The 271,400-nt window shown below is 46.4% G+C and overlaps 75 protein-coding genes across 81 annotated transcripts; 44 read left to right on the forward strand and 31 right to left on the reverse strand.

Annotated features, from left to right (window-relative positions):
- Positions 1-3,817: 3,817 nt before the first annotated feature.
- Positions 3,818-5,158, forward strand: J3458_021031 (uncharacterized protein; the record flags this gene model as incomplete). The annotated part of the gene is made up of 2 exons (XM_066122360.1): positions 3,818-3,940; positions 4,016-5,158. 2 exons carry the CDS (start codon positions 3,818-3,820, stop codon positions 5,156-5,158), a joined length of 1,266 nt encoding a protein of 421 aa, XP_065972614.1.
- Positions 5,159-5,601: 443 nt separating this feature from the next.
- J3458_021032 (uncharacterized protein) lies at positions 5,602-5,907 on the forward strand (the record flags this gene model as incomplete). The annotated part of the gene is made up of 1 exon (XM_066122361.1): positions 5,602-5,907. One exon carries the CDS (start codon positions 5,602-5,604, stop codon positions 5,905-5,907), a length of 306 nt encoding a protein of 101 aa, XP_065972615.1.
- Positions 5,908-5,942: 35 nt separating this feature from the next.
- On the forward strand, positions 5,943-7,711 carry J3458_021033 (uncharacterized protein; the record flags this gene model as incomplete). Its single annotated transcript, XM_007812589.2, has 2 exons — positions 5,943-6,944; positions 7,005-7,711. 2 exons carry the CDS (start codon positions 5,943-5,945, stop codon positions 7,257-7,259), a joined length of 1,257 nt encoding a protein of 418 aa, XP_007810780.2. The 3' UTR covers positions 7,260-7,711.
- A 4,544-nt stretch (positions 7,712-12,255) lies between these two features.
- J3458_021034 (uncharacterized protein) lies at positions 12,256-14,400 on the reverse strand (the record flags this gene model as incomplete). The annotated part of the gene is made up of 1 exon (XM_007812591.2): positions 12,256-14,400. One exon carries the CDS (start codon positions 14,398-14,400, stop codon positions 12,256-12,258), a length of 2,145 nt encoding a protein of 714 aa, XP_007810782.2.
- Positions 14,401-15,738: 1,338 nt separating this feature from the next.
- Positions 15,739-16,266, reverse strand: J3458_021035 (uncharacterized protein; the record flags this gene model as incomplete). The annotated part of the gene is made up of 1 exon (XM_066122362.1): positions 15,739-16,266. The coding sequence occupies one exon, from the start codon at positions 16,264-16,266 to the stop codon at positions 15,739-15,741; it is 528 nt and encodes a 175-aa protein (XP_065972616.1).
- A 3,677-nt stretch (positions 16,267-19,943) lies between these two features.
- Positions 19,944-21,653, forward strand: J3458_021036 (uncharacterized protein). Its single transcript, XM_007808733.2, has 2 exons — positions 19,944-20,178; positions 20,269-21,653. Exons 1-2 carry the CDS (start codon positions 20,080-20,082, stop codon positions 21,577-21,579), a joined length of 1,410 nt encoding a protein of 469 aa, XP_007806924.2. The 5' UTR covers positions 19,944-20,079; the 3' UTR covers positions 21,580-21,653.
- Positions 21,654-24,224: 2,571 nt separating this feature from the next.
- Positions 24,225-25,779, reverse strand: J3458_021037 (uncharacterized protein; the record flags this gene model as incomplete). Its single annotated transcript, XM_066122363.1, has 2 exons — positions 24,225-25,142; positions 25,219-25,779. 2 exons carry the CDS (start codon positions 25,777-25,779, stop codon positions 24,225-24,227), a joined length of 1,479 nt encoding a protein of 492 aa, XP_065972617.1.
- A 424-nt stretch (positions 25,780-26,203) lies between these two features.
- Positions 26,204-27,004, reverse strand: J3458_021038 (uncharacterized protein; the record flags this gene model as incomplete). Its single annotated transcript, XM_066122364.1, has 1 exon — positions 26,204-27,004. The coding sequence occupies one exon, from the start codon at positions 27,002-27,004 to the stop codon at positions 26,204-26,206; it is 801 nt and encodes a 266-aa protein (XP_065972618.1).
- A 3,111-nt stretch (positions 27,005-30,115) lies between these two features.
- Positions 30,116-31,438, forward strand: J3458_021039 (uncharacterized protein). The gene is made up of 2 exons (XM_066122365.1): positions 30,116-30,653; positions 30,713-31,438. Exons 1-2 carry the CDS (start codon positions 30,153-30,155, stop codon positions 31,418-31,420), a joined length of 1,209 nt encoding a protein of 402 aa, XP_065972619.1. The 5' UTR covers positions 30,116-30,152; the 3' UTR covers positions 31,421-31,438.
- A 9,618-nt stretch (positions 31,439-41,056) lies between these two features.
- J3458_021040 (uncharacterized protein) lies at positions 41,057-43,396 on the forward strand. Its single transcript, XM_066122366.1, has 3 exons — positions 41,057-41,667; positions 41,751-42,288; positions 42,370-43,396. The coding sequence occupies exons 1-3, from the start codon at positions 41,455-41,457 to the stop codon at positions 43,356-43,358; spliced, it is 1,740 nt and encodes a 579-aa protein (XP_065972620.1). The 5' UTR covers positions 41,057-41,454; the 3' UTR covers positions 43,359-43,396.
- A 2,510-nt stretch (positions 43,397-45,906) lies between these two features.
- J3458_021041 (uncharacterized protein) lies at positions 45,907-46,737 on the reverse strand (the record flags this gene model as incomplete). Its single annotated transcript, XM_007808736.2, has 1 exon — positions 45,907-46,737. One exon carries the CDS (start codon positions 46,735-46,737, stop codon positions 45,907-45,909), a length of 831 nt encoding a protein of 276 aa, XP_007806927.2.
- A 1,852-nt stretch (positions 46,738-48,589) lies between these two features.
- On the forward strand, positions 48,590-49,363 carry J3458_021042 (uncharacterized protein; the record flags this gene model as incomplete). The annotated part of the gene is made up of 1 exon (XM_066122367.1): positions 48,590-49,363. One exon carries the CDS (start codon positions 48,590-48,592, stop codon positions 49,361-49,363), a length of 774 nt encoding a protein of 257 aa, XP_065972621.1.
- A 2,613-nt stretch (positions 49,364-51,976) lies between these two features.
- On the forward strand, positions 51,977-54,592 carry J3458_021043 (uncharacterized protein; the record flags this gene model as incomplete). Its single annotated transcript, XM_066122368.1, has 1 exon — positions 51,977-54,592. One exon carries the CDS (start codon positions 51,977-51,979, stop codon positions 54,590-54,592), a length of 2,616 nt encoding a protein of 871 aa, XP_065972622.1.
- A 700-nt stretch (positions 54,593-55,292) lies between these two features.
- J3458_021044 (uncharacterized protein) lies at positions 55,293-56,417 on the reverse strand (the record flags this gene model as incomplete). The annotated part of the gene is made up of 2 exons (XM_066122369.1): positions 55,293-55,474; positions 55,535-56,417. 2 exons carry the CDS (start codon positions 56,415-56,417, stop codon positions 55,293-55,295), a joined length of 1,065 nt encoding a protein of 354 aa, XP_065972623.1.
- A 1,580-nt stretch (positions 56,418-57,997) lies between these two features.
- J3458_021045 (uncharacterized protein) lies at positions 57,998-59,165 on the forward strand (the record flags this gene model as incomplete). The annotated part of the gene is made up of 3 exons (XM_007808739.2): positions 57,998-58,397; positions 58,458-58,958; positions 59,020-59,165. The coding sequence occupies 3 exons, from the start codon at positions 57,998-58,000 to the stop codon at positions 59,163-59,165; spliced, it is 1,047 nt and encodes a 348-aa protein (XP_007806930.2).
- Positions 59,166-61,550: 2,385 nt separating this feature from the next.
- J3458_021046 (uncharacterized protein) lies at positions 61,551-62,381 on the forward strand. Its single transcript, XM_066122370.1, has one exon. The coding sequence runs from the start codon at positions 61,838-61,840 to the stop codon at positions 62,294-62,296; it is 459 nt and encodes a 152-aa protein (XP_065972624.1). The 5' UTR covers positions 61,551-61,837; the 3' UTR covers positions 62,297-62,381.
- A 2,145-nt stretch (positions 62,382-64,526) lies between these two features.
- On the forward strand, positions 64,527-66,622 carry RIM2_4 (Pyrimidine nucleotide transporter, mitochondrial). The gene is made up of 5 exons (XM_007815047.2): positions 64,527-64,809; positions 64,863-65,006; positions 65,059-65,614; positions 65,687-65,852; positions 65,901-66,622. The coding sequence occupies exons 1-5, from the start codon at positions 64,745-64,747 to the stop codon at positions 65,999-66,001; spliced, it is 1,032 nt and encodes a 343-aa protein (XP_007813238.2). The 5' UTR covers positions 64,527-64,744; the 3' UTR covers positions 66,002-66,622.
- An 8,213-nt stretch (positions 66,623-74,835) lies between these two features.
- Positions 74,836-75,614, reverse strand: J3458_021048 (uncharacterized protein). The gene has a single exon (XM_066122371.1). It carries the CDS (start codon positions 75,366-75,368, stop codon positions 74,985-74,987), a length of 384 nt encoding a protein of 127 aa, XP_065972625.1. The 5' UTR covers positions 75,369-75,614; the 3' UTR covers positions 74,836-74,984.
- A 608-nt stretch (positions 75,615-76,222) lies between these two features.
- Positions 76,223-77,283, reverse strand: SAM4_2 (AdoMet-homocysteine methyltransferase; the record flags this gene model as incomplete). The annotated part of the gene is made up of 1 exon (XM_007815046.2): positions 76,223-77,283. Exon 1 carries the CDS (start codon positions 77,252-77,254, stop codon positions 76,223-76,225), a length of 1,032 nt encoding a protein of 343 aa, XP_007813237.1. The 5' UTR covers positions 77,255-77,283.
- Positions 77,284-77,669: 386 nt separating this feature from the next.
- On the reverse strand, positions 77,670-79,964 carry J3458_021050 (uncharacterized protein). Its single transcript, XM_007815045.2, has one exon. It carries the CDS (start codon positions 79,923-79,925, stop codon positions 78,045-78,047), a length of 1,881 nt encoding a protein of 626 aa, XP_007813236.1. The 5' UTR covers positions 79,926-79,964; the 3' UTR covers positions 77,670-78,044.
- Positions 79,965-80,439: 475 nt separating this feature from the next.
- On the forward strand, positions 80,440-81,850 carry J3458_021051 (uncharacterized protein; the record flags this gene model as incomplete). Its single annotated transcript, XM_066122372.1, has 2 exons — positions 80,440-80,460; positions 80,571-81,850. 2 exons carry the CDS (start codon positions 80,440-80,442, stop codon positions 81,123-81,125), a joined length of 576 nt encoding a protein of 191 aa, XP_065972626.1. The 3' UTR covers positions 81,126-81,850.
- A 187-nt stretch (positions 81,851-82,037) lies between these two features.
- J3458_021052 (uncharacterized protein) lies at positions 82,038-86,948 on the reverse strand (the record flags this gene model as incomplete). The annotated part of the gene is made up of 4 exons (XM_066122373.1): positions 82,038-86,161; positions 86,293-86,325; positions 86,379-86,776; positions 86,839-86,948. 4 exons carry the CDS (start codon positions 86,946-86,948, stop codon positions 82,038-82,040), a joined length of 4,665 nt encoding a protein of 1,554 aa, XP_065972627.1.
- A 3,431-nt stretch (positions 86,949-90,379) lies between these two features.
- LYS2_6 (large subunit of alpha-aminoadipate reductase) lies at positions 90,380-91,683 on the reverse strand. Its single transcript, XM_066122374.1, has 2 exons — positions 91,246-91,683; positions 90,380-91,190 (listed from the first exon to the last, which is right to left on the reverse strand). Exon 2 carries the CDS (start codon positions 91,066-91,068, stop codon positions 90,403-90,405), a length of 666 nt encoding a protein of 221 aa, XP_065972628.1. The 5' UTR covers positions 91,069-91,190; positions 91,246-91,683; the 3' UTR covers positions 90,380-90,402.
- On the reverse strand, positions 91,626-92,402 carry LYS2_7 (large subunit of alpha-aminoadipate reductase; the record flags this gene model as incomplete). Its single annotated transcript, XM_066122375.1, has 3 exons — positions 91,626-92,090; positions 92,126-92,199; positions 92,261-92,402. 3 exons carry the CDS (start codon positions 92,400-92,402, stop codon positions 91,626-91,628), a joined length of 681 nt encoding a protein of 226 aa, XP_065972629.1.
- A 2,620-nt stretch (positions 92,403-95,022) lies between these two features.
- On the forward strand, positions 95,023-96,228 carry J3458_021055 (uncharacterized protein). Of its 2 annotated transcripts, XM_066122376.1 has the most exons (4): positions 95,023-95,232; positions 95,358-95,516; positions 95,579-95,949; positions 96,002-96,228. In XM_066122376.1, exons 1-4 carry the CDS (start codon positions 95,044-95,046, stop codon positions 96,036-96,038), a joined length of 756 nt encoding a protein of 251 aa, XP_065972630.1. In that variant the 5' UTR covers positions 95,023-95,043; the 3' UTR covers positions 96,039-96,228. The 2 variants fall into 2 exon arrangements, with proteins under 2 accessions (XP_065972630.1, XP_065972631.1); XM_066122377.1 differs by having other exon boundaries at positions 95,023-95,516.
- Positions 96,229-97,210: 982 nt separating this feature from the next.
- Positions 97,211-98,869, forward strand: NCB2_2 (negative cofactor 2 transcription regulator complex subunit ncb2). 2 transcript variants are annotated; one of them, XM_066122378.1, is made up of 5 exons: positions 97,211-97,328; positions 97,403-97,493; positions 98,085-98,111; positions 98,177-98,436; positions 98,505-98,869. In XM_066122378.1, the coding sequence occupies exons 2-5, from the start codon at positions 97,472-97,474 to the stop codon at positions 98,610-98,612; spliced, it is 417 nt and encodes a 138-aa protein (XP_065972632.1). In that variant the 5' UTR covers positions 97,211-97,328; positions 97,403-97,471; the 3' UTR covers positions 98,613-98,869. The 2 variants fall into 2 exon arrangements, with proteins under 2 accessions (XP_065972632.1, XP_065972633.1); XM_066122379.1 differs by having other exon boundaries at positions 97,403-98,111.
- Positions 98,870-99,033: 164 nt separating this feature from the next.
- On the forward strand, positions 99,034-102,036 carry J3458_021057 (uncharacterized protein). Of its 2 annotated transcripts, XM_066122381.1 has the most exons (7): positions 99,034-99,512; positions 99,594-100,266; positions 100,348-100,471; positions 100,536-100,596; positions 100,656-100,698; positions 100,750-101,182; positions 101,255-102,036. In XM_066122381.1, the coding sequence occupies exons 1-7, from the start codon at positions 99,357-99,359 to the stop codon at positions 101,979-101,981; spliced, it is 2,217 nt and encodes a 738-aa protein (XP_065972635.1). In that variant the 5' UTR covers positions 99,034-99,356; the 3' UTR covers positions 101,982-102,036. The 2 variants fall into 2 exon arrangements, with proteins under 2 accessions (XP_065972635.1, XP_065972634.1); XM_066122380.1 differs by having other exon boundaries at positions 99,034-100,266.
- A 365-nt stretch (positions 102,037-102,401) lies between these two features.
- On the forward strand, positions 102,402-103,722 carry HST2_2 (Sir2 histone deacetylase Hst2; the record flags this gene model as incomplete). Its single annotated transcript, XM_007815040.2, has 2 exons — positions 102,402-102,558; positions 102,635-103,722. The coding sequence occupies 2 exons, from the start codon at positions 102,402-102,404 to the stop codon at positions 103,720-103,722; spliced, it is 1,245 nt and encodes a 414-aa protein (XP_007813231.2).
- Positions 103,723-103,950: 228 nt separating this feature from the next.
- J3458_021059 (uncharacterized protein) lies at positions 103,951-105,915 on the reverse strand (the record flags this gene model as incomplete). The annotated part of the gene is made up of 4 exons (XM_066122382.1): positions 103,951-104,138; positions 104,206-104,369; positions 104,423-105,763; positions 105,830-105,915. The coding sequence occupies 4 exons, from the start codon at positions 105,913-105,915 to the stop codon at positions 103,951-103,953; spliced, it is 1,779 nt and encodes a 592-aa protein (XP_065972636.1).
- Positions 105,916-107,435: 1,520 nt separating this feature from the next.
- On the reverse strand, positions 107,436-108,687 carry MGR2_2 (subunit of TIM23 translocase complex). Of its 2 annotated transcripts, XM_066122384.1 has the most exons (4): positions 108,423-108,687; positions 108,340-108,369; positions 108,189-108,279; positions 107,436-108,127 (listed from the first exon to the last, which is right to left on the reverse strand). In XM_066122384.1, exons 1-4 carry the CDS (start codon positions 108,442-108,444, stop codon positions 108,007-108,009), a joined length of 264 nt encoding a protein of 87 aa, XP_065972638.1. In that variant the 5' UTR covers positions 108,445-108,687; the 3' UTR covers positions 107,436-108,006. The 2 variants fall into 2 exon arrangements, with proteins under 2 accessions (XP_065972638.1, XP_065972637.1); XM_066122383.1 differs by having other exon boundaries at positions 108,340-108,687.
- Positions 108,688-108,911: 224 nt separating this feature from the next.
- Positions 108,912-113,145, forward strand: J3458_021061 (uncharacterized protein). The gene is made up of 2 exons (XM_007815037.2): positions 108,912-110,676; positions 110,740-113,145. The coding sequence occupies exons 1-2, from the start codon at positions 109,582-109,584 to the stop codon at positions 111,895-111,897; spliced, it is 2,253 nt and encodes a 750-aa protein (XP_007813228.2). The 5' UTR covers positions 108,912-109,581; the 3' UTR covers positions 111,898-113,145.
- A 303-nt stretch (positions 113,146-113,448) lies between these two features.
- On the forward strand, positions 113,449-113,947 carry COX16_2 (Cytochrome oxidase assembly; the record flags this gene model as incomplete). Its single annotated transcript, XM_007815036.2, has 2 exons — positions 113,449-113,715; positions 113,867-113,947. 2 exons carry the CDS (start codon positions 113,449-113,451, stop codon positions 113,945-113,947), a joined length of 348 nt encoding a protein of 115 aa, XP_007813227.1.
- Positions 113,948-118,102: 4,155 nt separating this feature from the next.
- J3458_021063 (uncharacterized protein) lies at positions 118,103-118,657 on the reverse strand (the record flags this gene model as incomplete). Its single annotated transcript, XM_066122385.1, has 1 exon — positions 118,103-118,657. The coding sequence occupies one exon, from the start codon at positions 118,655-118,657 to the stop codon at positions 118,103-118,105; it is 555 nt and encodes a 184-aa protein (XP_065972639.1).
- Positions 118,658-120,286: 1,629 nt separating this feature from the next.
- Positions 120,287-121,880, forward strand: J3458_021064 (uncharacterized protein). Its single transcript, XM_007815035.2, has one exon. It carries the CDS (start codon positions 120,582-120,584, stop codon positions 121,404-121,406), a length of 825 nt encoding a protein of 274 aa, XP_007813226.2. The 5' UTR covers positions 120,287-120,581; the 3' UTR covers positions 121,407-121,880.
- Positions 121,881-124,419: 2,539 nt separating this feature from the next.
- Positions 124,420-125,604, reverse strand: J3458_021065 (uncharacterized protein). The gene is made up of 2 exons (XM_007815034.2): positions 125,451-125,604; positions 124,420-125,353 (listed from the first exon to the last, which is right to left on the reverse strand). The coding sequence occupies exons 1-2, from the start codon at positions 125,506-125,508 to the stop codon at positions 124,809-124,811; spliced, it is 603 nt and encodes a 200-aa protein (XP_007813225.1). The 5' UTR covers positions 125,509-125,604; the 3' UTR covers positions 124,420-124,808.
- Positions 125,605-125,642: 38 nt separating this feature from the next.
- HER2_2 (Trimeric GatFAB AmidoTransferase(AdT) complex subunit) lies at positions 125,643-128,791 on the reverse strand. The gene is made up of 2 exons (XM_007815032.2): positions 128,516-128,791; positions 125,643-128,442 (listed from the first exon to the last, which is right to left on the reverse strand). Exons 1-2 carry the CDS (start codon positions 128,670-128,672, stop codon positions 127,049-127,051), a joined length of 1,551 nt encoding a protein of 516 aa, XP_007813223.1. The 5' UTR covers positions 128,673-128,791; the 3' UTR covers positions 125,643-127,048.
- On the forward strand, positions 125,753-126,568 carry J3458_021066 (uncharacterized protein; the record flags this gene model as incomplete). The annotated part of the gene is made up of 1 exon (XM_007815033.2): positions 125,753-126,568. Exon 1 carries the CDS (start codon positions 125,822-125,824, stop codon positions 126,566-126,568), a length of 747 nt encoding a protein of 248 aa, XP_007813224.1. The 5' UTR covers positions 125,753-125,821.
- A 171-nt stretch (positions 128,792-128,962) lies between the features above and the next one.
- On the forward strand, positions 128,963-132,220 carry J3458_021068 (uncharacterized protein). The gene is made up of 2 exons (XM_007815031.2): positions 128,963-129,386; positions 129,506-132,220. The coding sequence occupies exons 1-2, from the start codon at positions 129,145-129,147 to the stop codon at positions 130,710-130,712; spliced, it is 1,449 nt and encodes a 482-aa protein (XP_007813222.1). The 5' UTR covers positions 128,963-129,144; the 3' UTR covers positions 130,713-132,220.
- On the reverse strand, positions 130,980-131,720 carry J3458_021069 (uncharacterized protein; the record flags this gene model as incomplete). The annotated part of the gene is made up of 1 exon (XM_007815030.2): positions 130,980-131,720. The coding sequence occupies one exon, from the start codon at positions 131,718-131,720 to the stop codon at positions 130,980-130,982; it is 741 nt and encodes a 246-aa protein (XP_007813221.2).
- Positions 132,221-134,105: 1,885 nt separating the features above from the next.
- Positions 134,106-134,485, reverse strand: rps27_2 (40S ribosomal protein eS27; the record flags this gene model as incomplete). The annotated part of the gene is made up of 2 exons (XM_007815029.2): positions 134,106-134,288; positions 134,417-134,485. 2 exons carry the CDS (start codon positions 134,483-134,485, stop codon positions 134,106-134,108), a joined length of 252 nt encoding a protein of 83 aa, XP_007813220.2.
- Positions 134,486-135,198: 713 nt separating this feature from the next.
- On the forward strand, positions 135,199-136,042 carry PLP2_2 (phosducin; the record flags this gene model as incomplete). The annotated part of the gene is made up of 2 exons (XM_007815028.2): positions 135,199-135,263; positions 135,325-136,042. 2 exons carry the CDS (start codon positions 135,199-135,201, stop codon positions 136,040-136,042), a joined length of 783 nt encoding a protein of 260 aa, XP_007813219.2.
- A 550-nt stretch (positions 136,043-136,592) lies between these two features.
- J3458_021072 (uncharacterized protein) lies at positions 136,593-138,014 on the forward strand (the record flags this gene model as incomplete). Its single annotated transcript, XM_007815027.2, has 1 exon — positions 136,593-138,014. The coding sequence occupies one exon, from the start codon at positions 136,593-136,595 to the stop codon at positions 138,012-138,014; it is 1,422 nt and encodes a 473-aa protein (XP_007813218.2).
- A 1,142-nt stretch (positions 138,015-139,156) lies between these two features.
- Positions 139,157-141,761, forward strand: J3458_021073 (uncharacterized protein). The gene has a single exon (XM_066122386.1). It carries the CDS (start codon positions 139,401-139,403, stop codon positions 140,790-140,792), a length of 1,392 nt encoding a protein of 463 aa, XP_065972640.1. The 5' UTR covers positions 139,157-139,400; the 3' UTR covers positions 140,793-141,761.
- Positions 141,241-145,470, reverse strand: J3458_021074 (uncharacterized protein; the record flags this gene model as incomplete). 2 transcript variants are annotated; one of them, XM_007815025.2, is made up of 3 exons in its annotated part: positions 143,553-145,470; positions 142,610-143,460; positions 141,241-142,537 (listed from the first exon to the last, which is right to left on the reverse strand). In XM_007815025.2, exons 2-3 carry the CDS (start codon positions 142,699-142,701, stop codon positions 141,241-141,243), a joined length of 1,389 nt encoding a protein of 462 aa, XP_007813216.2. In that variant the 5' UTR covers positions 142,702-143,460; positions 143,553-145,470. The 2 variants fall into 2 exon arrangements, with proteins under 2 accessions (XP_007813216.2, XP_065972641.1); XM_066122387.1 differs by having other exon boundaries at positions 141,241-143,460.
- A 239-nt stretch (positions 145,471-145,709) lies between these two features.
- J3458_021075 (uncharacterized protein) lies at positions 145,710-146,422 on the forward strand (the record flags this gene model as incomplete). The annotated part of the gene is made up of 3 exons (XM_007815024.2): positions 145,710-145,901; positions 145,965-146,137; positions 146,197-146,422. 3 exons carry the CDS (start codon positions 145,710-145,712, stop codon positions 146,420-146,422), a joined length of 591 nt encoding a protein of 196 aa, XP_007813215.2.
- Positions 146,423-146,576: 154 nt separating this feature from the next.
- On the forward strand, positions 146,577-146,885 carry J3458_021076 (uncharacterized protein; the record flags this gene model as incomplete). The annotated part of the gene is made up of 1 exon (XM_066122388.1): positions 146,577-146,885. The coding sequence occupies one exon, from the start codon at positions 146,577-146,579 to the stop codon at positions 146,883-146,885; it is 309 nt and encodes a 102-aa protein (XP_065972642.1).
- An 810-nt stretch (positions 146,886-147,695) lies between these two features.
- Positions 147,696-147,923, reverse strand: J3458_021077 (uncharacterized protein; the record flags this gene model as incomplete). Its single annotated transcript, XM_066122389.1, has 1 exon — positions 147,696-147,923. One exon carries the CDS (start codon positions 147,921-147,923, stop codon positions 147,696-147,698), a length of 228 nt encoding a protein of 75 aa, XP_065972643.1.
- Positions 147,924-149,214: 1,291 nt separating this feature from the next.
- On the forward strand, positions 149,215-149,900 carry J3458_021078 (uncharacterized protein). The gene has a single exon (XM_066122390.1). It carries the CDS (start codon positions 149,456-149,458, stop codon positions 149,792-149,794), a length of 339 nt encoding a protein of 112 aa, XP_065972644.1. The 5' UTR covers positions 149,215-149,455; the 3' UTR covers positions 149,795-149,900.
- Positions 149,901-151,139: 1,239 nt separating this feature from the next.
- Positions 151,140-153,039, forward strand: J3458_021079 (uncharacterized protein; the record flags this gene model as incomplete). Its single annotated transcript, XM_007815023.2, has 2 exons — positions 151,140-151,570; positions 151,638-153,039. The coding sequence occupies 2 exons, from the start codon at positions 151,140-151,142 to the stop codon at positions 153,037-153,039; spliced, it is 1,833 nt and encodes a 610-aa protein (XP_007813214.2).
- A 42-nt stretch (positions 153,040-153,081) lies between these two features.
- Positions 153,082-153,660, forward strand: J3458_021080 (uncharacterized protein; the record flags this gene model as incomplete). The annotated part of the gene is made up of 1 exon (XM_066122391.1): positions 153,082-153,660. The coding sequence occupies one exon, from the start codon at positions 153,082-153,084 to the stop codon at positions 153,658-153,660; it is 579 nt and encodes a 192-aa protein (XP_065972645.1).
- Positions 153,661-157,270: 3,610 nt separating this feature from the next.
- J3458_021081 (uncharacterized protein) lies at positions 157,271-158,991 on the forward strand (the record flags this gene model as incomplete). The annotated part of the gene is made up of 3 exons (XM_007815022.2): positions 157,271-158,121; positions 158,190-158,303; positions 158,369-158,991. Exons 1-3 carry the CDS (start codon positions 157,740-157,742, stop codon positions 158,989-158,991), a joined length of 1,119 nt encoding a protein of 372 aa, XP_007813213.2. The 5' UTR covers positions 157,271-157,739.
- Positions 158,992-159,806: 815 nt separating this feature from the next.
- On the forward strand, positions 159,807-164,688 carry J3458_021082 (uncharacterized protein). The gene is made up of 2 exons (XM_007815021.2): positions 159,807-160,261; positions 160,320-164,688. The coding sequence occupies exons 1-2, from the start codon at positions 159,947-159,949 to the stop codon at positions 161,529-161,531; spliced, it is 1,527 nt and encodes a 508-aa protein (XP_007813212.1). The 5' UTR covers positions 159,807-159,946; the 3' UTR covers positions 161,532-164,688.
- Positions 164,689-166,167: 1,479 nt separating this feature from the next.
- J3458_021083 (uncharacterized protein) lies at positions 166,168-170,365 on the forward strand. Its single transcript, XM_066122392.1, has 4 exons — positions 166,168-167,754; positions 167,932-168,018; positions 168,108-168,171; positions 168,286-170,365. Exons 1-4 carry the CDS (start codon positions 167,347-167,349, stop codon positions 169,557-169,559), a joined length of 1,833 nt encoding a protein of 610 aa, XP_065972646.1. The 5' UTR covers positions 166,168-167,346; the 3' UTR covers positions 169,560-170,365.
- A 2,576-nt stretch (positions 170,366-172,941) lies between these two features.
- J3458_021084 (uncharacterized protein) lies at positions 172,942-174,876 on the reverse strand (the record flags this gene model as incomplete). Its single annotated transcript, XM_066122393.1, has 1 exon — positions 172,942-174,876. One exon carries the CDS (start codon positions 174,874-174,876, stop codon positions 172,942-172,944), a length of 1,935 nt encoding a protein of 644 aa, XP_065972647.1.
- Positions 174,877-180,969: 6,093 nt separating this feature from the next.
- J3458_021085 (uncharacterized protein) lies at positions 180,970-181,725 on the forward strand (the record flags this gene model as incomplete). Its single annotated transcript, XM_007815017.2, has 1 exon — positions 180,970-181,725. The coding sequence occupies one exon, from the start codon at positions 180,970-180,972 to the stop codon at positions 181,723-181,725; it is 756 nt and encodes a 251-aa protein (XP_007813208.2).
- Positions 181,726-183,786: 2,061 nt separating this feature from the next.
- On the reverse strand, positions 183,787-184,772 carry J3458_021086 (uncharacterized protein). Its single transcript, XM_007815016.2, has 2 exons — positions 184,423-184,772; positions 183,787-184,347 (listed from the first exon to the last, which is right to left on the reverse strand). The coding sequence occupies exons 1-2, from the start codon at positions 184,716-184,718 to the stop codon at positions 183,873-183,875; spliced, it is 771 nt and encodes a 256-aa protein (XP_007813207.2). The 5' UTR covers positions 184,719-184,772; the 3' UTR covers positions 183,787-183,872.
- Positions 184,773-185,249: 477 nt separating this feature from the next.
- Positions 185,250-187,292, forward strand: J3458_021087 (uncharacterized protein; the record flags this gene model as incomplete). The annotated part of the gene is made up of 1 exon (XM_007815015.2): positions 185,250-187,292. One exon carries the CDS (start codon positions 185,250-185,252, stop codon positions 187,290-187,292), a length of 2,043 nt encoding a protein of 680 aa, XP_007813206.2.
- On the reverse strand, positions 185,389-190,724 carry J3458_021088 (uncharacterized protein; the record flags this gene model as incomplete). Its single annotated transcript, XM_066122394.1, has 2 exons — positions 185,389-190,434; positions 190,508-190,724. 2 exons carry the CDS (start codon positions 190,722-190,724, stop codon positions 187,718-187,720), a joined length of 2,934 nt encoding a protein of 977 aa, XP_065972648.1. The 3' UTR covers positions 185,389-187,717.
- Positions 190,725-192,827: 2,103 nt separating this feature from the next.
- Positions 192,828-194,101, forward strand: J3458_021089 (uncharacterized protein; the record flags this gene model as incomplete). The annotated part of the gene is made up of 3 exons (XM_007815013.2): positions 192,828-192,950; positions 193,005-193,131; positions 193,182-194,101. The coding sequence occupies 3 exons, from the start codon at positions 192,828-192,830 to the stop codon at positions 194,099-194,101; spliced, it is 1,170 nt and encodes a 389-aa protein (XP_007813204.2).
- A 619-nt stretch (positions 194,102-194,720) lies between these two features.
- On the reverse strand, positions 194,721-196,043 carry J3458_021090 (uncharacterized protein; the record flags this gene model as incomplete). The annotated part of the gene is made up of 2 exons (XM_007815012.1): positions 194,721-195,710; positions 195,765-196,043. The coding sequence occupies 2 exons, from the start codon at positions 196,041-196,043 to the stop codon at positions 194,721-194,723; spliced, it is 1,269 nt and encodes a 422-aa protein (XP_007813203.1).
- A 486-nt stretch (positions 196,044-196,529) lies between these two features.
- On the forward strand, positions 196,530-198,075 carry J3458_021091 (putative secondary metabolism biosynthetic enzyme; the record flags this gene model as incomplete). Its single annotated transcript, XM_007815011.2, has 3 exons — positions 196,530-196,795; positions 196,846-196,979; positions 197,057-198,075. 3 exons carry the CDS (start codon positions 196,530-196,532, stop codon positions 198,073-198,075), a joined length of 1,419 nt encoding a protein of 472 aa, XP_007813202.1.
- Positions 198,076-198,356: 281 nt separating this feature from the next.
- ALD2_8 (mitochondrial aldehyde dehydrogenase) lies at positions 198,357-199,989 on the reverse strand (the record flags this gene model as incomplete). The annotated part of the gene is made up of 3 exons (XM_066122395.1): positions 198,357-199,531; positions 199,592-199,791; positions 199,844-199,989. The coding sequence occupies 3 exons, from the start codon at positions 199,987-199,989 to the stop codon at positions 198,357-198,359; spliced, it is 1,521 nt and encodes a 506-aa protein (XP_065972649.1).
- A 520-nt stretch (positions 199,990-200,509) lies between these two features.
- On the forward strand, positions 200,510-202,501 carry J3458_021093 (putative NRPS-like protein biosynthetic cluster; the record flags this gene model as incomplete). The annotated part of the gene is made up of 1 exon (XM_007815009.2): positions 200,510-202,501. The coding sequence occupies one exon, from the start codon at positions 200,510-200,512 to the stop codon at positions 202,499-202,501; it is 1,992 nt and encodes a 663-aa protein (XP_007813200.2).
- Positions 202,502-202,534: 33 nt separating this feature from the next.
- Positions 202,535-204,031, forward strand: J3458_021094 (putative secondary metabolism biosynthetic enzyme; the record flags this gene model as incomplete). The annotated part of the gene is made up of 1 exon (XM_066122396.1): positions 202,535-204,031. One exon carries the CDS (start codon positions 202,535-202,537, stop codon positions 204,029-204,031), a length of 1,497 nt encoding a protein of 498 aa, XP_065972650.1.
- Positions 204,032-204,903: 872 nt separating this feature from the next.
- J3458_021095 (uncharacterized protein) lies at positions 204,904-205,872 on the reverse strand (the record flags this gene model as incomplete). The annotated part of the gene is made up of 1 exon (XM_007815008.2): positions 204,904-205,872. The coding sequence occupies one exon, from the start codon at positions 205,870-205,872 to the stop codon at positions 204,904-204,906; it is 969 nt and encodes a 322-aa protein (XP_007813199.2).
- Positions 205,873-207,112: 1,240 nt separating this feature from the next.
- J3458_021096 (uncharacterized protein) lies at positions 207,113-209,787 on the reverse strand. The gene is made up of 3 exons (XM_066122397.1): positions 208,974-209,787; positions 207,930-208,911; positions 207,113-207,871 (listed from the first exon to the last, which is right to left on the reverse strand). The coding sequence occupies exons 1-3, from the start codon at positions 209,464-209,466 to the stop codon at positions 207,841-207,843; spliced, it is 1,506 nt and encodes a 501-aa protein (XP_065972651.1). The 5' UTR covers positions 209,467-209,787; the 3' UTR covers positions 207,113-207,840.
- An 878-nt stretch (positions 209,788-210,665) lies between these two features.
- J3458_021097 (putative secondary metabolism biosynthetic enzyme) lies at positions 210,666-212,236 on the forward strand. Its single transcript, XM_007815006.2, has 4 exons — positions 210,666-210,876; positions 211,032-211,107; positions 211,180-211,318; positions 211,409-212,236. Exons 2-4 carry the CDS (start codon positions 211,061-211,063, stop codon positions 212,060-212,062), a joined length of 840 nt encoding a protein of 279 aa, XP_007813197.1. The 5' UTR covers positions 210,666-210,876; positions 211,032-211,060; the 3' UTR covers positions 212,063-212,236.
- Positions 212,237-212,241: 5 nt separating this feature from the next.
- ICL2_3 (mitochondrial 2-methylisocitrate lyase) lies at positions 212,242-214,555 on the reverse strand. Its single transcript, XM_007815005.2, has 2 exons — positions 213,820-214,555; positions 212,242-213,758 (listed from the first exon to the last, which is right to left on the reverse strand). Exons 1-2 carry the CDS (start codon positions 214,229-214,231, stop codon positions 212,365-212,367), a joined length of 1,806 nt encoding a protein of 601 aa, XP_007813196.2. The 5' UTR covers positions 214,232-214,555; the 3' UTR covers positions 212,242-212,364.
- Positions 214,556-215,080: 525 nt separating this feature from the next.
- Positions 215,081-216,669, forward strand: CIT3_3 (citrate synthase; the record flags this gene model as incomplete). The annotated part of the gene is made up of 3 exons (XM_007815004.1): positions 215,081-215,128; positions 215,244-216,118; positions 216,174-216,669. 3 exons carry the CDS (start codon positions 215,081-215,083, stop codon positions 216,667-216,669), a joined length of 1,419 nt encoding a protein of 472 aa, XP_007813195.1.
- On the reverse strand, positions 216,560-219,274 carry J3458_021100 (uncharacterized protein). The gene has a single exon (XM_007815003.2). It carries the CDS (start codon positions 219,044-219,046, stop codon positions 217,283-217,285), a length of 1,764 nt encoding a protein of 587 aa, XP_007813194.2. The 5' UTR covers positions 219,047-219,274; the 3' UTR covers positions 216,560-217,282.
- A 3,175-nt stretch (positions 219,275-222,449) lies between these two features.
- Positions 222,450-224,138, forward strand: J3458_021101 (uncharacterized protein). The gene has a single exon (XM_007815002.2). It carries the CDS (start codon positions 222,777-222,779, stop codon positions 224,055-224,057), a length of 1,281 nt encoding a protein of 426 aa, XP_007813193.2. The 5' UTR covers positions 222,450-222,776; the 3' UTR covers positions 224,058-224,138.
- Positions 224,139-224,699: 561 nt separating this feature from the next.
- On the forward strand, positions 224,700-226,529 carry J3458_021102 (uncharacterized protein; the record flags this gene model as incomplete). Its single annotated transcript, XM_066122398.1, has 2 exons — positions 224,700-226,199; positions 226,263-226,529. 2 exons carry the CDS (start codon positions 224,700-224,702, stop codon positions 226,527-226,529), a joined length of 1,767 nt encoding a protein of 588 aa, XP_065972652.1.
- A 315-nt stretch (positions 226,530-226,844) lies between these two features.
- On the reverse strand, positions 226,845-227,201 carry J3458_021103 (uncharacterized protein; the record flags this gene model as incomplete). The annotated part of the gene is made up of 1 exon (XM_007815000.2): positions 226,845-227,201. The coding sequence occupies one exon, from the start codon at positions 227,199-227,201 to the stop codon at positions 226,845-226,847; it is 357 nt and encodes a 118-aa protein (XP_007813191.2).
- A 7,753-nt stretch (positions 227,202-234,954) lies between these two features.
- Positions 234,955-235,257, forward strand: J3458_021104 (uncharacterized protein; the record flags this gene model as incomplete). Its single annotated transcript, XM_066122399.1, has 1 exon — positions 234,955-235,257. One exon carries the CDS (start codon positions 234,955-234,957, stop codon positions 235,255-235,257), a length of 303 nt encoding a protein of 100 aa, XP_065972653.1.
- Positions 235,258-237,087: 1,830 nt separating this feature from the next.
- On the forward strand, positions 237,088-238,620 carry J3458_021105 (uncharacterized protein). Of its 2 annotated transcripts, XM_066122401.1 has the most exons (2): positions 237,123-237,367; positions 237,500-238,609. In XM_066122401.1, the coding sequence occupies exon 2, from the start codon at positions 237,527-237,529 to the stop codon at positions 238,286-238,288; it is 762 nt and encodes a 253-aa protein (XP_065972655.1). In that variant the 5' UTR covers positions 237,123-237,367; positions 237,500-237,526; the 3' UTR covers positions 238,289-238,609. The 2 variants fall into 2 exon arrangements, with proteins under 2 accessions (XP_065972654.1, XP_065972655.1); XM_066122400.1 differs by having other exon boundaries at positions 237,088-238,620.
- The last annotated feature ends 32,780 nt before the right edge of the window (positions 238,621-271,400 follow it).

Raw genomic sequence — 271,400 nt, forward strand, 5'->3', positions numbered from 1 at the left:
GGAAGATTACACCTAGTTACATTCTTCTTAAAGAAACTCTACGAACCTAAACTCAATTATAAAATCCATAATAAAGAACTTATAGCTATTATTAAGTGCTTTAAAGAATAAAGATACTATCTTATAGAAGTAAAGTATTAAATTAAGGTTTATACTAATTATAAGAATCTCATATTATTCTTAACTATAAAGGATCTAAATAAACGATAGATTAGATAGTATAAAACCCTTATAAATTATAACTTTAAAATTATATACCGTAAAGGATCTAAAAATAGAAGAGTAAACGCGCTTAGCTAAAGAGAGGACTTAAAATCAAATAAGCAAGTGAGTAATACACCCTTACTACACGCTACTAAGGATAGGAACCTTATGCTAGGTACCTAAGAAATTAATATAACCTAGTAAGTTAAGCTAAATGAAATATAGATACATTAAATCGTATTATACATTAATAATAATAGCTATCTGAATAATTAGGAAACGAAAACGCATTTATTTAAGAAAGGTAAGACCTTCTTATACAATAAACGGTAGTATATTTCTAGTACACTTTAAGAATAGCTTATTAAGGAAATATACGAGTACCTACTACACGAATATTAGGGTATAGGGAAAACGATTAGTAGGCTAAGAAGATTATATAACTTCTTAGAAAGTAGAAAAATAATATAAGAAGTTATTAAGAAATGCAATACGTGTAATAAAGTAAAATTAGCGTAACACGTACTATACGGAGAATTATAACTAATATTACCACTTAAAAGAGCATAGCAAACTATTATAATAGACTTTATCGTTAAACTATTAAAGTTAAAAGAACCTATAATAGGAGTAGCTTATAATAGCATCCTAGTTATTATGGATAAACTTATAAAATACGCCTACTATACTCTATATAAGGAATTAAGTAACACTAAGGACTTAGCGTATATATTCTTTAAAATAGTTATTATATAATATAAATTACTAATAAAGCTTATATTAGATCGCGATAAATTATTCACCTTAAACTTTTAGAAATGCCTTATAGAAACTATAAAGATTAAATAAAGCTTATTAATAGCATTCCACTTATAATTAAATAAATAAATAGAAATCTTAAACTAAATACTCGAATAATATCTACGAAGCTATGTTAACTACTAATAGAATAATTAGGTAAAATAGCTACCACTAGCATAATAGGCTTATAATAGCTCTAAGATTAATAATATAAAGATATTACCGTTTAGGGTAAACTATAGATTTAACCCTATTATTAAGATATACGCGGCACGAAATGTAAACGTATTAGTAGCTATAGCGTATATAGCAATAATAATAAAAATATAGAAACACTTATAATAGGAATAGATATTTTTATAGAATCAAATAAAACACTACGCGAATAAAAAGAGATTACTAGTGCTAATCCTAGAGGAGAGATATAAAGTATACCTTATTCGCAAAAATATTAAAACTAAGCGACCTAGTAATAAACTTAACTAAAAGAAGATTAAACTATTTCTTATTAAACGAAAAATCTTAAATACTAACTATAAACTATTATTATTAAATAAAATAAGAATTTATTCTATATTTCATATATTACTATTAAAGAAAGCACTAGATAAATCTATAATTACTATAAATATTATAACGGAAAATACTAACGAATATAAAGTTAAATGGATACTTAAAGTATAAGGAGATATAAAGAATTATTATTATCTTATTAAATAAAAGGGATATCTAAACTCTAAAAACACCTAGAAACTAGCTAAAAATCTTACGAATTACTTAACGTTACTTAAATAATTTCATTTCTAAGAAACGTATTCTAATTAATCTTCTAAGTACTATTTAATAACTTAATACTAAATTTAGTATTTAAGGAATAAACTAAAGTAAAATCTAGATCCTTAAAAGGAGTAGAAAGGACCCCTATAGCCTTTTAAAGCTATTCCGCTTCCTTACGCTTTACACGTTTTAACTCTTTAACGTTATTAATACTACGTGTAACCGCGCGTATTATTTTCTTAAACTATAATTTCTTTTATTTTCGTAAACGCAAGACCTTTTAATTCTCGGTTAGGGCACGCTTCTTAGCTTCTTTAAGCTCCCTTTTAAGCTTATAATATTAATTTATAATACTACAAAGCTATTAAGGGGTTACCCCCGTAATATTATAATTCCCTTACTTATCTACTACACACTTCATATAATAACTTAAATTGGAAATAGAGGCTTTATATTGGGAAAATTCTATATAAGCGTAGTAAGCGTAAGCCTTTATAAGGGATAAAGATAAATTATTAATTATCATAGAAAGAAGGTTATTCTAGTAAAGGGAAGAAGTAAATAAAGCTTTAAACCGCTATTTTAAGACACGATTAGTTAATATAATAGCATATAATAATAGAAGGAAGAAAACGCACGACACTTAAGCCGGCCTATTTTAATAGCCTTAAGGATAAGACTAATAAAGGAGAGGCATAATATTACGAACAACACTACGCAAGACACGAGACGGGACCGCACTAGCTAGGATAAGCACGACCTATAGGTATAAGAAGAAGGTAAAGGCACGTGACTAGCCACGTAACCTAAGAGGTAATTAAAGAGGTTAATATTTAAATATATTAATTAAAAAGGATTAAACTAATTAAACCTTAAGCTAATTAATTAAGATTTAAAGGGATTAATAGTTAAGCTAATTAATCTAGGGCTATAATAGAGAGATAAACGAGTACTTAAGGAGAAGGTATTTCTATAGCTAAATAGTCTAGTTCTCTATTAATTAATCTAAGTAATAGTTTTACTATTAAGAGTTATACTCTTAATAGCCTTATTATAATACTACTTAAAAGCTACTTTATAGTATTTAACCTAACTTACTTCCTAAGAAATAGACCTACTATGCCTTAGAACCTAAGCCACCGTTACACACCGTTACAAACTGCTTTTATTCTCTTTATATATTATTATAATAACTTTATTTTTTTCCATATAAATGGTGTTCCCACTCGAATAAATTATAAGGTATAGAAGTACTAGAATAGCTTACTATAGCTCTAGGGTATATAAGAAATAAATAACCTTATTTTCCCAACCGGTTAAACGCTACTTAAGGCCGCAGCGCTGCTTTTATAAGTAAGTTTATAAAACTCTTATAAATTTTAATAGATTTATATAAATTTAAAAAACTCAATTAGATTCTATTATAATTAATTTATTATAATAATTAAAGCTATATAAATACTTATAAAAAGCTTTATAATAAATAAAGTTTAAACGGTTTTAAATCTTTTAAAAGAGAGTTAATTAAGTTAGCTTTAAAAATAAGTATATAGTCGTATCCCTATAATAAAACTTTTCCCCAAGATAACGCCCGAGTTCTGAATCTGGCCCTAGGCGGTTTTTTGTTTGAAGATTACACCAGACATTTCCCCTTTTTTGTGTGTGGAACACACCAAGGGGTGTAAGTTATAGGGCACCCGACCAAATCAGGCTAGTCATGTGGGCTATAGGCTATAGTGCTCATGCATAAGGCTCCCAATAGATGTCTGGTGCTCCCCCTTCTTTAATATTTGAAATTTCAACCAAAAGTCAACCAACCTACGGCCTTTAAGCGTTGGGCGTGCTTCCATTTTTTGTTTTACGTCCAACAGAATGTTGCACTGGGTCCCCTTTACTAATTACCTAGCTGTTAGATCTGGTACAGTGAAGTTCTATCAACACTGTGTCTGACGAGAACATAAGTACCACAGCCGCAATACGAAACCCCAGGCCTCATTCATGACCGCAAGTAAATCCCGCCTCGATCAGTCCCGTCATGTTTAACACGTGGAAACAGAGCAGCGACTCATATGTCATTCTGCAAACAGGACCACCATTTCAACGGCCACGAAATGGCAAGCCTCGACGATCAGCCTGTAATGCTTGCCGCACTAGCAAGGTGAGTTCTGCATAAGCCCTAGGACCACACGTCCCAAGCCTTTCTAACCTCTACGCCAATGCTCGCTGCACCTAGATAAGATGTACCAGTGATCTCACTGGCTGCCGGAACTGTCAAAAAAGGGGCTTGGACTGCCAGTACGGGACCGAAGACGACACTGAGCTTAACATCGGAACTGTCCAAGGGCAACGTCAGCTGAGACACAGGTCCTCTGGACTAGGCATGCCTGCGTCTCCTTGTACGCGTGAAGCCATCCCCGAAGACAATGTTGTCAGTCCGCGGCCTTTGGATGTTGGCGATCTTTTATCAGATGCTCTGGATACGCCCCGGGTGGAGGACTGTGGCAAGGAAACAGATTGGTCAGATTTGGACTTTATGTTTGGTTCAGAAACCGGCATCTCACCTTCTCACAACTCGAGCAGCACTAGTCCTGGGTCCGACACCCTTCTGAAAACCGCTATTGGCATGCCTGACTTGATTGACTGTCCTGAACAGATACCGAGAGGTGAGGCTTTTCTGGCTCAACTCCCCTCGTGCCTCTCTATGCGCACCTCGGGTAGCAATCTTTGCCTACCTGAGTGTTCCCCTTCCTTCCATTTTCTGAGCACCTCAGATACCGTTACGCCCACGGAAATAAGCTTTACCAAAGACGACACATCTCAGAGCATCACGCCTGTCGTCAACAACAACAACAACAACAGCCCTTCATCCTGCCCATGTCCCACCACTGCTTTAAGCACATGGGAGATGCTCATCACCGGCATTTCCTCAAAAAAACCCGCCACAGATGAATTCGTGCGATGCCAAAAGGCGGCCATGTCAAGCTGCGAGGCACTGGTTCGGTGCCATGGGTGCTCTGCCCGGTCGCTGGACGTCATGCTGCTCATAGACATCTGCGCAAAACTCCTTGAAAGCCTAAAGACGCAAGATGAGGGACTTTTCACCTGCCACCACCGGCAAAGTAAGCGCCGGCCGGTAACGTGCGGGCATTCGACAGAGCGTAGGATGGCTGACGATGATGATGACGATGACGAAGATGAGAATCACGTCCTAAGAAGCTTATGGATGGCACGAATGCGAAGACTCGGGCGCTTGATAGCTGGAGTCAGGGCTTTACTAGATGGAGAACAGTGGTTGGCGCACAGAGGCATGCTTCAGGGCGTGCAGATGGCGTTTACAAGCGTCATGTTTGGCTGGCAACCTTGGGCGGTTATTTAGAAGACACAGTTTGAAGACCAAATAGACATGCCAGCCGAGATTCATGTCGCTCCATCCTAGACAGGGAAGATGCGTTTTTCCACGGTGGGGTTTCAAGCCCCCATATTCCGTATTGGTCACAACTTGCAGTGTCCATGGCCTGAACCGTCATTTCTAGACATTGACGGGACGGTGAGGACGGAAGTTGTCAGAAATAGGCAATCCCCGAAACTCAGCCGAGTACGGCCCCCTTTCCGTTGGCGCCACTCGCAGACACGGCAACCATGCTCTTTATCGCAACGTTGATATCTGGTGTTTAAATCAACTTGACCTTTGCTAGCGGAAAGACTGCTCCGAAATCTAACCCACAACAACTATACGACGACTCATTTAGCCTTGTTTTATTTGCACCTTGCCAAATCTCCTCACTAAGCCATTCGTTCCGCAGCTTCAATCGTGTCATAATGACCCAAACCTCCGCCGCAGTATCTGGGGCCCCATCTAGCCACAGCAAAGCAGATATTGGGCGTTTCTCCGATGGCGATAAGCCCATTGATGCAGCTGTAGATCCGGACGTAGTGGACTTCGATGGGCCCGACGATTCGGACAATCCTATGAACTGGTCGCCAGGCAAAAAGGCAGCTACAATCGGCATGGTGACGGCAATGACACTATTCTCGTACGTCCACTGCACCAATCTCTACCTGCGGCAAGCTTGGACGCGAATCGTACGTAATATCAATCCGGTTCTCATATACGCAGGCCAATAGGTTCTACAATATCTTCCGCCGCGGCAGAAGACATCATGTTGCACTTCAACTCAACCAACGACACACTCTCGGCTTTTGTGATGACAATTTATCTGTTGGGCTGGGTGTGCGGTCCCATTATCATCGCACCGCTCTCCGAGCTGTACGGGCGCGCCATTTTGTACAAGGTCTGCATCGTCCTATTTCTACTATTCAACGTGGCATGCGCCGTAGCTAATAGTCTCGGACTGCTGATTGCATTCCGACTCTTGGCCGGCATCGCCAGTTCATGCCCCGTCACACTCGGCACGGGCACCATTGCAGACATGGTGCCACATGAGAGGCGCGCAGGAGTCATGGGAGCATATGTTATCGGCGCCGTTCTGGGGCCGTCCATCGGACCTATCGTCGGCGGGTACCTGACTCCCGTATTGGGATGGCGATGGGCGTTCTGGTTGATAGCCATTGCGTCTTCTCCTCTTTCACTTGTCGTGGTCCTCCTTATGCGCGAGTCGTACCCATTCGTCTTGCTCCAACGCAAGACGGCGCGTCTGCGGAGAGAGACGCTGCGGAGAGAGACGGGAAACCTTGAGCTTCACTCTGCTCTCGACACTGGCAAAACGACACGCGAGCTATTTAGTTTCACCATCTTTCGTCCATTGAAAATGCTCCTACTACCTATTGTCTTTCTGGTATCGCTCTATACCGCAACCGTCTACAGCTACTTATACCTTTGCTTCACCACTTTCCCACGAGTCTTCGGTCTTCAATACGGTTTCGGGAGCGGTCCCTCTGGCTTGGCAACGCTTGGGCTGGGTTTGGGCTCCCTATTGGGAGTATTTTTCTGTGGCAGCGTGTCTGATAGGCTATCTGCGTCCCTAGCCAAGAAAAATGGTGGCGAGATCAAGCCAGAATATCGACTTCCCACTACTCTAATAGGTGGCATCTGCGTGCCTATCGGGCTTTTTTGGTACGGCTGGGCAGCTGAGAAAAGGTTGCACTGGATCTTACCTATTATTGGGACAGGTTTCCTTGGTGCGGGCATGATGATAACTTACGTACGTTGCTCCTCTAAGCCGATGCTTGCAAGTGTACCTCTATCGCTAACACTCGCCCAGATGGCCGCCACCCTGTATCTTGTCGATGCATATACCGCCTATGCTGCTTCGGTAACAGCGTCAAATACCATTTTCCGCTGTCTTTGTGCAGCATTTTTGCCGCTCGCTGGTTCTGCAATGTACGATAAGCTCGGCGTTGGCTGGGGAACTTCGCTTCTTGGCTTCATTGCTGTTATTTTTCTTCCGCTTCCTTTATTCTTTTTCAAGTACGGCCAAAGAATTAGGGAGTCGAAACGTTTTCGGATTGAGTTTTGAGCCAAAGTTTGTAGCTAACTAGAGTTTGCCACTATCACTACGAGCGATCAACAACTGCCGCGTTTATTACAAGAACCTCGATGTGGAAATGCCGCTCCCATAGTTGTGTGGATGGATTGATCCAAAGCTTCCTGCAAGCTATTTTTTTTAGAAGAGTGTGGTTGTGTGGGCAGAGCTCCAGTGCGGATGTATCCTAGAACCGAGCTAAAGCGGTGGCGCAACGTCCCTTCATCTGACATTTACTACTTCTGATCGAGTTCACCGATGAACAAACTTTCTGCGGCGTCTCGGAATGATGCAAAATAACTTTTCCGTTCTGTGGCAATGGATTTAACTTGATCTTAGGTGGTTTTGGTCACAACTAATGTTCAACTAGACCTTGGAAAGTATCTCTTCTATGCCGCTGTGATTTCCGGGAAATGGCCTATATGTGCTTGATCAGGATACTCGCCACAAGACTTGGCAACCCGAAAAACTAGCATACATAGATATTGTTTAGGGATTTAGCCATGGTAACAAAAAAACAGCACTTCCCACGGAGGCAGGAACTCTGGCAAGGTTGTCTGGCCTAGCGAGACAGACCTCGTTGAATACATAGTCCAATCGCCTACTCCCATCTTAATGAGCCATCTTCCGAGACTCAAGACTTTAGCTGTCTCCTTGTACTACAGATGGCGCTGGTAGAAATGTATTGGTTGCAGTCATGGTGTAGGAGATACAATATAATTCAACATCGCTTAGTCTAATGTACAATTCGTCATCTGGCTTCGCTTGTAATCTGCGTGCGCCCAATTCACCATCCAGTCAGATTGTAGAACTTGCTGTACGGTCGGTCGCTCTTCAGGCCTATATCTGAGCATTCGAATAATCATGTCCAAGATCGCCGCTGTCTCCTCCCCGCAAAACTCCCCCATATCGTCATCCCGTCGAAACCGTTGCACGCACTCTTCGAAGGCTTCTTGTATTTTTGGCCATACATGTCGGCCGGGTTTTGGTTTTCCTTTGGCGTCAAGAGGGTCCTCTCGATCTTCCCACTCCTTGAGGCAGTCGGCAGGCAATGGCCCCACGGTATCGACGACCTGACACATAACTTGCGCATCTGAATAGAAGGCGCTACTAAAAAAAGCTTGCATACCTATAATGTCCCAGATGGCAAGTGCGAGACTCCAAACATCTGCAGAGAAGGAAAGAGGGGTATTCGATTCAAAATAAGGTTCGGGGGGGCCGAAAATCCACTGGTATATGGCAGTCTTTCCCGAGAAGAGGCTCTTGTGCCGGAGAAAACGACTCTCCGAAATCGCTCAGAAGAATATGTGCGTCATGCAGCGTAATTTCAGGAGCCTTTTTTACTATGCAAAGTGGCACTGCCGCTCTTGAAGGCACGTTAGGGGTGAGAGGTTGTCCATCTCATCGTCTGATGGGGTATGAATCGGGTTCACCGTATTCCTCGCGAAATTGTGCCACGGATGGTTTATTAAACTCCTTTTGCGCACGAACCAGCACATTACGAAGATGAATATCTAATGCATAGCGTTAGTAGGAATACACCGATTTATAGTCATGTCACGCACCTCCGTGAACGTAGCCAACTGAATGCACGTAGGCAACGGCAAGAGTCAGCTCGTAAGCTAGTGCACGAGCAACGTCAAGGCGAAAAAAAACGGCTGAATGAGCTCTCCCGACGGCTACAGAGCGCAGGAGCTGTGGTGTAGCAAGGATGGGAGCCGTTAGGACCTTCGATCCGGAACTCATCCAGCACCCGCGGAGTAGCCGCGGAGCCTGAAACCGTTGTCTGCTTGAGCTCATCCAATTGTTTGAATTGAGGACCGTGCATCTCCATGTACAAGATGTATGCCTTACTGTGTATTCTGCCACAGACCTTTTTGCTAGAACTGAGCATCTGACAAGTCTAACCCAAGAGCCCGTCACCATAGGGTCTCGAGTCAACCGATCGCACACAACGAAACGTCGACCAATTTTACGAGCGCATGAAGGGGCTATACCCACAAAGTTACGATTTTCAGAGAAGGGCCGATTGTTCAACCATGGGTAAGGTGTAATAGGTCCACGGATACCCAGTATGGGTAGCTTATCCGTGGCTCTGGGTAGGTTTGGGTAGGAAAAGAAGACCTAAATTTATCCATGGGGGAAAATGGGTTGTCCATGACTATCTATTGGTAATTTGAGGTGATATCAAGTATCCATTTAAGACTTAACTTCTTATTTAGTATATACACCTTATAGGTATCCACGTATTTTTTAGGTTATTCGTGGGTTACCCATTTTCTCATACAGTAAAAATAGGTAGCCCACGGATAACCCAAGAAAAACATGGATATCCACGGGTGCCCAGGGGTACCCGTTTTTACACCCTAACCATGGGTATCAGATGCAAATACCGTCCGGGCCGAAAAGGAACATTCAACTAAGCATGAATGGATCCAGTGCATGAAGGAATTTCGCAAGCTGCTTTTTGACGCCGAGAGGTATCATAGCCAAAAGATTGAGGATGGCATCGAAGAGCCTGTCAAAGTTGCCCTCATTGATGATGGTGGGGATAAGACCTCGAGTACTCATTCATTGGTGGACTGACCTTCTGCACTCGTGATGAGGAACATAACCTCAACGACCCATATTATATGTCGACTACAGGTCATGGAACTATCATGGGGGACAAATTCATCTTTTACGTATTAAGGTTGGAAGACCACCATTCTGATGAAACTGGCCGTCAAATCACTGCCAGGAGCGCAGCTCAGGCACCTCTCCCACCGCTTTTCTTAGCAATCATGAAGGTCTAACGTGTTAAGTACAGGCTATCTTGGCGGCCGTGAGGAAGAATGTTCACATCATTTCCATTTCCTGGACGACCGACCCTCCGGAGGATGAGGATGAAAGGCGATGTCTCGAGGCTGCTATCATGAAGTCAGCCGATGAGAATGTGCTCATGTTTTTCTCAGCTAGCGATAAGGAGCTAAGCAGAATACAATCTACCCGGCTAAAGCAACGAGTAGGATCTATGCCACAGGTGCAGACACTGCATCCGGAGCTGCAGATGAGTGGGTTGGCAATCTTAGCAACATCAACTTTACCTTTCCAGGCAGCAAGGTCGAGCTGGACGATGGTCCCAACAGCTCTGGCACCACACCCAAGGAGGTCGCTGGCTTCTCCGTGGCAACAGCTCTAGCGGCCGATTTAGCAGCATTGATTCTCTACTGTGTCCAAGTCAGAGTTTTTCTGGCCAAGAATGAGGAGAAGCAGAAAGGCAGGCGGAATTTCCAGGCTCTCAAAAAGCACGAGAACATGATGAGGGCGTTTAAAGACATCGGGACTACCGAGCCAAGCAATCACCAGTTCATTGAAGTGGGGGAGGTGTTTGGGAAGATGGTACAAGACAATGAACGTGTCACACGGATTAGGTGAAGCAAGGATGAGAAGCCCTTTGTTACACAATAGGATCACGAGAACTATGAGGCGCACTAGGCACGGGCCGTTCCTTTCATGTATATAAGATGGTCTCCCCTCGCCTCAAGCCTTGAGGAAACCAAGGACCTTTGATATCCTACGAGATTACCATTGAATTGAGCCCCTTTCGCTTCAAGCCCTCTATCGAGCCCTTGTCACAGAACGGCATGACAAGTAGAAATGAATCGAGTTGATTGTCCAAAACGGGGGTACTCTGCGTAGAAAACTTTGACAGATACGCCATCTCCTCATCCAAGCTGAGTCTTCTATGGGAATTGCTTCCAGTCTCCCCCAGACGTCTGACCGTGTTTCATCGAAAGGACTAGCTGGGCGGAAGAAAAAAATAGTCAACTTTCCACAAACAAATTTCTACCGGTTCTATAATCTATATCACCTCTAGCTAGCCATCCGGCCCAAGTAGGCAACAGCGCCTCCTCCCAGAACTTGAAGTAGGTAATCAAATACTAAGTCGATCTCAGTGCTCAAAGTAGTTACGCAGATGAAAATTGAAGAAGTGGAGAACTCGGGCTGCAAGACCTTGTACTTGGTTACTGCCGGCGTTCGGTTCATCCCTATCGTACTGGCATCCATCCCTTTTAATGTGTTAAGGTGCCGCCTTTGTATCTACTCCAGAATACCCTTATCGAGTATTTTCACCTGTACTAGGCCTAATAAGCCTAATAATACTTCTTAAAGGTATGTGCTAGGGACGATTAAGAGTACTTTAATAATCATGAAAAAAACGTGAGCATACTTACCTAACACTTAATTCTCATTGGATATTATCCCGGCAAGGGACCTCGCTGGCACCTTAACACGGTTCAAAAAGATTGGCCGAGCCTATTTCGCTAGTGGCGCCGGGTTGGCCCGCTGACTCCACTCATTAGCGCCCCCAGACGGGATCAGCCGTGCATTGGGGATAGGACCAGTTAATGCGTCAGGCGCGATGCAGGGCTGTGCTGTTAGAGTCTGGTAGTCTATGGAGGTTCTCCTGGTAGTGTATGCCCGCTATCGTGCCTCATATCACAGTCTATTCGGCCATGCAATAGCCGGACTAACAAAGAGCGATTTTGGTACCATTGGTATCTCTAGCGCGGAGGACTAACGGTCATGGCACCACATCCGACCAATTTCAAGGCACCAGAGACCCCGAGACACTCACCAACACAGCTGGTAAACAGGGCAAATTAAAGGGTGGTCAGCTTACTTCGACGGAGATTTTCTGTCCCAAAGTCATGGTACTACATTCACGTTGCGCCGGTATCGCGGGATTAGAAACGGGGCTATCTACGGCCCCAAAGTATGGGGGAAATGCCAAACCCCTAAAACCACAATCTGTAATCTTAGTAGGCGCGCACAGCTAATAGGCCAACAAAAGCTAGGCCATTCAAACTTATTCACGGTAGAGAGTGCGTAATAATTCTTGCCCTTGAGCTGCGATTGAGCTCGAACGCTAAATGATGCTATTCGTGAGCGTGTCATAAACTCAACACTACCAGATTCCAGCACTTGTACACATGTCCCCGTTAGTTCAGATTTTGTTTACCAGTTTAAAGCTCACTTTTTTTGGAGATCTTGGTTTCTCGCGAACAGGAACAGTTGTCTCCCTAGCCACGCTCTTTAGTGGCGTCTTGGTTAAAAGTTGAACAATATCGTAATGTTGCCATTTCGCTGCCAGATCTGCCGGAGTCAGTCCTTCGTTGTCCAAGGCCTCGGGGTCCAAAGCCGGTTGCTCTTCTAGCAGCAGCCTTACAACTGCGATTTTACCATGCCGAGCTGCTAGATGTAGCGGGGTTCGTCCTTGGCTGTCCGTTGTCAAGGTGGCTCCCCATTTGAGCAACAATCTTACCACGTCATTGTGTCCTTTCTGTGCTGCTTGGTGAAGCGGCGTGCGACCAAGCTTACTTGTTACCGTGACCTGACCGCCTTTTCGGAGCAAAAACTCTACAAGTTCCTTTTCTCCCTCTTTGGCCGCCCAGCTAACGGCTGACCCTACAAAGGGATCAATTTGGTTGGGGTCAGCTTGGCCGGTTTCAAGCAGGATTTTGACAACATTTTGATTGCCTAGCTGGCAGGCGTAGTGCAATGCCGTGGCGCACTCATTTGGATCTGTCCCCTCGACGTCTGCGCCATTGTTGATGAGGCGTTGGACTGCTTTTTCGTCCCCTTTCATAGCCGCTAGGCTTAGAGAGGGAATGCCATAATCGTTGTCGCCTCCGTTGGGTCCTTCTTGTAATTGGTTCCCTGCTGTTGACCCATTCGAGGTTTCCTCCATGACTGTGGGCAGCGGCGCCTTCAAAGGCGCCAAGGTCGTGTGAGCTTTCAAGCAGTCGTCGCAAAAGTATTTGCCTTTGTTCTCGCAGTCCTCTATCATCCCGCTAATAAGATTGTGTATCATCGGACGATCGGTGAGATCCTCTTGGGTCATCTGCTTGCACCATTCAATGGGCAAGTCAAGCCCATCCTTTTTTGGACTTTCACGCTTAAGCTTATTCAACCATTCGTGCAGTTTTAGCACGTTCTCGCCGTACCTGATGCCGTTCTTGGTCATCACACACGTTCGAAGATCTTGGACCCCCTTTTCGGCAAGAAATGTTAGAACTTCTGCAAAAATGCAACCCAGCGAGAACAAGTCTGTCTTGATGTCTCTCAAACCCTTCTTCACAAGGGCCTCTGGAGCGGCATACTCCCAAGTCACGGCCCCAGGGTTTGTGTTGGAAGTAGCCGCCATTCCGGTCTTGCCGAAATTGTAGGCGCTACCGAAATCAGTGAAGAGAAACTCGTCTTTGTGGACCAAAATATTCTTTGGTTTAATGTCCTTGTGTCGTATTCCTTTCTTGTTGAGGAATGCGAGCCCCGCGCTGAGGCATCCAAAAATCTTTTTTATCCTTGGTTTCTTCCACACGTTAATATCAGTCTCCCGTAGGTACTGATCGAGGTTCATGTCAGCAACTGGGAGAAGCAGAATGCATATCTCATCGCCCTTACTGAAGGAACCCTCGAAGCTGACAACATGCTTGTGTCGCCCCAAGGATTTAAGATTCCTCAGCTCCTTTGACAACGCCGTGCTTGTTATATCCTTGGGGCTTTTGCATGCATAGACCTTGTTTGTGTGAACATCTTCAACCGCCTTGACGTTGGCGAATGTTCCGTCACCAAGGTGTTTGATGTCCTTGAATGGTAGCTCGCGAGGCTTGAAGCACGTGTGTGTGCCGGGATCAAAACGTCTAAAGAGCCGTTTCTGTATGTCACAAAACTTCGAACGCTGTTCTGGGTTTTGGATAATTTTTTTCAATGCCTCACCATGGGCTTGCAGTGGCAAGTCCTTATCAGTAGGCGTCTCCGTAGGATTCAGACGCAACAAGTGATTGATGGAGTCCTCTGCCTTGAGATGGTGCAAGAGAATGCATATTCGAAGGCGTTTGTCCACAAGTGCTTCAAAGACATAGCTTTCAGCTTCGTTCGGATATGAGTCAACATGTTCTTCAATCACCGCCTGGCATTTCTTGACATGGTCATTGCCAATTTCTTCTGGAAGGTCGGGGAACCCGGCCCAGGGTCTGGATTGAGGTCCCATATCCTTCTGCACGAAAATCTTGGCTGCCGAGTTTGTGGGGAAAGGCGTGTTTTCTGAGTCGGGCGGGACCTGAAAAACTATTGAAAGAAAGGATCCCATGAAGGTCTGCTTTTGGAAGATGTTAGATGTTGACTAGGTCTTTGATAATACTTTCTAACATGCCAGAACACATGGGCTATCGGAAGATAAAAGATGGAGCAATAACCCAGAGCGAAAGAGCAATAACGTCCTCAGCACATCGTTTTAGGAAGCCAGGCTTTGCCCATAGTGTATGGTCGCCATGCCTGGTGTTGGAGAAAAATTGAGAACCACCCATTACTTACCGAAATCGCCAGAGCGGCCATCAGGCTTCCTGGAAGTCTCTTCTTCACACCGACATGTGGAGATGCAGATGACAGATTAATGAGGCTACCTATAGAGCGCTGGATCTGGAGAGGCGCTGACCACCACTTCAGCACCGAATTGGCATCATTGCAGATCTTTAACGAGAATAGCAATGGGACTCCTTCAGCTTGGCAGCAGGACCCGGGAATACTTTGTAGAGATCGCAACCCGCGGGCCTCGTCATCAATAAGCCCCATTGTCGCACCACAGATATCAACTAATCTGGAAAAGAGCAATCTGCTATTTTAAATGGAGACCAAGAGCTCAAGGCAGCCGCGCTCAAGGATCTTGGGAAATTTCCCTGCCAACAAAACAGCCTCCATTTCTCGGGACCGGCCGGTTGCTTCGGCCACTCGGTGACCGACCCTGGAAGGCTGCCTGCGGCTGGTACGCAGCTATTCCTTGTAAAAAGACGACACTGTATAATTACATTAATCGTCTTGACAAACGCAAAGCTTTCCATATGGTTAGCATTCGTTGTGGATGCAGACCTGATTGGCGGCCGCGGCATTTTACCTGTTGTTAGCGCCGAACTAGACTACCCGCGCTTTCGACCACGCTAACTTGTTATAGAACATTGAAACTACACTTATACAGACAGAATCCTGGAGGCGCTATTCTCCCTGCCAAGTTTTGCGGGAACTGCCGCCACTTTAAGCGGCTTCAATAGTGAGGGGTGAAAACACAACGCAGGTACAGTGGGTTCGCAGTAATTCCGAAAAACGCCCACTTTTACACTAAAACTTATACTTTAAAAAGCTTATAGTTTCTTTAAATGATAGATTAAAAATATAATTTTTAAATATATAAATATTCAGCTACTTGATTAAATTATTATTAATGAAATATTAAGATAAAAAATAAAAAAGGGCCAAATAAAGGGTATCTAGTAACACTGTATTTTGGCCGTACCTAGGCCAGGGAATCGTAACTAACCACGCAAGACACCATGATACTCCTTGATTATGCTAGTATATCCGTGGCAAAGCATCATTTCGACTAAGTCAAGAGATGCTAAAACTGGGAAAGTAGTAGGTTACAAGCATCTCTGACTCAACAGAAACCGGTACCGGCCCTCGTGTAGCCATAGCTGGCCTTCCATTCATTCTTCTCATACCAGCCCGCATTTTCAGTCCCACAGGCATCATAGATCTTGTTGAAGAATGGAGAAATTTCCCAGCCATTGCACCACTGTCCGCCCCCGTAGTTGCATCCATAGGCGACGACGCCACCCTTTTGAAACGCAATGGCGTTGTCATAGTGAGTTTGGTGGCAGCCGTCGAGCAAGGCGCTGACTGCACTGAGGACATCCTCAGCCCTGCCGGCCCAATACTGGTTGCAATGGGGGCCGCTGCGTTTGGTGAGACTGTTCGCAAGACCAGCGGAACCAGGCGCGCGTGCCGATAAAGTAGTATGCTGAACGATCGTCTGGTGCTTCCAGGCAAACTTGCCAGCCTCGTCCACACTGCCGACGTAGAGCCCATCCCCTGCTGGGAGGGCGGGCAGGTTTTGGGACCTGGCAGTTGGAGAGGCCATGATGACGCTGAACATGGCAGGAATTGCGGCAATGGAAGGCTTCATTGTAAGTTGAAATAATCTGGTCCTCTCGCACGTAAAATATGTTTATTGTGATGACACTGAGATGGAATTTTCGGAAAATTCGAGCGGTACTGACCTGTTTGAGAAATATTCCGGCTGTTGATGTGTGCCAGAACAAGGGGACAAGATGCATGTTGGTCAGAGCCTTGTGCCTATAGAACATACCAGAGCCGTTACGGTCACTCCTGCATTCAAAGCCCGTATTGCCTGGGGTTCGAGCCCAGCTTGATCCCTTCTGGAGCTTGAGGGGAATCATTCGAGGTAGTAATATCTACAGCTTTACAATACAAGTATGTGGTAGGTAGTACAGCAGCTGTCTGCAAAGCCGCCTACAGGAGGTGTTCAATTGTTAACTTATTATGTACCATCGCAGCGGCCGAAAACTCCGACCTGTTGGGCCTGAATTGATCCACCTGCCCGCGAATACCAAGTCTAGCTCACCCGAGGGTACGTTTCTTTCAAAGCCGAAAAAATCGTTCAGGGGGTCTTGGTTTGATTCGTCTCAAGCGCCAAGCAGCCTGGATGCGCATGCGGGGGACTAGCCATTATTCCGTCAAGTCCCCGTCTCTTATCACGCGAACTATTGCATCTCGGCTTGAGAGACACACCAACGCCCAACAATTCCCTCAGTAATTTTACATGCCAAGAACAAAGCAGGTGGGATATCGGTCCTGAAGCGCCGTCGGGGTCAAGCTCAGGATACTGTTTAGATTGAAGCATATAAGGCCGGACGACTTGCCGATTCGCGGGGCATAGTAATCAAAGAGGACGGTCTCTAAACCGCAAACAGCAAACCAGCATTTCTCATTAAAAAACACCAAATTTTGCATCCTCGGCATCCTCTACTATACTGTCAGCTGCCGCTTCAGCCGGTTGCGGCGAGTAGAATGAAGCTCTGCAGCCCGCACACTAGAGTTTAAATTACCAGACACCAGTTGACATTACTAGTTCCCCGCAGTCAAATGGCCCGAGTCCAATGTAGAGACGCTGGGGCGCGTGAATAGTGGCCTGTCAAGGAAAATCAGCCACGAACACGCTGAGCTGTCGACGGTTATATTGCTACATCTCCACGATGCTCGTTGTTCGGTCCCGAGCTCCTGACTGTCAGTTAGGACCATTGCTGCGTGCTGCTGCCCGCCGTTTATGGAAAGCCACGTGTGTGTAGAGAACTTATTCCAACAAACTCGGCTGCAACTGGCATCCCCACATTTTGGAAATATGTAGTTACACGGTACGGTCTCCTTACGTGTGTCAAATCGCCGCCGCTCAAAGGCCCATTCAGGTGGCCAAATACATCTGCTGTAAGCGGGACTTACCGATTGGAAGGCCGGGTTACGTGGTCAAATGAACGGACACGAGGTGTGAGATTGGCCACCGAAAACCTCCGCTATTTTGCTCAGATTAGAAAGGCCTCATCTCGGAATGCTCAGCCATGTGCGATATCTTTTTGGGTCCAAAATGCAGCAGACCGGGGCGTAAGACACACCCCCGCTGACAAGGTTCACCAAAACACTATTCATGCCTTCTGCATTGTGAGTGCAGTAATGATGAGTCGCTTGCAGCAATACTTTTTGGCCATTCGCAACGCCTACATTAAATCAGGTGTGGAGGATGATGGCTGCAGAAAACAGCGAAAACTCCCCAGCTTCACGTAATTTTAAAATTGGCTTTTGCCACTGAATTTTAATCCGCAACCTCAGATAGCACCGTGCTCATCCCTGCGATCCCTGCTGCCTTACGCACTCACTTGCTTTTCCGGCCTGTTTCGTCAGAAATATGTTCCGACGTCACTCTCGCCTGTAATAGCTGTGGACGTACTCCGTAGATGGCCTTCATATTCGTCAAAGTCGAGCAGGACATTCTGCGGCTACCTGAGCTGGCCAACAGGAACAGCTGGAGATGAACACAAGCAGAAACAAAGCCTTGCTCGAGAATAAGCGGATCCCGGCAGTCGCGAACAGTGACCCCGATGCATCTCATCTTATATCTAAACGGAGCCAAATTCCAGGCTAGGCGTTCGAGCCGTCGTGAGGCTGCATGTGACGTATTTTCGGAATTTGGCCGAGCCGTTGCGGCTGCACGAATCTGGACCCTTGACGTGACAAGGAGCGGGCGGAGGAAGCAATCGAGCCGTGTGGATTGCGAGTGAATCCATGCCTTGCGACCAGTGAAACGGGAGAGATGCAGCCAGGGGACATGGTGGTGCGCAGCAAGATACTTGGAGCACGGCCGCTGAGTTTTACTCCCTTTGGAACTGTTTCAATCTGGATGGCTGCCGATGTCACAACTTGCATGAGACCACGGACCCATGGAAAGCGCCTCAGCTGCTAACCAAAGGTTCTGGTCGCTTTATAGATTTTAGATTATCTTCTTATATATTGATTCTATGTGATATTAATTATAAGAAATTTCATTCAGAAAATGCCTTTAATTTCGTACCTAAAGATAGATATTTACCTTCTTCAAGTTAATGCAAAATATATCATAACTATAATAAAAATCCGAAAAATTGGTGTTTTATACACTTCTTTTAACCGAAGTTTTTACTTCAACATATATATATAATAGTCGTGATGTTAATAAAAAGAAGTAATTAATTAATAGAGCCATAATTAATTAACTATTTGTCAGGAAAAGTTTCAATTTATTAATATCTAAGATCTCGACAGAGATCTTTAAGAGAATATATATTTGTCAATTATTAGGTATTAAACTTATTCATCTATTCATTGTATATCCTGATTACATTAAATATAAAAATTTTTTAATGAATCTCAATTAAACTGAGTTCTTTTAGTATTCATGCTATTTTTTATGGATAATAATTCAAATGTTCCTTTTTGAGTTGCAAACTTTTTAGTAATTTTCATGTGGTATGCCTTAGATCAATCTAAAAAGTCTTGATATTTAGAGCTAAATAGCGGATAAGTATTTAAATAGTTTCGACGTTATGGAACTGGCTTTGTTTGCCCGGCTTTTGCCTCACAAGCTGCACCAATGGTGCATGAAAAGAGAGACACATCAGATCCTCTAGATGTTGAGTGAGTAGATAGATAAACTCTGGTCTGTCACTCTCATTGTGGATCATCCTAAAACTGGAGCCTTGCCGCTCTACTTGGATTCAATCTTGCTTGACGTTTCTTGTATCGACCCGCATGTGTTGGGTCGGTGCCGCTATTGCAAGGATCAGCCGGGGCGTACTAATTTGGCAGATTTTCTCCTGAGAATGCAATCGGCCCTGCCGCAGCCATTGGGCCAACGAGACCGCCCGGTACAGCTCAAACGACGGCCATCTGGTAGTGGGGAAGGCGCTAAATTTTCATTGGTGCCCGTCAACCTTTTGCTCAGAAAGAAAGAGATAACCTGCGGAACTTTCAAGGTTAAAAAAAAAAACCTAAAGAAAAAGGGAAACTTGGTAAAAAAATTTAATCAAAGGGCTTCTTCATTTCAATTCTCTTTTCTGCTGTAAAATAAGAAAAAGAAGACAGAAGGAAGAACTTTTACCTACATAGATATACGGAGTAGCAGGGGGGGATATATTGACCGCTCAGATCGACAACGCGCTTGGGCCAACAAGCAAGCTCAGTTCAGTACATTTCGATCATGCCGAGTCAAGGGGTTCTTTTTTTCATCCTTATTTCCATTTATTGCAGGGTTTGCTTGTTTCCTTCTCTCTCTTAACAGACTCTTAGAGCATATTCTTGGTCCACTGCGGCCTCTGTCCGCCCCCAAAACAGTCAATGCAACGCAGATGCCATTGCACCATACATAGTGCATAGCATCATCACTGACACCATGAGAAGGATGGCCGCTCGGGGCCCGAGCCGCCTATCCATTGCTCTAACTCTAGTCTGTGTACTGGCTGGAATATTCACATTGAGGCACATTTGTAAGGTAATACGATGGACCGCGCTATACTCTCTCTGTTGAAGAAAATCGCAGCCAAAGTTTGTTTTGGCGCAAGTGTTGACTTTGTACCAACAGGACAGGCAGGATTCCGTGGTTGCACAACGCAAATCCGACTACAAACCGCCGACGAGTAAGCCCGACTACCTGGCGAAATATGACAGAGATCGCGTTCATTTACTTGTACCTGCGAATCGCGCCGACGCTCGAATGTGTCGAACACTGACGAGCGCTCTCATCAACGACTACCCATCTCCGACAATTATCAACTGGGAGACAAAGGAGGGTGACGATTCTATGAATGGGTACGATATGACGACCGGAAAGAACTGGGGCGTTCTAAAATATCTGCGAAATCTGCCTGCAGAAGCGGACCAAGACTTGGTCATCATGGTGGATGCATACGATGTCATCTTTCAGCTGCCGTTGGATATTGCACTGCAACGGTACGAAGCGGTAAATGTCGAGGCGAATTCTCGGCTGTCTCAACAACATGGAGAGAGCCAAGTGCTGCAATACGGACTGAGACAAAGCATCATTATGGGCGCCGAGAAATACTGCTGGCCGCTAGACCACAGGCACCCCGCCTGCTGGGCAGTGCCTCCATCGCCTATTCCGGCGAACGCATATGGGAGGCAAACAGACAAGGGAACAGCAACTAACCGACCTCGCTGGTTAAATTCAGGGACCGTCATGGGTCCCGTAGGGGATCTGCGCCGGTTGTACGAGTGGGCCCATGTACTCTGGATGGCCTACGACACCAAAGGCGGCGATCAGGATTACTTTAGCAATATATACGGCCGACAGGAGCTATCACGCCAAAGGTTGCGCGGCAGTAAAGAGTGGTTATTTGGCTTTGGTGAGTGGTTCAAGGAGAAGAACCTCATTTGGCCACACATGGAGAAGCAACATACCGACTACCACCTGGGCGTTGATTTGACCAGCACGGTATTCCAGCTACTTAACAAGGCAGTTGGTGACATGTCTCCGGTTGTCCACAGAGACAGCAACGATGTGGAAGCCAAGGGCCGCAAACATGGGACGTCGGCTGTTTATGGTTCCAAGTTCCCATTTCCTGACGACTTGCTAGCATCGCCAATGCCAAAGGGAACTCAAATCGAGGCATCAACAAATATTACCTGGCTTGACGTGACGCTACTCACCAATTTCCACGCGCGCTCCATTCCTGCAATCTTGCACTACAATGGCGATGTGAAATCCGGCGCCGACAAGGCGTGGCCGTCGCAGTGGTGGACAGGTCGTGGGCGAGATATTCTTCGCCTGAGGACGAGCAATCCCAACTTTGGCATTGCTACCGATGCTAACAAAACGCTGCAGTGGCAGGATATTTGCGGACAGTTTGAGAATAAGTTGATTGGGCCTTCTTGAGTTGGCTAACTAATAAATCTATATATTATAGTTAGGCTATATATAATAAACTACTTGATAAGGTTAAATATAATAGAAGCTATTAGTAGTAATTTATTATATTAGACTTGAAATTATATTAATTAATAACTCTTAAAGTAAATAAGTATAAGAGAAGTTTAATAATAGGTAATTATTTTATAAAGTTATATAACGTTATATTCTTTTCTTTAAATAAAATAATACTAACCCTTTTTACTAAGAATAAATTAGCTAGTAATATTTATTTTTTAGCTAGCTTTATAATAAGCTTTTATAATTACCTTAATTTTTCAAGCTTTTTAATTTTAATAATTATCAAGTTTTTTTTAAGTTATTTTTCTCTTTCATATTTTATTAGCTTAAAGATAATATACACGTATATACCTGTGCCTAGAGCTATAAGTCTATAGACTATAATAAGAAAACTATATTTCTAATTTCTAAAAAAGCTTAAATATTTAATAATAAATCTAATAAAATACTTAAATTATAATAATAAGTATATAAATTAACTTATATTATAACCACTTAACTTATATAAAAAAGTAGGTTTTATTAGGTTTTAATAAGCTAAAAAACTAAATTATTCAATTTTATAGAAAATTATTATATTATATTATATTATATTATAAAAACTATATTATATAGTTTTTAAAGTTTTAAGCTTACAAGAGTATATAGGAACCCACTTTATTATATTAGCTTATAATATAAAATTAGTATTAATTATTCGTAAAACTTATAATTATATAAGTATTTTATTAGATTTAATATTATTTATTATATTAGAAACTATAAAAACTATAAAACTATAAAACTATACTACTTTTATAGCTCTGCCTATTATATAGCCTAGCTAGTTAATAGCTGGCCTTATTACCTAGATTTCGGTTAACATATATTAGCTTTTAATAAATAAGCCTTTTTAATTATATTAAAAAAGAGGTATTTAATTTTATAAATAATCACAGTCACTTTAATTAAATTAATAGGTGAGGTCTAAATTAGGGCTCGTACGGTCGTACCACCTATAATATATACCGGTGTATTTTGTACTTTTTGTCCCACATAATAGGACAATACATGCAGTTGCAACAAGTAGCGCGTATTGTTGCATCCACGCGGATTCTAGCGTCAAAACTGGAGCTATCCAATACGAGCTCGGCGGTAGCGCAAATATGGCAAGTGGAACAACGCGATTTTCCCGGATCCCAGATCCCGAAATGCCAATGCTGTCTTGGGCCCGCTGTGCCAATGGTCTCTCTTCCCCACAACTCTACCGACAATCGATTTTGCTACAGTACCCATCTCGGTTTCCAGGCAAATATTAATAACGCTTCCCTCCGAATCATTTGCAGAACAGCGGTAGTCGACCGTTCCAGCATCGTCACCCTGGCCGACTCCCATAGGCGGGCCACGGGAATTGTCGAGAATGGAAGGCACCAAACACAAACAAGTGGCTGCGGACACCAGCAGCCAGCAGTTTGGTGGACCTGGTCGTGGAATGCCTGACGTGGACTCCGACCCCAGTTGCAGCTTCTGCGGCATTAGCTGTGATTAAGACGTGGCATGGCTAGCACTGGAACGCTGTGACGACGACGGGAGGAGATTTATGAACACGCTGGACTTTTACCACACTCCAATTCAGTCTACGGTGTATTGTAGCTAAACATAAACCCCCAGTGCCAATCGGCACGACAAGGCAGCATCGCAGCATCGCAGCATCAATGGTTTAGCTCTCGCAACTTGGCTAACATTGACGCTGACGCTGACACTGACAAGGCAGGGCAAGCCAAGGCAATGCGTGGCAGGCAGGTAGAAAGAGAATGGGAGGACGCAAAACTATCGCAAAAATATAAGGCCCTGATCCTATAAACCGCGGCGGCTAACGGTTAGCCGGCTAAAAACACTATATAACACGTATAAAATATAGCGCTTACTTATTTTTATAAGAGATTTACATATAAAGTTATAAATAAAACTTATATTATTTATAATCTCTTATTTATAATATATTATATTAATAAAAACCACGTAAATACTTATAAAAGAAAGTTTTTAATTAATTTTAAAAGCTAAAAGTAATTTATAAAACGTGTTAAATATATTATTATACTACTAATAAGCTAAATCTAGTGGAGCGGTACGAGGGAAAACCCCCACTATCGTAATGTATCTTCTCCAGCCGGCTGACGGTCAGTCGCGGTTTATAGGATCAGGGCCTAAACGGGCGAGGACTAGCAAACGCTGTTTGGAAGGCCAAGGCATTTGATTGGCCGCGCTGGCGGAACCTGGTGAGTCAAGCGTTGGGCTCCGTCTGGCCAGCTAAAGCCATATAGAATGACTTGTTAATGTCACGAAGGCACGAATGTACAGACTCTCATTTCCTTTGTTTAGCTTTTGCAGATAGACACATTATGTATGTAATGTATCTAGCTAGATTGGCGAAAGCCTGCTAGAATATACATGCACTCTTGTGAATTGAACTAGCAATGGAGGTGCCTGAATGCCCCCGGCTTTGTCACAGTCCCACCTCGCAAATACGAAGAATTCACGCTCGACAGAGTCCCATTATTCGACCAGATCGTATCGTCGTACTGCCTACCACCAGCAACCGAGACCTTTTATTCTCGCCAATCCTTCTCAAATTCCGACTCGCTACAGCTACTAGAGGCGTTCTCGTCTAGGTCATTCTCGCTCGCCTCGGAGAATTCATCATCCACACGAGGTGTCGTCGCAGCCGACGCCATCTCGGGCGATACAGATCTCACCGATAAAGTATCAGGCAGGCTTACGCCATCGCGAGAACGGTCCGCGGCGACACGACGGGTGGACAGTGATGGATTCGGGCTGCGCAGAGGTCTCTTAGAGCTCTCCATGTCGAGTTGCCTGGATGCCGGCCGCTTGCTGCTCGTCGTGTCCACCCTAATGGGACTATCCGGTTCCTGGTTACGTAGCCACTCTAGGCACTTTCCAGCACTCCATCTGTTCTCCGCACCCTTCCGTAAAAGGCCCTTTAACATGGCCTGGACGTTTTCCGGTGTATCCGCGATGCGCGGGGAAAGTTCCGTCCGCACCCATCGTCCAAAGTCGTTGGGATCCCATGTGTCGTCCGCTTGGGGCAGCCAAGTTGTGAACATCTCCAGCTGAATGAGGCCAAAAGCCCACATGTCCACTTTGTGTGTATATGATCGGGGGCGGACGAACAGTTCGGGGGCCATGTAGATCTCCGTGCCAGTAAAGGTCTCCATTTTTGATGAGAGGTTTTGCTTCGATGTACCAAAGTCAGCCAACTTCAAAATTACAGCACCCTCCTGCCAATGTACCAGCGCGTTTTCCGGCCGCAGATCCCGATGCGTAATGCCGCACTCGTGCATATAGTGCAGGGCGCTGATAAACTGAGTGCTGATTTCCAAACGCTGCAGTGGGTTCAACGTAGGGAGTGCGTCGCGGAGAGTAGAAGGGATGTATTCGACTATCATCCAAGGCGGCAGGCTCACGTCATCGGCCAGGACTAACTCGTACGCTTTCAATATGTGCGGCTGAAAAAGAACGTGTCACAAATCAACCTCAGATTCGGCTGCTTCCCGAGTGGAGAAGACCTTCGCTGCAACTTACATGTTCCAGGCGCCTGATGATCTTGTACTCAGCGTCCAACGCCTCAAGCCGTCTCCTCGCATAATCGGAGTTGTCGCTCGATTTATAGTAAGGTTCTTTGGCGCCAAATATCCCTCCTGTTGTCATGTTCTTCACCTTCATCACCGACGCATGCATCCCGCGACCGTGCGTCTTCTCAACGATATATGTGGCGTTATTTTGGCCATAGCGGATCGATTCAGCCGACGTCTTCTCCTGGATTTTCATCGAAGGGAGCCTTCTAGGACGTGCAGCCACAATATCCCAACCGTAAGATCGAACCAGTTGCTGATATCGTTGAGTTTCCGCCCGTGTTCGCATCGGGGACCAGACCCAGCAACTCACGGCTTCCCACTCAATCACGCAAGGGCGGCGCAGTTCGACAGGCTCGTCAAGTTTGCATTTCTTAACATCAGTAGGCTCAAGGATGCGAACTTTCTGATCGGATAGCAGTGTCACCCTGGGGTAGTACGTTATTGGACTGATATCTATCCTTATCGATCTCCTGCTCACACGACTTCGGTTATCCCCAGCAATCTGCATGTCGCACACGTCGGAATCACTGTGAGAGCCAAGAATCCAGCCCGTCGGATCGAAAAGGTGTTCCCCAATGGTCAGACAGAAAAAAGGTGGATTAAGAAAGATGTTTCTCCCGACTGCTCACCCATCCACGCCACATCATCACTGTTGTTGTTGGGGGGGGGGAAATAAGTATCGTTTGTTTTCGGATGACTCAAGAATGTTGTCAACACCCTTGAAAGAACCCATAATCAGCACAATTCTGCCAACGTCAAAAGTCTGCGGACTCGTCATATTGAAAACGCAAGCCAGTGCAGCTACACCTGACGCAGGAGAAAGTTGGAAAAGGATTGAAGAAGCAAGGCGGAGATGGAAATCCTGCGCAGTGAAAAAGTGGTGAATATCGAGCCAGAAAAGAGATTCCAATGTCAAGGTTCCGTCGTCGTGCCTATGCGGAGGGGTCTTGGGCCGTCTTTGGGCGTCTACTTGCAGCTCTAGCGCCAGTCACAGGGCGTTGCCACCTCTGTTTGGTTACACCAGCACCAATTGTTTTCTGTGCTCTCGCTCTACTCGCGACGCGGCGGCCCCGTTTGTTTTGTTGGCTCGGTGGCGGTGCGAGCGACGATTGTGATACCTCTCCGCTCTGAAGACACCGCCGCACCCTTTCTTGGCGCCGGCGCCGGATTTGATCCTGTTTCTCCTGAGCTGCTTCCCTCATCTTATGCTCTTCTAGGGCGGCACGTTGTCGAAGAACCTCTGCCTCAGGCTGCCAATATTTATTATCCGCAATCGAATACCGAAGTTTCGTAGTCTGCTCCGAGGATTGCCCGCTCTGTTGCAGGAAGCTTTTGCATAATGTAGCAACATCGCGCCAGTGCTGGACCGTGGCTTCGTCGCCCTTTGCACGGCCTTGTCCATATAGCCGCTTTATCAATGAACGTAGGTAGTGCTCGGATTCGGTTTTCCAGTAGTGCGGGTCAGAGATTTCTTCCCGACACTGGTCTATTTCGTGCTCGGCGAAATGATCGTGCCATAGCTCGCACCGCAACTTGTGGTTCTCGGCGGTATCGTCGTCGTCGTCGGATGAGGAACGTTCTGGGGTTGCTTGTTGCCTGTCTTCAATCACATTATTCAATCGCTGTTGAAGGTACTCTTGCCCAGCTTCCGACAAGAAAAGGGCTCTGGCGCAGTTGTTGGAACCCTGCATAGAAGAGCCGTGTCTTCCAGACCACTGGGGGCTTTGCGCCATGGAAAATGTGCTTGGGAAAGAAGGCAGCAGGTGGGAAGGGAGTCTGTAAAGAATCCAGAATCGGCTCTTCCAAAGTGGTGCTGAACATGATGGGGAGCTAAGATGACCCGCCCAAGGTCACGTTATGCTGCTCACCTCGTAGGCTGCGGCTACCCAATAGCGCTTTAGGCCCATAGCTGTGAGTGAAGGATGCCTGGCGAGAGAAGGCGGAAAGGATGAGGTCCTGAGCAACAGTCACACCAGGGCGCGCCACTATGTAGGATCGCTGTAATTCGCAATTCGCCGCCACGGTTTGGCAGTTTGCCTATACTGTTGCGTCGACTTCAGCTTCATGGAGGAGCTGTCGGAAGACCAGACGAACTGCTGGGGAGCGAGACGAGCGAACTCTATGAGCAGTTGAGCGACGAAATGCAGGCGGACATTGATGCACGATGTGGGCCCCCGCCCTCAACGCGCTGGTGCAAACAGTCCAGCCTACCACCGAAATACTGGAACGCACACTGGCTTCCACATCATGCATACAGCCGCATCATCGGAACTTTGTGGCGGCCCTGCCATCAGACGAGGCACGGGACGTCTCTTTGCCACCAAATTCAGCCCGCGGCGACTTCTGCCCCCAGAGCATTATTCCCAGCCAGAATTGGTCATCAAGCTATCCCGCGCGTTGCTAGATTCATCCGTCGTGATGATCTAAAACAAATATTGATCTATGCTAATAGTGCCTGTCTCAACAATAGACAGCCCAACCCAAGGGCAGGACGGGTATTCGCCTTCAAACCCGAGTCTTACTAACCTCCCGGCATTATGTCTGGCCGCCTTAAGAAGAGAGAACCCTTGGAGACGAAACAACCCAAACCAGTAACCGGGCTAAGCTGCGAGCTGTCCTTACTGCACTCCGCTTCCGGCATTAACGAGGCGGGGGGTTCATAACATTAGTTTCACTATTGACTCCGAATATACCGCTAAAGGCGCACGACGTGGGTTCATAGCTGGGTGCGTCATGTGTGGAAAACGAGCACAAGCGCTGAGGAACCTTGACGCGGAATGTCGAAGAGCCGATGGTGTCTAGCTTAGGAAGACGTCCACCTATAGGCGCGAAGGATTGGAAGGTTAATGGCTGTCAAATACTTTCTCCCAAGAAACGCTTGCTCGTCTTCATAGGATACCCTGTGCTCTTGTCCCAGCTTGCAGCGGTGTTGGAATAAACAAACAAACCGGATATTCCAAATTCCTAGATTCACTACGCACAAGTGACTGGGGCAAGAGAAGAACTTGGACGGCAACAGCTTTGTTCAAGCCTTTATTATCACCACACTAATTACTCCACGTGGTACAAAGCACGACTAAACCAGCAGCTGGGAGACCATGGCTTCTAGGGGCTCTTGGCCTAACCCGTAGGTTTATAACCCCCCATGTTGTCGCGGGCCAGGGGCTCCTCATTGCCCGGCTTAACCAAGCGCAATGGATAATTAGACACCCCCTATTCATATCTGCATTGATCCAGTTAACTGCTTGGCGAGCTGTGCTATATGCGCAGGCATTGATTGGAGGCTATCAATAGCAGAGGGAAGAACCCGGCAACAGATCATTTCTGCACGCGGAGTCTACATGCGGCACAGCCTGTGATGTGTAACCCAATCTGCAGGATCTGCACTCCGTACCGAGAGTGAGGCTGGCAGTTGCAGCTTTATTGATGACATGTTTGTCACTAGCGGCAACTTCACAACTTTACCTCGACTTACTGCACGACCAGAACCAGGATTGGCAGTCTGTATACTTGCGTCGTTAAAAGCTTAGAATCGGGTTTTACGACGTTTAGGGTGAAAGGGATAAAAAGCTGGGTTACGCTATATTCTTTTGTCGACTTCTCCTTTCCTTTAATCCAGATTTCGCGGACTATATAAGTGAAGTAAGTGTATTATACGAAATCAAGTACAGCGTCACGCTTTAACTAAATGGAAGAGCAGAAATCGTCTATTACCAAATCTGCCCCAAGTTTACCTGAAAAAAAAACTACAGTGATTCCGTAATGCACCTGGCCTTCTTCACCCCAGTTCATAAACTAATTCTTCAGCAGATTAAGATGGCGAGCGCTTATACTAAATGCGCAGCGTTCTCCCGCCAGGAACAGGTCAAGCGTGGTGAAAAATGTCCAAAATGTGGTACACAGAACTGATAAACACCTGTTACGCTCCCCGTGGTATGTTGAGGAAGATATTCTCTTCTAATTTGGAAAGGGAGCCCGAATGCGCAGTCTGTTTACATTCGTTATTGTGCCACCACTCATTCTAAATGCCATTCTTTATTGGGATCTAAATATATCATGGATGACCCAACGAAATTGTGCGCCAAGGAGAAAGCTTGTACTCTCATCACCTTGATCTTATACGTGCTATGATAGCTCCGACGAAAATTGATTCTGGGAGCTGATAAAGGAGCTAAAATCTATAACTCCTTAGAAATCTCCAGCCCCAGCACACTTCTAATCCCGTATTACGTTTATGATTCACAGTCAGGCATGCCATCTGTTTCGGGTCAGATAATCTTTTCAGTATGTACGCATCGATAGGGCCGTTAGTAGAGACCAAAATGTCATCGCATCAGTTAACGGAATTCAGCGCAATGATTTACTAGTACACATTCATATAACCAGCTAATATTGAAAATAGCTTTCACTTCACATATATAATACAACACTCTGCGCGGCGAATTCTCCGATCTTTATATCTACGCGAAAAATATACGACTAGATGCCTGCGTAGTCCGTGACGACAAATAATAAACGGACATGACTAACTGATAAAGAATCGCATAAATTAATTAATTAACTGTAGGCATGTTACAGTAACTTCGTAATAATAACCAGCGGAATTACTAGGTACATCAACGTGGTGATTGAGAATGCTCTTCAGGTTGCAGGGCCCAGAACCTCCACCTTTGTAGGCTGACGTCAGGCCAGATGGCAACTTTAGGGCTAGGGTAGGAAAAAGCAAGCAAGCGAGCTATTTTTGGTTGCATCTAGGAAGAGGGGTTGAATTTCCAGCCCTCAGAGGAGGAATCAGAACGCCACGCGAAACAACGTTGCCCGCAGCACTTTTAGGTACTTTCACAGTTAAGGACGCCTCAACGTGCGTTTAAATCTTTTAAAATGTCAACAAAACTGTCACAGATCGATTTTCTCAACTGGAATATTACGGAACACGATGGGGGCAATCGTGTGGCCGAAGCTATCCGAAGAACAAATTGGGACAAGCTCTGCCAGCGAGCCTCAAGGCTTAACGGCGGTTTAAGTTGCAATCTGCTTGATCAAAGTACTAATGGGCTATACAATCTTGTGCGCTTGCTTCAATTTTCAGATCAGAGTTTATGGATCGCCCGGATTAGTTTGCGCAAATCCACTGCAGGTTCAGCCATATTGCGCAGCGAGGCAGATGTGATGCAGTTCATCAAAGACAAATCCAGTCTTCCAGTGCCTCGGGTCTTTGCATATGAGGTTGACGAGAATAACGATATTGGCGTCCCTTATATCCTTATGGAGTTTATCCCGGGTAATACTGCAATGGATGCCGCAGGTGGGTATGAGAAACATAGGGGTCAGATTCCTCTAGCCTACCGCCTAAACTTCTACCGCTCGGTAGCCAAATGTCATGTAAGTTATCACTAACTTATATATTGCCTCCTATTTATACTTTGACTAAAATGAACTAGCTACAAATGACCGCTTTGCGCTTCTCTAAGATTGGAACTATTTTTAGGACCCAGAATGGCGAATATGATATTGGCCCTTTCCCCGACATTGGGGGACCCTTTAACACAGCAACACAATTTTTTAAGGCTTGGGCGGAAAACGCTAAATTCCCTCGTGAACAAGATGAAATTTTGCGTCTAATGGGACGTGGGCCAGCTCAACAAGTTCTTCAAGCCATTAACGAGTTCCCATCTCAGATAAAAGAAATGGCTAGTCAGTTATCGCAACATAATAATGGGCCATTTCCACTCTATCATGGAGATTTTCTCCATAGTAATATGATCGTTAATGAGTCTTTTGAGGTTATGGCCCTTATTGACTGGGAAGGTGCATGTACTCTTCCCCAGGAGCTTATAGGGTTTCCAGGATTTCTTGACACTATGCCCGTCCAGTTTGGCTCAAGCGAGAGTTACGATGCAGACGGAATGCCGATAGATAAGGAAGAAAGACAACGGCGGACATACCAACAAGCCTATGTGCAGATGGTAAGAGAGATTGAGTGTAATGACGATATACTCTCTACGTGTCTAAGCAATAAGAAAGGCTTGGCTTTGGCTTATTCTATAATGGCTTATAGAAATGGGAAGTTGGGGTTCTATAACAAGGTCTTGCATGAACACGTTAGAGCAGACTCGGGTGGTGTTTTAGGAGATAGTTCAATAACATAAGTTAGCCTTGTTACTGCCATACTCAACTATAGGCCGGTCACAAAATGTTTATGTTAATATGAAGCTGGCATACGCTAAGTTTAAAGTGTCAAGTGTGAATAGAAAGTGGTAATGCAGTTAGTATGCATATAGTGTGATAATCGAAATGTATAGTGTTAGCTATGCTATAATCTCATTTTATGCTGCCAGCCAGGAGCTCTCCGAGTTAGCAAGTCAGCTGGCCGAAGCCCAAGGCCGAGATGTCCAAGCACTAGTGCTTAGAATTAGGAATTTTATCAAGGGAGGCTAATAGACGCTAACCGCGAGGAAATCTAAAGTGACACTCTATTTCTTGGTACCCTTATTAGATCTGTGTACAATAGTTATTACAGCGATAACGTTGTACGCGGTTAACTACCATAAACTGTACAAGGCTAGTGCAAATGATTTATGGTCAGCGGGTTCCCTTCTCTAGGGGCTGCTCTAGGTTAACAGCATATACGTGATATTCCCAGATGCGAGCAAATCGCTCTCCAGACTAAGCATTGTCGGGATCTAAGTCTGCATAGCTATTCGACCAATACAGGCTATAGTGGTGACTGCATCCCCGTCTCTGCGACTCGTAGCGCCCACGGACTAAGAAATCACGTATAGTATGTGATAACACCGAACAGTAATCTCTGCACTTCGTTCACGGCGCTTAGTGGTACGCGGCCGAATTGCTTTATTACCTCATAAACCCATAGACTCCCGAGAATAAAGTACGCTCGCTAGTTTAGTTTAACGCTTAATAGAAGATATTTTTCACTTGCTTTATTAAGGTCTTAAAAGTCCCACGTATAACGCGTATTATTATCTATAAAAGATATAATTAGAACCTATAATAATCCCTTTATAACGTACTATTAATTATAGCTTCTTATACTACGTTAACGTGTATTTAAGTACCTAAGCCACCTATTACTTTACTCGCTTAGAGAGTATATTAATCCTATTATACTATTAAGCTATAAGTCGGTTAATATTCGTTGAAATAAGGTAGTTTTTTAGGGTAATTATATTAAACGTTAGATTTAAATTTATTTTACTTAATAGATTAACTATTCTTCTTTAAACGTGAAGTAAATAAGCTAGGAGTTAAGCTTATTAAACAGCGGTTAGTAGAGAAGGTAATAACATTGCCTACCCTACCCCTTCCCTAGGACCCTCCACAAAGTTTTCATGTATTTAGCGTTAAGGTTTATCCACATAAACCCGAGGCTTGCGGCTTATTGTTACGAACTAAGGGTACCTAAAGCAGTTAGCCGGCATTATAGGCCGCTAGCATGCAGATAAGAATAGGGCCTAACGGGATCGTAAGTTACGTGAGGGGATTAAATGGGATTAGTTTAATTTAACTTAATAGATTAAAGGGGATTAACCTAATCTAATATAAGAGATTAAATGGGATTTATTTAATCTAGGATTATAATAAAGAGATAAACGAGTACTTAAGGAGAAGGTATTCCTATAATTAAATAGTTTAAATCTCTATTAATTAATTTAAGTAATAGTTTTATTATTAAGAGTTATACTCTTAATAGCCTTATTATAATACTACTTAAAAGCTACTTTATAGCATTTAACTTAATTTACTTTCTAAGAAATAAACCTATTATACCTTAAAACCTAAGCTACTATTATATTTTAATTAATTCTATTTAATAAGTTACCTTAAAACTTTAAGTAGTAATAACTTTTAAGATATTTACTTTAAGTGGAAAGACTATTAACCTTAAGAAGATAATAAAGTACCTTTATAATAAGATTATTAAGCTTAAGAAGTAAAATTAATAGCTTTTTAACCGATAAAATAATCTCTACGAGAAACTTAAGGTATAAGAAGAGAAACTTATAGTAGTTTAAAATCTTATACTTATATTCTCTATTAATAATAATAATATACTAAAATTCCCTAAGCTTAAATTATATAATAGCTATAAGAGTAATATAAGAAACTTTCTTATATAAGCTTAAGCTTACCTATAAGTTAACGAAAAAATCTATATAATACTTAAGTTATAAATTCTTTATATTAGTAACCTTTTAACTAGGAAAGTAATAGAGTAATAAAAGCTAACCCTTTACGCGTATCTTAAGTATAGCGTTAAAGCTAAAGTGAAAGTTATTTATATCTTCTTTAATTATAAAACCTTTAAAGAATGACTTCTTATTACATTTAAAAACCCTAATAAGTATAAGAAAGCTATATAATAGCTTACTTAACTTAAGTAAACCGAATTTATAGCTTACTATACTAGGGAATTTAAACGTATTATAATAAAACTTAATTAAAATATTAAACCTAAAATAAAAGTTTTCTATTAAGAACTTAAAGAAGAAGTAAAGAATAATATTTATTAAGAAGATTATTCTAAGTTATTTAATAACTTTATTAAAATAGTTATTAAGGTAGATAATTGTTTATACGAGTAACGTTACGAAAAAAGTTATAAGAAATTTAAATTATATATTAGGTTTAATAAACCTAATAATAGTAAGCTACGCTAAATATTAATAATATACGAGTATTACGCTAGACTTATAGAACTTAATGCTATAAATAAGAAAAAGAGAAAAACTTATTATAATTATAGTAAGATTAAACACTTTATAAATAAATGTAAAGCTTTAAAGAAGCTATAAAAGCTAATTTCTAAAGGTAAAAAGCTTTATACCGTAAACTAAGAAAACTTACCCACGCGAAATCTTAGTATAATAAGTAATAAAGAAAACTCTATATTAGTAAATAATATTAGTTTAAATAAAGATTAGGAATTTAAAACCCAATTAATACCTAATAACTTTTAGGAATACTAGATACTCTTACTAAAAAGCGAATCTTTACTAGAGTTAATCTAGGAAGAGAAAAGTTATTTAATTAAGAAAAATAAACCTAAAATTAAATATAAACTTCTTAATTAAACCTTTTATTATAATAATAATTACTATACGTATCTTAGTAGTAAGTAAGGTAGCGAATAGTTTTTATAAGAATAAAAGGGAAGGAGAATAACCCTTATAATACAACTAAAATTATAATAAATTAATTTAAAGATATTAAATGAAAAGTTATATTATACTAAGAATAACGTATATATTACCTAAGCTATAACCTTATAATATAAGAAGAAAAGGAATTATATAATTATAAGTAACTTACTTAGCTTAAGTTTAATTAATATAAATAGTAGATTAAGCGATTACTAAGAAAGCTTTAATAATACGTTAAAAGATAACTACTAATAATAGCGCCTAAAATAACGCGCTAAAGAATAATATAAGAATAGGATTAATAAATTAAGAAATAATAGCTATTATTATAATTAAGACTAATTTCTTAACGGAGATCTAATAGGTCTTTATATACTATAAATATTAATAGTATAGTATACCTTATAATTAATATAATTATAATAGAATAAAGGATTTAGGTAATAATTAATAGCGGAGTATAAGGAAATTTTATCTCGCTAAATCTTATTAATAGATTACAATTACCTTAAACACTTAAAGATAAGCCTTATTAACTTATAATTATAGAAGGAACTATAATAAAGTATAGCTAAGAAGTAATTAATATAAAAGTTACGTAGCTTTTAATTAATATATAAGGTATAAAATACTAAGTTACACTAAATATTATAGTAATCTTAAAACACGATATTATATTAGGAATACCCTAGTTATAAGCAAGTAATTTACGAGTTAATTAAAGAACTAGTTAACTTTAATAGAATTTACTAGAATACAATTATAAAGCTAAGAGTAGCCTATAAAGAGTATCTTATTTAAACTATAATAGGCCTTTAAGAATATATGTAATTATTAAAGAGTTAAAAGCTAAGATAATAGAGATTTCTAAGAAATACTTAAAGTATAGTAAGCTATTTAATAGAAAGCTACAAATAAGACTATTAAAGTATTTACGCTAGAACTATAAGATTAAACTCTAGCTTAGTATTAAATTAACGTTTAATAAGATTTATTCTTAAAACCCTAAGTAAGATAAGGCGCTTAAGAAGTATTTAAAGAACATGTTATAAAAGAGATATATAAGACTATTAAAGTCCCTAATAGAATACCTAATCTTATAGGTATTAGAGAAGAATAGAAAACTATAATTATACATTAATTACTAATACTTAAATAAGATTATAATTAAGAATTAATACCTGTTATTACTTATAACGGAAATTAAAGATAAAGTTAAAAAAGCTAAATAGTTTACTATACTTAACTTAAAAGGAGCCTATAACCTTATATAAATAAAAGAAAGCTACGAGTAAATAATAGTATTTTAAACTAGTAAAGAATACTACGAATATTTAGTAATACCTTTTAGGCTTATTAATATACTAGTAATCTTTTAAAGAATAATTAATATAATCTTACGGAAATAACTAGAAGTATTTATAGTTATATACCTTAATAATATTCTTATTTACTTAAATACTCTTAAGAAATATAAACGATATATATATAAGATATTATAAACTTTATAGGATAATAAACTCTTAATTAAAGCCTTAAAATATTAGTTCTATTAGAACACTATACACTTTTTAGGGTACGTGCTTATATACAAAGAAATATAAATAAGCCTAAATAAGATTAAAACTATTAAGAAATAGCTTATATTAAAGAATTTAAAAGAAGTTAAAGGATTTATAGTATTCGTAAACTTTTACCGTAAGTTCTTAAGTAAATATAAAGATATTTTATAACCTCTTATAAACCTAATAAAGAAAGAAGTTAACTTTTAATAGAATAAACTAAAAGCTATAGCATTTTAAAAAATAAAAGATTTAATTACGTTAAAACCTATATTAAAAGCACTTAATTAAAATAAACCTTATAAGCTTAAAACAAACGCCTTAAACTTTATATTAGGCGAATAGCTTAAATAATAAGATAATTAAGAAAGATTACACCTAGTTATATTCTTCTTAAAGAAACTCTATAAACCTAAACTTAATTATAAGATCTATAATAAAGAACTTATAGCTATTATTAAGTGCTTTAAAGAATAAAGACACTATCTTATAAGAGTAAAGCATTAAATTAAGGTTTATATTAACTATAAGAATCTTATATTATTTTTAACTATAAAGGATTTAAATAAATAATAGATTAAATAGTATAAAACCCTTACGAATTATAACTTTAAGATTATATACTATAAAGGATTTAAAAATAAAAGAGTAAACGCGCTTAATTAAAGAGAGAACTTAAAATTAAATAAGTAAGTAAGTAATATACTCTTATTACGCGTTACTAAGAATAGAAATCTTATACTAGGCACTTAAGAAATTAATATAATATAGTAAGTTAAGCTAAATAAAATATAAATACATTAAATTATATTATATATTAATAATAATAGCTATTTAAATAATTAGAAAACGAAAACGCATTTATTTAAGAAAGGTAAAACCTTCTTATATAATAAATAATAGTATATTCCTAGTACACTTTAAGAATAGCTTATTAAGGAAATATACGAGCACTTATTACACGAATATTAGGGTGTAAGGAAAACGATTAATAGGCTAAGAAGATTATATAACTTTCTAGAAAGCAGAAAAATAATATAAGAAGTTATTAAGAAATATAACACGTGTAATAAAGTAAAATTAGCGTGACACGTATTATACGAAGAATTATAATTAATATTACCACCTAAAAGAGTATAGTAAACTATTATAATAGACTTTATTATTAAACTACTAAAGTTAAAAGAACCTATAATAAAAGTAGCCTATAATAGCATTTTAATTATTATAAATAAACTTATAAAATACGCCTACTATATTTTATATAAGAAATTAAGTAATACTAAGAACTTAGCGTATATATTCTTTAAAATAGTTATTATATAATATAGATTACTAATAAAGCTTATATTAAATTACGATAAATTGTTTACCTTAAACTTTTAGAAATGCCTTATCGAAACTATAAAGATTAAATAAAGCTTATTAACGGTATTTTACCTATAATTAAATAAATAAATAGAAATCTTAAACTAAATACTCGAATAATATCTGCGAAGCTATATTAACTACTAATAGAATAATTAGGTAAAATAGCTACTACTAGTATAATAAGCTTATAATAGCTCTAAGATTAATAATATAAAGATGTTACTATTTAAGGTAAATTACGAATTTAACCCTATTATTAAAATATATATAATATAAAATGTAAACGCGCTAGTAGCTATAACGTATATAGTAATTATAATAGAAATATAAAAACACTTATAATAGGAATAGATATTTTTATAGAACCAAATAAAATACTACGTGAATAAAAAGAGATTATTAGCGTTAATTCTAGAGAAGGGATATAAAGTATACCTTATTCGTAAAAATATTAAAATAAAATAACCTAGTAATAAACTTAATTAAAAGAAAATTAAACTATTTCTTATTAAACGAAAAATCTTAAATATTAACTATAAACTATTATTATTAAATAAAATAAGAATCTATCCTATATTTCATATATTATTATTAAAGAAAGCACTAGATAAATCTATAATTCCTATAAATATTATAATAAAAGATACTAACGAATATAAAGTTAAACGAATACTTAAAGTACGAGAAGATATAAAGAATCGTTATTATCTCGTTAAATAAAAGGGATATTTAAACTTTAAAAACACCTAGAAACTAGCTAAGAATCTTACGAATTACTTAACGTTACTTAAATAATTCTATTAAAGAATAAAAACTTATTAAAAATAGGGAAACCTAAGTCTACTAAAAACTTAGGTGTTTAATTAAGTATATTAAACTTTAACTCTAAACGCTTTTAGGCCTTTAACTTATTTAAACTCTTTATACTATAAGCGATTATCTTTATAGCCTTTTATCGTAAAAATTTCTCCTAATAATAAATCCTTTATAAATAAGCTATCGCTCGCTTTAAATTCTTCTTAGCTAAAGCACGTTCTCTATTAAGATAATTCTTTTTACGAAGAATATAATTATAAGTATTTAAAGACGTTTCGCTTAAATTATAGCTAATATAACCACGTAAAGCGTATTTACTACACTTATCTTTCCCTTTAATAATAATATACTCTTAATTGTTTTTTTAACACGAATCGTAGAAAGGTATAATAAAGCTAAAGGTAGATATAAACTCGGAAAGACGTTTATAATTAATCTTTTAGTTAAGGTAAGATTATTATTTTAAAATATAATTAAAAGATATTATAAAAAGAATAATAAAGAAAAAAAAAAGGGAAAAGAGAGAAAGAAAGAGAATACTTACTAAATAAAACGAAATAGCCTTAAGAATAAAACTAATAAGGGAGAAGTATTATATTATAAACTAAGGGTACTTAAAGCAGTTAGCTAGTATTATAAGCCGCTAACATATAAATAAGAATAAGGCCTAATAGAATTATAGGTTACGTAAGGGGATTTAATAGAATTAGTTTAATTTAACTTAATAGATTAAAGGGGATTAATTTAATCTAATATAAGGGATTAAATAGAATCTATTTAATCTAGAATTATAATAGAGAGATAAACGAGTACTTAAGGAGAAGGTATTCCTATAATTAAATAGTTTAAATCTCTATTAATTAATTTAAGTAATAGTTTTACTATTAAGAGTTATACTCTTAATAGCCTTATTATAATACTACTTAAAAGCTACTTTATAGCATTTAACCTAACTTACTTTCTAAGAAATAAACCTACTATGCCTTAGAACCTGAGCCACCGTTACACTTGTGGGCAGAGCATTAACAAAAAAACTACACTACATGTAGTTTTTTAGTGTAGTTTTTAGTGTAGTGTAGTTTTTGTAGTTTTAGTGTAGTTTAACTACACTACAACTACATTTATAGTGTAATGTGTAGTTATAGAGGGAAATTTTAATTATACATATAACGTTAATTATAAGACTTATAAGGTTATAATTAATATCTTTAAATAGAGCTAATTTAGCTCTTTATAATGCACTAATTTTTATATATATAGCTTATAAATTAAGTGAGTTATAATAGGTTAAATCTTAGCTAAAAATTAAGATTTACTTTTTTAAAATAAGAGATTTAAAGCTTAATAACTTACTTATTAATAACGCTATAAAGCTAATTTTATAAGATTAAAAATCACGTGATTTTTAGCTTTATTTTAATATATAATATGCTTATATAAGCTTTTTTTTAGTAAAACTTTTTTTATAATAAAATTTAAAAATAAAAAAGTTAAGTAAGAAATATAAAATCTATTATAATATAAGAAATAATATATATAAAAAGAAAGTATAAAATATTATTTTATATGAAAAATTTTAAGGTATTTAAATATATTATTTATAACTTTAATATATTTCTTATAACTTTAATATTTAATATTTTATATTTAAGTTATAGGGTAATATTATAAATATTACTATTTTATAAGATATTTATATATAAATAATAGAAATTTTTAAATTTATTATATTTAATATATTTTACTTATAATAATAATACAAAATAATACTTACTTACTTAATATAATTCCCTTATAATTCCCTTTTATTTTATTTTTATTTTATTTTTATTAGTTTTTTAATCCCTATTTTTAGCTTATTTAAGCTAATTAATCTCTACTTATTAATACTAATATTAATAAGTAAATTTAGCTTTATTTTAGCTTATTAATTATATTAGCTAATAATAGCTTATAAATTAATTAATATTATATATTACATTAATTTTTAAAATGTAATATAGTATTATAAAATTACACTATACTACACTACACTAAAATTCACTAAAAACTACAAAACTACACTACTTTTAATGCTCTGTAGTAGTAAGAGCTATACCATTCTAAGAGGCACGTTAATATAAAAGTATAAGCGTTTAAGTGAATATTTATAGGAGCGCTAAGTAAAGTTATATTTTAAGCTATAGTAGCATTTAAGCCTCCCTTTAAATAGTATATAATAGCACGTTTTTTTAAAGGTATTATCGTTTTAATTAGTATTATCTTTATAGAAAGAATTATTACCTTTATTAATAAATATTAAAAGCTAACTTTAGCTACTTTATCTACCGTTTATTAATTATTTTAATACCATTATAATCATAGGCTAGTTATTATTTAATATTCGTGTTATTAGGCTATTAATCCGCTTATAATAAACGATAATAGCTTATATTCTTATCGCGAAGATTCCCTAGTAAATAGGTCTTACTTGCACTGCCCGTGAACACCCCATGTTAGCCGTAGCGCTGCGACCATTAATCCGTCACCCTGCTGTGCCTGTGCCGTCTCGTGGCTTATGCATCCGGCCCAACCTGCGAGGCTGCGACCTCCGCTACAGCCTGTGACTGGGTCGTAACACATCATAGTGTCTCGCATAAAGGAGGGGTACATTGCTGAAGGGTACGTACGGAGTAACTACTTGGATCATAAATGCCGCATTCACTTTTCATAAGCCCATGCAGTAGTTTCCCAGAATGGATTAGTTAGTGGCTTTCAAACAAGACTACGTCTGGCAGGTTCGCCTTTTCTGCCCTGGGACGCCGCAAATGCGTATAAATGAGACATCCAAGATGCAGCCTTCAAGGCTTCGAGGTTTACTCATTCCTCCGAGGAAGCCAACCGGAACATCCATGATGCATTCCCGTCTGCGGTTGACAGCAGCTGACCTTCCCAAATAGGGCACATACATCTGGACACCGATGCCGAACCTGATGGAGGCTGTTTCTCTGTTTTTGAGGTGATGCTGCCGCCCTTGTCTTATCGTTTCGAAATCTCGATTGGCCATAACAAATATGAATCCGTGGAAAGTGGACTTCACACTGCCTTTTGATTTCTGATAATAGCCATGCGTCGCCAGCACTGCATAGGTACCCAAGATTCCTGACGTAAACAAGCAGCCCCTCTCACCGAGTCCACTCACACCCGGCCGATAATTTTCAATTCTCCCATGTAAGTTGCGTTGGTCCCTCCACGCGTCTCTCCCAGTATCTCTCCTCGCAACGCGCAATAGCAATGGATATTGGCGGTCTAGCCCTTGGCGTCTACAAGGACGCTTATTTTCTCAGCAAGAGCGTATATCGACTCATAACGTCTGCACAATACTACAAAGATGAACAAAAGGATGTGATTCAGGAGTTCTACCACGAGTTTCTCCGCCTAAGGGCTTTCCATCATGTTATATTCACTCTTCGTGGCAAAGAGATTGCAAAGGACAGCCATAACGTTGTACGTATCAATAATTGTGCTCATTTCTCCAATACACTGAATCCGTTTAGCTTCCAGCTAAACACTTGTTAACACGGTTGAAGGAAGTTCTAAAGGAAGTTTGTGACACTATCAAACGCCTTGGAGAAGCTCTTTCCGAGTACAAGAACCTTGCAATCAAGCATGATGAGCAGTACCGAAAATACAATATTGCCTCTCAGCCAGCTGCTGGACCGCTATTCCTCGAGTTTCCAATGGACCTCGACGATCTGCTGCCACCTTCCGATCTCGACACTCCTAGACTGAAGAGGTCCGGTTTCAAGCTATGCCTTGGAGGTCTGAAGGGGATCTTCAAAAGTCCCGTCTTCACGACCGAGGCCTGGGTGTGGGTGCTCTTCGAGCGAGATCGGCTGCAACAAGCAGTAGCAGATTTTCGACGGTGCAACCTTGATCTGGCTGATTTTGGCCCCATACTTCTTTGGAGTACAGCCTTGACACGCCAGGACGTTCAAGATATAGTAAGAGATGCCGCCCAAGAATCTGGTCTGGCTGGCCGGAATATTCAGTCTTTCCTGTCGCATATCCGACTCCGGGAAATCGCAGAGCACCCAGACCCGGCAGTATATGATGGTAACACCCTTGGTATGTTGAAATAATAGCATTTACAATATGTGTAGCTTTGACATAGTAAGGATTAGACGCTTTGCTGACTTTTCACTGCAGACCTCTCGCCGTTTCCTAATGCGAAGCAAATGGTAGCATCTACATCTATCTCAGCAGTAACAGGGGACAACCCAGGGACTCTGATAGAATACAAACGTTATTCCCCAGCTAGTTCATATGTCAGTAATCCATTTGAAGAATCCACCCAAGGCAGCGCGAGTGAGACTGGAGGGGAAACGCAGAGGGGAAATTCTCTTATAGCACAGGCACACCAATTAGCAAGACTCCTATTTGAGGCTGGCTCTCACGAATTCCACACACTGCCCTTTAGAGGCTATCTGAATGATACATCGAACTCGCGGTTTGCCTTCTACTTTGATTACCCCCAGGGCGCGTCTGAAAAACAACCCGCCACTCTCCGCCATTTAATAGGGGACAATAACGATGCCGCAAGGCTGCTTCTCCCGCAGCGATTCCAAATAGCGCTCACAGTCTCAAGAGCTCTGGGTGCTTTCCACGCGGACGGCTGGGTTCACAAATCTGTTCGCAGTCACTCAGTCATGTTCTTCTACAACCACGAGAGTCGGGGCATGTATGATCAACCCTATCTCGTGGATTTTGAGTTCTCAAGGCCCGAGATGGGCGGGACACAACTTTCTTTCGATGACGATCTTGAAAGGAACTTGTACCGGCATCCTGATCGGTTGGGATACCCGATGGTCGAGTTCAATAAGGTGCACGATGTTTATGGCCTCGGCGTTGTGTTGCTAGAGCTTGGCTTATGGCAGACTGCTAGGTCGATTTACGACATCACTCTAGAAAGATGGGGTCAGGATAGCGTTCGAAGCGCAACAAGGATGCAAGACATTTACCTAGCTCGTGCAAAGGGGGGTCTGGGACACGTTATGGGACCAGCCTACTCAGATGCTGTAGTGGCATGCTTATCTGGCGAGCTTGGTGAGTTCTTGGGGAAGGATGACTTTGCATTTATGTTTCGGAAAAAGGTGGTTGAAAAGGTTGATCCAAGACAACTGCTCGATTACCCTTAAGGTAGCTTTGTGTATAGCAGTAGAGAGATGCAACGAGACAATATTTTGAAGCAGATTATCGCAGAAACGGAGTAGTGTGCGATGATGAATCCGACCTTCAACCAACTCAGCGACCTGGTGGTACAACTACTTTCAACATCTTCTCGAGTCGTCTCCTGTTCCCGCGCCGTACCGGAGCGCCGTTCACTTCGCAGATGCTCGGGGGCTGTTCAAATAAGAATGGTCTTTCGAGGGTCCGTTTGGCACAACTATCATTGGTCCGGTTGCTTCTGTTCTTTTTACATCGAATAGCCTTGGTCCTGTGAACCCCGTTTTCTGGGGCAGTCAAAAACGGCGATGATATATCCACTGTCAGAGTGGCCATCGGATTTAACCACTAAGCCATGGAGAAAAAGGATCCAGAAATAGCGGCCTTTGACCAAGTGTCTCGGATTCCTAGCTATAAGTATGCACAGCTTGGCTCTCTTTCTCTCCGTGGCCTATGACAACCAGCGCCGGACTGTTAATGCAAGAGAGTATGAGACATTGTGCACTCATCACGATCGAGACGGAATACTTGAGAGGACATATCGCAAACCATTTTGAGACGGAATATGTGCCAATAAGTGGCACGAGGTGTGATGTCTTTTGCGGTCACTGGGATGATGGATGTGATGTTAAAGACTTGGATCTGAAAAAGCCAGCCTCGTGGTAAGTTGGGAGTATAGACTGCCATAATATGATATTCTTTTCTAATCTCATAGTAAACACGAATACGACGGGAGTCACAACGGACCAAGATTTCTGCTGAGAACAGTTTTTCAAGTGGGACCGAAATATTGACGGACAAACTGGGCCGAACTCTGGACCTTAAGATCGGGTGCTTTTGCTTAGGAACCACAGCCGGACTCCTCCAAGGCAATGAATACCCTTTGGACTCATTACGATTTCTGAAAGCACACATAGCAGGAATGGCGGATGAAATAGTCCCTGTCACTCGGGCTCTGAGTTCATCGGCGCCCGTGTAATCGTATGCGCACTAAGGAAGACTACCGCCTCCGAACCACTGTACCGCTTCTAGACCGCTCTAACTCCGTATGAGTCAAGTTTCTCAACGGCTATATATCACGAAAAAGAACGCGCTCTAATTTAATAGCAATTATACCCCCTTATATTCCGTTGACACCCCCCCGTAGTTTAGATTAAAGTTGTGGTATCGCAGCTACAATGTAAGCTGGATAGTGGTTAGTTGCTACTGGTAGCGTTGTTTTGTGTGCTTGTGGCTGGTTATGCTAGGCTTGGTAGTAGGCTTAATAGGGTTGTTCATGTTAGGCAGCTAAAAATCCCTTAAAATATGCGGCATGTAGGTCTTAAACTGGAAGGTAGTCGGATAAGAGGTGCGTGGAATTACGGTAAATTGTACCGTTACGCTAACCGGGCTCATAACTATCGCGAAAAAGAGCGCGCTCTGATTAAATAGCAATTATACCCCCTTATATTCCGTGGACACTGTATAGCAGCGGAAAGGCAAACGGTGTGGAATTCTACGAAGTTGATCTTCTCAGGGATCAAGGTTAGGACGATGCCTGTAAGGGCTGCGATTTTGTGCTTTATATTGCATCTCCTTATCCATTTAGCGTGTCCAAGAACGAGGACGAACCTGTTAAGACACCTTACAAGGGACGCTGAGAGCATTACGAGCTGCAACGAATTCTGGTACTGTCAAATGAGTCGTCATCACCTCTTCATTTACCGCCATTGGTTATGGCCATGAAACGAGGACCAAGGACAAACCATTCACTGAAAAGAACTGGACTGTGTTCAGAGACCCAAAAAGCCCAGTAGGCGCATACGAAAGAAGCAAGACTCTAGCGGAACAGGATGCGTGGCATTGGGTCAAGAGCGAAGAGGAGGGCATGGAGCTTGCGACCGTCAATCCAGTAAGCGCATGAGGTCCTTCACTCGGGAACGAAGCAAATACTTGTTAGAGCTTCCCACGCGTATGATCAATAGAGAGATTTTGAATTGCCTAACCTTTCGTTCTGTATTGTTGATGTTTAGGGATGTTGTCGACCTGCATATCAGGGCAATGGAGGCTTCGCAGGCCACTGGCCAGCGATACTTGGACATTTCGGACAAGCTCGGAGTTTGAAGAAGTCAGGAAGAGTTGAGGTATTGTGTTGCAGCGTTTAATCATGAAGGTAGTTTTTAGGAAGCCTACCGACTTTCAATAGCCATTAGTACTTCTTAAGGTAATCAATCTTTAATTCATGTATTTGTATATGCATGAGCTCTACTTGTCCATATTGTGCTTGGGCTTGAGACCCTTTCAGATACTGTGATTAGCATGGTAAACATTTACGAAAAAAAAAAAGAAAAAAAAAACAGCCACGATATTCTTCCTACAAACGGTACAACTCATCGGTTTACTTGTTGGGTTTTTTGGAAATCTTATACGGCACCTGGGAGCAAAATATCGCAGAACTGGTAGCGTACGAAATAACTTGGTTAAGCTGAAAGCAACTTATCTGTTTACCAGTATCCCAAGGTAAAATCCCATGGAGTCACACTAAGACTTGATAAAGTCCAACAAGTCCTCATTAACCTCGTCAACATTGAGATTGTGAATTGCATGCGATCCCCCAGGGTAGACCTTAAGCTTGCCTTGGGGCAACAGCTTCGCAGACTTCATCCCAGCAGCCTCAATTGGAACAATCTGGTCGTCGTCGCCGTGAAGCACCAAGACAGGAATATTAATCCTCTTCAAATCCTCCGTAAAGTCGTTTTCAGAAAAATCTTGAATGCAGTCGTAGGCTGTTTTGAAGCTGGTGTTCATGCCTTGCAGCCACCAGCTCCGGATCTGGCCCTCACTCTTGGGAGCGTCGGGTCGATTGAATCCAAAAAAGGGACCGCTGGCCACATCCAGGAAGAATTGGCTGCGGTCTTTATGCATGGCTTGACGAAACGAGTCGAAGACGGACTTGTCCGTCCCCTGCGCGTTGGCCTCGGTCTTGAGCATAAAGGGCGGAATGGCTCCAACAAGGACAGCTTTCTTGACGCGGCTGGTGCCATGCTTTCCGAGGAAATGGGTCACCTCTCCACCGCCGTGGGAGTGCCCAACCATGACGGCATCTTTGACGCCGAGGTGCTCAAAGAGTTCCAGGAGATCGTCGACAAATGTATCCATGTTATTTCCGTGCCATGTCTGTGTTGAGCGACCATGGCCGCGGCGGTCATGTCCGATGACGCGGAATCCATGGTCGGCCAGGAAGACCATTTGATTCTCCCAGTTATCGCTGCTCAACGGCCAGCCGTGCGAGAAGGTAACAATTGGGCCCTTGGGGTTACCCCAGTCCTTGTAGAAGAGCTCGGCTCCATCTCGCAGCTTGATATACGGCATGATGGCGTTGATATTGTAGGAAAGTAGCCAAATGAGTATCTCTGAATCGGCTGTTCCTCGTTGACCGGGGAAGGCTGGGAGACTATGCTGCGGCTTTACATATATTGGCTCTGCGTATTTGCCCCTAACTGCCATCTCAAATCGAGATACGTCTCCATGAATGCTGGACACACGGCTAGTGAACCCAAAATCAGGCCTTGTATGTTGTGGCGGCTCGATTGGTCAAGTCATGGGATTGAGGAAACGCCTCATTCTAGCCGCATTAACTCAACCGCCATGTTTCCAACTCAAGAGGTTCTGCTAGATAAATCTTCACAACCAGCCCGTCGCTCAGGCTGGTGAGACAAACTTTCACTCAACTCTGCTGCCATGCCCAATTGAATTCTCTGTTGAGATATTCCATGTTTCCAAACCTTTTGATTCCATAATTATTTTGCCACTTCCAATCCATCCGCAACCCCGCTGGCGTCTACAACCCGAACTGGCCGCTTGGTAGATGTCACACCGGTTCCATGAAGGCTACGATCACGAGACCTGGGGCGGGAGAATCTCACCGACTTCTTGTATAAATAAACAGAAGCTCCCTGGTCATCTAGGCCTTGAGGAAAACCAAGGACCTTTGATACTAAAGACTGTTATCAGCTGAATTAAGCTATTGCTCCAGGCCCTCATTTAGCCCTCGTCACAATTCACGAATGGAGAAACTAGAATTGATGGTATTGTGGGAAATACGCTGTATTTACAAGCATTCAATCTAGGTCTACAGCTATTCTCAAAATTCCAGGGGTTGCGTTCTAAGAAATGCATCCTGAACTTGACTAAGCCCAAGTACAAGGCCCATATATGGTGGGTTCCCCGGGTTGCCTCCTGCAGGAGGAATATCTGGGTGGGTTAGATATCGAATGGCCCCGGGGCTATTCTCATCAATGAAGAATGAGGCTGCGCCTGAAAATGCTGCCTTTGCCTCCCCTGTTTTCTACTCATCATATGGCCGTCCGTATTTTAAAGCAATAAGAGTCTAGAGTGGTCGGACACTCTTTATGTCTTCGGATATCCAGAGGTTGGAAAGGCGATCTTCAGTGAGTTTGCCTTGTAGTAGCCGTGCGACTTCTAATGTCTGATGCAGCGAGAGGGTGTTGAGATGATATTGTGACGGATCCGGTGCTTGGCCCTTCACAGAAGCCTGGGGCGATGGACTGATTGGATCGATTTCTCTAAGGTCCTTGGACTGCCCGACAATATAGGCAATGTATTCAGATCGATACTTGTTTGCAAAGGAGGTTTCCGGGACAAGTTGAACAGTTCTTTCGCTATTGAGGCCTTAGCTGTTCTGTCTGAAGACGCACAGAGTATTGCCGTCGCAAATGTCTCCGAAAAACCGCCCTAGAGGCTAGCACGTCTGATGAGGACAAGGCCAAAATCCAAACGAAACACTAGCAACGGCCGACGAGATCCGAGCAGGTATTTCAAATGAAATCATTCGCCGACAGCGCGACTTTCTTGCAGATAATGGAGCCGAGCAGAAGCAAAAATCTGGAGCCGGGATACCGGCTATCCACGCGGCGGCAAGCCTGCTAGAATTCCCGATCAAGATTGACTTGGACCAACTTGATAATGAGAGACCATCAGCTCTTCATCTCAGTATACCACTCAAAAACTTAAAACGTCTCGTCAATACTGGCGCCAAGTTGGAAATCCAGAACACCGTCGCTGGAGACACACCCTTGGCGAATGCGGCGTACAATAACAGTAAGAACACGCAGAGTACCTTTTGATGCGTGGTGTCAATATTAATCTAGGCTCACCATGCTATGGCGCGCCTCTTCATCAAGCATGTCTGACTAGCTTGAGTATGATGAAGTTGCTCATTAAGCACGGGGCCGATCCAAACTACCCTTGCGAGGAGGCTATTACCGGCACCCCTCTACAGGCTACACTTAAAGCATATGAAGCTGAAAATCCTCATGTTGAAGAGATGGTTGACTATCTGATGGCAAATGATGCAGACGTGACGGCCCAGGGTGTGTTGTTTGGTTTTCCAATAAACGCCGCGGCATTAAAGGGGACGCCGACCCTGATCAGTCGCCTTCTCGACAACGGAGCAAAGATAGAAGTTATGGACCACATGGGTCGTGCGCCGATACACGTCGCAGGATTTCATGGCATTGAAATCTTCCAGGCAGTCGTCGATTTGAGTGGTGAGATCGGCAGGCGGGACGAGATGGGTCGAACGGCGTTGCATTGGGCATCGCAACCAGGTCGTTCACAGGTTGTCAAAATGATCATGTCATCAACGGCGGGAAGGAAGTTCGTCGATGAACCAGATATAGATGGTTGGACACCATTGTGCTGGGTGGTGCGTGGAACTGACTCCCTACCGAACGAAGGTATGGCAGGTGAGCCGCAAGATCAGATCAAGGTCGTAAGACTCTTGCTTGAGAATGGCGCTGACCGCTGTATTCTGGTGTCAGCTGCTGGAGAGAGATGGTCTTCTCTCAAGATTGCGCATTTCTCGGGACAATCTGCAGATGTCATCCATCTCCTCAAGCATGGTCTCGCTTCTAGAAACGCATCCAAAGAACAGAGCGCGGCAACCCTTCAGAGGAACCTGATGAAAGAGATATAGACCAATCCAAAACAGCTAATACCCGGTCGTCTTACTGTGACGCTTGTCTATGTGTAAGTTTGAATCCCACTGTTACAGTCTCATGTTGTCTCTTCACATGCTTGCTTGATCTTTGGTAGCAAGGATGTTCTCTTGTCGGGATCCGAAATTTACTAACCCTAGTTCTGCAGGTTATTCGAGGCTTGACAAACCACTGCAAGACACGTTATAACTTCGAGTTCTGCTCAAATGCTACCCACACAGGGGCATCCTGCACTCATTCCCGGACCATAGTTTTGAGGAGATTGGCCCGGAATTCGAAGACATTTTTCGAAGACATTTCCAACGCTGACGACGGCGACACGTCGGATACTAGCACATCTTCAGACTCAGTTTCAGACTCAGACTATTAAAGCCACAAGACTCATTTGTACTATGTATCATCATCTGCCAACTGGCTTTGCAGAGCTTGCCTGCGTGCTCACCGAAGACTGGTCATTGGACTCTCCACGAAAGCACTGGTTCGTCTATCAGGTTATGCACTGCCATTTGCAAGGCTCGGCAAGCTGAGCGATGGATGTTATAGTGGCCCATGGGCTCACCCGTGCAAGACCATAACTGGCGCTCGTCTGACAGAGTCGAGTAATAAATGGTATGACAGACAGTGCGGGGTATTGGGTATTGAGGCTGCTCAGATAAGGTCGTGTGCTGAGAATGCATCCGGATGGACAGACCAGGATACTTTGTCGACACAAACGCAACCTACGGATTACATGAAAAGTCTCATGCTTGATGCCTAAGCCCCGCAAAGCATGTGGTGATACGTAGTGCTGCGGTCAATGTCTCGGTCAAATATGTGCTTCTGCGCGTGTGGATTCCTTCAAGCACCATACAAGGCTGCAATGGCAATCCGTGGGGATCTGACAACAAAGACAAGTGGTATTATACTACTCAATACGGAGTACTAGAGGCCGTGTTTTCTATAAACGAAATATATCAGAGTTTTCATTGCTAGCAATTTGAGCCTGTTCATCATGTGACAGTCTTTCTGCTAACTCAATCAATTAGATCGGCTATCTTAGTCTGGTTCGTCAGGTATGTCACGTAACTCAACGCCTCAATACTATTTTGAGGGTCGCACAATTGCTGTCAATATATTTGACACTTTGTACTGCGCGATTGGTCAAGACGCAATATGATGGAGTAGTAGCCATCACCGCCATCAGAGCTGCTCCTCCCAGTCTTGCGTAGTGACAGAACCCAATTGTTGCCTGATCATCTCTCATCTTATATTTCCGCCCTCCGTCTGGCATTTCCGCAGACTGAAAATTCTCTTCTAGTCACAACGGCTTTCAGCTTTTATCGATATATCCCCTGCAATGATGGAATCGCGTCCGGCAAACCGCGACGATTTCCGAGTTGCTATAATATGCGCATTGCTATGTGAATACAATGCAGTCAGCCTTCTATTCGACAAGTTCTATGATTTAGAAAGTGACCTGTACGGGAGGGCTATCGGCGATCAAAATGCATACATTACCGGACGAATAGGCCCGGTCGACGCTGTCCTTGTCCGTCTTTCGGGCATGGGGAAGGTAATCGCCGCTGGTACCGCAGCGAGTCTTCGGTCGAGCTTTCCAAGACTTGAGCTTGCTCTCCTAACTGGCATCTGTGGCGGGGTGCCCCATGGGAGTTCAAATGAAATTTTGCTTGGAGACGTGATACTCGCCAGGACAGTCGTCCAGTACGATTTCGGACGTGAGTATCACGATGGATTTGTGGCAAAAACTACTGTGGACGAGGGCCTTGGTAGGCCGACCAAGGCTATCAGCAACTACCTCTCTGCAATACAGTCGCGTCCTCTTATTAAAAATATCAAGGAACGCACAGTAGCTCATCTCCGAGAGCTACAAGAAACCGCTGTTGCCGAGTCATGGTCGGCCACATACCAATACCCTGGCATTGAGAAAGACAAATTATTTGAGCCAACCCATCTACACAAACACCAGTCTGGTTGCGAGGACTGCAAGAACCCAGATAAGTCTTGCCACAAGGCACGCCGCCAGAGTTGTAAAGATCTTGAATGTGATCTTCATTGTCAACTAGTGAAACGGCCTCGCCTCGACACCCATTGCAAAAAGCATGGCTCAGCGCCTATGGACCCTAGTGTATTCTTTGGTTGTATTGGCTCGGGTGATAAAGTGATGAGATCTGGTCATCTCCGAGACATTATAGCCGAGAAACACGAACTCCTCGCGTTTGAGATGGAAGGAGCCGGAGTGTGGGACGAAATCCCTTGTATCATAGTCAAGAGTGTTTGCGACTATGCAGACAGCCATAAGAACAACGAGTGGCAGGACTACGCGGCTGCAACGGCGGCGGCTGCTACCAGAGCCCTGCTCGAGCGTTACCCGAGAACGGACAGGACAAGATGTATGTAATTTGTCAATCGAACCATATCTTCCGAGTAGAAAGATGAAGCTGAAAGCAACACCGAAAGCTGACCCCATTGCGCGAGACGATACCCTACTTCTCAAGGGTGACAATTCTTTTTACGGTTTGTCATCGATTTTCTAAATTCCAGCACCTGATTGACTTAGTATTTTCTGTTCATGGATGCATTTTTCGCTGATAATGGCACAACCTGAAGACTACCAGAAGAAAGTTAACGCCTGCCGAGACGCATTGTCCCTCAGAGACCTAGCCGTTGATCTGGAAACCCTCAAAAGCACGAAAGGCAAAAGGACTAAAGGCACCTGCGAATGGATAAAAGACCATGAAAAATACCAATCTTGGGTTGGCGGCGACTCACCATTTCTTTGGATTTCCGGCGGCCCTGTGATGGGCAAAACAATGCTCTCAATATTTCTAACTAAGGAGCTTAAGAAGCATACTCAAAAAACAAAGGAAATGGAGCTTTTGTTCTACTTTTGCGATCATCAAGACGAAAACCGCAATAGTGCCGTGGCTGTTCTTAGGTCCCTAGTGCACCAATTGGTCACAAAGCGCCCACGTTTGATGAAGAATATCTCTGAATACTTTGAAAGCGAACAGAAAACACAGACGACAGTATCCTGTGCTGAAACTCTCTGGATGGTATTAAAAACGCTCTTACAGGCCGATCTCGGCACGGTCCTTTGCCTCATTGACGGGCTTGACGAATGTGATGATGACAGTATAAAACTACTAGTCGGCAAATTTCGGCACTTCTTTTCGTCAAAAAAGTCTATCAAAAGATTCAGACTAGCAATTATTAGCCGAAAGGTGGATGGGCTAGGGGCCTGTTGCCAGGTGAGACTAGATCTCGACAACAGTGAACATGTGAGCAACGACATTACAAAGTTCATATCCACCAGAGTCGAGGAACTCAACAAAGTGGACGACTTCGCTAGCATTCGCGAGCAAGTACAAACTACTCTTCTGAATGGAGCCAACGGCACCTTTCTCTGGGTGAGCTCCGTCATAACAGAGCTGTTGAAGGCAAATACTCGCATCGACATCTTGCAGACCTTGGAGAAAACTCCACCTGGATTGGACGCAGCTTATAGCGGGACGTTGAAAAAAATTAAAGTTAGCCAACGGTCCATGGTCTCCAAAATCTTGCGTTGGGTTGTCATGGCTGTCCGCCCTCTGACGTTGAAAGAATTAGCGGCGGCTGCTCAAGTCGAGTCCATCGCGAGTATGAGCATTGACGACGTCGTGCGTTATTACATAACTTTGTGTGAGCCGATGCTCAAGGTGCTCAAGGTGGACGAAGAGAAGGAGGTCGTCGACCTTGTCCACCAATCTGCAAGGGACTATTTATTAAGACCGATGTCTGGCAATGACAAACCACCTGAATTTCACATCAACATAGGTGAAGCACACTCTGAACTATTAGGAAGGTGTCACGATTACATTGAGAGGAGCGACTTGCGTCACGGGCCCCTGGATACGTTTAACTCATCGGTTTTGCAGAAGTCACCGCTTTTGGATTACGCAACCCTATTCTGGCCAGAACATGCAAAGCTCTCTTCTACATATGCGGATGAGCACTTGAGACTTTCACGACCTTTATTTCAAAAACGGTCGGCCTTGCGGGAGAACTGGTGTGAGGCGTATCTTGCGAACAAGGGTTGTTTTAATGCTAGTACTCCGTTGCAGCCTGCCCCCCTTCTTTTGCACTTAATTTGCCACTTCGGGATCGAACTGCTAGCTCGAAAGATATTGTCGAGGTATAAGATTGTTGCATTCGTAAGGGCAAACATGCTGGATCAAGTGGGTTTCGGCCCGCTCATCTACGCCGCCTGTGAAGGGCACGAGACGTTGGTGCGGCTATTACTCGAGAAGGGGGCATATGTCCATGCCAGGGACGATAATGAAGACATGATGCCGCTATCAGTTGCCGCCCGGCACGGTCACAAGGCAATTGTAGAACTACTTCTTGAGAAAAACGCAGATATAAATGCGGGGGAGAAGGATGGTAGCACAGCGCTGATGCTGGCTGCAATCCACGGGCACGACACAGTAATGGAGCTGCTGCTCGAGAATAAAGCCGATATGAATGCGAAGGATATACATGGGAGGACAGCATTGTTACATGCAGTCATTGCTGAGGAGGAGAACATGGTGGCGCTGCTGCTCGCGCATAACGCCGACCCAGATATGAGGGATAAGAATGGCAAGACAGCACTATTAATTGCTGCCGAGTCAGGTGAGGAGGCTCTTGTTAAACTGCTTCTTGATTACAACGCCGACGTGAGTGCCAAGGATGAGTATGGCAACATAGCACTATTGGTTGCTACTTTCGCTGCGAACTACAAGCTGGTGCAGCTATTGCTCGCCCATGGCGCCGACGCGAACGTCAAGGATAGGAACGGTAACACGGCGCTACTAATAGCCGCCGATAACGGTGACGTGGCGAGTATAAAGCTGCTTCTTGGGCATAACGCTTGCGTTCATGCGACGGATGGACATTACAGCACAGCGCTAATAAGGGCTGCTCGAGCTGGACACGACACGACTGTGGATTTGCTCCTCGAGAATGGCGCTTGTATCAACGCGATGGATGACTACGGCAGTACAGCGCTAATACAGGCTGCCTTGAAAGGTCACGATACGACTGTGAAGTTGCTGCTCGTGAAAGGCGCCGATGCAACTGCAAAGGATTGGATGGGGGGTTCGGCATTAGAACTAGCCGCTGAGCGTGGGCATGAGGACATCGTGAAGTTGCTGAGAGAGAGGTTATCGAAATCTACCACCGTAGCTTAGCAATTCAAGTTACCAAAGGGATTTATAATGCTTCATATCAGTGTTTCATATTTGAAATATATCTAGGATTATAAGAATGGGAAAATAGTCATAACATTAGGTTTACCATCTGTTCTTAAATACAGACGGAATACTGGAGGCGCTATTTTCCCCGCCGAATCAGGTGGGTATTTTTCTCAAGACGCAGACTTGCTGCAACTACGTTGAGTCATATGCAACTGGTATGGAGAGGAGTCGTTTAACTGTGATAAAAACGACAAAGAGGAACTATGTATAAAGTTGGTAAAGAAAAAGAAAATGAAAAAAAAGAAATAAGCCAGATGATCATATAAGACATTTAATAGCACTATATATATATATTTAGCCCTACCCACGCCAGGGAATCGTAGTCAACCACGCAATACAGTGACACCATGAACGCATCGCGATGCGTCAGTTAGAATGATTTATATTTATGAAGAGTTGACGCTCCTATCCAGCTAGTCGATGAAACTAACACAGCTAGCCAGCCTTTGAACCTGTAATATCTTTGATCCTATAGATTCTCGCATTTAGCAATTGCGTCCAAGTCTACTGGGTGTTCAATTGACAAAAAGGCAGCCTTGTCTACTAAAAGCCGTTATCCACAAGAGTACAGAGATTCCAAAGGCAGGCACACTCCCAACTCAAACCATCTACGCAACGAGATAGGAACCGTCTTCTACAACACCACGCCTCTCTTGCCCTTTGGACCCTTGTTGAGGGCGTCCCGAATTTGTCTCAAGGCAATGGCGCACTGGCCGACGTTGACGAGCCCCGATGCCAGTGCTAGCCGGATTTCCGGCGGAATCTGCACTTGCCCCCATGGAATCCGCGACAAGACTGCGGCTTGCAGCGTCGTGGCTGCGTCGGTGTATCAGTGTCAGCCTTCATACCACAACATAGAATGCAAAATATACGTACGCTGTCCATGTCGAAGGAGGGGGAAATCACGCCCAGGTTCGGCGTCAGTGTCCCAGTCTAGCAACTCTCGCAATTGCTGGCGTCTCTGTGCGTCAGGGACGACCCGGCTGCTAGTCACGAGTGCCATCAGGTCCCTAGCCAGCTCAAGGCGTGTCATTCCTTCAGGGTTATCGAAGACCCTGGGGGGTATTCCCCTGACAGCACCGTAATTCTCCCACGCCGCGTCGTAGTCTTGGTTGCTCATCCAGGAGAGCTGCATTGTGGCCACCTGGGGCGGAACAGCTGGATCCCTCTCAGTCAAGGTCTCGAATAAGTTTCTCACTTCCGCATTAGCCGATCCGCTTAGTTCGGTGAAGCTAATTATCTGCGACCAGGGTAAGCCTCCGAGGGCACGGGAGAGCGACATTGGGTTGCCAAGTGCGTCTTGCCACTCTGCGCGCCACACGTTGGGTCCCGTTGCGATGCGATATATCCAAACTCGCTGCGCACGAGCTGGCTGCCGCCGCGGATCGAGCATCATCCATGCCATGCGTCGTGCGGCTGCCTCGTCTTGCTCAAGGTCCATTAGGACCATGGACAAGTCGTCAAATTCGATTGACATCTCGCTGTCATCGGGCCTGATGTTTCGGAGGCGTTGCCACTCTGCCGCTGTTTCGGCATCGGGCGCAGGCAGCGAGCTTTCGCTGATGCCGCCTTGACTTCTGAAGTAGCCGGGTGTTCCTAGAGCCTTGGGCCCTTCTGGGATGACCAGGAATACCTCGCCATGCTCTGCCATGGAGGCTGGATATGTGGGAAGTGGTCTGGCCGTGGTGGTTGGAGTTGCCTCTACGGCTGTGTGCCATAGCCAGCAAGTGACGAGCCAGGCGGCCTTTGGCAGCATCATGACGACGTATGGAGCTTTCAGAAGGGGAGAAATAAAACAAATCTTGGTGGATGCTCAATCTGTAGTAGACTGGGGATAGCTAAGCATCAAGTAGTTGAGTAGATGCGTGACACCAAGATGTCTGACAAGTAGTGCAATGAGGAGTTCTTGAACTGGATATTTATATCTGTGGCCGAGACCTTTTTTCTTCGCGATTACTATAATTTCAATCGTTGCATGGCAGGTTCGGCATTATTGAACACATACCACACTCTTAATGCGTCCTGCACTTCTGTTCCCACTGGTGGGTTGGCGTGATTTGGTCTCATGATGATCCCAGAGTGGCTAACTAGCTGACGTCAAGGTCTTAGGCGAGTATCATCCAAGGATTGGACTTATAGGTAGTGCTGTCATGTTAGTATTTCTAACGATAATAAAATCCTCGGTATATCCCTCAAGCCATTGTGGCATTGACGCAATGCAAAATGTCATGTGGGTAACTCTCACATATATATCGAGATATTTGATAAGGCACTGGTGTGATACTGCGAGTTGATATACCGTAGATTATCCCATTTTTAAGCTTATAGTTTAGAGTCGCATATATTGGGTTCTATATCGTGGCGTAATATCGTTGCGTGCATGACTGCATAACACTATACCTAGTTAATAAAAGGCCATTGGCTGTAGCTGAACCTTGTTCTTGTCACTATTACTTGTCCTTACTATCCAGCTCCCTTCAACTGTCTTTTTCTTTTCGGCCAAATTCTCGTATTGACATCCTGATGATCTCATCTTATCTCGGCTGGATGTCGCGATCTCCCACAATATAGCTCCGCTCTCATATAGATAGACTGGTATAGGCTGCAAGGAGTCATTCGAAGGCCCCGAGTCCATAGGCTGAACAGCGAACTGCTCATGCCATTCCCCACCCTCATTGGGATTACTCGTGCCACATGCCATCCAAATTGGGCTCACAGTGAACCCGGCCTTGTCGGTCAGATGCCCGTCAGATGAAAACGGACAGAGCTTATACATAACTCGGTATTTCACATATTGTTCTTGATCCTGTCAAAAGTCTATGAAGTCACAGGGCCCCACATAACGCAATAACTTAATAATTAAGCATCTCTACAAAGAAGCGGGGCAAAGAAGCGAAGAACTAGGAATCAGGAGATACAAGTGTGGGGATAATGGCGTTTCTCTTTCCTATCGAGGCTCTTGTAAGTCTAGGTCCTATTGCAGGGTGCTACAATTAATGAATTGTACTAAGAATCTCCTCATGCGATTATGCTGATTGAGTGCGAGGTGCTCCAGACCTGCATGGTAATAGCAGCTGTCGCTGAAATTGCGCCACTTCATGCCTTGTGCTCCCACGTCTTGAAATATATAAACTGGGCTCCCATTCTTTCCTCAACAGTAACTTGAAATTCTTCTTCATTGGGATTTCTACTACTTTTACCCCATATCACCTTTTTTCCATCCGAAAAATCATGATCTACTTTAGTTGGGCTGTATGCCTATCCTCTGTGCTATGGTCCCAAGGCGCTACAGCACAGAATGATGCGCAAAACGGACAGTGCTCAGAGTTGATCAACACCATGGGTACCAAGCTAGGTGTAGATCCGTCGACATGGGGCTATTCAGGGACAAATACTTGCGAGAATACAGATGCGCAATCCTGCACACGCCCGGGGCAGGGCGGCTGGACCTCCGGCGCGGAGACATGCGACTACTTCAAGTCTCTTGAGGTTAAGCTGTTGCTCGGAAACGGCATCTCTGGCTTCGACGGTGCCGGCACATTTGACGATCTCATCGTCGAGTTCGGGAATAGCCACCAGACACTCTTGGTACATCCCTCCAGGGGAGAGGAGACCACAAAATCCATTGACCTCGAGAAGGCCTTTGGTTTGAAGAGAGTCAGGGTCGGTGATGTTAATTCGTTCAAAATATACTCAGTACGAGATCAGCGGACGAACCCAGATTCATGGGAGATTGGAGGTGTGTATTCTTACAAGCTGACGTTGGAGGAATATTTTGTTCTAATCTGGCATTGAATAGGCATTACCATCACCGCGACATGCGATGAGTCATCGAGAAAGGTCATCACAAACAAGTACGACGATATGTACGATTGGTTCAATCGATTTGGCGACATTACGGGAAATATGCCATCCCACTTCACCGGGAGCATTGCTGTAAGTGACTGGAAGTGGCTGCACCCAGATGAAAAGACGGACACAATCGCCGTCATGCCAGTCGGGCAGTCGAACGCCTGCACTAGATTCAAGTCAATGGAGGCTCACCTCGAGCTTGGATCGGGCATCTCTGCTCTGACCGCCGGAACGAATGACGAGTTGGTGCTCGACTTTAGCAATGAATTGTTCCCCAAACAGGTCATCCTGCTGGCATCGTCTCCCTCGCACGGCGATGTGATCGACAAGCCGATTGACCTACAGACCAACTTTGGAAGCTCTCCGGTTCCCGCTCAAGACGTTCGACAGGTCATGCTCTACTCTAGGGAGGGTACAAGCCACTGGGCTGATCCATGGCAGGTCGCAAGTATGTTTACGCCCAGTCCACTCCTATATAGCATGTGACGCTAATAATCCTGACTTTTTAGCTTTCGAACTGAGAGCCAAGTGTGAAGGGTCCTCCAGGACTGTAGTAGTTACCAAGTGGCGCAATATATACAAGTGGTTTGACCGATTTGAAGGGCCTACGTCGCTGAGCGGAGATTTGTCTCTCGAAGACTGGCACTGGGCATGAAGCTAGTCAATGAATGAGTCCCTAGCAGATAAGATTGATCTAAATCTATTTTCAATTGAACTAGTTGGCTTGATGACAAGTTCGAGTTGGAAAGCTGGCTTCATTTTGATGCGAGGTGCTACAAAGAGCAAGACCAGGCTACGTGAACGGCATATGGACGATGATATGAGGCATAACGGCAAGTAGGCGGCAGAAAAGACTGCTCAAACCCATCTTCTTTGCTTCCTTCCACTACAGCCTGGGCTCAGAACTCAGCTGCTTGGCGTCCGTAGCCTTATCACTCTGCTTGATGCAAGGTATCTGCGCTTGCAAAATGCTGAAAGATTTCTTTCCCGGCACGATAATGCAGCTCGTGCTCGCCCACGACGCCGATATAAATGCAAAAGGACAGGATGGGAGGTCGCTAATGGAACTGGTGGCCAGGCGTCCCCACGAGGACATGGTGAGCTTGCTGCAAACAAGCCGCAACCCAGGAGGGATCCTTCCGCCTATAATTCCGATGGCCCGCCTCATCAGGGGACGAGGACATAACATTGAACCGACAAGGGCCGCGCGGAGGAGCCTCTCATCGGCCCGTACTCGCTCGATGACTTCAGCCGGGCACTCATCATCTTATACCACTAGCTGTCTCGCCGTAATCGCGCGGGCTGGTACCAGGCAAGCCCCGATGCGTATCACTTGACCTGGATAAGTTTCCCGGCTTCTAAGACACCATAATTTACCCCGATACCGCGTCCGATGATCCCAAGCCCATGAAGCTCAGTGAGTATGGCGCCGCCACCGCCGCGCGTGCCCCCGGCCGTACCAGTCCTTGCAAAGCACCCGGGCCTCGGCAAGGCACTAGCAGGCTTAGCTCGACGCCGCCATGATGACGACCCATTCTAAACTAACGGCGCCGACCACAAGGGCTAAATATCGATGGCGAGCATTTGCATCGTTGGCCTCCAAAGACATGGACACGATAGCACGTTCCAAATGACTCGATTGGCCCAGGGTACTGGTGATGTAATTACTAATCAGTGCAAGTGGTTTATGCAGGTTTTTGGCAGGGTAGACTGAGGGTGGTCGACCGCCCTTGAAAGCAACCACGTCTGAAAAGAAAGCAACTGGAGCCCATCCCAAAACCTTTCTCTCCTATTTGAATTCAACACTCCCCTCTTCAAATGCATGCGGCTTTACTCATGGAATCGTACACGTGTCCACGGAACCACAGCCTATCGCTGATGGAAGCCACTCGCGTTCGTCTCTGCACCATCCGGAAGGTCGCCGTCCGCATCTCGTCCTGATAGCGTCTCTGCCAATCGGTAGCTCGCCGGCCTCTCCCAGTTCCAAAACGGCTCTCCCATTCTGACCAGATCTCTCCGGGGCAAGACAGCAGTAGGGCGCACCTCTTTCCCCGCCACTTCCCCGTTGGGCCCGTAGAGCGCCCTCGGCGCCGTTAATTGCTCGGGGCGCTCATTCATTTTACTCGGGGCGCTCACGCCTTAATTTTTCTGCGGTTAACTCTACTATTAAACTCTATAATATATTCTTAATATAAATGTATAATAGCTTTACTTAATATTAAAAAGCTTTATTAAAAATTAATGGATTTTTTAATAAAGCTATAATTATATGAATTTTTTAAAGGGTAATAGTATTTTTTCTTCTTTAATATTATAAAGAAAAAGTCTAGGTTAAAAGTATATAATAGCTTAAAAAAATCATATAAATTATATAAGTATCTTATTATTAATTAGAGGTATTTACTAGTTAACTACTCGAGACGCTTATTTATTTTACTTAAGGCGCTTAATATCTACTACGCTTTAATTTTAGTTTAATAGCTTTAATTTTAGACTCTATAGTATATTTTTAGTTTAAATATATAGTAGTAAATACTCTTAATTAAATAATAAGGTACTTATATAATTTACATAATTTTTTTAAGCTATTATACACTTTTAAGTTAAATTTTTACTTTATAATATTAAAGAAAAAAAAACGCTATTACTTATTAAAAAAATTTATATAATTATAGCTTTTTTAAAAAAAATCTATTAATTTTTAATAAAGCTTTTTAATATTAAGTAAAGCTATTATATATTTATATTAAAAATATATTATAAAGTTTAATAGTTAAGTTAATAATAGAAAAATTAAGGCGTAAGCGCCTTAAGTAAAATAAATAAGCGCCCCAAGCAATTAACATTTACTGCCATGCATTTAAACTGAAAATGTACTGTGGGGTCTAGAATTAGGGCCGCTAGACTAAAATTAAGGCGTGGTGGGGTATTAAGCGCCCCGAGTAAAATGGATGAGCGCCCCGAGCGATTGACTTTCACACCAATCCATTTCATACCGCCGGTTTCAATTCAACCAGTTGACCCATTTCAATCCAGCCAATTTTCACAACCACCCAATTTCACGCCAACCCTTTACACGCCAACCCTTTACACGCCAACCCTTTACACGCCAACCCTTTACACGCCAACCCTTTACACGCCAACCCTTTACACGCCAACCCTTTACACGCCAACCCTTTACACGCCAACCCTTTACACGCCAACCACGAAATACCACGCCGACTACTATTTAATACGACTATGGCCGTCTTGCCGAATGTTGACATCGATCTCTTCTGACAGCCCGATTGCCTTGCGAAAGTCCAGGCACAGATTGAGAGGCTACGAATGGAGGTAGAATTCGTCAAGCGGTATGAAAAAGCTAAGAAGTTCCTGAACTCTTACACTGAGCTAAACTCCAACACTCTTGATAAATGTCATGTGTTTATCGCTGAGGTGAACAAGGAAACCAGCTTTCATGCAGAAGTTTCCAAATTAACACTCGAGGAACTGGGATTTGCTTCTATTTGCTTCGAAGCAAGGGGTCTGAAAGTAATAAACGACTCGTTCCGAGCATCGAAACTTCGAGATTACATGTGCTCACAACATATTTCTTGCCTAAATCGAAAAGAAATATTCAGGCGCTTGGAGCATTATAATCGGAGCAGGGACAACACGTTTGGGTCAGTCTATTACACGGCAAAAGAGGAATATGAGCAGTCAAAAAACCAGAAGATTACACCTGCTTTCTCATCAAGAGGGATGAGCGGGACAGTCCAACAGGTGGCCACTTATACAACCGCATAGTTTCTCAAGGCGATGTTTCGAGAGTATTTCTCCGATGTCTTTATTGAACGGTTGGGACGTCTCCCAATATGGGGAAAAGCCGAATCAACGACTGCAATGCAGGCGCTCCATTTTCACGACGCAGTTGTGTTTCGCATAGATGTTGGGGCCGACTTCACGGATATGAATGAGAAAGATATATTTCGTAAAGATATTTGGGGGTCTGTCAAAAGGGAGACAGTGACACAGTTACTAATATATTGTCCAGAGGATCGTGGTCAACAGATAGTGAATCACATGTCGCCCTTCATTTAACAGGCCTAGACATGAACGCCATATCATACACAAACACCTTTTGCTTTGAAATGACAAGTTTGCCATCAATATTATCCTCGTTCAGTTCCTCATTGCTTATAGCCTCGTTATCGATAATAATGCGACCTAACGGTGGTTGTCGTCTCTTCCAATAAATATTTCTATCGTGGTCCCATGTGAACACAGTTGCGGCAAAGCGCACATATTCTCCAGATTCAGATCTCGCCTTTTTTTGTTTAAGGTCCGTCTTTTGCGACGTCTAGTTGGACATAAGCATAAGTAATAGTTCGAGTAGACGGGAGAAGGGAGAATCAGACCTCTTTGAGCATACCGAACAGCGCAAATACTTTTGCGCAAGATTTGGACCTTGTTCAACTCGACGCTCACGAGCAAACGAGTAAAACTGCTACACAAAGCACAGATTTTGAACTAGTGTAGTTGAGGGAATTATTTTAACGAACAAAGCGCAGGGTATAAGCAAATTGCTTTAGCAATCTCTAAAATTGATCGGAACATGATTCTAGAGTGGCAGTAGTAGGCCACTACGAGACCTTGGTACCGTGTAAAAAATCTAGTATAATGCCGGCACCATAAAAGCCTATGGCACGGTGCCATAATTTTACACGGTGGAGGTATGGTGCCGGCTAGGTGCTGGTAATATGCTGGCACGGTGCCGTAAGGTGCCACAAGGTGCTAAAAGCCGCCACACACATTAAAAAAAAATGCACACTTTACACCACATATCACTAATTTACATGATATTAATTAATAGCTTTTTATAGAGCTTTTTTTCACATAATATAAAAAGAGATTTACGGGGATTAAATTTACAACCTTAATTATAGAGTATTAATTACGCTAGCATTACATATAACTACTACGGTAATCACGATCAACTAACTAAGGTGCCTGTAATATCAATTGATATTATATGGAAGGTACCGGCCTCGAATTTCGGGCACCTTCTGGCACCTTTTGGCACCGTGCTGGCACCAGCTTTTAGCACCTTTTGGCACCTTAGGCCCCCCCCCCCCCCCCCCCCCCCCCCCCCCGGCACCTTTATTACAATGCCGGCACGGTGCCCGCACCGCTACAGGTCCCTATAGAGCCCCACCACTGGGGGGTTAAATCGGGGAGCCAATAGGCCCACGGGTACCCGTGGCTCTATTATTATACGGGTCCCCGTGCGTATGACTAAGTACAGTGCTATTCCTACGGCTGCCAAGGTCCAAGCTGGGAGAGATAAGGAACCAAATAAATTCTCATCCTTTTACGGTTACACTACAATACAATTCTCTGTCGTGTCCTCCATCAAGTAAATAGCTTCTTGAGCTCGGCTGTCCTCCTCTATTCCTTTCCATATGTCTTTCACACCTCTTCTCGTGCTACCCATGGGATTGCTTCCTATTTCTTCCAAGACCTTTGCCTCAACACGCTCGTCCTCTGCTTTACTCCAGTCCAAGTATGCCCATCTTTTCTGAACCTGGCATCTAGGCGATGTCGCAATGTCCAAGTGCTCTTGTCTCTTAACTTCTTAGCCAAAACTGAAAATTGGCAACCAGTCCCGCGAGTTGTAGTTTTGCGCTTCCAACTCTGAGTTGAGCTTGGCGGGTGACATGATCGAGACAACAGCTTCCATTAATTAGATCTCATATTACATATCCGTACTGTGCTATGGCCTGGCCCTGATCAATTAACGCGTCAAGACGCGGTTGCGCGTGTAAATCGTACAGTGTTAAAATTTGGCCTAACCAAACAAACCCGACGTAAACACTGTACTTAGTCATACGCACGGAGACCCGTATAATAAAAGAGCCACGGGTACCCGTGGGCCTATTAGCTCCCGTTAAATCGTACATACTGTTGGTTACGTAATCAGGCGCATAATCTGCCCGGCCGCTAAACAGAAAGTTGACGCTAAGCTTGTCACATGGTAAATGTCATTCAATCATCCCCAGGTCGCGAAACTGCATTGTGTAGCATAATGTCAGGTGCCTTTCTATAATTGATGGCAAGAGCCGCGGAGCTTCAGTCCTCCTTTTAAGCGGGGACAAGGTGTGAAGGGAGAATTTGAGCCGAAGACTAACCAAGCTTTTTTTTTGCACAGGGGGAGACCTCTACTCGACTCATCGCATTGTAGTAGAGTTGTTCCAAATGCAGGCCGAAAAACCTAACGTGTCTCTAGACAGGAGGCATTGGGTTCACTTCGTTGCCGGCGGGTAAGTGAGGGAAATCCGAGCTACGTGAAAGACTCTGACATCTAAACCTCCAGGACGGGCGCGGTCGTATCCACAACGGTTACTTTCCCTCTCGACGTCGTGAAGACGAGACTGCAAAGCGACTTGTATCATCAACTTATCGGAGGAGGCAGAATAGGTACGGTAACACCAAGTCTAGGGACCACTCAGTTGTTGAAGTGAGTATTTTACCACACTTAAAAATCACCACTCTCTTGCTCATCTATCCAGAAACATTTACAGGCGTGAGGGATGGCGAACTCTCTTTAGAGGTCTTGCCCCTAACTTATGGAGCTTTGTACCTGAGACCGCAATTGGGTTCTACGCTTATGGAAACACTAAACGTATCCTTGCCGAAATCTTCAACCACGGCCATGAGTCAGCAGCCATCCACATGTGTGCTGCAGCACTTTCTGGGATCGCTACAGAAACCTGCACGAATCCACTATGGGTTGTCAAGACTCGGCTCCAGCTTGATCGGGAGCGTTCAACTAGATCAGGACGAGTGTATAAGGGCTCGTGGGACTGTGCGAAACAGATCCTCAGGTCCGAGGGCGTTCCTGGCTTATACCGAGGGTTGACGTTGAGCTATTTGGGTGTATCGGAGTTTGTGTTGCAGTGGATGCTTTATGAGCGAATGAAACTGGCCTGCGATACATCTAAAGAGGCCGCATCTCCATCCAGAAGTTTGCAGAATGGACCGAGCTCCCCTTCAGAGTGTTTTGGAATCCTTGGCGCCGCTGGCTTGTCGAAGCTCATTGCCGCAACCATTGCCTATCCCCACGAAGTAAAATAACCCCCCCACCTCGTCGTCTTCTCCTTTCCCAGAAGTGATTGCAGACTAAGGCAGTATCTCTAGGTTGTGCGAACCCGCCTCAGACAACAGCCTCTGAGTGGCAAGCGTAGATATACGGGACCCATTCAAACATTCGAGCTCGTTCGGAAGCAAGAAGGCCTCATTGGTTTATATAGTGGGTTGCCTGCTCATCTATGGAGAGTCGTGCCAGGAGCAGCTATACTGTTTGGTTAGTTTTTATATTGAAGAAATGACACCATTCTAATCCTGAGTGTAGGAACTTATGAAATTATTCTCACACTCTTCGGAAATGGTGGCAGGGTCGATTGGCCTCGGTCGCAGGATAACCTCCAAGCACCCAGCGATTCTTGCCTCTGACAATGGGACCAACGAGTTTACGATGTCAGCAGGATCATTTTTTGGGAGCCTGCCCCAACCACACACCAGGACAATTATATTACGCCTCCCGCTCTTGGGCCGCTACATGCTTTTTGCATATGGACGAAAGTAGACGACATTGCTCTAAAGCGAACACTCCCACCACATCCTTGATACCCGCAGCAATGACCTACCTGATAATATTTACTGTGCTAGTGATAATGCTTGGTTGACTGCTTGCAGCTGCGATAATAATTGATCATCTAGTCGTCCTACTACCTGTGTAGTAGTCTGTGATGTCGTCATTATATCCGAGGCTGGCTTAACGACTGTTGGTTAAGAAAGCAGTCCTTGATAATGGTTAGGACATGAACCTGAGACTCGTGTATGCCCAACGCCTCCACACGATGAGCACTTTAGCGGTTGCCTTTGATGATTAACTGCCTTAAATGCGCTTGAACATCGCTGCGTGCTTGATTCAGTAACCCGGGGATTCTCTTTCCGCCTCTTAATGCGCTAAGGCTCAGTAAGATGGATTAGCTGACCGTCGCGTTTGTAGTGCTATTAGGTGTGGAATTCTCTAAGAGAAAGAGGCTGCTTTACGTCGAGTAGTTCCTTTATTCTATGAATACAAGGTAATTCGTATGATCGAGTGAATTTGCTAGTGCATGGACGTAATGCGGGGGAGTCATCCCTATGTAGTATTCTCGTTATTCGTTAACCTTTCTAAGTGCCTTAAATGAAACCTATCCTCGCATAACACTATATAGACTTCCCAATAGCCTAAGAGGCATTTAAGTCTATTAGTAAGATTGATAATAAGTGAGTCCATACAGCTGGTTGAGGATAGCGTGCCTGATCGCAAGCCAGGCTTCAAATAAATCCAGCTATGAGGTCTTGAGGTACATCACCAGAGAACCATCGATATTAATGATGAGTCACCTCACTTTGAAGAGGAGCATGACTTATCCGATCTTGCCATTTTCGGATGCGAATTGCGCCAGAAGAAGCCCCTTCGCAGAATCCCTTGGCTTGGCTTAATCTTGAATTCATTGGACTAACCTGTGTCCCTAAATGTTTGGTGAGTGTCTGCGATCTCCCCATATACTAGTCCTAATGGCAATATCCTGTAGAAATACCTGCTGCTTCCCTTCAAGTCAAAGACCTCCTTGAAGGTACTCCGCATCCGCCAGTCAGGTTCAGACCTTAAACACTACGCATCCTGGGCCGTGGAGGGGCAGGATCGTACCTCGAGACAAGGAACCGTGGCTTCGCATGATAGTATGGAGTCTTTGCCCTGGACTGACTCGAGCGTCACAAGTCTACCTACCGAGATGGAGGACGCGGACTGTAAAACACGAGGTATGGCTTCGGCATAGAATGCGGAATGAGTTTTGCCGCTTCGCATGGCATTCGGAGACTTTGCCTATGGAGGCGACTCAATCACGAACAACTTCCTTTTCGGCAGAAACACAGAGGGAAACAGCTATTTCCGCCTCCTCAGCGAATACGAACCAGAGTGGAAGAATATCCGAGACGAGTATCGCAATGTATTAGGTGCTTGTCCAGTTGAGCCACTTTTTGGAGATTGATGCGGCTAAGGTGCAAGGAATCTGGTCATTACATTCCAACCACACCTGCCAGAAGTTTACAGCCATAATCGGCTTGTTGCCTAGAAGGAAACATATCAACAAGTGTACGTGCACGACCAGCAGTCACGTACATTTGTCACGTTGGGCCGCAATTTTTTTTTTTTTTTTACGAAACTCAGCCAAATTTCTGTGTGTTTATTGATTACGCAGGCCGATAATCTAATTGTACTAACTTAACTCTGTCGTTAACGTGCCTTTGCATAATGGCTTGCAGATCTTTCCGTACGCTAGTGGATGCCGTAACTTGGTCTGTTAGTCATAATTCTAAAATAGGTGTTCTAATATTACTTGCCTGTAATAATCACGTCGCCTCGCGTAGAGGCTTCCTCCTACACCCGTTTAATGTATTTGCCCGCGACCTCTTCTCTTATTATAGAGTACCAATCGGGCAAGCCCTTAATGACTTCAGCCCTTAGCCTTACTTTTTTCTGCCTATCACGTTCTTGACATACACTAATATCTGTAGAATCTTTAGTGGAAGCGCTTTCGGACGATATTATAGCCCTCGTCGTTAATATAAATCAAGTAACAGGGTCCTTAAATTTTTTGCCGTCTCCGAGTCTAATAACGAATACAATAGAAATGGCTCAGATTCTCTCGCTTCACACGCTAACCATGATAGCACTTTGACATGATAAACCTCTGTAACTTTATTAAGGATATTTGTAAGATTTCTTAATAGGAATAGCGTGACTCGTTTAGTCTCCTCGCCCACTTAAATTTTTAGGCGTGCTATCTAGATACGGTTTAAGTTATATTAGCGTGTAATAGCTTCTTAGCGGCTTTAAGATCTAGATTTATTAAATAGACCTTACGCGCTAAGAATATAATATTAAAAATTATAATTATAATTTCTTTAATATAATAGATACATTTAATAAGATAAGAAGATTTAATAATCTCATAATTTTTCTTTACTTTATTAACTTAAATTAAGTTAATACTAAACGTAAAATAAGTATATCTCACTTCTTTTACTCCCTAATTATTAATTACTTAGTTAAGATTATACGCTAAATATTATAGTCGCTTATTATACCACGTTATCTCTAGGCTTTAGAGCCTTATCCCGTTGTGTGCGGTTAATTTTAACAGGCGTGATCTTTTATTCGAAATAAAAGGCCCCTTCTTTTATCGCTTAAGCGAGATAGCTGGTTCAATCGCATGGCGAACGGGAGCTGCTATGTTAAGCTGCCGTCTAACCTCTTTCTCGCTCTCAATTGCTAATGCCAGGTCTGCTTCTGCCTTTTCTGCCCGCGCCTCTACTTGCCTTATCGACGTAATTATCTATACTTGATTTCTTTCTCCTCTTTATGTTTTTCCGCTAATGCTTTAGCTTTCTCAGCTTTAAGCCTTGCTCGGTCTGCTTCTTTAGCGCGCCTCTCCTTTTCCTATCGGGCCTATTCTGCATCTTCAGCTCGCTTCTTAGCTTCCTATCGAGTCTGTTCTGCATTATCGGCTCGCTTCTCAGCTTCGTGTTGGGCCTGTTCTGCATCTTCAGCTCGCCCTTCTACTACTTCTCTGGCGTGGTATGGCTCCCTCTCCTTATTGACCGCTGAGCTCATTTCTTTCTCGGCTCTTTTGGCATGATTATGCGCCGTAACGCTTGACTGAAGCGCCCTTTTAACCTCGCCTTTAGCCCACGCAGAGCATTGACAAGAAAACTACATTTTTAATTTTTAAAAAAGCTTAAATATTTAATAATAAATTAAATAAAATACTTGAATTATAATAATAAATACATAAATTAGCTAATATTATAACTAATTAGCTTATATAAAAAAGTAGGTTCTTTTAACTCCTAATAAGCTATAAAATTAGATTATATAATTTTATGAAAAATCACTATATTATACTATACTATAAAAACTACATTTATAATTTTTTAAGTTCTAGGCTTATAAGAGCTTATAAGGACCCACTTTTTATATGAGCTTATAGTATAAAATTCATACTATTTATTCGTAAAACTTATAATCTTATAAGTATTTTATTAGATTTAATGTTATTTATTATATGAAAAACTATAAAAACTATAAAACTATAAAACTATACTACTGCTAATGCTCTAGGCCCACGTCTTATAAGCTTTCGCAGTCTGTTACGTCTCTTCTACTACCGTAATTACTAATTTAAGCTTAAGCTATTAACTTAAGCTTATAATATATTCTCTTACTCGCTTAAGCCCTTTAAGTACCTAGTTAATAGTTATATAAGGCGTATTATACTCTCTTTTTACCTTTTATATTATTTATTTTTATTACTTTATAAGAGTAATATAAGTTAACTATAAAATAATTTCTTTATATTATCTTCTTCTTATTATTTATAATTCTTATTTTTACTTCTTTCTTAAAATAATTTTAAATCTTATTACGCGCGTTTATTATTAATTTTATTTATTATACTTTATTATTATTATTAAAGAGCTAGGTAGAAAAGGCATATAATAAAGGATATATAAAAGAGTGTATTTAAGCTTATTCTTCTAAATAATTTACACAAGAATTTTACCTTTATATATAACTAGAATATTAAAAGATATTAGATATTTAGTTTTTAAATATTTAACTATATTTAGTTAGGCTAGTAAGGTTATTTTAGTTGTATTTTAGCTAGTATTAGCGTGTAACCCTTCTATAACACGAAAAATACCCTTTCGTAACCTCTATAACAGACCTGTATCAGGTGCTAGGCTGTAACAGAGCATTGAAAGTAGTGTAGTTTTGTAGTTTTTAGTGAATTTTAGTGTAGTGTAGTGTAGTGTAGTGTAGTGTAGTTTTACTACACTACATTACATTGTAAAAATTAGTGTAATATGTAGTATTAATTAATTTATAAGCTATTATTAGCTAATATAATTAGTAAGCTAAAATAGAGCTAAATTTGCTTACTAATATTAATATTAGTAAGTAGGGATTAGCTAGCTTAGATAAGCTAAAAATAGGGATTAAAAAACTAATAAAAATAAAATAAAAGGGAATTATAAGGGAATTATATTAAGTAAATTAGTATTATTTTTATATTATTATTATAAGTAAAATATATTAAATATAATAAAATTAAAAATTTCTATTATTTACATATAAATATCTTATAAAATAATAATATTTATAATATTACCCTATAACTTAAGTATAAAATATTAAATATTTAAGTTATAAGAAATATATTAAAGTTATAAATAATATATTTAAATACCTTAAAATTTTACATATAAAATAATATTTTATACTTTCTTTTTATATATATTATTTCTTATATTATAATAGATTTTATATTTCTTACTTAACTTTTTTATTTTTAAATTTTATTATAAAAAAAGTTTTACTAAAAAAAAGCTTATATAAGCATATTATATATTAAAATAAAGCTAAAAATCACGTGATTTTAAATCTTATAAAATTAGCTTTATAGCGCCATTAATAAGTAAGTTATTAAGCTTTAAATCTCTTATTTTAAAAAAGTGGATCTTAAATTTTAGCTAAGATTTAACCTATTATAACTCACTTAATTTATAAGCTATATATATAAAAACTAGTGCATTATAAAGAGCCAAATTAGCTCTATTTAAAGATATTAATTATAACCTTATAAGTCTTATAATTAACGTTATATATATAATTAAAATTTCCCTTTATAATTACATATTACACTACACTAAACTACAAAAACTACACTACACTATAAACTACACTAAAAAACTATATGTAGTGTAGTTTTTTTGTCAATGCTCTGGGCTGTAACGAGCGCTGTATTAAATTTAAAACCACCTGTAATTCGGGTTATAGGGTCCCCAGCCCACTATAAATACAGGGGTTTTTGGTGCTAGGCTTGTTAGAAGCTCGCTGTGTGGCCCAACTAGTTGATAGCTGGCCTTGTTATCTAGATTTCGGTTAACAAGATCTAATATTATTACTTATTTTAATAACTAGGTTTATAATTATTCTTACTTAAAGGTAAGTTAAGTTTAGCTTAGCTTTAACTTATAATCTTATTACTTTTATATATTAATTAATTACTTTATAAGTTTCTATTAACGCTAAAACCCGTTTAATTTTACCCTAGCTTTAAGCTCGCTATTATTCCTAAGCCTTAAGTGTATTCCCCTATCTATTCCCTATGATTCACAAACACCCCCCCCCCCCCCCCCCCCCCCCCCAACGGTATAGTAGTAAAATGAGGGGTAATATTACTGAGGACACTTTAGGTAGAAATGATAGAGAAGGAGACCAATCAATATAAGTTATAACTAATACCCCAAAATTATTATACAGGCCTCCTAACGGGGTTCGCATTCAGGCTGCCCCCTAGGCTTTTACCCGTTGGCAACTAAGTGGGCTAGCCACTTAGTTAGCCATAAAATTCCGGGACAGCCACAAAACACCGGGACAGTCCCCACCTAGACCTTTACATGTAAATTGCTTATACGGGTATAAAAGCACGATTCTTTTTATGTTACGCGGCTTTATAAAGGTAAATATATTTAATTCTAGCTATTAGAAGGCCTTTAAGTGTGTATATATTCAATAAAAATGTAAAAAACAGCGGATTTAAGCCCTTTTAAGCTATAAAGAGATCGGTTAAATTAGGCTCGGCTGTAAAAGCTATCTATAAGCGCCCGTAATATTTAATAAGCTTTTATAAAAATAACTAAAGATTCTATTTATTTATAGCTGCTTTATTAGCTTAATACTCTTTAATATACTACCGAATTTAATTATAAGGCCTTACACGAGCTTCTTTAATTAATACGTGCTATTAAGAGTATAATAAGCCTAATAGTAATAGTTATAGTAGCTAATTAGGCTTAATAAGAGTATTTTTAGTGTATTAAGTAGCTTCTTAAGTAATTTAAGTGTTAAATTTATTATAAATATTATTATTATTATTATTATTAAAGGCTTTAAGGTTAAATTAAATGGTATTATTACTATTAAGATATTCTAGAAAGATTTAATCTATTATTAATAAAATTAAGCGATCTTATTATTATTTAGCTTTTTAAATAGCTTCTTAGACCTTAAAAAGATATTATATATTAATTATAAAGCTATTATTCTTATAATTTAATAATTTAAGAAAGGTTTTATTTTAAGCCTTTAAAGACAGGTATTTAAGCTAATAGTTAATGTATTAAAGCTATTACTTAAAGGTTAAGGTCTTCTCGCGCCTATTAATAGTGTGTTTTTTATTAAGCTATTATTTATTTTTAACCTTTTTTATCTCTTATCTTAGTATAAATTAGGTAAGCTATAATTAACGCTAGCTTTTCTTCTTTATTTCTATTATAATAGTTTTAGCTTATTATTTTCAGATATCTTTAAGGCTAACGCTTGTAATAAATTAACCTAAAGGTTTAACCTATTTTCCATGATAGTAACGATTTACGAGGCGTTTAATACATTTATTTCTATTATAAATAAAGCTTTTCACTTATAATTCTAGTATATAAGCTTGAATTATAACCTAGCTAGCTTATTAAAGCCTCTTATAAGTTAGGGATAATAAAATATTAATATAATAGTTTTAAATTAATTATATAGTATTAATAGTTATTTAAAATTATTATTCGTTTAATAATAGGCTTAATAAGGTAGAATTTATTAAGTCTTAAAGTTTCTATTACTTTTAAAGAATTTTAATAATAGTAAGCTTAAAGTTTAGAGGAAAAATACCGCTTTTTATAAAGCCTAATATAATATTATACTTTAAGAAGCCTTTTATAAATATCTTATTAAAAGCTACGATAAATACCTAGTAAGAAAAGGCTAGATTTTCTTATAATAATAATAATTAAATTACTTTTTAATAGGTATCTTTTATAGGCTAAAAAACGCTTATATTTAATAGTTAAATAATATATGTTAAATGCGATAGAAATATAATAAAAATAATATTAAATAAGATATAATATTTAATAAAATTAAGCTAAATATACCCTATAAAGCTATTAATAACTAATAGTTAATATATCCTTTATTTACGAGCTTAAGGAGGCTTTTCGTAATAAATCTAAGGCCTTATAGGGTTATAAAGTTACTTATTATAACTAAACTATTATAATAGAGTTATTTCGCTTTATTAAACCTTTACTAAATACTTTTATAAGCTTCTATTAAATTCATGTATTTAATCGTATATAATATTACTATTATTAAAGCCTAATTTAAATTTCGTAAAGCGAATATTACTATTCCCTTTAATTTTAGCCTAAGACTTAGTTAGGAAGGTCTTAAATACTAGCTAAGAAGAAATTTAATTATTAATAGCGTTAGTAAAGCTTATAAGAGTAGCTAACTCTTTATTTACTAGATCTAGAACTTTCTTATAATATCTTTTAATTATAGTAATTATAATAATATAAATCTACTTATAAAGGCAGTTAATTTAAAGGCTACTTTTATTCTTATTTTAAATCTCTAATAGACTAATATTATATTTATTTATTATATTATAAAGGTAATAAAAGAAGCTATTAATAATTTTAATATTAGCTATTTTAAATAACCTTTTAGCTTTATTAATAGCTTTAATTAAGGTCTTTAAGAGCTTTAAATAGGTTATAATTTATTTAGAATATTATATCTTAAATAATAAAAGGCTTAAAGGGTCTTACTATCTTTATAAAGCATTTATAGTATCTTTAATTTATTATTTTATAGCTAAAAAACTACCTCTTTACATTTAAATAATATACGTAATAAGAGCTTTATCTTTATTATTATTAATAGCTTATAAATAGCTAAAAACCGCTTAAAAAGGTATAAAAAGAGTATTAATAGCTTATTAAATAAATAATTTATTAACTTTAAAGCGTTTAATAGCTTCTTATATAAATATTTAAGGTTATTATTATAGTATTATTATTATATAGTAAGGCTACTTAAGCGCTCTTAATTATATTATTAAATTAATAGCCTTTATTATTAAAGGCAAAAAGCTACTCTTAAATAGATTAAGTATAATAAAAAAGAGCGATTTTAAACGGTTATACACTAATTAATAATCGTATTTAATAGGTGAATTAATAGTGAAAAGAATAAAAGTAGGTGATAGCTATCCCGGTATTTTATGGCTGTCTCATATTTTTGTGGCTGACTAAGTGGATCGTCCACTTAGTCGCTGACGGGTATACGTGGAAACATACTGTTACTCCTGCCTGGTGTGTCAACAGACAGGGAGACGCTTACCAAGAGCTGATCCCAGAACAATTACCGCCTTGGAACCGTGGAATTTGGTGGCCATGGATTACGTGGGTCCGATCACTCTTGTGGCATAAAACGGAGATGCCTGCATACTAGTGATCGTGGATTACATGACTCGGTTCGCTATGGCACAGTCTCGTTATGAAGCAACGGGAGCGCAGTCACAGAAACTTGGGACAAATGTTGGGGTTCAATCATGGGATAAGTGGGAAAAGCGTCCTCCTCCAAGCTGGGCAAATGAGGCGGTGTCAGGTCGCATCTCAGCCATTGGTGAGCAGGCCAAGTCAAAACGCACACGACCCGAGGAGGCGGTTGCCTGGTCATCACGGTCCACATTAAAGTAAAGTCTTCATTTTGGCAAATGGGACATGTCCGATCTTTGCCAAGGACTGTAGCCTGGAATGCTGGATGGTGAGAGTAGCAAAACTGTTCGTTGGTCCGGCCAACACCAAGACCCAGCCAACTTGTTGAAACGGAATAAACCCGTTGGCCACTTTTTGAGGCCATACCACATGGCAGGAAAGAAACACGCCTGGTTAGGGTGTTGCCGGAGAGAGCCAGCAGCTATAAAGGAGAATCGTATTCCTGTATTCATCTAGTCTGCATCTTCACGTTCAACTCGACCTATTTGGTAAAATACGTCGACTGCTACTGCTTGCCACCGTCAAGGGATTCATCAGCCATGTCTACCATTACCTACGATTAAATATCGAGCAGTGTTAGTTGAAGTTTGCGAACACCAATAGGTTTACCACCCCGCGAACCCAAACAACTGCCCATTCGGATGGTATATTTATCATGTCTGCCACATGCGGTCACCAATACATAGAGCATCCTCATAGATGTGGCGCCGAGAAAACACGTTCCGGAGCGGGTTCTGCGGTAGTCCTGCGCCCAGGAATCTAGTCCTTGGCGTCACGGTCGACGCAAATTGTCCACACTGCCCTTGTGAGTCCCATTATATTTGATTCTTTTACCTCCATTTAGAAGATCTAGAACTGACCGGGCTTTTGCGTAGAGACCATGGCCTCTCATCATGTCTGTCAATGGACAAACTTGGTACAAGATTGCATGGTGTCAGAGGCCAGAGAGAGAGAGAGAGAGAGAGAGAGAGCCAAGATTTGCATACTTATGAGCTGGATATCGGGGGCATTTGTCCAGGGGCCGCTATTGCTGTTTACACTATAATATATTATAACATATTACCGTATACTTCTCGGTGGATAAATATATTCTGCTATAAATTGTCATTGTTCAGCAGAATAAGAGAAGCACGAGTAATGTGGGCGCTGGTACAATAATACTACTATTTCATGCCTGTGGCAATTCCTATTTCCACGTGGTGATGTACACAGCAAGTCTCAGGCCGTTGGCAGAGCCTGTCGGAGCCGTGCTATATCCTGCGAACTAGCCATACAGCACCCGCCCACCACAATCTGCTTCCATTTCCCTCTAGCCTCTGTTCCTCTCACAGCCTCGGCGAGCTGTTCCTCCCAGGGCACCCTGGTCACGTCCTCTGCATCATCGGCAACTTCCCATTCTTGCGTGACAGTGTTGTACGCCTCCCCATTTGTCCCGTCGGGATATAGAACCAGTGCCGGCCATTCAGGCAATGTCCCATCCTGTACCAACGCGTGGACTACTGATTCGTACTGTTTCAACAGCGGCGTCAATTTCCACACCTTGGCGCAGTTGATGCCCACGCCCCACGGAACCGATTTCGCCACTCGGGGGTCAAACATTGCTCGCAGGGCGGCTTCCGGAGACTCGCCACTAGGTAGACGTTGGTTGTCTCCCGGGTACAAGCACGACATCCAGAATGGTACGCCCGCCAGTTCCGGCACCTGGTCAAGCGCCCTGCGCATGGAAGCGATCTCGTCTGCTCGAGGAATCGTCTCCATGGATATGTATCCAATCCGAGAGGCCAAGCCCTGCACTCTGCTGAATAGTTGCATTCTCTCTCGGTGCCAGTCGTACAGCGCTTCTTGTGAATTGTGCGCGTCGTCATATTTCCCGCTGTACTCCTGGCTCGGGATCATGCACGCCCCGTAGGGACCAAGGCTTAGTGCCACGGTGCCATGATGCTCCCGCGTGGCGTTTTCCGCGACTTCCACGGCAGTTTCTAAGAACTGAGGAATGTCCAATGATGAGATCCCGTCGGGAAATCTGGGCGATTTGGTGCCGGCAAATCCCTCAATGGAGACTTGATAGGTTGCCGTGAGAAGAATGTCGACCGGGATGGCTCCGAAATCGCTTTGGCATTTGAGGAGTGTGTTGGGGTCGGAGACGAGGAGGTCGGACGACCAGAGAGGTTTGGATGAGTTGAATTTCAAGTTGTATTTTTGCTCGAGGGACGTGCCGAGGCCACCGTCCAAGAGGAGTATACGCTTCATGGTGCGCTGCGGAGGAAATGAGAAGTTGAGGTTTGTTTCGGCCTTGAAGGGGGAATATTGGACCCACTATTCACTTACTAGTTATTGTCGCTTCCGTTCTTTTACTCCCAGATGGTCAACTTACATCTTATAGATGGACAAGGCCAAGAAAAAGAATTCGTTTAGAGAATAGCAGCGCCAGGAAATATGACTAGATTGCGATAACCTCTTGCAAAAGGGTACTTAGCAACGCCAAGGGGTTTGTCCCGCAAAGCGAATACTTGGACAGCCAGAACCAATTATGCTGACATTGCTCTGCTTCACAACACAGAAGTGGCTTCGTTTACCAGTTGAGTCGGCCGCTGGTTGTCCTCTAGGGAAGACATGCACAAAGTCAGCTACTAAATGAATGAACAACTTGGCCAGCATATGAACCCGAGAGAATTGAAGCCTTCTTTGTTGTTGGACCTCGAAAGGCGTTGAAAAGGCCCTAATGCGAAGGTTTCAGCTAGCTAGCGTCTAATTTGAACCCTGCAAACTAATTCGAACCGTCTAGATGACGAGGCCCGGCTAGATGACTCATTTGATGACCTAGATTACCATTGACATATTCGTTGGCGCAAAGCAATCCCACGCGTCACATCAAGCCACCGGCATAGAATTCATCATTCATATCTATAAGCTGGCACGACAGATTCCCGCACAGAGTAACAAATTGGCCACCTCAAAGTCACACGCACCCCCCCGTTATCCAACAGAACTATACCAACAGAAGAAATAGACAAACGGGCATTCTGTACAGCAGGACAGGCTATTTCAACAAGTCCCCCACAAACGCTAGGCTATCCCTCCCGTCATCCACCACCCTCGCATACTCCAACAGCAGCCGCCACACGTACAACTTCATATCCTCCCTCCGAAGCACCCGCTCGGTCCAGTTCTTCCCCTGTCCCGCAATAGCTTCCGCCTCGTCGTCCCGGCTCAAGAAGTAATCCAAAACTCCATAGATGTCCTGGTACGTATTGTCAAACGGCACGAAATGCACCCACGGCACAAGCCTATCGTCATGCCACTCGGCGTAAATGGTCGCCTTGAGCGGCAAGCTGGTCGACTGTAAAAACGCCCTCCACCGGCCGCTGAACGAGTTGCCATCCACATCCGGCAGAAACTTGTACCTGTACTGCTCCTTCATGGGCAGGCTTGGCCGGACAGCCATAAACGGCGACGTGTACGCGCACGTCTTCCGGACTTCGTCGTGTTGAAACGGCCACGTGCCCACTCGGTCTTGCACGGCGGGGAAACACTCCAGGTGCACGAACGCGACGTCCGAGAAGGATGACAGCCATTCGCCTAGTCTGCCGTCTGCCCGTGCTTTGACCGAGTACCTCTCGCCGGGGGGGAGCTTGAACGTCTGCCCTTCGGCCCCCCGTTCCATGGCGGTGAGCACGGACGCGTTCATCATCTGCACCCATCTGTGCCTGTGGAAGTGCCACCAGTTGTCTTGCTTGTTGCGGCCGCCCGACGCCGTCCCGCGCCAGATGAGTCCGTTCTTCTTGTCGGCCCAGTCTGGTCCGTGGTCCTCTCCTCCGTTGTAAAACTCCATCGGGGAGAGGTACATGGCCCCCGGGATGAGCAGTTCGTTGTTCTGGGGCATTTTCGAGCCGCCAAAGAGCGGGAACAAGTTGTGAGTCGTGGACATGCTGATGCTCTCCACAAAAGCGCCGTGCATCCCGCGCAGGTGCGGCTGCGTACACGGGTTTTGCGCTTGGGTAAAGTTTTGGACGTAGCCGCGAAACATGTACGGCGGTGGCTCCTTTGGAAAATCAACAGGGCCGTTGAAGGAGTCCAAAGCAGACACGTTTCGGCTTGGGTCGTCGGGGGAGCAAGTCGCTCGCACATGGTCCCAGTACTTGGGTGCATCGTTGGTGATCCATCCCGGGTCGTGGAGATGCTCCTTCAACTCGGCATCTTTGACTCCGCCGTAGGCATTCGTAGTGTTTTGGGGGTCTGCAAGCTTTCTGTTGGCCCGCTCCGTGCTGGCGTACTGGTTGATCTGCTCCCATGGAACAAGCACGCGGGGCTCGTCCATGACGTTGATGGGCATGTCGAGGTCCGGAAGGTGAGGCATCATCTCCTCGACCAACTTGGCCCATAGATTGATCCAGGGCACGCGGTCTGGGTCATCCGTCTCAAATTTGACCCGACCGCTTCGCACTCGGATGACTTGCGGGTGTGCATTGGCCTGCGCTCGCAGTTCCCTCGGGTGCATGGCCCAGAATGGATTGATGTCATGGTGTATCCTGTCGAAAAACTCCTCCACGACGATGGCATCATCTTTGAGCGCTTGAGCAAACCACTGGTCAAACCCGGGAGGTGGATGGCGACCGCGGCGCTCTCGGTAGCGGGCGGCAGAGTCCTCGAGGGTAAATGAGCGTCTTGTCAATAGTTTCTCGAGGCGTGCATTCGCGTCTCGGATAAGATGGTCGATCGGGTGGTTTTTAGGGGCTGAGTTGTCCGGTTTCGGCCGCGGACGCGCATCGGCATGGTGGCGGATCCATTCTGTGGTGTTGAGTCTGTCGAGGCAGGGCAGCCAACACCAGAAGACTAGGTATAGCGAGATGGCAACAAGTATGACCCGTAGCAACTGGCGTCTGCGTAGAAAAGTTGCAATCGTACGCGATGCTCGGAACATGCTGTGCGGGAGCACACAGGCATGTTGGGCGTGGGAAACAGACCAGACAGGATGGAGTGCAGGTCCAAGTTGAAGAATGTTGCGTGTGATTTCAAGCAGAAAACGCAAAGACCAACAAAAGGGGCGCAGGCCCTTCCTTGCTCGTTTCAAACTACTACAGTAGTTGACCCCTGCTCATAACGGCCCAATTAACTTCCAAGGTTGTTACGGAGTAACTACATGTCAACCGGTATCTCGTTATCTTGGCGGACCGTGCCTCGATGTGGCCAAGACCAAAGATGACTTCAAGGACGGATACTGATCATTTCTATCAAGTTTCTTCCAACTCTGCCAGCGAGGAAATAAATCCAGGCCCTCTGTCAAAAGCTGCGTCGACTGATTGGCAACACGAGTTTTTACTGAACCAACATACACAGGACGATTGATGCATGAGAAGAGGGTCACTCCGCCGCATGCGGCCTGGTGCAATCCCGTCCCGTTGCATCAGACGACGCAACCACGTCCACATTTCGCCATGGCTTCAGACGAGGAACTTGTTTGTATTGTTACTACTAAACCTCTTGCTGCCATTGCGTCATAGTTGCAGCCCACCTTGAATCCATTCCTCTCACCCTTTCCTTTCCAAATCCCAAAGATGAGCGGCAGCGGGAAGAATACCGAAGCGCATTAAATCCCGGCGCGAGCGTCCCGACACGGATTGTTACCAATACCAACGGCCGGAAACTCTTATCCGCCAGTTTGTTGCCGTTCTGGAGTACTTTGAAGAGCGATTCTGGATCGCTACCCGCTGTTACCTCCTGTCAGCGAACCGGAGCAGCGGGCTTGGACATCATCACCAAAGATGTGCAGCCGCCGGTCGACTCTCGCGTTGCCCAACGTGTGAAAGAAATTCGGGGCGAGCTCGATGAGGTTGTCTTTGTGAAGGGCGTATTCCAGGATGGCCTTGGAGCCTATGAAGCCCTGTTCATGGGGACCAGGGAGACACGCACGGCTGGCTTCACGGTTGGGTCGCGAGTCACAATGGTAGATGCATGTCTCATTCCAGCAGTCGATCAAGCCTGTTTCTACAGATTCGGGCTCGAGTTTGCGCCAAACGTCATGGAAATATATGATACCCAGAAGCAGACGGGGGCTTTCCAGGCCGCAGACTGGCGAAACCAACCAGATGCTCCTGAAAAATATCGGCACAAATCAGCCTAGGAGCTAGAATATCAGTTCAGACTAGAGTGTGACGGGCATGTAGACTCCCTCGACAAAGAGTCACTCTTCTACTATACTGGCAAAAAATCGGCATCAAATCTCTATGATAAACTGTGAAGTTTGTACGGTTGCCTTTTCCCCAGTGCGGTCGTTCCACATCATGGAAGATAGAACCCTCTTCTGTTTCGAATGGGGCAATGACCGCTGAAAAGTCTCTTTTTGCAAACCGCCGAATCATATACACTACTGCATATGCTTTTCCAGAGTTGCGTCGTTGCATATGACAGAGCCTGTGATGTGAATAACCCTTTTTCAAGAGGACGGGGAGTTGTGATCCATCTTCTACTCAGCAATGATGCTCGTATTGCTGGTTTGGACAAATACAACTGTACAGCAACTATTTCTAGCCATTGGTTACCGACTTGAATCATCGAGACACGACTTAAGCGGGATTGGACTTTGGGAGAAGTCGGCAAGCAACTATATCTAGCCATGGACGCTGTGTGGTATTGGCAATGCTAGACAGTTTAGGAGCTGGCTTAGAACAAGATGGCGTCGTTGCCATGATTCTGCCCAAATTTTAAAGCCTCCATAGAGATGACAAGATGCTCAAAGTACATGGAGAGCGCCAAGGTATGAGCTCGAGATGATGACGGAATATCAAAGATATAGTCAGTCTTCATAAAAGTTCTGCAAGATCGAACTTAAATGGTCTAATACTGCTACAGTAAGAGGCAAAAACGTTTCACCAGATTATATACCTAGCTATCACGCTTCATATCATAATATGCTAGTGTATACTTCTTGATAGGTAAATGTATTCTGCTATAAGCTGTAGGTTCTTTCTAGTGTAAACAGAGAACTTCAATTACACGTCACGTATTAATCTGTTAATAAAGAACCATGAGCATGCTACATAAGTTCAGCCATTCCTCTGCTGCTATGAGCCCATCCGGACCCCCGGGCCCCGGCTCTCCAAAGCATCTGCGCTAACTCTACCTTTCCTTCCCGATTAGCCTCCTCGAAAGCATTTTCACCCTCCTCATTCACCGCGCCAAGGTCAGCACCGGCCTCTATAAGTGTTTTCAACAATTCTGCCTTTCCAATCCTGACAGCCAAGGGTAAAAGTGGTCGATCCCTCATAGCCAGCGCCTTAACATCAGCCCCGTGTTCCAGAAGCTCCTTGACTCTTTTCAACTCTTCTCTGTAAATAGCCTGATGCAAGGCGGTAATGTTGACCTCGTCGATGGTAGCCCCGGCGGCCAAGAGTAACTTGTTGATCTCCACTTTGCTAGCCAGGTGCAAAGGAGTTTTCTTGCTTTTATCCGTCGCCATGGTATTCGCCCCAGCCTCCAGGAGCATTTTCACCATCTTTTCCTTTCCACCCTTAACAGCCGCGTGTAAAGGCGTCTCATCCAACATTGTCTTCACCTCAACATTCGCCCCAGCCTCTAGGAGCAATTTCACCATCTTGGCGCTTCCACGCTCAACAGCTATATACAAGGGGGTCTCATTCCACGACGTCTTCGCCTCAATATCAGCGTCAATGTCCAAGAGCAATTTCACCATGTCTACATTTTCACCCTCAACAGCTGCATGTAAAGGGGTCTTGTTCGACATCGTCTTCGCCTCAAGATTGGCCCCAACGGCCAAGAGAAACTTCGCCACGCCTACCTCTCCGGAATAAACAGCTTGGTGTAAAGGGGTTCCTTTCCCCCAGTTCCCAGCCTCAATATCAGCCTTGCTGTTTATGAGTATTTTGGCAATATCCACCCTACCGCAAGCAGCAGCGATGTGAAGTGGCGTCATTCCTCTCTTGTCGCACAAGTCCTTGTCGTCCACCAATATTTCTACTGCCCTCTGCTTGCCTGCTAGGACGGCCAAGTGGATTGCGGCATCCCCATTATGGTCTAGAAGAGACTGTGGACGACTGTTGGTCCCACCATTCACTCCCGATTTCTGCCAGTGAAGGAGAGTTTCCAGAATCTCATTGCTGTTGTCATTGTTCTTGTCGTTTTCATCATATCGTATGGCGCAATGAAAGGGTGAGGCGCCGTCGAACCCTTGACAGGAAATGCTGGCGCCGATTTGGATCAGTTCACGCACCGCGTCACGACAGCTGTACCAACAAGCATAGTGCAAAGCTGTCCATCCTCGCAGATCCTTCTTGTCAATCTCTAACTGATATGATGGGATGCAACGGATTCGTCGCAACGTGTAGACAGCATCAGCTTCTCTTGTTGATACGAGGTAGTGAAGAGGCGTCCACCCAGTTGCATCTCTTAAGCGAAGAAAATCTCCAAAATGTTGGATACTCTCATAGTCCAGTTTCTTTGTGCGATCCAGCACCTTTTGATGCAATTCACTGATTTTGAGGGCTTTTTTCCAGCCTTCTCCTCGGATTGTGTCTCCTGGGCGAGTGAGAGCAATGGGTTGTAGATTCCGGGGCCATGGGTGTCGCCCAGGTGCGTAAAGGAGTGACAGCCGAGATAAGACTTGACGGTTCTTTGTGCTTTCGACATGAAGAATGCTCCAGATCCAGTCATGTATGATGCCTGTTGTATTTCTTGGTTTGTGCATGACAAATGCTATGTCTTCCTGGTGGTGAATATCCTTGAGGTGCTCTATCAAACATGCTATCGCGTGGGCGTAAATTGGTCGTTGGCTCGAACAGAAGCACTTGCACTGATACCACAGCCACAGATATGGGAGCCTCGCCATTTTCAAATCTCGCCACCTCCAGAATTCGCTTGCTTTTGACAAAGCAGAATCAAAGACAGGCTTTGGAAATGGTAGTCTTTCTTCAAGACTGAGAGACCACACGATGCCAAGGTGTGCTTCAAGGGAAGATCCCAGCCCATTCTGTTGGATCTGACTCGCCAGCTCGGCAATACTCTTGTGCCAAAGCTGCGCCTGGTTCCGTGTTTTTGTCTCAGCGGGTGGGAGCACCCGGGTCTGTACCTCTTCTTGTTCTTCCAAGGGTTCATCTAACGTTTTGGCAACGGACCGCAGAAACGAGCAAAGCAACGTCTTTGCATATAAGTCCTCAAGGTCGCCATAAGATTCGATAGCTAGCATTGTGCCGGGCTCTATGTACTCTACCTCGTCAATTTCAGGATAACGAGACTTTTCCCAAAGCTCATCAGAATCGCGTTCTTCGGACATTTCTGGTAATATTTCCAGTCGTCGCCGTCTTCGACTTTCCACATCAACTTTGGACAAGCGAAAAACCCGATCGTATTCGCGACATTGACGCCCGATTATGTGCTGGACGTGGAGCGAAGGGTAACCAACCACTTGGCTACTGCCCACTCGCATTGTTGATACACGACCTTCAGGGTCACCTCGTCCAATCTCCCGGACTCCAATGATTCCGTCTAGATTATCAGGAACCCACCACATGAGATCTTGGATAAGCTGCTCAATGGGAATAACGTTTCCCGGCCCCAGTGCTCTAAGACCCAAAGGTGACTTTGGCCCCGTCTTCCGAAACCATGTATCATCATTCCTATTCAGGTGATTGGAATTGACTTTTGTATCCGGCGTCCTGTTTTTGCGGGCACATTGTTGTGCAGAGTAAACCCAGAGGGACAACGCAGACGCCACCTCATCAACGGCGAGTCTCCACGGACTTGAGTCAGCGTCGCGGTTGATGTGAAAAGAAATCCATTGGGGTTGATCTCCAATACCATCTTGTGCCCGAATAAACCAAGAAAGAGCTGTCTCGCCCTTGAATTGAGATGCAGGCAGCAGCTTCATAGCTGCCTCCATGCAATTCGCAAGACGGATGGCCAGGTCGAAATATTGGCCCCGGCAATTAGAGAGCTTGCCAAGTTCTCGATGAATCTCCAAAACAGACTGGGCCCGCGACCTAGGTGTTTCATTTGCCATTCGGCTACCTGGTTTGCTTGCAACACTCAATGGATAAACATCCTGGTTTATGTCTGTATCAATGGTCCAAGACCTTGTATGTATGTCTGTTTGTGCCTGCTTCCCCGGTGTCTTTGACTTCTGTCCCCAGCTTGACATTGGTTTCAAAAACTCAAAACACGGGTCAGCATCGTGATTTATGCCGCCTAGAACCAAGGCCAGCCATTCCAACTCAGAATCCGGGGCCAGCTCCCGATGCACCAAAGGCTTTGATATGCCTCGCCGAATCCACGCCCTCACTCCAACCATGATGAGCACAGCAGCAAGTTGTGCCACAGACGCGGCCCAATTCATCTTTCGGAGCCCAACAAACTGCACGATGAAGCCAAGGAGACTCACGCCAGTGCCAGTAACCGTCTTTATCTCGTCCATATGCTCGACAACCCAGTTCCTCATTGGATTCCGCTTCCACTTCCCGCCTACTCGATCCAGAATGGATGCTTTCTCTTCCACATGAGCTGCAACACTGAAGTTCTCAGGCTGAGTCATTCCATCCTCGCAAGGAGCCTCAGTATCAGCATGACTAGCAGCAGATGTCTCCATCTGGTTTTCTCCAACCCTTCGCCGCGAAGTAGTAATGACGATTCGCTTTGATTTTGGCAGTGTTGCGTATGGTCTGAAGACTTGATCTCCAACTGTTTGACCCCGCTGAATCCACATAATCTGGGCTATCTCGCCATCAACGGATGGCCTATACCGATCCTCTGCTGTACTAGCTTCAATGACATGGCCGCAAATGAAGAGGCCCAGAACTAGTAGCGCCGTCCCACTTGCAACCAGAGGAAACGCTGAGTCCTCCACAGGTTGCTCATCTTTCAGATAGTTGCCCTTGAAGTCTGGATGATACGTTATGATACCGAAGAAGACAATTAAACCAGCCTGAAGTAGAGTAGCGAAAACAGCAGTGACATGGACTGGAACTCGGCTGACATTGTTGTGGCTATTTAGAGTTATATTTGGCGCAGAAGTCGTGATGTCTCGAATTACTTTGATATCCCATCGGGCGGGGGTCTTTGCTTTCTCTGATGAATTCGTGTTGCGTCCGGTCTCTGTATCGTGTCTTTTGCGGCCGGCATGCGTGTTTTTACATCGGAAAGGGACCAAAACTATAAGAATATCGGGTTAGGAGGAATCTCAGAAGGGCGTTGCTGCATGTCATGCCGCGTTATACTCATCTACATGCTCCACAGCGCATATATGGTGCGGCATTGACAATGTGATACAGTTGAGGACGTACTCTTCCACCAGAAGCGTCTCCAGCCTATCATGTCTACTGTCGCGTTAGTACCGTACGGGAATAAAATAGCTCAGCTCTCAACATACCCGTTCCGTCGACGATGTCCTTTCCCCAAGCCTGCCGAAGTGTTTTGAATTCAACGATTGGGGGCTCATCTGGTCGATCACCGTCTCTGCGCTTCGTAAAAAGCAGTATAAATTCCCATATGTTTGGCTTCCCTTGACACCTAACAATACTCTGGCCGTTGTAGAGCTCACAAACCTCTTCAGAGGTTGAAGACATCAACTCCATTTCAGCGGCCGCGACGCTCTCCCTGGCTCTCCCAACCACAGCCTTCAGCCATAAGGGACCGGCAACCCTAATGGCAGCAACAATAATGGTAAGAATACCAATTGGGGCCATGGCCAAGATGATGCTGTCCGCCCATCCTATAGCTTCACTCATGAATTGCATCGTCACCTTCTCGCCGAAAAGAGCCAGCACCCTATAATCGTCAGTCGCTGCGTTCGTGTAGATGGTTGGAGAATGTTATCTGCCAGAACATACGGTCCCAAGTCTGAAAACAAGTTGTTGGCAAAATCATCTTGGGAATCCGCATGAGCAGACTCTGGGAAGAAAGCGGCGAGGAATGCGGCGTGTACGATAAACCACATCATATACGTAGTCCAGAGTTGTTTTGGTGACAACAGGAACTTGAGCGGTTCTTCATGAGATATCGGTATATCATTGAGTGTGAATAGGTGAATCGTGCGTTCGTATCAGAAATTCTCCGAGTTTGATTCCACGAGAAAGGGGGCATATTCAGTCTGGGACTAGACAAACTCAACACTTGGTGGCCTAGCATGCGGGAGGGCCCGAAGCACGTCTGTGCACTTCATTTCTTTCAAACATGGGGAAATTTGCATGGACATGTCTCTAGTGTTTCCTCACATTCGATGTTGGCCAATCAGTAACAAGATCAACTCATCTTAACTCGTGCAACAAGAACTGCTGCGTAACAAGTCTGGGTTGAGGTTACTGCCTCGTGTGACTAAATGACGGGGAGTTTATGACCGATAGAGTACAATATAACTAAAAATAACAACATGGACAAGCTGTAAAAGTATGATAAGAGTTGGGCCATGCATTATCATGTGGGTAAAGGTGAATTTCGGACCGTTGCACTTTCCCAGCTGTTGTACGATGTTTTTGATAATTGCTCCATAATCAAGCAGCCCCCCTCTCATCTGGTCTAGCTTCAGCAATGTACTGCGGTACTCCCTCATTCTATATACCCTGTCAAGGACCGCCTCGCAGTGTTTCTTCATTAGTTGTGGCAAGAAGTAGTGTGTCAATAACCTTCACAAGCATCTCTTTGAAAAAATCCATTAGACGTTGCAACTTTAGTATTCACACGTGCTACGTTTTCTGCGACCCAGCTTTCGGGTGTACCAGTTTCGACCATTTCATCAAGTTGACCCCTGCTGTCAACGGTATTATTATGTGACTGGGGAGGCGGGGACATGTCGTGCGGGACGTCTCAAGGCCTACACAACATCCCAATTTGCTGCAAGACGAGCCCACAGCACAAAGAAGATGGCTCGTCTCACTGGTTAGCGGCAGATGTCTCGGGAAGGTATTCCCCGTGAAGCTAGCGACGAGAGGAATCTCCACCATTTGTGCTGAAAAGAGGGGATTTGATGGGGCAACGCTTTTTGTGTGACACAATCCAAGCCCGTAGCAGGGCGAGGCTGACCGAGGCCCCGGTCGTGCAGAAACACGCGCGTAATGGACTCTGACAGCTTTCGGGGAAGAAGCCTTCCAAGCCTATTGGATCAGCCTCGTTGCACACGGCCCACGGGGGCCAAAGACAAGACCCAAAACCTGTAACTCCGTACTCCGTACTCCTGTTAGTTGTCCAGACCCTTGCAGTCGAGTTGTCCGCATTCGCATTGGCTTGGGTGTCTTTGCTAGGATCATTGCCATCTAGCTCGCGCGTGTTTCTAGGAAGACTGCGTGGCCCCCCGACCCATCAGTATTTCTTTTATCCTCAAGCACATGCTCGGTTTGTCCCAGGGCTTCGTCCTTGACCATGGCCGCAACAGAACGGGACTTCTCCGCCACCTGCCGGCAGGAGGCCCACATCTGACCGGATCCGCATCGCCGAACCACCGGCGGCTCTTCACCTCTGTCCCCGACCGCACGGAATGGGAGTAGTTACACACTGACAAACTCGCCGCCGTCAATAAAATAGCAACCAAAGCATCCAACTCTTTACCCACTGTGCCCCTGCCATAGGCGGCTTCTCAGATAGTACCCTCTGGACGCCATCTTGTAGAGCAGTATAGACAGTGTCAGTCTTGCAACTTGTACGCATCAGCCACGGATGTGGATACAAACAAGCCAATCCCCGTACAAGCTCAAAAGTTCAGAGCTAGGGAACTGTAAACGAGCATGGCATTTTCATCCCGCGGCCCCAGTATACGATTACCATTCTCTCCCAGATATGGACCACGGCTTAATTGAGTAGCGCAACGTCATAGTGAACACGTCGGACAATCCGCCAACGAATGCCATGTTTCGGCGCCCACAGTCTTTCACTTGGATGAACCACCTAATAAGACCATTGGTCATTCTGCCTTGCTAAGCTTAACTGTCTATACTGGCGATACGATCGAGATTCAGATCGAGATTCCTCCTTCGGGTACAGGAATATGAAAGATGCTCGTCCCGCCAAAGCCTCCCGCAGCTTGTATTTCAAATACTACACATCGAACCGAATCTAAGGCCATACTCCTAAGAATGAGGACTATCAATATCGTTGCCGTCGCCGTTACTCTTTCCAGCACCGCGGTTGCTGGACCCGTCGCCTACGCCACCTGCCAAGCTGCTTGTGCGGCGAGTCTCGCCGCAGGACCTGCTGCTGTTGCAATCTATGCTGCTTGCCAATCGTCATGTGCCGCACTACTAGCTATGCCGTGTCCTTAGGCGTATCTACTGCACACTGTCGGTAAGGCCTCTCGGCTTGGCGTTGCATGTCCATTGGGCTGATGATGGTGATTGACTTGGTAAAGCAGGAAAGTGCATCTCGATTACGATGAACTGAGGTATCATAGGGAAATTCAACATGTCCCTCTGGCTAAAAAGTGGCTCTTTTGTGTTTGACAAAGGCTTGGATTCAACATGCAGACAGAATGGGACGCATTCCCAGAGCAACGAACACAGACTGGGGGTGCTAAGCCCACAGCTCAGGTTTCATGGTCAAGGGGAAGCAAAGTTCCCGAAAATGAAAGCCATCCTTTCTGGACTTCTAGTCATATTTACCTAGGCCTACTTTGAAAGCTTCCAGATTGTAGCAGTGATGATTGAGCTGCGCAACTTCACAGCCGAAGGGGCGCACCGATAAACTGGATGTGGGAGACGTTCGACAATGACCACAGCGCTGGATCGCTTTGTTCCATAGTTCAATTATCAAGCCCGATAACCACTGTCACACCAATCTTCAGGTATCCCAATTCACTTACTTGGTACATCGTGGGACGATTCCAACAACAGGCAAGTCACCATCTATCCAATCTGATCCATTTTTGCTCAATCTATAGAAGTATTGACCAGCATCTTATTCGGTCTGCATGCGATTGACGCATGTGGAATTGTACGTGGCGATACCAAATCCTTAATATCCTCGTAAAGGCTGCTCAAAGCCATCAGTATCAGTGCGACCTGGCCTTGAAAAGATTCATACTTTGTAACTCACGATAGCCGTCAAGTTTGACCGCCGGGGTAAGCTTGCAACCTGACGAGCTACGTGATTGGGCAGTCTTTATCGTGTGCTTCAGCAACATTTGTCAATACGGTCTGGAAATTGCAGCCTTGACGTTCCATCTTCAGTCCGTTTTAAAGGCAATCCTGTCAATCCCATCTGTTCCATGCAAGTAGAACATCGTCACACTCAGGAGTTGGCAAGGACAGCTTTCTTAGCGCTCTGGCCATCCAACGTACGAGTGTATTCTGACCGACACGGTAGCTTGAGGGCATGAAGAGCGGCATGCTTCGCGAGTCCCTTGGATAATAGAAGCTGGCTCGTATACTTCAAAGACTGATGATGCCCACTTTTTGTTTCCTCTAATTTTATGTATTTACATAGTGCGTGTCATTATCTGGATTTTCCTTTCTATACGCCGCACCACCACGGCCACCAACACCCCACTGCGCCTGTGCCTGCGCAATGTTGACCCCAATGGCCTGTAGCTCCCTGCCCTGACTGGTCGGCCAGGCCAGGAACTTAGTCTCAGCCAGGTGCCTCAGGAAGTGGCCGACGGTCTCCCGGCTGATACCCTCTTCGGCACTCTCGTCGATACCTGTCCACCGGTCTGTCTCGGCCTTGAGCACTGTAACGGCATTGCGGTCGTCAAGCTCTGGCGCACGAGTAGTCGACGGGAGGTCATTTGTCGCCATGTGGAGCAAGGGCATTAAGGCGCTCCGTTCCTCGTCCTTCTGGACGAAACCAGCTGAAACAAAGGTCTCGAGCTGTGCCTTCCAATCATTGTAATCCACTTCTGGCACATCATAACCGTAGTAGCTCAGCGTGGAGAGATACTCGTTCATGCGGAGGCGCGGATGGGCCGTGACGTGGACAACGTGGACACCGACGTCGCCGCCGTTGGTGCCAGTCCTAGCCGAGACAGGATTAAAGCTAGCTGCAACGACAACGCGGGCGACGTGGCCTAGATGCACGGCGTTGACGGTGTTGACGATGCGCGGGCGGCTCGACAGCTGAATGCAGCCCTTGAGCATGCGAATGGGGAAGTCGTCATTGTTACAAATACCAGTGGCGGTGTCCCGAGGATGTAGCCGGGTCGGACGACGGATCCGAGGAGACCTCGTCTGCGAGCCTCGCGGACGAGCTGCTCAGATACCTGTAGTCTATTAGAATCATTGTGACGTATGGAAAGGGGCTGGTAGTTAACTCACCCAATTGGTCTGGCCGTAACCAGTTTCAAGACCGACGCGGCTGCCCATCATGTCGGCTGCTTCCATGATGGCACTTCTTCCCGTGCTGGTCTGCTCTTGCGATAGCTTAGTGTAGTGATCTGTATCCAGGACGCTTGTTGAGCTGAGAAACGAGAAGAGCTAAGGCTTGCCATGACGTCCGCAGCGTCGGCAACCCGTTCCATGTCTTGTCATCAAGTCCAAGGCGCGGCTGCGAGAGGTCACCAATGACTGCGCTCAGCCTGTTTGCCCAAGAATCCTGCCAGACACCGTACCCGCGGAGATACCTATTCAGTCCCTCGAGGGCGGCCTGGACGTCTTATGTTCCGCGCACATGGTCAATCACCTCAACGTTCTTACGCTCAAGTAAGTCCTTGACTATGTGAGAGGCCCAGGAAACCTGCGGCGCCAGTCATGAAGACGGTAGTCTTGCGTTGCGGAGTGAGAGTTGCGGGGCCAGCCGTCTGATACTTGGCATCCAGGCTGCCGAGTAGCTTGTCGAGCGACTGGGCGTAGGCAGGCTCGCCTTCCCCCGTCGCGCCAGTGTCATCCTTTCCCTCACGCAGGCGGTCGAGCTGGGCGCTGAGCGCGTCAAGAGATGAGCTGGAGTAGAGCGAGTTGATGGAAAAGTTGGTGCTCATCTTCTGGCGAATATTAAGGAGAAGCTGCTGCGCCAGCAGACCGTGCCCACTGCCCTCGAAGAAATCCGACTCAGGTCGAGAATTCTTGGCATTCAGACCGCGGATAAGCGTCGCCCACTGCTCCGCCAGGTCTTTCTCCGTGCTGCTGAGGGCCTCCCAGCTCTTCAAATTTCCCTCCCAAGCCTCCTCCGAGATCAGGGCTGGTTGGCGAGGTCGGCAACCTCGTTGTCGGCCTCAACCCACTTGTTGTCGACGAACCAGTTACCCAGGAACTTCTCCTTATTCTTCTCCGGGTCTGCCAGATACTCGTAAGGCCAAATGTAAGTAGAGATCTTGAAAAGCCATGGCGGGGGTACTTATCTCTGCTAAACCCGCCGCTCTCATCACAATTCCACCAACTTCGCCGGCACCGCAAAGCTTGGTGGGATCATCCCGGTTTACTATGAGCAGCTGGACATTTTGTATGCCCTTTCCGGCAGGCACGATGTCGCCGATCATTTCCAACGCATTCGGGTCTTCGGCGTGGCTCTTGATCCGGTAGTAAGAAACACTGCGGCTCGTCTCGGTGGTGCCGTAGGCGGCGCAGATTTATGCGTTGATTGCCAACTTGCGGAGAGTAGCGCAGTCCTTCTTGGTCAGGATGTCGCCGACGTAGAGGACCCATTCAAGGAAGAGAATTGTGCAGTTGCGCCTCCCACCAGGATCTGACCCATAGCAGGCGTTAGATGGCAGGCATTGGGCTTGTAGTCACGAACCACTCGCTTAGCCTCTCATGTTGGATGTTCTCTCGAGCTGGGATTATTAACTCGGACCCGAGGAAAAGCGGAGTGAAGATATCGCGCTGAATCGGGTCGTGAGCAATGCCGGAGAGGCATGCGAACTTGGTCTCCGAGGATCACTTGAACTGCTCGGCCATCCAGGGAAAATACTTGGCTAAGCTGTGATGCCTGCCCAAAACGCCCTTTGGAGTAGTTGTTGGCTCATTAGACCCCTTATACTTTCAACTAGATAGATGACAGATTCTGGCAAGGTCGGCGCATCGCTTACTTTAGGCCGGCCCTCGGAACCGCTAGTAAAGAGAGGACTGGGTTATTTCAGGAACATTCGTCTTGAGTGATAGCTCCTCGTCTATGTACTTTTGTACTAGCGGCGCGAAGGGACCGTTCTCGTCCTTGGCTCTCACAGGAAATAAGTGCCTTTGGCTGGGAAACTTGGACGTAAATTTGTTGTCTTGCCGGAGGGCACGCAGGATCCAACACGGCTATGGTCGCGCCAGCTGCGAGAGTGCCCATCAAGGCAATCACGAGCTCGACGGAGCGGTAGGCGAAGATCATGACGACAACATCGCCATTGGTGATGCCGGCGTCGTGGAGCTGGTTGGCCAGTATGTTGGACGCCTCATAGATCTGTTTGTAGGTAAATCGCCTCTCAGGGGTGGTAGAGGAAGCCGTCTCCGTGACGCAAGGCCTATCGGGGTTCGCTCGAGCATTCTTGTGGAAGATCTCGTGAACCGCTCCAATCGAGTTGGGTGATTGGATCCGGCAGTACCAGGGCGGCGGTATATCAGCGGGCGGACCAAGATGCGTCACATTGACTTGAAAATTCAGGCCATCTCCGAAATTCGGGCCCCTAATTGTGGCAGGTGCTCAGCGTGCCCGAGCGTCAGCCTTCGCCGAGACTCGCACACCTGGGGACAGCTCTCATCTAATCTTGTGATCAAGGTTGAAGGAAGGGGACCTAAGATATGATATAAAGAGGCTCGTCCAAGCTAGAGCCAAGGTTGAGTACGCACGCAGCCCCAGCGTTCATGAACTACTTTAGGCTCAATCGTCAAACAATTCACAAGCGCTAAAGGGCTCGGCGGAATAGAACGGACACGGCTTCATTGGTAATATTGACGGCAAAAGTTATGCAACTATAATCTTATGGAAGCATAACCGGCAACTGGTGATCTTGGCGCGCAGTCATGATAGCAACTAACGGCCACGCCGCGGGAACGTCCGTCATATCGAATGGAGCCGATCTCGATTTATTTTGGTGTAGACAGATCCGCAAGACCGAATATCGCAGCTCGGTTACGCTGCAAGTGTTTGTGCGATTGCAGTAGCCCTGCAATGTTCAAACAACACGACCGAGCCTTTAAAACGCCACGTGCTTCAAGTTAAGGAGCCCTGCCTGGAATTAGCTACAAAGAAGTTCCGAAACTCCTTCCAAGAGACGAGGTGTGAATCTGACAAAATCCGAGGGCAAATAGTCGTTTTGTGATAAGACGCAGATGCCGCGCGGCCCATTTCTTTTATTATTTACAAAACTCAAACACAGACGGTGATTAGCATACCATGATTGACCGCCATCTCCATTGCCTTAGATACAATGCAAACACTGGTCAAAGTGCTCTTAAATGGTTGAACGTAATTTTGATACCCTAGTTACTACCTCGATTAGAATCACATTACGCACTTTATCTCAAAGACAAAGTGACCTAGTTCAATGCCATTTGCGGTGTACTCTTTCTCATACATGCTCATGCAGATTTCCATCATGACTCAAAGCGAGCAGCCCTTCCATATTAATACAACAACTCCAAATATACCACTTGGTGCATCATATCCCCAAGCTATACATTGTATTCTAACACAATATAGCCGACAGATGCAGTATCTGCCACTCGCGATAGTAGACCCAAACTATGTACCACATACGCATCGTCCAGGGCGAGCTGGTACCGTCTCCAAACAGCTCAACAAAGTTTCCTCGTGTCAATTCTCTATTCTATAAGCATGATACCGCACACAGACAAACGCGAAACGCGTACATTCTCACTCCACTGCAAAACTCCCGCGCAATCGTCCTGCATCTGCGACTTCTCGGACACGGCTGCCGCCTCCCCGACCACAACCGCACAGAACATACTTGACTCTGCATAAACAACTCAACACCACTGCAAGATCGATCAAGACGAATTCTGCTTCAGCACCTATTCCTACAGCTCTAACACGGACTCGTAATACCCACAGCCGGGACTAGAAACGAGCGTCTCCACATTCCCGGAGCCACCCGCAATGGTTATCAAAAAAATCACCGCACCGCGCAACTTCCCCCCATTCAAACCCCCCAACCCATAACAGCGCGTACAAGTATGACATATCCCAAGGTCTTTATTGTAACCGGCGCGAGCAAGGGCATCGGAGCAGCCGTCACGCGCCACTTGCTCGAGCAGTCGCACAAGGTCGTGGTCACGGCTCGTTCGGCGGAGCCGTTGGAAGGGATCAAAAAAGCGTACCCGGGTCAAGTTGAATATGTGGCCGGGGACATGACCAGTGCCGAGGTATGACTTATTCCCATCTTCCCGAGTGCTGGCCTTGGGAGCAAGTGGATGAAATGAATGTCGGCGTGTTTCTGTGAATGGTGGCGTTGGCATGCGGCACAACATGAGCTGATGATGCGTGGCAGATGCCCGAGAAATTGACCAGCCTTGCAGTCGCATCGTTTGGCAAACTGAATGGGCTGGTAATTAATCATGGACTTCTTGTGTCTTCGAGATTAGAGACTACGTCTATCGAAACTTTCAAGAATCTTTACAACGTCAATGTCTTTAGCTGTTTGACCATGGTAAACTTCTTTGTTGCGCTGTCTACACTAGTCAATCACCTCGTACTAATCTTTCTCATTAGGCTCAAGCAGCACTTGGTGAGCTACGAAAGACCAAGGGATGCGTTGTCTGGGTCTCTTCGGGTGCCGCTCTCAAGCCATACACGGGATGGAGCGCATACGGTTCATCCAAGGCAGCGCTCAACTCCCTCTCCTCGCATCTTGCTTTTGAAGAAAAGGACATTACGAGCATCACCGTCAGTCCGGGACGCGTGGATACAGACATGCAAGTGCAGATTCGATCATCAGGGCAGCAATCCATGGACAAGGCACAATACGACACTTTCATCGAAGCATTCGAGCAGGGCAAACTACTAAAACCCGAGCAACCTGGCAACGTGATTGCCAAATTTGTGGCATCCCCACAGAGGGAATTGAGTGGAAAAGACCTCGGGTAAGCGCGCAATCATATTTACGTCCTTGATACTCACTGACAACATGAACAGTTGGAATTCGGCAGAGTTGGCTTCATATCAAGAGTAGGCAACGGCCGCGTAGACTGTGAATGACTTCCAATCATGTTAGCTTGGACTCCATGGAAACATGAATCAGTTTATAGAAAGAGAAAAAAATTTGCAGTCAGTCGAAAGATGAAAAGCTCTTAATTTACTCCACATGCGTGATTCGGTATTAGCATGGAATGTAAGTTTCTTCATCATAGCAAATATTTAACAGCAATTCATATACATAACATTTTTTCTTACCTTATTGAAGGTTCGTGCTTGCGTGACAGTGGCTTCAGTCTAGGTGATGGCTGGGTCCATGCCTACTTCGAGGCTCGTTAGCATGCCTGGTTGCCTTGACTATTCCATTCAACACATTGTTGGGTGCTGCGCTCAGGCTATCGAATGTCTCCATCATGAATGATCGGTATTTGATAGTACCAGATAGCAAAAGGCATCACGGCAGTCGAAGGTCGAAGGTCGGCATGGCGCAGGTAGAAAATCTTACATTGTGCACGGGAAGCCTGGCCGGAACGCGAGTTAGCTTGATTTGGCCTTGAATAAAATGTGCGCAACGGAATGGGATTCAAGGCCAACAAGGGTTCAGCTGTGTCTATTTGGCATAAGACGTGTCTATCAGCAAAGAGGCTTGTCGGACCTCCTCAGACTGGGGCGACAACGTATCTCATCACTAGAAAGGCACGGAAAAAAGGACGTCAGTTGTGCAAATCTTACTTACCTCCAGGCGACCAATTTCAGTCACGCTAACACACGCAAGAGCAAAATCAACTCAATTGCGACTCGGACAGATGTGTTGTTGAGCTCGACACGAATGCTTGGTGAAGAGGAGGAAAACGAAAGAGGGTAGTTTTTTTTTTTTTCCTTTGCCGGTCGCTTTTTAGTTGAGGACCCGCTGGCACGTGCACGCTGACTGGAGAGCGGAATTGCCACAGTGCTGTTGCTGCCTGCGCCCTTGAGTGTGCGCCCGTGTAGTACTCAAGTGCTACCGAACACTGGCAGCAGTGGGGGAGGTTAAGGACCTGGAGTGGAGAGCCCGCCTAGCTTTGGCGAGCTGCTAGTGGCCACAGTCCCGGCGCCCCGCTAGACGCGGCACTGTGGCCTTCATAGCCACATGCAAGTTCAGGCATCTTGGGAGGTTATAATTCACCAGACAGCTTCGCCCCACCATCCGCCCTCATCCGTCATTCAATGCTCAACTGTTTCGTCCTTGAGCTGTGAACTGGCCTGACCGTGGCGCGTCGCTCACATCACATCTTCCTCTAGCTGCCTCACCATCCTCGCGTCCATCCGCAACTGAGCTTCCCAGTCCGTAAGTTTATCTATCCGGGCCCTCACTTGCATTTAATATTCTACTTTTGCACGCCGTATTGACGTTGCATTCAGGTGGCCTACCGCGCCGTATCCTGCCGCACCTCCTACCCACACAAATCATCACGACTTTCATCCGTCAACATGTCGGATCACGAGTTCGGCGGTACGTTCAGCTTTATTGTATTTTATTTCATTTTTTTCGTCGCATGTTCATCACTGCTTGCCTCCTTTCATGCATCCACTGTTGTACCACCATTTCGTCAATTCTTTCTTGTCTTGCTCTTGTCTTGCACCCGCCCCCTCCTTGTCATATCAAACTTGAAGACGGTAAATGTCGGTGCTGTTGCCATGACGGCCCTCCCGCGTTTGCTTCATTGAGTATTGAACTCGATATGAAGCAGAGGTATCGTTACGCGGTGCACGAGCCATTTCTGTGTCTTTCGTTTTTTTTTTGTGTCCACTGGTATATAAAGCTTCATGTGTCGTTGGTCGCAGCTGCAACGCAAGTGCTTGTTGTCACGTCTCTTCTCATGTCCTAGCCGCATCATCCCACATTCTATGTATCAGAGTGTGCCGTCATCTTTTGAAACAAACCCCGTTTGCCTTGTTGTCCTGCGCATTTTTACCATGCCCAGGAAGCCTTCGACGGACCGATATTGGGCCAGGGTGGATTCAGGCCTCAGTAAACGCTGCATTTCTTTGTTTTTCTTTGTTTCGCCGTCCGTGCCAGATTTCCTAACGAGAGGATGTACAGGCAACGATGACCTGTCTCTCCCCAAAGGTATGCTATACATAGCCGCCCATTCACTTCTACGGAAGGGTGCCGAAGCTAACCCCCGTTGATAGCCACCGTCCAGAAGATTGTAGGCGAAATCCTGCCACCACACGGTGGAGTAGCTTTCGCAAAAGAGGCCAGGGATCTCCTCATTGAATGCTGCGTGGAATTCATCACCCTCATTTCTTCCGAAGCCAACGAAATTTCTGAAAAGGAGGCCAAAAAGACCATTGCCTGTGATCACATCACAAAGGCCCTCGAGCAGCTTGGCTTTTCCGATTACGTGCCCGCTGTGCTTGAAGCCGCTGCCGAGCACAAGGAGGTTCAGAAGGTATGTCTTGGCTCGTCTTTCGTGTTTACATCTTCCCTAAGCGTTTTGCTAATGCACGTCTACCCCAGGGCCGAGAAAAGAAGGCAGACAAATTCGCCAACAGCGGCATGTCCATGGAAGAACTGGCGCGTTTGCAAGAAGAACAGTTCGCCCAGGCCAGACAGAGACATGGATAAGTCTTGTCATTTTCCCCCATGTGACAGGGGAGCTGCTTCGTTTTATTGGGCGTCGTAAAGGGCATTGCTTGGCGTTGACATATAGGACACAAATGATTGACGATGCGAAGATTGTTTGCTGGGGTCTTTTGAGTTTCTTTGATTAATCGTTGAATCTATCGCGAAAGGACGCACATCAAGTCCTAGGTTCGCAAAGATGTAACGATCGGGAAAAGGTTATGCAGTGCTTTGAATACATCATACATACGGGTTCCACGTCGCTCCGCTACTTTTCACGACTCGGTTGAGGAATATCCTTTGTCCTTTGCATTTTCGCCTTGCTGTAGTGATTCAAGCTCCATTTGGTCATTTAAAGTTACGGAGTACCCTCTCTCCTCATTTCACTAGTTCCAGCAAGCCACAAAAGTTGTGTGGCAAGGTACCCAAGTATTTCCAGTCATTGCTTCGATCTAGATCGGTCTGCAACACCATGTGCTGCCGTCTGATTGGTGCCGATTTCATGACGGCGACATCTCCGTTGGTGTTCAGCTGTTGATTCCCCCACCAGTCGCTCTTTGCCTGCGTCGCCGTTTTTTCTTTTTTTCCCATCGTTTTCTTAGGCTAGGGTTTGCGTATTATACGACCATCAGGTAGGTACAGCTGCACACATCATCTGCCCACATCATCGAATCTGCTCCCACAATCGTTTGCGTTTTGCATCCCAAAGCTAGAGTTTCATTTTGAGATGTCGAGTGAGGCGACAAGATGGCTTTCCGACCACTGAAACCCGCCACGTCGAGAACACGACCCTCCGCATCTCGTGCTACATCTTCTAGTGACGATGCCCGATCCCCTGGTGCTGGCCCGAGCCGGACGCCAGCTATACAAGCTTGCCTTGACTGTCGAAGATTAAAGATAAAGGTGGCCCCGACCTCTGTCACGCCGCGTGCTTGAATACGTTCAAAGCCCTGCTTACCGTTGCTAACACTGCCGCGCAACCAGTGCGATGGCAACTGGCCCAAATGCTCAACGTGTAGGACCAAGAAGCGAGCATGCGGCTACGTCGGCCGGGAGGGTCAGAGTCGAGCGACTGCTGTCAAGTCGCGGCTCGAGTCTTTGGAAGAGCTGGTGACTGCGTTGAAAACAAGTAGCCCGGAGCAGCTCGCCACGATCCTAAACAGCATACGGGATGCCGACGACGCCGTCGGAGCTATTGAGAGCCTTGCAAGTCAGACAGGCGGTTTGAATGGGCAGGATCAGCAATATGCTTTGTTGCTCCTGGCCAACAAGCTGACTTGCGATCTCCGCCTCCTGCTTCCGGAAGCACCGGTTGTGATGCGGGCGGTGAATTCATTCTTTAGCTGCAGCGGCAAGCTATTCCACGTCTTTTCGGAGCCTTATATCCTGCAGTGCTATCGCGCAATCTTCGACGAGTCTCAGCCCCCCTCGGAGCTTTTAAAGGCCAAGGTCTGCTGCCTGGCGGCGGTTGCTGCGGTAGGAGCACAGTACGCGCCCGATACAATCAGCAAGGAGGTAGAGGCGGCCTTGTATAATCTTGCTAGGCATTTCCTTGAGGTTGCGATAGAGCATGAACCTCTACACGCAATCAAGGCCTGCACGTTATTTGCCCAGTATAATATCATGAACAAGGAGATGGTGTCTCTGACGTATGTTGGTAAGTACCTAGCGTTGATTGTTGACCTGTGGTGTTTGATTGTTGTTTTGACGCCTCTAATGTGCCCTTTTTGATTTGCAGAAACTGGGCTGAGCATGTGTCACATCTACGGAATAAACAACAGGGCTTTGCGGCCTGATTCAATACCCAGCGTGGAATGGCGCGACCTTCGGAATACATGGAGAACATTGATATTCTTCTCGAGGTACGCGAATGAAGAAACATTCTCGGCGTAAAAGTCTGCTTCTGACAGCATGTGTGCCCTGCAGCTGGCTCTCATCGACACTTGGGTACATCTCCGGGAACACTTGGTCGGCCGAGAAAAGAGTGGTAAGTAGAGAGCATCGACCCTATTTTTTTAGCCCGACAGAATCTGACTACTCTCCAAGCTCGCTGACCTCAGGTTTGATGATGCGGACAATATCACCGAGGGTATGTCTCATCAAGGAGCCACCCCAGCGCTCGTTTTCTGACGTGGAGTAGTTGTGCAAACGGAAATGGCGAGAATATGCCTTCTCAAGGCGGAGATATTGCGTATGCATTTGGTCTTCAAGGATCTCACAATCCCAGCTGTTGAGACCATCCGAGGAGACCTGCAAAGCTGGTACGAAGAGCTACCAGAATCCATGCGACTTGGAGCGCCTGCGCATGAGAATCTCCCGGTGGGAACCAAACGGTCCATCTTGCATCTACACATGCTTTACCTAGGGGCCATCATGCTTCTCTATCGCAGAGTGGCAACTCAGTTCTTGCAGTCCTTTGCAGTCGGGGGCCTCAATGGCAGCCTACACCTACACCCGCGCGAGGCTTTCGTCCAGCAAAGCGCGGAAGCTGTTCTCGCAGCCAGCACATCATCCAGGATCGTCAAGCTACTTCTGGACGACGGTGGCGTCTTTAAACATTGCTGGCTTGTCATGTACGTAACCCCCCATGTCTCGCTTTACAAAATGAGGAGGTGAGTTTTATTTGTTAACAAGGACGAACATAGTTTCCAAACCTACACCGCTTGCACGATTCTTCTACATTCTGTGGTCCAGAAGCAACTACACAGCTTTGAGCCATCGCGGTGGCAGGATGATTTAGACAGAGCCGAAGACTGTCTCGCGGTACTTGGGTTCTGCGGCTCGCAGGATCGCATCGCCGAACAATTCCACGCGCAGCTCGAGGCCATCTTCCAAACAGCGTCGGCACATGTATACAGGGGCGAATCAGATGAGGCTTTCATGGAGACGGATGTCCGGCCAGACAACCCTTTTCCCGCAATGGACGATGTCGGGGAAGCAAATCATGCATACCTCCTAGACATTCCGCCCGGGGCAGATGACTCACTCGTAAAGCTCTCATTTATCCTTCTCATGATGCTGGGCCAGCCCTTTGGCGACCGTGACACAAAAGAGGCCGCCGAAGTCAACTTGAAGGAGCACTGGCTGACGGACCCCTCAAGGTATGAATTCCCGCAGATGGCAGAACGCGTGGACTGGAATATAGAAAACAGGCGCATGTTCCAGTGGGATCTGAGCAAGTTGAACATTCCCCCTTTCGAGGCGATGAAGATGGCGGGAGAGTCCAGTTCGTCAGAAGACGCATCAGATTTGGGTTTATCCGACAGCATGTCTGCAGGCACGTTTCTCGGCAGCTCTGAGCCAAGCGGGTGGACGTCGGCAGCGAACCTAACGAGCCAGGTGAGGAATAATGAGAACATGTTGGGGAAATAGAGCTCGATTATCCATGTTTAACATATCACGATTTTATGAACATATTTTGGTCAATTTGAAAAATAAAATAAAATAAAATAAAATAAAATAAAAGTAATGGCAGTAAAGTGAAGCGAAATTGCCCCGCAAGAAAGTAACCCATGTATTGACTCCTGTCGTACGAGCCCAGGCGCCGTTGAATCGTGGACACGATCAAAATGATGATGCAACGGCGGGACAAAACCCCACGTCCGTGGTTGGTGGCTGATCCAAGGCAAACAAATTTCCACAGCCATCAACCACAACAGATTTGCAGACAACTACATCATTCGCACACAACCCTGCAGGGGGACGCCCGTCACAACAGCCGCCACAATAGGTCGAAGCAGACGCCATCGCGACAAGCAAGGCTTCCGGCTCCCGCGCTGGCTCCGTCGCAGGATGGGCAACGAGGAGTCGACCCTCGTCGCCGAGTCGGTCAGGCCCCAGACGCTGACGGAGCGGTCGCTGGCAGCAGTGGCAGCCTACTTGAAGGACGAGTCGAAGAAGAGAAAAGTCGTCGTCCTCACGGGCGCGGGCATCTCCACCGCCGCCGGAAGTACGTAGCAGCCCAAACCTCTGTCTGCTCTGGCCGCAAAAAAGCAGCAAGACATCTAACCTTCCTCGCCTGCTAGTCCCTGATTTCCGGTCCCCCAAAACAGGACTCTACAACAACCTCGCGCGCCTCAATCTCCCCTACGCCGAGGCCGTCTTCGACATCTCCTACTTCCGCTCGCACCCCGAGCCGTTCTACGTCCTCGCGCAGGAGCTCTACCCGGGCAGGTTCCACCCCACCGTCTCCCATGCCTTCATCAAGCTCCTCGACACAAAGGGCATGCTGCAAATGCTCTTCACGCAAAACATCGACTGCCTCGAGCGGCGGGTCGGTGTCCCCGCGGACAAGATTGTCGAGGCGCACGGCAGTTTTGCCACGCAGCGGTGCATAGAGTGCAAGGTAGAGTTCCCCGACCACCTCATGAGGGCGCACGTAGCGAGGGGCGAGGTGCCACGGTGCCAGGAGGGGGGCTGCACGGGGACGGTGAAGCCGGACATCGTCTTCTTTGGCGAGATGCTGCCGTCTGCGTTTGGGGAGAATGCAGGGCAGGCGCGCACGGCGGATCTGGTCTTGATCCTGGGGACGAGCCTGACGGTGCATCCGTTTGCGGGGCTGCCCGAGCTGGTGGCCGAGGGGAAGCCGAGGGTGTTGTTCAATATGGAGAGGGTAGGGCGGCTGGGCACCAGGCCGGACGACGTCATGGAGCTGGGGTCGTGCGACGAGGGCATTCGCAAGTTGGCCGACGAGCTGGGGTGGAGGGACGAGCTGGAGGCGTGCTGGAGGGAGGTTGTTGGCCACGAGGAGGCGGACAGGCAGTTGGGGAGCGCGAGACGCGGGGAGCAGGAGGTCGAGGATGAGGTGCAGAAGTTGACCGAGGGGGTGCAGGAGGCGTTGAGGCTTTGTGAGAGCGAAGACGAGGCAGGGCCATTGACGCAACAGGGCGTTGAGAAGACGCAGACGATGGGCAATGAGGATCATGAGGCTGTGGTTTCTGGGGAGCCAACGGCTGCAAAGGGAGAGCATTCGATGGCTCGAGCGGAATCTTCCAAAGAGGCCCCCGGGTCTCCTGTTGAGCAAGATGTTGCTCAAGCAGCGGCTGAAGCAGCAGGTCCCGAAAGAGTCAACGAAAAGGAAAAGGAAAAGGAGGTTGGAAAACCGTCACTTTAAACCCCGTCACATTCACCCATTTTGGTTACGATTGAGTCATGTCAAGACACATAGAGGTGTTCGAGTTGTCTAATTAAAATACACAGGTGCTCTACATGGTACAAAGAGGAGTTCTAGAAAAGAGAAGGGAAAAAATGTACAAAGCCTCGGTGTTGTATATACTGCCCGCGCGCCTGGTTTGGCCCACCCCAACAAACACACGTACACACACAAGATGATTTTTCCGTTTCATAACCCGCTATCGATTTGATCCGGGATGTTGGTGTTTGTCCACTCCCCCCATTGCCGGCACGTCTCGGCAACCACCTGCGGCATCGTGTGCCGATACTGGGATACTTGGTCGGGGCTGGTGAGGAACTGTGCGAAGAAGCCAGCCGACACATGCCACGCAATATGGCAATGGAACGGCCAGACGCCTAGCATGGTATACATTAGCAAACTGGTCGTCGGTAGTAGTGACATGACATGGATGATGGGACATACCCGGATTGTCTGCGGCGTCAAACTGAATCACCAAGTGTCCATGCTTGCGGACCTGCACCACGTCTCGCCGCTGCGGATTGTCCCTGTTGACAATGGTGCCGTCCCATTTTCCCTCCCCCTCGTGGAGGACGTACATGTTGAACCCGTGCAGATGCATCGGGTGCCTGCGAGCCATCAGCAAAACTGCCCTCATGAGCGTATGAAAGCATGGACCTACGCAACGGGCGTGTTGTTGATGACGTGAACCCTCACGCTCTTGGCGCCGCGTGTGTTCTTCACATTCCACTGCTTCTCAAACGTGTGGTTGCCCAGGGCACTCAGCAGCAACGTCGGGCTGTTGTAGTTGCCCCTGAAGTCGACGCCGCCAAACGACCACAGGGTAATGTTGCTCGCGTTCTTGAACAGGCTGACTTCCATGTCGTACGCCAAATCGGGCTCAATGGGCCGGCGCTTCATCACGGGCTTCGTGAGCGCAAGGTCGTCGTTGGCACAGGTCTCGGGGTCGGGGACATGCCACGGCTGCGACTGCGGCTGCTTGGTCTCGTCGGCGCCGTCGTAGTATATCGCCGCGTAGGCGTGCCGCTCGTCGGCGAGGCTACACGGCTCGGATATGTTGCTGCGCATCCAGTAGGCGTCGAGCGGCCCGTCTGCCGTGACGAGGACGTCTGTCCGCTGGCCGATGCCGAGCGTCACCACCTTGGTGTCGTAGGGCTCCACGGGCACAAAGTCGTTGGCGACGACGGCCATGGTGTGCCCGTCGATGGTGAAGCGCTGCAGCGCCTCGCAGCCCGTGTTGATGAGGCGGAGGCGGTGGGTTTTGCCGCGCGTGAACTTGAAGGTCGCGATGCCGGCGTTGCTGTGGCACGGCGTCTTGTCGCCGGCCGGCAGTTTTGAGCAGTCAAAGTTTGCTTTCCCATTGATCATGTTGCTGTCCGACTTCAAGGGGCGGCCGTTGGGCTTCATCGTCTCCTCGACCAAGGTGTAGTAGTCCCGGTGGTACCAGTCCGAGACCATGACGGGACCGAGGTCGACGTCGTACCTCCTCGTCTGAGGTCCGTATATGACCATTGGTCCGACGATGCCGCCTACATACTGCGCCGAGTAGTGTGAGTGGTACCACGTCGTGCCGTACAACTCGGCCTCGAAGGAATACGTGTAGCTTTTACCGGGCGCAATGGGGCACTGGGTTACACCGGGGACGCCATCTTCCCAGGGCTTGCCGTGTTGCAGGAAGCCATGCCAGTGCAGGGCGACGCCCTCTTCGGCCCGCGAGATGTTGTTATGGACCGTCACTTGGATCGTGTCTCCCCAGTTGGCTTCTATCAGGGGGCCGGGGAATGCGCCGTTGACGAGCAGTACCTCGCGCTGGTACCCGTCTGGCGCGATGAGGCCGCGGCTAATGGTGAAATCGTACGATCGTATAACGCCAGTACGTGGGAAGTGTTCGTAGTAGTCTGTGGTGAGATTGAGCAGACTCCAGGGGTATCCGTTTGGCAGGGGGTTGTTATCTAGGAAGACGGGCAGCAGAGGCGCGAGAAGTGTCCCCAAAACTGATTTTCTGTGACATGGTTAGCGCATTGTCTTTTCCAGAAAGCATCAACTATTTGCGAGTGTTGCAATATACCCATTCGTTCTTGTTTGTAGCAGCTTTCCCCCAACTTTGGCTGCCGAGTACGTCGCTGCATCTCGTTTACTAAACGTGATGCCCATGGTTAAAGCGGTCAACTCTCCCCAAGTTTTGGCTCTGACATGAAGAGAATGAAAAAACGAGCGGAAGATTGAATGAGACAACGACGCCTCAGCGTTTACAACAATATACTTGCTCTGTATATTAATTAAGAGCATGGGCATATCTATAGTTGGTCCGGATCCGCGAGGCGGCGGAATGAAATCTTCACGACTCCATCTGAGCCGACTGCGGCGCAAAAGGATGGGTATTGTAACGGTGTGCAAAAGAAAACGAGAAACCGTTTGCATCCTCGTATTTTGACTTTCTTCCATCCTCTAAATTAGTGCCAGGTATTGTACGGATGGCTACTCCGTGGAGAGGGAGACGGGAGCATCCCGCCAGAAGCAGGCGTATGCAAGGTTCCCTGTCTTAGGCGGAAGTTGAGCTGGCATCTCCTGGACTGGTGGAACGACTTGAGAACGATATAGCCTAGGTCCTGATTGGCTTCGCAGATTCATCAGATTCATGTCCAAGATGGAGATACCCTTTATGCTTCTCGGAGCCTTGGAGCACCAGCCTCTAGGAGTAGCAACCACAGTCCCAGAGTCCAAGCAAGGAGTGCCTACAATATCGCCCAATTATGTAAGACTATTGACAACTTCGGGCCCTCGCTGCCGGCATCGTGTAGACGACGTGTACACAGCTTGATTAGTATTGCCTTGGGAGCGAAAAAAGCCATTCCAGATTTGCTTTTTCGGCTAGTCGTTTTGCGGAGGTTTGTTGATTGTAAGTTGACACATCACAATTTCGGTGTCTCGGTTTTCTGCAGCCCTTCAACGTCGACCCTTCAAGAAAGCGGTCAGTCACGTCGACTAGTATGCTTCTCTGCGCGGCTATTCCGTACCCGGTGCAGATTTCTGAGTGCATTCGGGATAGAAGAAGATTTCCAGCACGGATATCTGTGCCGGATGGCACGGTTCTTTTCTGCCCCGCGAGATCAACAACAGAAATGCTGTATCCTCACGTAAATGACATCAATTGATGTCGACTACTGCGCCGGAGCCACCGGCCGGCTTGGTGCGGACGGCATCTTAGACGCACAAGGGAGGCACGGGTCTGTTGGCAAATATTTTTTGCTTCTTTTCTGTACGTGCGTAAAAGGGGCTTTGGCGTAGCACCCAATTTCGGCCGTATCCCTTGGATTGTAGGATCTCGAGGTGTGCCGAGATATTGCTGAGGTCAATTCGACGCACAGGCTGCTATCATCGATAAAGACGGGACCTCGCCAATGACCGCTCCCTGGGTCCGGAGGCGAGTCGCTATTTTTTTTTCCGGTTTTTTTTCGGAATTACTATAGGGTAAATTGTTACTCTAAATATACATAAGTGCGTTTATTGTATTAAACTAAAATATAATTTAGTTAAATAAACTTATATTTCAATATATCAAAAAACTAATTTGTTATAAAAAACGTATTCTTAAGATACTGTAGAAAAATTAGACCGCTGCAATAAACGCATCCGCGCATATTTGAAGGGATAGCACGAGTTACACGTAGCGGTCGAGAGTGTAATGACAACGCAGGTGAAAATAGCGGCAACACGAAGTCAAGGTTGCGTATGGTTAGGCCGCATTCGATTCGATATGATAATCATCTGTTTCACCACTATTTCTATTCGGACACTGCAAATACAGCCGTAAACATGTCGTAAACAGGCCAATACCACCCCCAAGTTCTACACATTTGACCCAGTCATGATTCCACCATGTCACGGTGCTGGAGCATGGATAGAAGTACTTGAATCCGTTCAGGCCAAGTCGGAAACCAGGGAAATAATCCACCGACTGCGGTCATCAGCGCTGGTAGGACAGTCTTATATATGACTAGCGAGAACCGGTGTGAAACCCCTCCTGAACCATCTCATGGACCTTAATATTGCAATCGCTTGTAATAGGAGTTGTTTTTTTTTTCATATGCACAAGCAGTTTCCTATTCTAGATAGTACAGATATGAATCATGTTACACGTGTATATGTTACAATGAGGCGTTGTCAGAGGAGGATTCTATCCATACATCTCTAGTCATTCCAGCGGGTATATATTGTCTTTTCGACGCAGGGTTGAGATCAGTGTTATTTTCGCCACGCCGGGTTGGCCATGTTTACTATCGGTCGTCTTTGCGCCCGCATGTACAATTCGTGCAGTTTGGGGTCGGCATCTGATCGGATAACGGAACCAATCGACATGAAGAAGCTGCAGAGAGTGTCTGTTAGTTATTGTACAGAGACTGGCATCCAGGAAGAGCTAATCATACCCGAATGTAGTGCCAGAAACAAGCATATACTGTCCCAATGTTCTCATGATGCCCTGCGCACCAGCGCCGTATCGAAAGATGTTGACGGTTCCTGTGATGCTGTTAGATGTCGAGCAAACCACGGAATCGGCTTGTTGTTCTGATTTCATACCAAAGATAAAGCCCATAATGGTTCCGACAGCTATATCCTGGTCAGCGCAAGCGACAAGGCCAGAAGTTCTTCGCTTGACATACTACCGCCCATCATGGCACCCATTTTAACTAGACGTCCATTTTGTTAGCCGTTTTGTCGTCTCTCCACCGCACGTATTATTATGCAGTCCTACGCTTGTCAAAGTTCGACGGGCCATGCTGGCCGCCAGTGGGGACTGCTGCAACAGGAGGCATGTCGTTTCTTCGTGAGGTTGCTCTCTCGGCAGTGAGGTCGGTGCTCCCTTGGAACAAGATCGGATTGAGCAACACCAGTCCAGTCTTGTTCAACCACGACCATCTGAAATTCAGTGGACTTGGACCCTTGTTGAAGCTCTTGTCACCCACACACTTGATTGGATGTGGCCACCGGATTCGGGTAAATATTATTCCCCCAGTTGAGGCGCCCCTCACAGTCTCCTTTCCACTGTGGAGCGCCTATTTCTACTGTGCTCCCCGTCACGTGAACTGCGATCATGAGCGGGCGATGGGTCTAGCACAAGAGTCATGAGATAATTTATGCTCGTTGGACCTAGTCCCATTAAACCGAAAAGCAGCGCAGAAACCGTTTACAATATCCAGACCGCGTTCGTTGCGACTTCTACCGGTGGCTGGTGAAGCACCTCGAGTGCGCTCTGCACTGTATGTGGCTCCCATCACTCTCGCTCCCGCTTGAAAACAGCGAGCACAGCAAGAGACCCAGCAGCGCCTAGGAGGAACAGAACGGGGGTAACGCCAGATTGCCAAATCCCCCCTTTCATATCACTCCACACCAGCTTTCTCAGGACACACGCGCCCGATTCCATCGCCGGCACCCCCAACTTTTTCCTTTGGTAGGTCACGGCGGTCCAGTTCGGAAATTTGTTCCCTGACGTGGCCGACCGGCAGTCGCTCTTTCGCTTTATCTGGAGAGCCGCCAATGCTGGCACCCCTCGATCCGAGTCCGACGCTCATGCTGACGAATTTTTTGGCATCCAGAATCATCCACATCGGAGCTTCCATTGGCACACGAGGGAATCGACCATTGCTCCGAGCATCACTTCTTTTCTCGAGAGGTTCAAATCGTAGCCCGGTGTCGTCCGAAGAGCGGTGGAGAGGTGTAAAGTCGACCAAATACGCATCCGAGGCTCTATTCCGCAACGGCCATCACGGCATCTGCAGTGTGCCCGCCCCCTTCACCACAAGATACGCTTGAGCCTTCCTCATGACCGCAGTAGCCAGCCCTCCGACCTTCCCTCAGATTTCTCGACCAGCATGGGGCGCAATTAGCGGTAGCAACCCCATGGACCCCGACGAAGTGAGAGGCATGTTCGCACCGCGAAAGTCTCTCTTGAGAACAAACTCTGCTTCATCATTGTCCTCCAACGCATCAAACACGTCCGTTGCCACAAATGATTCACAGTCGAATGGCACTTCGTTATCTGCTGCGTCCGATTTAAGTCAGTGGTCTGCAACGGCTGGTCCTCGAAAGCGACCGCAACCAAAGACGCCTTGGCCACCTAGCAAGCCCGACGTGCAACCGGACTACTCGAGGCTCCCCGCCAACCGACCAAACGGCATGGCTGCACATCACAATGGACCTCAGCCGGGACCAGGCCAAAATCAAGTGATGCAGCAGCAACAGATGATGCGCGGCCCGATGGGTGCGGAGCAATTCCCTCCGGGCCAACCAGTCCTCTACCTACTGTCACTCAACGGCACGTTCGAAAGAAAAACTATTGCTGTTCCCTTCGCGCCTGACAGCTTAAGAATTGGCCGGCAGACAAATCAAAAGACTATTCCTACTGCTACCAATGGCTTTTTCGACAGCAAGGTTCTATCAAGACAGCATGCCGAAATATACGCTGAGCGAAATGGCAAGATATATATTCGAGATGTCAAATCTTCAAACGGCACATTTGTCAATGGCACACGCCTTTCACAGGAAAATCGTGAATCAGAGCCTCATGAACTGCAGACGGCCGATCATTTGGAACTCGGCATTGATATCGTGAGCGAGGATCAAAAGACTGTAGTACATCACAAAGTTGCAGCAAAGGTCGAGCATGCCGGATTTTTGTCCAATACCAACAATGTCTTGGACATGAACTTTGGCGACTTGGACCCGGCCAACGGCACAATGATGATTCCTAATGGGCCTCTTCAGATGCGTGGCCGGGCAAATGGCCACGCCCTGATGCCTGGCGCTGGTGGTCGAATGGTGAACGGTGGCATGAACAACCAAGGAAATGGGATGCCACAACAACGGTCCTTCTTCTTGGCACCAATTGCGACGGATCAAATATTAAAACGGTTAACGGTAAGTGGGGCGTGTCTTAAGAATATTAAAACTTCTTGTTATGCATCAGCTAACTCTTTTCAGTCGGAAATGAGGAATGCTCGGCTGCAGGCCCAGGATCTTAGTCGCACAAACCAGTTCGTGAATACTCTGCTCACGAAAGAAGATGTAAAGGATCTGGAGAAACCTGAAGTGCCCGAACCGACCAAGCAACAGCAGTCACAACCGTCGGTGAACGGTGGCATTCCCTTCCGGCCTGATCCCAAGACGCGCTTCTCGGAACCACCCGCACCGCCACCACAACAACCACTGCCTGAGAAGCCAGATGTGCCCTCACTAAAACGAGGCCCAACCGAGAGACCAAAGTCTGGTCCTCCCAATTCTGCGGCGGCGCGGCAGGAGAATATGAGTCAGATCATACAGCTTACAGAGGCGTTGAACAATGCGAAGCGAGACATTGATACCCAAACAGCACGGATGCGAGAACTAGAGGAGATGCTTCAGAAAGAACGAGAGGCTCGTGAGCTTGCGGAAGAACTTGCGAAACGGCTTGAGGCGTCTGCAAATCTCCAGATGAACGGATCCGTCATAGCCCCTGCTGATGTGACGATGACCGATATTTCCGAGTCGGCTCATGAACTGGAAGCCGAGGAATTAGGTGATTCAAGATCAGCTCCGGAAGAAACAGAGCCACAAAAGGACGACACGTCCGCCAAGGAGGTGGCAGCTTCTCTGCAGTCTCGAATTGACAACTTGGACGAGCAGATGAATGATATGCGAATGCAGATTGAGCACTGGAAGCACCGATGTGAGTCAGCAGAGTCTGAGAGGGATGAGAGCAGGAAATCGCTGGTCGAAATGGTTGCCCAGCTTCGTGCAGAGGAAGCCAAGCGAATTGCTGCCGAAGAGAGACGCCGCTTAAGATCAAGACCAAAGGCGACCGAGTCCAAAGCAGATGTGACCGAGCAGGAAGCTCCAGCCATGGCACCGCCGAAACCAGAAAAGCCCGACAAGGCAAGTTCTACTACCAATACATCCAACACAGACACGGAGGATGGACCAACCCTGTCAAGAGCAAACACAATCACGCCACTGTCTTCACAAAGAGGATTTGTATCACGGGACCAATCATTACAGGCCGGGTTGCCGTATGCGTCCATGCTAGGCGTGGTGCTCATTGGAATGGGTTTAATGGCATACATCAATGGCTGGCAGTCTCCGCCTCCTCGGATAGAGCAATGATGGCACACGAGATGCTTCAAGACGATGCTGAGATATACACTATATTCGGAACAATGACCTCTGCATATGCTGCATAAGACAGTGCTCGATATCACTTTTATTTTTTTGGGCATCGAAATCATTTCATTCTTGCTCCGCAAAGCATACAGCAAAACTGTCATAAAAGCCTTTTATTCAGATAACGACATGAGAAGATGACGATGATCATAACAGGATTGACCATACCATACCCTCTTTCCCTTTGTACATTTTATTATTGCGGGTGTTTTTTTTTTCTTGTACCAAATCGAATGCAAACGACAAGGCCAGGACTTCAGGTAAGGTGTCATATGATACATGTGGGTAGTCTTTGCTTGCGCAGGATGAACAGGACAGGCGTTGAACTTGTTATTCATGTTTTGCATCTGGGAAACTGTCAGGGACAACAGGAAAGCGTGCTGTGGACTGCCGCTCGTTGATGGGTGGACTGGTATTGAGTGTAGCACCCGTCCGATGTTATAATTCATTTTGCATAGTAAGCGTTAGGGTTAGCGTCCCGATCCTTATTACACCTGGTTACAAAGCAGCGGTCCTTGTTTTACGTCTTGTCCAGAGTGATTTCGTGGTGCTACAAAGAGCGTAGTAGCTGAGGAGGTAGGTTAACTTGTGTGCTAGTTAGTGCTCTGTACAAAGCCACTTATCACGTACAGTTGTCATGTTTTAGTATAGGCAAAACCGTGCCAATGGAATGCAAAGGAAAAGAGATGGCTGATGAGAAGAATCGACCTAATATGTACGATTATTGACTAGTTCCCATTCACTTCAAGGTCTGCTTCATAGGTCATCACGCAGGGAGGCATAGATGTAAAAGATTAACCTGGGAGTTGATGATGCCAACTGTGAACACAAATGGATCGCACTCGATGTCACACATTTCCTCCTCCTTGCCATCGGCTATCTTTAGACTCAAATCTTGACAATAGTAGTCTCTCATCATCTCGATGACTATTCTCGACGTCTACTAAGCGGCAACAATGAGATGCAGAAAACCACACTGCAATCAGCAACACGTGCAGAAATGGCTTGGCTTTGAAAGATATTCGGCGCGGGAAAATTTATACTTGGGAATAGGTGCCGGAAACAATGGCTGGCCAGATATACCCTGCAACCACAAGCGCATTATTCTTGCAAGTTTCTCTTCACACGTCATATTGGGCGGATTATAACGACCTTTACAGTCGTGTTTCGCGGCTCAGCAAAGTCGATTCACCATTCAAAGAATGAGGTGATTTTGCGAGCATTAATATCGGAACTGAACTGATGCATGTGCGTCGATGATTCGTAAAAGGAACGTCGTGCACGGACCATCAGATAGTGTGGGTACCTATCAACGGATCATGCGACTCAAACACGCGTCGGGAACTTTTCCTCCCCAGCACGAGTTTGACCGTCCGCAACAGCATCACCCAGCAGATGCAACTCCAATTCACTCGGTCCGAAGCATTCAGTAGAAACCGAGGCAGTCGAAGAATCGGTCGCCGAATTTGCCGCCAATCCCACCGAACAGCCACGATGCCAACCTTCCAGAGCAACAAGTTCCGAGGGGCCGGCGACGCCAGCAAGCTCGGCTCCCAATACCGGCGTCTCATGAACAAGCACCCCTTTGCGATGTTTGGGCTGCCGTTCCTTGCCGTCGTCGTCGCGGGCTCGTTTGTCTTGACCCCCGCGACGGCCATCCGGTACGAGCGACACGACCGCAAGGTCCGACAGATGACCAAGGAGGAGGAGTTTGGCGTGAGGCGGGCCGCTCGCAAGGTAGACATGAAGGAGGAATACTACGTAAGTCCGCTACTGGTCCGGGGCTGCTTCTAGTAGGCTTGACGGATGTTTTTTTTTTTTTTGCGATATCGCCACAAACTTCAAGGAAAGGGGGGGAAGCACTTGGCTGTAGAGGGAGACTGTTGGCTGACGCAAGTGTATGAAATTGCAGCGCCTCGCGGGACGAGACCTCGATAACTGGGAGCAGAAACGTGTCGAGCGACTGCCGGGCGAAAACGACGGCATTCTGTGATGTGCCCTGCTTCGGTTACGCGGCCCCAGTCTTGGGTTGCTATATCCCTCTACGGGACCGATGCAAGCTATGAAACGGAGATGACGACGGCTTTGGAGGGACGTCATTGTCCGGGACTATTACAGCAGTTTGTCTTGGGCGCACGCTGGACCCTGCGCGGTTTGGCCAACTGAGAAAGGGAAAACGTGATGGAAAACCATCGCGACGGCGCTTCCAAACGACGGGACCACTTTACGCAGCTGGGGACTGATTGTGGCACTGGAATGTGCATGGCACATCAATTCAGGGGCGCCGAAACAAAGATCTGCGGAATGCCATGACTGGCGCATCTGTGCGTGGTAATCACGGCATTCAAGACTAATGGGCACTCGGTATGGCGTAAGGCGTCTCCCTTTTTTTGCCTTTTTTGTCTTTTTCCGCTTTGGCCGTAGTTGCCACGAGGCTCCAGAAAGGCATCATCAATGAGGGACTTGGGGGTGGAGGTGCGACGGACGTGTGGAAACTTCGAAGAAGGTGTTGTTGTTGGAGATGGATACGGGGTAACTAGTCAGGCTGCTAGTGAGGTGTGGTGCATTGCTGGCAGAGATGCTTGGGAGGCTTGCAGTCCCGAGACAAGAAGGCTTTCCCCTTGCAGATAGGTGAAGCTGTGCCGGCGGTGAAGAAGCCATCATGATGGGGAAACCAGTCTACTGCAAGCATTCAACGGTGCGCTCGGAGGTTTAGTGACTGGAGGGCCTTGGCGTGCATTAGTTTGCGGTCTGGCTATTGGACATGAGTGATGAAGGTCGACCGCCCTTTTCACCACTTGGGCCACGTTCAAAACAAGTAGTGCCTGGTGTAGTAATACGAGATGATGGACTGTGAAAGCGAAATCGTCGCCTTGACACGAGTGATGCAATGCCGACGGCGATTCCACCGCTTAGCCATCAAATGGGCCACGTCCAGAGCAAAATGGTGCCTTCCTTGTACGGCAATACGAGAGATGATCTACTGCGACGGCGGATCGTCCAACACAGACGCCGGAATCAGCGGCAAGCCGATGATCGACCCGGTCCAGCAAAAGCTTAGCATTGAGCACCGACGACGGATGACGCAACTGACTGATGCTGTGATGCTGCTCTCGAGGTTTGGTGGAGAAGAGGCACACTGACATTCATACTGGCACCATTGCCGTTTTCCCGTGCCGACTACACGACGCGGCTAGAAGGCAATTGATACAACGCCCGCGCAACCGATGGTGTGCAGCAAGAAACAAGCGAGGCATGCCAGAGGGGGAAGCAAAGACGAGCACGAGTGATTTGACTCGGCCACTGGCGTGCTCGGGACCAAACGATGGGAAAACGGGTTCAGTGCGTATCAGATCACCAGCCATGATGTCGTCTGCCCGGGGTATGCCGGCCAGATGACGCTATTTGCAGATGCGGGAACAGGGGTGACTGGCCAATGGGACGCGAGAAATAGGGTAGGTGATTGTAGGTTTGGCGTGCAACGCAGCCGGGCCAGCTCGACAAGCAACGACTTTTTCCACGGCCATGAAATTGTTGAATTGATTTCTACCGAGAACGCGAGAGCTTTTTTTGCTGACCAGGTTGTGCCGAGAACCGTGGTTGCCGTGAAAAATGCCATTTATTGTGTATGTATAGCTAGAAGGGGGGGCGCACAACAGCGTTCATGTACGCCAAGGATGCGGTTCACGTTCACGAGGCCTGCGCAGGCCGGGGTACAGGCAGACGCAGACACACTCACACACACACACACATGACAAAGTGCGCAATAGCTGACGACGTTTATCAATCGCGCCGTCAGGTCCGTCGGACGCAGGGCTCACTCGGCACGGTTTCACCAATGCGGTCTTGTCTTGGCTCACCGCAAAACACAGCATCACGATTGCTGCAAGAGTAGCAAAGACACCAGACGTGTTCCCCGCACCTCCCGAGCGCATCGCAGCCCAATGGCCACATGCAAAGCACTTTGCGCCGTCGAGTCCTCTCGTTGGACGGGCGCTGGACGTGATCGCGATGGCCCTCATCGGGGCAAACGTGTTGGCCCGCCACCGCCCGCCGGCTGCGCCTTTTTCGTCTCGTCTCGTCTGAGTCGGTACTTGGCGACCAAGTATCGCAAAAAACCTTGGGCTCCAGCCAAAGGCAAAAACGTTGACAGAACTCAATCTCCCAAGGCGCACCCCCGTCGCCCGAATTCGCCTGTATCGGTAAGTAGTGAATGCCCGGGCGCCCTCCGCCGCAAGCCCTGTAGCGCGCAGGCTAGACGCCACAGGCACCGTTTTCCTACCAAGATCTTCAAAAACCCAGCGCACTTATCAGCAAGTCTGCTTGCGGTGTTTGATTAGATTGTGGCGTCTAGCTGCGGTGACGGGCAGCCTAGTCGCGAACCTGTGGCGCCGCGCTTGCCAGCCCCCCCCCCTGGTCGGCGAAGAGGCGCTGGCAGCTCAATCGAGCAAGAAAGTGAGAACATTTGAAGGCGGGGTGCACGACGCCCGCTGCAACGAATTTAGAGTTTTTCGTTTTGCCTCTTTACTTTTAATTGAACATGTGTAATTTGCGACGAATTGATACGTCAGCCACGGTGAGTGGTTTTTTTCTTTCGTTCTTTTCCCTTCGGCCAGATTCGCCCGGCAACGTCACGGTGATAATACAAGCGCAAATTGGCCGGCGGTTGCACGAGACGAAGCGAAGCGAAGCGAAATGGAAGCCATCCCCTGTTTCCCCTGCTTGGGCCGCTGTTTGTCGGGCGCACAACGTCCCGGCTCCGTGGCTCGCTCTGCCAGCTCTTGCATCTTTACATTTGATGTCACACAGGCCGCACAGACGAGGGGAGCCGCCCACGTGAGGAGAGCTCGACAAGATTGAACATTGAATGCTTTGAGCCGAAATGGGGGCTTGCCGCACAACCCTCGGGGCCACCACCTGATGTGACTGGTCGGGTTGGGCGGATGTGGTTTTGGGGAGACCAGTTGACGTCTGAAAAAGGTAAACCGTCTGATGTTGCATTCACTATTCACTGCATTGTGACGGAAACACGGAAAGGAAAATTTACCGGTATAAAAGTTGAGTTATAATACCCTTTTCCTGTCTCCCCTCTACGGCTGCAATACCACGGCGCTAGGTCGGCCTGCAGGAGGAGGGCTGCAAGGGACCGAAAGCCAAGGCTTGGATAGCATGAGGCATGATTGCCATGATGAAAGGGCCCCCCGGGAGCAATCAGTTGCAGAGTTGCGGGGAACAGCGACGGCGCGCGTGATTGGCTGCTGGATGCGGTGTAGAGGGCGTCATAGAGGGGCTTTTGCATCGTGACGAGGGAGGATGGGATGCATGCTGGTTGGTCATCTGACGGTAGTTCTTACCTGACCAACGTCGCCAAGGCGGTGTTTTGTTTCGTGACAATGGCGGAAAGACTCGGCTGCCTTGGCTGTCTTGCTTCACTTGCAAAGTACATGTAATTCAGCACGACAGCCTTCAACTGATTACACACGTCAGCTCGCGCGCATCGCAGCCTTTTCCTCCCCTCCTTCCGCAGCATCTGCTTCATTTCCCATCGACCCCTCTAGTGCGGCACTCTGCGGCCCGCAGCGCATCCATCCATCGACAGAACCCTTGCTACGCTGGAGAGCATGGATGCCGGCGTGTCGCGGGAAATTGCGTGTCTTTGATTCAGCCCCAAGCGCGGGTTGCGCAGCCAGCAGCATCAAGAAGAGAGGGAAGGTAAAGAAAAAGCAAGGTGGAAAAGTCCAGGGGTCGTAGATTCACCTCTAGGCAGACGCTATTCGCGGTGACGGTGGGAGAAAAAAGATGCACCATGATATTGCACCTCTTGAATGCCGCTATACTAGGGGTGTGCACAAGAGCGGCCTGGCAGTGCTAGCAACTACGTGCGATGCTTGGTATCCCTAGCCTATTTGTGCCCGCATTAGACTGATGAATTCATTTGATCGCTAGCATCCAAAGGTTGCGCGATGCCCATTTCCGTTGATTACACGCAGCGCGAACCCGCGTTAATTGACATGTGACTCATGAAACGCAGTCCTTGGTAACGGCAAGACACACTGGGCGGGGAAGTGCATTCCAGTCACGATGGCAGCGTTCAGCCGATCTCATGTCTCGACGCTAGACCAGGTCGTAGTACTCCAGACAGGAACCGTCACCATCTTGGAGACGGGGGGAGACTAGCACCAGGTACCAGAGTCACGTATCGGTGACATGGTCTGGTAAAATCAACCATCAAAGGTCCAGGCTCAGGCACCGCCAGCCACGAGAGTCGATCGCTGAAAGAAAAGTGAAATGCCACCGGGGACCACCTGTCTCGCTGCTCGCACACGGACCAATTGGCCTTTTTTTTCAATCTTTTAGGCTCTTCTTCCTGCTTGTCCGGGGCGAATCGCGGGCCCCGTCTGCCCACAAAGCCCACTCTCTGATCCGGCGCACACAACTCCTCCTCGCTCACACTTGCACGTCTCACGCTTACCACATCACACACGAAGCCGAATGGCGTATTCCCGACAGTCCATCTGCGGGCCGGCCTTGGGTAGCAGAATCCAGTCTTGGCCTTTTTCATCCATCCCCTCCCTTCCCCAAGGCGGTCAGCGTCAGCGCAGAGAAACCAAAAAAGCGGGGCACGCCCGAAGTGAAAAAGTTTCATGTTTTGCGACAAAAAGCTCTGTCTGGCAGCGAGATGCTCGGCGCCGACGACATGCATAACGTAGACTCGCTGCGCGCCCTGTGCCTCTGACGCAAATGCATGCTCTATAATGCTCAGTTGACGCTCTGCATCGAGGAAGACAAGACGTCAGCGATCGAATACCGAGTACCATTCTGGTGTAATAGACCAGCTGTGGCTTGTTTTTTTATTTCCCCGCTTGATGGTCGCATCGTCCCATGAGGCCATCTGTCGCACCGAGTATCTTTGTCCGGAAAGGTCAAAGAGCGAGTTGCTGCTCCGCCCAAGGCCGCGATGCTACCCATGGCCAAAACCATGTAAACTCAGACGTTTAATAATATTTAAAAAAAAAAAAAAAAAGGCAGTCCCGTTTTGCCCTTGCGACGTATTTCGGAAACAAACCCACCTCTGTACTTGCGTATTTTCGTCGTGCTCCGCCCCGAAACGAAAACATGTCAATCCATCCAACGATGGCTGCCGCATGCCCAGATCCGACATGGAACCATGGCGCAGGGTTCAAGCGAGCATCATCTAAACAGGTCGACAGGGGTGTTGAACAGCGTCCTCGGTACCTGGGATCGCTGGAGACGCCGGAGACACAAATTAAATAATGACTGGTAATTTTACTTTATCTTATTTTGCCTCTTTCTTCCTTTACATCATCCATTACGGCGGCGACGGGGCTCCGTCAGCCCAGCCGGGCCAAGGTTGTCGCCGGTGGCTCTCGTTGGTGGGAGCGCGACCATCATACGAGGCGGATGACCTCAATGGGACAGGGGTACGGGGTATAGCTCGTTCACGGGCCATTTGGAGCATACCGTGGCTTGGTGATTTGTGAGATTTTGGGTCCATGATGAGATAGATGGCTGCTTTTGGTTCCGGATAGTACGCGGCTGACAAAGGCTGAGCTTGATGACAAGTTGCTGCTGCCGAGTCCGGAACTTGGAACATGCTGTGATGATGGGGGAAAAAAAGAGAAGATTAAACTTGTGAATTGTGTCTTGCGGTAAAACTCGACGTCGTCGTCATGTTGCTGCCGGGCCTTGGCAGCTGGGCTCTGGACCACGCCTGGGCACGCCTCTCGCCGACTGCTCCGTTCACATGTAGATGCATTGCGTGAATCCCGGTGTGTGCCGTGGTGGTGAAGTTGTCATTTGTGTGAGTGGGCTTTCCATGTTGCCAATGCTGGAGTGAGAGCCAAGCCAGCGCAGCCCCCAGAGTCGTCCGTCGTGTCTCACCGCGCACCAGACTTGACAACATCACGGCGTTCAACCATTTTTTGCTGCCTCTTGTCGCCCTTTGAGCGAGCAGCTTGTGCTAGTGCGGACGAGGCGTCGCTGGCGTGCTGGTGGCGGAGCCGCGGCCTGCGATCAATTGATGAGCGACGAGCTCGACAAGGGTCTGTCCTGGGTACATGGGTGCGCGGTCACAGTCATCAGGTCCGCCAGGGAGGGGGGGGGGGGGGGGGGGGGGGGGGGCGCCCATCAGGTCCCGTTTTCGCAACATCCCTGTCGCCTCACGGCTGCACCCCCCCACCGTGTTGACGTCTGGTACTTTGTACGCCGTACGTTGACGTATGTACCTGCAGCACACCTCATGGCCAGCTCTGCATATATTGAGTGCCCTTCCCACATGCTGCTTCGTGCCATCTGTTCTCTGCCAGGACCAGGCGTCGTACATCTCGACATTGATGGTTCGGAGCAAACGCCCAGCCTGGACGTTAGCACTCAAACACATCTCCTAATTATAAGTTATATACATACACTTACCTGCCTGGCGTCTCACCACGTCCGCCCAACACGAGCTATCTGACATCATCCTCCCGTCGGCTTTACCTGCAATACCCCGAATCACCCGGCATCGACGGAAACCAACTCAGCCAACCTACTACATATATAATCTACAAACACACACCACCTCGCATCACCGACAACAACGTCATTATACACTCCATTGGCCCAACATGCACGTCCTCGGCAACATTGGCCACAGCTTCAGCCAGCGGCGAAAGACACACAAGCCCAAGGACCTGCACATCCGCAAGGTGTCCTTCTCCGGCTGCTCCCTCTCGTCCGGCTGCTCGCTCTCGTCGTCATCATCGTCCACATCGTCCACATCGTCCACATCGTCCACCTCCACGGCACGCGCACCCTCATCGGCCAGAACGCCCATCACCGGCTCCTCCTCGCCGGGCTGCTTCGGCCCCCTCAGCGCACACCCAACCTTCCACCCTCCGCCGCGGCTCCACGACCGGCCGCTCATCAGCCCCGAGCGGTGCCGCGACCCGCCGGCGTCGACCTTTTTCGACGACTCCACCGACGACGAGGACTTGGGCGAGGACCACCAGAGCATCGACGGCGGCGACTACACCGTCGTCGGCAGGGCGCAGGCGCTGCACTTTTCGCACCCGAGCGAGATGACGATGCCGCCGCCGGAGCAGCAGGCCGTCGACACCCCCGGCGCCGCCCAGGACTACTTCATGCTGCAGCTGGCCACGAGGCGCCCGCCCATGCCGCGCTCGCGCTGGTCCGAGTCGACCGTCCAGACGCTGGACCAGGACCTCTCGTCGGCAGACGACCTCGACCTCGACGAGACGCCGGGCTCCGACGCCCCCGGCCCGCTGGACGTTCCCAACTTTAGCCACAAGCGCAGCGTGTCCACGCCCAAGAGGCCGCCTATGCGGTCGCTCGACAGCCTCGAGGACCTGATTAAGCGGAGCGGCTGGAAGCGGCGCGGCGTCGTGTTCAACGGGAGCGAGAGCGAGAGCGACGCGGGGGCTGACTTGTAACTACTACGCATGCGCTGGCTGCATGTCCTTTTCCATCTTCTCTTCATCCGTCATCACTTGGATGTCTGACTCTATTTTCTTGTGTCTTTTACTGCAAGCATGTCTGCATTTTTCTTTGGGTCTTTTTTTTAGCATGGCGCTCTGGAAGGGATACCACGGGATGGATGGGGGCTTGTATGACTTGGCTTATCTATTCTTTCATTATAATACTTGTCCATCAGGGCGTATACCACTCTTGGTCTCTTGTGTGTCTTATTGGTGACTTTTGGTGATGCGTATGGGTGATTACGCGTGCTACCAGACACTTGGTTGTCTTTTTGGTGACGATTTATCTTGTGATTGCACTGATGGGTGACGATATCTGTGCTACACTACACTTGCATGTCTGTAAGCATGTGTGTCTTTTGATTGGTCATGTTTTACTTGTGTTTGTATAGATGGGTGATTACGTCTGCTAAGCTTCCTTGTGTATGCATGTGCGGTTGCGTTTGTTTGTCATTTTTTTTTTATTATACTAATGGACACTTGCACCCGTGCTATCCTTACTTGTCTGTAGGCATGTGTCTATGCGTTCATTTCTTATAATTATATGAATGGATACTTGTACCCTGCTATGCTTCCTTGTCTGCATGCAAGTGCTGCTGCCTGTCTGTTCCAATCGTATCCACATCCATCATGACTGGCGTCCTGCACCTCGTCTTGCGTCAACGTGTCCGTAATTGGCGCCTCCATCTTTTTTTGTTTTTCCTAATACGGTATATGTATACCGAGCACACTTAGCGTGTTGCTGCCTCTTGCATCTTTCATCACCACTCACACCCGTGGATGCTTCCAACGCATTTGCCGGCTTCAGGTGCCCTTCTCCACGGTCCACGGTCCCTGACTCGCCGCCGTCTCGGAGCCCCGGCATCGAGAAAAACGCAACGCTCAGGCATTTTTTTTTTTTTTTCGTTGCCCAATGTTTTGCGCCTTGGCGGCGCGCCCTGCTAGCTCGAGGTCCACCGATGATTCCTCACATATCCTCGCCCCGGACAGGGCTCACAACTTGATACAATCCCGGCACCCATGGCCGTTTTCGGACTCTTGCCCCACCCTGTATGGGATCCAAATGCCGAACATTCCTCAATTTATCCATGATGAAATTAGTTTTTTGCAAAAAAAAAAAAAAACTTGAAACTTGAACTGTCCGATCCTCCCGGCCCATACTTTACAGCACATCATTTCCGAAAGCACTTTTTCCTCCTCCACTGCCTTCTGTGCCCTACGGTCCACTTTTGTGTTTATCCGGCTCCCACGGCTCGCAATCCCACTCTTGGCAGGGACGGGAGGCAGAAAACAAGAGTGTAAATTAAATTACGTCACTTGGTTTTCGGGTTTGTCCAGCACCCCAGCCAGGCTAAGCCGGACCCTTGGAAATTTGCCCAACGCCATTCTCTGTCGGCGGGTCTGCGGAAAATGCCAGATGCAGCAGGTTTTTGTCTTTTTCAGCCTTCACTGCTCAAAGCGACGGCGCCACGATTTGGATTCCAGAGCACTGGGACGGGATGACGGGCGGGTAAGCCAGTTTCTGCCAAAGGCTGAGACGTAAGACGCCGATGGTCTGTTTTTTTCTCTTTTTTTTTCTTTTTTTTTTCCCGGCTAATTTGCGACGGGGGCCATGTTTCCGATAAGCCAAAAAAAAAAACGTGGCAATTTGTTTTGGGGTCCGGACCTGGCGTGTGCTTGGCGGCTGGCAGGCCCGGGATTGGCTGGGCTGCCGGCGAGCGTCGCCCGTCGGCAGGGGACGCTGCACGTGGACGCGTCCCGGCCGTAAGGCTGAGTCCCTCTTCTGTTTCCGTCTTGTTGGGCACGTGCATGGAAGCGCTTTGTGTGGAATTTTAATTAAATTCCTTGCGAGTGGCCTGATGGCTGCTATTTTGGGCTGCGCGGCTGACTTGGGACGGGCTGCACACGGTGCTTTGCATGGGTCGAGGCCGTGGTCCATCCGACCAAGGTTAGGGCTGTGGGCTGGGCTGGAATTTGCTGGCTGCTTTATGTTGCTCTAGTGTTGATTGATTTTATATTATTTTTTCAAAGGCTATTCAAGACACGGAGAAGAAAGAGCAAAAAGAGGGAAAGCTGAAAAAATCTACCAAGGAGCTAGTAAAAATATAAACACGATAAGCTAGTTTATTCTTATTACGGAGGGTTATTTTATCTTTATTCAGACATAGTTTTCAGCCTCTATAATGAGGACAATTTAGCTGATAGTTTTATGTTCTTGATAGTTCTTTGGTAGATTTTTTCAGCTTCCCCTTTTTTCCCTCTTTTTTTCTCTGATGAGAAGAGACAGAGAACCAACTCGCGGAATACCGACGAGACCTCGTTAATATATGTAGTGCGTCCATGTTTAAGTCTACGGTATGAGTCACCGGCATAAACTTTAGTGTGTCTGACGCATCGCGATGCGAAAACAAACGCCTAGCAGTAGGAACTGGAGGGCATGGAGCCATCACCACGCCTACGAGAAACATTCAGGACGCCGCCGGGTGCGACCGTCAGCTCTGAAGCCACGTCGACTTTCGTTGGCCGAGGAGAGTCGGAAACGTAGTGTTGACACCAAAGGCGCACAACAGCATGGCGCCTCGTGCCAAGACAACACGGCTCGTCATCAACTCATATTGTCTTGGCTGCAACTACACAGAAGTTGCCAACTCAGCTGGTCGAGTCTACCAGGGTTTTGACGCGTGTGCCATCCACGCCAGCTTCGCACCCAGAGCGCAAAGCACTGCTGTGACACGGCAAAGAAACTACATGGTCCATGTCGCCAACTGACCACGTTACCTTGCTCCAGATTGCCAATGCAACTCTTATCCCCTAAATGCAGCGAAGGCGGCAGTGAGGTCACGGGCTCCATAACGCCCCTGCCACCGGCCGTAAACCTTAAGTGACATCACCAATAACTGTCTTAGGCCTAATAATAGTGGGGTGATGATATGTGTGATGTAGTCTCTTGTAATACGAAAGTTTATGGGGACTTTCCTTATCATATAAATTAAGGATAAAATGAAGTACCTTTTAAATACTAGCTTTTAATTGGTTTAAAATCCCTGTCGTGACCTCGCTGCCGCCTTCGCTGCATTTAGGGGATACGGAGTACAACCTCCGCCACCCGCTTACGGTGGTTGTCAAGGATCAGCTGCGAGCCGGCCCGAGTACGCCGACTCCCGCTGTCTTTACACAGAGAACTGACACCAGGTTGATGTGTTGTACTGCAAAAGATGGAGGAGTCCCTACTAGCAAAGATTGTCATCTCTCTTTGTCCTCCCTCTACAATACAAATCATATTCATTCCATTTACACATGACGGCGTATTCCTGACAATCTGACAAACACACAAAAGAAACCCATACATTGACACAATCACCACAGCCGCCGCTGATAATACACCGGCTTCTCCGCCTGCGCCAGCCTCTGAATCTCATCCTTGATGAGCTTCCTACGCTCCGCCCTCGTGACGGGAAGAGGATTCTTGGCCAGCGGATCAGGATGGTCCACCCCCCACGCCTGCCCAGCAGCCCGCTCCTTGATCGTCTCCAGCATCGCCAACTGCTCCTCTGTCGCCCGTCTCCTGGTCCCTCCGTCGGCCTGCGCCTCGTCATGTGCTCGCTGTTCCGGCGCCAGTCTCGCGTCATCCCCCTGCTTCTGCTCCGTCTTGGCCCTGTCCTCGTCCCCGTGGAGCTCATACTTCTTAGCTATGCGCGCCTTCTCGTCCTTGTCCGCCAGGCTCTCCCGCACCACCACCGTCCCGTCCTGCAGCCGCACCGTCTCCCGCTTGAAGTAGTCTGGCAGGTGCGCCTTGGGCGACGGCTTCGTGTGTCCCGGCCGAATGGCAACCCGGAGGTCCTGCAGCGTGCGCTGCTGGAGGGCGTAGCCGCTGAGGAAGAGGGCGAGCGTGAATAGGATAACTGCGTCCCCGTTAGAATGGCATTTATTAAATTTTGAGCCCTTGGAATGCGGGACATGTGCCGTCGCGCAGGAATGTCTCTGGAAATATGCCCATACCGACGATGATGGACACGAGGGCCGATACCTCGGACGAAGAGAGGAGCGCCTTGCGCATGTTGGATATCGACGTAGATCAATCAATCGTATACTTGAAGAAGATGAAAATACCAGTAATCAGTTCCTTTTTTTTTTCTTGATTCTTCTGTTCATTTGCAAAGTGCAGTTTTGCCAGTCGGCACGTCACCTCCCAAGCCGTTTATGCAACTTCACTCCACTGTTGGCACGGCAACTATCTTATCGCACCAATCCGTGGTTTAGAAACCCCCCCTCCCCGTTGCAGAAACACCCCAAAACCACCACTCGTCGTCAACCACAAGCCGTCTCTTCGCACAGTCCAAAGCCTTCTCAAAGCCGTACTCGTCGCCGTCATGTCAAAAAGCGACACGGTCCAAGCCGACGCGCGCCGATTCCTCGACGAGCGCGGGTCGACCGCGGCCCTCGCCCCAAACGGCCTCAACCCGGCGACCATAATGGAAAAGGCCGTCAAGGACCGCATCGTCGAGTCCTACTTCTACAAGGAGCAGTGCTTCGCCCTCAACGAGGCCGACATTGTCGACCGCGTCGTCGAGCACGTCAGCTTCGTGGGCGGCACGCACGGCGACGCCCAGAAGCCCAGCCCGTTCCTGTGCCTCGCCTTCAAGCTCCTCGAGCTGGGGCCCTCCGAGGACGTCGTGCGCGAGTACCTCTCCTACGGCGGCGAGCACTTCAAGTACCTGCGCGCGCTGGCCTGCTTCTACTACCGCCTGACGCGCAAGGCGGCCGACGTGTACCGCACGCTGGAGCCCTTCCTCGACGACCGGCGCAAGCTGCGGAGGAAGGGGAGGCGCGGCACCAGCCTGACGTACGTGGACGATTTTGTCGACGACCTGCTGACCCGCGAGAGGGTCTGCGCCACGAGCCTGTGGAAGATGCCGCCGCGCGAGATTCTGGAGGACTTGGACGAGCTGGAGCCCAGGGTCAGCGCGTTGGGCGACTTGGAGGATATTCTGGACGAGGAGGACGAGGCCGAGGGGGGCTTGCGGGACGAGGACGCTGAGGAGGGCGAGGTTGGGGGCGATGTGGATGTGGATAGGGAGGAAGGGGGGTTGAGTAGATCCGGGTCGAGGTCGCCTTGAGCTCATGTTGACGGTGGGATTTTACGAACAAGACGGATGCGACATTCTTCCTGTGGCTGTATGGACGGTCTCGCCGAGTCGGGTTCCCACGGCAATGATGGTGTGGCCTGACTACGGCGATGGCGAGGCTCTTTGCCCGTCTAATGCCATGACGAATGACTACAGAGGAAAACGGCAATTTGCTGGCTGCTAGACGGCTCACATGGGCGCTTGGGGGGGTCAATCAGTGTCAAGTCTGGGGATATATTGCGCAGATGCGCAATGCCGGGATACAACAACACGCAGATTGGTGCCAATTCTCAGTCAACTAGAAGGGGTCGCGGGAAACGGCCACTCTGCCTTTGGTCCGTGGTGCTGACCCGCGTGGGCAGCGCACCATGATATCCTTGTGTATTAATATAATGAACTGCAAATGCTTTGACGCCCACTCATTCTGCCATCCGTGATTGCACCAAAAAAAAAGAAAAAAAAGATCACCATCTATGCCGCCAGCGTCTTTAATCTCTCAGCCATGGCCAACACCCGCTTATCATCCCAATACTGCCCAATCAACTGCAGTCCCAACGGCAATCTACCCTCCCCGACCCTCCCTGACGGCACGCTGACGGCAGGTAAGCCAGCCAGACTTGCGGGCACGGTGAAAACATCCCCCATGTACGCCTCCAAACTGCTCTTTGTAAGCACGTCATTCAGCGTCGGCGCGAATGACGTTGCAGTCGGCGACAGGAGAAAGTCTACCTGCGGAGGACCCTGCCTGTCCTGCAGAGCCGTCTCGGCATCCATGTCGCTGAGGTCGAACTGCGCCGCTTCATGGAGCGGGTTGTCCCGCCTGAACACCTTGTCAAAGTCCTGTCGGATCAGCCGGCGGACCTTTTGCGCCTGGACAAAGTAATTGTCCATTGCTTCGGAGCTGAGGCTGTAGGTGCCCAGCAAGATGCGACGCCTGACCTCGGGACCAAAGCCGGCTCCCCGGGTCTCCGAGTACAACGTGTCCCCCCGGGCGTCTCCGTGCTCCCCTCGCGCGCCGTATCGAACGCCGTCGTACTTGGCGAGGTTGGAGGACGCCTCGGCGGGGGCAAGGACGTAGTACGCGCATAGTGCTTCCTTGGTTGACGGCAGAGACACCGGCACGATGTTCACGCCGGCGGATTCCAGCGCTGTGGCAGCTTCCGCCCAAGCCTGTCGCATGAGGGGGTCCAGCTCGGCAACATTGTATTCTAGGGGAATGCCAACAGTGAGCTTGGGCATGTCTTCCAGCACCGGCGGGCATGCTTTGGCGCATCGTCGCCTCGAGGCTGGAGACAATGACGTCGGGTCGTTGGGGTCGTGCTCCTCGTCCAGCTTGGTTTCCACCAGAAGATCGAGAATTGGCTTCACCTCTCTGGCCAGCAGTCCCACCGTGTCCAATGAATTGGCGTAGGGAAACACGCCGTAGCGCGAAATCATGCCATAGCTCGGGCGGTACCCTACAGCTCCCGTGTACGACGCAGGCAGACGAATTGAACCGCCCGTGTCAGTTCCCAGGGCAATATCCGCTTCCCCCAGCATGACAGCAACAGCACTGCCGCCAGAGCTGCCTCCTGCGGAGATTGGCTCATCCGTAGAAAGGTGGTTGCTCACCGCGCCATGCATGGAGTTTGTCGTGTGGGAGCCCATGCCGAACTCGTCCATGTTGGTCTTTCCCACGACGATGCCGCCTCGCGCACGCAGCTGTGTGACGATTGTAGCTTCGTATGGTGATTTATAGCCGCGGAGGATACGAGAGGCGCATTGTGTCGGAAACTCGGCTGTTGCGATGTTGTCCTTGACGGCGAGCTTGAAGGGCTTCGCGCAGGGGAGCAGCTGCGGCGGAGGAGAGGCTGGCTGTATTCTTTCTGTTGTTTCAACGGGTCAAGTTAGCACCGTACACGAGCAGATGACGGGTCTCAATGCTGTCCAAGCACATACCACTGTTCACAAAGTGATTGCAGCTTGTACTCTGGGAGCGGCACTGCGACATGGACTGCCATGATGAATCAAGGCACGCAGCTCGAGCAACTCTGCTTCGTGCTCGTATGTGAATGTGCGGATGAAAAGCCGAGCAGCGCACGCAAGCTGCTCTCATGATGAGCTTCGCAAGACCATTAATATGGTGACGGTTGGAAAGACTGCCTTGAAATCAATCATTGAATGAATGTCAGGGTCCGAAAAGTCGAGGTCTAGCTGTTCGGCGTTTTGCTCACATGCAACATTGATTCTTGGCGTGCGGCTAGTCAGTTAGCGGTTAGTGCTACTGCTAGCGTCCAAGCAGATCAGGCCTGGCGCTGGCTGGGCAGCATTTGATCAGCCCCAGGCAGCCGGTCGGTGCACAGGTCCAACGTCCAGGGGACCTGCATCAATTGACATTGGGGACCACAGATTTGATAGCTTCAACTCGACATTTATTCACGACCGACATTCGACCTCGAGTCCGCCGACCTTTGCGCCAACACAACCCCGCCACCATCTCTTCCTTGCATACTTTCTTCCATGCAGTCAATAACCATTTCACCGTCATAGCCCCAATATCAAAGGGCGCTGCATTGCCCCGCGGCAGCATGTCCTCTAAACGCGAGCTGTCGGATGTCGACGAAGGCGAAATCTCAGAACCGGACCCCAAACGGACAAAGAAACAAACCGGCGCCATGCCCCGACACCAACACCAAAACTCGTCCATAGATCCAACATGGGGGCAAAAATACGTTTTTTCAAGTCTAGAAGATGCGACAACCATCCCCTACGGCGAGGAGTCGGACTTTGAGGACGACTCTGACGCCATGGCCTATCTCTTATCTGTCAGGTATGCTCATAAACGGCCCTACATAATCCTATGCTTGTCTATCGGAAACGTGTGTTTGCTGAATATATCTTTTTTGTATTCTCATCGTTTAGATGATGCTGATACGGTGAGTATTACAGAAAAGAGGCGTATGATATTCCGCATTTGCTCGTCGCGCCAAAAGTTCAAATCGGGCCTCAGTTCCCACCCGAGCTACAACAAGACGATGAAGGCCAGGTCGATCGAAACATCTATAATACTGGGGCAGGCGATGATCCCAGAGGATACTACGACGACGGAGCATACATTGCGATGCCAGAGGATGACGAAGACGAGCAAACGGGCCAAGCGGTCCATGGCTATCGCAATGATGAAAGAGAGCTTCACGAAGCATACTTCTCCTCAGTAGTGGCCCGATATAATCATCTTCGCCAGATGTTACACTCAACTCCACCCCCGGACGCCGCCAAGAGACTATCCTCGACACAAGAAACGTACGCCGCACCATTTGGCCGCGATTCCACCACCAACAAAACATGGGCAAATATCATGCGCAACACTGACCCCCACCCGCTGCAGCTAGCACTCATGTCGAAAGAAACCGTAATCCGCATCCTACGCGTACTTATAGGTGGCACATTCTTACGGAGGGGCCACACTCTGTCCGAACGAACGAGCCAGTGGCTCTGGGGGTTGCTTGCACGACTACCAGATCGAGGGGAACTCAACCACACCGAGATAGGCTGGGTGCGGGACCTCGGTAGGCGCGCAGTCCTCCTCAGCAGGAGTTTGGCCGAGATGGCAGCACTGCGGGATGAGCTCGCAGACGGAGAGCTAGGCGTGAACGAGGGCGTTGATGCGAGTAGCAGCGATGAGGATGTGGTGGGAACTGATGCCGACGATGTAGAGAGCACAGATAGCCCGGGTGAGAATGATGGCCCCGCGGAAGACTTGAACCAGGAAAGTGTTGCCGGAGACGAGGCAGATAAAGGGGATCCAGGGGTAAACTCAACTCTGGAAGGCAGTGCGACAGGCAACAGAGACGAGGACGAAGAGGGCGAGATCCAGGAGTCTGAGACCGGGGACGTAGCCATGGACTTGGACTCGGACTCGGACAGCGACCAAGGCGGCGCCGTCGATGAAAGTCTCGAAGCTGCCAAACGAGAGTTGCTAGCGCGCCTGGATGCGTCGGATGCGGAGCAGGAACTCGATACCCAGGAAGACAACGCTACGCTGCGACTACGCATGAACATGCGCGCGACGCTGAACATGATATTGACTGTTGCGGGAGAATTCTACGGCCAGCGAGATTTGCTGGAGTTTCGGGAGCCATTTGTAGGTATGTAGCTTGATGTGTCGGGGTTTTCTATGCCTAGTTATGCTTTCAGCCACCCGTGGTAGCTCAATGTCTCCATAGTCGAGACGTGTAATGTAAAATACATGACAATTCATTATGGCCCAAGTGGGCATTTTCTGCCGTCCCGTTCCATGCGCCCTAAACTCCTATACTTGAATCCAAAGCCGCAGCTGCCTCCTACTAGATACAATACAACGGGGTAATTATGCTCGTGACAGGGAAAGGAAACAAAAAAAATCATTCAACTCTTTGACTGTTCAAGACAGATCCATGTCGCGTGTGCCACCAAAAACGAGAAAATCAGCCTCCCCAAAGTCCCCGTCCACCGCTGCATTCTCCTGATCGACGTCCTTGAATGACGAGCGCTTCTTCACACGAGTCCTCGGGACGGCCATGACCCTCATGTTCCCCCACTGAGACGGAGCAAAGCTCCGCGGGCTGACTTGGTCGTCCCACCCCTTGGACGGCAGCGCCAACAGGGTTGGGCAATCTGCCCGCTCGTCGTCGCTGTGGCATCGCTTCCGCGACAGTTCGGAGGCGTTGCTGTCCACGCTCTCTTGCGACATGGTCAGCTCCGGCACGTCGTCCGGCCCGGGCACAGAGTCGTCCTCGTCGTCACTGGCGAACGCGGGCTGCGAATCGAGGCCGCCGACCTTGTTGATGCCGCAGAAGGGGAGGAGTTCTCTGGACGCGGCCCGCAGCGTGGTTTGCGTCGCGGTACGGGAGGCCGCCGCTGGGACGGTGTTGTCCGTCCACAGCTTGAATGCGCTCGTGCCGCTGGTCTTGTACCCCTCTGGGACGGATTTGCGCACTCGCATGCCCACGCTGAGCAGGTTGGCCTGGACGCTGCTTTGGAGCAGAGGCTGGCGGGGGTGTTGCGGCTGTGGTTCGTCGGCTGCGTCGCCGGGCGCCCTGCTTGCGAAGAAGGATGTGATTTGGCGCTGCGAAGCGTCTGCCGAAGAGCCTGCGAATTGCCGCTTGATTCGTGGAGTCGACATGGTGATGGGATAGGTCGGAGGGGGGGGCCGTTTAGCGAAATGAGAGTCTTTATACGGAGGACGAGGTGGCGAGCAAAGGAACTTTTTGCGACACGGGCCAGTTACGAGTTTTGCAACAGATGATGGGATCTGACTCCGGATGGCGGATGTGGTTTTTAACGGTTCCCCCTTGTGGGATTGAAATGCCTTCTATTGCTGTTTGTTTCGGCAGTGTGTTTCAGTGAAGATGCCAAAGCGGTTTGTTGCCTGGTCCACAGCAAAGTAGAATGAATAACAGGGGGGTTTTTATTAATGGACAAAAGGGAATAAAGCGCGGTAGAGTGGAGAGTTTTGTCAATGACTTGCAGTTCGCGTAACAAAGAAGACAGGGGAGGGATCGGACTAAGCGAGCTGTGGGCGATTGACAAAGGCCAATTGCTGAAGAGGTTGGTGTTGAAGATGGCAATGTGAGTGCAGGAGGTTGGTCTCATTGCTATGTTCAGTCTGTGACAGACGACCTGATTTACCCACCGAGAAGTACATACTAACATACTGTATGACGTTATAGTATGAAACGCGATAGCCAAGTACCTGCCGCCCACTGCAGGAAAAAATGCCCTTGAAACCGCCCCTGTTGGTCCGAGCGGAAGTGGAGAGTGCAGCGCGTGGCAGTCGCGACCATTTCGTGTAAATTAAGCTCTCTCAACCCAGTTGGCTTCGTGCGGGGGAAATGATGTGACGGGATTGGTCGAACTCAATTGGCGCATTTATCATGTTCAGGGTAGCCATAGCAAGGCTATCTTCCGTACGGAGTAGATTGAAGAAATTTTGGCCCGGGTGGCATACGCTGCTTGTAATATTTTTTTCGCATGGACCTCTTCTGTAGAACATTGCAGGCTTAATGGTTTGGTGTCGTTTGATGCGCGTCTCAATGAGCTGACTCTGCCTTCTCCCCTGACATAACCCACATCCACGGAGTACCGGCCGACAAAACACACGCGGCATGATACAATCCTCCGGCAACAGCAACAGCTATGAAGCACACCACAGACCAACACTTCCGGGACAAAATATGCCAGACACAATCAGACCCAGAGCTTCGGCCCTATGAACCTATGCCTATTCCATCTATAATTATTTCCCTGGGGTGATTGCCTCCCAACACGGTGAGCTCCACATACATCAAACAACACAGGAGGTACGGAGTACCATGAAGGCAGAAAGGCCCGAAGCATGTTTTGCCTGAGCATATCTGGTTAGCAAGCCCAGATTCGATGCCGGGTAGGTGTAGCTACGTGATGCTCAACAGAACATGCGTGACAAAAGAAGTCAAAAAAACTTCAATGGATGTTACTGCCAGTGTTAAAACAGTGAAACTAATGAACTCCGTGAGGAACCAACATTTACAGCACATGTGTTGAACATGTGCCATAATTTGGAGACAAAAGCGCCAAACACAAGGCGACTACGCTTTCTTGGGCTGTCCGCCTGTTTCCTCGACCGACAAGGCACGCGACAAGGCACACGACCACCCCGACGGCGAGCGAGAGAGTCTAGCTAAACAAGGTTGCCACATGGCGTGAAACGGGAACGGCCTGATACTGACAGGTAGCATATCTGGAATTTCTCCCGAGATGCTCATACATCCCTCATGTTGTCAGGGCTAGAGTCCCCCAAGGCAAGTAAATTGCCCGGCTCAAGCTTTATCAAGGCCGATAGTCGCTTCAATATGCCAACGGCGCCCATGTCCAAGATCACGGCCAATTTCAAGGCCTGTTCCGCTGGGCTTTCACATGGGATAACCATCCATGGGATGGTGATGAGTGTTCGGTGTGACTCATGTCACCAGTCACGAGACTCGGAATTCTTCTGTCTACGCACACATTCACATCTATCACAACATGGGAAGAATTCGTGGAAACCATTTGAATTTTCGCAAGCACAGTGCCTAACCTCCACTATCCAGAGCACTCGGGTATGAAGCGATCCTCAAACCAGCGGTTCCACGTCCTCATATCCAGTTGGCCATCCAGACCACCCTAGACACTAGTGGAAAGCCCTTCTCCAGCTATCCACCCCCAATGCAGTGCTTTTTGATTCCTGGTTCAAAGACGACTCTTTGGTACAAGGCGCGCGTAACGGAAAAAAACGTGATGAATGACATGCCATGCAAGATATCCGGAGACCCCAAACGCCCCTGTTCGTGGGTGGCTTCCATCTTCTATCTGCAAAGAAAAGAGAGTTGTTGATTATTTTGTTCGCAAAGGTGAGAGAGAACATTTTCGTCTATGCACCCATTTGTCGAGAATTGGTTTGCTTTTATTTTGCAGATCCGGAGATGTGATCACCATGGATGAACCGTAAGAGTCATGAGTACCCAAGGAAAGAAAACCGCCAGCGAGCAGTTTACTTTCTTCGGAAAGAGCAACCCTCAGTTAATCTGGCCTTGCCACCAGTAGGCTGGCACAGAACGGTGGTGCATCCCTGGCAGATGACGACAGTCTGGGCGTGTGAGAAGACGGTCGTGATGGTGAAGCAACCGGGGCACTTGACGTCCATGAAGAAGGAGCGGGGAGCTGGGACCAGGGTCTGAAAGGAAAAAAAAAAAAACTTGTTAGAATCAACGATCGTAGCTGGTGATTGTGTATGGCGTCGTCATGTTGGGAATTGGGGTGGTTGTTTGATATCATATTTTTTTTTTTTGGTTGTCATCGTACCTTGAGCTTGTGCTTCTTGGCCTCGGCGGCCGGCGAAGGGTTCAGAAGATCAACAGCGAGAACCTGCATCAATTCCCGTTAGCCTAACTTGCTTGCCATCAAATTTCATCTGTGCTGCACCAAGTCCTGGACATCCGCCGACAGCATTTCCCCCTGGCGGTGATGAGGATTTGTCCATCAACCGTGTTTTTCGCCTCCCTTTTCGAGGTCTATTCTCATCGACTCCTGGTATCGTAGGGGAAAAATTCGTCGCTCACCATCTTGACTGATTGACTCGAAAGAGATTTGCCGTCGAGGTCTTGCGAGGTTCGGAATACTTGACGAAATCTGGCGGCAGATTTGAGGCTCGCAAGATGCGTGAGAGGTGTTAAGCGAGGAAAAGTTCGGTGGACTTGAGGAGGAGAATCTCGTTTGCCACTAGCTCAGAAATTGCTCCCAAACGGATTAGTGTAATAGGGTTTCCTGGCCCAGCACCACGTGATGAAAATTTTAGGTGCTCTGATTGGAGCAAGCTGGGCACATCGTAAAATTACAACAAAGGACCCACAGAACCTGGGATTTTATGCAACCTGGAGAGTTCCTTTATACAACTTATGCCATTACTGGCTGAGAGCTGTGGGACAGCCCGTCGTCTTGCTGTTTCCAGAAAGCTCGTCGTCATTCTACACCAGGCTGTCGCAAAAAGAGCCTCGAGGCGTTATCGTCTCTTCTGCTACTAATATCATGGTAAAGGACCATTGGATGTTTTACCTGGTTCTCGAACTCCGCGGCTCAGCAACATAATGGCGGCTCCTGGTGATCAACGGATCGCTGTTCCTATTGACGATCCCAACGCAGACACAGAGTGGTGATTACTCAGTACCCCGCGGTGGTAATGGCCTTCATAGCAGAGCTCTGACAACATCTAGGAACGACATCCTGCGAAAACATAGAGTCATTCCCGAAAAGCCACCGAGTCCTACTCCCATGATCGAGGAAGCTATTCTCGAAGGGAGAAGGCTGGCACATGAGAATCGGCTTGAGGGTAAAGATCTCGACGAGCTGGACGAGCTGGAGGATTTCGAAGACGATGAATTTCTGGACCAATATCGCCAAAAACGAATGGCGGAGCTCAACAACCTGCAAAAGAAGTCTATCCACGGCAGCGTATATCCAATATCGAAGCCAGATTACCAGCGCGAAGTTACAGAGGCATCCCAGAATGGGCCTGTATTCGTCAATTTGACGTCGGGTACAGGGACTAATGTGGAATCGCGAGTCCTATCAGATCTCTGGAGGCAGGCTGCCAAGGAATATGGAGACATTAAGTTTTGCGAAATCAGAGCAAACCAAGCGATTGAGAACTACCCAGATCGAAATTGCCCCACGATTCTGGTCTACAACAACGGGGACATTGTTAAGCAGGTTGTAACACTCGTGACCCTTGGAGGCGTCCGAACGAATATGCGCCATATAGACAACATCCTTGTGGAAGTCGGTGCGGTTTCCGAGTCGGATATGCGCATCATAAAGAGACGGCAAGCTGCTGAGGATGCAGAGGAAGAACGGCTTGCCGGCAAGAGCATTAAGACTGGCACGGCGGGACGATCAAGAAATAATGATGATGATGATGACGACTGGGACTAAGAGATGGAGAATGCTAGAAGATACCATCCTATTTATGATGCGAGACCATATTCGTGCACAGAGAGTTCTGATGAAATTCAAGCCACCTAGGCAAAGGCGGCTGGAACCGGACTTGAAAATCTTCAACATGGCCCGTTGTCGGGAGGGGTGAATAAAAATGACAGAGCGCGAAACGTATCGTACGGCGCAGGGTGATGAGACAATAAGAAACCGATCAACCGTAGGGTGTCCGCATACAGATGTATGCAATTTGTTCGTCAACGTTTATGTAATCTGGTGTATTAGATGGGCCTACCATCTGTCTTGGGACTGCACGCGACTTCAAGACAAAGAGGCGGGGGCTTCGGCAAAGTGGATATAGGACCCTGGAGGCCTGGTTATTTACTGCCGAGCTCCGAAGTCTACTCATCATCGCGTTCCTGGCGCGTCTCCAGCCATCGGAGGTTTAGACCATATCAAAAGGCGTCGGAATTCTTCCATTGAGCTGTCTCCTCCCCAGTCGGTCTGACAATAGTGTTTCTTACCTCAATTACTGCGCTGCCCCTAATCAATGGCAGAAGAGCCATCTCTCCCCTGCCTTCCGGCAGTCTCGTGGGATGAGAGCTCTCAAAGCTTTAGCAACAATTCCCGAAAGCGTGTCCGCCACCCACGCTCGGGCGGTCTTTACAACTCCAGCGACCCGGCTGTCTTCTCCAGCGACGACGATCCTAGCCTAGACAATTATGTGGAAGGCCGGAAGAAGAAGCGATATGTAGGCTCGTGGTTTCAGCAACAGCCCACGTCGTCCGACTCGACCTTTAGTGAGCACATGATTCTACCGAAGCCAAAGCGCAAACTGGCACGCCAGTTTGACAGCGGTGTCTACCTGGGGAGTGATGGCACTGAGGGGGATGACTTGGCCTCTGAGGTCTTGGAGATGCCTCTGCAATCCAAGTTGCCTCAATTAACTGAGCGACCACAGCCGCTGATTCCCGCCGTCTCCAAAGCGGAGCTGCTGGCCAGGGAAAAGATTCAGTCTTGTCTCGAGCAAGGAGATGAAACTATTGACCTCTGGTCCATGGGATTGGAGGAGATGTCCAAGGAGACTTTTCATCCCCTCGAGAACTTTTCGTGCATTCCCGTGGTGGCCAAGGACGTTGCGTTTGAGCAAAAGGATCCAGAACTGAAGATTTACTTGACCATGAACCGGCTACGACTTATCCCGGGAACATTGTTTGATCTCCAGTACCTCACGATTCTAAGCTTGCGAGGCAATAAATTGACTGAGATTCCGCCGGCGATAGCAAAGTTGCGGAATCTAAAACAGCTCAATGTTTCCCAGAATCGCCTTCGGTCCCTTCCAGCCGAGCTTCTAGACCTCTTTGGCAAGAACTTGGGAGATCTGGTCCTGCATCCGAACCCATTCTTTGAACCCGAGAGGCAGTTACACGCCGAGGGAGACGAATCTTCCGAGCAGTCGGCGCAGCCCCTGCTAACACGGCATCTTGGCCGATCACCTCTGCAGATTTCCGACTCAATGGGACAAGTCTTGTCGGAATTCAAGATTCCATCTTACGAGGAATCAAACAAACTGGCCGTGGCATCTGGAATTCATCTCGACACCGACACAACCGGCCAAAGTCAATCCATCAAGGCAGGCTGTGTGCCATCATTGGTGGAGATTGCACTCCGCAGCTGCTATTCCACCTCGCAGCTGTCCGAGCTCCAGTACTTCATCCCCGAGGGCTTGCCCCATCTCCGCGAGCTTCTGGAAAGAGCAACGAAGCAAAAGGACATGGGTGGCGTTGCGTGCTCCCACTGCCGCAAGTTGATCATCGTGCCGTCTCTCGAGTGGGTAGAGTGGCGCGAAATCAGGACACGCGAGGTCAACGGCAACGCCGTGTCAGAGCGGCCTTTGAGTTTGGCGGAGGGCGAGCAGGCGGTTCCGTTTTTGCACAGGGCTTGCTCGTGGAAGTGCGGGCCCGGTGCTTGAAGGGAGGGTGGTTGGAGGAATCTTTGAAGCATAGCGATCTGTGTTTTGAGCGAGCATCTACAGTACTATTAAGTTTTAAATTTTATTTCTTATTTTTAAGGGAACCATCAGACCATCATAGACACGTAATACACTACAAGTACACGCGTCGTAAGACGTTGAACACTAACAAGATTGCTGATTCATCACGGCACGCCGTCCAAGGTCATCTCGTAGCAGCCTTGACCACTGATTACGTGCGAGTAAAATATAATTTATACCAGTAATTTTAAAAACTTGACATTTAAGCGTAATATATAGTAACGCCGCGATGAATCACCAGTCTTGCTAGCGTGTCTGATGCATCGCGATGCGTATGTGGTGTATTTTGAGGTATTTTACGGTTTTCCGGCTTGGTACAGCTATACTGATGTTTCCGGATATAATGCTTGCACGATGCTTGCATCATGCTTGTATCATTGTTTGTATTAAAAAAATAAACTTAATAGTAATGTATATATTCATAAGGTCTACGCTTGTCCTTGCCACTTTAAAGCTCACTGAAGCACTATAATCTCTCACGCACCAACATTGTTTAAGCAGTCAAATTCAACAGAAACCTGAACACAAGACCAACCGGCTGTAAAGACGCTCACGATGGTCAAAGCAAGCAAGTTACCCGTTACAACTTTTTCGAGAGGCTTAAAGCTAACAGGAGGTCATAGTGAGTGTCGGGCGGCTGGTGACCCGAGCCCTTGACCGTGGAGGCATTGAACACGCCAGGCTGCATATTACAGCTCACTCAATTGACACTTGACTATACAGGCTCCGCATCGGCTCCGTAACGGCTCCAGTTCCGCATCAACAACTGGCTGGGTCGCGCTCTAGCCGGACCATAACACGGTAGGGGCTAATACGGTTATGATGGCGAGCTTTGGATTCAATTGTGTAATCGCGGGTAGAACCTGCAGAGGGTTGAAGAGTGCTTGCAGTACCTGAGGGAGGTGCTTGTGGAGCAGGAGCAGATGTTGGCAGAGGCCTCGCCGGAGGAGTCGGAGTTGCTGTCTGCGGAGGTTGGAAGCGGCAGTCTTGTTCTGCAGCCAAAGGCATGGAATATGTAGGTGCCGCGGCCGCGGGCACTTGTAAAAACATGAATGTGACATGCAAGCACTTTGGCAGTGGCTCAGACAACCTATACCTATAGTCAAGTTGATCTGCTCATCTCGAACCCTCATCCTCGATCCCATGTCCTCGCCGGGGGGGCCGTTGTCCACAGTCGCCCCGCCCTCGATACCGCAACCTCGACCACATCCACGTGCGAAGCCTTGTTGAACCATCGGCGGCATCCAAACATTCGAAACCTGCATCACCAAACGCAACGCCGCAAGGCACACGACGCAGCCGGCGATGCCCTCTCCCAACCCCTCGCGTCCGCCCTCGCCGACGCCCTCACAGCTGCCCCCCGTGCCCAGCTCGCCCGTCTACTCCATCGCATCGACGGCCAACCCGCTCTCCAGCTTCAACCTCCCGCTCCCGCCAGCACCGCGGCCCTCGCACGCCGTCCTCACCAAGAAGGACCTCGAATCCTCCCACCTCGCCTACTCGGACCTCGTCGCCTCGGCCAAGTCGTACCGCCTCGCGCTCGCCACCCTATCCACGGCCGCGTCGTCCTTTGCCTCGGCCCTCGAGTCGTGCGCCCGCCTGAAGGAATCGCGCGCCGAGCCCATCGGCCACCACGCCGCCGGCGCCGGCATGACGGCCAGCTTCACCACAAAGGGCGCCTGCACCGCCGACACGCTCCTCTCGGCCTCGGGCGTGCACCACCTCATCGCCAACCACCACCAGATCCTGTCCGAGACCGTCTACCGCTCCTTCGAGGTGCCCCTCCTCCACGACCTCGACAAGTGGCAGACCGTCATCGACGACGAGGAGGAGACGTACCAGGCCAGGATCAAGGCCCAGAGCAGGGAGGTCAAGCGCCTGGAAAAGGAGGGCCTGAAGCTGCACAGGCAGCGCCGCCGCGACGTGGCCCGCTTCCGCGCGCACCTCGTCGAGCTCACGCGCAAGCTGGACGGCCTGACCACCCTCCACGCCGACCACTCGCGGGCCCTGCTCCGCGAGAGCCAGGAGACGAGCGCCCGCATCGTCGACGCGAGCTGCAGCCTGGTGCGCGCCGAGGTCGACATCTTCGAGAGCCTGGCGCGCAAGGGCTGGACCGGCGGCGGCCTCGACGACCTGCTGGACAAGGGCACCGACCTGTTCGCCGCCGAGGACGCCGGCGGCCACGCCACCGCCTCGTCGGGCGGCGCAGACGCCGCCAAGCTCTTCTCCATACTGCCCCCCAGGAGCATCCTCGCCGACTCGGCCTCCGAGGTGACGCGCCCGGGGCACGGGAGGGGGGACAGCCTGCTCATGGAGTCGGAGCGCTACCAGTCCCTCGCGGCGCTGGCGGCGGAGCAGAAGCAGAACGGCGTCGGGGCGGGAGACGCCGACAGCGTCTTCTCAGCCGACTTCAACAAGCCGCGGGGCGCGAGGCCCTTCTCGCCGCAGCCGATACGGCGGGTTCCGGCCGACGTGACGTTTGAGTCGCTGGGCGCCATGGGGGAGCCGTCTGCGGATGCGCCCAAGGACGCCGAGCATGAGCGGCGGCCGCCCGACGAGGAAAGGGACGAGGGCGAGGATGATGAGGATGATGAGGAGGCGGCGGCCAGGGGGCGGACGAGGTCGACTTCAGATTTGAGAGGGGAGAGGGATCGCGGCCAAGACGAGACTGCCGCGGACACGTGGGAGGATTCGTGAGTTGGTTTTCTTCTTTTATGGGGTTTCCGGGCTTGTACGACTACTACTACTACTACTACAAATTGTCTTCATTGCTTATCACTGAGCGGTATAATAGTATTGCATGGCGGCATTGTTTGCCTGATTGGAAGGACGTAATTGACATGTGAAAATACGGTTGCGCGCGCAAATCCCCGGCATGACGATACGTGGCTCTGATGTTGCGCGGCGCTTTTTACAACGTGGGCTTTATTCGTTTGTTCTAGATATACACGTTTCGCTGGTGTAGCATTTTGAGCAACTTTATGCCCCCCTCCCTATGATTGGTCCTGCGCCATCAACACCGACAAAGATGCAAATTCATACCGCCAACTCCAATAGCATTTCGTTAAAAAAAAAAAAAAAAAACTCATAAACGCAATTGCCGCCAGATGCAAAGCTATTGTCCCGGCTGACAAGAAAGAAGCTTCTAGTCGTCCTTATCAACGCTGTAGACGTCGCCCTTGAACAGGCCAAATGTTGCATCTAGCCACCAGATAATCTTCCAATACAGACTGGCGCGTCCCCAGTCGAACTCGCCTGTTTCCGTTCGAGGGACCTCGTTGCCAATCATGCTGCCGCTAAACCATTTAATAAATGGGACGGCATTTACAAAGCGCTGCATGACAGATTGCTGCGGTAGAAGAGCCTGTTCGGCAGGGAGCAGGCGGGCTCGGCGGGCGGTGGGGATGCGGCGGCAAAATATGCTGTCTTCTTGCAGCTCCATGGGTTCTACACCTGAGTTTGCACCGGTTGCTTCCTGCAGGGTGGCCGAGGACGTGTGCGATGGCGTCAGTGTAGCCGTGTCGAGGGTTTGGCTGGACGATTTTGATTCCGACGGCGACATGTCTATGAGTCGGCTGCGCAGCATGCGAGGCAGGTTGTTGTTGTTGTTGTTGTTGTTGTTGTTGTTGTTGTTGTTGTTGTTGTTGTTGTTGTTGTTGTTGTTGTTGTTGTTGTTGTTGTTGTTGTTGTTGTTGTTGTTGTTGTTGTTGTTGTTGTTGTTGTTGTTGTTGTTGTCGGTGCTCTTCCGACGTGGCGTGTCCATAGTGGTGGGCATGCTTTGGGCTCGCTCAAACTCGTTGTCCATGATGCTGTCGATATCCGGGCACGCCTCATCCTTGGCAGGCGGAATGCCTCTGTACTGCTCGGCAAAGACGAGGTAGCCCAGAATCCGCTGGGGACTGGCGTAGATGGCTTCGTTGGCAGCCTCGGCGCTCTCAAATGTGACCTTGACCCAGTGTTCGCCGCCATCAGCACGGTTGACGAGAGCGCGTTCTTCGGGGCTGAGCTTTCGTCGGCGCGTGAAGGCAGGATCGCGCAGTTCGGACTTGTATCGCCTTTGCGAAGCGGGAGGGTCCCGAGGGTAGTCTTCGAGGATGGCACCGGCGAGTTCCTCATAGTGGGAAATGGCGGCGTATTGCTGGACTGACGAGCGGTAACCGCGAAGAATGACCTCGACTGGAGCCGACTTGACGACGCGCTTGGGAGGAGCATCGTCCTGCATCAGACCGCTGCTCTTGCGCTGGTTGTTGGATGGCGCAGCAGCGGCCGCTTGGTTGGACACCCAATCGCCGAAGAGCTTGTCCGCGGCAGCGAGGGTCGGGTTCTCGCGACTTCGAGCTGGCGTGCCAGTTCTTGATCGAGACCGTCGGGTGGATTTGCCAAACGAGCCGGTTTCTGCGACGGTGCGCCGTGATCTGGAGGTACCCGTGTGTGCGTCGTTCCTTTGGAGATGGAGTCAGTAAAAAGGGAGGGATTTGATGGGGATTTGATGACGGAGCATGGCGAGCACGAACTGGTTGAAGTACATGGCGTAGGGCCGCTTAATGCCGTCGTCGCCGACGTAGCACTCCTCATCGGGGACATTATGGAGGATGAGAGGAGCCATGGCTGGGAGTTGGTGTCTGATGAGTCCGAAGACCAATGGCTGACGGGAGAGGAATTGATGAGGGGCGCACAAATCGCGGTCGCTGCGGATGCGCGTGGATGCAGAGAGAGGAGGTCAAGGTCAAGGTCGAGCTCTCATGGGGATGGAGTTGGAAATGGAAATGGAAATTTGAAGGCCAGCCACGAGTCCACGACCAAATTTCCTGGGAGCTGCGCGAAAGTGGGTCATGGACGAGCACCATCGGAGCCAGTGATTTGCTGTGCGGGTCTCGGATGCTCTGGCAGGGCAACACGGTATTGATATTCGGGCAAATTAATTTTATTACTCCGTACTTGGTAGAAATAAAATCCAGGATTCCTCCTATTGACATTTAAACCTCTTTGACGTCATTGGCCGTGTTGCTGTTGAGTCGCCCCTGAACTACTAGGTACTAACCACAACGTAGGCAACTTATAACCCTCCAGTTCAAACTCAAACAGAATCTAGTGTTCTTGTGATTCTTTGGGCCCTCAGTTGCCTCCGTTAACCGAGCAAGATCTAGGTGTTTGTTGTTGCCACGTGTGCAAAACACTAAGCAAGACACAACTGCCTGTCCGGAACATGATTGTCCTTGCCGCAAAACATCTGCCACTGGTCCTCAGGACATGCCTTGAGGATGCAGCAGGCAATGCCGTTTGGGAAGGGACCCCTACATGCTCCAACATACGGGTCCTGGTGCTGGCTTGTGAACTCGCCTTTGAACGCGTTGAGGCAGCCGATCTGGTCCCAGAGGCGTCTGGTCAGCAACTTGACTAGAAAATGCTCTGCATGTCCCACGCCGGTTCACAACATTGAGGTGGACGGAGACTTACAGCGCAGGCAATTGGATTGTTGTGGATTTGGGTAGCTTGTATACCAGAGGACCACCAGAGAGCGAGACAGAAGGCGGCCCCGAACTGTAAGCGTGCCATTGACGTAGTCAGTCGTGTGCACAAAGTCTGGTGTTTTATCTGGATGCTTGTCGCTCCGCCAAATAAGTTATGTCGACTGTATTGAAGATACAATTCTTTGCTGGACCTCAAGGCTCGTTTTCCAAAATAGCTTGAGGATTGGGCCTGATGGGAGCAATGTATAGAAAACAGAACCAAAAGAAGAAGTGGGAAGATTAATGTGAAGCACGTTGTCATCTGCTGTCTTATGGGCCGAAAAGAGTACCGGACATGTAGAGTGCCACACATAACCCAGAGGTAAAGCCGGGCGTCTAGGCCGATTATCCAAACCTTTGGGGTGGAATAAGCAACTCGTAAATGCTTGACCATGAGTCGCCCGTGCGACACCCTGCTTTTGCCCGGACCATGCCAATGGCTTACCACATCATACGAGACAACCCAACGTATTATCAGTTGTACATGCCCAGAGCCGGACACAGAACTTGACGACTAGATAGTCAGGCGTCTTGGCGGTTGTGTACGCATGCATGAACCAGGTGTCGATACGAAAAGCTTAGCATCAAGCTTCCTCATACGAGGGCCAAAAAGGGCACTCGGTACCACCATTCTCCAAAGCTATGGTTGGCGGCCGAGGCGGGGTAAGCTGCATGTCGTCCAGCATGGAATGCATCGGAACGAATTCTGTGCTGTGTGACCATGTCTGTGTTTGCGTTTTCGGCCGGAGAACTTCTGGTGAGCTTCAGATGCTTGCCACTGACGGGACCTTTTGGCTAGCCAAGTTTTATCGACGGGGCCGGATTCCCCCATCAGTCGACGGGCATGGAATCTCAAGGTGATTTCAATTACTGGTCAGATCTGTGCCATGGAAGCGGAATGCCTCGTTGCTCGGAGAGGTCTCGAGGAGGTATTTGACGAAACGCCATATACACCATGGGCAACGATTGTGGGTACAGGTTCTGATGTAGACGAAATGGCTAGATTGATGAAACAGTTGAAGAAGTGTAGGCGAACGAGTAATCGGCACGAGAAAGATATACAGAGCCTGCTTTTCCCCCCCCAGGTGGAACGACGTGTGGCTCGCACAGGCTGAGTCGAACCCTTATCCCAACAGACTCGGGTGGCAAATGGGATGATTCGTTCATATTGTTTCCGTGGAATAGGTTGCTTCTGTAAATGGGACGAGAGAAGGAAGAGACTGCACCGATGATGATGAACGCAGCATCTTGGTAAAGCTCTCTCCTGTCACAGCAACTAACGGTCTGGAAACTTGGGTATATCTCGGCAGAAACGCAGCAAGTCCAGTGCCGAATGAGAGCCAAGGAGCAGAGAATCTCTTACTGAAGGGTCTAGCTGAGCTTTTCTGATAAATTGTGCAATGAAACCGCTCCCTTGTTAGAGGTGTGCTTTTTAACGTGACTGATTTTGCCACGTGGCCGCTATATTCCTGGTCTCATATAAAATTCGGTTTCTTATGCAGCCAGATTCCACGGCGTGCCTCGGGGAGGATACCTCTGACGATGTCTTGACATGGTAGTCATGCGCCCTGTAGGGTGTTGGTAGGAGTGAAGACGATAGCCAAGTCGTGTAAATAACGAGGCATATCAGGCCCTCCCTTTGTGGAATCCATCAATGAAATATTCCTCCTAGACATCCGTTTCGACAAGTTCTCTTGGTCCAACAGCGTCACCTAGCCGGCAACACAGCGTGCTTCGACTCAGCATGGTCAGGACACCTTTTTCCGGTTGCCTGTACCTTGACACTCCTCCCGGCATGGTGAAGCCAATGCTGCGACTTGGAAGATGGTGAGCGGCTGCCTCGGGCTTTGTCAATTCATTTTTTTTTTCATGTCTGGGGAATGAGGTGAGCTGGAACCCAACTCCCGCCGAAATTGAAACCAGGGGACCACCGCCAAGCCTGGCGCTGAGTAATGAAACATTCGACGTGGTGCCTTTGGCTCATACGACCAGTTGCCGCGCGCTAATTGATAATCCATCCGACTCGCGCACAAAGGTCAACGTCTATAAGACGGCGGGCATCGCAGCCAGGGCACCCAAGAACCAAGTCTCAAGTGAGCAGACAATGTCGTGGCTGTCCAGCCGATCCTTGGCCCTCGCTTCCGTAGCCGTTGTGCTTGCTCTTCTCCTGTCGCCCATCTCCCTCACAGACATTGCCGCCAAAACAGCACCATTCCTGCAGCCGAGTTGCTCAAATACGTCCTCGTCTGCCGCCCCAATGGCCAAACCACCCGTGTACTTCTTCAGCCACGGAGGCGTAAGTCGCCTCGCCTGTCCACGAAGTCACGCCCTGCCTCGAGACTAACTGACTGCCCGGCAGCCCACTGTCCAGTATGACACAAAGCACGCGGCGTACCCGGTCCTGCAGCAGATTGGCAGAGAAATCACGCAAAAGGTCAAGCCCAAGGCCGTCGTGGTGTTTTCCGCGCACTGGCAGGGCGCAAGGGACGAGATTTACGTCAACAAGGATGAGCAGGCTGATTTGATATACGAGTTTGTAACCCCCAAAATCCGAAATGTTGGCTTTTTGCCTGACGGAGAGTTGCCAATAGCTTCTACGGATTCCCCGACCACTACTACCAGGCCAAGTATCCCAACAAGGGCGACGCCCAACTCGCCAGCCGCATCATGGTGATGCTGTCCGAGGCCGGCATCGCAAGCAGAGGCGTGAGCCGCGGCCTGGACCACGGCGTGTGGTCGGGCTTCTCTGTCGGTACGTCAGAAAGCACTCGACGTTTTCGCGCGTTTGCATCTTGGGCCATGTCTGACAAGGAATGACAAACCGGCAGCATTCGACCCCGAGACCAACCCGCTCAACGTGCCCCTGGTGCAAGTGTCGCTGTTCAAGTCGGAATCGCCGTCGGCGCACTACGCCCTCGGGCGGGCGGTGTCGGCCCTGAGAGACGAGGGCATCGTCATCATCGGCGCGGGCATGTCGGTCCACAACCTGCGCGACCTGCACTCCCTCTTTGACGGCGACGGCGCGCCGCTCCCGTACACGGTCAGCTTTGACAATGCGCTGCGGGAGGCCGTCGAGGCGGACCCGGAGGAGAGGGAGGACAAGATGGCGGCCGTGTGCAAGCGGCCGGACGCGCGGCAGGCCCATCCCTACATGGACCATCTGATGCCCGTGTTTGTGGCGGCGGGTGCGGCCTACGAGGACAGGGGGAAGCAGACGTGGACTTTTCACGAGGGGAGCATGGGATGGGCGCAGTATCGCTTCGGCGAGTTGCCTCAATGACATGGGCGCGGAGGGTGACGCGGAATGTAGGTGTGCTATGTACGCCACAGTTCTAGAATGCTTTGTTTCTATGATGACCCCCATAGAGAGAAGCCAACGCCCTTGACCACGTCTCCCTTGTTGTAGAATTCAGCCTCGGGGAGCAGCTCGCTCATCACCCACCTTGCGGTCGTGGTGTGCGTTGAGCCGTGTCCAAACGGCTCGTGCGTCTTTTCTCTTCTCATCCTCGTCTCATCGACTGGCCCGTTCGTGCAAGACCCGGCCGGGTCCTCGCCCCTGACAAAGGACGAGTACCCCTCGGCAAGAGCCTGAACGGGAGAAGCTGGTCCTGAAGACACTCATCGACCGTTCCGCCAAGGCTCGTCTCCTCGTAGAGCTCCTTGCACAGACTCGGCGCACGCGGCCTGGATGACCTTGTCCCGCGGCGGCTTGGGCTTCTTGGGCAGAAGAGCGAGTCGCGCGCCCAGCGAATCCCGCCCTCTGAATGTGCAACCAGCAGGATGCTCCATCGCGCGTCGCTCCTCGAGTCCTCCACAACCTTGACTCGACGTCGGCGTCGGGGTACAGATGGCCCAGCGCGGCAACAAGTTCCTCCTGAACGCGCTCGTGAGATGCCCCCGGCACGACGGCGCTCGCGGCTACTCTGCGGACTCGGTATGATTCCGGAAAGGTGTATTTCGGAGGAGCCGATAACTTGACCGTCGCCCCCCTGGTCACCAGGTGAATCGTCAGCATGATATGCCCGCCCGATCGGGGTCCAAGATTCCACCCGCGCGCCTTGAGCTCCCTCTCCACCCTGATGCCGGACCTCTACTCCAGCGCCGGCGCGAGAAACTGGTCAAGGTACTCGTGGCTAAGCGACCAGTGGACGTTGGTGCCGCCCCAGATGTCGAGCACCACCGGCTCACGGGCGTCGTTGCCCGCGAACAAGACGGGATCGAGCGAGCTGGTAGACGGAGACGGATGGGACGGGACGGACCGCCGCCTCGGCCCCCTTGGCGGTTGCCACGGACGTTTTCGATGGTGACGGCCTGCCATGTGAGTGCTGCGAGGCCGCCGCCTTCGCCGGGGCGCCCGTCCAGCACGATGGGCTTCATGAGTGGTTGTATCGTGGCTTTTTGGTGGTGTTGGGCGTGGCTATTCTTTTCCCAAGGGCCGTTGGGCGGTTTCTTAGCATGCACTACTGCAGAATGTGGCGAGTTCATGTTGACAAAGAGGAGAATTTTAAAAAGATGAAAAACATTAAAAAATAATCAAAATAAAAATCGAATAACAGAGCTTGCTTCTTGAGTATGGTGGACAATTCAGGCTTACCTGTGCAGACGGCTGTGGAGATGGCGAGCTGGAGATGGACAACCTGCAGTTGAATACAGATTACTCTGGCTCATTTAAGTGGCTATCGGAACACCTATATATATATTTTTCATACATTGGTCCTTTTTTATATACACATTGGTATTCTGCCTCGTTTGCGTAGCGCCCATGACTCACTCGGCATCCCAACGTATTTCCGCCGGCCTCCGTTTAGAAACCGACCGTCTCGACGCTTCAATGTCGCTACTTGCACGGACTCGGGATCCGATGCTGGCCAGCTTAGCGGTTTCACGGCTCCGAGAGCGGCAAATACAAGTGTTTGTGACTGGACCATGCATCGTCGCTGCGAGGTCGTGCAAGTGGCCGTTCGCAGCAGCATGGTCCAAATCACAAGCCGACTGGACGATCCGCGTCACCCAAACAACTTTCTCCAAATATACTACCGTCGGCCCCGACGGACCATCCAGGCCTCACCATACAGACGTCGCTGAAACTGGATAAATCCAGCCTGTCGGAAGAACAGCCGCGGACTCGCAGTCTGCCAACGGGGCTGTAGGTGTGGCCGTGGCATAGTGCCATGTCAGCTCTGGTGTCTACTTGGTAGCTGATCTCATCTTTCCCGCGAGTGTGACTATCATTCTTTGCTAAATACGTTCATCTGTTAGCCAACACCAGCAAAGTCACCAAGCCATGCTCGTGGTCCTCGTCATTACAATCTTACAATGGGCCTGCCATGTACCCTTCTTCATGACAGCTTCGGCCAAGGGGTACTACAAGGCTGCGGCGACCCTGGGGAGCTTTCATGACTCTCTCCCACATGGGCGCGTGTTTCTGCACGGGCTAGCAATTCCCGGGTACGTGGTGAGTACAACACGCGTGTATCCCATGGAAGCGTACGCCAACCCGTCTCAAGTCCTATATAGTTTTGCTGGGGGACGACTTCATGTTTGTTCTGACGGGATTCGCATCCGTCGGCGAACGCTTCTCCATCTTGACCGCCGTCGGAATCGTCGATCTGGTCCTGGCGGTAGTGGTACTGGCTGCTGTTATAATGGAGTCGCGATACCTGCCTACGAGTTTCGCAAGCTGCCAAGGTGCGACGAGCTGGAGACCGAATGCTAGCGGGGAGAGCTTTTTCAAAGCAGCCATATTCTTGAGCGAGTTTGAGGATTATCCTGACCCCGAGGCTGTTTGCCGCGGTATGCTCGGGACATGGGCATTACTGGTTACTGTGGTGTACGCCCACGTCCTGCGTCATGGGTTTCGTATGCGGCATGATGGAGGAGATGCTAATAATTGGTAGTGCTATGCTTTTCATCATTGCTGTTCTGAATATTCGTGTTGGAATCCGCGACACGCGAATCGACTGGAGTTATTTTGGGCCGTCCAAAGCCACCATCATGAGCTATTGGCCAAAATGTGTCGAGTGGTTGCAATATCCTTTCGGATGGGACAAGCTGCGCCAGTGCATTTCACAAAGGCGGAATGGCTTGCGTCGGCTATATGACTCCATCGACTCAGAAGAGACTTTGGTCAAAGAGGAAGATTCCAAGCGAGGCCATGGAGACGAAGAAAGAATTGAGGACAAAGTGTAAGCTAGAAGGGGGTGTACAAGTGCCCGGCAATGACAATGTATGTGGTGGAATACAGAGAATGATGAATGGGTGCGTAGAAAATCGAAACCCATGTCTGAGCTGCAGACTCTGTATTTGTTCATGTGTTTGGTCGCACATTGACAGGTTGTCGTTTCGTTCTCATCATCGTGTCTCGTAATGTTGCGGAGTCAGTATCAGTAGGCTTCTGACATTGCTATCAGCTCGCAAATATGATTATACAAATACACCCACTAACATGTGGTTGGCTATTGACGAGACTCTTTGAACTGTCATGTCGAAATCTTTGTCTCTATCAACTAGGGTACCGGATCCGAGCAAGACGAATATGGAGCAGACGGTCGTTACTACACAACAACACCAAATCTGGGCCAGCATCTTACTACAAAGAAAAGACCAAGCCTTCAAACAACCACATAGTGATCCCTTCAACGAATTTACCAGACAATCCATGGATGATTGCCAACTAGCACCAGGCTGTCAAAGAGCATGGCCAACTTGCCTTTACCTACATACTGGTGTTCCGGCTTGCCCCAACTCGAGTGTAACCAACACGGCAACCTTGCCATTGGTCAGAGACATTACGCCAAGAGCCCTGCATCGGAGTAGACTAACCATGGTCACCAAGGGGGACTTTTGACGGCAACCCCACGACGCCATCGGAACCCCCCACGCGGGCTGATAAGTAACAAGGCTGCGAATCAGACCGATTCGAGCGTCTCGCGGCTTCGTTCTCCGGCGTGGAGGTAAGTGCGAACAAAGGGAGACGACACAGACCACGGGTTGGCCTAAAGACACAAGTAGCCCGGCTTACTTGTCCGTTCTATACAGGACCGTCGAAAAGGCATGGCAATCCATCCCATCCCAAGTCATGTTTCGTTTCGTACCTCGCTCTTGAATGTGGCACGCCCGCCGGGAACAGTTGACGAGGCTGGCTGGCAGATTGACCAATGCCGTGTTACACTTTGATGCCGAGCAACGCCGACGGCAAATCCACAGCCAAGATTGTCTTCTTTCTGTTTCGTGTCCGCTCACCCTGAGACGTGCCAGTCGCGAGCCCATCGATCAAGCAACCACACTCCCGTCTTGGAACATAACAGGTACGGGATCACGGCAATAACGCCTGCTGCAGACACCCTCACTCCACTCGTCATCATCCCGAATCCAAGCCATTCGGATACGTGTGGAGGTGGCCCCATCTCCATCATGCTTCATCCGGGAGAGTGCCAAACTAGGGTGTAAATGCGGATTGTAACCATGCAGTCGGGCCTACGGCGGTTACTCCTCGCTCTGCATGCAGCATTTTCCCTGCACGCTGCTAGCCGTTATGGATCAGCACAGCAAAAAGTTTCCTTTTATTCAATCCGCCGGTCCCCCGTCTTGCTGTTCGTGCAACAAAGGACGACACACCAAGGAACGACAAGAGCAAAACATGATGAAGAACCCCTTGAAAGTGTCCAGTCCAAGAGCCGACGAAACATCACCCAGCGAAAAGTCCGCCGCCGTGGCAAAGGCAGGCCTGGACGAGTCCATAAGCGCCCACCAGCAAAAGGAAACCGATGTCATTGCCAAACGTGGGGATGCCCAAGAACTTGCCCACGCAGACCATGTCCTCGGCGAAGATTCTCCGTATGAAGAAGTGCGGGCTGCCGTTCGCAACACCGACCATGAAGAGGTGGCGAGTACCGTGAGAGCGTGGATCCTCGGCATCATCTTTGTGACGGTGGGAAGTGGCCTCAACATGTTTTTGAGCATGCGGTATACCATCCTTCCTTTGCAAAAAATGCGAGAAAACCATATGTCAAGATGCTGACCAGAAACACAGGAGTCCTGCCATCAACTTTCCCGCCATCGTCGTCCAGCTGCTCGTCTACCCCATCGGGTGCCTCTGGGCCAGACTCGTGTCAACAAGAGTATTCAACTCCCTTGGAGTGCGGTGGACATTCAACCCAGGCCCATTCACCATTAAAGAGCACGTTGTTGTTACCCTCATGGCCAATGTCTCGCTGGGATATGCCTACAGCACAGATGCGCTGCTGGCGCTGCAGGGAAAGCCATTCTACAACTTGAATCTCGGCTGGGGCTTCTCGCTGCTCTTCACCCTCAGCTCCCAGCTAATTGGCATTTCCCTTGCCGGGCTCTTTCGCCGGTTCCTCGTCTGGCCTGCTGCCATGATGTGGCCCAACCAGTTTGCAAGCACCTCCCTCTTTTACGCCCTGCACCACAAGGCCAAGGGCGACGGCCTTCGCTCCAACGGCTGGCTGATTAGTCGGTACCGGTGGTTTGCCATTGTTGCCACGTCCATGTTTTGCTACTACTGGATCCCCGGCGTACTGTGGCAGGGCTTGTCCGTGTTTGCTTTTGCCACCTGGATCCGGCCCAAGAACGTCATCGTCAACCAGCTCTTCGGAGGGACTACCGGGCTGTCGCTCATCCCTCTCACCTTTGACTGGACCTATGTCACGGCGTATCTAGGAGACCCGTTGCTAGCCCCTACCCACTCCCATGTGAACACCTTGGTTGGCCCGTTCGTCTTTGTGCTCGTTCCGACTATTGGCATGGTGTATAGCGGCACGCTGTTTGCGGACCATCTCCCCATGGTCACCGCACAAACCTACGACAATACCCAAAACAACTACAATGTCAGCAGAGTTCTCGGGAGTGGCTTCACCTTTGACGAAGCCAAATACAGGGAATACTCGCCACTCTTCTTGGCGCCAACATTTGCACTCAACTACGGTCTCTCCTTTGCGGCCTTGACCGCCGCCATTGTCCACATCGCCTTGTACCACAGCAAAGAAGTCTGGCACCGTTTCCGCGCAGCACGAAGCCAGGAGCCCGACGTTCATTTGAGCATGATGCAAAAATATGTCGAGGCGCCCGAATGGTGGTACGGCGCGCTGTTCCTCCTCGCCATTGCCTTTGGCCTCGTCACTGCCGAAGCATACGACTCTCAACTTCCGTGGTGGGCATTCTTTGTCTCTGTCATCATCGCTCTCGTCTTTATTATTCCGACGACCATGATCCTTGCCGTGTCCAACATTTTGCTCAGCCTCAACGTAATCTCACCCTTTCTCGCCGGCTTCATGATTCCGGGGCGGCCGATTGGCGTCATGCTCTTCAAGGTGTTCAGCACAATCACCCTGGGGCAAGCCCAGACCTATAGCGGCGACTTGAAGCTCGCGCACTACATGAAGATTCCGCCCAAAATCACCTTTTGGTGTTAGGTAGTACCTACCATCTGGGCAGTCTTTGTCCAGATTGCCGTCATGAACTGGACTCTCGGGAACATCCCCGACGTATGCACCAACCTGCAAAGAAACCACTTCACATGTCCCAACGGACGGGCCTTCTTCTCATCCAGCATTGTATGGGGCGTCATTGGACCTCGACGCATGTTTGGCGTGGGAAGCATGTACGCCCGTTTCAATTGGTTCTGGCTCGTGGGCGCGGCGTTGCCTGTATTGCTGTACGCCCTGACCAGGACTCTCAAGATGAACTTCTTCAGACACTTTCAGGCGCCCATCATGCTGGGAGCCATGGCCTGGCTCCCACCGGCCACACCCCTGAGCTTTTCTTCGTGGGGTATCGTCGGGCTCATCTTCAATAAGTGGATTCGAAATAGGTGGAATGGTTGGTGGACGACGTACAACTACACGACGGCTGCGGCGCTGGATGCCGGCCTGATTCTGAGCACCATCATCATCTTCTTTGCCATTACCTTTCCCAACGTAACAGTGCCACAGTGGTGGGGGAATGTAGCTGTTTTTGAAACGCTAGACGCGACGTACGCTGCTGTTTTGAAGACTGTGCCTGAAAATGGAACATTTGGCCCGGCGACGTGGTGATGGGCGGGATTATGACAGTCTGCGTTTCTTTGTGTGCAAAGTTAGTTGTGAAAATGTGTGCCTGATTAATCTCGGCCAGTTTGACTGCGTATTCAAGTATGTCCCATGACCCTAACAGGATTCTCAGTAAGCCGGCAAACCTCGACGCAGTTGTTCTACCTACACCAGCAGAGACTCCCCAATTTTTTGCGGCTTGTCAACTTGGCTAGCCGCAAGGTGAGATAAGTCAGAAGTAGACGGTCTCGTGATACAATACGAGAAACCCGACTGCAAACCTATTCCGGCCTGATACAAAGTGTAAAAACTTCAAATACGGACTGTAGAGCTGAGCGGCGAATCATACATAGTTATCATCTTGCTGCATTGGCGCCACGTTGCGCCGGGATCAACGGAGCACACAGAACAGGCTCCTAGGGTGGTGGCAATTGTTCCTTTCGGAACAGATATTGACGGTTCAGCTCCCAATTATTCAACTCAACAGTCTCCGTGTGAGTTTGGTCTCATTGACTATAAAAAGCCCTGAGCCTCACAAGGGGCATTCCCTTTCAAAAATTGCCGGCCAAGACAGCCAATAATCTGCATTTCTTGGTGGTAGCCCACAGGAGGCTTGTACGGGCTGAAAATGTATAAGCGACATGCATAACCAAGGCATGGCTCCAAATTGCGCCACCATCTGCCCATCGGGAAGTTGCCGACGTCGGTGAAGAGACCCCCATTGGCGTCTGACAATTCCCGGATGAGATTCCTCTTATCGTACCTGGTGGCAAAGTCCATCTTAGACATCCTTCGTTTACTCAAACTTCCATGATGGAACTTCAAGCTCCGATGCTAAAATCGGGCTGGTGAATTCATCCTTTTCATCCTCAACTCCGACACGGATCTGTAGCTGCCGACCTCGGTGAACTTCTTGCTTTCTTTGGCCACGCCACTTAGAAGGCGGAGATTCTCGTGTTGCATTGAAAACAACCAAACAGCCTCACTCCTCTAGTCTGCCTCATATGACGACTCTGATGCAGCTGTGTGGGGTATTGAGGCCTTTACTTTTTCCTCAGGTCGGATGATGTGAGCGGTTGCGCCCAAACCTGTCGCAAGAATTGGCAGTTGGTTGCGAATGACTCGATTCGATTTTAGATTTTGACGACAATCGTTAGTTCAGTTGAGGAGCCTCAAGCTACAAGGAATGGGCGTCAGATTTGAATCGGCCCCCGAGAACTGGTAGAAGGCTCTGTGAAGAGTCTGGTGTGTTCACCTCTGATAGGTGAGGGGGATCCCACGTAGTGTGTATGCGCTTCTCCGTTGTCACTGCACGAGAAGCTTGCATATGTTTTCTAATGGTTGAGCGCTGTATATAACGTCTTCCGGGCGCTGTTGTCGATTGGGTTTCTGTACCTGGCATCCCCTTTGATCCCAATCGTCGTTGGCAAACAGTATCGTGTTACTCGAAAACTGGGTATGGATGTCTCCAAGAATATCTCAAATTCCCAGCTAACAAGGCACAGTATTCTACGTATGGCCTCTCTACGAACGAGTGACTCAACGTAAGCAAAAATGCCACCGTTACAGAAACCAGCCTGGGAGTGTCCCAACGTGGGTTGTGCTCCAAGACGCATCACCCTTAAACGAGGGTCTGCATGTCCAACGTGTCAGCGTCCAAGGACATTCTCGCTGGCGAACCATCCAAAAGTTGGACCGCCTACAGATGTACCAGTTGTCCAGATCAAGAACAGAAAGTAGGAAGTGGAAATCCATCAGATTGCAGGGGAGAAGGGACGTTGGGGTGGTGGAAGGCGGCATGAAGCAAACCATGGAGACACTCTCCGATCAGGCGTCATCTACATGTCGGGTCTCTTCGGTACCATGTCTAGGATCACAGTAATTCCACTTCCCTTGTGGCCAGATTCACCCGGGTTCCCCTCATCTGGTTTGTCGATGTCCCGTGTGTTGCAGCCTCACTCTAATCCTGAATGCTGTTGGGTTACCTCTCTGACGTTCTGAGTCAGCGACGGCACGCTTGGGGCTGAATTTTCCAGCCTAGCCTCAATATTTGCCTTTCGACAGAACGAGCAGCCTCAGAAGTGTAAAAAATCCGCCATTCAACAATTGAGTGTCACCCGTGCGTCAACTTTATTGCCATCACATCTCCGCGACACGAGTAATCAGCTGACTCGCGTGTTGTAATTGCTGTCTTCCGTCTGCCATCAAATGGAGTCGAGAACCAGAGTCCTCACGCACGAATGAGGTAATACCGTCATTCTCTTGCTTTGCCTGTTGCGCTTTAGTTGCTCCTGATTTTCTTGCGCTTGGGGTTTTGGGTGGATCAGCAAGGTATTCTTCAAAGATCTACCCAAGATCCTGAGAAAAACCACTGGCGACTAAAGCGCAAAAGGCACAACAAGAGAATGACGCTAGTATCCCATCGAGATGCAAGTCGAAGATAAATGCTATTTAGTACAAGCAGTCACCTGATACAGGGCATTGTTAGTCTTATGCGACAGAAAGACAACGCTGCTTCGAACTGGGTTTCTCCAAAGTTCTCCTGGAGCGAGCCGCTAGATCTACCACAGTAACGAATTGATTGAAAGTTGAGCCTGAGCTATCGTATCAAATCTGGAGGCATCCCTTCACCCAGGGATTCGAGAAATTCGCCACGGAGTAGATGAAAACTTGGGCAACAGGGCCGGCGACGATAGTGGCAATGTCGCTATGGGACGAGCTCCGGGTTCATAGAGGCTCTCTTCATGCTGTATCTAGATGACTGGGCTCTATTTTTCATAGCCATTCCCATGTTTTCGGAGGATAATCGGACCACCTAGAGCGCCCGGGAAGCAAATCTATTATCTGTTGTAAGACAAATCGTTAAGAGCGCTCCGTGTTGCAGAAATGGTTGTTTCAAAATGGGCGAGAGCAGCGGGAAGCAGACGGAGGCAGTCTCTGCTCAAGAGCTGCTTTGATACTAGTACTTTATTTGAAGACAGCCTTGTGGAGTGTTTTGCTTGTCACGAAAAAAAGAGAACGGGGTTTAAAAAAGAAAGTAATGAAATGGTGTGCACCAGCTCATGAGAGTCAAAGAGCCAATCATATATGAGAAGGGCCCATATGTGGCTTTTAACGCCTGGTCTTACACCTCTGATGTTATCAAGCCAAAGGTGCAGGCAGTCTTTTGTCGAAAGGACGAGTGTTACTGGGACCTGGAAAGTCGCAGAGACTTCCCAAGCACGGGGACATGACAATTGTTTGATATGTGGCCAGGGCAGAGTTCTGCCAGTTGATTCGAGGCGTATCATAATCGTAGCTTCGGTTTGAGTAGTCTCTATCGAGACACGCCGCGATTCCCGAAGCCTAACACAACGAAGACCAGGGCAGAAGCAGACTTGGTATTTGGCACAGTTGGCAAATCACCCCTCTGGTCAACTGAGCAGTGAGGACGACGCAATTGGCCAGACCACGAGGCCCACTCAGGCGACGCCATCGGCAACTGGGGGGTGGTAAGGTGGGCTTGAATGATTCTCAAGCTGACCAACCTGCGTACCCATTCGCTACAAAAACGATGAATTGCGTGGCACTGCGACGCAGGGCTGAGAGCAGTTCCACCACCAGCAAGCCACGGCTATCATTGTTGGCTACTCCGTACTTCCAGATCAATTGTTATATGCAGGTCTGATGGAATGCCTTGTTATTGGTGTGATAAACCGGCAGAGGCGCCATTGATGTAGTACCATGGAAACAATCAAGAAAATCGTTCGTCATTGATCGCATAGTTAGTTTGGCACCGACTAACTATTCGTAGATGTCCGGCGCTAAGCAATCCGTTTTCGGGTTCGGATCCCGTGTAACAGTTCACATTTGAGTTCCGCGCTATTTGGCGAAGTGTTCTTCGATTTTTGTTGCATTTGTCTCTTGTTCTTCAATTTCGACTATTCCTCATTGCTTTCCATCAGGCTTAGTTGACTGCAACCCTTGTCTGTTGCAACGGTGCGAGACACAATTGAAAACCGAACCGCACTCTCCAGAGCGTGTCTTGCTTTACCAACGGTAACGCCCAGAAGCTTTGCTGACAACAGACCTCGGAATATTCGACCATGGCCTTTGAAGATGAGGAGAGACGTCGCGGAGCCCCCAGTGGTGGCGCGGAAAGGGAGGCAGAGGATTATTTCGGACATGTTTCAACTGAAGAATCGCCTCTTCTTAACACAGATCTGCCGCCACATGTCGTACCGGACAAGTCCTTTCAGCACTTGGTTCTAAGCATGTGCGTGCTCTTCCTGTTCATCGTCGAAGTCAGCATATTCATCATGCAGCCGCCGTTGCAGCAAGTGATGGAAGACCGTATCTGTGGCGAAATCTACCCAGATCATCCGCTTGGCTTCATGTCAGAAACCGATGGCCGTTGCAAAGACAACAGAGTCCAGACAGAATTGGCCATGCTGCGATCATGGGAAGTATCAGCCGAGATGTTTGTCCGTAAGTTCTCACCATGTGCTATGAACCAAGCCTCATAGAAGGAAGTCTAACATACCGTTCCCATGTAGCCTTCTTTGTGCAGATTCCTTACGGCATCATTGCCGACAAGTATGGCCGGCGACCTGTCCTGTTCTTGGCCTTATTTGGAGCCGCCATCCAAACAGCCTGGGTCCTCTTAGTTTGTAAGCAAAACAAACTGGAGTTGGTATACATGATCGGGCTGCATCATGACTAACAATGATGCTAGTGGGCATGCCGAACTCCTTTCCTGTCTGGTCAATATTGTATGGCAACATCGCGTATCTCATTGGGGGAGGCGGGCAAATGGCCGCAGCCATGGTATGGACGCTCCTCGCGGATGCCATCCCCGTGGCCAAGCGCACAAGCGTCTTTTACCTTCTATACGCCATGATTCTCATCCTAGGGGTTGTCGTAAACCCTATTGCCGCACTGCTACTCAAAATCAATCCTTGGATTGCACTTTGGTTAGGGTTTGCCATGCTCATGGTTGGAGTTTTCGCATCGCTGTTAGTGCCAGAAACGCTGGCGCTCCGTCAACAGGCCGATAGAGAGCGACCTCGAGGTGCCAGTGTCGATGGTGCGATGCATCTCAGCAATTACCCTCGAAAATCCTGGTTCCAGCATGCCGTGTTTTCAATGAAAAACGGCATGGGCCACATCTGGCGCTTTATTTTTGCTTCGAAAAGCGTCATGATTCTTATATTTGCTTACGCGATTAACTTCCCAATCAAGTTAAACCAAACATTTAATTTGCTGCAGTACATGACCAGGAGATTTAACTGGGAATGGTCAACGGTACGTCGCTTCTTTGCATCTGAAAAGCATCTTTTGAAATGGTCAGTCGAGTAACACATGGCCTAGGCAACGTACTTTTCCACGGTTAGCAACATCACAGCAGCGGTTATGCTTCTCGTAATATTGCCAGCGGGCTCTTGGGTGCTCGTGAACAAGCGTAGGGTCGGACCTTTGAACAGAGATTTAATCCTGGCTCGCATATCGTTAACATTCGTCATCGCCGGGAGCTTTCTCACAGCAGCCGCCCCTACAGTGTGGCTGTTCATCACTGCTCTTATCGTCACGAGCCTCGGTACCGGATTCTTAACCCTTTGCAGAGCCTTGCTGAATGCTGTTGTCGAACCTCATACCGTTGCCACTCTGAACACAACTGTGTCGATGATGGAGACTGTCATGGGCCTGGTCAGCTCTCCAGTTCTAGGGTGGCTCCTCGGCAAAGGCATGGAGCTTGACGGAGTATGGATGGGACTATCATATCTGGTTTGCGCAGGGCTTGCAGTACTCACAGGGGCAATGATGCTGACATTTAGACTGCCGACAGGGTTCGCCCAGTCATCTTCATGAGAGCAGTGCAGTGTGCTGAGATGGTTGAATCTGTGAAAAGGCGTACAGCGTTCGGTATTTAGCGAAGACAGTCGGCCCTGGATTTCCATCTTTCCAAAAAAAACATTTTTTTTTAATATTTCGGAGAACTTGAAACGTGCAAACACTTCCGGAACAAATGCCTTGAGGGGTGAATGTCCAGGGTAAACATTAAGCTCAATTAATAACGTGCGAGGTGTAGGCAATTGCGTCTTATCGATAAGAGCAGTTGCTTGGAAGACACGCATCGACCAGCCCCGCGCCTGCCTGCTAGTTGCAACTCCCCCAACAGCTTCAAGCACCAACACTGAATTCCATCAAGCCCTGCAGCGGACCGTTTTTATTTACTAAATCGTGCTTGGTATTGATCGTGACGTGCCGCTTCTTTATTTTCTGCTTTAGAGGAAGAAACAGCGAAGAAGTCAAGATGTCGGACGACGAGGATTTCATGCAGGAATCTGACGAGGAGCAGTATGGCAGAGTCACACCTGCCCAAAATATTCGAGCTAACCCAGTCTGTAGATACGACTTTGAATACGAAGAAGACGAAGACGACGAGTCTGGAGATGTTGATATCGAGAACAAATACTATAATGCGAAACAACTAAAGCTTACTGACCCTTCCGACGCGATTGGCGAATTCCTAGGCATTCCGCCACTTGAGGAAGAGAAAGGCGAGTGGGGATTCAAAGGGTTGAAGCAAGCAATCAAACTAGAATTCAAGTTGGGAAAATACGATGAGGTGAGATGGTTTCCATCGAATATGCTCTACTTTTTTGATGTTGCTAACGTTCCTCTAGGCAGCCAACCATTTTGCAGAGCTCCTCACCTACGTAAAATCAGCCGTCACGAGGAATTATTCCGAAAAATCCATTAATAACATGCTCGACTACATAGAAAAAGGCGCCGATGGCAAAGAAGCCGCGAAGAGCATGGAAAAATTCTATTCTCTTACCTTGCAGAGCTTTCAAAGCACCAACAATGAGCGGCTGTGGCTAAAGACGAATATCAAGCTTGCCAAGCTGCTCCTTGATAGGAAAGAATACAGCTCAGTCTCTAAGAAGCTTCGGGAGCTTCACAAGGCTTGCCAGCGACCTGACGGTACAGACGACCCGGGTAAAGGTACCTACTCGCTGGAAATTTACGCCCTCGAGATTCAGATGTTGGCAGAGACCAAGAACAACAAACAGCTCAAGGCTCTGTATCAACGAGCACTGAAAGTCAAGTCTGCTGTTCCGCACCCTCGCATCATGGGAATAATCAGAGAATGCGGCGGCAAAATGCACATGAGTGAAGAGAACTGGAAGGAGGCACAAAGCGACTTTTTTGAATCGTTCCGCAACTACGACGAGGCAGGGTCTCTACAACGCATCCAAGTGCTCAAGTATTTACTTTTATCTACGATGCTGATGAAATCCAACATCAATCCGTTCGACTCGCAGGAGACCAAACCATACAAATCTGATCCTAGAATATCAGCCATGACGGAGCTTGTCGACGCTTACCAAAGGGACGACGTCCATGCATACGAAAAAGTATTGCAAGGCCATCAGGACATCTTGGATGATCCTTTTATCGCCGAGAACATCGACGAAGTCACCCGTAATATGCGAACCAAGGGCGTTTTGAAGCTGATAGCTCCATACACCCGCATGAAACTCGGGTGGATTGGGAAGCAACTCAAGATCTCGCAGCCTGAGGTACAAGACATACTTGGATTCTTAATTGTAGACGGCAAGATCAACGGAACAGTCAACCAACAGGATGGAATCCTCGAAATTACATCCGACGCTGATCTTGAGCGAATCCAGGCCATGAGCAGCCTCTCCGCATCGATATCGGAACTGTTTGGTGCCGTATTTAATGAAGGTGATGGTTTCCGAAGCAAAGAGCGTGATGCTTCCCTTGATCAGTCAATGGACTTCCAAGGCCTGTCCATGGGAAAAGCACTGCGTGCGGCAGTGCAGCAACGAGCAAAGAAGGGCAAGGTCCCAAGCACAATGTGGGCATGAGACAAGGCCTGTCTAGTTGTTCATAAGACGTAAAAAAATTCGTAAATTATTTCTCTCACCTCCCCCTTGTTGTAATCCAACTTGAGCATTATAAAACTTTTGTAGAGTAGGTCAACCAAAAGCTCCCCGTTGGTGGTGGTTCTCTGTTTTTTCCCTCGCCGGCTTTGTCTCTTTTAGCCTCACGATTGAGCCAAAGAAAAGAAAAGACTTCGTTGAACACTAGAAACTTTCAAGGGGCTGTAGAACGTGTAGAACAGCTAGTCTGCCAGGTAAGAGACGTTGAGGCTGCATATACAACCATATTTGGGCAAGTCGGTGACCATTGGTGTGTAGTACGAAAGGCGTGGAAGAACGAGGAATTCGGCGCTAGACTTGCCCCAAGAAAGTCCCAAGGTAGCAAGAGCAGACTCAAATCGATCATAAATCGAAACCGAAAATTTGAGGCAAGAAAACCGTGGTACCAATCGTGAAGCTACGTGTGATACCTGGTGCTGAGATACGACATTACTCGTCGACTACAGCTTGGGACACAAATGCACAAAGAAGGGAAGGAGACTTTTCCGGACGGAGGCGACGACCGCCACAAGTATTGGCCATTCCGCACACGAGGTACATAATTAATCTATCAGATCCATCAGAAATGACGGATTGCGCTGTCTGTTTTTTTGCTGCCCCCCACTCGGGCCTTGGTCGTCCGCGTGGAGGAACTCTTGCGAGCAGCCATCCGAACCACAAAACAGCTCTTTCAGGGACAATCGCATGTCGTCTGCAGACGACGGGCACATCTTCTGGCCGGGCACGAGCTCTTGCCACAAGCTGGACACAATTCGTAACACAACATGAGTCTTTTCTGCGGAATAGGCACAGAGTGGATTTTGGTTTAAGGAGGTCACGCAAAGTTATCTGTTCAAGACCCGTGTGTACTCCATTGCATGTGGGTCGAAGGGTAGGACTTGGCCGGCTTGTTAAGCTCGTCATAATATCTCATGATCCTTTCGTTAGCGGATATGATAATATTTGCCTCCGCTATGGCCACATAGAATGACATGGGGTACGGAATAGACGACGAAGAGGCATATGAAGTACCATGCCGAGCCGCACTACCAATCCGGGTGAAACAGACAGAGACGGGACAGACTGAACAGCATGAAATCTGTACCTTTCCGAAGGATGCTGTACGACAAAGGTGAAAGAAAAACAAGTGCGAAGCCGAAAAAGTCACACATACGTGATGCTAGTGTTGCAATGTGGTGCTCATCCGGCAACGGGTAGTTCCGTAGAGACGGATTTGTCAATGCAAGAAATTCCAATTCCACTCGCAGTTTCTGTTGTTTTGGGTCAAGATAACAACGGCATTGTTTTCAACAGTTTCACACGTTGAGGGGCCTACATGCGTGCAAGAGACTGAGCAACTAAGTAAAACGGGTTTCTGGTGACCGTGGGTTCCTGCATCTGAAACAGCAAGCAACGGTCTGTGAGAGACATTGTTGTGCAACGCTCTCACGCCTGGGAGGTAGGTATTGCTGTACTCCGTACCAAAGGCGACTTCACAAGGCAAAAAATAAGTAGCAGGATCTGTTACCCCTCTTTGCCGGCTCATCTGAAGGCTAGTTTGATCTTGCTGCGAGAATTCCCCCTACTTTTCGGAGACTTGCAACACAGAAAGAGAAGTCAAAGATATGGTTTGCTTCATAGCATGTGAAATAAACGACCCAAGTGACGGAACACGACCTAGATCGAGACTCTGAGGAGACCATCGACCCTTGAGGGCCCAACAACAAGAGATTCAAAAGTGGGAACTAGAGCTTTCATCGAGAGGGGCGTCTGCGTAGAGGATCGGTGATATCGAGACAAAGTTTGTTATCGACGTGCTGCGATCCGTTGTGGAGTCGTTCACAGGCATGGCATCTGCGTAGGAAATTTCCTACTGGATCAGCCGATTTGGGCAGAGCGCGGTAGGGTTACAGCCCGGTACAGAGCCATACCCATGTGCATCTCGGCATCATGCCAGGGTTCTGCTGGATGCGAGTGGCGACGGCCGCCGAGGAAGTTCAGGGCAGATGAGCATTGTTGTGTCGTCGTTGCGTGGTTCAGGTTTGCTTCGGACTGGATGATGTGTGCGGGTTGCATGCGAACCAACATGCGGCGGATGCAACCATTTCGTCCATTTTTTCTGTTGTGAAAAATGATGGCTCGGATGGTGTCCAAGGGCACACACCATACTGCGTCATTTGCCAGAAATCATTCTCAAGCTATATCAAAGCAAGACTGCCCATGGTGGAAAGTCTCGGGAAAATCTCTGAGACTGATATCGGACCGCGTGCGCCCCATCTCGGAAGGGTTGACGTCGGATGCTAATAGCCAAGGCTTGTCAAGCGCCTTCTGAGTTGCGAATACTGTTACTCGAGACTCAGAGCGCCGGGGACCAAGCCACTTCCCGGACTGGAAGCTGAGTCTCTGACAATGTTCCGCCAAGAAATGTGGACAAGGCCCAATCTTCCTTCTCTGCTACTGCACTTTGAAGGATCATTAGCAAAAAGGTGTCACGGCAATTGGTAAAATGAGACCGGCCATGTCTAGCTTGCACGAACCGTAGGGGTTTGGGGTCGAGGCAAAGGCCAAACCAATGACTCGCGCCAGAGCTGGAGCTGGCTGTGGTTGCGTCCCGTGCCGTTGGTCCACTTATGAAATCTGGACCAGCTATGAAAAAATAACGGCGCTGCATAACGTCAAAAGCTCACTATGTATGGGGTAGAGAGTCTTGATAACGCTAGCCGATGTGGGTTGTGCTCGCCGGTGCCAGGCCGTGAGGCCCGTGGCCATCTGTCCAATTTCCAGCCAACATGGTAGAAACAAGAGGCATGCTGTTATCAGACCGGTCTGGTATGAGTCTCCTTCACCTTACCCAGAACCATGGATGCTTGAGGAGCAGCCGGTGCCGAGTTTCAATTTCACATAATGGCCTGTGAGCTAATAGGGCTCACCAGGAGAACATTGGATTGGCCACAAAGCAAATGCTATGCACTATGGGTCGCAACAGAACTTTAGCCCCCAGACCCTGCGCAGGATTGCTTGTGAAGTGGTGTGTCCTTGTTCTCGAGTCTAAAATGCGCTTGCCGGCGACGTGCACACCTTCGATGGGACGTGGGCTGGTTTGTGGTGCCACGAACTGGACATGGAGTCGACGTGAGGGCCAAGCGTTAGTGGATGTGGTGAAGCCGACTGGACTGGACGTGCATTGCAGATACTCACTGACACATTGATCGACGTATAAGCTCTTTGCGACGCGTGCAATGAGCGTGCAATGACGACGGCCAGACAATGGGCCATTCTTGCTGCCTCGAGCAGTTGCGATTGTTTTGCCCTCTGGTGCGGTGTTGGCCGGGATATCGTTTATAACAGCGGGAGATATAGCCATATTGACAAGGACCAGGGTTTTGACAGGGACCGCTTCCTCCGTCCCCCGAGAAGTCCATACTCCGTACCGGTCTGGACAGTGATCAAGCAAACAAGCAAGAAGACCTTGAGAGCGAGCAAACAAACAAGCAAACAGAGACAAGCAGCAGCTCGTGCGCTCCTAGTGCTTGGTAGGGGGCTTGACAGCGCATGTGAGGTCGACAATCGACAAATCGTCTCGGTACCATGTCTTCTTCAGCAGCACAGCTATGCCCTGGAAACAACGAATGGCGTCAATGCTGGAAATCTCCCTTCAGGCCCCAGTCCTGACACTTTTATCGGGGGCTCACCCTTGTCCACCCCCATCTTCCATCTTCCGCGAGCCCGTGTTGGTCCGCCTCCTCAAATAACATCTGACCAGGTCCCTTTGCCCGCAAAAAGCTCACGCCTTTGACCCTCACATGGTCCAATAAAGCTTCTTACCAACACGGCCCCTGTCGTACTTGCGGGCTTCAATTCTCCGCTTTTCGACAGCTCTCCGCCCCATCGGCGTCTGCCTGTGGGATTGTTGCGGCACGGAGAAGTGCTGTGATCTGGGACATGCTCGGCTCCCCCGCCATGTCATCATCTTGGCCAGTGCAGAAATCGGCCCTGGACTGGGCCACCGTCTGAAATTTCTGTTCATACGAGGTTCCGTGGCAGCAAGAGGTGTGCCAGAACAACCGTGCTCATGAAGACGGGCCGTCCGGGAGACGGCGTGGCAGCCGAAGGAGGGTGAAGAGGGGAGGCTGCATCTGCATGCGACGGCCTTGCTGTGCCATTTTGCGATGCCTCGAGGCGGACGACGGAGTCGACGTCGCGGGTCGCCCATGTTGCTCATGATGCCCATGTCGGCCGGGTCGCCAGGACAAGGACCGGTCGACCACCTAGGACGTTGACATCTCGGTAATATGTGGTGGATGTAAGTGAGTAACATGTTGTAGTATGTATGTCTGGATGTGTCGCAGTTGCGTCGCCAGACCCTCTCTGCCCATCCAATTGTTTTGGCCTGTCGACATTGCATCGACCCAGGCCTGGCGTGCTCGAGTGCTTCGACCATTCGACCAGACCTTGTCTGCTGTTGCCGACATGCATCTGGGACCCCGAGCTGCTGTCCATGTAGGTCATCGCAGCTCGTCTATATTATTCTCCACCTCCTCTTAATATTTCTGTCATCTTTCATCTTTGTCGACCTGCTCCGTACTTACCTCGGCATTCGTCAGCCTGGGCATTCGGCTCCGCGCCTCTTCAAGATCAACGTATGTTTGGTGAATTGTGCTTTGCACACCGAGAAGGCCGCCAGCCAGTCCTGCCGCGCTGAGAGACGGCGATTAATTAGCTACCCCGCCGGTGCCTTGTTCCTTCCTTCCAGTGACGTCTCCAACAGCTGGGCCAAGACAATTCGACGACACACTGAGATTGGCAAGAGCAATTGCTTTGCGACGGCTCCTTCCTCACAAAATCGTCACTCTCAACTCCAGAAATCTGTTTCCTCTTCCTCTCCCCTCGTCTTGCCTCCCCCTCGCATTCAGCAAACAACACACGATCTGCGGTAGGCTTGCCGCCGACCCTCTACTTCTTTCCTTCGTCTCGGCTGCCCGGTTTTAGCTGGATGTGACTCCTCACCAGCCGTGATTTTTTTCTTCTTGTTTATGCTGGTGTCGATCTCCCGAACCCAGACTTCTACGTCTTTGATATTACAGAGCAAGGCCCACGTCTGCACACGGATCACTACTCACTTTCCTTGGGCCCACGAAGTCTTGCATCGCCCGTCGTTGACTAGTGCGCTGCGCACACAGACCTAATCGAGGACAAAGCAACCACGGAGGACCACCAACGCTTCGACAGCCGAGGGCTCGCTAACCTGCCGTCTTCCAATCCTAGCTCGCCAACCACGCCCCAACAACAAGCTTCACATCGCCAACATTTCCGCTAACGCACGCGCTCCTGCCTCTCAGCGCTCACACCATCGAGACTTGTCGAGCCGGCTGTTCCTAGTCTGCGGCTACTACCGCACCCAACCCTCCGCTGCCCTGCTCCAGGCTCGGCAGTTCCCCCCACCCACACAGAAACGGTAACGCAGGTTAGTAGTTGTCCTGCAACAGGCGAGTCGAGTTTACCCGATACAAGAGGAGGACTGATGTTGGACTGAACAGGCTGTTGACATCACACAATCTTTGAGCAAGCGACGGACTCAAGTGACGCTCACGCTGCTCAACCCGAACGCCAGGGCTGCTGGTACCCGATCACAAACGTCGGAACACACGCCCACTACCGGCTAGCGACAACAATCCACGCGACAAACAAATCGTCTCTTCCCCCGATCTGCGTCTTGAACCCATTTCGTTTTCCCCCCTCTCATTCTTTCCGAAGTGGCGGCATGTTCCAGCCCCAGTCTACACCGTTTTCCTCTTCGTCTTTCTTTTCCTCCTTGCCATCATCCCATGGCATAGATTTTGCACCACTTTTTGGTTTACCACAACCCGCACATGCGGGAGAGAGAGAGTTTAGCCCCACACATGCAGGACACCAGCAGCAATATCTTGCCCATACGGGTGTCGCCACTGGCTCTTTGTCATCCTCGTGTGCCACTGACGCGCTCCACCCACAGCAACAATACCACCCGGGCCAACAGCTTCCACCACGGCCACCCTCGGAGCTCTCGCTTGTTGCCAACCGTCAACAGCAGCATTCGCCGAGCAGATCAGCACCAAGTATGGAGGAGTCAAACAGCCATGATATGGCTGCGCAGCAAGAGGCAGCAAAGGACTATCGGCCGAAGCTTCAGGTGGGCTCTTCTTCAGTTTGCTCTGCATGCGGGTTGTGTGTGTGTGTGTGTGTGTGTGTGTGTGTGTGCTGCGCTCCCGGCGCAGCACCCCCGGTACATGCACTAGAATCTCCTTTAGGGGAGTTGAAATCTCTTTGGTGGTCTTGTATCAATTTCTAACTAGGCAAATATCAACAGGGGCCTTTAGTAGGAGAAAAAACTCCGAGTGAAGTCATCACAAACGAATACGCGAAAGCAGATCAAGTCTACGTTGAGAAGACAATTGTAAGCCCTTCACCGACATGATCAATCACTAGCTATATGTTGCAACTGCATTTGGACTGCCAAGTTGACCTTTCTGTACTATTTCATAGGCACTACCCCAAACATACTCACACTATCGTCCTATAAGAGGCGATGGCAACTGCGGTTGGAGAGGTAAGCTTGTTCCTCATTTCGTTCAACAATAACCTCGTTTTCCATATGCAATCATGTGCCGGCAATTTCCACAAAATTTGCTTCTTGAGGTAGACTATATTGACAACCTTTAAGCAATCGGGTTTTCCTACTTTGAGAGTCTCATTGAGCGTGGCGACCAAGCTCAGATTGAAGGAGAGTTTGCGCGCTTGAAGAGTTTGAACCATTTGCTGGCAACAGTTGGCGAGTACAACTACTTCGAAGACTTTGCCGATGAAGCCTTTGATCTGCTTCGCGAAATTGCAAGAATCATCGACAAGCCAGCCGCTGCCCACGCTTTACTCCATCAGAAGTGGAATGACGCTGCTGTGGAAGGCAGCCTCATATTTTATCTCCGGTTGTTGGCGGCAACTTTTTTAAAGGCAAATGCAGAGACATACGCGCCTTTCATTCCCGGAGGACAGGGTGTTGATGAATACTGCAGCCATAATATTGAGACAGTTAATCGCGAGATTGAGCAGCTAGGCATTGTGGCATTGGTCAACATACTCCTGAAACCTGTCAACTTCGTACTGGAAATTGCATATCTGGATCGAAGTACAGGAAGCCAAGTCAACCAGTATCGTTTTCCCGAGGAGGCAAATGGCAAGGATGCCTCATCATTGGGTACAATCATATATCTCCTTTATCGACCTGATCATTATGACATCTTGTACCGAACGCCGACGGTAACGACCTCTCCGCCACCTGTGTCGTTGCAAGTAAATCGGGTCACGGGGTTTACACACAACACTGCATTTAACACCACAGGTGCTTCAATGGGCGCTTTCTCCACCGTGGACTTTGGTGCTCTGAGCATGATACCTGGCTTGAGCACTGGGTCTTCAGATGGACTAGCGGGTTTGATGTCCATGCCAGCGGTGACGGCACCAACTAACCCTATTATTGGAGATGCCTTTTCTTCGAGCCAACAGGCAGTGTGGATGCCACAATATGGGACGGACATACAGTCGACCAAAGGAGAGTCCCCCGCACAGCCACCGCCAGCAGTTGCGACGGTCCAGCATCCTTCACCATCTCCCCTTCTAACACCAACCACACCAATGAGCTCCAATGCCCCAATGATGCCTCCCTCTACAAACATGGGCCCTCAACAACTCCCTCCACACATGGCGACTCCCGGAGCCACAGGATATCCGATACGTTTCAGCACCCATCAGCTCGAGTATGAAAATAACAGCTTCCCCGAGCCCACCTTCCAGGTAACAACGAACACTTTCAAGAATAGTGTGTGGAACAGGGCTCACTATGGGAATCCTGACTTCCAGCCGGAGGAGTGGAACCCTGAAGAGGATGGCGCCGAGAACCGACTGGCTGGAAAGCGAAAAGTTAGAAAGGACTCGTCTTGAGGGTTAGGCGACGGTGCATGTGTCTTGGAAGAATATTCTACAGGCATGCACAATCTTCCCAATATGAAGTCAACATCTACAACCACTACGGAATAGAGAAAAAAAAGAAAAAACAGCATTTATCTCGCGTGGATGGCTGATACCAGTCAATATGAAAAAAATGGGTTTCACTGATCATTAATATGCAGTAAGCACAGCAGCATCCTGTTGGTGGCGCCTTGTATTTGGCAAGCAAGCATGGGGTGGATGTAGCTTGGGAGGATGTCGACAATGGCAGTGAGTAGTGTTAATCGAGGAAGTTGTCTAGCTAGATCAACTAAGGGGGTTTGAGAGCTGTGACAAGGAGCTGGCGTTGAGGCGATGTATCAAATATGAATCCATTACTTCTCAAGTTTCAAAAATCTCCCTCTTGCGGAAGCTCAGGGATCCTCATGCGTGTTCATCGCATTCCTCATGGATGTCACTCTTCCATTATCAAATACGTAGGTGCAGTCAGCGTGGGCAACGGGGATAGTTGTCCGCTCAAGGGCGGGCGTTGGCTGCTGCACTACAGCCTCGGAATGATGGTCAGGTGTTGAGGTTGCTTCACTCAAGAGGCTTGATGCGCAAAGAATCGTAGAAAACTCCTCTTTGGCGTGTATGGACGAGACTCGAGATTCTTTGGGGTTGCATAGTACAGCTCGCGCTATGGATAGGCGAGCCTTGAGCCCAGAGGGTAGGGTTCCTGATGCCATGTTCAAGGTTCCACGACAAACTAAGCCCTTCTTTAGAGTCAATGCTCATGTCAATAGGAGGGGGGAAAACAGGCCATCCACTCCCAGGTGATTGCATCTCGACAGGCCTGCTCAATAGCACCATCCGTCTGTCTTGTCACCATGGGCGATGATGTTATCACGTATTGTTCCGCTGTACAGCACGGCATCTTTACATCACAACTCCGAGCCGGCTCCGAAAGACCTGCAGATTGCCATGTCGAATATCCCTTTCATTATTGGATCGAACGGCCCCTCGAGCAGCTTCACCACGGAACTTTTTCCCGCTGCGCCCCGTGCCGACCAGGGCGAAGAAGCGACCTGTTGACGCTGTCAATGTGATATTATGCAGAACCGATGCCGCTTTGCCGTCCGGCGACGGATATGCAACGCCCAACAAGTTGCGCAGTGCTACCTCCCCTTTGAGGTTGTCTGTTTGAGCGTCAGCATATCCATCTGCGGCTGCGTCTGACACAGCGTCTCAAGAAGCAGCGCTGCATTCTTCGCACAGGCCACGTCTGGAGCATACGAGAAGATATCACCTGCAGACGCTATGCTGCGTGGCCACAAAGCAAATCGGGAAGTTTGAACACTGTACTCCCCAGTAGGGAGGAGCTTTGCGCCCCCCGGGACCAGAATATGAGGCACATGGGAGGAAACAGACTCGTACCGATTGGCCCATTCCAAAGAGGGAAAAAGAAAAGTACTTGACGTTTTTTGATGAGCGCTGCGCGTCCCTCTTGGTAACTTGCTGGCGGTACCACTGGGCCACTCTATCTTCAAGACGGAGCGTCGCAGTGGTTCGTATTCCGCGAATGGCTTTGGACACAAGACTTGCTGCGTGTGTGTCTTGCAGATTCTCTTTTGAAGATTCGACGGGGTTCTATATCGGGCCGTATCTTGTCGTGAAGATGAGCGTCATGGTGGCGAGGCCGACGAGTCCGAGTGTCCCAGCCAAATGAGGTGGCGACTATGAAACCTGCCACCACGGTCAACGATGCCATTGCATACTGCGCCGAGAATGATTCCACCGAGGCCGCTGGGTTGGTTTGCTTGATGAGCCGAGAACGCCGTCAACGCACCGGCTGTTTCCCGGGTTGGCGAAGAGGGCGGCGTCTTGTCGCAGAATCGCACGAAATGCCATGCTGCGCGCTATATCAGCCTCGACGAAGCATATGCGAACGGCACGCTTTGGAGGATGCGACCTGCGGGTATGATCCACGCCGTGAACCACTGCATGCCGGCTCAGGGGTGGTGGAGGGTTCGCGGAGAGCGAGCATCATGTAGCCGAATATGCCGCTTGGCGGGTATGCCATACCCGACGAGATTTTGCCGACCAGATCGAGTGCTAGGACGGGCAAACAAACGGCGGCAATTCCAGCGGTTGGTAATGTTCCCAAGAGTTCCATGAATTGAGGTTCAGCCCAGTAAGTGAGTGCGAAGGCGTTCAATGCGAGACCCATGATGCCGCTATAAGGAGGCCCGTGAAACTCTTTGCATTGGAAGGGGAGATGAAAGACCCAAGACCGCCAAGAATAAGCTGCTCAAGACGAATATTCCCACTGCTGCAAGGTCTGTCAGATCATTCAAGATTGCAGCTTGGGCAAACATGGTAGGGTTGAAAGAAGTACCAATGTATACAAAGTAACGGATCAAAAAACATTATTACTTAAGAAACTGGGTTTGACTGGTTGAATAAACCTGAAAACTTATCCACTAGAGATTCCAACGCGATCTGGCTGAGTTGGTACGACCTTTAGTATGCTCGACGACTGGGACTAATGACGAGCCGTCATCAGCGGCAGTGTAGCTCTGGTTACAGCACTAATGAGCAAGGCTTATGTCTACTGGCTTGGCGTATCTATATATGGCGAAACATTCGGCATTGCTCTGTGGCGTCTCTACTTGCGGATTCAAGAGGCTGGCGTGGTCCTCGGCACACTCGGGGGGGCTGGTTCTGAGAGCTTTTTGACTTTGTCCGTCGTCATTATGAGGCTATATCTTTATTGTTGTCTATATGGTCGAGTGATGGATAGTTGAGTTACGTATAGGTGGTATACGTATCTCGACCTGCTGGTGCTTGAAGGCCTTGTATATATAAAGTAAAAATACAATTAACTGTGAGGGTCGCGAGATTTCGTAAGCTCCGAGGTGTCATTTCGCTACGCATGTCTGACAAAAGTATTTGTCTCTAAACGAATCGTTCACCTACAATCTGTACGTGACAGGCTGGTGTCTCGACTGCGCGGTGGTATCCTTCTGAAAATAGATCTCTTCCCTGTACCGGCGCCATCGTTGGGTTCATTGTCAATAGCGCCAAACAGAAGTTACCAAGCATGCGAGGCATCCTTGACGACGGGGCATATTCTGCAAGTCAAAACGCCGCAAACACGGTGAAATTGAGACATTGATTCATACTCGCTACTCAGACTGGTGCATACTCACCATACGCTTCAATTAGACGGCGGAAAATTGAAATAATTCTACAATACAAGAGAATCTAAAGCTACGTCTAGTTAGACATGTGTGACTTGTACCCCAAAAGTTATAAATCGTCTTGCTGTATGTTTGCCGAATGCTTCACAAGTCCCTCCGACTCGTCACCAACTGCAGTGCCATCCTTCCGCCCTCTAGAGAGGAAGCCTCATGGGTACGTTGCCAATCATGGGCAAGGATCGCTTCTGGTTTGTACTATTAGAGTAGCGGTACGGCTTGCCATTGGCGTAGCACTCGGTCTCTCTCGTCTCTGGAATAGTGCCATTCAGCAGGTATCCACGAACAAGAGCCTTAGTACAGTCTGATGGATCGTTTAATGAAGCATGCCCATACCCATGGTGTACGACCAGCCTGGCATTTCTCACGGCCATTTCCTCGTGAAGCTCGCGAGCATTTTGGAGGGGCGTAACAGGATCGTGTGTTTCCGCGACAAGCAAGATTGGGTGCTTGAGGGTGTTATTCAAGTCGCCTTGATACAACGCTGCGCCCTTTGGCCAGTACTTGTTGTAGTTTTGGCACGGGAACACGGTTCCAAAATTTCCCCCTCCGGTCAGGAAGCTCTTTTCAGTCAGGTTGCGCCAGAGAAATTCCCAAAAGTCGAGGCCGCTGGCAGGAGGGCCGTCGCCGCTCGCGTCTCCGCATACCACCATGTACAGGAGCTCATTCGCGAAACCCAGAGGCTTTTGAGGCTCGTGTGGTTTGTACTGGAATTGTCCATGTGCCACAGAGGCAGCCGCTGTAGTGTTGCCAGATTCCAAATCCGCGAGCATTTGAGCCAGCTCTGGCCAGAAACGCGGATTATAGAGCGCACCTCCAATCACCCCCATCATGGTGCCGTATGTAATAATCACCGGCCCGGCCTCCTCGTGGTATGCTGGTATCGGACGCCTGGCCAATCCGTCAAGGAGCCTAGCCATCCTTGCCTTTAAGCTGTCCAAGGTCGCCTCGGAGCCATTAGCTGCCTTGGCAAGGGCGCATTTGCCGGGGCCGGCGGCGACACATTCTCCCAGGAAGCCTTCGTTCCAAGCAGCCGTTGTGCCGTGGACCGCAGTGGCTGCGTACCCTCCCGTGAATCTGTGCTTTCTGGAGTAGTCGACGCCGTCCAGGACAAGGCGTCCCACTTTGTCGGGGAACATGTTGGCGTAGATTTGACCAAGCGTGGTGCCGTAGCTTATCATGAGTCCCGTTAGCTCTGGCTCTCCAAGGGCAACGCGAATCGCCTCGACGTCGCGGGCGACGGACGCCGTCGAGACAAATCGGGGGACGTCGTCGAGTTGCTCAAAGCAGGCCTTGAACCTGGCGTCATTCACGGCGTTGACCACCTCCAATTGCTGGCGAGGGGACGGGGACTCTTTGAGATCTTTGCCAACCGCCAGGCTCCAACGATCCTGGAGCGCAGCAGGATAGCAATCTAGGGCGGGCTGCGACAGTCCCACGCCGCGAGGGTCAAAGCCGAGCACGTCGAACAATCCATTGCTCATTTCTTCCGAAAGTGTGCTCCCGCCACCAAAAACCATTCCCACACCACTTCCCCCGGGGCCCCCGGGGTTCACCACGATGGTTCTCGCGCTCTTGGCTCCAAGACCGGACACTTGATATTTGTTGACGGCCAGGCGCTGGATTCGCGTATCCGACTTGTTGAGGTAGTCCATGGGGACGTCCATGTATCCACAAAGGTAGAGGCCCCTTTCTTTATACCGGTCGGTGGAATTCGAGGAACCAGGTGTTGTCGAATTGTCAGGCGCTTCACCCCAAACCCACTTGTCCGGGTTGGGGTCAAACGCCTTTTCCCACGTCTCCTTGGGATTTGTATCGTTCAGCAGCGGGATGCCTTCGATAGTGGTGTTTGAGAGGCAAGGTATAAAGTTGAAGGGATCATCCGGCTTGGGGAACTGTCCTGTTGCGTTGGCGGGCTTGGCCTCACGACGGTGATGGGGACCTGCAGGCGAGGCTGCCACGGACGGCACCAAAGTCGGCTCAATACAAATGCCCAGAATGGCCAGTTTGGTCAGGAGTCCCAGGGAATTGCCTTCCAGCATGCGAGACATGGAGCCATCCGCAGGCTTCATCTTGTACGACTTGTATATAAAGATTGTGTATAAAGAGAGAATGAGCGGGCTTCAAGAGAGAATGAGTAAAGCCTTGACTGTGCAGAAATTCAATCCAGAGGCTGGGAAGCTCAAGGTCTTAAATACTCTGTTTGGGGCTTGTTTTTCACCGAGATGCGGACGTCATATTTCAAACATTGTTCATTTTCGGTACTTGGGAGCTGATGTGTCACAGAAACACAGCCGGCTCCGACCCACGCTCGACGTTGATATCCGCCGGTGCTCAATGCAGTAAAGCCGCATGAACGTCCAGATATCCTGGTCCGGTCTGGTCTGAATTGACGGCTATGCGGAGGACGGCATGTGGTAAGGCTGTGCCTCCCCAAGTGCGTAGGGCCGCCGCCATTTTTGCCTCCACAGAAAGCCCAGGCCCGGGGCCACCATGTGGCGTGAATGCCGTCATGGGAGTTGTTTAATATTGATACCTTATTCTTCTTTGTTTGACTTTAGCAGCGATAGTAGTAGTGTGGCTAATAGTGCTCCAAGCCACGTAGATTTAAATAGCTTGATCGTCATCATCCCGCTTACGGGCTGCTCTTCTTTTGGGTCTCGCCCAATTTAACTGCGCTATTATGCTTATTTCCACGAGACATGACCGCCGCCACCGCAGTTAGTCTGCGAATGAGCTACCAAGCCACCCATGCGTTGCAACATTGGCGAGTCTGCAGTGTATGAAAACATGGCAGCACGAGTCAGCATCAAGGTTCTATCAGCCTTGTGGAGAGAGCACGCAGGCAGTGTCGATCGTTGGCACTTTGGTTGCCAAGAGTTTATGGGACATTTGGAACCAGGCGCAGCAGAGACAGGGTTGCAAAGCTTCTCGAATGTAGCGTCCAGATGCCGATCCCCGGTCAAAGCGTCCATGAGAGTTCCCTCATGTCCATGCCGCATGTTATCGACGCACGCGTTCTCGGTCCATGCGACTGGCTCTACCAACGCCCGGTTTGTATGCTGTACTGCACGGACATGGTGGCACGTCTATTGGTGACCAAGTTTGCTAAATCACTGGGCGACTATGCCTTTATTTCATCGTCTGCTGAAAAGGAGACATGAGAGGCATTTCACGAATATCCCTAGCTCAGTGGAAACAGAAAAGAGCAAAAGGGAATCAAGACAGACTAATAAATAGCTAACTAGCGTAAATAAATAAATAAATAAATGAATGAATGAATGAATAAATCAAGACAGACTCAGTTTCCTGTTCCTTAGCTGTAACCTCACTTTACCTGACCAGAGTCTAAGCTTCAATGAGAAGCTTTGGCATGGATTTCGTTATGTCTAGGCTATCCCGAACAATCGTGCCATGTGGTAGATGCTTTACTGGCATACAAGTCATTTAATTGGACACTTTGTCGTCCTTCTGCTGTATTCTGCCTTGAGAGAATCATGTCATCTATTTCCCTGTTAGAATAGGTTTATCCTAGCCTTTTCGACCTTTTCCCAAGTCTCATTGTATAATGTCCCTAGTATATACCCTCCGGGATGACTGGCAAGTACCGCTCCAGCGGCATAATTAAAGTCAACAGTTACTTCGCCTCACCACGTGCCACCTGCACTACGCTACTTGCTACATTGATTCATACAACGGGTGGCCAACTGGCGCCAGGGGATCCTGGACTGGTTCTTGATCAATCAGATGCGTTCGTTCGGAAATCGGGACAAGACCGCATTGTCTTGGCGCGCTCTTGGGGAAAGAAGTGACGATGCCCATTTCCTAATTAGGTTAACGTGGCCGCAATAATTGTCCGCCCCCGGCCCACGTACGGGGAGAGACATGTACCTGGACCTTTAATCAACCTATGTTTGCTTGGTAGGCGTTCTGTAGCCTCAGGGAATTGGGCTCCAATGAACTTGTAGCCCTGCAATTCATGCGCTGAAATGTTGCGGCGTCGTATGTCAACCTCGGGAGATTCCATCGACTAAACAAGATTAAGGGTCTACATGAGTAAACATGAGGCAATAGCCATCTCAAGTACGACTAATGCTAAGGCCATCGCAAAGAAAACATGCTCAGCTTGTGTAGGAATCAGACCACATTATTCTATTGACAGAGGCACTCTTCGAACGCTCGTGATATCTTGGGATAATGGTTACGTACCTCTTTCGGGCGTTCAACTGTTGAAACTAGCCTTCTGCTTCACCCAGATTTATTCGTTGGCAAAAAAATCACAAACCGTGGCTACATGCGGGTATTTGTTACCCATGCAAGGTCTGCTTACTTACGGACTGAGTGAACTGTTTTTTAACATGTTCCTAACCACTTGGCCGTATTTGCGACTCCGGTCGCCCACATGAACCTTTTCATGCTACATTAAATGCCCTCTCCCATCGCTACCATGAATGTTATGAATTGCATAAGTCTCTTCAAAGCTGACCCTTGGAGTTTTTAATACTTGGTGCTCGTAGATTTCGTCATCAAGAAACTCGCCAAAAAGTATTTCACCAAATTAGGTTACTAGCTATCGCTCTCTACACTATCATTTATTATGGTAGATTTGTGTATACTTGTTGATAAGGACACATGTCCTGCTACTTATATTGCTGCTGCCCACCGGTTCTAGCCTGTTCAGCCTAGCAACTACCACTTTATGACCCCTTTATACCCTCATCATCTAACCTGTGCGAGGGGTTAGCCCGTACCCCTTCCGGCGGCGCCTTGTCTAGCAACTCTGTATTAGTACATGTGACACGGTTTCTCTGTATTTTGCTCTGTGAAATGCTCTTATTCTGATGACAAAGTTCCCACCTAGCCATTTTGAAACTTGCGGCGTTGAATCGCAAAAGTAGGCAAGGGTAGGAAAAAGTTGATTGAAGGTCTAAATAGTCCCTGTATTAGCTAGCAACGTTGAACCGTTGACACAAGATTACATGAGCTTTTACGGCCACCTTCCCCCAAATTAGGCAAGTGCCCCTTGGCAGAAACTATCGCTGATTTTTGAACATGTAACAGCCGCTAGTCTAAATCAAGCTATATGTTCCACTCAATAAACCCTTTACTTCTTTTTACGGTGCGCATTTCCTTACTAGATTCCACAATCTTTTATAAGCTTCTCTCGCCAGCTTTTCTTATAAGCGGGCGTAAAGGGTGTATCTTTTTTTTTCATCACATAAAATAATCTTAATGAGAGAAAAATAAAGGAAGAAAAAAATAGAAGGGGCGTGTTATGGCGTTGTAAAAGGATGCTGTGCAGCGACTCTTGCATGTTTAGTTGCCCCTATCGCACCGTGTGCAGCCACCTGGTATCTAGTATGCAGAATCATAAACCATCATCTATAATGAACTTGTTCTAGTTTATAGAGAAGAAGAACAACCAACTTGATTTGACTTTCTAAGCAAAGTACACGTTTCGCTGCGATATTGTGCCACCGTAGTTCTGGCAGAATGACGGCGTCTTTATCAAGAGCTTGGAGATTGTCGTGTCACGCACAAAATGCCAAAAAGCGGATGTGGGCACGCCAGGGTATTTTATGTTTCCCTATACTGTGTGACATGTTTTCAGGCTCGCATCGTCCGTCGTTGACACAAACCCCACGATTGGTAGTACCTTGTCCTTATGGCGGCGGTGTGAGTAGATGATTAGCTATTTCAGTGACCTACATGTGTCTAGTTACTTCTCTAATACGCCGTTAAGACGGTACAAATTCTAATCACGCCCGACACTGATATGTGGCTGTGGTAACCGCCACGGCGTCTAGTCTATTTTTTGAATCATGACTGCCCGTCCACCTGGTCAAAGCCAACCAACGACCAGCAGCCAACACAATTCTTTGAAACAATGCGAAAACGCGCAAAGAGACGGCGAGTGAGAAACATCACTTGGAAAGACCTCTGTATACTTGCTACCTGGTCTGATCAGAGACGGGACACGGGAAAAATTGACCGGCCACACCTTTTGGCTCCTCGCTTTTCGAAGTCATTCCGCCCATGTCTTGCACATTCTATTCTCGGTGTACAAGTTCAGCAAGGCAGGGACATGTCTGGGCGAATGTCGAGGAATTCACTTACTTCTCACCGTTGCAGTTCCGCCAGTGTACAATAAATTGGCCATGCAGGGACATGATCAATTTGTTACCCTTGCCCCTTTTCGGCGTCCTCAAGAGCCGGGCTGATCTTGCCGACAATGTCATCAGCATGCTCAAGGCCCACACCAATCCCGATTATATGACGCCATGTTGATGGAACTTTGTTTGAGCACTGCCACATCACCAGGGAAACAATACACGCTCTCGTACTGAATGGCCAACTGGCTGTGGATCATCGTACCATGCCGCGAGTTGGGGTTCACCACAACGCTTGGATGATGTAGACTCCTTGGCATTTTTCATACCACGTTGTTGACGGAAAGGGCGTGTCAAACCTGCCGCCCGTTACATCTGTAGCCCCGCTGAGCATCTCGGACAAGATGATCAAGTCTACGTCCACGAAGGGCAGCTTGTCAAGATTGACAAAGTTACCCGGAGTCTCGTGGCAAACAACGATGAAGTTGTACTCGTCAGCTAGTAGCCGGATTTGCCCGAGATTCGGTGAGATGAAGTTGATATTGCTTGGAATCTCGTAGAAGAGCGCGGTGATATGGTGGCCGGGATTCTTCAGCATATGCTCAAGCTCATCCAACTCCCTGTCGGTGCCCCATTTCAACGAGATTGCTCTGTTCCAAGGAGACCTTGGTAGCACATGTACCGTTTCGGCATAGAACCTGACCTTCACAAGACATGTTAGTGAGTAGGTTGTACCGGGCAATTCTCTTGTCCCTGGGGAGAGCAAAGATTTCTACCCGTAGACAACGGCGTCCGATTTGGGAGCAAGAGCCGCTAGTGGTTCAAATGAGGAGAAGATGGCATTCATACCGGTCGAGAAAAAGCAGAACGTCCTCTGCGCTCACCCGCTTGAGCTCGGTGTGCCCTGAAGTAACAAGACGCGTAATGTAACCCCGTACTTGCAACAGATCGTCCGGCGCAGATGGAGGCCACTGATTCAACGTTGGACTTTCATGATGCCTCTGAAGTGGGGGCAACTCTTTGAAGTATTTTACAAAGACAACCCTGATATTCAACCTATGGTTCTATATTTCATCGCGACGGTTTTCAACTCTTCCCCGGCCCATTGCCTTTTTCCTTTCAAACCAATCATCGCATTTTATCGAATCCATATTTGTTCGTTGTCCGAATGCGACGCCTTTGGCAGCCGCGTACGTTGGATCTTCAGCGATGTGCAGCTCAATCCTCGGAGCCATTCCAGTCTCGGTAACCCTACAAGCTGGGTCTTTTTGCATGTCTGTAATTATTCTCCTGATCGCTTCTACAGCTTTTGGGTGATCCGCAGCCTCGCCTGACCCGACGACAAGGAAGCTTTCTCGGTAATTGTAAGGTTGCTTGACATATTCTGTGACTCGGGACTCGAGATAGTCCTGAAGCTCACGCCAAAACATCTCTTGGTCACTTGCCTGCTCCAGTTGGTTCAAACCGAGACGGGGCTCAATAGTTACGCGTTTCGATGTGGATAGTAGGTTCCCCATCTAATAATGAGGGGAACACTCACCTGACCAGATACACACATCATATTTGTGAAATTTCTCGCCCATTTAGAGGAACGAGGGAGAATAATACCAGGGAATGGGTCTTGGAACGAGGCATTGTTGGCGCTGGACCCTAGCAAATACCAGGGCAAGAGAAGGACGAAGTGAGGCCAAATCAAGCAAGGTGGCTAGCCAAGGAAAGAGACTTGAACGTTCCGACTTTGTCTCTTTTATCACACAGGCATAGCAACTGAAAGGCATCTATCCGGGACGCACATCCAAAAGATCATGGAGGGTATTGATGGAATTTGATGCTACCAGACTAGCCCGTGCAATTATTGGGCTCCATAGCGACTCGATCGCGCGAGAGTTAGGGTTAGGGTTAAGAGCAGGGCGCGGACGCACCCCGACCGAGCCTAACCTTGAAAATTCCATCGCCTCGACTCCTCCAGACATTAATACGACGGCCTATGAGAGAGTGAAGAGTACATGGGTAAGAAGAGGAATATGGAATAAGAATTGGGGTATACTGCCCGGCATGTCGTGGAAGCATGGACAGTCCATCGAGGACATGCTACGCGAGGAAATGGGTCATGATTCTGTCCCTCGTCAAGTTGGTGCGGTTGAGGACAGGCACGGACCTAGCGAAGCACCTCCCTTATTTGGGGCACATCCGAACGAACAGATAACATCCTCGTTCCCATCTTCACTCTACAACAACAGCCATGAACCGCTGAGAGTGCATGCGGAACTGAATCGAGTCGCGTCTCCATTACCGGTTGCAGCAAATCGTGACCACGTCCTGGGCCACATGGACGAGCCTCCTCAAGAAGCATGTCCGGGCGGCGATCCTGTGGTATTACCGAATGGAAATAGCAGTCAGCCTTCCGCTGCATCAAGTCCAGAACGCTACCACGCAAAGAATAGAGAGACTAAACGCGGACACTCTACGTTGCCGTCGAGGGCGCGACGAGGCGAGAGAGAGCTATCCGTCGAAGCTGGGCCTGCTCCAGAAATATCACGTACCGATCTTGGTCCAGTTCGTCCGTCCAAGTTTCCAGACCCCGCAGAAGGAACGGGGCTTCCACCAGACGACGACCAGACGGCTCTGGAGAGACTGAGGTACAAAAGGCGTTTTCTGTACCAGATATCGCTTCCTCCCCCCTTGTGGATTCTTCTGTACAGCCTCGAAGGAGTAGATGTTTGCAGGAGGCCAAGCGCGAAACGGACGCAGACTCCTCCGTCGGAGGAATCAGTAGTAGCAGTTCAAAGTCTGCGAAGCCTCATGGAATAGTTAAAAGACGTTCGCGAACAATTCGGCATAGGACGAGTTAGGCCTGACGAATATTTCAAGTGGCTGGTCCGCATCCTACGGGGGAGGTCCGGTGTTCGTGACCTGAAACGAACTCCCTCCGGCTCAGATGAATGTCTCCGAGCTCCGATGGAATGATACAAGTAACGAGATCGAAGAGTGAGCACTGACTTCTAATCCAGTCACGGACTCCTGCGGCCATGGGTACTGACCGAAGAAGGCTGGCCCCTTCACATATGACCGTCTTGATATCGAGGATATCATCGAGCCAACATTATGTGCGCCGTTGGCATGTGCTTCTCCCCTTTGGTACATAAGACGAGCCCATCCCGCAAGTCCCCGTCACGAACGTCGTGCTTTCCTCCCGTCAACGGTAGCAACTATCTAGAAGTACTCCGTAGACGGATAAAACAATCTTGGGTGTGGCGCTCAGAACTATATAATTGTACAAGTATTAGAAACAGAAGGCCAACACATAGTGTTACCAGATGTAATACTTGCTTGATGACTGCACGAATATTTGTAATTTTTTTTTTTTTCGAAAAAAAAAAAAAAAAAAAACATGCATCTCTACTTCGAACCTGTTAATAACGCTGCCCCACCTAGTGGAATAGTGGCCCCACAAAGAGCGGCTCAGGCCGAGTAGCCGCTTCCTACCCCCCTGCCCTTACGAAGCTAGGTAGTTGTCCCTAAACCTTGACGCTATATGCGAGAAGATAATTTGCAACGGGGCACAGACACAACTAGAGTGTCATATATATATAGGTAGATAGTGGCCCTATTAGAGGGACCTCTACCGGGCGTAATAAATTTTGTGTCTGAGTATAATTCGCCGAAGTAGTTGACTTTATTAAATAAACCCTTTAGTTTTATTTCTTTAATAAAAATCCCTCCATGTTATATTATAGTAGATATAACTCTTATATAATATGAATTTATTACATCGTAGATAAAATAAAGTACTGAGTAGCCTCAGTGGTTCTAAAAAGAACTAGGTTCGCCGTTCGGAAACTCGGGATAATCTCACCCTAAACCTAGCTTAGTCACCGATAATGTGACCGCAATGCCTTCTTAGATATAAAAAAGTTTCTGAACAGCTCACTTCATAAACTAGGGATCTCAGAGCCTTGGTGGTCCGGAAACTCCGGGAATACGGCAAACTCAATTCTTCCTCCCCCCGGATATAGATAGTGTCGTCCCACTATGGAGGCTCACATTTAACTTCCGGGAAACGATGGAAAGCTAACCAGCTACACTGATTTTGGTAGGTGGCTAGGGAAATATTCGATTCGAAGTGCCCTATTATCGATTGGAGCCTACGCACTGGCAGCAGCATGAGGGTACGCGTCTGGTGGATATTGTCGCCAGCTCAGGCAGTAGTATAAGAAGATTCTTCCGTTGAGCCAGGTTATGAGGACGACGCTCATGGATACCGAAGTATAAATCGCGAGAATCTTTTTCGGTAGTTTTGGTCAAAATTAACAGGGAGACCAGGCTTGAGGTTGCGACATATCAGACTTTCGACCCTACTTGGCAGTCGTCGTCTCCTGTCTGTGGCAGCATAACCGCTGCAGTGCACCACCATAGTACCTTTCCACTTCTTTAACCAAGTACTATTAGCATCAAGGTATCATTGCCATTAGTGTTCTCCCTTATAGCTCTGTTGGCCTTTGCCAACTCGCAGATAACATTCCAAAATGCCTCCAACACTATCCTCTTACGGCGAGGCGCCGGGTCCATACCGCTTCATACACTCAAATTCAACCTTGCATAGCTCAAAACCAGAGTGAACGGCGTCTTAAGCCGACTGTTGTTGCTCGCTGCATGGGATAATGACTGAATGCAGACCATGATGACGGTGGCGACGAGGACTCGATTGCTAAACAAGACTCAAGACAACTGAGATGACCGCTTGTTGCTTCGGCCCAGCCACGAATATTCCAAGGCCTCTTTGTGCTCCCTATGCCATCTTTTCATCCATAATTCAAAAATCAGAGCGCCCCTTTATTCTACATGTCTCATATTATTTTCAGTTCAACCTGGCGATTGTAAACTCCCGTATATTATAAAACTACGCCGAGGCATCCACATTTGATAAGATACAGTAATGAAAAAGTCAACCAAACCCCCTATTTGTCCATGGCACTCGTGATCTTGCGGATTATCCTGGCAGGGCTCCCTGCGACAATATGGAATGGAGGGATGTCCTTTGTCACGACACTGCCGGCTCCGACCGTGCATCCCCGGCCAACTGTGACACCACCAAGGATGACGACGTTCCCTCCGATCCAGCAATCTTCCTCGACGGTAATGGGCTTCTCGGTAAACGGCCCCAGGTCGCCGTTGCGTATGAGAGGGTCGAGATGATGCGATCCACAGTAGAAGCTACAATTTGGTCCCACGACGGAGCGTGCCCCGATGGTGACGGGCGCGCCATCGTGAAAGGTGCAATTCCAGTTCAGATACGTTCCCTCTCCCAGCCGGACATTGAATCCGTATTCCGCGCGTACGGGCGCCATGACGCATGGCTCGCGCGCCAGCAAGGCCTCGTCTTCTGCTTCCGTGGCTGGTCGCGGTGGAAGGGGTTGCTCGTTCAATGTAAGGCTGTGGCGCGAGTTATATGCAACTTTGGTTAATGGGCACACGGGACATCTGGACCAAGTCGGGGCCTCTTCTCACCTTCTCCAGAGTTCTACCTGGTTACGTCGGGAATAGTCCCTCGAGTCGTTGAGCGCATCGCAGGCGCGCATACACCGCTGCCGCGCGGCCATCAGCTCTGGCACATTACCATTGTACGCCTCGCCCTGCTGCGCCTTGATCCACTCTATGGAGTGCAGGAGTTCCTGTTTGACGTCGGACTGGGCCATGATGGACGGGCAAATGGATGCCAAGAAGTTCCTACTCTTGCATTTCCCCCAGAGAATGGAGGTCAACATTGAAGAATTCAAAAACGAAAACATGCTGGGCCAAGTCATCGCTACTGCTTTGCATGCTATGCTGTGGTGTTTGCCGGAACCCGCGGGTCATGCGATACCTGGGTTAGGGTTGGGGCTGAGTACCTGGGTGGCTGTTGGACGGCCGCGGGTAGGTGCCGCTTGGAAATCAAATTGTCGGCGGGACCCAATCCCCGCGGTCCCGCCAAGAGTCGGGATCTAGCCGCATGTGTCTCGGCACATGTTACCTGGTAACGTGTGAGTAAAGCAAGCGTGGCGCCATGGATAAGCGGGCATTGATCAATTGATCAATGGATAGTTGATACTTGACTATTCGGCGGCTGAGACGTCTAGATAGCCACATCGCCTGGTCAGCTGGTAAGAACAAGCACATTGAAGCCATGCTCCTTCCATCGCCCGCGGGATGCCGTTGGTTTCTACAAATAACAGCTACATATGTACTCTATTCTCTCTATAATAACTTTTATTTTTATGTTTAATTTTATTTTTATTTTCTCATGAACGTCTTTATATAAACAACCTCAAAACAGGCTGCGATCTATACCATGCACCATGAGTGTTAAACACCCCTTGGATTTGCTTTCCGCGGATGAAATTCGGATCGCCAGCGCGGCTATTAGACGCGCGCGTAAAAGTCCTTTGTTTTTTCGGAACATCTTCAACCTTGAGCCTCCCAAGGCCCAGCTCATCCCTTTTCTCGACACAGAGCATGCGGGCACTCTCTGTGCAGGCACCCCCCGACCCCCTCGTCGCGCTCGTGCTCAGTACGACGTGATTGAGCATGATGGGAACCGATATTACATGGAATCCACCATAGACCTGGCTACAGGCGAAGAGGTAGACAAGCGGCGCCTCCACCCAAAACAACGAGCCTCGTTTACCGTCGACGAGTTCCAAGAGTTCATTGACCATGCCCTCGCCAGCCCGATATTCCAGAGCGCCGTGGCAGAGATGGAACTTCCGTCTGGCTGGGAGGTGGCCATTGACCCCTGGCCATATGGCGGCTCGGATTTTGGAGACGACTACACCACTCGCTTGACGCAGCTATTCTGCTTTGCTAGAGACATGACCAAGGGCAATGATGACGTGAATCATTACTCCTTCCCACTCCCCATCTGCGCCGTCATGGACACAGCCACCAAGCAACTTGTTCGTGTCGAACGGCTCCCCACGGGAGGGCATGGTGACCAAGATGATGATTTTGCTGTGAAAATCATTGGACCCGGTTCTGCTGCCCCCAAGAAGCCCACGGAGCACTGCGGACCGGCAGATTATGTGCCAGAGATGCTCACTCAGCCGGTGCGCTCCGACTTGAAACCGCTGAATGTGCTACAGCCAGAGGGCGCCTCCTTCACCGTGACGGACAACAGCCTGCTGGAGTGGCAGAAGTGGCGGCTGCGCATCTCCTTCACGCCCCGGGAATGCGCCGTGCTCCATGACATCCACTTCGACAACCGCAGCGTTCTGCATCGACTGTCCTTTAGCGAGCTGACGGTGCCTTACTGTGATCCCCGGCCCCCTTACCACCGTAAACAGGCCTTTGACTACGGCGACGCCGGAGCCGGCCGTACCGCAAATAACCTCGGACTGGGCTGCGACTGTCTAGGTGCCATCAAATACCTGGATGCCACCCTCGTCACACCCACCGGAGAGCCCTCCCTTGCTAAAAATATTTGCTGTATTCACGAAACCGACGACGGGATCCTATGGAAACATACCAATTTAATGACGGACCGTGCTGTTGTGGTGCGTAATCGCAAGCTGGTCATCCAATATGTCATCACGCTGGGTAACTATGAGTACATCTTCTCCTACCAGCTCGACCTAGCAGGAGGCATCTATCTCGAGACGCGTCCCACGGGAATCATGTCGCCCGTAGGCATCGACCAGGGCAAGACGTCGCCGTACGGCACCGTCGTGGGGCCGGGAGTTTTGGCTCAGAACCATCAACACATCTTTGCCGTGCGCATCGACCCAGCCATTGACGGGCATGCCAACACGGTTACCATGGAGGATTCCGTGCCCATGCCGATGGAGCCGACAAAGAATCCATACGGCAACGGCTACGAGGTGCAGTCCACAATCATCACCAAGTCCACTCACATTGACGCCTCGCCGTTGACCAACCGCGTGGTCAAGATATCCAACCCCTCCAAGACCAACCCGATCTCTGGCCGCCCGGTGTCGTACAAATTTGCCCCGGCACCGACGCAACTGCTCATGGCGGATGCAGCATCCGACATTGGCCGCCGCGCCAAGTTTGCCAGACACCACGTCTGGGTGACGCGACACGCCGACTACGAGTTCTGGGCTGGCGGCGAGTTCACCAACATGTCACGCGAGGAAGAGGGAGGCTGCCATGACGCCGCGGCCCGCAATGACGACGTTGAGAATACCGACGTCGTTGTGTGGGCCGTTTTCGGCTTCACGCATTCTCCTCGCGTGGAGGATTGGCCAGTCATGCCCGTGGAGCGTCACGAGTTGCATCTGCGGCCGGTTGACTTCTTCGACGCCAACCCGGCCTTGGATGTGCCCAGCCATCGCAATACAGCGTCTGTCTTGGTGGACGGCGAGTGCTGCGTGAATGGTGCTTGAATCATATTGTCGTGCTGGGTGCAAGGTGGCAGTGACGAGTAGATGGTGGAAAGTCTTCACTCACTCATAATCACCATCTGGAAAAAAAAGAAAAAAAAAAAGAAAATACGTCTACGTGGATTAAACACCCCGAGGACGGAATAAGAATGTTCAAATTTGTAGATAGTCGCAGGTAGGGCCTGTCGTATTGCCCTTTCGTCACCAGTCAAGGATGGTATGAAGATCCCCAGTCAGAGTTGTGCTTGATTCCTAGCTACCTAAGGTATTTAAGAGACGTGTATGGTTCATCATATCTATACACATTCTGAGGCAGCCCATGCATGACCGGCGGGTGCCTGTCGCAACACAGGCAACACCGGTACCTATGATGGTACTATCGTGATACTGGAGGAAGATTACGCATTGCAAAGACACGCCTATTGTCGTCAGCCTCGCAACTTTGCAATGCAGTTGTCTAGCAAGTTGGCGGCTTCTGTCAACAGCTCCCATCGCGTCTTGACAAACCCGTCGCGCAGAACCATCAACAGACCCAGACACCGGTTGCGCCGTCGCATGCCTTGTAGATCGTGAGGAGACCGCACGCCGCCCACGCGCTTCAGGAACTCGAGCATGTCGCGGCGCTGTTCTGCCGCCGTCGCCAGAGCAGGCGGCAACGGGATCGGGCCATCCGCCGCAAACCCATAACACCACACGACCAGTGCCGCCATGTACATGACCCACGGCCGGTTGAGGTTGTAGTCGTCCCGTCCCGAGTAGGCGTCCTCGTCCTCGGAAGCCCCGGTTAACAAACACTGGGACAGGAACTTCAAGGCGTAAAAGGCGGCTTCGCGGGCCGAGGCTTCGACGGCCCATCGCTCCGCCATCTTTTCAACAGCGGCGCTGCTCTCTCTCGACTGTCCCGTGCGCTGGACGGCGCCGGCAAAGCTCTGGCACTCGGCAATGTCTATATGCGATGCCATGTGGGCGAGGCCGTGCAGTACGCCGCGCGTTTCGGTGAAATAGTTGTCGCCGGGCGGGCGCCGGGCCCGATATTCACAGCCAAAAGTTGGCGTTCCGTTCTGTCCAAGGGCATCGTCAAAGGCACGGAGCAGTGCTGACCGCCGATTGTCTCGGCCGCCCAACGACGGTGGAACGTCAAGGGAGCACGCCTGTGGCTCCCGCTGCTTCATATGCCACAAGACGCTGAGCAAGCCCGTCATGATAATGGACCTCCCGAAGGCGTCGGTGCGCACTCGCCGTCCCTCAAGAGTTTCTTTGAGCCCGTCTAGGAACATGTTGGGCTTCGCACCACTCGCTCGCAGGCTGGACTGCACCCGTACCACTTCGGCCGCACTGGTCGCCGACCATAATGCCTCATCGCAGGGGAGCGGCAGCCGAAGCTCGTGCGCCGTCATCTTGGCAGGGTGTCCAAACATGGCGGCGTGTGTCGAGTCCAGAACGAAGGCTGCAAAGACGACCCTCCGTGTGGCTTCGGCCTTGATCCAGTGTGTCCAGGATTCGTCCAGCGCAGAGTCGGGCGTCATGTTCGAGCCCGGCCGGTCATCTGTCGAACTGGCCTGGGGAGAGTCCGCGGAGCGCCCGACGAACAAGTTTCCGCGCCGCATTAGAGTTAGTGTGGTGTCATGATGGATGTGCGCCCGGTCGTGCAGGGAGCGGGTGGAATACATTTTCTCGTGGACCTCGATGAGCAGCAGGGCCTGGTATACCCAGAGCTTGGTCGGAGCCTGAAACTCGGTGTCCATGAACACCTCCCACCGAAGATGCCAGATGATGAAATTGGCCAACTCGGAGACAGTTTCGGTTACTTCTGGGCCGTGGATACGGTCCAGCGTCGACGCGCCGATGGCGATTATAGCCAAAAGAAGGAGGTTGGGCGCGTGATCGGCGACAAAGGCCGGGCGATGCAGGATGGGCAACTGCGGATGAAAGTGGTACCAGTACGACTCGATGTACGTTCGCGTCATGCGTAGACTTAGGATGTGGTTATCGTTATTCACGTCACCGTCCAGGAAAGACTCTGTGCGACTGGCCACTGTCGAGTACGCAGCTTTGTTGAATCGCGTCGCCATAAGGTGTAGGAGTTCCTGGAGCTTGTCGTCCGACATGATGGTACGTGGCGACCCGCGATCTGGCGTCCTCGCAACACTCATGGGTCGGTCTGAGATGCCTCCGCTTGATAACATGCCATGGGTCCTCTCACGCACACCAAGCTGAGTTTGAAGCTGAGCAGCATCCAGGTAGCTGGGGATTACGCCTGTCCATGACGGATATGCGACTGATGACGAGGGTACAGATGATTCGTTGAACAACCACGCGGTGAAATCATCCTCCACGGCAAAAGGAGGCTGGCTGTAGGTCTCAGTACCAAATGTCGGGAGGCTAGACGAGGGGAGGGGGTCGAATCCTGGGTTTACAACTGCCAAGCCGGAGGCTGTTGAACACAACATGGAATCCAGTATATTCACTCTTGCGTCTTGGCTTTTTGATGCCGACTCCGACGAGGTTACCGGCGCGAGGGGTATATCCGAGTATTCATTGATGGAGATTGGAAAGCCCGGGTGTGCCGTGGGTGAGCCACTCAGCTCATTAGGGATTGAAAAAAGGGTGCGCAATCCCTGAGATTGACTGGCGAATGCTCCAATTGATTCAGGCATGGAGGATCGAAACTCGTCGCCGTGGCCAGGCTCACATGAGCCGACGGACGTGGACGCCGGGCGCTGCCCTTGAACCGGATTATGCGAGGCATCCTGTCTACCGGGGAGGCTACACGTCTGGCTTGGCAGAGAACTTGGGTGCTGCAAAGCTAGTTGCTGAAAGCTAAACACTCGGTTCGCCCTGGTCAATGGGGAGGATGGTATCAACAGGGCGCTATGTTGATTTGCCTGGTTACCTGCCTGGGAATCCAGCGATCCTGCCCTCGATAGCCGACGCGATGGGGGATTGGCAATGGAGGAAGGGATCGTCGGAGGTTGAGGGATTGGCGGACTGGTGTTTCCGGAGGACATCTGGGAGAAGTAATTACCGTCCTGCAGTCTGGACTCTCGCCTCTTGTGCCGTTCTCGGTGCCGGGCGAACAGGTCTTGCCGCACAAATACTCGGTAGCAGCCGAGGAAGTCACACGGGTAGATCTTCTTGGGGGCATCTATTGGCAGCCGTTGAATGCCCGAGGTTGAGCGCTCAGCGTCATGTTTGTTTCGAGGAGATGATGAACATACGATTTAGTTGATGGCGATATAGATGCCCCGCACGAGAATAGCTCTTGTCGCAGCCTTCAACGTTGCATTGAAATGTACGATCGAACTGGGCCTTGCCTATCGTGTTTTGCGTTTGTGAAGTTGTCTCAATGCTCGCTGGTTGGGCCGTCTCGCTGTCCGACAAGGCCACCGGTTCATCTTGTTTTATGCCACCGATGGCGCTGTCGAGCGATGCCATGGTGAGGAACCGGATCAAAGGAAGAAATCCAAGTGTTAGTGAGAACTTTGCTGTGCCGTAGGTTGTAAAAAGGAGATGAAATGAAGCAAGTTCGAATGGAGCGGCCTTTGGGCATTGGCTGCGGTGGCCGGGTTGGCGTCTCGTCCCGGCCGCATCTCCTTTGCAACAGCTTCCCGGACAGGGCATCTTGGGCAACAAGACGGCATCTAGTCAGAGATTGATAGTGTATCACATATGTCTTCTCCGCAGCATGCGGTCGATGCGAGGTTTGGCGTTCGTGTTGCGATTACGACTGACTTGAAGAGAGTGGATATTTTGGTTGCGAGTCTGAGACCTGCCGTTCGCACCGCATATGTGGTCTTACATTGATACTCTATACCTCTATTATTAGTAGCGCTGCTGGTCAAGAGCTGTCTGGTTTTCGAACTGATTCTTATTGCTACGAGCATCAGGGAACCCGTATGGATTGCTTAGTACGTTTATATAGAATTGCGTACTGCTGCTATGCTACTGTGTTACGATCTAACCAAGCGCATGATAATATTGACATACACAAGGCCATAACCACGATTTGTTCGTAGGATTCAACATCCATTACTCACTTATGCTTCTCTTTATCTACTCTCACGAGACTCGGGATAGACGGGTCAATACCCGCCTTCTTTCAGAGCCAGAACCTGAGCCAATGCTGGCTGGGACGTCCGGACTCTGGACTCTGCAGGCCTGGCTCGTTATCATGCCAATAGAACAATGCCCTCGCGAATAGCCCTCTAATCTCCCCAGACTTATCAAGGAGCCAGCATCATGGAGCCCCATAAGGCTGTGAAACCGGTCGGAAATTCGTGCCTAAGTGGGTTCATGATGCGAGGCCCAGGGATGGACTTGGACTAATATATTACGTGGATAGCTGTCAATATTGAAGGCTATGCTGTGGCACAACCCATCGTGGGCGGCATCAGACTAACAAAGGAGAGCTGAAACCCTCAAGACTGAGGGTTCAAACTTCTCTTTGAGGTTACACGTCGGGGTTGCACCAACGCTCTGCCTGCAAGAGCACAGCCAGTGCAGCCACAATGGCATATACGGAACCAACCCTAGTGGCCGTGGACTACACCAGGCAGGCTCTCTAATCTGCCAGTGGTTGGAGAGAGATGACGGTACACCCTCGATCTCTGCGAGTGACTGTGAGCCTTGGAGATCATTTCGTGGCGTCAATATCAACCAGCTGAATAGGCACAATTTGTGTTCTTCACAACAAAGCCACTCCATGATCCTATCGCCTTTCCCGCTCTAGACATTTGTCTTTGTCTCAAGCCAACGTGACACGACCGCTGTCTAAGTTTGGGCCAATCAAGGCTGCAGCCAGAGGCGCGGGACTTCTTGAATTACAAAATACGTCCTGGAAGTCCCTACGTGCAACCAAGGAAGCCGAAGTAGGTTCCCCACGTAGGCTAGGGTTGCGAAACTGCCCTCGCCGCCAAGTATTCAGCGTCTCCTGAGAATCCACCACGGGTTTGAGTGTCATAGTGTTTACGGTAGTATCGTGGAGGCTGGATTTTACACCGGCACACACTATGCCAGGACAAAAGCTTCCCCAGTATTTTGCCGGGCGATTCTAGGACTGCAAAGTCCCGAAATAAATCTCAACGGGTTGGGTCCACGTTGTAGGTATCGTGAAAGTACCCGAAATGCACCGCCTTGGGTACGTAGTATGCCGTGGACTCGGAACGCCCCATGAGTCAACTTTTGGCATGTTTGCTACCAGAACTAAACGGGGCCGGCATCAAATTGAACCTGTGCCGGTGTACGAGACTCGGCTGTTACGTAGATACGGTGTGCGCGGGCTCAGCCATATGGCATCTGCAAGCTTGCCGCAGTCTTCTGTTCGTGGGACTGACGGGCTTCACGGCAATCAGGGCGGGTACAGGATACAAAGTGAGACAACCATAATGGGTTAGATGCCCAGATCCGCTTGAGTGGGCAATGATATCACTGATAAATTCATTCATGTCCGGTATGTAACAGCACTCCTCGGCGCACAGAATGAAGAATCCGACAGAAGATCCATGAACATAGCTTGGAACTTGGAATAAGCCTGTAAGAATGAGTGTACGTGTGGCCTCTTCTTTCTCACCGTTATTTGTGTGTCTCTTTACCATAGCTTTCCTTTCCCTGTTCGCGGGAGCATCTTTGGAGGCCAGTCTTGAAGAGCTATGGGGTTTCGATGTGAGTATTTCCGTCTCGACCGAAGCGACCCCGACCGACTTTGATTGCGAATAGTGGGCGTTCTCTGGTATTTCAACATTCAACCATCTCCCACATTCACGATGCTTGGTCAATCGCTCCGAAGTCTTCGATGTCGCCATTGTGGGCGTTCCTTTCGATTCTCTTGTTACCTATCGATCAGGTACGCACCGCCCCCGGCTGAAGAAGATGTAGCAGCGCTGACAACTCTAGGTGCTCGCGAGGGCCCCAAGGCAATTCGATGGGCATCTGGGCGCCATCTCTCCGGAAGAAGCTTCCATCCTAGCCTTCACTTCAACCCGTACGAAGAATGGGCATTGGTTCTAGACTGCGGTGACATACCCGTCGTTCCAAACGACCCTGTGCTGGCCATGGAGCAGATGGGTGAGGCCCTCACCGAGCTGCTGTCACACCCCACGTCGCAGGCAAGCCCATGGAGCCATCCTCGGCTCGTGATTCTGGGTGGCGACCACTCGATTGTGCTTCCTATGCTCCGGGCCCTCAACAGGGTTCGGAAAGAGCCTGTGGCGCTTCTCCATTTCGACGCACACATTGATACAATGGCCCCGGACTCGTATCCACGGAAGGCCTGGAAGTCCCAAGCCTCTGAGATCAACCACGGGACGGTGTTTTGGCTGGCCGCCCAGGAGGGCCTCCTTCGCCCGGGCCATCTGGTTCATGCCGGCGTCCACGGCAGGATTTCGAGCCTGCAGGATTTCCACAGCGACGAGTCCATCGGATTCTTGCGCATCGCTGCCGAGGAGATGGATGATGTAGGCCCGGCCGCTATCATCCAGAGAATCCGCAATACAATCGGGCAGGATGCGCCTGTCTACGTCAGCATCGACATTGACGTGCTTGACCCGGCGTTTGCCCCCGGGACCGGCGCCCCTGAAACGGGTGGCTGGACATCTCGTGAGCTGATGAAAGTCATGACGGTGCTATCAGACTTGAATGTGGTTGGTGTGGACATCGTCGAAGTCAGTCCTGCCTACGACAGCGCTGGGGGCGATACGGCCTTTGCCGCGGCGAATCTTGCGTATGAAGCAATATCACTGATGATTCAGCGTGAGATGAAGAAGGAAAGCTCTGTGGAAGAGTTCAGCTTCAAGGCTGAGAGGACGGAGCTGTAACGGAGCTCGTGAGGAGGAGTCAACAGTTTGTGGCATCTGCCATGTTGCATGTTTCGACCCTGTAACGGGGTGATACTAGCATGGAATGTATGAACGGCATAGCTTTGCATCGACGTCGATCAACTGATATTGGGAAGGGTGTCTGCTAGCCGTATTAGAAAAAGCCCATCTTCTAAATATCAACATCCCCTAGTGTTCAAGAATAGATTATGTCAGTGGAGTATGAGGGGTTGTGATTGCTTAGCAATTCGAGCGTGTACTTTTTGTGATCAATTATCATAGACTGATTTGAAATACTTGTTGTCGCCTAGATGGTGACCGAGTCGTATGCATGTTTTTTTTAGAATAGGCAAACTTGTTGGAATACCTGACGACCATATGAATAGTCATGATGGAGAAGAAAAAAAAAAGAACTTGCGAGAGAAGAAGCAGCTGATTTTCGCAACACCAAAGTGACTATCCACACAAGTTCACAGGCAGACACATAAAATCAACGTTATCCACCCCGTCCATTCTTCGGATTTCCTTCTTCATCTTGTCCCATACCGCAATAAAACTACCGTTCATAGTATATATGTTTGAATTACGCGATACTATGTAGGGAAAATGATAGCAAGGGTCAACTAACCCTTGCCAGCTCGCTATTAATGGCAATGCAGCGTCCAGTAATGATCGACTGACTATTTAGAGAAGCATCGACCAGTGGGGAAAAGCACAGCGATATACCCGACTGAAACAGTAGACAGTAGGAACTGCCGCCGTAGTGAAAGCTGCCTATTTCCTGGCCCTTTGATACACGGTCTCCTACCTTGACCGTAGCCACGCAGCTCGACACGTCCGACATACCAATGGCTACGAATCCTACGAGGCCTAACCTGGCATCCTCGGCGCTGAGCACAATTACTGTGCGCGTGGCAATGGAGGTTATCAACCTTTGGGATGCATCGGGAGCTTGTCGATCCGGACATGGTTGATTCGTAGAGTCAAGCTTTTCGAACCCATTTGCGGGATCAGCAACGAAGTAAGTTCCCGGGATTTGTAGGACTTTGGTGACTGTGCCGGCAACAGGTGCATGCCATCGATGATAATTGAAAAGAGACAGCCATCCCTGAAAGACGGTACCGCCCGCAAATCCTGATGCTATGGGATCATTGTCAAGCATGTCTCGGAATGAATACATGGTCCCTTTCAACGAATACTGCTGCTGCTCCGGCACGTCTGTCACGAGAGCAAACGGCTGCGACTCGCAGGGGTTGACGATGACACCATCATCTTCCGGGCATGCCACTGGTCTGATGTGCGGCCGAAGTTGACGAGTAAAGAAATCATTCCAGGATTGGAAGCCGTATGATGGGTGGGTCGGGTCGCAGATGAATGCGTCTTCAAAAGATTCCGCCTGGAACGCTGAGTTATGGGCGACGTTGACGGCGAGCAGAAGCTCGTCGCGGGCCTGCTGGGACACCCAGCCACCCTCCCGAGTATGAACGACAGAGGCGGATGCTCGTGAGGATAAAAAATGACCCCATTCCTTCAGAATCGTTTCGAGATAGGAGTTGATGTCGTCGCGAGCAAGGATTTGGGATCCTGTTCGGGTATTCATGAACCAGATCTGAGACAAGTCAGTGGTAAGAAGCACTTATATTAGTAAACCAATGAGACTTACCAATGCTTCATTCATCGGACAGCCAATGACGCAGTCCGACTGCAACATGGACATCCATACTGGTGCCGTCTTGGACGCCCGGTCAATTGCCTGGATCAGTTGGCGATAATCGCGAATCCGCTCGTGGCCGAACCCGTCTGGGGTCTCCTGGAACTGCACAGGGATTTCCCGAAAGGCCTTTTCAAACAGATGAAGCAGCTCGGCATCTTTTTCGATGTGTTGTAGAAGATGGTTAACCGCAGGTGCAAGTTCGTTTTCTGTGCAATGTTGGTCTGCCATGACGGCGGGAATGGAGCCAGGCTGGAATGAGAGGAGATCTGTCTTGGGATTTTGGATTTTGGGAAAATGATTCCATTTCTGCTGCACGGTGACGGCCTGTTTGATGAGCGCAGTGCTCTCTACTGCCAGCGGCCTGCATGATTGCCTCGAGTCCTAGACGCGGACAAACGCCACGCAGATCCCACGACTGATTGATGAACACAAGTTACACCAGAACCCGCGTTCCTCGAGCGGCCCGACTTACAAGTAGCCAATGGGTCAGTCACAGCAAGTAGCCCGCGGGGCCTCGCGGGTCTATTCCTTCTCGCCGCTACTGCCAGCACAGATCTATCGCCGTACGTGAAGAGAGTAGATGCCGGGGTATTGAAGTCATAACCATATTCTTTGAGCAAAACTTAGTGTTTCACTGCCCATTCCTGTACACATATTCTTCGTTTGACTACAATCCTTTGCTAGGAAAGTCTTTGTCTATCCCCTGTTATCCAAATGGCCTCCCGGAGCAACGAGCCCAAAGACGACGAAAAAGGCTCGTCCACTAAAGCGGAATACCACGATAATGCTCCCACGCATCTCAACGGCAGCTCCAAACTGGAAGCCGTGCAGTGCGCCATTTGCGCTTTCAAGGCTAACAAGACTGTCAGCGATGTGATTGACATGAACCGAGTCCGATCTCACTTTCCTGTCCTCGGCGGGAAGACTGTGCCCTTCAACAACGCAGCAGGGACCGTTGTGCTCAAGGATGCCATGGCAGCGTATGTATTTGTTCTTTATGACGAGAATGAATACTTAATGAGATGGACAGGGCGAGTGATGTCATGAATGCAATGCCAATAGACCATGGAGACGGAGGTCCACGAAGCAACGCCGCCCAGGCTGAGTATTCAAACAACTGGCGCCAGTGCGCAGCCTTTATCAATGCTGAGCCGTCCGAGATTGGTACGTACGGCGCCTTTTCATGTGCTATATAGCCCCATGTATACTCCATTACTTACTCACGAGGCTTGTTCCACCAGCCTTTGGACAGTCCACCACCGCTTTGCTCCGACTCTTGGGCCAGTCGCTGCGACCCCATCTCAGTGCGGATGCAGAGATTGTCTGCTCTACCCTGTGCCATGAAGCCTCTGCAAGTGCCTGGGTTCATCTTGCCCGCAGTCTAGGTATCACCATCAAATGGTGGACACCATCACAAGATGGGCAAGATAACCCCTGCCTTACCGTCGATTCACTTAGACCTCTTTTGACTCCAAAAACGCGCCTCGTCACTTGCAATCACGTTTCCAACGTGGTTGGGACAATACACCCTATTCGAGAGCTGGCTGACCTCGTTCATACCATCCCTGGTTGCCTCTTCGTCGTGGACGGGGTTGCCTGGACGCCCCATCGGCCAGTTGATGTCAAACTGTTCGACGTCGATTTCTACTGTTTTAGTTGGTACAAGGTATTCGGCCCGCACATGGCGCAGCTATACGCACACCGTCGGGCACAGGACCGCTACATGACTAGTATCAATCATTTCTGGTTCGATCACTCCACCCTTGATGGTAAAGTCCACTTGGGGGCTGCTTGCTACGAGCTGGAAGCAATGTGTGTTCCCATTACCAAGTATTTGGGGGATCTCGGATGGGACGCCATCATCCAGCAGGAGACGGTCCTGACCAAAGTCTTGTTGGACTATCTTCTCAGCCGACCCAGCGTATATCGAGTGTTCGGTAGGCGTACAGCAGATCCAAGTCAGCGAGTGTCGATTGTGATATTCGAGGTACTTGGGCGCCAGTCCAGCGACATCGTCATGCAAGTTCATGTTCGCGACCGGTTCCGGATCACCTGGGGGGATTGCTGGGCACCACGACCAACATTCGACGTTCTGAGACCACACAGTGACGGCATCATCCGAGTCAGTTTCGTTCACTATAATACGGTGGCTGAGGTTCAGGGGTTATGCGCTGAGCTAGAGGATATAACATCCACTAAAAGTGCGCATGTTAAAGAAAAGGGGGACTCGTCATCCAAAGACATAGTCGAGGGGGCTTGACCGTGGAATATCCAGTGTATACTCGGCCATTAATAAAATATAAAAGTTTATTTGGCGTACATATCGATGCTTTAAAGACTATTCTATGTCAGTGGCCGGTATTGCAAGCACGGCATCTTCGTCGTTGACACTAAGAGACGCTATTTTGCTTGCAGAACACGGTGAAATATGAATCAAAAATTCATTACGCTGGGGGGAAAATATTGGTGGACCTAAATTTGGCGCGTCTATTTACAAAACTTTCCGAGGCCATCTAGACGTTCTTTACAGGCAGATTGTGTCTACAACCTTGTTCCCATATTGATATGGACGGCCTTGACTTGACTGTACGCCTCCAATCCTTCCTCACCCAACTCGCGACCAATACCGCTTTGTTTTACGCCCCCAAAAGGAATGCGGAAATCGCAGTCTTGGCTACTGTTGACCCAAACCGTACCGGCTTCGATCTCTGCCGACACGCGGTGGGCTCTTTCCAAATCACATGTAAACACAGAGGCTCCCAGTCCATATATGGTATCGTTGGCCTGCGAAATGGCGTCTTTTTCATCCTTGAAGGAACAAATGACTACCACTGGGCCAAAGATTTCCTCCCGGTAGATAGTCATGGACGGCGTGACGTCAACAAAAACGGTCGGCTGGACGTAGTAACCCTTGCCGTTAATAGGACACGCCGAGCCACCCGTGAGTAGCTTTGCGCCTTCATTCTTTCCTTTCTCAATGTACGAAATAACGCGGTCAAATTGCGCCTTGGAAACCTGCGGGCCCTGGAAGGAGTCCTTGTCCCATTGGCCCCCAACTATGGAGCGTTCATTCACAGCCTGTTGGAATCGCGCCACAAATGCATGATATATGTCTCGGTGAACCAGGATGCGGCTTGTGGAAGTGCATATCTGACCCGAATATGCCATAATCCCCAAGTGCGCCCACTTTACAGCTTGGTCCATGTCAGCATCGGGAAACACAAGAAACGGGGACTTGCCACCGGTTTCAAGAGTTATATTCTTCAATGTCTTAGAGGCCAGAGACATTATCGTCTGAGCAGTCGTGGTGGATCCGGTAAAGGCGATTTTGTCGACTAGTGGATGCTGCACTAGTGCTGACCCGGCTTCTTCGCCCCGACCATTGATCAGGTTCACAACCCCAGGAGGGAACCCTGCCTGTTCAATGAGTTGAGCAAGCAGAAGGATACTCAGGGGCGTTTGTTCTGCCGCTTTTAGTACCACTGTGTTTCCGCAGGCGAGGGCAGGGCCAAGCTTCCAGCCAGCCATCATCAGGGGGCTGTTCCAAGGTATAATCTGCCCGACGACGCCAATGGGCTGGCGAATCGTGTATGCGAGCTTCTGTGGCGAGGGGGTAATGATTTGACCGTTGATTTTATCGGCCCATCCACCAAAGTATCGGATCGTCTCGATTGAGCCTGTGACATCTTCCTCTAAAGCGGAAGTGTAGGGCAAGCCTGCGCCTGTTAGCGGAAGCACCAGAAAATCTGAGCTGTTTTACCAAGCAGGAGGCTCACCATTTTCCCATGATACAACAGATGCCAGAAGTTCCTTCTTCTCATCCATAAGAGAGGCTAGTTTGGCTATAAGATTTCCTCGCTCTGTGCCCGAAATCTGTTTCCACGAATCGCAGTGCAAGGCTCTTTTCGCACATTGCACCGCTCGGTCGACATCATCTGACGTCGCTGATTGGACATTCGCAATTGTTTTTTCGGTCCTATCATGGCAAATTAGTCTAGAAGTCTTGGTAAATGCAGGTGTACACATACGCGGGATCAATTGCAGTAATGGGCGTGGTCGTTGACGCCGATACAAACTCGTTGTCGATGAATAATCCCAGGGGCTGATAGTAAGTATGACCATTAGGCGTGGTAAGTTCCTGAATCAAAGGTTCCGATGTGTCCTTGGTGGTCATGTTGTTAGAGAGGTCGTCGATAAGTCTCTGCGGTTTTCGTCGGAGTGATTCCCACAGTTGGAGCGCAGAATATTCGCCAAGTCTGGAAGAAATGGTGGATATTGTGGGAGAAGAGGATCTAGAAATCTTGGGGGATGCATGATGAAAGCGTTTTCCCCATTCTTCTTTCTCTTCACCTGGGTGATATCACAAGTGACATGCTTTGGAGTCGTATTACGAAAGGGGAAAGCGGGAGCACCCGCGGCCCGCGCCAAGAAAGACCCACAGAATCCGTGGGGCTCAGTGACCCACGCGCGGCTTCTGTGGGTCTCCGGTGCCAACTCAGATATCCGTGGGTTTCAACCCTAACCCAAACGCAATCGACATTTCTTTCCCAACCAGGAAACATGGAGTTACCAACAGATTCTCGGCTGTCTCCCGAGCTACATTTCCAATAAAATAGCGCTGAGCAGAAGTTAGATTCTGGCCAAAATACCATCATCCATGCTCTGTTATATTCGCTATTGAACCTTAAACCTCTATGCCGCCACTCACAAAAACCCAACTTGACCAACTATGGGCGCGGAACTCCCAAGTGCCTGCTGCCACTTCTACCAGCGTTCAAGAGCTGATCGCCCTGCGAGCCGGCACACAGAGCAACCAACCAGCTATCACGGCGTGGGATGGTGATTACAGCTACGGACAACTCATGCATTTGGCATCAAGTCTAGCCGACCACTTGGCTCGAAATGTCTGCCCACACCACGGCAGGGTGCTGCCAATCGTGATGGAAAAGTCAAAATGGGTGCCAGTAGCCATGTTAGGGGCCTTGATTGGAGGCTGGGGAATAGCTCCTTTGGACATCAATACGCCAACGGCTAGGCTCGCTATAATCCTAGACATGCTGGATCCACCTTGCATTCTCACGACATCTGAGGTCAGAATAAAAGTCAATACTGTGGTACCAGCCCTTCCTGTGGATGGGCTAGGCCTCAAAGACCAGTCGCTGAGTTATACGGAGCAGCCGGCTCAGAGGATATCCATGTCCGCAAAAGTTGCGGCTGTTGTGTTTACATCAGGCAGCACTGGATCGCCAAAAGGTGTGATGCTGGGCCCAGAATGCATCTCGACCGCTGCCGTGTGCGGGTCTCAAATCCTCCGGCTCGGCCAAGGCTCTCGGGTATTTCAGTTTTCGTCCTTCTCATTCGACATCAGTCTACATGAGATTTTCATGACTCTGGTAGCTGGTGGGTGTCTTTGCATTCCTTCAGAGACGGAGAGGATAGACAGCCCCGTCGAAGCCATCAAAAGGATGCAGGCAAATTACATTTGCACTACCCCGTCCGTCATGATGTCCGTGCTGGCTGAAGCTGTTGCCTCGACTCCAATAAAAGCAATTGTGCTCACGGGCGAGGCACTTACATCCCGAATTCGCCCTTTGTTCTACAAGGGGCTGTGCATATTCAGTTGGTACGGAGCCTCGGAGTGTCCCATTGTTGCCCTTGCACCCTTGATTGAGGCGCATTGGGCACCTTCGCAAATAAGTTGTCGGTATCCGGGAAACTGCTGGGTCGTTTGTTCCGAGGATTCAGATGTCCTCTGTGGTTTCGGTGAGGTGGGGGAGTTGCTAGTAGAGAGTCCGATGCTGACATTGGGCTATCTGAACGCACCGCAGCAAACAGAGGCAGCCTTTTCTGTTGATCCAGAATGGCTAAATCATGGTCATGGCCGTGTTCCCGGCCGACGAGGCAGGTTATATAGAACTGGAGATCTTGTGCGAAACAACCAAGATTGGACATTCGACTACATCGGCCGTAAGGATACCATGGTCAAGATCCGAGGCCAGCGTGTCGATCTGAGCGCGGTTGAGTTTTGCATCTGGGATTATCTGCGGTTACGAGATCTAGATTCGCCCGTTCGAGTGATGGACGTAGTCGTTGAGCCGATAAATTCCAACAGAGACACTGACAGTTTGAGTGTTTCCTGCTTTTTATACGTGGACCGGCAACTGAGTCTTAGATCCCCTCGCTTTTCACAGAAGTGTATAGTCAAATCTACAACCCTCCCATGCGTCGATATCTATGCTCCCCACGCATCGTTGCGGGAAATTCAGTCAGGGATAGATGGTGCATTGCGGACCACACTGCCCGCGTATATGGTGCCGTCACTATATTTCGAATTGTCGAAAGTGCCCCTAACTCCATCTGGAAAGGTTGACAGAAGGCTTCTGCACTCTCTAGCATCGCAGATATCCAGCCATGACTTGCTGAAATGCCGTCTATTTTCACGAGAAGATCATACTCCACCACATAATGACATGGAATCGGCGCTTCAGCGACTTTGGGGGGAAGTGTTAGGGGTGGAGACGACTGCGATTGACACAAACAGAAGCTTCCTTGAATGTGGCGGAGATTCTCTTAGTGCCATCCTCCTCTCCAAGGCATTATCAAGAGAGTTTGATTTGCCCACCAAAGTCCCACAGCTCTTGCGCCGAGAGACTACGATTCAATACCTTGCAACACTGCTGGGGTAGCCCAAATGTGGCCAGACGGGTGCTGAACCGCGGATGGACATAGCTACTGTTCTCAAGGCGTGGGTAACAAGACTTGGAATGGTATCCGCGGGTCTTCCAACCGCTCCCTGTCTGAGAAATCGGGGCTCCCAGGTATTACTGACGGGTGCGACCGGGTATCTGGGGACACATATCTTGGGCGAGCTGCTCAACGGCCACTGGGTGAGCAAGGTCATTGTCCTAGTAAGGGCAGCAGACGTCGGCCTTGCGGAAGAGCGGGTTCGTGGAGTCGCAATTACTGCAGGGTGGTGGCAGCAGAGTGCGTTCTGCCGTATTGAGGTATGGGTAGGGAACCTAGCCGAGCCACGATTGGGACTTGAACAAGACAAATGGGCTGAGATTTCGAATATTGATATCATCATTCATAACGGTGCTGTTGTTAACTATAGCGCCGACTTCGATGCCCTAGAAAGAGCAAATGTCATCTCAACATTCCATTTACTAGAGGCTGCTCTTCAATCCCAGCACCTCCGCGCCTTCATCTATATTTCTGGCGGCATTAAAAAAGGCCAGGGCCAGTCAGACGCAGAGTATCTGCGGACTCTAAATGAGTCTGAAGGTTACAGCCAGACCAAATATATGTCGGAGCAACTAACATTAGCTGCGGGCCGTCTATACCACGAAAACGTCCAGTCTTCTTCCGGACACGGCGCAGAGCTGAACCCAGCGAATAGGACTCGCACCTTTGCGGTCATTAAACCTGGCTACATCGTTGGTGATCAGGCGACTGGCCTCTCCAACACCGACGACTTCATCTGGAAGTTGGTCGCCGGCGCTATTCGCATGGGCTCCTTTCCTTCTGATCCCCCGGGATATTGGTTGGATATAGCCGAGGTCACTTATGTGGCAAGGCATATAGCTCACAGAGCACAACAAGGTGCAACCAATGCTTCTCCCCAGCTCATGACTCCGCCCAGTTCTAGCCACAGTGACTGCTCTAGTTCCAGCGCTGACGATTCTCGAGGCAATGGAACAACGAGCTCGACTGTGATATTCGATGAGATGAGCCGCGGTTTGCCAGTCGATATGTTTTGGCATGCTGTCCAGTCACAAGCTCAACTTTCTCTTAAACAAATGGACTGGGACTCGTGGATAGGCCAAGCCCAGATTGAGCTTGAGCGAGACAATGAAGCACACCCTTTGTGGGGTATTCAGCTGCTTTTGGGGCCCAGCCTTGGTAATCCCTGTGGAATATCGACTGAAGAAGGCAGGGCTAGATCGATGGGAGCTTCCGGTTCCCATGGCGAGGTTGAAGCGGCGGTACGACGCTGTGTACAGTATCTCTGCAAGATCCATTTCATTGTCCTTCCACTCAAGGAAGAGGCAATCTTGAAGTCTTCAGACCCGCATGAAAAGAATATGGTCAACGACATTGATGACGGTCTCACAGGCGACGAAGAACATTTGCCAAAAAGAAGAGCAATGGGAAGCAACCCAGACGGACGTCATCATCCCATAATAAGTCGATCCAAGTTGACATACTGGAACTGAGATGCACTATTGATGTGAGTGCTTGATAAAAGCCTGCAATGACCGCAAACGAGTTGAACCAAGTGTTTTTAGCGGGTTGAATGGTTGTCGAGGAGATGAACCGAGCCTGGCTATCTCATACGTCACCAGGGTAGGCTTGCCATTCAAGGCATCTTGCTTTCAGACTCATGCCTATTCAGGGAAAAAGTGTGCTTCGATCTTCTCTACGAAGAAAAGTTGGTCCTTGGATAAAGAGTGCTTTGGATGTGATGCAGACCTTCCTTTCGTCCGCTCCCCATATTAGACGAAATAAAGCCCGTCTTGGCATGGATTAGAGATATACTGCATTTTGTTATATAAAAGGATTAAAACAGCTGTTAAAAGGCGGTGAACAATTTTCCTTTTCCCCCTCATGGAAATCGAGATGAAAATTACATTAGAAATATAACATAATATAGAAAAAAAAATGCTCCTACCACCACGCGTCGTGGTCTGGTGGATTGATGTAGACAACCTAATAAACGAACGTTGGAAGACCACTCCTGGATACCGTGCCCGATGTTTCCCAAAGGAACTTTTACCTCAACACCTGCTTAGCGTAGCATGAAGTTGATGCTGCTTTAGCAGTGAGACGCTGACGAGTGCCAGGACCGAGCAGCAAAGAAGCATTATCCAGACGCCTCGAAATGCCTCCATGAAGGATGCCATCACTCCACCATACCATTCCGCTGGCAAGTGTTTCAGCTCAGTCAGGCTGTCCCGAATACGACCAATGACTTCAGCAGCGTCGTGCCTGTTACCGAATCTTGCCCACAGTTGTCGGGTAGAGATATTCTGGTACACCAGGGATGCAGTGCTTATTCCAATAGTGGCACCTATACTCCGGATAAAATCTACAACAAATGTAAGTATAAACCTAGTCTCTTACCCCAAAGCGAGGCAGTGCTGGATTGAGAGTTTTGGAGGAAGGGTGGAGGCTCACAAATGGTAGACATTACAACGGCTTGTTGCGAGTGGTCAACAGCAGCGATGGACGGAATCTGTGTAGTTGTCAACATGGCACCGTAGCCTGCTCCTACGAAAAAGAATGCCAGACTGGTTAACCAGGCCGGGCTCCTCTCGCTTTGGAGTACAAGCAATACGGTGCCAAGAGTCAGGGCAGACAGACCAGGGGGGCCCAGTCGAATATACTGCCCGGTCTGCTTCATAATATATCCCGACCCAAGGGCTCCTAGACATTCACCAACAGGGGATGACAGAATCCTGAGGCCGGCGGTGGTAGTCGACTCGCCGAGCACCTGGAGGTAAAGGGGTACGTAGAAGAGTGCAGCCATGAGGACTATGTCGGAGAAAAAGCTGGTCAAACAAGAGGAGAGGACGGTTCGATCAAGCACAAGCTTCACCGGGATGATTGGCTGTTGGGTTCTTTGCTCCCACCAAACAAAGCCTGTTAATAGGAATAGCGAAAGCGGGATAGCTGTAAGGGGCAAGGGATGTGTCCAAGGTACCATGTTTCCACCGGAGTTTAGACCAAGAAGCAGCAGCACAATAGATGAAGAAGCCATAAAGACGCCAAGAAAGTCGATACGTGCGACATACGACTGTTCGGACTGCTTGGGGGGCACTTTGACGAGAACTATAACGGCGATTGCTAAGAGGAGGGCCAGAGGCACCTGGATGAGGAAGGCCAATCTCCAGCCAAGTGCAGTGTGGTCGTTGAGGATGCCGCCAAAAACACCGCCGAGCATAGCACCGGATCCGTAAAACGCATTTGAAATGCCCTGAACTATGCCTCTCTTGCGCAGCGGGATCAAGTCAGAGCCCAGAAAGTTGGCGATACTCCTTTGGCCGGCACCGCCCATGCCTGCTATGACGCGGCCGACAAGCACGACGTGCGGATCCGTAGCCAGGCCGCAGATGAGGTTCCCGGAAGCAAAGAGGACGTTACACAAGACCAGCGACAGTGAAGAAGAAAAGACGCGACAAAAAAAAAAAAAAAAAAAAAAAAAAAAGACTAAGGGGCTTTCCAGGGACTTGAGTTAATATCCTGTTTTCAAAATATTGCCTCAGAATGTTTGTCTCAGATTCATCCAATATTAGTCAGTCTGTCGTTGTGTTGTACAACGTCTTGTGCTACCCAACTAGCGACTCAGCTGCTCTACCCGTCATTGCTACAGAAGTGGTTGCATACTGTGGTAGTCATCATTATGTTGTGCCCAATATGCGGCTGGAAGGAGCTCTCTGGTCTTGTTGGACTTGGACCAAAGACTCGCCTCTCGGCAACAAAAAGAGAGCACCGTTTTGTGTACACGGCAGAGCGTGGCTCTCCAACGCAAGTTGTCGGAGTAGTTCTCTCGCTACCAGCAGCAAAAAGCACAAATCTTGGCAAAAGTATCCAGTTGCCTTTAATTCCGAAACGTTGCCTGCACTAATAATCGCTCTCAGTTAGCGAGTAAGCCATCACCACCACCAAAGCAACAGCAGAAGGCTTTATACTATCGTGAGTCACGAATACAACCGTCGATCCGAGCACTCTAAACACTCAGCCACCTTCAAAGAGTGTTCAAAAAATCTGTATTCCTGGCCACTTTACCTAGTTTCCCCAGTATACTGTCAAATGCCGCCACTTGCGATCCAGGCCACATCTCCATCCGGTAACCGGCCAAGGTCACGATTCAGGGAACAGGATTCGAGACATGACACAGTAACAAGGCCACAGGTGGTTTTTGGGGTAGTTTTGCTTCCGTCACCATTGTGTCTGGGCGCAACAGGTGATTCGGTGGTCGACGATGCATATGGCACCACCTTCGCATCGAACTTTGCCAAAAATCGCTTGAAGAAGCGTAGATTTTGTCGACGCCACCGGTCCAAAGGCCTGACGTGACAGAGTGGCGGTCAAGTTGAGAAAATGGCGTTGCACAGTACGATGTCAGCAGCTGATGCGGTTGGTAGTGCTACAGAGTTGGACGCAGAGATAGCGTATATTGCAAAGGCAGTAGGGGGTGTGAGTGAAGGGGTCCTGTTGGACATGATGGTTTGTTAGGTCATACACTAGCCGTAGTCCCGGTCGGTTTCGTTTGACCTCGAATCTTGAACGGTATCTGACGTTACACTACTTCGTCCCATCATCTGGACGCTACACATGTCTGCAAGCACCGTGCTGTTACCGCACACGCGCGTATCTGGCAATGAGGCAATATTTGGGCCTCAATCTATCCTCTCCAGCAGCGCAGAAGGTGTTGAAGCGCAAAAACTGGCGTTATCAGTTTTCCGCCCCTGCGACCCGGTGCTTTTGTGCGGATCTTCGTCCCAACAATACAGAAGGTTTTACCTCTTTGTGAGTTGATTTAGGATAAGGTAGAGGGCGGCATTGAGAGTAGGTTACTAACTGCGAGACAAGTGTTGGTAAACAGCTCTCTGATGTTGTTCCATAGAAGTGGCTTGACGGGATATGACTCGAGAGTATTGACAAATATAGTTTTGCAAGAGCAGCTTTTTTCAATACCCAAATCCTCCCTCAAGCTGTAAGTGAGAACTACGTCGGGCGTGTCGAGCTACGCTGCGCACAGAACCGTGTAGCGAAGCTTGCTTGCTGATGGCCGGTAGGACAATCGTCACGGCAACCAAGAGAGTTAGCAGAAGCGCAAAAAACGACTGAAGACGGCAACTGCCCGAGTTTGATGTGCTCGTAACGTATAATTCATCAATCATAGACTAACAGCATAGCAGCAATGGCCCATGGCGAATAAAAACATAAATATACACATGCAACATGTATTCCAACAGGGGTATCGTGATGACTGACTAGGCATTGCCCATCGCTCACTCCCTTAGACGGTTTCAATGTAACGCTTCATTTCCCTAGAATTGATCAGCGCCTCATATAATGTGTTTGTTCGTCAAGGAGTTGAATACGTACCAATCCGTAACAGCCTCGTCAAACAACCGCACCTCGTTCTCTCGGGTGCCACCAAAATGTTCGACGAAATCATCGCCGAAAATCTCCCTCGCGATGCTATCCTTTCTCATAAATCTCGCCGTGGCCTCCTTGAGACTCTTGGCCAGCCGCTCACCCATGTCGCCCGCACCGCCTGTATCTTGCCCCATGGCAAGCGGCGGGCACGGAATCTCCAGCTTCTTCTCTACGCCGCGCCACCCACAGCCCAGAATGGCGGCCAATACAAAGTGAGGATTTGAATCGGCCCCGGGCGTCCGGACCTCGAACCTCGTGGCGCCAGGTTTGGACGTCGGCGGGGAAATAAGACGAATAGAAGCGGCGCGGTGCTCCAGCCCCCACGACACAGTGACGGGCGCCCAAAAGTTCTCGACGAGCCGCTTGTACGAGTTCACCGTCGGGGCCAGCATGGGCATGATGTCCGGCAGGCCCTCGAGGAGACCTGCCAGGAAGTGCCGACCCAGATCGGACAGGGCCGCAATGTCGTTCCACTTGGCGTCAGGGTCCATGGTGTCCCTGGCGAGCAGGTTCTTGCCGTCGCCGTCGACGATGGAGATGTGCATGTGGCCGCTATTTCCGGGAAGGCCCTGTTTCGGCTTGGCCATGAAGCACGGCGTGATGCCGTGTTTGATGCCCACGCTCTTGACGACGTACTTGAACAGGCTGGCGCGATCGGCCATGTCAGCCACCTCGCCGAACTCGAGGGCCGCTTCGTAGACGCCTGGCCCGGACTCGGTGTGCCAGCCTTCGATGTCGCAGGAGAAGCGGGCACACGTGCTGTACACGTTGTAGTACCAGTCCTTGTTGTGGACGGGGCGGTTGAGCGAGTAGCCGAACATGCCCTCGGTCAGGGAGGGCAGTTGATGAGGCGGGTTTTGCTGGAGGAAGGCGGCGGGGGAGGCCGAGTCGTTGTTTGGGTTGCGGAACGTGTAGAATTCGTATTCGGCTTTTGTCAAGGACTCTAGTTAGCATGTCCCAAGTGGTCACTCTGCGCAAAAAAAAACGTACCGCCAGCCATGGCTCCGTAGCCCTTGGCGTGGACCTTGTCCAGCTGCGTCTTGAGCAGGCCCCTTGAACATGGGGCAATGGGCTTCTTGGTGTCCGGGTCGAAGAAGTTGACGAGGAAAAATGGCACGTTGTTCTCCCACGGCACCCTGCGAAAGGTGGAGAGGTCGGGAATGGCCAGAATGTCGCGGTAGCCGTTCTCGGCGTTGGACACCTTGAGCTCCTTGAGGTAGGTCTGGTCGTGCATGTCCCAGCCGAAAATGACGGAGCAGAAGCCGAATCCTGCTTCAGCAATGGACAGGAACTTCTTCTTGGAGACGAGCTTGCCTCGCAGGATGCCGTCGACGTCGATGCCCGCCAGCTTGACGCATGTGTCGTGCTCGAGGAGCTGGGGGAGGGAGGAGGCGGTGATTTGGGACCCCATGGTGGTGCCGGGGATGAGTAGGCTTCGTCGAGTGATGAGGGCCACAGAAGGTGGTAGTTGACAGATTGTCATGAAGATGAGAAGAAATGAGGGGAATGGGAGGCAATGAAAGAGAGACGTGAGTCAGGTGTTTGCAGCGTCGAGCTGGTGATGTGATGGTGCAAGCAGCCCGATGGTTTTAAGCCATATCACGATAAGCTGCAGCTTAACAAAGTGGGGGGAGAAATGCTGCGCACAATGGAGAAAGCCGCGCGCGAGTTTGAAGCGCCAAGTTTCCCAAGATCCGAGGTCAACGTCTCCAGTCACAGGGTGTTTTTTTTTTTTTTAACTTTCCAAGAGCAGATCAGAAACTGGGCACGAGGTCTCTGTAGATGGGCGGGCACGATACGGGAGGCCATGCAGCTTTTGCTCCAATCTGCATCGTCATCACTTTTTTTTTCTTGGGTTGGAAACATTGAAGTGGCTTGCGGGGCGTGCGGCAAGGGTTTGCGACGTTTTGATTGGCGTGGCGCTTCCAAGGCCAGACCCGATGGCGGCCCTGTTTAGCGCGCAGATTCTGGATCGTGGGGTTGGACTTGCGTACATTGGACATGAGCTTGGCTGATGCCGGTGCGGGCGTTCATCCAAGCGACGTAGCGGCACTCTCGACGGTGGTAACTGAGCGCGGTTCTAATTTCCGTGCAATTGTACTCAGTTTGTTCCCGTCTGAGGTTCGGCTCTGCCAGGGATCGTCATTACCTGCGCCCTGCCTCACGGTAACATGCTGTCAAGTACAGCCAGCGCGGCTAACCTATCTCTCTGTTCACATACAAAATCGACCTCTCAAAATACCGATTACACGTAGTTAAATACATCAGAAATGAGGCCTTCCTATTTTCAATCTCCCAGTACCCCCAGCTGCCACGCAATGCCAGATAATGCGGCCCGCGCATCGACGCCAGGTACCTGTGCTGCCAGGGACGGTGACAGAATCCGCGGTAGGGTATCACTCCAAGCTTCTAGAACGAATGCAGGTTCGCCAAAGGTAGGCTCTGTACGCGGAATCTACGGCAATGCGAAGCCGAACCACTGTATCTCGCGGATGCAAATTGGCAGTTTCGGAACATGAGAGAACAGGTACAAGACCGCCGGGCTGCAGAGCGCGGTTCGGTGCGCGCACCGAGAAGCCACGGCGACAACTCGGACGAGCCAATCACGATGCCGCATGCAACGTTGGCAAACCGAAGAGCTGTCACGCAGCGTTCGGTGGGCCGCTGTCGGAACGCGACACACCAGACCTCACCTCGGTACAGCGTAGTCCGTCATCGCCTTGGCCGTTAATGTCCAACACCGTCGCCGCGGCCCAGGGCCTCGCCTTTCAAGCTCATCACGCGTGCCGCGTGTCTCAGCTCCAGGAAATCGTAAAGCCAGTAAGCTAGGCCCTTGGCCCCGCACGTGCTTCAGCCAAGATATCCATCTGTAGTTGATAGAAATACTTAATAGGTCTGGTTCTTATCAACCCCGCCATCCATCGTGACACCAAAGAGCTGGCAGAGCTCTCCAACCCCACCAACACCCAAGGAACCCCTCTTGCTCCATCGAGTCGACTACCTTATTTCATTCTTATCCTCCCTTCTTTCTCACGATATTTCAAACAGACCTTCTTTCCATCCGCGCAATCATCACAATGGGTCGTCTTGCTGGTAAAAACGCCGTCATTACCGGTGCCGCTGGGTGCGTATAGCTTCTTTTTACACCTTCCACCACGTTCGCATCAACCCACGTTGCTGACTTGACACCCTGCAGTGGCATCGGCCTCGAAACCACCATCCTCTTCGCCAAAGAAGGTGCCAACGTACTCATGGCCGACATTTCTGAGCCCGCTCTGGAAAAGGCCCTGGCCAAGGTCAAGCAGCTCGTTCCCTCTGCCAAGGTTGAAACAAAGGTACGCTCCATGTTAATCCCCCCAGCCACCAACAACCAAAAATGGAAAATGGACCAAAAAAGGGGGTAGACTAAAAGCAGTTCATTACAGAAATGTGACGTCTCCAAAGAATCCGATGTTCAAGCCCTCGTCGAATCCGTCGACCCCTGGGGCGGCCTCGACATCATCTTCAACAACGCCGGCATCATGCACGCCAAGGACGACGACGCTGTCAACACCCCCGAAGAGATCTGGGACCTCACGCAAAACATCAATGTCAAGGGCGTGTGGTTCGGCTGCAAGCACGCCGTGCTCTCGCTGCGCCGCCACAAAAAGACCAAGGGCAGCATCATCAACACCGCCTCCGTCGTGGCCCTCGTCGGCGCCGCCACGCCCCAGCTCGCCTACACTGCGTCCAAGGGCGCCGTGCTGGCCTTGACGCGCGAGCTGGCCATGGTCCACGCCCGCGAGGGCTTCAGGTTCAACAGCCTGTGCCCCGCGCCGCTCAACACCCCGCTGCTGCAGGACTGGCTCGGCGATGACCAGGCCAAGCGTCACCGTCGCGAGGTGCACTTCCCCACGGGTCGCTTCGGCGAGGCTGTCGAGCAGGCCCATGCCGTCGTGTTCCTGGCCAGTGACGAGGCTAGCTTTGTGAATGGCCATGACTTTGTCGTTGACGGCGGCATGACCAAGGCCTATGTTACCCCGGAGGGTCCTGCTGCTGCCGCGCCCCAAAACAATGCTTCCAAGAACTCGTTGGAGTAAGAGTGTGAGTGGAAGTCAATGCGAAGAGGGGGGAGAGGGGTTGAGTACAGACATAGAAACTTTTACTTCAATTATGATAACGGACCTATGAAAAAAAAAAAAATCATATACTTAATAATCAATGCGCCTTTGCCTGGGGCACATCACATCTGGGGACTTCGTAGTTGTCAAAGCATGATAAAATTCACTTTAGCCCATGTATTTGCTCTACAAAAAAAGGTGTATATTCAACCCGAAATACAAACTCCGACCCATGCTTGTCCCATCTCCCATCCTATTCATTTGCCTTGCCCAAGTTCACCCTAGTTGAACTGACCCTCAGTGTTGCCTTCGCCCATGCTCCTGCTGCTCGAGCTGCCGCTCTGAATGGCTCCCAGAATGCCATCAATGTAGCTGGCTCCACTCCACTTCTGGTGCGTTAATACGTCACACCCAAGGTCCTTCTCGCGTCGCTGAACCAGCTCGACATACGCTTTCATGCCGTCAGTTTTGAAGTTGCGCGCCAGTTCGCACGAAATGGTTGCCGTGGAGTGCAGTCCGGCCAGGGAAACCAGCTGAACAACAAAGCCCTCCTTGGCAATGTCCCAGATGAAGGACTTGAGGGTCTCGGGGGTGAAGCCGTGTGCCATCCAGTTGAATGACGGGGACAGGTTATATACAAGACCCTTGTTGGGGTACTGTTCCCTCACGGCGCGGCCGAGCTTGGTAGCAACCTCGACATTGGGGTCGCCAGTCTCGACCCAAAGAAGGTCAGCATAAGGAGCAAAGGCCAGCGCACGCTTGGTAGCGGCCTCCATGCCAGCGCGGAAGTGGTAGTATCCTTCGCGGGTTCGGGGGACGTCCCAATTGAAGTAGACGGGGGTCTTGGAGTAGTGAGAAGCCAAAGCACGACGGCGCGTGATGCCCATATCACGGTCCTTGGCGGTGGCATTCAGGTACTCGTTAATCTTTTCCTGGCTGACACCCTCCTTTTGCATGTGGGCAACAGCAGCCTCGTTGAAGGTGACGAGCTTGGTGTTCTTAACCCACTTGGCCTCAAAGATGTCTATCTGGGAGCCAGAAGCTCCCTTGGCCTCCATGGACTGGATTGTCTCAGCAAGTGGCTCAATGGATGGGTCGGCGACGCCCAAGATGAACTCGTGGTCGCGGACGTCAATAGCGGAAGAAAGCAGCTTGCCGGACTCGGAGTCGGTTCGGGCAATCACCAAATTCTCACATCCCATAACGTCCCACTGGAATCGGGCAGCATTGAGTCGGTTGATGTGTTCGCCAATGGGGACGATGACTTTGCCAGCAAGATGGCCACACTTCTTGCCACCGTGGAGTTGATCCTCAAAGTGCACAGCAGCGGCACCATTCTCGGCAAACAGCTTGGCAAGCTTCAAGATAGCAGACAGCCCCCCATGGCCAGTGTCACCATCGGCAATGATGGGCCGGAGATAGTCGATGTACGGGGTCTTGGCACGCTCTTCGGAAGTCATTTTGCGACGAGCATCCCACTGCTTGCGGTCATGCATGCTCTGGGCTTTGGCCAGACGCTGGACTTGGTTGGGGACTGTATTGTAGGGATAGTCGCCAAAGTCGGGAGACACTTCGTTGGTGGTGGTGAGCAGGGACGAGCAGGCCCAGCCAGAGATGTACAAGACTTCCTGGTGAGCAGCTTGCTGTGTCATTTGGATGGGATCGATAGCACCCACTATGCGTTGGTTAGTAAATTTGTGCCTGCAGGTTCAATTGATGCATTTACCAAGACTTACTTGTATGGATCGGCTCGCCCTTGGCCTGGCGCTCTTGGACCAAATTGAACAGCTTGGCGGCCATGACAGAACTGGGGTATGAGATCTTCTGGGAGCCTCGCTTGGTGACGACGTCTGCAGCGCTATAAGGTCGCTTGATTCCAGAATACCGAGGAGAAGACCACCACGCCTCAACTTCCTTGATCTGGGCCTCGTACAAGGCATCCTCGGCCTCACCAGTCTTTTGCGATTCGGGCAGCAGCTGGAACGAGTCGGCAGCGGGAATTGCGTGCGAAAAGGGATTGCCAGCCGGGGCAGACATGACGGCGGTTGTAGAAATCGCACGTATAGCTGTTGAGCGGTACTGGGTCGTTCGGGGCCTGATGGTGGGCAAGACTCGCCTGGCGGCTCTGGTTGCAACGTTTCGCATCATAGTAACGATGATGGCCAAGGGACGTCAAAGGAGTGGCTGGAAGGTTGGAGGTTGGAGAACCAGCTACCTTTAAGCAATCTCCGAAGAAGAATGCCGAAACACTGTCGCTTGTACTGACGCCCGAACGCAGAATAAGCAGTTGATGATAGGTTTTGGAATGGCTCGGAATGCGGGCGAAACCGAATGGTGGTGCATGCAACGCCGAGCTCAGTCCGGCCGGCTATCACGCCTGATACGGCTTAAGAGCTGTGGCAGAGAGTGGCGGACTGGAGGAACAAAATGTGTGGCAACGGCTTGCCGGCTCAAATCCAGGCAGGAGCAAACCACTACTCGTGCCCATGGTTGCCATGATGAAACCCACTGGCCGAGCAGCCAGTTGGAGCGCCTTCCCCAAAGCTTACCCCGAAATCACAGGGCAAAAAAGATGACCCGGCACCTGATTGGCCATTCACGGCCTGGCAACGAACCGTTGGACCGGGGCCCCACGGCTTTCCTCGGCTGTCTCGACATGCTCGCCTTGAGGTCTGGCTCGTGGTTGGCGGGGAAGGAGCGATATGGCTGCATATGCGTCCGGTATGCGGTCACCACCAGGTGTCTCGGCATAACCTTTTGGTCAGCCTCCCTCCACGTTGCACGGCCGACTTTTTTCTACCAGACCTGCATCTTCTCCCTTCTCTCTTCTAGCTCTGGTAAACTCAAAAGAGACCGAAGCGCCCTCATTACATTGTAAGCATTTTGCCCATAGACTGTGACCCCTTGCGGGGAACATCCCAATTGACCTATTTACAGATCTACCCCACGATCCAGATCCCGCCAGCTCCGCGATCATACAGTCCAACATCGACAACCATGGCTCTGAACCTGAGGAATTCCACTCGGGCTTTTGGCTCCCTGAAGGTATGATGAGCAATACCACTGGCAACAAATCAGTTCTCATTTGCTTTTATTCAATGCCGCAACGCCGCAATACACCAATGCCACGACGCGCAATATGCTGACTTGAATGAAACAGCCTCTGACCCGAGCTGCTCTTGTCGGCGCTCGCGGCTATGCCACTGCCGAGCCCGACCTCAAGACTACCCTCAAGGAGGTCATTCCAGCTAAGCGTGAGCTTCTCAAGAAGGTCAAGGCTCACGGGAGGAAGACCATTGGCGAGGTCAAGGTCGAAAACACGCTCGGCGGTATGCGTGGCCTGAAAGCCATGGTTTGGGAGGGTTCCGTCCTCGATGCCAACGAGGGTATCCGCTTCCACGGCAAGACGATCAAAGACTGCCAGAAGATCCTTCCCAAGGGTAAGACTGGCACTGAGATGCTTCCCGAAGCCATGTTCTGGCTCCTCCTCACCGGCCAGGTTCCCTCCACCAACCAAATTCGCGTCTTCTCTCGCGAGCTGGCCGAGAAGGCTCAGATCCCCGACTTCGTCTCCAAGATGCTCGACAACTTCCCCAAGGACCTTCACCCGATGACCCAGTTCGCCATTGCCGTGTCTGCACTTAACTACGAATCCAAGTTCGCCAAGGCATACGAGGCTGGCCTGAACAAGGCTGACTACTGGGAGCCTACCTTTGACGACTGTATTTCGCTCCTGGCCAAGTTGCCCACTATTGCCGCCAAGATTTACCAGAATGCCTATCGCGGAGGTGGTGCTCTTCCTGCCGAGGTCGATCTTGAGCAGGATTGGTCTTACAACTTTGCCGCCATGCTCGGCAAGGGAGGCAAGGAGAACGAGAACTTCCAGGATCTCCTCCGTCTCTACCTTGCCCTGCACGGTGACCACGAGGGTGGCAACGTCTCTGCCCACGCCACTCACCTTGTTGGTAGCGCTCTTAGCGACCCATTCCTTTCTTACAGTGCTGGTCTCCAGGGTCTGGCCGGACCTCTCCACGGGTGAGTTTGTCTCTTTGAGCACTTGCCATTGGCTTTTGATTCTGACAAATTGCAGTTTGGCCGCCCAGGAGGTTCTCCGATGGATTCTCCAGATGAAGGAAGCCATCCCCGCCGGTTATACCGAGCAGGATGTCCACGACTACCTGTGGTCCACCCTCAACTCGGGCCGTGTCGTCCCCGGTTATGGCCACGCCGTCCTCCGCAAGCCTGATCCCCGATTCGAGGCTTTGATGGACTATGCCGCCGCTCGGCCCGAGATTGCCAAGGACCCCGTCTTCCAGCTGGTTGAGAAGAACAGCCGCATCGCCCCCGAGGTCCTCAAGAAGCACGGCAAGACCAAGAACCCCTACCCCAACGTTGACAGCAGCTCCGGTGTCCTGTTCCACCACTACGGCTTCCATGAAACTCTGTACTACACCGCCACCTTCGGTGTGTCTCGCGGTCTTGGACCTCTGGCCCAGTTGATCTGGGACCGTGCTCTTGGTCTGCCCATCGAGCGCCCCAAGAGCATTAACCTTGAGGGCATCTTGAAGCAGGTTGAGGGTCAGTAAAAATAGCGGTGCGAGGAAAGTGAAAGTCAGATTGGAGCTATCGTGAACAAAACAGCATGTTTCGTAAATTAATAGCAATATGAAATACCATAAAAAGTAGTGTTGTTCATATAGGGTGTATAAGTAGAATATACCCAGCGGCTTCAAGGCTCCTATTTGGATAGGAAATGGCTAGATATGGAGTTGTATTTGCTGATAACTGCGGATGTGGGATGGATTTGAGCAGCATGGATAGAATTGATAACAATGATCTGACAAGTTGTGTTTTTGATGCTTTAGTTTCGTTATGAAAATTGCTTTTGGCAAGGTTTTAAAGGTCGACAGCCGGTGTGAACTGTACCCGGGAAACACCAGGCGATCCTTCAAGATTGACTACGTCCGTATTCCTGACAGATCCAAGGACTATACGTGGCGGTATATAGGCGGTAGAGCTCATCGTGAGACCAACGTGGTGGCTCTTGTGACTGTGCAGTGTATACGAATGAAAGAAAGGCTTGATTCTCTCTTGCACCAGTGTTTGTTTCTCGGGTTCTTTATCCCATCTATGACAGCACCACGGAAGAATCACAAACTTTCCGAAGCTTGTCAGTCGTCAAAGAAAAGTGGCGTACGCTTACGCAAGCCAGAACCATATCCTCTCCAGCCAATTCCGCGGCTCAACAACCTTCCAAGTCCCCTCCAATCGATCAATCTCGGCCTTGCCGGACCAAAGATCCATGTCGGCCAAGCTGACAAACCGCGTCCCCACGACAAACTTGTAGCCCAAAAACAGGGTCAAAAAGATGGGAATGTCAACGTACGGCGGCACAAACGTCTTTGCGGAAAACTTCCCGGGGAAAAACGCGTCAAAGCCGTTAAACAGCGCGACAATGAGACAAAACACAACCGAAAAGTAGGCGAGGAACGGCTGAAGCGGCGACTTGTACGGCAGGGTGTCCCTCGACACGCCCTGGCGGCGCAGACCGTAGTAGAAGCGGAGGTAGGTGCAGCACACGCTCGCCCAGACAATCAGGGTGCTCACGGCGCTGAGGTTGCTGATCCAGAAGAAGACCTCTGCGGAGCGGTTGTTCACATTCAGGTACACGAGGCAGCTGAGAGCCGCGGTGGCGGCCACGCAGCCGTAGGGGACGCCAAACCGCTCCCACTTGAGCACGGAGGGCGCCTTGCCGTCCAGGGCAGCGGCGTAGAGCACGCGCGTCGAGGCGTAGAAGAAGGAGTTTCCGGCGGACCAGGCCGACGTCAGGATGACGGCGTTGATGACGGACGGGAGCGTCCCGATGCCGGCGTTCTGGATGGCAACCACAAAGGGGGACTGGGCGGCGCCGGGGGCAGAGGTGCCGATGGCGTTGAGGAGGTTGGGGTCCGTGGACGAGACGCAGAGGCCGACGAGGAAGATGGAAAGCACGTAGAAGACGGCGATGCGCCAGAAGACGCGGCGTATGGCCTTGGGGATGTTGCGGCGCGGGTTCTCCGTCTCGCCCGACGCGACGACCACCATTTCGCTCCCGCCGTAGGAAAAGGTCGCCTGGACAAAGACCTTGCAGAAGGCGAGGAAGCGGCCCGTCGGCCCGTCGGCGAGGTACGTCTTCATGGGGCCCGGGTCGTTCCAGTACCGGAAGCCGATGGCGTCGCCGGCGGGCGAGCCGCCCACGGTGATGACGAACATGAGCAGGATGAGGCCGACAATGGTGACGAGCTTGACGGCGCCAAAGGCGAACTCGGCCTCGCCGTAGACGCGCACCGGCAGGCAGTTCACGAGCACCATTGTCGCGGAGAAGAGGGTGACGAGGGCGGCCTTGGGCAGGTCGTTGGGCCAGTAGTCGACGACGACGCCGCAGACGGTCGCCTCGATGGGCACCCCGATGGCAAACTGGTACCAGTAGTTCCAGCCGAGGGTGAAGCCGAGGGCGGCGTCGACGTAGCGCGCGGCAAAGACGGGCACGGCGCCGGGGATGGGCAGCCAGGCGGCCATCTCGCCGAGGCTGTTGATTACGCAGTAGAGGTTGAAGCCCGTCACGGCGTAGCATATGAATGCCGACAGGGGACCCGCGAGCGACAGCACCTGGCCGCTGCCGACGAAGAGGCCGGTGCCGATGGCGCCCGAGAGCGCGAGGAACTGCACATGGCGGGATTTTAGTCGCCGGTCGAGCGTGCCAATGTGTTGTTGCTCGACGTCGGGTTTGGTCTCCGCCAGGATCGAGGGCGTTGGCTGGATGGTATCGGCTTGTTTTTGGGCCTCCTCGACGGGAATCGCCATGGTGGAACTCTTGAATAGAGGGGTAGGGGGACCGAAGGGAAAGAAAAAAAGAAAGCACGGGTTTACATGGCTGGTGGACGAAGGCTGTTGTATGTCTGACTGTCTGAAGGTTGTCGTCATGAGTTATTCCCCCGCACCGGTAACCTGCGAGCTCGGGACCATGCATCCAACTATACGTGGTACTCCTCACGAGGAGCTAATGCACGGTTTAAAAAAAAAAAGAGGACTCTTGCTTACGCGCAATCTGCTATTACCTCCTCGTCTCTCCTCGCGTGTGTTGTCACTGAAAGCAACGCCTTGGTGTGCGCCGTGTTTCGCCCTATGAAGTCGTTGAAGATTATTGTCACCCCTTGCGCTGTCTTGTGTACCCAACCGGCTGTGAATCAGTGCAAGAGGATGTGGCTCTTCCTGATTTTGTATGTGTCTGAAAGAGAAGTAGATGAGAGTTGGCTGGTTCGGAGGGTTGTTCGTGGTAGTGTGTACTGGGCCTACGATTCATTCTCAAGTCACGCAGAATCTTGGAAAAGGCCCCATTCGCACCTTGTAGGGCCTTCTTGATAGTCGGCCAAGTATCTGAAGCCCTGTGGTGATTGAGACTTCGCAAAGCTGTGTCGATTGTCAAGTAGCTCGGTCCGACGAAACACTTGGGCGCGTAAAGCATCCACATGACACCAAGCAGAGAGACAAAGAGTTGTTGAACCTCTTCAGCCTCTTCATCTTGACTAACAACTGGCCTCTCTCGACCAAATGACCAGCTACCATTTACAGACTGCAGTAGGTCGTCTCCGAGAGAAATTGGTAAGTGCAGGGTCCGATGGCATAACGAGCGGCGAAATTCTGGCTATCAATTTCAACTAAACCACCAAGTACAGTTCTTAGCATTTCTGGTAATAATGGAAAGCGACTATCAGAACTTGGGGAAAAGCTACCATGTATAAGCTTTGGTATTCCGCTCTCGCCAGACGCCAACCCGTCTTCCGGGTGGAGAAACTGTATGAATCCCTAATCTGCCACTCTGCTGTGTTTTTATATATTTCGCATAGATGAGCACAATGGGGGTAAACAATACTTGGCTCGCTTGATGGAGATCAGGCTGGCTATATCGCATACTTTTCCGCAATTTAAGCCTCTGAAGAGGGCGCTCAAAACCAGATGATCCTGTGAAGCATATCGGGCGGCCATCTTCACAGTGAGAAAGAGCGACATCCGGCCATTCGGAAATGTGGCTTCCCACGCTGACATTGCTACCGATATTTTCTGCCCTTCACCATTACGGACCATGGTCTCCCGAAAAGTCAATCTTGTAGCTGGAGCAGCCCAGAGGGACGCTCTGCGTTTGCTGCTATTGTTTGAAGCGATTCTCCAGATGCCTGGATGATACCAGCGTCAGCCTTCTCTGAGCACTGTTGTAGGGTGTCTCGTGAGCTTTGGCCGAGATGACTCAGCCCACTCTAGTATTTTGTATCTTTCAAGTCGTCTCTCAGTCCATTCTCCAAAAAGCACACTGACTAGATTTGCTCTACATTGCACTTTGTTAAACGAATTCACATCGAGTTGTGACTTACGTGGACTTACTTGGGGGCAGTTCCACGGACTAGTGCCTTGTCAAACTCGACCACGTCTTATAGTGTTTTTAATCAGAACGTTCAAAGCAGCTAGTAATACTGTACGTAGGCAGGTGCAGAAGGCGGTGTCACTACCCGCTGGTGGGTGGGAGTGCTGCTGCTGTGCGCCACCATCGATCGCGTCGTGTGATTTGATGGGGATTGCTGAGGAGCCCTGGATGACCTACGCCGTGTTTTTGTCTCTGCAATTCGACTCAATCATACTTTCTCCAAGTTATTGATCTCATGCCGATGCCCTTGTTCATGACACATGATTTGCTCTCCTACGACAACCGTGTTAGGGGACGACGACTGCCGCGATTCTGCGGATTTGGCATAACTTACATGCAGCTTTTCATTGTCTAAGGAGGGAGCAGCTAGTTCAACTATGGACAATGATTCGTCTCAACCTTCCAATGGGCCCGACAAGTCGACATTCTTGCATTTGCGCAGCCATCACATGATGAAATGTAGCCCGCTCTTTGCGTGTGGCTTGTAGCAGTGAGAACCAGGCATCCCTACGCTTACTATCCGCTGGGATAGATCAATGGGTCTTCCATCTAGCCGAGATCTGAATGATCAAGCCGGGCCGGCAAGTCTTGGCTTTGCGTAGAATGTGCCAGAGTTCATAGGGCGCACCTAACTAGTCGCAGGTATTTTGTCAAGTTCTTGGTGATGTTCAGTTCCTGCTTCTGGAAAAATACTCCCCAGTCAGAACAAAACCTACGTTGAACCAGAGTATTATAATAAGAGACAGGGCGGCTATGCCTAAGAATGAACAGGACATCTAGTTTCGCCCTTTCTGGCGCGATAGATGCGAGCTTCTCATTCAGCACTCTTCTAGGCCTCGAGCCCCCAATCTTGTGGTGATTTTCGCGTCAGTCACCTCTAGGGCTCTGGAATACACTAGACTTGAGCTGACTTGATGCATTACTCGTCTGCGTGGTTGACGATGATTGTCGCCTTTGGGATTGTCTGTGTAGGCCTGGCCTGCAGGGGATCCTCGTTGAATTTTTTTTTATTCACATTGTACCACAGGTTCGTGTGTGCATTATTGCCCGCAGCGGGAAGAAGTCCCTTAATGGAGGCTAATCTCGATGCAACGTCATGCTCGGAGATGGTGTTGGCTTTCACCTTGTTGGCACTGGATCTCGTGGATCTCGGGCCAGGAGGGGCAAGAGTGGTCACGTGAGATATTCTCCTGCAAGCAAAGGGCAATGGATGCAATGCAATGGAACATGCAACTCGGGACCAATGGTTGGGCTACGGAGACAAGACTCCTATTGCATGGTTATCCACCCTTGGCGACATGCCATTATCTGTGACTCTGAGCGGCCTCACCAATACTTTTTGAAGCACTCCGCGGACCTCCTCGCGCAACAAGGAACATCAAGGTATTCACATCCCCAAGCATCGAGCCCGTGCCAACGGAGCGAGGATTCTAGAAATACCGTCCGGTATCCGCGACGGCCGGGATTCGTAGTACAATTCCCCAGCTACGAATAATACGTACTATGTACCAGGCATGTCCGGACAAATAAAGATTGACACGTGGTGCGGGCGGCGCAAGCTAGCGCCCCTCGATAAATCAAGCTGCGAAGTGGTGTGACGCCGTCCATGGGCATGGCTTGACTGCAAACTCGCCAATGCTCGGGGATGGCTCAGGCACAACCTGCAGTGGCTTGGACGCAGGACATGGACATTGTTGCAGAAATGAACATTGATCAGTGAAGACACTCAAACCCTCAATGCGCAACAACATTACAACATGGCCATTAAGCATCGTTCAAAAGCAGTTTAGTCTCCGCCGGGTTGGGGCTTGGCAGCAATTTGAATCCGCTGTTCCCACTTCATGCTTTGCGAGTGCCTCTATTGGCTGCCTTTGCTGACTCGGTGCAGCGTTCCGATTTCTTCCCTGCCTTGTCGAGTCTTCCGTTTGGCTTTCGACATCAGCCCACTGGCTGTTGTGACTACCATGGTTTTTTTCATGGCCTTTTTTTTTCCGCGTGTTTCGGGACCTGAGCTGAACCAGTCGTGAATCTTGCATCTCCGGATCTCCGTTGCTTGGGAAATGTGATTGCATTGTATAAAGCCTTTTGTTTGCCTGCCGCACTTACACGATTGTGTCCTACATGAACCCAACCAACCCAAACCATCAGGCAAACCAATCACATCCTCACCTTTACTAAAGCTCCCCTTGCCCTCTCCAAAGAAGACAATCTCATAAAAAAAAATCAACACCTTATATGCGCCCCACGCTTGTCAGAATGGCCCTTACAGCCCAGCAGATAGCCACGGTCAAATCGACGGCGCCCGTCGTCAAGCAGTATGGCAAAACCATCACCACCACCTTTTACAAGAACATGCTCAGCGCCCACCCGGAGCTGAAAAACTACTTTTCTCTCAAGAACCAGCAGAGCGGCGCCCAGTCCGCCGCCCTGGCCAACGCCGTTTTTGCCTACGCCTCCTACATTGACGACTTGCCCAAGCTGAGCGGCGCCGTCGAGCGCATCGCCCAGAAGCACGCCTCCCTCTTCATCAAGCCCGATCAGTACCCCATTGTGGGCAAGTACCTGGTCGGCGCCTTTGCAGAGGTTCTCGGCAATGCCCTGACGCCGGAGGTTGCCGAGGCTTGGGTCGCCGCCTACGGCCAGCTCGCCGACATCTTCATCCAGAGAGAGAAGCAGCTCTACAGCGACGCCGGCGAGTGGCAGAGCTGGCGCCCGTTCAGGATTGCCGCCAAGGAAGCCGAGACGGACAACATCATCAGCGTGTACCTGGAGCCCGTGGACGGCAAGCCCCTGCCGGCGTTTCGGCCGGGCCAGTATATCTCGCTGCAGATCCCCCTGCCCGAGCTGGACGGGCTACTGCAGAATCGGCAGTTTAGTCTGAGCATCGCCCCCGAGGAGAACATGAAGCAGTACCGCGTGTCCGTCAAGAAGGAGGCCATCGAGCCGTACACAATCGAGGACCTCGCCGAGGGCAGGGTCTCAGGCATCGTCTGCAACAGGCTGCACGACCAGTACAAGGTTGGCGACGTGGTCAACATCAGCCCTCCCCGCGGCGAGTTCTTCTTCGACGACGCTGCCGTGCCGCCCACTGCTCCCGTTGTCTTGTTGTCGGCCGGTGTTGGTGCCACGCCGCTGGTGTCCATCCTGGACTCGATTTTAAAGTCGCCCAATGCCACCAGACCCGTCACCTGGGCGCATGCCGCTCGTCACGCCGACTCTGTGTGCTTCGGCAAGCATATCCGCGACATTGTCGCTTCCACTAGCAACGTCAGGTCCGCCTTGTTCGTCAAGAACGTCAAGGACGTGGACGAGGAGGGCAGACATTATGACTTTGCCGGCTCAATGAACATTGACAAGCTTGCAGAGCAGGGGGCTCTGTACTTGGACGACAAGACGGCAGAGTATTACCTCTGCGGTCCCGAAGAGTGGATGATCAAGATGAGGGACGAGTTGACGAGCAAGGGCATCGATGTGGAAAGGGTGCATCTCGAGGTCTTCAGGACGGGAGATGTCTAACCGCAAAAGTGTGCATTGTTTAGCGTTTTAGCATGTCTTGTATGATATTAGATATAGATTGTAGAATATACCATGTTTCACTGAGTTTCCTTGTTCTTTTTTTTTATCCAAGGTGCAAAATACGCATCAGGTAGCCAACCCCACCTTGTATGATGACTGGACTTCAATGTTACTTCTACTCCGTACTCTGTACAGCGGGGTGAAATCCTCTCTCGCCCAATCTGGTCTAGCGTCCCCTTCACGTACACATTCCAACCACGACTGGTGACGTCGTCCAATAATCACCCACCATCATCCAAACCAACAGAAAGCGCTCAACAACTTGTTTTTTTCGTTCTTTCCCATTTAGCCCTTAGCCCTCAACTGCAGTCACCGTACATATGTATTGACCTCCCGGCTCCGTCGTCGAGCGCAGCATCGCCTCCCTCTCGGCTGAGAAACCCAAAACCCCGCTACCATGCAACTGACTGCATAATCGACCTCTCATCGCGGCGTGCCGACGCGATCTGCAGATCCGTCTAACCAGTCGTCTAACCAGTCACCAGTCCCCAGTTTCCAGTCCCAGCCGAGAAACATCGCGCGTCTCACTCAACCTCGACTGCATGGTGCGAAACCACCATTCAGCATTTTCGCGCGCCCATCATGACCAAAGACCCCAGCCGGCCCCAACTGGTCATACACCCGAAACACCATGTCTCCAGCCGAACGGCTTCCTCTGGCTCGTTCCACGCCGGCGCTCCCATTCCCACCTTGGGCTCGTTTCGCCGGCAGTCGTCGACACATAAATATCAGACCTTCCCCGTCCAGCCGCCAAAGACGCCGCTGGACCCTCCTATCCCCAGCCAAGATGCAATTTCCGAGTCGACAGACCAGTCGTCCGCCAGTGGCGAGGACGACGAGACGCCTTTGCCCGTGCGACAGCTGCTGCTGCTGGCGTTCTTGTCCCTGTCCGAGCAGACGGCCCTCAATTCCATCGGGCCATATCTGCCAGAAATGGTAGCTTCCATGCCCGGTGTGCCCAGCGGCGAGAACGGCTTGTATGTAGGCCTGCTGGCAAGCGCCTTTGCGCTCGCCCAGCTGTCTACCAACTTCCTGTGGGGGTATGCCTCGGACATCGTGGGCCGCAAACCGGTGTTGATAGCGGGCACCTTTTCTCTCATGGGCTGCTTCTGCGTGTTTGGCTTTTGCAAGAAATACTGGCAAATGGTGGTCATACACGCGCTGATGGGCATGCTCAATGGCAACGCTGCCTGTGTCCCGACGGTTCTGGGCGAAGTCACCGACAGGTCGAATCAGAGCAAGGCGTTTACGTATTTGCCAGTCATCTACTCGCTGGGCAGCATCACCGGCCCCGCGCTTGGAGGCATCCTGGTCAACAAGATGGGGTCAGAGTATCCATATCTCGGGCCCAACATTCTTGGTGCAGCGATGCTGGCTGCGAGCGTAGTCGTGGTTGGAATCTGGTTCGAGGAGACACTCGACGAGTCTGGCAAGAGCCCCTGGAGGCCGGCTTGGATCAGCCGTCTTATCGCGTGGATCGATGGTTCCGATAAACCAGGCGACCGCAGGGCATCTTGGAGCTCGCGCTTGGCAGAGGCTTCGGCCTCACAGCAGCCGCTCCTGTCGTCTAGCTCATCAACATCATCCTCTGTTGACCAAGAAAATGCCGACGAGAATGGAGACGATGTCAAGGACAATGGTGTCAGTGGCAGGCCTGTCTGGAAGGACTTGCTCAACCACACAACCATCATCCTCCTTGCCACATATCTCGTTTTCCAGCTCTCAAACATCAGTTTCAACAGCCTGTATCCCATCTTCGCATCCGCCCCCGCGCCAGCCGGCCGTAATCTGAGCCCCAAAAAGATCGGCTTCAGTCTCAGCGCAGCCGGCCTCGCTACCATTGCATTTCAGGCCTTTCTCTTCCCGCCAATCAAGTCCAAGATTGGGAACTTGGGCTCGTACCGATACGCCTTGCTCGGCCTCGGCGTCAGCATGATTCTGATGCCCTGGGTGGGCTACCTCGACGACGATCCGCCGTTGAATATCGGCAGTGGCCGACTGTGGTTGCTTTTTGAGTTGGCCATTGTCTTGATCTTGAAGAATATTTGCGCTGTGGGTGGACTGTCGAGCGTAATGTTACTTGTAAGTTTCGCCAATACATCGTCCTCCGCCTCCAACCCCCTCCTAGATCTAATAAGCAATCAGATCACCAATTCTGCGCCGTCACACGCCAGCCTAGGTACACTAAACGGTGTTGCTCAGACATTGTCCGCTCTAGGGCGCAGTTTCGGCCCATTTGCGTCGGGCGGTCTCTTCACCCTCTCGGTCAACATTCGACCCAAGGGGGAGGCTCTCGCATGGAGCTTGTTTGGTGGTCTGGCATTGGTGGGCTGGGGCGTCTCCATGTTTATTCGGGGGGAGGGGCTCGAGAGCGAAGACTGGTCAGACGACGATGAGGCCGAGACAGCCTAGAGAGGGTAGAGCCCATATCCGACTCTGCTTCACGGTACGAGCTACGTGACATGACTAGTACATATCTGAGCCCACACGAGGCATCAAATACAAAAAAGTACTGTTGTATTGCTCCGTTAAAGCTACGAAAGAGAAAAGAATTTTCATTCACAGAAAAGAAACGGCGATCTGTCAAGCACTAATACACCGAATTTCGGCGCCATGTGTTTTTTTTTGTTTTTTTTTTTGTTTTTTTGTTCATCTAGGTCCCCAAACACCATATTTCGCTTCAACCAACGCACACCGTCCATACTATGCTACAGGGTCCTCAGTCCCTCAATACCAAGTAGGCGCTCTCTCCCAGTGCCTCAGCATAATGTCCACAGCGGCCGTCCACTCCGACTCGAAGCAATTCGCCAGCTGGGCGACATCCGCCGCAGATGGCATCTTGTTCCCCCACATGCCGGGCTTCATGGCCTCGAGCGCTGCGTAGGCAGCCAGGAGCCCCTCGTCCTTCATCTTAATCAGGCACAGCCAGGCCAGGTTCCAGCTGCGGTTGCTCTCGGGGTCCTCGCGCACGCGGCTGTAGGCATCGCGCACCACGTCCCCCGTCATGGGGTAGTTAGGCGTCAGGCCGAGGAGCTCGCTGGCGAGCTGGTGCGAAGTGACGTAATGAATCCAGGCGCTGGTCATGGGCTGCTGGAAGGCCGCGGCGTCGTTGGGATCCGCGCAGCTGGCAGCTATGCGTTCGATGCGCACGAGTTCCGTGAGCGTGTTGACGCGGTGCGTGTTGAGGGTTTCGATCAGCTGGGGCACCGACGGCTGGGGGGGCTTGCAGGCATGTCAGATGTGTTCGACTGCGTTGAAAGCCAGAAAAATAAGAAGACAAGAAAAAAAAGAACATCTAGAGAGCTGCTGGCGTGGGTTTTGACTCACCGTCCAGCTCGTGCTGGTGGCTTTCTTATGGGCCATGATGGGGAAATCGGGCACGTCTGGCAAGGTCAACAATAGACTTGTCCTCTTGGGCGTTGGTTTGCTCACTCTATTTGCAAATGGGCGGCTCTGGTGTCCTGTTGATGATGGTCTTGTTGAAGACTTGTTTCTGGACAGGAGCCTGTGCGCAGCATTTATTGGCTTTTCTGCCGACGGTCCATCCTCAGTCATTTGGTAAAGATGGTTGTTTTTTGCGTCGTTCAGCCTGGTGGAATGGGACTATGCAGCGGAAGACTCGGGCCTTGTTTGCCTCAGACAAGCGGGCATAGACGAATGAGATGTGATGACAGAGTCTCCGCGAGGCACAAATTGCATCTGCCACGATGATATGAGACTGATCCTTTCTGTATATCGGCCAAGAAGAAGACGTAAAGAACATGACGCAGCCTTTGCTTTTGGCCCCCGTTGCCCACGCAGTCTCGACAGAATGCCTCGTTACGTTCGGGATCCGTACTACACCAACCGAAGAGAGTAGGGGGCGGTGGAAGCACAAATGAACGCCTTGACAGCTTTCAGAGAGGTGGAATGGGGTTTCGCCAAGACAGTTGCCCTAGATGGTGTTTGATGTGCCTTCCCCCGTGGTCAGAAGGAAAACACGCAAGGGGGAAACTGGGCTCAGCCCTATTCCTTGTCTACGTCAAGGTGTTGTATTCCAGAAGGCCCCCATTTCTCTTTGAGCTTTCCAAAGGAGAGCGGTTAATCGGGCTCTCTCGAGCTTCCCGCCCCTCTGGAAGTTCCCTTCATCGGCCCGGCCACTGCTTGTGTGCCTCTCTGCAAGCCCATATACCTGACGATCCCTGCGTAATGGGGGAACGTGGCTCTGTTCTACTCGTGTTGACAAGGCGTGCCCGTTGTTCGGGATCCTGAGCATCTGCGCCATCCTCAAGGCATACATACTGATCGTCTTGCAGCATGGTAACATTGGCCCGGACTGCCGCCAAGGACACTGTCAGCCGCATTCCATTCCCATCCCATCCCAGACCTTGTCCGCCCGGTGCCCCAGGGCGCTCGGCCGCTCTGACAACGGCTTTGGGGGTCTCCGAAATCCATGATTCTGCAAGAAAGCAAGCAAGGAGAGGTTGAAAGAGGACGCCGCGTGGAGCCAAGCTCCCAAAACATGCTTGTTGCGCCGCTCGCGTGAGGCCACAGTTCAGCTCCTGGGTAAGCGCCAGACATGGGTATGTAGAAGTCGAAGACTGAATGCTTTGGCGCGAAAGGATCTCCATCCTTGCCGCGCAGTTAAGCGCTCGGCGCCTAAGTGTCCAATTCTGAAGGCTGCTCATGACAGGGGTGGCTGTGTGGCAGCGGGCGGTGGCACGCAATCGTGCGAGCAAAAATTCTAGGCTTTTGCATCATGACTATTTTTTCCCCCTCAGAGGTCAATTGCTCGGGGCGCTCATCAATTTTTCTTCGGTTAACCCCACTACCAGACCCTATAGTACATTCTCAGTATAAATGCATGGTAGCTTTACTTAACACTAAAAAGCTCAATTAAAAATTAACGGATTTTTTAATAAAGCTGCAGCCGTACGAATTTTTTAGCGGGTAGCAGCGTTTTTTCTTCTTTAATACTATAAAGAAAAAATCTAGCCTAAAAGTGTATAGCGGCTTAAAAAAATCATGTAAATTACACAAGCACCTTATCATTTAATTAAGGGCATTTACTCCTATGCATTTGAACTGAAAATGTACTGTGGGGTCTGGAATCGGGGCCGCTAGACTAAAATTGGGACGTGGTGGGGCGTGAGCGCCCCGAGTAAAATGGATGAGCGCCCCGAGCAATTGACCCTCAGAGCATCATCATTGTCTCTTTTGGCCCCCTCCTTGGATGGAAGAGGGCCACGCAAGCTATGCATATTTTCATCCGTTCGGCCATTCCGTGAAGTTTCATCCCAGCGTTCCGCTTATCGAGATTTCGATATGCCCTGGTCCTGCAGATTTTGCTCCACCGTGTCATCTTCTTGGCTTTCCCCGTCTCACCCGTGGCGAAGCAGAACACGCCAACTTCCCGGCAGCTGCATGATGCGCTTATCATGTTAAATCGCGCTTACGCCTTTGTTGACCATGCTCGGCAGAAGAGAAACGAGCCAGGCACATCCCACACCACCCGCTCCTAACGCGAATTCCGAAACGTAGAGGGCAGCCTTGACGATCAGGACTTGGACTTGAGCCCTTCAGCTTCTCGGCCGAAGTCTTGAGCACTGCCTCGACGGCTCCGTGAAAACGTCTTATCTCAGATCGTGTCTCTGGTCGGCAAAAGGACTGCATGAGCTGGGCAGCGAAACGCGGGCATCCTCCGGCCTCGACAGTTGGGGCTCTCTTGGTGTCGGAGGATGCGACGAACGAGCTTCGAGAAACATTGTGCCCCGTTGGACGTTGGAGCCAAGCAGTAATCCCCCCCTACCGACTGTGTCCGGGTAAGGCTTGCGTGTTGCTGCAGCCAACGCGCAGATATTAATCAGCTCGCAAGGCTGCTTTCCAGTCTCGTCCCGTGTTGGTGTTGTGCATTTCTTTTATTGCGTGTGATTCCGCTCCTCGTTGCGTCACGCGGGTAATAGTCGCGCGCGCACGCACTCAGGCACCATCAGATATCAAAATTACTCGTATGGGCAGGTGGTACAGCCTGTTGGAGGAACATCTTTCTGCATGACGGCCTTGCCGGTTAGAGGTGTCCTGAGATCCATTCTCAGAGGCGCACGCGTCTTGTAGCCCAGCTTAACATTATCTGCAGACAATTCTGCAGTCCGAGGCAAATAAAGCATTTGTCAATCCCCTCTATGGCGGCCCGGGACGTGACACGAGTGACACGAGTGACGGTGTGCACATAATTATTGCCTCCCACTGCAAGATGTATGAGCAAGCTTTACACGGCCGAGTAGTAGACTTGCTCGCTCGGGGTTATCCAAAGTGCGAGACTGTGTCTTGCGCAGCAGTTGTTGCTTGACGTGTACTAAGTTGAACATTAAAATACTAGACTAAGAATATAGCGTTGGTTTTTTTTTTTTTTAACACAAATATCAACAGAGTGGAATTAATAAACCCGAACGTGGGTTTTCAATAAATTAAGTATGAAATACCTTGAGTCTGTAGTCTCAGGAATCAAAATAGCATGCTTGAACCTGCTAAATCCTCTGTGCGAAGGACCCTTCCACGGTATAGGGTAAGACAAATGAGTGTACGTGAGATTTCGTGAAAACGAGCAGACTTGGGGATGTTTATGCAATCCAACTGGAGACGAATAGCAACGAGGAGCTTCGTTTGGGAATTTGGACCTGACGCATGATGAGACTATTGAAGCTCCTAATAACGGGCGTTTTCCCGACTGCCACGCCCATTGTGACATTTCCCCTACTAAACCGCCAGCGATTCCATACTAGAAGAGTAGAGAGCTACTACGAAGACTAAAATTCATATACCCGTTCCTCTTCTTCTAGAAGCAATTCGATAATGATACTATTGGTCAGCGGGCGGGATACAATTCGTACGTCTCCTTTCAGTACAGACATCAAACGAGCCGGCGCGCACATCTGGATCAGAGGAAGAAGATAGCTCCAGTGCGGAGCCGTTATCCACCCACGAGTCTATGGACGGCAAGTTTTAAAGACAACAACATCATTGGACCAAAGATGTTACTTCGATCGTCATGTTCACTCTACCGGTTGGATGGCTACAGATGAATCTGAGCCATCAAGATTTTCGTTGTGAAGGAAGACGCCAAACTGAAGCAAAACTAAACAGAGTGTTAGGGAGACTGTAACACAGGCATCTACAACAACTAGTAGGTCAATTAAAAGTCATTTTGATGCATGTATTATCAAAGTGTTGATGCTGCCCAACCAACCCTCCCACTTGTCTCAAGCCCGCAAGGTTATTCTTTGGCGGGCCAAGAGCCTGATTCTCAGTCTTTTGAGATTTGACATGCTTTGTCGGGCGATGAACGAGGGGGCTTGAGACAAGTGGCGTGCAGATCTCTGCACTAACCACTGCAACGTGATGGTGGTCTTATAAGACAACGAGAAGGAAATACGAGATGTCTGGGAACAAAGGATACCCTCCTGTGCAGAACACTCTGTTCTTCAACGAGGAACGGGCTCCACCGCCTCAAGGAAGTGAAGCTTGTCATGAGGAACATACAATTTATAGAGGAATCCGTAGCTTGAAGATGAGGTGGGATTTGACTCAAGAGACCCAGGGCCTGACTGTAGTCTTTTGGTCAAGGCGTCATTTGTCGAACTGTGCTCCGTATATTCTTTTTCGTCTGCAATCAGCAAGCAAGACCCATGACGAAGGAACACAGCATCGGATCCCAGGGTTATTTCTGCAAAGCCCACTGCTTCTCGCGCTTGCTGCAAGAACCCAGCCCTTGAAGCGGATGGATGAACCGGATAAAAAAAAAAAAAAGCTTTGGACACTGGATCATCCTTGTCAAATGGCCCAATGTCTGCCTCGGGGGATCCGCAGCAGAACTTGTGAACTGCCAAGGTCTTTGGTGACATTGCTCACGCGCCCGACGGCGAGCCGTTACTACTGGAACTAACAACGCACAAGGACGGAGCCTTTGGGGTGTGCCAGTATCGGCTTCGAATCGATTGTTCTGGGCGGAAGCCCAAAACTGGCAGAACTGGCAGAAAAGAAGAGAAAAAAAAAAGCCATCATAAAGAGAGCAGAGCAACAGGCAACTGGTAGCATGGACAAGAACAAATACGAGGCGACCCAGAGCAGATTGGACTATGCCGGGCTTGTTGGAGACACATTCGCGTGTAAGCCAGAGCCGAGCGATGCCAGAGAGCGTTGGTGGCTTGCAACAAGACGCATAATACTAGATACGCCACTAGTTCTGATTCAGGTTTGCCACGATTCGAGGCCCAGGAAATGTCGCGCGACGGCCGAGATGCAGGGTGTGCGGTATGTGTAGTAGCTTGACTGAAGAATCCTACTATGGACCATGGTGGTAGCATAAGCAAGTATCGACGACCGCACATGGGTGCCTGTTCTTTTAAACCGCAGTTGTTCGTATGAGGCAAAGCAGGGGGCAATCTCGGCAACTTCAGCAGACATGACTTGCGGATATTGTGCCGCATTTACTCGTCTTGCACAGCGTAGTAGTTATCAGACACTTTAATTACTAGCGGTGGTGACATTTTGAGATGAATGAGCTATTCTGGCCAGCTAGCGCCATCCCTTCTTCCGATATGGACAGTTGAGGCCCGTGTAGTCCGCAGTTTAAGTCGAGGCCATTGCTGGCATGGCAGAGGCTGGAACCAATGCTGTGGAGTTCTTCCAGACAATCATGTTTTCCATACTGTATTACTGGTGTACACGTCAGATTATCTGTCGTAGACAGGGTTTGCATGTTATTGCAGAGAGAAGAATCTTCAAGGTGTTTGGACTACTCCATATGTATGTAATGAAACGTTCTCTTGTGGGATCTCAGCGCTTGTCTAGTCGCGTGGAGAGGCGAATAAGTACTCCGTAGCGAGGCCCAATACCCCAGAATCTTGTCAGTTGGCTACTCCGTACATCTTCTGGGGATTGGCCACTAGTAACTTTCAGGTCAGGTCTTGCGCACGTCCCGCAGGTTATGTATGTCCGGGCAAGGAGACCGAAAGTGCGGATTGGACCTGAACTAGGAGGTGACAATGGAATCGGTGTCGGCAGCGTCGGGCCACCACCGAAACGAAACTGGGGGCGCTAGTCATGCGAGTAGAGTTGAATGAGGGGGCGCATGCAGACGAGTGCGTGATGTTTTTCGCTGTACTCCGTACGGACCATATGGCATTGGCCTTTCATCCACTCAGTCTTGCTCGCCACCAGGGCGAGGAGGAATGCAGCTGGCTTCCAGATGGAGAACAATCTGATGTAACTAGTTCTGTCGTTTTACCCTGCTGGAATCTGGGGACCGTTTGGGTTTGTGCATCCCGTCTCTTGGCTGTGACTCGTCACCTCAAGTCACCTCGACAATCGGCCCTTCGTTGACATGCGTTCTCAACAAGGCTATTCATTGCTGGTGTTGGTCATTACCCGCGACAACGGAACCCAAAGTTGACAGAGAACCTCTCCGAAAACGCTTCCATAAAAGCGAAATGGGGCTTCATCCACTTGGGGCTGGTCGAATCACCCTATTTCGATGCAACCACCTCAATCAGGAGGAGAGTAAATCTCCCAACATGCCACTCACCGAATGCGGCAAGCTGGCCATGGTGTCGAAAGTTACAAGCCGTCCATGAGAACTGGGGCTTGACTGATTCGTATGTGCGTGATGGATGATTCGTTTGCAGGTTTTCGAATCGGTCGGAGGTTGCCCAAGATTCTCAATTAGCAGTCTGCTCGGGGTCTCTTCAGGAGCTGCGAAATTGGAACATGTGCAAGTGCATGTGAGACGGCCCGGTAGAGGCGCAGAGTTTAACGCGTCAAGTGTTGGTGAAGCACCAACTGGTGCCAGAATTGTGCTGAAGCATGGACAGGCTGGGCTCCATCTGGTTCGAGATGATTTTACTGACATCGTGTGGCAACCGTGCGTCCCTGGGCTTACGGTGAAATGGACCGCATTGGATCTTGATGACGTCCGGCTTGCGGGGGCCAGGCTCGAGGGACAAAAGCTGACGCCAATCAATGTCGTCAATTGCTTCAACCCTTGCCGTGGAATCAACATGGCCCAGTACGGAGTAATTCAGGTACGGAATGGCAGCCCTCCTGCGTCCGAGGAGTGGACAAGCTTTCTGCGTCGTGGCAAACTTGAGCGCTCTTCAAGGGACGGCGGCAGGACAGTCGTGGTGGCTTGGAGAGAAGCTTGTCGGCGCCCCTTCATCTCGCTTCCAGATCTCCTTTTCGGCTCTGCTGCGTGGCTCATTTTTGACGACAAGAGATGACGATGCGGTCCAGCCGTTCCTTCCTTCCTTCCTTGCTTGCAGCTGCCTGTTGTCACGTTTGGGGGCTACTAGTACTAGGTACAAGTGGAGTCTGGTACATGGTGGGACTTGCACTCCGAACCAACACCTGGCGAGCCAAACACGGCTGCTTAGAGCGCACTGCATCACCACCATCATCAATGACATGTTGGCTTCGAAGCAATTGATACCATTCGCCCTCGCTGCCTGCTCCGTGCAGTGTGCCCCGGTCATGCCCGGTCTTGTGTTATGTTCGCCCTTGGCCACGCCATCGCTTGAGCTTGCATCATCGACAATCTACTCCGGGCGAGCACCCCAAGAGATGGGCCGTCTCCATCCTGGCCATCATCAACTCTCGAACAGACGTCAACTCTACGATCCTGCTTTCACTACCCACGCGTCGAACACGTCCCGCATTCGCCAGATCGTTTCAACACCATGATACCCTTTGGTTGCGCATAACAGTAATTTGATGCCGATCCTTCCCAATCGCAGTTGCGCCCGCGATTGGCCGATTCTGGGGCAAGAGAAGAGGCAGGAAAGTACCCTGGGCCCCTGGAGGAATCATGAGTGGAAACTACAAGGGCCATGGCATGGAGCTGGAGCAGAGGAAAAGCTCACAGCACCTGGTGACGGGCCAGCCGTTGAATAGAATCGAGGAGGAACTTGGAAGGCTTCTGGCCGTCTATCATGACCGCCCCACTTGGCCGCGCAACCAACCGAGCTTCTCGCCCACCCATTTCATCTTCAACCACTCATCGACTCGACGCCATCCCCCGCAAAACAAAACCTGGGCGTACAAGACTTGTCGATTCTCGGAAGCTGTGCCTGCTCATCTTCAGCCGTCTCCGTCACCACACGCCCAATAAAGTTCATTCAGGGCATTGTGCCAGTGGCCAGCCTTGTTCAACCCCTTTCCCTGCCCTCGCCCAATGCCTACCATTTCTCTTCCTTCTACTTCTTCGCCGTCTTTTGTCCCCGTCTGTGCCCCGTCTGGGCAGGGTTAGGTTCGATGCTAGTGGATCTCCTGACACTGTCAAACCAAGGTCCAGAAGACGCAACGACCAAATCAGAGCTGCCGCAGTACTACTCCGTAATCGTCAAGTCATCGGAGAATGCGGGGGCTGACAGGTAAACAGGGATAATGGCTGGGGTGGCGGTCTGGACGCACTTGGACAGGACAATTTTTTTTTTTACCAAGCCAGGGCTGCCGGCCTTTTGTCCTTGGTAGATCGCCCCGGACCAGATGCCAAAAATGGACATCCATGGACTAGAAAGCGAGACGAGGTCAAGGGTCAGGGGGATGGTTCTGTGGATGAATGGATGCATGTGGTCTTTTCGCCCGCAATCCCCTTCCCCCAAATGCTGACTGCGGCCGAACTTGGACCTGGGGCAATCGATCGACGGTGGAATATGACATGACAGCCTTGGGCCCATCGTCCACATGCACAGCACAGCGCCTGTTGAGACCAGCCACCCGTCTACAAATGGCACAACCACTTGAGCAATAGCTACGCCAGCGAAGTAGCTTCCCGGAAGTGGTTGGATATGCACCATTACGTTCACGATGCATGCACCGCGTGTGTAGTGGCTGTATTGCCATAGAGACACAAAGTTGTCCGCTCTTATGTTTACGTGGGTTTACATCTTGAGAATTAAGGCGGCCTGTGTCCAGGTACTAAGTCACAGCCATTGATGGTGTACTCCAAACACGTTGTAACGTACGGTTCTACTCCGTGCACATAGTGGCTCATGTGCAACTGAAATCTTCTTCGCTTGTGGCAGTCTGCAATCCCATGTGGTATGTCTCTCCCACTTTCATGTACCTTCAACAATGGATATCTCTCATCGCTAATCAAGGCCAAATCGTAAACTTGTTACACATACACCGCCACAAAGAACAAGCACAAGCCTTTTAATTAGACAAGATGTAAACCCAAGGTAGGAATCCACCATCCTAACCGTCCACATCAAGCCGTCACTGAAAATAGCCAGGTTTGCCGGATAGCCAGGGGTACGGGTTCCTTGAACACGCCTTGCATTTGCATTTCGCAGCTGCATCGGCCGGTTGCCCCAGATGAAGAGACAGTTTACGAGCCGTGGCAATATTGAACTACGTGCCTAGCTACCAGGGCGGTTGGCTTGTAGGGGATCAATACATGGCCTGCTTGGCAGCAGACTGGCGGACTCAATTGGGTCTATGCTTGCTTCGCCTCTATGTTCACCTGCACCAGTAATGCATACATGCAAGCCGCTCGAGAACAGGGTCCACCCCTGTGCAACTGATTGTGCTACCAAGACAGTTCCAGTGAGATTTCTTTGCCGCCATCCGGGCCCAAGCAATATGGCCCGTATCAATATTGCCAGCAACCCGGGTGCATAGTGGACGTCGATTCGAAGACATCTCTTGCTCCCACAGCTCTTCGCGCGTGGTCCCGCATTGGACACAAGCTGTTGAGCCATGATATGGAGGATCTGGCCAACCCAGTGTCGTGATCCCCCTCCCTCCTTGTGCCAACTTGGGCACTGGGCATTAACGTGGTAGGTACTCCGTATTGTTGAAGGAGTCGTGATGCTGTATAAGTTAGTATCCACACACACCATCTCCACCCCACCCGCGGAACAAGAAGTGGGCTACCTGGGGGTGGGTTTTATACTCTACTATTCCGTGTTCTGTATCGTGGGATGGGGTGGATGGGGTGTACAGTGCATGTACATGCATAGTTGCAATACTTGATTTGGCTCCCCATAAACCTTCTCTCAAGAGCCTTCCTTGGGTTAGGTTGCTGGACACTGGATCTACATGGGTTAGAGCGCCCCTTTCCTCAAGGTTGCCCAGACAAGTCCTTGTTATTGTCACGGTTCCAGGCGGGAGCCTCGGCAGGGCCGCACCTGGAACACATGGGATTCAGCATTCATCGTGGAGCTTGTGAAGCTCTCCTAAAGAGGCGCGGCACGCATTAGGGGATGGGGAAAAAGGTATAAACTCGCACTCCCCTTCCTCCCACAACGATCTGGGCTTCTTCCCTCCAACCTGCCTTTCTGTTTTCAGCCGTAACAAAACCACAATCGTTTCTGTCCCGGTCGACTTACACTCGTTCTCATAACAAGAAGTCTACTCATTCTTGAACCGACAAAATGAAGTTCTCCAACGCTGTTGTCTTGGCTGTCGCCACTGGTACCTACGCCCAGATCAGCACCATCCAGTCTGTCCTCACGTCTGTCGGAGGTGCCATTGATAATCTTGACGCCGCTGCCAAGGGTTTCAATGGAGATGTTGATAGCGTCAAGTCCAAGGGTGACGCTCTCAACTCTGCCATCAAGAACGGCAAGAGCAAGGTTGATGGCTCCAGCGACCTCACCCTCACCGACGCTCTGGGCTTGACCGACCCCGTCCAGGCCTTGACCAAGAAGGGTCAGAACCTGGCCGACGATTTCAAGGCCAAACGCTCTGACGTCGAGAAGGCTGGCGCTTGCGACACCGTCCGCTCTGAGCTCGATGACATCAACAGCAACTCCAAGGCTCTCATCAAGGCGGTTGTTAGCAAGGTCCCCAAGGATGCCCAGAGCATTGCCCAGCAGCTCGCCGACGGACTGACCAAGGTCCTAAACCAGGCTCAGGACGACTTCTCCGAGTCCAACTGCAAGAACTCTGGCGGCTCTGGCGGCTCCGGCACCAAGACTGGCGGCGCTTCGCAGACCTCTGCTGCCGCGTCCACAACTGCTGCCCCAACTGGTGGACAGACCTCTGCCCCTGCCACCACTCTGGCTCCCACCTCTGCTGCCCACACTGGCAACTCTACTGCCACTGGCGGCAACCCCCCTCCCGTCACCGCTGGCGCCTCTTTCCTGGCTCCCGCTGGTGCCCTCGTCATGGCTGTTGCCGCCGCTCTTCTGTAAATTGTCAAGCCAATTCAGGGAGCGGCGCTTTGATACTGCAGAAAGACACTTTGCTCGCATACTAGATTACTGTTTTGATGGATGTGAATACTGTCCCGACTCAAGACGCAATCGGTGTTGAGTAAACGGTTTTATGTAACATAATGGGAAAAGATTTTTATTTAAACACGTCTTTAGGTAATATGGGATGTGTTGTGTTTTTTTTTTGTTTAATGGCAAACTGTCTTGAGGATTCGGTTCATAACATGCAGTCTTATGTCGACTAGCTAGACAGCGTCAGTTGCGGCCAAAACGGCCACCTAATATACCATATCGTACGACATTATATGCAATTTGGCTTCTATTTTCCTAAGCGTGTTTATTCGTGTGATTGAGTGTTGATATTAATCGAAGTCGTTGGAATCGCAGCTGCGGTCACAAGGAGCAAGAGCCTCCATCCGTCTATATTGTAATAAACTAGAGGTAGCAATCTTGAGCTATGAATTAAAGAAACATTGAATTCTTTTCTCAATGCCGTTGGGACCTGCTGTTCTAGCAGGCAATTTACCATCCGCGTGCTTAGGATGGGACTACGTTTATCGAGATGCTTCTCCGTCACGTACGGACTCTCTTGTTGGCTCGTGATGGGGGCCTGTTTGTTGCTCTAGCGGAGGGATACATCGCCTCACATAAGCGCAAGCGCAAAAGACAAGCGCGGTCGTGACGTGACGCTAGTGGTAATTCGTCCAAGTCGGGAGATGTGGATATGAATAGCTCTGTTCGCATGCCCACAACACAAACTCAATGCACGACGCGAAGCTGTAAAGAGCAGGGAACAAACAGGAGAAGAGGAAGGTAATGACACATAGATTGCATCAATTCACACTGTCTACACCGGGGGTATGGGGCGGCGCTGGACGTTGGACAATGAATCCATGCATTATGGAGTGTCGTCAAATCTGGGCCCACACATGTGTTCCCCTGCCCTGTTCGGGATGTTCAGGATGGCTTGAGCTTTGGTGTGAAGGGAGGCAAGGCTGACGAAATAGCAATTGCATTGAACTGTCTTGGCCCAACTAATAATAAGGCTAACAAGCCGGGAATGTGCGATGCTATGGGCATTACGCGAGGCTAAACCCTTATCACGTAACCACTCTTAACACCTTCCCTTAGCTGAGCTGTAATATTTAATATACATGAAAATCTGGTATTCGCGTTATTATTTCCTCTAATTCATTTATTTCATTTATAATTATTACCTGTAGTTTCGTATATAAAATATATTATTCGTTTAAACATGTTAAAGTTATAGTTATTAGCGGAATTAACCGTGTTTAACTAGGCTAAGTAGCTTTATAAGTCCGTTAACGCATATATCTTTTATGCTTACTTATATAATACTAAAGTATCCTTCTTTAACTCTTTAGATAATCTATTTATACCGTAAATTAATGTAACGAGTTCTCGCCGTATTATTTTTATTAAGCGTAGTAATCTTCGCATTTTAACTATTAGTAAATAATATTAAAGGTTATAGTTACGAATAATTAAGGTTAATAATAAGGTTATTAATCCATAAAATAGCTTTACCTATAAGCGTTAAATTAACGAATTTAGCCTTTATAGAGCTTAATATAACGATAGTTTACTTTTTTAATTTCCATATAATAGGACCTTTAGCTAAAAATATAACGTAACTAGCCGTAGAATAATAATTGCGATTATCGTTTATAAAGAAGGCGTTTACATACACTTAAAGCTTTAAATTATTAATATTATACTTATAGCTACCTATAATAATTCCGTTTAATTATATACCTTAAAGATATTACTAGAGATGCTTTAGAATGCTAAGATAAATTTATTTTAGATTATAGTTTACAGTACTAAGCTTACTAACTATATATATAATATTTAGCCTTATACTTATAGTAAGCTAATTAAGACTTCTAGTGCGTTTAAGCTAGTTAATAATATTTATAATAGATTTAAGGTCCTTTTAATTAAAGGGGATATTTATATTTAAAGGCTATAGTAACTTTACTATAGCCTTTATATTAATGTTAAACTTTTAAAGTAATCCTTTAACGTAGAAGGTTTAATAAATCTTAATAGTGTAATTACCTTTATTACGTTTAAATTTTAGGCTAAGAAATTATTTAATATTACCTAATCGTTTAATTTTAAAATATCCTTTTAAAGCCGTAAGAACTTTATTAACGATTTAAAGGGTTAATTTTATAATAATAATATTATTAACGTAAAGCAAAATAAGCACTTTATTACACTAAAGAAAGATATAAAGTTTCTCTTAAAGTTATTTAAAGCCTAGCTTCTTAAATTCGTTATTAATATCCTTAAACTATTATATTAAAGCTGTAAAAAGGCTATAAAGAGCTTAACGTAGTAGGTAAACTCTACCTATACTATTATTATAGCCTTAGGGTTATTTAACATAGATTTTCTGCCTTACTTTTAAGTTAAGAAACGCTATAACGGTATTATATTAACGCTATTTAAAGTTTAATACGGCTATAATAGTGTAAAACACTCGTATAAATACTAAATATACCACGGTAGCGTATAGATCTTAGTTATTAAAGATATTACCTACTTTATTACCTTAAATAACCTAGCGAGCTTTCGCGTAAGGTTCTCCTTTAATTAAATACTTTACCCGGTAAACCTATTACCCTAGAAGCACTTTTACTTCTTTTAAAGCTTTAATAAGCTTATATATATCTCGATTAATCAGTCTATTAACTTCTTTTTATTCGGCTAGTTTCTAAAAGAAATTATAGTTATAGCGTTTAATAGCCTTAAATTAAGTTTTTAGAATATCTTACTTATAGTTAATAATTTATTTAATTAATACTAGGCTATATAAAATAAAGAGATTAGGTTTATTATTATAAATATCGTTATTAATATGCCTAACTATTAAATTAGAAAAACGGGTGTCTTTAAAGCTATTAGGAGAGGCTTATTTCTTTTTACTAGTTTAAAGAGAAAGATAATTACATTAAGTATCTAAGCGTAAAGAGTAGTAAACTATAGATTCCTCTTATTCCGTACTAATTTAGGCCTTTAGCGCGAGAGAAGGGAGATTAAAGTCTTTATTTACATTAAAGAAGCGTTCGTTTATTTCACTTAGTATTAGAGATAACGTAGGAAATATTAGCTGCTTAGGACGATTATTATTATCGTTATTTTTATTATTATTACCTACATTAATAGACGACTTAGCGTTAGCTTAGCTTTTATTACTATTTCCTGTGGTATTAGTTGTCTTATTAACTTAATTTACACTTGTAATGTAAATGCGTTTTTCTTTACTAGTTAGTTTAGGATTAATAAGTTTAGCTTTATACTTAAATTATTCTAATACATTATTTTTAAATTCTTTGCTTTATCCTTTAAAGAAGCGTACATTACAAGCACGTATTATTATAGGCTCGAGCTAGTAGCTCGAGCCTAGGCTAGACCCGTTACGGAGGCAGCTTAGACCTAACCCAAATAATTTACGGGCTAGGTAGGGATATAAAGGGGGGTAAGAAGAGGGAAACCTTTCTTTCTCTTTCTCTTTCTTCTTAAGTTTATTCTTACTTTTTAAAGACGTATACTTATAATAGTATAGTATAGCTAGTCCTTAATAAAGAATAAACTTTATTATAAATAACCTTAATAAAGTAATATTTAATACGAGATAAAACCTACTTATACCTAGCGCCTTTATATTAAATAAGAGTACTCTATTTAACTTTATAATATTATAGGAGATTATAAATACCTAGGTTAAAAGACTCTATTAACTCTTTAAATAATACTATAACCTATAAAACTAGGTAATATAAGCTATATTTACTATAAGAATACTTATTAATAATAATACTTTAATAAAACGAAAACTAATTTTAATGGGAACCCCTTTTAATAGTAATAAGAATATATTTAAGGCTTAAAAGAAGCTTATAGTATATAAGCTAGTTAAAGACATATAATTTATTAGTAGCTCTTATAATTAATAGGTTTTTATTTATTAGAATCTCTTTAAATTAAGTTAAAAGCCACGTAGCTTTATTTTTTAAACTAGGTAAGGTAAAGGGTTATAACCCGTTTTAATTCTTAAAATACCTATCGTTTATATATTTAAACCCTTACTAGAAGGAAATTACACTTATTAAGCTAGATTAAATATAGTAGCGCTAGAATAAGTTATTTATAAACTTCTTTATTTAATTTAAAAATAAGCTTACACTTATTAAAGAAATATTATAAACTAGTTTTATAAAGCTTATAAAACTATAATAAGCCTTAAATAAGCGTATATAAGAAGGAATTATAGGTAAGAAAATATTACGCTTTAAGTATAACGTGATAGTAGTTTAGCTTTATAGTATAATTATTAATATTAAATCTTTATAGTTAAAGAAGAAGTTTTAAAATAAGTAAAATAAAGGGGTTACCTTTAAAATAAAATAATTAGTAAATAAAGATATACTAATAATAAACGTAATAAAGATAAGGTCTTAGGCTAGACCTAGAAAGAGTACAGGTTAAAACCACTTTAAGGGTAATTAAAAGAAGAGAGCTTATTAGGTTTTAAAGAAGGTAATTAATTAATAGAAGAAGAAAAGAAAGTATATTTATTACGAATTAATAGGGTATTATATAGCTAAATATACCCTCTTACCTACGTAATAGCTATAAACGTTTAGTATAAGAGGCGCTATAATAGAAGATATAATTAATAGCTTAAATAAGAATAATAAGTAATTAAAAAATAATACGCCCTTATAATAAGTCTCTTAATAGGGGCGCTATAACGTAATAATAGTTATAAAATAAGAAGTATCTTATCTAGGAAATAAGAGTTAAAGGAAATTAAGTTAAGAATAAATATATTACCTCTTTTAATTCCCGCGTTAATTAACTTTTTAAAGTTTATAAACGCTTAAGTAAATATAAGCTATAATTATTACGTGGTAATAAGCGAAAAGTTTATATAATATATAGGCTTTAAGTAGGTTTTATTAAGGTAATAATAATAAATACGTATAATAGTAAAGATTAAGTAGCGTAAAGTAATATAATAAAAGTTACACTTTATAATCTCTTACTTAATATAGTTTATAATAAATATAAATAGCTAAAAATCCCTAGTAGTAGCTTACATAATATTAGGCCTTACCTAAAACGTAATATTAGGGATACCTTAAATAATACGTTATAATATATACGTGTAATTAGCTAGGAGAGAGCTTATAATAGGCGCTATAAGTAACCTAGTAATTAAGAGATCTAATAATTAAGTAATACGAAACTCTATAATAATAGTATTAAGGTTAATATTTATAAGACTTATTTAATAGGCCTAAAGAAAGAAGAAAAAGTGTTACCTTATAGCTATAAGCTTACATAAAATAATAATAGTCTTACGTGTATAAAAAGCTAAGGTAAATTAAAAGTAAAGATAAGCGTTATAGCTTCTTAATAAGCTATAGAATTTTTAAAACCTATTTAACTAAGAAAAAGTAAATAAACTTCCCTTATATTAGGGGTAATTAAACTATTATATACAATTAAAGAAGCGCTTAAATAAATTTAACCTTAAGTTACTATAAGCGCTACTTTATAATATACCGCGTAAATACTTACTAGAGATTAGAAAATAAGTTATAAATCTAATAAATAAGAGCTAAATTCACGTGAGTTTCTTACTAGTAGTAGCTTTAATTTTACTTATAAAAAAGCCTAGTAAAGGCTAGTAATTTTATGTTAATTATTATACCTTAAATAAAGTTATAAAGTAAAACTATTACTTACTTTTATTAATTAAGAAAATACTATAGTCTCTTTTTAAGGCTAAGTAATTTATAAAGCTAAATATACGTTTAATATTTTATAAGCTTTAAGTTACCTTAAAAGAGAAGTATTTAATAGTATTTTAAATTAGGTTTAAGCTATTTAAGTAGCTAGTATACTCGTTTAAGCTAGTAGGCGCTCTTATAACGTTTTAACGTTATATTAATAGCGCCTTAAGAAAAATACTAAGGGATTTTATAATAGCTTATTTAAATAATATTTTAATTTACTTAAGTAGCTTATAAAAAGATTATATACGAAAAGTATATAAGGTATTAATAAGACTTCACGTAATAAAGCTATACTTAAATATTAAGAAATACGCTTTTTACGTGTAAAAGGTAAAATATCTTAGATTTATTATTCACGTAAGTAAAAAAATTCGTTTTAACTTAAAGAAGATAAAGGTAATATATAATTAAAAACCTCTTACGCATTAAAGGGGGGTTTAGAGATTTTTAGGGTTTATAAACTTTTATTAGAACTTTATATTAAATTTCTTATCCCTTATAAGCTTACTCTTAGAGATACTTAAAAAAGGCGTTTAGTTTAAGTAGTTTAAGGAGTGTAATATTACCTTTAAGTCTTTAAAAAAAGCATTTATATTATACTTAATCTTAAAGTAATAGAATTTTATAAAGAAAATAATTATAAAGATAAATTACTTAATTAATACTCTTAGAGAATACCTATTATAATTTAATAATAAGGTTCTTTACCTAATAGCGTATTACTTTATAAGGCTTATAGCCTTAAAAAGAAATTATATTATTTATAATAAGAAACTCTTAGCTATTATCTCTTACTTAAAAGCCTAATTAATAGAACTTTAAAGTATTACGTAATTATTTATTATTTTTATAAATTATAAAAACTTAAAATACTTTACCTTCTTAAAGAAAATATTAAAGAGATAAGCGTATTAGGTAAAGATACTTTCCCTATTTAACTTTTACCTTTATTATAAACCTAAAATATAAGTGTAACGCTTTAATACACTCTCTTAAAGAGACTAAAACTAAAATATCTTCTTACTACGCTTTAATAGTATTATTTAGCTAATAAATATATTACTTATATTACTAGGTAACTTAACCCTAACCACTAATAATAAAGAAAAGGCTAATAAAACTATTAATTCCCTACTAAAAATAAAGATATTTAGTAACTATTATCTTTAAAGCTTATAAAACTAAGGTTAGCGTAAGAACGAGGTAATAGTATATTAAATTAAAGCTATTTAAAAGAATACTTAAAGGTTCTTTAAGAAGGTAAATATATAGGAATAAATTATAAATTATACTCTCTTTATACACGAAACGCTATTATTTTAAGGCTATACTTAGGCCTTAAAGTAGAAGCTACTTATAATAATACTTATATAACGCGTGTATAACTTCTTAATAGTAGGCTACCTTAAAAAAAACGATACCTTTAAGTTACTTTAATAGAACTATTACTAGGAAGAGATATTTTAAGACGTTACGCGGTTTATACGTAATTATTACTATTATAGGGGATATAAGAGTAGGTAGCTTTAATAGGGACTCTTATAGCTAATTTTAATTGCGAATAAATACTAGTTATAGATCTTAATTAACTTTATAATAAATCTTCTTACCTATAAGAAGGGGAATACTAAATACTTAATAGTTATTATAGATTAATTATTTAAGTACGTGTAGCTAGAGACTATAATATTAATAGAGGTTAAATGTTACGAACGACACTGCACAAGACACGGGACGGGACCGTACCGGCTAGGATAGGCACGACTTATAGGTATAAGAAGAAGGTAAAGGCACGTAACTAGCTACGTAACCTAAGAGGCGATTAAAGAGGTTAATATTTAAATATATTAATTAGAGAGAATTAAACTAACTAAACCTTAAGCTAATTAATTAAGGTTTAAAGGGATTAATAGTTAAGCTAATTAATTTAAGACTATAATAAAGAGATAAATAAATACTTAAGGAGAAAGTATTTCTATAATTAAATAGTTTAATTCTTTATTAATTAATTTAAGTAATAGTTTTATTATTAAGAGTTATACTCTTAATAGCCTTATTATAATATTACTTAAAAGCTACTTTATAGCATTTAACTTAACTTACTTTCTAAGAAATAAACCTATTATACCTTAAAACTTAAGCTATTATTACATTTTAATTAATTTTATTTAATAAGTTACCTTAAAACTTTAAGTAATAATAACTTTTAAGATATTTACTTTAAGCGGAAAGACTATTAACTCTAAGAAGATAATAAAGTACCTTTATAATAAGATTATTAAGCTTAAAAAGTAGAATTAATAGCTTCTTAACTAATAGAATAATCTCTATAAGAAACTTAAGGTATAAGAAGAGAAACTTATAGTAGTTTGAAATCTTATACTTATATCCTTTATTAATAATAATAATATATTAAAATTCCCTGAACCTAAATTATATAATAGTTATAAGGGTAATATAAGGAACTTTCTTATATAAGCTTAAGCTTACCTATAAGTTAACGAGAAAATTTACATGATACTTAAGTTATAGATTCTTTATATTAGTAATCTCTTAACTAAAAAAGTAATAAAATAGTAAGAGCTAACCCTTCGCGCGTATTTTAAGTATAGTGTTAAAGCTAGAGTAAAAGTTATTTATATCTTCTTTAATTATAAAACCTTTAAAGAATAACTTCTTACTATATTTAAAAATTCTAATAAGTATAAGAAAGCTATATAATAACTTACTTAACTTAAGTAAACTAGATTTATAGCTTATTACGCTAAGGAATTTAAACGTATTATAGTAAAACTTAATTAAAATACTAAACCTAAAATAAAAGTCTTTTATTAAGGACTTAAAGAAGAAGTAAAGAATAACATTTATTAAGAAGATTATTTTAAGTTATTTAATAACTTTATTAAAATAGTTATTAAGGTAAATAATCGTTTATATAAGTAATATTATAAAAAAAGTTATAAGAAATTTAGATTATATACTAGGTTTAATAAACCTAATAGTAGTAAGCTACGCTAAATATTAATAGTATATAAGTATTACGCTAAACCTATAGAACTTAACGCTATAAATAAGAAAAAGGGGAAGACTTATTATAATTATAGTAAGATTAAATACTTTATAAATAAATGTAAAGCCTTAAAGAAGCTATAAAAGCTAATTCTTAAAGGCAGAAAGTGTAACGGTGGCTTAGGTTCTAAGGCATAGTAGGTCTGTTTCTTAGGAAGTAAGTTAGGTTGAATGCTACAGAGTAGCTTTTAAGCAGTATTATAATAAGGCCGTTAAGAGTATAACTCTTAATAGTAAGACTATTGCTTAGATTGATTAATAGAGAACTAGACTATTTACTATAGCGGAATACCTCCTCCTTAAGTACTCGTTTATCTCTCTATTATAGTCCTAGATTAGATAGATTCTATCTAATCCCCCATGTTAGATTAGGTTAATCCCCTTTAATCCATTAAGTTAGATTAGACTAATCCCATTTAATCCCCTCACGTGACCTGCGATCCCGTCGGGCCCTATTCTTGTCTGTATGCTAGCGGCCTATAACGCTAGCTAATTGCTTTAGGTACTCTTAGTTCGTAATATAATACTCCTCCCCTATTAGTCTTATCCTTAAGGCCATTTCGTTTCGTCTAGTAAGTATTCTCTTTCTTCCTCTCTTTTTCCCTTCTTTTCTTTCTTTATTATTCTTTTTATAATGTCTTTTAACCGTGTTTTAAAATAGCGATCTCGCCTTAACTAGAAGATTAATCGTAAACGTCTTTTTAAGTTTATATCTGCCTTTGGTTTCGTTATACCTTCCTGCGATTCGTGTTAAAAAAACAATTAAGAGTATATTATCGCTAAAGGGAAAGATAAGTGTAGCGAATATGCTTTACGTGGTTACACTAGCTATAATCTAGGCGGAACGTCTTTAAATGCTTATAATCGTATCCTTTATAAAAAGGATTGTCTTAATAAAGAACGTGCTTTAGCTAAGGAGAATTTAAAGCGGGTAATAGCTCGTTTATAAAGGATTTGTTATTAGGAGAAATTTTTGCGATAAAAGGCTACGGAGATAATTACTCGTAGTGTAAAGAGTCTAGACGAGTTAGAGGCCTAGAAGCGTTTAGAGTTGGAGTCTAATATGCTTAACTAGACACCTAAGTTTTTAGTAGACTTAGGTTTTCTTATTCCTAATAAGTTTTTATTCTCTAGTAGAACTATTTAAGCGACGTTAAGTAGTTCGTAAGATTCTTAGCTGGTTTCTAGGTGTTTTTAGAGTTTAAATATCCTTTTTATTTAACGAGATAATAATAATTCTTTATGTCTCCCCGTGCTTTAAGTATCCGTTTAACTTTGTATTTATTAGTATCTTTCGTTGTAATATTTATAGCAATTATAGATTTATCTAGTGCTTTCTCTAGTAGCAATATATAAAATATAGGATGGATTCTCATTTTATCTAGTAATAATAGTTCGTAATTAGTATTTAAGATTTTTCGTTTAATAAGGAATAGTCTAATCTTCTTTTAGTTAAGTTTATCGCTGGGTTGCTTAGTTTTAATGTTTTTGCGAATAAGGTATACTTTATATCCCTCCTTTAGGATTAGCGCTAGTAATCTCTTTTTGTTCGCGTAATGTTTTATTTGGTTTTATAAAAATATCCATTCCTATTATAAGTGTTTTTATATTTCTATTATAGTTACTACATGCGTTATAGCTACTAGCGCGTTTACATTCTGTGTCGTATATGTTTCGATAATAGGGTTAAATCTGTAATTTACCCTAAATAGTAACATCTTTATATTATTAATCTTAGAGCTATTATAAGCCTATTATACTAGTGGTAGCCATTCTACCCAATTATTCTATTAGTAGTTAATATAGCTTCGCAGATATTATTTAAGTATTTAATTTAAGATTTCTGTTTGTCTATTTAATTGTAGGTAAAATACCGTTAATAAGCTTTATTTAATCTTTATGGTTTCTATAAGGCATTTTTAAAAGTTTAAGGTGAATAATTTATCGCGATCCAATATAAGCTTTGTTGGTAATCTATGTTGTGTAATAACTGTTTTAAAGAACATATACGCTAAGTCCTTAGTATTACTTGATTCCTTGTATAGAATATAGTAGGCGTATTTTATGAGTTTATCTATAATAACTAGGATGCTATTGTAAGCTACTCCTATTATAGGTTCTTTTAACTTTGGTAGTTTAACGATAAAGTCTATTGTAATAGTTTGCTATACTCTTTTAGGTGGTAATATTAGTTATAATTCTCCGTATAGTGCGTATCGCGTTAATTTTGCTTTATTACACGTGTCGTATTTCTTAATAACTTCTTATACTATTTTTTTACTTTCTGGGAAGTTATACGATCTTTTTAGCCTGCTAATCGTTTTCCTTACACCCTAATATTCGTGTAATGGGTGCTCGTGTATTTCCTTAATAAGCTATTCTTAAAGTGTACTAGGAATATACTACTATTTATTGTATAAGAAGGTCTTACCTTTCTTAGACAGATGCGTTTTCGTTTCCTAATTGTTTAAATAGCTGTTATTATTAATGTATAATGCGATCCAATACATCCATATTTTATCTAGCTTAACTTACTAGGTTATATTGATTTCTTAGGTGCCTAGCATAAGGTTCCTATCCTTAATAGCGCGTAATAAGGGTGTATTACTCACTTACTTATCCGATTTTAAGTCCTCTCTTTAGCTAAGCGCGTTTACTCTTTCGTTTTTAGATCCTTTACGGTATATAATTTTAAAGTTATAATTCGTGAGGGTTTTATACCATTTAATCTATCGTTTATTTAGATCCTTTATAGTTAAGAACGATGTGAGATTCTTGTAGTTAATATAGACCTTAATTTAGTGCTTTACTTTTATAAGATAGTGTCTCTATTCTTTAAAGCACTTAATAATAGCTATGAGTTCTTTGTTATAGATTCTATAATTAAGTTCGGGTTTATGGAGTTTCTTTAAAAAGAATATAATTAGGTGCAATCTTCCTTAATTATCTTATTATCTAAGCTATTCGCCTAGTGTAAAGTCTAAGGTATTCGTTTTAAGCTTATAAGGCTTATCCTAATTAGGTGCTTTTAATATAGGTTTTAACGTAACTAAATCTTTTATTTTCTAGAATACTATAGCTTTTAGTTCGTTCTATTAAAAGCTAACTTCTTTCTTTATTAGGTTTATAAGAGGTTATAAAATGTCTTTATATTCGCTTAAGAACCTATAGTAGAAGTTTACGAATACTATAAATTCTTTAACTTCTTTTAAATTCTTTAGTGTAGGCTATTCCTTAATAGTTTTAATCTTATCCGGGCTTATTTATATTTCTTCGTGTGTAAGCACGTACCCTAGAAAGTGTATAGTGTTCTGGTAGAACTAGTATTTTAAGGCTTTAACTAAGAGTTTATTATCCTATAGAGTTTATAGTACCTTATATACGTGTTATTTATGTTCCTTAAGGGTATTTAAATAAATGAGGATATTGTTGAGGTATATAACTATAAATACTTCTAGTTGTTTCTATAAGATTATATCGATTATTCTTTAAAAGGTTACTAGTGCGTTGGTAAGCTTAAAAGGTATTACTAAATATTTGTAGTGTCCTCTACTAGTTTAAAATGCTATTATCTACTTGTAGCCTTCTTTTATTCGTATAAGGTTATAGGCTCCTTTTAAGTTAAGTGTGGTGAACTATTTAGCTTTTCCAACTTTGTCTTTAATTTCCGTTATAAGCGGTAACGGGTATTAATTCTTAATTATAATCTTATTCAAGTGTTAGTAATTAATGTATAGTTGTAGTTTCCCGTTCTTCTTTAGTACCTATAGGATTAGGTATTCTACTAGGGACTTTAATAGTCGTATATATCCCTTTTATAGTATATCCTTTAAATACTCCTTAAGCGCCTTATCCTGCTTAGGGTTCTAAGGATAAATTTTATTGAATGTTGGTTTAGTACCGGGCTAGAGTCTAATCTCGTGGTCCTAGCGTAAATGCTTTAATAGTCCTGTTTTTAGCTCTTCGCTAAATAGCTTACTATACTGTAAGTATTCCTTGGGAATCTCCGTTATCTTAGCTTTTAGCTCTTTAGCAATTACGTATATTCCTAAAGGCCTATTATAGTTTAAATAAGGTGCCCTTTATAAGCCGCTCTTTGCTTTATAACCGCATCCTAGTAAATCCTATTAAAGTTAACCGGTTCTCCAATTAACTCGTGGATTGCTTACTTGCAACTAGGGTATCCCTAATATAACATTATATTTTAAGATTACTATAATATTTAGTGTAACTTAGTGTTTCGTGCCTTGTATATTAACAAGAAGCTACGTAATCTTTATATTAACTACTTTGTAGCTATACTTTACCGTAGTTCCTTCTATAGTTATAAGTTGGTAGGGCTTATCTTTGGATGTCTAAGGTAATTATAATTTGTTAACGAGATTTAGCGAGATAAAATTTCCTTGTGCTTTACTATTAATTATTACTTGGATCTTTCTTCCTATTATAGTTATATTAACTATAAGGTGTGTAGTACTGCTAATGTTTGTAATATATAGAGACCTGTTAGATCTCTGTTAAGGAATCGGTCTTAATTGCGATAATAGCTATCGTTTCCCGAATTATTGTTTCTCTCCTCTTATTATTATTTAGCGCGTATCTTTAAGCGCTATTATTAGCGATTATCTTCTAGCGTCTTATTAGAGCTTTCTTAGTAATCACTTAATCTACTATTTATATTAATTAAACTTAGATTAAGTGAGTTACTCGTAGTTATATAGTTTTCTTCCTTGGATTATAAGGGCGTAATCCGAATAGTATGTGCGTTATTCTTAGCATAGTATAATTTCCCGTTTAATATCTTTAAATCGGTTTATTATAATTTCGGTTATATCGTAAGGGTTATTCTCCTTCCCTTTTATTCTCGTAGAAACTATCCGCTACCTTACTTGCTACTAAGGTGCGTGTAGCAATTATTATTATAATAGAAGGTCTAATTAAGGAGCTTATGTTTGATTTTAGGTTCGTCTTTCTTAGTTAAATAATTCTCTTCTTCTTAGATTTGTTCTAGTAAAGGTTCACTTTTTAGTGAGGGTATCTAGTGTTCCTAAAAGTTATTAGGTACTAGTTAGGTTTCGAATTCCTAATCTTTATCCGAACTAATATTATTTGCTAACGTAAGGCTTTCTTTATTGCTTACTATACTAAGATTTCGCGTGGGTAAGTCTTCTTAGTTTACAGCATAAAGCTTCCTGCCTTTAGGAATTAGCTTTCATGGCTTTTTCGGGGCTTTACATTTATTCGTAAAGTGTCTAGTCTTACTATAATTATAATAAGTCTTTCCCTTTTCCTTATTCGCGGCATTAAGTTTTATAGGTTTAGCGTAGTACCCGTATGCTATTAATATTCGGTATAGCTTGCTACTATTAGGTTTATTAAACCTAGCATATAATCCGAATTTCCTGTAACTTTTTTCGTAACGTTACTCGTATAAATAGTTATTTGCCTTAATAACCATTTCGATGAAGTCGTTAAATAACTTAGGATAATCTTCTTAATAAATGTTATCCTTTACTTCTTCTTTAAGTCCTTAATAAAAAACTTCCATTTTAAGTTTAGTATTTTAGTTAAGTTTTACTGCGATACGTTTAAACTCCCTAGCGTAGTAAGCTATAAATCCAGTCTGCTTAAGTCAAGTAAGTTATCGTGTAGCTTCCTTATACTTATTAGGATTTTTAAATGTAGCGAGAAGTTATTCTTTAAAGGTTTTGTAATTAAAGAAAATGTAAATAACTTTTACTCTAGCTTTAGCGCCGTGCTTAAAATATACGCGAAGGGTTAGCTCCTACTATTCTATTGCTTTCCTAGTTAAGAGGTTACTAATATAAAGAATCTATGACTTAGATATCGTGTAGATTTTTTCGTTAACTCGTAGGTAAGCTTAGGCTTATATAAGAAAGTTCCTTACATTACCCTTATAATTATCGTATAATTTAGGCTTAAGGAATTTTAGCATGTTATTATTATTAATAGAGAATGTAGGTGTGAGATTTTAAACTGCTATAAGTTCCTCTTCTTATACCTTAAGTTTCTCATAAAGATTATTCTGTTAATTAAGAAGCTGTCGATTCTATTTCTTAAGCTTGGTAATCTTATTATAAAGGTACTTTATTATCTCCCTAGGGTTAGTAGTCTTTCCGCTTAAAGTAGATATCTTAGAAGTTATTACTGCTTAAAGTTTTAAGGTAACTTACTAAATAGGATTAATTAAAATGTAATGGTGGCTTAGGTTTTAAGGCATAATAGGTCTATTTCTTAGAAAGTAAGTTAGGTTAAATGCTATAGAGTAGCTTTTAAGTAGTATTATAATAAGGCCGTTAAGAGTATAACTCTTAATAGTAAGACTATTACTTAGATTAATTAATAGAGAACTAGACTATCTATTATAGCGGAATACCTTCTCCTTAAGTACTCGTTTATCTCTCTATTATAGTCCTGGATTAGATAGATCCCATTTAATCCCCCGTACTGGATTAGGTTAATCCCCTCTAATCTATTAAGTTAAATTAGACTAATCCTATCCGATCCCCTCACGTGACCTGCGATCCCGTCGGGCCCTATTCTTGTCTGCATGCTGGCGGCCTATAACGCCGGCTAACTGCTTTAGGTACCCTTGGTTCGTAACAGAAAGCTTTATACCGTAAATTAAGAAGACTTACTTACATGAAATCTTAGTGTAATAAGTAATAAAGAAAGCCTTACATTAATAAATAATATTAGTTTAAATAAAGATTAGGAATTTAAAACCTAATTAGTACCTAATAACTTTTAGAAATACTAAATACCCTTACTAAAAAGTAAACCTTTACTAGAACAAATCTAAGAAGAAGAGAATTATTTAACTAAGAAAAATAAACCTAAAATTAAATATAAACTCCTTAATTAAACCTTCTATTATAATAATAATTACTATACGTACCTTAATAGTAAGTAAGGTAATAAATAGTTTCTATAAGAATAAAAGAAAAGAAGAATAACCCTTATAATATAATTAAAATTATAATAAATTAATTTAAAGATATTAAACGAGAAGTTATATTATATTAAGAATAACATATATACTACCTAAGCTATAACCTTATAATATAAGGAGAAAGGGAACTATATAACTATAAGTAACTCGCTTAGCTTAAGTTTAATTAATATAAATAGTAAGTTAAGTGATTACTAAGAAAGCTTTAATAATACGTTAAAAGATAACCGTTAATAATAGCGCTTAGAATAACACGCTAAAGAATAATATAAGAATAAAATTAATAAATTAGGAAATAATAACTATTATTATAATTAAAACCGATTCCTTAACGGAGATCTAATAGGTCTTTATATACTATAAATATTAGTAGTATAATATACCTTATAATTAATATAATTATAATAAAATAAAAGATTTAAGTAATAATTAATAGTAGAGTATAAGGAAATTTTATCTTATTAAATCTCGTTAATAGATTACAATTACCTTAAATACCTAAAGATAAGCCCTATTAACTTATAATTATAGAAGAAACTATAATAAAGTATAGCTAAGGAGTAGTTAATATAGAAGTTACGTAGCTTTTAGTTAATATATAAGGCACGAAATACTAAGTTATACTAGATATTATAGTAATCTTAAAACATAATTTTATATTAGGGATACCCTAGTTATAAGCAGAGCATTAACAAGAAAACTACATTTTCATTTTTTAAAAAAGCTTAAATAATTAATAATAAATCTAATAAAATGCTTGAATTATAATAATAAATACATAAAATAGCTAATATTATAGCCAATTAGCTTATTTAAAAAAGTGGGTCCCTTTAGCTTTTTGTAAGCTTAAAAACTAGATTATATAGTTTTCTAAAAACTTACTACACTACACTACACTACAAAAACTACAAAATGTAGTTTTTGAAGTTTTAGGCTTATAATAGTATATAAGGACCCACTTTTTTTATTATAAGCTTATAATTTTAGATTTATGCTAGTTATTCGTAAAACTTATAATTCTATAAGTATTTTTTTAGATTTAATATAATTTTTTATATTCGAAACTACAAAAACTACAAAACTACAAAACTACACTACTTCTAATGCTCTGGTTATAAGCAAGTAATCTATGAGTTAATTAGAGAATCGGCTAACTTTAATAGAATTTACTAGAATACGGTTATAAAGCTAAGAGTAGCCTATAAAGGGTACCTTATTTAAACTATAATAGGCCTCTAGGAATATATATAATTGTTAAAGAGCTAAAAGCTAAGATAATAGAGATTCTTAAGAAATACTTAAAGTATAGTAAGCTATTTAGCGGAGAGTTAAAAATAAAACTACTAGAGTATTTACGTTAAAACCACGAGATTAAACTCTAACCTAGTACTAAATTAACGTTTAATAAGATTTATTCTTAGAACCCTAAGTAAAATAAGGCGCTTAAGAAGTATTTAAAGGATATATTATAAAAGAGATATATAAGATTATTAGAGTCCCTAATAGAATACCTAATTCTATAGGTATTAAAGAAGAATAGGAAACTATAATTATATATTAATTACTAATACTCAAATAAGATTATAATTAAGAATTAATACCTATTACCGCTTATAATAGAAATTAAAGATAAAGTTAAAAAAGCTAAATAGTTTACCACACTTAACTTAAAAGAAGCCTATAATCTTATACGAATAAAAGAAAGCTATAAGTAAATAATAGCATTTTAAACTAATAGAGAACACTATAAATATCTAGTAATACCTTTTAGGCTTACTAACGCACTAGTAACCTTTTAAAGAATAATTGATATAATCTTACGAAAATAACTAGAAGTATTTATAGTTATATCCCTTAATAATATTCTTATTTATTTAAATACTCTTAAGAAATATAAATAACATGTATATAAGGTACTATAAACTCTATAGAATAATAAACTCTTAGTTAAAGCCTTAAAATATTAGTTTTACTAGAATATTATATACTTTTTAGGGTACGTGCTTATATATAAAGAAATATAAATAAGCTTAAATAAGATTAAAACTATTAAGGAATAGCTTATATTAAAGAATTTAAAAGAAGTTAAAGAATTTATAGCATTTATAAACTTCTATTATAAGTTCTTAAGCGAATATAAAGATATTTTATAACCTCTTATAAACCTAATAAAGAAAGAAGTTAGCTTTTAATAGAATAAACTAAAAGCTATAGTATTCTAAAAGATAAAAGATTTAGTTACGTTAAAACCTATATTAAGAGTATTTAATTAAAATAAACCTTATAAGCTTAAAACGAACGCCTTAAACTTTATACTAAGCGGATAGCTTAAATAATAAGATAATTAAGGAAGATTACACTTAATTATATTCTTCTTAAAGAAACTCTATAAACCTAAACTTAATTATAGAATCTATAATAAAGAACTTATAGCTATTATTAAGTGCTTTAAAGAATAAAGATACTATCTTATAAAAGTAAAGTATTAAATTAAGGTTTATACTAATTATAAGAATCTTATATTATTCTTAACTATAAAGAATTTAAATAAACGATAGATTAAATAGTATAAAACCCTTATAAATTATAACTTTAAAATTATATACTATAAAGAATTTAAAAATAAAAGAGTAAATACTCTTAGCTAAAGAGAGAACTTAAAATTAAATAAGTAAGTAAGTAATACACCCTTATTACGCGCTATTAAAAATAAGAACCTTATATTAGGTACCTAAGAAATTAATATAACCTAATAAGTTAAGCTAAATAAAACATAAATATATTAGATTACATTATATATTAATAATAATAATTATTTAAATAATTAAAAAACGAAAACGCATTTATCTAAGAAAAGTAAAACCTTTTTATATAATAAATAATAGTATATTTCTAGTACACTTTAAGAGTAGCTTATTAAGGAAATATATAAGCACTTATTACACGAATATTAGGGTGTAAGAAAAACAATTAATAGGCTAAGAAGATTATATAACTTCTTAAAAGTAGAAAAATAGTATAAGAAGTTATTAAGAAATGCGATACGTGTAATAAAGTAAAATTAGCGTAACACGTACTATACGAAGAATTATAACTAATATTACTACTTAAAAGAGTATAGTAAACTATTATAATAGACTTTATTATTAAACTACTAAAGTTAAAAGAACCTATAATAAAAGTAGCTTATAATAGTATTCTAGTTATTATAAATAAACTTATAAAATACGCCTACTACATTTCATATAAGAAATTAAGTAATACTAAGAACTTAGCGTATATATTCTTTAAAATAGTTATTATATAATATAAATTACTAATAAAGCTTATATTAAATTATAATAAATTGTTTACCTTAAACTTTTAGAAATACCTTATAAAAACTATAAAGATTAAATAAAGCTTATTAATAGTATTTCACCTATAATTAAATAGGTAAATAGAAATCTTAAACTAAATACTCGAATAATATCTATAAAGCTATATTAACTATTAATAGAATAATTAGGTAGAATAACTACTACTAGTATAATAGGCTTATAATAGCTCTAAGATTAATAATATAAAGATATTACTATTTAAGGTAAATTACGAATTTAACCCTATTATTAAATATATGCGATATAGAATGTAAACGCGCTAGTAGTTATAATGCATATAGTAATTATAATAGAAATATAAAAACACTTATAATAGGAATAAATATTTTTATAGAATTAAATAAAATACTACGCGAATAAAAAGAGATTACTAGCGCTAATTTTAAAGAAGAGATATAAAGTATATCTTATTTATAAAAACATTAAAATTAAGCGACCTAGTAATAAACTTAACTAAAAGAAGATTAAATTATTTCTTATTAAATGAAAAATCTTAAATATTAACTATAAACTATTATTATTAAATGAAATAAGAATCTATCCTATATTTTATATATTACTATTAAAGAAAGCATTAGATAAATCTATAATTACTATAAATATTATAATAAAAGATACTAATAAATATAAAGTTAAACAAATACTTAAAGCATAGGGAGATATAAAGAATCGTTATTATCTTATTAAATAAAAGGGATATTTAAACTCTAAAAACACCTAAAAACTAGCTAAAAATCTTATGAATTGCTTAACGTTACTTAAATAGTTTTATTTTTAAGAAACGCATTTTAATTAATCTTTTAAGTATTATTTAATAACTTAATATTAAATTTAGTATTTAAGGAACGAATTAAAATAAGATTTAGATTCTTAAAAGAAGTAAGAAGAACCCTTATAGTCTTTTAAAGCTATTTCGCTTTCTTACGTTTTACACGTTTTAACTCTTTAATATTATTAATACTACGCGTAATTATATATATTATTTTCTTAAACTATAATTTCTTTTATTTTTATAAACGTAAGACCTTTTAATTCTTAGTTAAGGCACGCTTCTTAGCTTTTTTAAGCTCTCTTTTAAGCTTATAATATTAATTTATAATACTATAAAGCTATTAAGGGGTTACCCCTATAATATTATAATTCCCTTACTTATCTACTATATACTTTATATAATAACTTAAATTAGAAATAAAGGCTTTATATTAGGGAAGTTTTATATAAGCGTAGTAAGTATAAGCCTTTATAAAGAATAAAGATAAATTATTAATTATTATAGAAAGAAGATTATTTTAACGAAGGGAAGAAGTAAATAAAGCTTTAAACCACTATTTTAAGATACAATTAATTAATATAATAGTATATAATAATAGAAGAAAGAAAACGCATAACACTTAAGCTAGCCTATTTTAATAGCCTTAAGGATAAGACTAATAAAGAAGAGGTATAATATTACGAATAACACTATATAAGATATAAAACGGGACCGTACTAGCTAGGATAAGTATAACCTATAAGTATAAGAAGAAGGTAAAGGCACGTAATTAGCTACGTAACCTAAGAGACAATTAAAGAGATTAATATTTAAATATATTAACTAAGAAGAATTAAACTAATTAAACCTTAAGCTAGTTAATTAAGGTTTAAAGGGATTAATAGTTAAGCTAATTAATCTAAAACTATAATAAAGAGATAAACGAATACTTAAGAAGAAAGTATTCCTATAATTAAATAATCTAGTTCTCTATTAATTAATCTAAGTAATAGTTTTACTATTAAGAGTTATACTCTTAATAGCCTTATTATAATACTACTTAAAAGCTACTTTATAGCATTTAACCTAACTTACTTCCTAAGAAATAGACCTACTATGCCTTAGAACCTAAGCTACCATTACATTAAAGCGTACGTAAAACGTTTTAAGTAATACTAGTAATAGTTTTATAAATTCCTAAAATAAATTATTATAAACTATAGGTTAAATTAACTTAATAAATTCTAGATAATACTTTATAAACTTATAGGGATAACCTAGCTTCTTTTTATAGTATATTACTTATAAATAAATAGTAGCACGAAACGCGTAAACTAAAAGGTATAAGTAATTCTTTAAGTTATAATCTCGTTTAAGTAATTTAATTAAATAAAATATCTTATAGCTTATTAGTTAGCCTTAAATAATTAAAACTTAACTGTAATTAGAATAAGCTTAAATAAAGCCTTACATAAATTTAATATAGCTATAATTTAAAAGCTACCTTATATATAAAAATTAAAGACCTTAATAAAGGGGAGGGTAATAGTATTTATTAATTACTTATAAGAAGAAATAAACTTAGCTTAAGTTATAATTACATTTACCTAATAACGTGCCTAGAACTTAATAAGTAAATAATAGTGCCTAATAAAGAAGTTTAAGATTAAAGATAATATTTAGTTAAACCTATAAAATATTAAAATAAATTAGCTAAGTAAAAAGCTAAATTAAGTTATAGTAAAATATAAGATTATAAACGTGTTAATATTACTTATAATAAAGCTAAACGTTTTAAGTAATATTTACCTAGTATTTCACGTTAATCTTCTAAAACGTATAGCCTATAACTTGCTTTTATTTTAGGAGCTATAAGACTTTAAGCTAGGCTTTAAGTTAACGTAAATAAATAATAAGGTAAGTAGTTAGCTAATAAAAGAATTTAAGGTAAAGGAAATTCTTATAGTAAAGAACGTATTAAGGAGAGGTAAGAAATAAAAAGCTTACGTAAAATAAGTAAATTATATATAGTTAATTTAAGAGCTATTAGAAAACGTATAGAAGATAGTAATATTAAAGCGTTTTAAAGCCTAAATAGGGGAATATAAGGTAAGGTAGAATAATAGCCTTATACTACCTTCGCGCCGCGCTTAAACTATTATAATTATAGTAGTACTTATATAAAAAAAAAAAAAAAAAGAAAGGGCCTATAATAGGTTAGAATAAAGGTAGCGAAAACGGTAATATAGTTTAAAAGCCTTAAATTATATGAGTAAAGGGACTATAAGGGGCTAGTAAATTTTTTTAAATTAATTAATTATAAATACTATAATTAAAGAATATAAAAAAAAAAATACCTTATTTAGCAGGTAACTAGTATAACTAGAAGAGCTAACGCGTAGCTAGCTTAAATATAAGATATTCGTATAAAGTAGCGTTTAAATCGCTAAAAACTAATAGTAATAAAGGGAAATAATTCTTATTAGCTAAAATATAAGATAAAATAAACTACTAGTAAGAAGTAATAGAGACTCTTATTAAAGTAAAAAGAAGTAGCGTTAAGAGAGAGCTATTAGAGTTTTTATCCTTAAATTAAGCGAATAAAAAGAGGCTTAAATTAAATAGATTAACGAGATTAATATACTTAATAGGTAAGTAAACCTTTAATAAGAGGCGTGTAAACTAAAACTAGGTTAAGGGCTTAAAGTAGTATTAATAGAAGTAAAACTACTAATATTAATACTATTAGCGCGTAATAAGAAACCTTAATAAAACTATATATTATAGGTATAAGAGCTAGTTTTATAAGAGGAAAGGCTATAAAATAAAGCTAAGTTAAAGGTATTTTAAAAATAATTAAAGGCCTTTCTCTTATACTTATTCTTACTTTTATTTATTAATAAAGAATTATTAGAATACTAGTTTTAATTAGTATTAGACTCTTCTCTCTTAAAGAGACGTTATAGCTTTAAGATAAGCGTAATTAGCTATTTAGTTATAGGAGGTAAGAGTATATTTAAGCGAGAGGTAAAGGTAGCTAACTACTAAGTTATAGGAGATAAAAGCGCGATTAGGCGGGAAATAGGGGTAATTAATAGTATAATAGAACTAATAAAAGGAAGATTCTTAATTAAAATAAGCTTATTAGAATTATTAAGGGATTATTTAAGGAGCTAATAGCAAGTAATAAAATTAAAGAGAATAAAAGAAAATCCTAATAAAATAGTATTAAAGGTATAAATAAAACGCTAATTATAGCTAGTAGGGGATAAGCTAATAGATTCAATTACCCTTTTAAGATAAGCTATTTACGTGGTATATTCTTTACGATTAATATACTAATTATTAATAAGCTAGTTAAGGGCCTAAGTAATACCAGCTTAATTACGGTAAAAATCCGCGATTATTACTTAATAGCTAGTATTCTAGTAAATAATAGCACTCCTATAATAAATAATAAGCGTAAGAGATATACTAAGAATAATAGCCTATTAGGCTATAAATAGTAATGTTACGAACGACACTATACAAGACACGGGATGGGACCGTACCGGCTAGGATAAGCACGACTCGTAGGCATAAGAAGAAGGTAGGGGCACGTAACCAGCCACGTAACCTAAGAGGTAATTAAAGAGGTTAATATTTAAATATATTAACTAAGGAGAATTAAACTAACTAAACCTTAAGCTAGTTAATTAAGGTTTAAAGGGATTAATAGTTAAGTTAATTAATTTAAGACTATAATAAAGAGGTAAACGAGTACTTAAGAAGGAAGTATTTCTATAATTAAATAGTCTAATTCTTTATTAATTAATTTAAGTAATAGTTTTACTATTAAGAGTTATACTCTTAATAGCCTTATTATAATACTACTTAAAAGCTACTCTATAACATTTAACTTAACTTACTTTTTAAGAAATAAATCTACTATACCTTAAAACCTAAGCTATTATTACATTTTAATTAATTCTATTTAATAAGTTACCTTAAAACTTTAAGTAGTAATAACTTCTAAGATATTTACTTTAAGCGGAAAGACTATTAACTTTAAAGAGATAATAAAGTACCTTTATAATAAGATTATTAAGCTTAAGAAGTAGAATTAATAGCTTCTTAACTAATAGAATAATCTCTATAAAAAACTTAAGGTATAAGAAGAGAAACTTATAGTAGTTTAAAATCTTATACTTATATTCTCTATTAATAATAATAATATACTAAAATTCCCTAAGCTTAAATTATATAATAGTTATAAGGGTAATATAAGAAACTTTCTTATATAAGCCTAAGCTTACTTATAAGTTAACGAAAAAATCTATATAATACTTAAGTTATAGATTCTTTATATTAGTGTTACGAACCAAGGGTACCTAAAGCAGTTAGCCGGCGTTATAGGCCGCCAGTATGTAGACAAGAATAGGGCCCGACGGGATCGCAGGTCACGTGAGGGGATCGGATGGGATTAATCTAATCCAACTTAATGGATTAGAGGGGATTAACCTAATCCAGCATAGGGGATTAAATGGGATCTATTTAATCCAGGACTATAATAGAGAGATAGACGAGTACTTAAGGAGAAGGTATTCCGCCGTAGTAAATAGTCTAGTTCTCTATTAATTAATCTAAGCAATAGTCTTACTATTAAGAGTTGTACTCTTAACGGCCTTATTATAATACTGCTTAAAAAGCTACTCTATAGCATTTAACCTAACTTACTTCCTAAGAAATAGACCTACTATGCCTTAGAACCTAAGCTACCGTTATATTTTAATTAATCCTATTTAATAAGTTACCTTAAAACTTTAAGTAGTAACGACTTCTAAGATGTTTACTTTAAGCGGAAAGACTATTAACCCTAGGGAGATAATAAAGTACCTTTATAATAAGATTACCGAGCTTAAGAAGCAGAATTAACAGCTTCTTAACTAATAGAATAATCTCTACGAAAAACTTAAGGCACGAGAAGAGAAACTTATAGCAGTTTAAAATCTTATACCTATATCCTCTATTAATAATAATAACATGCTAAAATTCCCTAAGCTTAAATTATACGATGGTTATAAGGGTAATGTAAGGAACTTTCTTATATAAGCCTAAGCTTACCTACGAGTTAACAAAAAAATCTACATGATACCTAAGTTATAGATCCTTTATATTAGTAACCTCTTAACTAGGAAAGTAATGGAATGGTAGGAGCTAACCCTTCGCGTATATCTTAAGCACGGCGCTAAAGTTAGAGTGGAAGTTATTTATATCTTCTTTAATTACGAAACCTTTAAAGAATAACTTCTCGCTATATTTAGAAATTCTAAGAAGTATAAGAAAGCTACACGATAACTTACTTAACTTAAGCAGACCGAATCTATAGCTTATTACGCTAGGGAATTTAAACGTATTGCAGTAAAACTTAACTAGAATACTAAACTTAAAATAGAAGTCTTTTATTAAGGACTTAAAGAAGAAGTGAAGAATAACATTTATTGAGAAGATCGTCCTAAGCTATTTAACGACTTCGTTGAAATGGTTATTAAGGCAGATAACCGTTTATACGAGCAACGTCACGAAAAAAGTCACAGGAAATTCGAATTATATGCTAGGTTTAATAAACCTAATAGTAGTAAGCCACGCTAAACATTAATAGTATACGGGTACCACGCTAGACTTATAGAACTTAACGCTATAAATAAGGAAAAGGGGAAGACTTATTATAATTATAGCAAGACTAGACACTTTACGAATAAATGTAAAGCCCCGAAAAAGCCATGAAAGCTAATCCCTAAAGGCAAGAAGCTTTATACCGTAAATCGAGAAGACTTACCTACGCGAAATCTTAGTATAGTAAGCAATAAAGGAAACCACACGTTAGTAAATAATATTAGTTCGAATAAAGATTAGGAATTCGGAACCTAACTAGTACCTAACGACTTTTAGGAATACTAGATACCCTTACTAAAAGTGAACCTTTACTAGAACGGATCTAAGAAGAAGAGAATTATTCGACTAAGAAAGACAAACCTAAAATTGAATATAAACTCCTTAATTAGACCTTTTATTACAATGATAATTGCTACACGCACCTTAGTAGTAAGTAAGGTAACGGATAGTTTCTACGAGAATGGAAGGGAAAGAGAATAACCCTTATAATATAACTGAAATTACAACGAACCGATTTAAAGATATTAAACGGGAAATTATACTATGCTAAGAATAACGCATACACTATCTAGATTACGCCCTTATAATTTAAGGAAGGAAACTGTGTAACTGCGAGTAACTCACTTAGTCTAAGTTCAATTAACACAGATAGTAGATTAAGTGATTACTAAGGAAGCTCTAACAAGACGCTAGAAGATAATTACCGATAATAGCGCTTAAAGATACGCGCTAAATAATAATAAGAGGAGAGGAATAATAATTTAAGAAACAATAGCTGTCGTTATAATTAAGACTAATTCCTTAACGGAGATCTAACAGGTTTTTATATATTATAAACATTAGTAGTACTATACACCTTATAGTTAATATAACTATAATAGGAAGAAAGATCCAGGTAATAATTAATAGCGGAGTATAAGGAAATTTTATCTCGCTAAATCTCGTTAATAAATTACGATTATCTTGGACACCTAAAGACAAGCCTTACCAACTTATAATTATGGAAGGAACTACGGTAAAGTATAGCCATAAAGTAATTAACATGGAGATCGCGTAGCTTCTTATTAATATATAAGGCACGAAACACCGAGTTACATTAAATATTATAGTAATCTTAAAACACGATGTTATATTAGGGATACCCTAGTTATAAGCGAGTAATCCATAAGTTAATTAAAGAACCGGCTAACTTTAATGGGATTTACTAGGATACAGTTATAAAGCTAAGAGCAGCCTATAAAGAGCACCTTATTTAAACTATAATAGGCCTCTAGGAATATATGTAATCGCTAAAGAGCTAAAAGCTAAGATAACAGAGATTCCTAAGGAATACTTATAGTATAATAAGCTATTTAGTGGAGAGCTAGAAACAGGACTACTAGAGCATTTACGCTAGGACTACGAGATTAAACTCTAGCCTAGTACTAAACTAACGTTTAATAAGATTTATTCTTAGAACCCTAAGTAAGATAAGGCGCTTAAAGAGTATCTAGAGAACATGTTATAGAAGGGATATATAAGACTATTAGAGTCCCTAATAGGATACCTAATCCTATAGGTATTAAAAAAGAACGGGAAACTATAACTATGTATTAATTACTAACACTTGAATAAGATTATAATTAAGAATTGATACCTGTTACTGCTTATAACGGAAATTAGAGATAAAGTTAGAAAAGCTAAATAGTTTACCACACTTAACTTAAAAAAAGCCTATAACCTTATACGGATAAAAGAAGGCTACGAGTGGATAATAGTATTCTAAACTAGTAAAGGATACTACGAATATCTAGTAATGCCTTTTAGGCTTACTAACGCACTAGCAACCTTTTAAAGAATAATTAATACGATCTTACGGAAACAACTAGGAGTGTTTATAGTTGTATACCTTAACGATATTCTTATCTATTTAAATACCCTTAAGGAACATAAATAATATGTATATAAGATACTATAAACTTTACAGGATAATAAACTCTTAGTTAAAGCCTCGAAATGCTAGTTCCACTAGAACACTATACACTTTTTAGGGTACGTGCTTATATACGGAGAAATATAAATAAGCTTAGATAAGATTAAAACTATTAAGGAATAGCCTATACTAAAGAATCTAAAAGAAGTTAGAGGATTTATAGCATTTGTGAACTTCTACCGTAAGTTCTTAAGCGAATATAAAGACATTTTATAACCTCTTATAAACCTAATAAAGAAAGAAGTTAGCTTTTAATAGAACGAACTAGAAGCTATAGTATTTTAGAAAATAAAAGATTTAGTTACGTTAAAACCTATATTAAAAGCACCTAATTAGGATAAACCTTATAAGCTTAAAACGAACGCCTTAGACTTTACACTAGGCGGATAGCTTGGATAACGAGATAATTAAGGAAGATTACACCTAGTTATATTCTTCTTAAAGAAACTCCACGAACCTAAACTTAATTATAGGATCCACGATAAAGAACTTATAGCTATTATTAAGTGCTTTAAAGAATAGAGACACTATCTTATAGGAGTAAAGCATTAAATTAAGGTTTATATTAACTATAAGAATCTCATATCGTTTTTAACCATAAAGGATCTAAATAAACGATAGATTAAATGGTATAAAACCCTTACGGATTATAACTTTAAGATTATATACCGTAAAGGATTCGAAAACGGAAGAGTAAACGCGCTTAGCTAAAGAGAGGACTTAAAATCGGATAAGTAAGTGAGTAATGTACCCCTACTACGCGCTATTAAGGATAGGAACCTTGTGTTAGGTACCCGAGAAATTAATATAACATAGCAAGTTAAGCTAGATAAAATATGGATATATTAGATCGTATTATGTATTAATAATAATAGCTATTTAAATAATTAGGAAACGAAAACGCATTTATTTAAGAAAGGTAAGACCTTCTTATATAATAAACGGTAGTATATTTCTAGTACACTTTAAGAATAGCTTGTTAAGGAAATACACGAGCACCTACTACACGGATATTAGGGTGTAGGGAAAACGATTAGTAGGCTAAGAAGATCGTATGACTTCCTAGAAAGTAGAAAAATAGTACAAGAAGTTATTAAGAAATGCGACACGTGTAATAAAGCAAAATTAGCGCGACACGCACTATACGAAGAATTATAACTGATATTACCACCTAAAAGAGTATAGTAAACTATTATAATAGACTTCATCGTTAAACTACCGAAGTTAAAAGAACCTATAACAGAAGTAGCTTACAATAGTATTCTAGTTATTGTGGATAAACTCACAAAATACGCCTACTATATTCTATATAAGGAATCGAGTAATACTAAGGACTTAGCGTATATATTCTTTAAAATAGTTATTATATAACATAGATTACTAATAAAGCTTATATTAGATCGCGATAAATTATTCACCTTAAACTTTTAGAAATGCCTTATAAAAACCATAAAGATCAAATAAAGCTTATTAACGGCATTCCACCTATAATTAAATGGACAAATAGAAATCTTAAACTAAATACTCGAATAATATCTGTAAAGCTATGTTAACTACTAATAGAATAATTAGGTAGAATGGCTACTATTAGCATAATGGGCTTATAATAGCTCTAAGATTAATAATATAAAGATGTTACTATTTAGGGTAAATTACGGATTTAACCCTATTATTAAAATACATACGACACAGAATGTAAACGCGCTAGCAGCTATAACGCATATAGTAACTATAACAGAAATACAGAAACACTTGTAATAGGAATAGATATTTTTATAGAACCGAATAAAACACTACGCGGATAGAAAGAGATTACTAGCGCTAATCCTAGAGGAGGGATATAAAGTATACCTTATTCGTAAAAACATTAAAACTAAGCGACCTAGCGATAAACTTAACTGGAAGAAGATCGGACTATTCCTTATTAAACGAAAAATCTCGAATATCAACTATAAACTATCATTACTAAATAGAATGAGAATCCATCCTATATTTTATATATTGCTATTAGAGAAAGCACTAGATAAATCTATAATTGCTATAAATATTATAACAGAAGATATTAACGAATATAAAGTTAAACGGATACTTAAAGTATAGGGAGATATAAAGAATCGTTATTATCTCGTTAAATAGAAAGGATATTTAAACTCTAAAAATACCTGGGAACCAGCTAAGAATCTTATAAACTACTTAACATTACTTAAATAGTTCTATTAGAGAATAAAAACTTATTAGGAATAGGGAAACCTAAGTCTACTAGAAACTCGAGTGTTTAGTTAAGCATGTTAAACTTTAACTCTAGACGCTCCTAGGCCTTTAACTCGTCTAGACTCTCCACACCACAAGTAATTATCTTTGTAGCCTTTTATCGCAAAAATTTCTCTTAACAATAAATCCTTTATAAACGAGCTATCGCCTGCTCTAAATCCTCCTTAACTAAAGCACGTTCTTTATTAAGATAATCCTTTTTATAAAGGATACAATTATAAGCATTTAAAGACGTTCCGCCTAAATTATAGCTAGTGTAACCACGTAAAGTATATTCGCTACACCTATCTTTCCCTTTAATAATAATGCACTCTTAATTGTTTTTTTAACACGAATTATAGGAAGGTATAACAAAACTAAAGGCAGATATAAACTTAGAAAGACGTTTGCAATTAATCTTTTAGTTAGGGCGAGATTATTGTTTTAAAACACGGTTAAAAGACATTATAAAAAGAATAACGAAGAAAGAAAAGAAGGGAAAAAGAGGGGAAGGAAAAGAATACTTACTAGACGAAACGAAATAGCCTTAAGGATAAAACTAATAGGGGAGGAGTATTATGTTACGAACTAAGGGTACCTAAAGCAGTTAGCCGGCGTTATAGGCCGCTAGCATACAGACAAGAATGGGGCTCAACAGGATCGCAGGTCACGTGAGAGGATTAAATGGGATTAGTCTAATCTAACTTAATGGATCAGAGGGGATTAACCTAATCTAGCACGGGGGATTAGATGGGATCTATCTGATCTAGGACTATAATAGAGAGATAGACGAGTACTTAAGGAGGAGGTATTCCGCTATAGTAAATAGTCTAGTTCTCTATTAATTAATCTAAGTAATAGTCTTACTATTAAGAGTTGTACTCTTAACGGCCTTATTATAATACTACTTAAAAAGCTACTTTATAGCATTTAACCTGACTTACTTCCTAAGAAACAGACCTACTATGCCTTAGAACCTAAGCCACCGTTACAATTAGTAACCTCTTAACTAGAAAAGTAATAGAATAGTAAAAGCTAACTCTTTACGCATATCTTAAATACAGTGCTAAAGCTAGAGTAAAAGTTATTTATATCTTCTTTAATTATAAAACCTTTAAAGAATAACTTCTTATTATATTTAGAAACCCTAATAAGTATAAAAAAGCTATATAATAGCTTACTTAACTTAAGTAAACTAGATTTATAGCTTATTACGCTAAAGAGTTTAAGCGTATTATAGTAAAACTTAACTAGAATACTAAACCTAAAATAAAAGTTTTTTATTAAGAACTTAAAGAAGAAGTAAAGGATAACATTTATTAAGAAGATTATTTTAAGTTATTTAATAATTTCATTAAAATAGTTATTAAGGTAAATAATCGTTTATACAAGTAATATTACGAAAAAAGTTATAGGAAATTTAAATTATATATTAGGTTTAATAAACCTAATAGTAGTAAGTTACGCTAAATATTAATAGTATATAGGTATTACGCTAAACCTATAGAACTTAACGTTATAAATAAGAAAAAGGGAAAGACTTATTATAATTATAGTAAGACTAAACACTTTACGAATAAATATAAAGCCTTAAAAAAGCTATAAAAGCTAATTCCTAAAAGCAAAAAGCTTTATACTATAAACTAAGAAAACTTACCTACGCGAAATCTTAGTATAATAAGTAATAAAGAAAGCCTTACATTAATAAATAATATTAGTTTAAATAAAAATTAGAAATTTAAAATCTAACTAATACCTAATAACTTTTAGGAATACTAGATACTCTTACTAAAAAGTAAACCTTTACTAGAATAAATTTAAGAAGAAGAGAATTATTTAACTAAGAAAAATAAACCTAAAATTAAATATAAACTCCTTAATTAAACCTTTTATTATAATAATAATTACTACACGCATCTTAATAGTAAGTAAGGTAGCGAATAGTTTTTACAAGAATAAAAGGGAAGGAAAATAACCCTTATAATACAATTAAAATTATAATAAACCGATTTAAAGATATTAAACGAGAAGTTATATTATACTAAGAATAACGTATATATTACCTAAGCTATAACCCCATAATATAAGAAGAAAGGGAATTATATAACTATAAGTAACTCGCTTAACTTAAGTTTAATTAATACAAATAGTAAATTAAGCGATTACTAAGAAAGCTCTAATAATATATTAGAGAATAATCGCTAATAATAGCGCCTAAAATAACGCGTTAAAGAATAATATAAGAATAGGATTAATAAATTAGAAAATAATAGCTATTATTATAATTAAAACCAATTCCTTAATAGAGATCTAATAGGTCTTTATATACTATAAATATTAGTAGTATAGTATACCTTATAATTAATATAACTATAATAGAATAAAAGATTTAAGTAATAATTAATAGCGGAGTATAAGGAAATTTTATCTCGTTAAATCTTATTAATAAATTATAATTACCTTAAACACTTAAAGATAAGCTCTATTAACTTATAACTATAAAAGGAACTATAGTAAAGTATAGCTAAGAAGTAATTAATATAGAAGTTATATAGCTTTTAGTTAATATATAAGGTATAAAACATTAAGTTACATTAAATATTATAATAATCTTAAAACACGATATTATATTAGGGATACCCTAGTTATAAGCAAGTAATCTACGAGTTAATTAAAGAACCGGTTAACTTTAATAGGATTTACTAAAATATAGTTATAAAGTAAAGAGTAGCTTATAAAGAGTACCTTATTTAAACTATAATAGGCCTTTAAAAATCCACGTAATCGTTAAAGAGCCTAAAGCTAAGATAATAAAGATTCCTAAGAAATACTTAAAGTATAGTAAGCTATTTAGTAAAGAGCTAAAAATAGGACTATTAAAGCATTTACGCTAAAACTACAAGATTAAACTCTAGCCTAGTACTAAATTAACGTTTAATAAAATTTATTCTTAAAACCCTAAGTAAGATAAGGCGCTTAAAAAGTATTTAAAGGATATACTATAAAAGGGATATATACGATTATTAGAGTCCCTAGTAGAATACTTAATTCTATAAGTACTAAAGAAGAATAGGAAACTATAATTATACATTAATTACTAACACTTAAATAAAATTATAATTAAGAATTAATACCTGTTACTGCTTATAACGGAAATTAGAGATAAAGTTGGAAAAGCTAAATGGTTTACTACACTCGACTTAACCT

Source organism: Metarhizium acridum (genome assembly GCF_019434415.1).
Source record: "Metarhizium acridum strain ARSEF 324 chromosome Unknown scaffold_577, whole genome shotgun sequence".
In the NCBI taxonomy this organism is placed as follows: domain Eukaryota; kingdom Fungi; phylum Ascomycota; class Sordariomycetes; order Hypocreales; family Clavicipitaceae; genus Metarhizium; species Metarhizium acridum.

Coding starts and splice junctions, on each gene's coding strand:
- J3458_021036 (XM_007808733.2), top strand. CDS start 20,080: ATGAGAAGGATGGCCGCTCGGGGCCCGAGCCGCCTATCCATTGCTCTA. Junction 20,179..20,268: donor CATTGAGGCACATTTGTAAG/GTAATACGATGG, acceptor TTGTACCAACAG/GACAGGCAGGATTCCGTGGT.
- J3458_021039 (XM_066122365.1), top strand. CDS start 30,153: ATGTCAACAAAACTGTCACAGATCGATTTTCTCAACTGGAATATTACG. Junction 30,654..30,712: donor GCTCGGTAGCCAAATGTCAT/GTAAGTTATCAC, acceptor AAAATGAACTAG/CTACAAATGACCGCTTTGCG.
- J3458_021040 (XM_066122366.1), top strand. CDS start 41,455: ATGGATATTGGCGGTCTAGCCCTTGGCGTCTACAAGGACGCTTATTTT. Junction 41,668..41,750: donor CAAAGGACAGCCATAACGTT/GTACGTATCAAT, acceptor ACACGGTTGAAG/GAAGTTCTAAAGGAAGTTTG. Junction 42,289..42,369: donor ATATGATGGTAACACCCTTG/GTATGTTGAAAT, acceptor TTTTCACTGCAG/ACCTCTCGCCGTTTCCTAAT.
- J3458_021046 (XM_066122370.1), top strand. CDS start 61,838: ATGGAGGTAGAATTCGTCAAGCGGTATGAAAAAGCTAAGAAGTTCCTG.
- RIM2_4 (XM_007815047.2), top strand. CDS start 64,745: ATGCAGGCCGAAAAACCTAACGTGTCTCTAGACAGGAGGCATTGGGTT. Junction 64,810..64,862: donor GTTCACTTCGTTGCCGGCGG/GTAAGTGAGGGA, acceptor CTAAACCTCCAG/GACGGGCGCGGTCGTATCCA. Junction 65,853..65,900: donor AGGAGCAGCTATACTGTTTG/GTTAGTTTTTAT, acceptor TCCTGAGTGTAG/GAACTTATGAAATTATTCTC.
- J3458_021048 (XM_066122371.1), bottom strand. CDS start 75,368: ATGGCCTCAAAAAGTGGCCAACGGGTTTATTCCGTTTCAACAAGTTGG.
- J3458_021050 (XM_007815045.2), bottom strand. CDS start 79,925: ATGTTCCGAGCATCGCGTACGATTGCAACTTTTCTACGCAGACGCCAG.
- LYS2_6 (XM_066122374.1), bottom strand. CDS start 91,068: ATGCTCAAGGGCTGCATTCAGCTGTCGAGCCGCCCGCGCATCGTCAAC.
- J3458_021055 (XM_066122376.1), top strand. CDS start 95,044: ATGACATATCCCAAGGTCTTTATTGTAACCGGCGCGAGCAAGGGCATC. Junction 95,233..95,357: donor GGGACATGACCAGTGCCGAG/GTATGACTTATT, acceptor GATGCGTGGCAG/ATGCCCGAGAAATTGACCAG. Junction 95,950..96,001: donor TTGAGTGGAAAAGACCTCGG/GTAAGCGCGCAA, acceptor CAACATGAACAG/TTGGAATTCGGCAGAGTTGG.
- NCB2_2 (XM_066122379.1), top strand. CDS start 97,808: ATGTGTCGTTGGTCGCAGCTGCAACGCAAGTGCTTGTTGTCACGTCTC. Junction 98,112..98,176: donor TGACCTGTCTCTCCCCAAAG/GTATGCTATACA, acceptor CCCCGTTGATAG/CCACCGTCCAGAAGATTGTA. Junction 98,437..98,504: donor AGCACAAGGAGGTTCAGAAG/GTATGTCTTGGC, acceptor CGTCTACCCCAG/GGCCGAGAAAAGAAGGCAGA.
- J3458_021057 (XM_066122381.1), top strand. CDS start 99,357: ATGGCTTTCCGACCACTGAAACCCGCCACGTCGAGAACACGACCCTCC. Junction 100,472..100,535: donor ACATTGATATTCTTCTCGAG/GTACGCGAATGA, acceptor TGTGCCCTGCAG/CTGGCTCTCATCGACACTTG. Junction 100,699..100,749: donor TGCGGACAATATCACCGAGG/GTATGTCTCATC, acceptor GACGTGGAGTAG/TTGTGCAAACGGAAATGGCG.
- MGR2_2 (XM_066122384.1), bottom strand. CDS start 108,444: ATGGGTGCCATGATGGGCGGTA. Junction 108,370..108,422: donor GGGTGCCATGATGGGCGGTA/GTATGTCAAGCG, acceptor ACCAGGATATAG/CTGTCGGAACCATTATGGGC. Junction 108,128..108,188: donor GTTTCTGGCACTACATTCGG/GTATGATTAGCT, acceptor CACTCTCTGCAG/CTTCTTCATGTCGATTGGTT.
- J3458_021061 (XM_007815037.2), top strand. CDS start 109,582: ATGACCGCAGTAGCCAGCCCTCCGACCTTCCCTCAGATTTCTCGACCA. Junction 110,677..110,739: donor AAATATTAAAACGGTTAACG/GTAAGTGGGGCG, acceptor AACTCTTTTCAG/TCGGAAATGAGGAATGCTCG.
- J3458_021064 (XM_007815035.2), top strand. CDS start 120,582: ATGCACGTCCTCGGCAACATTGGCCACAGCTTCAGCCAGCGGCGAAAG.
- J3458_021065 (XM_007815034.2), bottom strand. CDS start 125,508: ATGCGCAAGGCGCTCCTCTCTTCGTCCGAGGTATCGGCCCTCGTGTCC. Junction 125,354..125,450: donor CCTCGTGTCCATCATCGTCG/GTATGGGCATAT, acceptor ACGGGGACGCAG/TTATCCTATTCACGCTCGCC.
- HER2_2 (XM_007815032.2), bottom strand. CDS start 128,672: ATGAGAGCAGCTTGCGTGCGCTGCTCGGCTTTTCATCCGCACATTCAC. Junction 128,443..128,515: donor CAATCACTTTGTGAACAGTG/GTATGTGCTTGG, acceptor TTGAAACAACAG/AAAGAATACAGCCAGCCTCT.
- J3458_021068 (XM_007815031.2), top strand. CDS start 129,145: ATGTCCTCTAAACGCGAGCTGTCGGATGTCGACGAAGGCGAAATCTCA. Junction 129,387..129,505: donor GCCTATCTCTTATCTGTCAG/GTATGCTCATAA, acceptor TGAGTATTACAG/AAAAGAGGCGTATGATATTC.
- J3458_021073 (XM_066122386.1), top strand. CDS start 139,401: ATGCCCTCTCCCAACCCCTCGCGTCCGCCCTCGCCGACGCCCTCACAG.
- J3458_021078 (XM_066122390.1), top strand. CDS start 149,456: ATGGGTTTCGTATGCGGCATGATGGAGGAGATGCTAATAATTGGTAGT.
- J3458_021082 (XM_007815021.2), top strand. CDS start 159,947: ATGTCGGACGACGAGGATTTCATGCAGGAATCTGACGAGGAGCAGTAT. Junction 160,262..160,319: donor AGTTGGGAAAATACGATGAG/GTGAGATGGTTT, acceptor ACGTTCCTCTAG/GCAGCCAACCATTTTGCAGA.
- J3458_021083 (XM_066122392.1), top strand. CDS start 167,347: ATGTTCCAGCCCCAGTCTACACCGTTTTCCTCTTCGTCTTTCTTTTCC. Junction 168,019..168,107: donor TCTACGTTGAGAAGACAATT/GTAAGCCCTTCA, acceptor ACTATTTCATAG/GCACTACCCCAAACATACTC. Junction 168,172..168,285: donor TGGCAACTGCGGTTGGAGAG/GTAAGCTTGTTC, acceptor ACAACCTTTAAG/CAATCGGGTTTTCCTACTTT.
- J3458_021086 (XM_007815016.2), bottom strand. CDS start 184,718: ATGACTTGGCCCAGCATGTTTTCGTTTTTGAATTCTTCAATGTTGACC. Junction 184,348..184,422: donor CAGGTAGAACTCTGGAGAAG/GTGAGAAGAGGC, acceptor CTCGCGCCACAG/CCTTACATTGAACGAGCAAC.
- J3458_021096 (XM_066122397.1), bottom strand. CDS start 209,466: ATGACAATCTGTCAACTACCACCTTCTGTGGCCCTCATCACTCGACGA. Junction 208,912..208,973: donor CTACGGAGCCATGGCTGGCG/GTACGTTTTTTT, acceptor CCTTGACAAAAG/CCGAATACGAATTCTACACG. Junction 207,872..207,929: donor GACGAGGCTGTTACGGATTG/GTACGTATTCAA, acceptor GATCAATTCTAG/GGAAATGAAGCGTTACATTG.
- J3458_021097 (XM_007815006.2), top strand. CDS start 211,061: ATGGGTCGTCTTGCTGGTAAAAACGCCGTCATTACCGGTGCCGCTGG. Junction 211,108..211,179: donor GTCATTACCGGTGCCGCTGG/GTGCGTATAGCT, acceptor GACACCCTGCAG/TGGCATCGGCCTCGAAACCA. Junction 211,319..211,408: donor CTGCCAAGGTTGAAACAAAG/GTACGCTCCATG, acceptor AGTTCATTACAG/AAATGTGACGTCTCCAAAGA.
- ICL2_3 (XM_007815005.2), bottom strand. CDS start 214,231: ATGATGCGAAACGTTGCAACCAGAGCCGCCAGGCGAGTCTTGCCCACC. Junction 213,759..213,819: donor GGGCGAGCCGATCCATACAA/GTAAGTCTTGGT, acceptor ACCAACGCATAG/TGGGTGCTATCGATCCCATC.
- J3458_021100 (XM_007815003.2), bottom strand. CDS start 219,046: ATGACGACAACCTTCAGACAGTCAGACATACAACAGCCTTCGTCCACC.
- J3458_021101 (XM_007815002.2), top strand. CDS start 222,777: ATGCGCCCCACGCTTGTCAGAATGGCCCTTACAGCCCAGCAGATAGCC.
- J3458_021105 (XM_066122400.1), top strand. CDS start 237,527: ATGAAGTTCTCCAACGCTGTTGTCTTGGCTGTCGCCACTGGTACCTAC.